Below are 244224 nucleotides of genomic sequence, written 5' to 3' on the forward strand. Positions count from 1 at the left end.
TGTTTAAAACTCAAATAGAAAATGATATATTTTGGCTGAGAAAATAGAGGGATGTACTATTAAAGGGAAAAAGGTGTATTAAATTAATTACAGCAGTTCTTGGATGTCTGTAGCTGTATTTTGGACAGATACTGCTCCTCAAACTCCACCTACGATAAGAATTTTATGTCATTTAGTCATTGTAATTTTTCTTTCCATACATAAAAATTACCCTGTGAATGTTTAAAGTGCCCCTACATCAGGATATCACTGATATAATGCTTTTACTTTGTGAATAATCAACAATCTGATGTAATGTGAAAGGACAGAAAGGTTATTCCACACGTCTGGTCAGATCTGGGCTCACATTTTTTAAAAGAAGGTCAACAAGGTTCTTCAGAGATCTGTATAGCACAGGATTAATCACAACTGAATGTTAAGGAGAAATACTTTTTAAAAAAAACTTCAAAATGCAATTACAAGAGAAATACCACTGTAGCCTTTTCTTCTGAACATGTTCTGTTTAAAAACAATTAAATAATACAAAGTGCTAATTAATTAAGAGTTGACAAAGCTTAAAATAGTTGTTACAACTTTTTACTTGCATGCCGCAGTTTCAAGTTTTTGGTACAAAATAATTCATGCAGCATCGATGATTTCAAAGTGCAAAACAGATCCAAAGTCACTTTACAGAGCAGTTAGCGAGCATGCCAAGTAGGACCAGAGTCACTCCATAAAGCTGTAACGAAGTTTGTTGAAAACCCTAAAGGCTTTTCATACTCAAGGTGTACCAAGCAAGAACAAGAAAAAACAAACAAAACTTTGTATAGAGAATACACACATACACATCCATCACGTCCACAGAGTACACTGGCAGGCGTGGAACTATAAAAATTCACAATCATGCTTTTGGACTTTTTTTTTTAAACCAAATATTAATAATCATTCGAAATTTACCAGAAAAAAAAAACAAATCAAAAATGAGGTAACGGCTTGTAAACATGTTTTTACTTTGTTCAAGTTGGCAACGACAAATTCACTCAAAATATTCAACAGATCGGCCCACGTGTAAACAGCTGCCCTTATTTTACGCACAGACTTTACGCACAAACATTGGTCGTTGGACTACTTTCCTGTAGTCCTTTTTTTTCGGTAGGTCATGTTTTTGCATATCTTAGTCACAAGGACACACTTTGATAAGTACATGCAGATGTAGATCTTGATCTGCTGTTCGAAATGTGCAACAGATCTCCATACCGGTTCTCCATCCATCTCTCCATCTAGGTGAACTAGCTGAGCCCAATCATAACAGTTTCCACGTCTTTGGAGGGTCTCCGGTCTCTTACCAGAAAGTTAATCATACTTTCCGACTTAATCATCAGGTTGCACCCAAGAAAAAATACACCGAACACTACAGTGAGTGACAACACGCACAGCACTGCGATTTGCACCACACGCATCACGAAGAGTTTGCGCTCGTCTTGCAGCAGTACCAGGGACCCTCCGCCGTCGCCGGTCACCACGCTGTCGGTTGCATTGCCGGAGTATGTTGCCAGTGTCCCAGCGAGGCTCTGACTGCCGTTAAACATTGCGTCCTGGGTAACGTTGAAGAGGGAAACATTCATCTTTTGTTGTGGGTTGTTAGCAGCAAATCACGCGACTCCAACTGGTAGGCAGAGAGTTTCACTATAAAACCCCGACACCGAGCAAAACTTAGTGTCATATGACTACTGAGACAAAAAATAAGAGGAAGGTATCGAGAAATAACTAGCTTTTGAAGTCCAGTTCTGCAGCCAAACATCGAGGTTTGCCAAAGCTTGAGTGCGTAATGACCACATCCACATCACCGCACCGCTACAGTCAGAGAGTGTCGATCAAGCAATAACCCAACTATGGTAAGTTTCTTTAATTCAGAGTCCAAGTTTCTCTAAGTCTTAGCGAGTCTTCTGCACAGGAAGGAAGGTGCAAAATGGTGTTCCCCGATGGTGTATTAAGAGACACTCCCTGCGCACCCGAGCTCGCCTGCGAGCGTTTTCTTCCACTGTGCCAAATCTCTCGTGCCTTTTAAAGTGATGATGAATTCTCCGTGGACCACAACACCGCTCCTCAATAGAGAATGCGGTCAGGTGGCTTTCCATAAAGCGCTACTGAATACACAAAAAAGGAGAGAAGGAAGGAAAGAAAGAAAAAAGAAAAAAGAAAGGAAGAAAATAGTTTTCCCTACTTGTTTTTTTACTGCCACCTGTTTCAAATTCATTTTTATTGTTTTTGTTTGTTTGTTTGTTTGTTTTTATACGGATCTGAGTAGTGTAACAGTTCTAGCTTAACAAATATGAAGATGTTTGTTAAAAAGCATGTAAATGTATTTCAGGTACACCACAAATGGGGTTAAATTGCTTATTAAAAGATATTCTGATCTCCTTGAGGAACATAGTATCCATGTATGCACATTTTAAAAGCTGTATAAATCTCCCTAGTACTGATTGGGGTATTAACTGTGGTGGCTTCTTGGGAAAATATTTACCTGGATGAACATTGTGTTCAGTGAGAAATAAGTTGACCGCCTGCACTGAAAAATAAATGAGAGGTGTTAATTGATTCTAATTGGGTTTTTTTTTTAGTTGTTGTTGTTTCTGAATAAGATGTGACTATGGTTTAGGAGGTGAGAGAGGCAGCAGTATTTGCAAGCTGTAACTTGGAAATGAAGACTTGAGCTAATAAACTTCTCTGTGTTTTCCTCCAGGCTGCTGCTGAAATTAAATTTCTGAGCTCATATTTATTGGAATGTGTTACTCAAATATTACTTTGACGTTCAGGTGTAAACTGTTGGTGGCATGAAACAGAAATGAGAGCTTTCATGCAATTGTATCAGTTAAAGATTTTTTAATATACTGGAATATCGTTCTATATTAATAATGTTATCCTCCTTCACTCGTTCACACATAATGCGAGGTTTCATTTTGGTCAGTGACTAATATATGAAAGTATTTGTGTAGTTTCTTATTGTGATGTAGGAGTTTTAATCAGAAATTAACCTTTAAAAATTGCTGAAAAGAAGTACTATAATCAAAGTAGAGAGTATTAAGCTGCCTTGGCTGAATAGGCACCAATTTAATATTTATTATCTCATAGCTGCTGTGACTTCCTCAAACTGCTGATATACGACACAGTTATGCATGAGCACATTCAAATTTTAAAGCAAAGAAAAAAATGTTTTTTCTATTTTATTCTAATACCTCACTTGTTTGGTTGTGAGATAACCGCGATACATTTCAGCAGATTAATGAAAGAAAAGAAAAGTCATCCTCACGCATTATAAAACTTACCAAGAGTTGTGTGCAGAGTCTGTCAGATTAATCTTCTGTTTGTCTAAAAACAAAGGCCATGAAATTCAATTTGGGGTGCTCCTGATTTCTGGGTAAGCAGCTTTCAGCCAGCGACTGACAGGCATGTGTACAAACAATGATTCGCTCAATCACAAATACTTTCCATGAGCCTGGGGGTGGTTTACTTTCAGATAATTTATTAATGGCTGACAACAGAAGAACAATGAGTAGTTTTTTGTGTACAATAAGATCAAATCATCTCATTAGCCTTTCGATTTGGTTGCTGCAAATTGATTGCCAGCATATAAATCAGTGCTGTACAATCTGACTTTGTTCTATTATTCACTTTAGTGTGATTATAGAAAGCAGCTTGTACTAACACCTAATCTCTCTGTCAATATGTACCAATGCTTCCTTGAGGCTTTAAACTACAGAACTTCAAAGAATGTGCAAATGATGAAAAAGTAGTTGCAAAATCAGCAGGAGGAAACTTCAGTTATTCTTCTGAACTAATTAGCAAATTCTGACGCACAAGTACAAAGAGCTCGTCGTGTCATTATTAAGTGGTTTTTCAAGAAGTTTTGCACGTTAGAAGCTTCTTAGACTTCATTAACCTGTTGCATATTTAAACTTCAAACTCAGCAGAGCGTCAGAGGCTTTCCTGTGAATGCCTCAGATTTCATTGATGCACCAGTCACAGGAAGAGACATAACTGGAGGTTATTGTTAGTATAACTGTAGATGAAAATATATTCATATGAGAATGCATACATGAATGTGAGTGCCCGACTTGTTCCTAAGCAACAGTAGACCTGTGAGCCCAGTGACAGATGGTTGGTGAAGTTATTTTGGTTTAGAGGAGAAAGAGAGGGAGGGAGCGGTGAGGTGCCTGGACGGAGCAGAAGGGGGGAAATGTTTCCACTTAACATGAGGGAATTGGCAGCCTAGCAACACAAACTAAGTGAAGACATCCCTAGCAACAAAGATTTGGTGTTTGACCCCACCCACGTCCCTACCGTTCCTTATCCATACATCATTTTTTCTCTGAGTTGCTGACACAGGGCCTACATTCACCTTTTCAAACCCTTCCAACACAAAGATAACCAAAATTCCTCAAAACATCCTCCCCATTAATTATGAGATTTCTAATATGTCCAGTTATTAGCAAATCAAAAAACACATGGAAGGATTAATTTCCATTTCCATTTAAAAAAAGTGTGTTTTGATATTAAATATGAATAAATACATTATCACAGAAGAAAATGTTTTCGGCATTTCTTGTAGATTAAACACAGGCTGATAAATTTTGTTTTCTGTGGATGGGGTCAGGCAGGTCATCAAAATTCAGGGGGCTGATCTGGTGTGAAATAACTAAATTCCCGCAGTGTAACCAAGTTACAGCTACTTGGCCAACCTTAGCTTGATACCTGAAGAAAACTAATATCTGGGAGGAAATACTTGCTGTCCAGCTAACTTGTTAAACTACTTAATCAGCTAATTATGCCCCATAATATTAACTCATGTATTATTTGTGGATCTGTCACATCAAAGTTAACTTTATTATCTTGATCAGGTATACAATATAAACTTAATTAGGTACACCTTGCCAGCAGTTTCATCCCCCCTTTCCTTCAGAACTACTTTAATTCCTCAAGGCATGAATTCAAGAAGGAGTTAGCAACATTCCTCTGTGATTTTGGTTCATTTTGACATGATTGCATCACACAGATGCCAGCTGCACATAATTTTGTTTTATCTGCTCCCTCATTCACAAGTGGTCACAAAGCAGATGGATAATCATATTTGATTTGGGAGAGATTTTAACACCAAATTCCCTTCCTGATGCAACCCTCCCAGGGATTTTTGTCTCCTCTTAGTCCTTAGGGATCTCTTATGTGATAGCCAAATGTGCATATCTCAGTTGCATATCCATGCCATGAATTGCTTGAAATCTGGTGACTGTGGAGATGATGATTTGAATAATTTAAATACCTCATTGTCATGTCCAGGAAACCAGTCTGAGTTGATTTTGTGACATAGCATGTTATCTTGCACCCATCAAAAGGTGGGTACATGCTGGTTATAAAGGAGTGTTTGTCAGCAATACTCAGGTACATTCAGAAATTTAAATCTTGTCAGCCACCCAGAGTGCACCAAGAAAATATCTTCCAAATGTTACACCACTCCATATTGACAAGGTAGCTTCACAGAGTTGCTGAAGATATGCTGGCTGCTCTATTGGATTAAGAGCTGGTGACTGTGGAGAGTATTTGAGTACTTTGAATGCACTGTCATATATCATATTCAAGAAACCAGTTTTAGATGATTTGAACTTTGTGGGAATGTATGTTATCCTGCCAGAAGCAGCTACTGGAAAATGTATATGTTGCAGTGAAGTCAGATGCAGAGACGTCAGCAACAATACTCAAGGCTAAAGGGTCCAACATGTGCAAATAAAATGTTTCTCACACCATTACACCACCAACAATTGCAGCATAAATCCAAACTATTCAGGCAAGGCAAATTTTCCCAATTTCGTTTAAATTCACCTGAATCCCCGTTCTGATGCTCAGTTGGAATTCAGCAGGTTTTCTTGGCCATGCTTAAATGTCTAAATGTTATTGGCTCCTATGTGTTTGGCCAGTTAGACATTTGCCTTAATGATCAGTTGATAGGTGCACCTAACAAAGTGTTTGGCAAATCAAAGCACAACATAAAACAAGGCAACAATACATATAACAGTACAGGACTGTCTCGGGTGGTTTATTTCTCATCATTGCTTGGCTCATGAGAGCTTGCTCGCACATACTGCAAGCTGCAGCTCCCTTTGCCTGTCATTAATAACAGTGGATTTACACCACTTGCACAGAAAACCTGGAGGAGCTAAACACCTATAGGACTCACAGTTACACATGATTATATTATAATAATTATACATTGACGTAAATGACATGGATACAGACCTTACACAAAACAATCATTAAAGTTATTTTTAAGAAGATAGTGACTTCTTTAGTTTATATACAAGTGGATATTAGACTCTCTAAGAATGTGTGTTGTCTGCTGTTTATTTAAGACACAGTTTGCAGAACTTATAAATTTAATTTAAGAATTTCCTCTCCTGTGCAGACATCTCATGCTCTCAGATGCCACCCATTAACCTCATTTCCACTTAGTCATAACCCCACATCTCAGTAAGCAGGCTACCATGATGTGCCTCGTCATTTCTGCCTGTTTACTCTCAATGTTCAGCCACTTTGTCATCTTCAAGCCCTTTTTTCCCTCAGCTGTCTCTATATGTAACAGCAGGCAACATTAGAGTTCCCACGGTTCTGAAGTCTTTAAAAAACAACAACAGAAAATCCCCCTTTCCATTTGTCCACCCCTCGTGTGTTCTCAGTTGAATGTTTTTTTATTTATTTTTACTTTTTTCACATATAAGCTATCATCCCCCGGGAGGCAAGTGTAAGCCGCAGAGCTGGAGGAGCTAGTGTAGGAGGAAGATCAGATAGCAAAACTTCATAACGCATATACACATTTTCCCACGTCAGTGACTGTGGGGCGCATTTCATAAGCTGGCTGACCACACACCTGAAATACACCTTAAAAGCTCATATCCCCGATTTGACCTTCCCACCTGCCAGCTAAACCCACGAAAGCAGGAAATGGTAAGCTGAGTGCAGTTAACCAAAAGCTGATTTTGCCCGAGTGTGATTGTGTTTGGATATTGGTCCAGTGTGACAGCATTTCAGACTCAGCGAAAAGCTTAAAGGGCTCCAGATAGATCTGTAACATAGGTCAGAACCCCTCCACCCCCTTTCTTCCTCCTGCTCCACTCCTTGCTTCTTGTTCAGTCTTAATTGGCTGCCATCTGACCCAGTCGGCAGCTTTTTATTCAGGACAACTGGCGCTATGCTCATCCCAATATGTCACTCATCTGTGGGTGAAATCTCCACAGATGGCTCTAGAGCCAATAGATCCAAATCAGTCAATACTGAAGTTTGGTTTTCATTGCCTGCAGTGTATTACCTGCACACTGCACCCACACCCACAGCTTAATACCAGTAGAACAGTTAACTATTATAGCTTTTCTACTCATTTCTCTATTTCTGTCATTTCTTCTAGTGGCAATTCTTGGACACTGATAGCAGTATCTTAGCAACCAGACAGAGATTAAGAACGGGACACAGGGATAAAGATTCAATAAATGGACAAATGTTCAGATAAGAAGCATTGTCTGCTTCTACAAGCACGACCATACATAAACACACCGCTGCCACCACAGACTTCCCAGGGTTGATTTCTGTAGGAAATTGTTTATCCAATTTCTTCCTCATTTTTAAAATGTATTTATTTAAGTAACTTACTTGTTTGATTGTTATAGAAGCTGGCACATGTCCAAGTGCTCCAACATTTACTGGAATCGAAGGAGGTCTTCCGTGGCATGAAGCTGTGAAACTCAAGTCTCTAGTGAACTTTTAATAATAGCTTGAAGCAAAGCCAGACATTAAAACAAAATCAGGAAAGGCCTGCAAGTAGTTGCCACTTACTTATTGCTGTTAATCTATCGCCATTTACTCTATTTTCTCTTTTAGGGATTCTATAAAATCTTATAGAACCCCACATGATATGTCATGTATTTCTAGTTTTGCCAGAACACATTTCACATTTTGAGGCGACTGTTATATGCTGTACTCCTGTCGGTCCAGTAGAGGGCATGAAGGCATGCAAAGCGAATAACATTTAACAGGATTTAACAGCCACTTTAAGCAGTTTTGTTTTGTTTGTTTTTTTGCATATACTATTATATATTGTACATATATTTATTAGTTTCAGATTTAGCCATTCGTATATTTTGCCTGTTTATGTTATTGTATTTTGCACAACTCTGTTGCTTGTGAAGCTCGCACACAAGAATTTCACTCGCATGTGCTGTACCCGTGTACCTGCACATGTGATGTGACAATAAAAGTGATTTGATTTGATTTGACATGCAAAGCAACACAAATCACCAGCTGAGGTTTTCACAGCAAGCCACCGTACAAGCTCTATTTAATCACAGGGCTCTAATGAGTAAAGCTTAAACTTGTAGTCTGCCACTGCAGTTCAGGTTTCTGACTAATAGGCATTTGTAGTCTATGTTGTAAGCTCACACTCGCAAGTGATAAAATAATGCATTCATTCTGGTGGGAACTCTTTTTTATAGGCATTTTTGCAAAAGTTGACCATTCTTAGAGTATAATAATCTAGTGATTAGCGCAATTTTGTTGCACGTGTACAACGACAGTGAAGAGCTATTTTATTCTGTTGATGGAATTCTCTTTGACGTCCCTCATATCATTTCCACCAAAAGCAATATTTAACTAAAAATGTATTTATTTCTTATGAAGCGTTGCCAAACCGCTGATGTTCTCAAAATCTAATCACGGTTTCATTTCATCACTTGTTTGAGCCACAGCTTTCAGAGTTCTGCAGACCTGCTTAAGAAATGTCTCTAGAAGGTACAAAGACTCCTAATTTCAGTCCGATGAGTCACTTTCTCTACTTCTGCGAAATGAAGAAGGATTTGTGTGCTTGATTTCTGACGACACTCGTTGCTCTTGTAACCCTGCAAGTAATCCATCAGCACCGATGGTTATCAAACAACTAAGAGAGCAGTCTAAACATGTCACGGGACAAATACTGTACACACTGTGGATGGGAGTTTGTTACAGTATTAGGCGGTGGGTTATGACCCAACATGCAGAATGAGGAAGCGTGAAGTTGCACAGACACATACGACTCACTTCAGATCCCGGTTCATTTGCTGTCCAGTCATGGGGACTTTAACAGACCGTCTAGCTATACTGGTTCTCATTTTGTCCACAGCATCAAACGTCTGCGGTAAGATGGTTTAATGAATAATATTTTATTCAGCCTTAGGCTATTTTTTTTCACCTGCCGATGTGTATTTTTGTCTCATGTCTCTGAAAGCATAAAGTCGATACATGTGCGTGTGATCACAGTTATTTAATAACCTACAATTTTCTGAAAAGGAAAAATAAAACCGCAGCTGAATATCTTAACTAGATAGGCGCTGCTGTTTAGGATCTGTAATTGCGCTGCTTCCTCGTAGCTTTCGCCACCTCTCCTTATAAGGGAGTGAAAATAGTCGGGATGTGTGTCCCATTGGAAGGTGACCTGCTCTGGCTTCTCTGTACTCCACATTATAACGCTCATTATTTCAACTTAACTAATATTTTTTTCTTTTCTTTTCTTTTCTTTTCTTTTCACTTGTCATCAGTTCAACTTAAATACCTTAGCACTCACACTAACTTTTGATTTCACTGATGATCATTTTTGCTTGTTACAAAACAAAGCCAATCAATGAATGAACTTAAGTTTTGTGAATGAAAAGCAACATACAATCAGGTGAGTGTAGTAAGCAAGTGCATTTACATGAGATGATCTTTGACTATGTCTGACTATAATTACTTATTGGCACTTATTTATGAACTGAATGAACTTAGGTCATGTTTTTATATAATGCTTATTCTCTCAGATCATTTACTTTAGCTCACATTTAACAAACTTGTCACTGCTGACCGTGTTTCAGTGTTAATCTACAATCAGCCACACCCAAAGGCCTCACAAGAGAATGCACTGAAAAGGGAGTGGACTTCATTATTCTTCTAACTTTTTACACATTCAACTCAATTTGAAGAATTTAATTATATCCTCTTAGACTGTATCAAACACTTAGAATCTTATAGTATCTGAAAAGAGCTAAGTAGCATCTTAGTGCTACTTCGTGTAAAACCAGTCAACAAACTGGTTGGAAAGTTAGAAAGACACTATACTCTATAGTATTGCATGTATTTTTACATTTTTCTGGGTGTCATTTTCACAGATTCCAATGTATGCACATCACGAGGGGTCACAACATGTCAACAGTGTCTGGCTGTTCACCCGAGCTGTGCATGGTGTTCTCAGGAGGTAAACACACACACATAGACACGGTTTCTACTCACTCCTCCCCCTCACTCCTCAGTGAAGCAAGTTAGAACTGAAATCTCATTCCCCACCAGCTTGCTTCATTCCATCACCCTCTAAAGCTTTTTCATGGTACCTAGTCAACACAGATATACACCCTAGGCTCTCAAGCATAATTAAGAGAAAATTGTCCTGCTGCGTCCAAATAGCCAGGACAGGCACCTCCACAGATATTGGTTATTTGTTTGGCAATTTTCTTGTTGTTGTTTTTTGTTTTTGTTGTTGGGGGGGGTTAACATCCAGATGCCTAAAGGGATTCATCATAATGTCTGGAGACTGGGGTTCTTTTGTTTGTTAAGAAAATGTATAAACCACTACACTATGGAGCCACTTACTGTTGTATTATATACATTAAATTAACTAATGAATGCAAAAGGCCCAACAGAATGGCTGTGATTGTTTCAGGAGTTTGGGAAAGGGGCATCTGGCAAATCTCGCTGTGACCTAAAAGAGAATCTACTGAAAGAAGGATGCAGCGCAGCGTCACTGGAGTTTCCCTCCAGCACCCTCACTATTCAGCAGGATGTGCCGCTTAGTGACAAGGCATCAGGAACAGCTAAAGATGTTATTCAGATCAAGCCTCAAAAACTCCAGATGACTCTAAGACTAGGTATGTTAACACCCAACCAGATATCATCTGTATAAAGATCAGGAGATACATGCAACAGCACCATTATGCAACCAGCCATAAAGAGTCATTATTATTGTTCTACATGTAGAAATAGCATGACGGATGTAAACTGATATTAATATTACATCTTTTTCTCCTGGTAGTAGACACCTTTTGAGTTAATTGTGCTGTGTAGTTAATCAGTTTTATCCTCTGTCCCTTGTCCAACCCTGTGGTCCTCTTCTTGTTCCCCTCAGGTGATGCCAAACGTTTCACTGTGTCTGTGAAACAGGTGGAGGATTATCCCGTGGACCTCTACTATCTGATGGATCTCTCATATTCAATGAACGATGACTTGGCTCGCCTCGTCACCTTGGGCAATGATCTTGCTGCAGCCATGGGCAAAAAAACAAGCAACCTGCATATGGGGTTTGGGGCCTTTGTGGACAAGACTATGTCCCCATACATGTACACTTTTCCTTCACAGGCAATCAGTAATCCGTGCTATGGGTAGGTATGATGCAGGCTGTTGTTAGGTTTAAAGTAGATAAGGAGCTCTGGTGGAGATTTTTCTACCAGATGTGTTTAGCAACTTGAAATTGATTTTCCTTTTTCACTGATTCACTTTCCCACTATCTCACGCTTAATATAAACAGGATTGGTGTACAATGCCAGGCTCAGTTCAGTTTCAAGAATGTGCTGTCACTGACAGAGAAGGTATCTCGTTTCACTGAGGAGGTGAGGAAACAGCAGATATCGAGAAACAGGGATGCTCCAGAGGGTGGATTTGATGCTGTCATGCAGGCGGTGGTGTGCAAGGTATAAATAGCATAAATATGTCAACTACAGATACACGTCCTCAGAGATTTTGCAACACAGTATGACCCTATGGAAAAGAAAAAGAATGTTTTCTTTTCCTATTAGCTGATGTTATATACACATAAGTCTCTAAACATATACTTTTCTATTATCAGCTCCTTTTGAGTTTTTTTTTTTAACACATATTGGTAGTTTTTTCAACTTAATTATACATTTGCTGTATGCTTTATCTTTTTTTTATGGTATATTTAACTTTTTATATTATATTTTATATTATATTTGTGTATCCATCATAATTAGGATAAGATTGGCTGGCGTCCGGATGCGTCACATCTTCTGGTGTTTACCACTGATGCCAAAACTCATATTGCTCTGGATGCGCGCATAGCTGGTGTTGTCCAACCGAATGATGGAGAGTGTCACCTTGATAGTGACAATCTTTACAACAAATCTACAGTGCTGGTAAAGAGAGACAGTTAAATGCATAATTTTAAATGTTTTTGGACAAAGTGCTGCTTTTCCAAACTATGTTCTTCTGGTGTCTTCCAGGACTATCCCTCTTTGGGGCTATTAACGGAAAAAATGACCGCAAACAACATAAATTTAGTTTTTGCTGTGACCAACGAAGTGATACCAATTTACGATGTAAGGAAAATGGACTGCTTGTGTCACGTGATAAATTTACTATTGTAAAAAACTTTCACTATCTTACCACCATGTCTCTATTGCCAGGAATACAGTAAGCTTATTCCAGGCACAACCGTGGGAACTCTGTCTGGTGATTCTGGGAATGTTATTCAGCTTATTGAGCAGGCATATGCGGTAAGGAGTTTTTGAGGTTGGAAAGACAAGTAGAATTTGCAAAATAATGTTGTCTATTTGATCTGTAAAGGTACACTAGAACCAATATGTGATTTATACCTTTAATCTGAGCAGAAAATTCGGTCTAAAGTGGAGCTGGAGCTGTTGAAGGTCCCAGAGGAGTTAAATCTTTCTTTCAACGCCACATGTCTAAATGGAGAGGTCATCCCCGGAATTAAGTCCTGTACTGGCCTCAAGATTGGAGACACAGTAAGTAACGGTTCAGGAATGTTCAGTATGCATCCAGTATTTCTACACAGACTATCAAAGAGGCATTTCTTCCTCTTCAGGTGTCATTCAGTGTTGAGGCTCAGTTGCGGAGCTGTCCTAAGGAGAAGAGTCGCACCTTTACCATCAAACCTCTTGGCTTCAAAGATGCCCTTGAGGTTACGGTGGATTTTGCCTGTGGTTGTGAGTGTGAGGCAAAGGCACAAGCCAACAGCCCCCTCTGTAGCAACGGCAACGGGACCTTCAGCTGTGGTGTTTGTCAGTGTCACCCAGGTCGGCTGGGCCCGCATTGTGAGTGCTCACTTGAAGACTACAGTCCATCTGATAATGCCAACTGCATCCGGGAACCAGAGGGCCCAATCTGCAGTGGAAGAGGCAACTGTCTGTGTGGACAGTGCTCGTGTCATACAAGAGAGTTTGGTCAGGTGTGGGGAAAGTACTGTCAATGCGATGACTTCAATTGTCTGCGCTTTAAAGGAGCTCTGTGTTCTGGTGAGTAAATTGTCGTTGTTGTTTTTTTTTTATCGTCAAATCTTAAACCATCAGTTTAACATTTTGCAATAGCACAAAACCTGATGCACAAACTGAAATCAAAGTAAACCTGCAGTGGTATGTGCAAGTATATTATTCTAAAATCATGACATTTAAAAAGTCTGTAGTAAGGATCTAGAGAAATTCTAGAGACTTTGCAAAAATGTCCAGGTTATTAAAACATCAAGCATATTTTCTTAGTTTTGCGGTTATGTTTCCATGCTGATTTGGGGATTTACACAAAATCCCCCTTCACTCAATCAGCTTTTGAAAATATCAAATCATGGGCATTGAACTACCTGCAGGGCACTAAAGATACACAAGATAATATTATATCATATTAAAAGCTGTTTTCTTCACTAAGAGCAGGAAAAATGAAGTTTCTCTTCCCTTTTCTTTCCTTGCTCTGAGGCTTTGTTGTATGCTTTCTTCCTTTCTCTCTTTGTATATAAACATATCTCAGTTGGTTTACATAGTTTTCCTATTACATAGGTAGATAAGCCAAAAAACTAGGCTACTTAAAGTGCCTGTGCCATCATTAAGACAGTCTTTTCTTGCTTATAACAGACATGTAAATTAGTACAAAATTATTAAACATAAGCAATCATACTTATCAAATGACCAACGCTTTGTCAGACCTGCAAATATTATGTCTGTGCTCTGTAGAAGGCCAGTCAGAGAACACACCCATTTACTGCTATGTTTTTGTGATATGCAATTGCTATCTCTATCATTCCCAAATGCAAGTTGGTGCAACTCACTACAGAGTTACTCAATTACAATAATAAAACTTTAGTAAGCTTTGTCCTTGAGTAATTTATTGTTGCAGCATTTTGGCTCTATGATTGGTAAGAAGGAGTATGACTAATAGTAGAACAGGAAACTGCTCTTTAAAAGAAATAAGGAAACTTTTCCTATTAGGGTTAGTACTCATTCTGTGTTTACTCAAACTTTGGAGTAAACATGTCAAGTACACGGACTTGTGTTACTGAGGTACCTCTTCTTTCTACGGTAATGAGGACGCGAATACCATGAATCACGTACTTACAGGCAAACTTCATGGAGCTATAAGAAAGTGCATTCAGACACAATAAGTTAGCCTGAAAGATCCTGTCAGCTTTCATTACAGGACGTGTAAGAAAAATCCATTTTAGAGATGTTAGTCAGTCACCCACATTTTTTAAAGTATATTATTGAAATTGGAGACAGTTAGTAGTCCACTGTAATTTTCAGTAAAGTGCAGAAATATGACACGAAAGCCCCAAATTAGGCATGCATCCTCTGGAATCAAGTTTTACCTGAAATAAACATACATTGCCAAGCTGATATCCAAATGTGACATACTTGTGTCAACAAGGCAAATGCTCACACAGGTTCTTTCTTAAGGAAGATTAACTTTTGCAGACACAAAGCCAGCACTGGTGTAAGTCAGTCTATAGAGCATTAGTGCTAAACCGCAGTGTGCAGAAGTGGTATTTAAAGCATGAGTGTCCCTTGTCTGCATCTTAGTTGAAGCTACCACGACACAGGGCATAAAAAAAGTTAAATCTCTGTGACGTTCCCTGTGGGTGTGCAGATCTCCTACTGATATGAAGCTGTTTCAGGGCTCAAGAACAGGAGCCAGCAAGCACAGCCCCAGGGAGCACAAATAGGAGGGAGGAGACTACAGCAAAGTTTGCATTCCTCTGCTGATTTTTGTTTTTTTACCTTTCCTCATCAGTACACGTTACTTGATTCTGTTTCCGCTTCTTCTCCAACAATGTAAGGTTATGTTTTAGTACTCTGTCTTTGTCCCTGTCCTTGTCCTGTTATCGTGGCCCCACTATTAACCTGTGCTCTGGGATTTGTTTAATTGACTGAATTATTGTGCTTGCTCACAAAGAAATGAGCATGATGTAAAACTAAAAATCCCTTTTCATGTTTGTGAATCATCTTTCAGTTAATGAAAGCAGCACAAATACTGACTCCTATTAAGTGTTGTGTAGAGAAAAACAAAAACTAACTTGTGACTCAAAGCATTTTTCTTGTTTCCAAAGCCTTTATACATATCTCAGCTCTTATGTTGTTGACAGAGTTACTGAGAAAGATTACACAACAACTCCACCGCCGGGCTTTATATGTGAAATTGTTAACCATTAACACGGACGGCCCTGCTTAAAACACATTTTAAAAAGAAAAGCCTCAGCTGACAGGGTGAACACGGTGGAATTGTTTGTCGAAGCTTTGTTGATTTGTTTTGAGCTCTGGAATTAGTTACCCTTACACCTTCTCTGATCTTTCAGCACTAGTCACTCCCCCTGTCTGATCCAGATGGACTGTGACTCACTCGCTTGGCTCATAATCATCCAATGCCAGTTTAGTTTCCTACCCTGTTGTCGCTGGAGCTCTGCAATAATATCCAAGGTGGTGTAATGTGCTGATGTGGGGTGTTGCACAGTAATGCAGGAAGAAAAGCTCACCAACCAATCTTCTCAGGAAATGGATGACAGCTTCCTAAAATGACTGGGTATTTCCATGCTTTCTGTGCTTCACAACATCTGAGGATGTTTGTGTCACTCTGTGTGTGCCTGCTTGCCCGATGGGATCAGGAATCATTAAACTGTACTTTCACAATAGAACATTTTCTGCCCTTCTCACAGTGGGGATGATTAAGGGAAATGCGTGACTCCCATTGCTGAGTAATTCAGATGCAAAAACAGCTACCAAGTTATTGCTTAACACAGCAGCATTTTCAAGGGAAGATTAGAATGATGTGGGAAGAAATCTGAAACAGATGATTGTTTTCAAACGCTGACTAGTCTTTTTTATTATTTAAACAAAACAGTTCAAGCAAAGGTCATGACAAAGGAGGCAAAGTTATCATTTTTTACAATGAATGACAATGAAGACCTAAATATAGACCTAAAACAATTAAGCAATAAAACCACATCACTTAAAACATAGTACATACACTCTTTACTTCTGGGGCCCCCCATGTGCAGCAGCCTGTTACAGCAGCTCTGCTCATTTCTGAGCTTCTTTCTTATTTCATCTTTATTTTCTCGTAATTTTTAACTGAAGTTTTAGCAATTGGATTCTGCATGTACTACTGTTTCATGCTAGTTCTGGTCATTTTTCTAACAAATTTCCCACGAGTGGGTCTAATAAAGGTTTATCTCTCTCTCAAACACTCACTCTCTAATTCCACTTCCTTCAAAGAACATTACAGTGACCTTGCATTCATTTCATGAAGAATAACACTCATCCTATCTAAGCACACTAATTAGGTAAGTATACACACAGACAAATGTGCACACAGATTCATTTATATTTATGCAAGTAGTATTTTGTAGGTTTGTGTCCCTCTTGTAGTTGTGCACTTAAACTGTATATTTTTGATTTCAAGTATTACAGAATAAATTTGAGCACTTTTATAGTCTAACCAAAAACTCACTTTATACCACAAATGACACTGTCTTTTTACAGAAACGTGCACACCTTACAGTCACACCTTGACCTAAATGAACCTACCTAGGTCTAGCCAGTCAGGCTGAAACCTATATTTAATCCCAGGATCTTTTTGCTGTGCCTCTACCATGTTAGACACTGCATCACCATGCTGCCACAAAGAATTAGCTTTTCATTCTTTTTCATTCTTTCAGGTCACGGGAAATGTGATTGTGGGGTGTGCAAGTGTGACGCAGGATGGAAAGGAGAAAACTGCAACTGCACCACGCGCACAGACACCTGCATGTCCAGCAGTGGTTTCCTGTGCAGCAGCCGGGGTATCTGTGATTGTGGAGTTTGCCTTTGCACTCAGCCTGGTGCCTACGGAGCCACCTGTGAGAAATGCCCCACCTGCCCTGATGCCTGCACGCTAAAAAAGTGAGTTAATCAGAGATGAAAAAACAACAGAAAAATCATATGAGAACTTGTAATTTTCAACCAAATGTAGACACATTTTCCTTGGACAAATTGATTAACCCTAAAAACAATTTCACTGGATTAGTGAGATATCTTGTTTAATTTTAGGGTAAGTGATTGATCAACTTATTGAACAATTATCAAATCATCCCTATGTGTAGACAGCATACTTGGCTTCTCAGGGCCCTACCTGTTGTTGGCAAAATAATGTTCTGCAAATAACTCACGTTTGCTTACGTTTTCCACATTTCATAACACAAACTACTCCTACATATTTTTTAGTGCAGACGCTATCATGTATAAGAGATGTAATGTGTGATGTCCGCTGAATGCATACGAAGTGAACCACTTACTGTTTTTGCAGGGAGTGTGTCGATTGTCTGCACTTCAAGAGAGGACAGTACATCAAAGACAACAGTTGTAATAGAATGTGCACCGATGAAATTGAAGTAGTGGATAACCTGGGTGAGAACTCCACCATTTCTAATCTCTTTATTGCTGCTATCCTGGCCTGTTGTGGTAATGTTGTATTTCTGCTTCAGATCATATGAGCATAATAAAATTAAAAGTATTTGGAGGCCTCATGAAAACATTGTGGTCAAAGAGTATTGTGGACTGCTCGATACTTTAGTCTCATAAACATACCTTAAAACAATGTATTACCTTGTTCTTCATCTTCACACGATCTCGTCCCACACAAGCGGAAAAACGCAATGGAGTAAACTGCTCGTACAAAGATGAGAACGACTGCGTGCAGCACTTCCAGTATTACGTAGATGTTGCCGGCAAATCCATTCTGAGCGTCGTGAAAGAACCAGGTACTGTGAAAGTTTGTGTGCATTTATGGGATTCTTAAACTGCCAGAGAACTGAGCGTTATAATTTAGGCACATTATTAGGGGAGAATAGTGTGTGCTTGAGTTCCATTTCAGTCTGTTTTTCTGGACAGCCATAGCAACAGGGGAACAGTGTGTGCATCTTGTAATGTGTTATTATCTAAAGAACACATGATCAGCCAGTTACCCACATCCACACTCTCCCACACCACAGAAACTCAGACACATTGCATTGATGCTTCAAATAATTGTGAAATGTCTCTCACCAGATTGCATTGATTGCTTAACTTCTGATTGCACTACATTTCTTAGCAAACATGGTGCCAAAAACTGTGAATTAGCTCAGTTTCTCCCTCTCTCATGTCTGTCAGAGTGCCAGCCTGGTGCTGACATCTTGGTGGTGCTGATGTCAGTGGCTGGAGCCATTCTGCTACTGGGCCTTGTTGGCCTGCTCATATGGAAGCTGCTGGTCACAATCAAAGATCGCAGAGAGTTTGCCAAGTTTGAGGAGGAGAGAGCCAAAGCCAAATGGGATACGGTGAGAAATAACTCCATTGAAACACCAGAGTACAACAAAAGCAATATCGTTTGGCTTTCTATAACCTCTAGTGCTTTTAACAAATCTTTTTTCAATTTTAAGACCCAAACATGAATATGTATAGGGTTTTTTTTTTCTTTTTATTTATTCTTTTGAATTTTAAATTGTTTCCATGATATTCATTTTTTACTTGCTTTTATTATTGTTCAGCACTTACTTTGTTTGTAACTTTGTTTTGAAAAGTGATTTTCTAAATACAAGTAAAGTAATGCCAATACACTGTAATAACAGAATATATCTGCCCTCTAGTCTAGCCTGCATATGGCAATGTTACATATCACCATGGAGCTGAAGTAAACACCACTGTTTTATTTTCATAGGCTAACAATCCTTTGTACAAAGGAGCCACCTCCACCTTTACCAATGTAACATATCGGGGAAACTAACGACTAATGGCCAAGAGGAAAATCTCAGGGGTCAACGACAAAGAGGGAATGTAGCAGCACAGAAATGGATTGCAAATGAACATACTGTACACTGTCATGTGACCAGCTACTGTAGCTGAAAAAGCAGTTAATGTGGTCAAGAACTTGATGTAATGATTGTACATAATATAAAAGGAAAAAACAAAACAAAATGTTTTGTTATAAAGAACAGATGGCTGTGTTCTTAGTCATTCTGTTTCTACACTGTTTCACTTCTGGTGTATTCTAAAATACTAAATGTGCATTTAAGAAAAGGAGATTGGTTGTTACTGTGGTTTCTCATTTTTGTGGTATTGTGTCCACCACTGCAATATTTTTTAAGATGAATATTTCTGTACACCCATTACCACTTCTCCTTTTTCCTAATAGTCAGTTATAACAGTAGCAGCAACGAAACTGCAAGAATGCAGCTACTGCAGATCTAGTTTATAGTGACGTCTGGGATGTACGTTGTATTTAAACCTCCTAGGACCTGAACGTCCACATATGTGGACATCACATTTTGGTTTTCTAGACCAAAATACTAAATTTTGCTCTACAAGGTCCTGATATCCACTTACGAGGACATTATAGTTCCACTGTTCTATCAAAATTTAAAGTGAATGTCCTCATATGTGGATCTCATTTTTCCCAGAAACAAAAATCAGGTAAAAAATAAAATCACATAATTCTTTGTTTTTACATTCATCAGGTCCCAATCAGCCCAAATAGCAAAGAGCAATTAAAAATGCATGCTATGAAAAAGTTTGGGTCTTAGAAGGTTAAATGCAAAAAAGAAATTGCCACTTCAATAATCTTATAACATAATTCTATAAAGATTTTCTTCTATTTTGGTGCTTTTGGGGATTTTTTATATATATATTTTTCTTTTGTAAAATATATAACTTATTCTGTGCTCTGTTGTACCTTTGCTTTTGTAAATGTAAGTCTGATTTGATTCAGTTCTCTACTGACCACCACTGTGCCACACCTTTTTAGCCTCTCTGAAATGTGACGTACATTTTGGTTTTACATTCGTGGTTCTCTCAGGATGTTTGCATTTTTTCACATCTTCTAAAGTTGTTAGCAGTTAAGTTGAAGACACAAATATTCAAGCAACTTTTGTGTGTCACTTGTGTGTTCCTTTGAAAAATGTATATATATTTTTTGCTTATTAAGATCTGACTTAAAACAGAAAATTGAAATTGCAATAAACATTCACTCATACACTCTTCAGCAAGGAGCTAATTGTTTTTGTTTGTTTTCTCCCAACTCTATTCATACGAAGAAAAATAATAAAATGATTTTGTTATGGAGGCATTGCAAGAAAATCAAATCCCTGCACAAAGAAATAGAAAATAAGCCTATAGTCACTTGATTTTATGCAATACTTTAATAATGAATTAGCTATGATCATGCACACAGTTTCACTGTGATGTGTGTTTTGGAAACTATATTCTGCAACAACTTATCTGCTATCAAGTTAGTCACCACTTCCTGTTTTGAAGCACACAGGATATTTTTTCACATATCTACAGTATGCAGTTCATGCAATATGATATACTTCTCTTCTATCTACATATTGCTGTCATCACTACAAGTATCCAAATTGTTACCCAGTACTGCTTTCAACTGCTTTGCATTCAGCATTTCAATATCCTGGCTTTGTTATGTCCCCAGGCTAGTCCAGGGGTTGGGGACTAACATAAAGTTAAAACAATGAAGGAGGAGTCAAAATGGTATTATTTTAAAAAACAAAAAAAAACAAAGGTTTATGGTCTGCTAGTGTTAAAGTTCTGGTTCAGACTGAGGGTACAAGGGCAACATGACAAACAAAACATCCCTGATACGAAAATAAAAGAAACTTACCTAACTCCAAAGGAAACAAAATATACAACCTATAACCATAACAGGATCACAAAACAAAAGGCAGCTCTCCCCTACAAGCAGTCTGAACATGGAAACACAAAATGCACATACACGTCAAAAGGTAAGCCTGACAAATATGTCAACCACTACATTACAAAATTACAACCCTTACATAAACAATATATTGTTTGAATTTACTGTGTTTTCATATATTAGGAAAACGGGTTAGATACTTTATCCCACTTGTAATTTAATTGTTCACAGCCACATGCAGGTGCAGGTTTATATCTTAACTTCTGGCTTATTTCAAAATTGGTAAACTTTACAATTGGCCTAACATTATATGCAGTTTTAGCTGTTACAAAATGTTGAATGTTTATTATTTGCTTCTATTGTATTATATTTACCTGAATGTAGGATTAGTGAAGCTGTGATGTCACACAGGCGGTGGATTAATAGTGATCCCTGTATCAACACAGCTAGGCGTGAGTAAAATTTGCTCTACAAACTAGGAGAATAAAAAGCTGTGAAGTAACACCCTGCTGTCTTGCAGAAAATGATTGATGAAAATGAGTTAAAAATGATTCAGTGTTTGCCACAGTAATTACATGCTAATCAAAAGTAACAAGAAATGATTGCATTTGAATTTCAGTACTTGTGTTACATGTTGCTTTCAGAAATAGTGGAATTATGGTACTGTACAAAACTCTTGAGCCACCCCTCATTTCTTTAGATTTTGCTTCCAAGGATCCAGGTTAATTTTTTAAAGCAGTCTTGAGCAATAGTTCTACAAGCCTTCTAAAAGTGTTTCAAAAACTTTCTCAGTTTCTTCTTCAGTCCAATCCTTGTACCTGACCATTTCCATTTCTTTTATGAATCATTAAGCATAGAAATGTACCTAACTCACTCAGGGGATTCAAGATTAGGTTTATTTTGTCACACACAATTATGCAAGTGCAATGAGAAAACCAAATCCCTACACAAAGGGATATTAAAGTCTGACTGTGCATAAATAAGAGGAAAACACAAATAGAGACTGGAAAACAATAAATGTTTTGGTTTGGGGTTTTTTTTATAACTAGTAGGGCAACTATAGTCGAGTGTAGATGAATAGATGTGTAGAGGGTAGGTAGGTAGTGGTCGAGGTGGGCTAAAGTCACCGTCTCATTTAGCAGCCTAATGGCCAGAGGGTAAAAGCTCATTCTCATTCTTAGCCAGCACATGGTACTGTATCACTAATGGAAGCATATGAAATAGTCTTTTGCTGGGGTGGCGAGAATCTCTGGTTCTTTGTGAAATTTCACATTTATTATTTGCTTAGGTTGTATGGATTACCATCCTAAGGGCAAAATGGTGCTATCGGGTGCAGCTCCCCATCCGGGTGGTCATGCCCGCATTCAAACTGATCTCCATGCTGCAAGTGTTTCTGAGCAGTCAGGAGTCTGTAATTGTCTGAGGTAATAGAGGGATTGATGGGCTATCTTTACCAGGGTGTTAATGTGCTAGGACCATGACAGGGCCTGAGAAATGTAAACACCGAGTTTCTGAAGTTATCCACCCTTTCTACATGGGCACATTTTATGCTTAGAGGGTGAAAGCTTTTCTGCTGTTTTCTAGTGTTGTCCACTACTGGCTCCTTGGTCTTACAGACATTCAGCTGAAGGTTATTCCCTTTATACCAGCTCACTAGGTGGTTGAGCTCATACTGGTAGACAGACTCATCATTATTTGAGATCAAGCCTACTATCGCTGTGTTGTCAGTGTGTTTGACTATGATGTTGGAACCTGAGGTGATCACACAGTCACAGTTGTACGGGTAGTAATTGAGCACCCACCTACATGAACATTGTTTTAACTTGATCAAGCAAGAGTGTTTAATTAGTGTCCCTTGCTTTTGAAGGATAGGTAAGTATTGTAGATTAACACATAAGGGTCACTGCAGTGTCTAGCCTTGTTTCTACTATCAGATATATGAGTGTGTTATCAAAAATGTTTCTTTATTATTCTGTTTCCTTGCACCATTAGTGTATTGAATTGTTTGAATGGACCTTTTATTCTGGGAAGAAAACGTAGCTCAGTTTCTGATAATATGACACCCCCTGTTGGTTATTTGTTAGATTTGTGATAAATTGTGTGCAGCAACATGAGTGACATTTCTTTTAGCTCTGGAAATCTGCCTATAATCTATACTAAGACCAAGTCCTTTGCACTACCTCCAAGAACTTTGTTCTCCAGTGATCCTTTTCTATTGTGTGCCTTTCTCTTGTTTTGTATACATTTCTCTTGGTTGTATATATGTCTCCTATTTTTTTATTTATTTATTCCTGCTGTCTTACTATTTATATTTTCCACAGTTGGCATGAAGCACCCATAATTTAACATACAGTGGGGCAAAAAAGTATTTAGTCAGCCACCGATTGTGCAAGTTCCCCCACTTAAGATGATGACAGAGGTCAGTAATTTGCACCAGAGGTACACTTCAACTGTGAGAGACAGAATGTGAAAAAAAAATCCATGAATTCACATGGTAGGATTTGTAAAGAATTTATTCGTAAATCAGGGTGGAAAATAAGTATTTGGTCACCTCAAACATGGAAAATCTCTGGCTCTCACAGACCTGTAACGTCTTCTGTAAGACGCTTTTCTGTCCCCCACTCGTTACCTGTATGAATGGCACCTGTTTGAACTCATCATCTGTATAAAAGACACCTGTCCACAGCCTCAAACAGTCAGACTCCAAACTCCGCCATGGCCAAGACCAAAGAGCTTTCGAAGGACACCAGGAAAAGTATTGTAGACCTGCACCAGACTGGGAAGAGTGAATCTACAATAGGCAAGCAGCTTGGTGTGAAAAAAATCAACTGTGGGAGCAATCATCAGAAAATGGAAGACATACAAGACCACTGATAATCTCCCTCGATCTGGGGCTCCACGCAAGATCTCATCCCGTGGGGTCAAAATGATCATGAGAACGGTGAGCAAAGATCCCAGAACCACACGGGGGGACCTGGTGAATGACCTGCAGAGAGCTGGGACCAAAGTAACAAAGGTCACCATCAGTAACACACTACAACGGCAGGGAATCAAATCCCGCAGTGCCAGACGTGTTCCGCTGCTGAAGCCAGTGCATGTCCAGGCCCGTCTGAAGTTTGCCAGAGAGCACATGGATGATACAGCAGAGGATTGGGAGAATGTCATGTGGTCAGATGAAACCAAAGTAGAACTTTTTGGTATAAACTCAACTCGTCGTGTTTGGAGGAAGAAGAATACTGAGTTGCATCCCAAGAACACCATACGTACTGTGAAGCATGGGGGTGGAAACATCATGCTATGGGGCTGTTTTTCTGCCAAGGGGACAGGACGACTGATCCGTGTTAAGGACAGAATGAATGGGGCCATATATCGTGAGATTGTGAGCCAAAACCTCCTTCCATCAGTGAGAACTTTGAAGATGAAACGAGGCTGGGTCTTCCAACATGACAATGATCCAAAACACACCGCCCAGGCAACAAAGGAGTGGCTCCGTAAGAAGCATTTGAAAGCCCTGAAGTGGCCTAGCCAGTCTCCAGACCTCAACCCCATAGAAAATCTGTGGCGGGAGTTGAAAGTCCGTGTTGCTCGGCGACAGCCCCAAAACATCACTGCTCTCGAGAAGATCTGCATGGAGGAATGGGCCAAAATACCAGCTACTGTGTGTGCAAACCTGGTAAAGACCTATAGTAAACATTTGACCTCTGTTATTGCCAACAAAGGTTATGTTACAAAGTATTGAGTTGTATTTTTGTTATTGACCAAATACTTATTTTCCACCCTGATTTACGAATAAATTATTTGCAAATCCTACCATGTGGATTCATGGATTTTTTTTTCACATTCTGTCTCTCACAGTTGAAGTGTACCTCTGGTGCAAATTACTGACCTCTGTCATCATTTTAAGTGGGGGAACTTGCACAATCGGTGGCTGACTAAATACTTTTTTGCCCCACTGTATATAATTACAATAAAGGGCTGTTGTATTCTGTTCTTTTCAATTCTATTCTATTCTAAATGGATGTAAGAAAGTGTTCACACTTAAGGCACAAAGTAGTAGGCTGATTCTGAGATGAGATAGGTAAAGGCTAAACTGGCTAGCAAGGTAACTTCAGTACAAATCTCAACAACAAAGATGAAGATGTCTTTGACATATAGTGAAAAATGCCATGTTTTCCCATTGCCTTGATAATATTAGTCTTTTAGAACCAGTTTAGTTGAAAATCAAACTTCATAAAGGGTGATGCTAAGGTAAGACTTTTATGTGAAGGCTGTCTGGTGCTTTTTTTAAGAGATGCAAACAAATGGAACCTTCCTTCTTTTCAGTGAGCCACAAAGGCCCGTCCTAAAGCATAATGTGCTTTATTCCTCTTTTTGAATCTAACTGGAATTATGATTTACAAAAAGAACATCATGTTATTACGTTATCATCATTTTTGCAACCAAAGGTGTTGTCTCCTGCTTAGATAACAGGTTTAAGGCACTTCTATAATGGCGGCACTTTTCAGACTCGGATGTAACATCCTTTTCATTATAACAGTCTATAAGTAGTTCTATTCAGAGCAGTTGAAAGTCAGACTGAACAGATGAGTGGGCATGATGCAGCTGAACTTCAAGAAGTATTCTGCTGTATATAACTACTCAGCAGTTTAAAACTTCAGCTTTTGGCTCACACCTCAACTTTGGGCATGTGTAACTTTTGAACATTTGAACATTATATATATAAAAGAAAAAAAAAACATTTTAAACGAATATTCATATATGGGCCCAAACAATGCCATATAAAAGAATGACATACTACTGGTTTATTGGAAATTTTGATTTACATAAGAGTTGTTTAATGTATATTATCTCAGGGCAAAAGGTGTCATACCTCACAGAACGCCCACAGTATGTGAGGACACAGGGCTGTGTCTCTGATACGCTGGTCTGCAGTACAGGGGCCCCACAGGGAACAGTGCTGGCACCGTTCCTCTTCACCCTCTACACTGCAGACTTCTCCATCAACTCCCCACGCTGCCACCTACAGAAGTTCTCTGACAACTCTGCCATAGTCGGCCTCATCACAGGTGAGGACGACTCAGAGTACAGACAGTGGACTCTGGACTTTGTGGACTGGTGCCAGTAGAACCACCTGCTGATCAACACTGGGAGAACCAAGGAGTTGGTGGTGGACTTCCGGAGATGCAGACCCACCACATTGACACCGGTGAACATCCAGGGAGTGGACATTGAGATAGTGGACTCGTATAGGTACCTGGGTGTTCACCTGAATAATAAACTGGACTGGAGCCACAACACTGATGCTCTGTACAGGAAGGGTCAGAGCAGACTCTACCTGCTGAGGCGACTGAGGTCATTTGGAGTCCAGGGAGCGCTTCTAAAGACCTTCTATGACTCTGTGGTGGCATCCGTTATTTTTTACAGTGTGGTATGTTGGAGCAACAGTTTATTGACAGCTGAGAGGAAGAGGCTGGATAAACTCATTAGGAAGGCCAGCTCTGTTCTGGGATGCACCCTGGACTCAGTGCAGGTGGTGGGAGACAGAAGGACTCTGGCCAAAATAACATCTCTGATGGACAGAGTCTCCCACCCCATGCATGTAAATGTTGCTGAACTGCAGAGCTCCTTCAGTGGCAGACTGCTGCATCCTCGATGCATGAAGGAGCGTTTCCGCAGGTCCTTCCTCCCTGCAGCTGTCAGGCTGTACAATCAGAACTGCTCCCAACAAACATAGATGTCTACATCAGTGCTGCAACAACTTCTACTGTTATAACTGCACATTACTTTTTCTCAGCTTATATATACACTAACTTATTGTAAGTTACATGTCTACTTTTTAATGCACAGGTACAATACACAATCTGCACTTTTCTAATTATTCTAAATATTCTTAACTATTTAAACATCTTTCAGTATCCTGCTCTGTTTGCACACTATCTGTACGCTAATTTTAACAACTGTACTGTACTCTGCTCTGGTAACTATTGTCCATGATGTAAAAATGTAAAAATTTTCTACACGATCAGACAAGAGTATTTTTAAAGACGGGTTTTAGTAAGTTTTTCTAAATTAACCTCCCGAAAATCTTCCTAACATATGTTTCCCTCTAGTGTATGAACACCTGTAAGTGCTACCAGAAAAATAACAAAGTGAAACGTGAAAAAATAGTGTAAAGAATTAAAACTAGCCTCTTTTCTTTTTTAAAATACACCGTAAATCTCCCGATAGTTTTACTATCCGAGCTTGAAATATGTATCATTATTGTTATTTTATTTTATTTGTTAAATACAGCTGTTAGGGCTTTTCACATTAGTTGTAATATTTCCTCTCGCCTTTGAATGCATCATAATTAAACGTCCGCCCCTTCTTCTGCACGTCAGTTCCAACATGGCGGCGCCCCACGCTGTGGACGGGGTGGAGGGAGGCAGCGGCGAAACCGGGTTGACGCTGTCGGATTCATCTACCTGTGATGTGAAGAGACCTCAGTTCGGGACACGTTTCCTTACAGACCCACGACAGGTCTTCCAGCATAACGCATGGTCGGTATCTTTTAAAAGAACTCCCCCCAATGGAGCAGACATATGTTCCTGTGCATCTCTGTCAAGGCTGCTCACTCGGACACTGTTATGACTTGCCATAGATTGTGTGTAATTCTGCGAGCCGTTATTTTTTTAACATTGACATTAATTTAATGTTAACATAACATTATGTTAACACTTAAAATAACATTAACTGAATATGGATTTCTCCTACAATGTAATCACGGGACATGGGTTGAACTGGTTGCTGAATAACATTCATAAAATTATTGCCAAGTATTTCTCTGCACCTGATTGGTCAGCCTTTCATATCTAAATACGGAGTTATTTAAAACATCTTTAACATGTAGCAAAAAATGTTCAGGCTACATGTCAAAGTACTTTGCAGATTTTATTACACCTGCTTACAACCCATCACCAATCTGAGTGAAAGTGTCATATCTTTAAGTATTTCAGGACTGAGAGTGTTTTTGTGTGCCACGTTGCTTTGGGATAATTGGGGTTTCTCACCATCAGGGACAATGTGGAGTGGACCGATGAACAAGAAGCAACCGCTAAGAAGAAAGTCTTAGAAAACAGTCAGCCGCTACCTCCAGAGAAACAAGGTTGCATCATTGCAGTTATACACATAAACCGCACAGTGTGACTGACAGTAAAGACCAGTAAGAGATGTATAGCTTATTAATCAGGAGGACAGCCATCCCCAATGTTGCATCCACTTTCCTTTCATTTTTTGTTTCTTGTGAAAGCGACCAGATCTCTGTTGCTGCTGTTAGCACAAAAAGATTGTTGCTGACATTAATTTGTAACCACTTTTTTCACCTTCAGCTTAACTTTACAGGTTATGAGATATTATAGTTTGTTTTTGTTTTTTTATTTTGCTTTTAAATAGACTTACAAGAATTTCAGGCAAACTTTTATTCACCTTGTCATTATGAAGTATTATGTGTAGAATTTTGAGGCAAAAATTAAAGGCTGTAACATAACAAAATGTGAAACAGATGAAATGTTATGAATACTTAGTGGATACACTGTATATATAGTCTTATTAAGTACTTTAAAGTGTTTTGTGGTGATTTGTAAGCAAGGCAACATAATGCTCCATTACTTAAACACTTGCTTTACTTTGCTTTGCTTTACCTTTGCAGAGGAATACGACAGCCGGGCCAATGAGTACTGGAACGGCTTTTACACAATCCACGAGAATCGTTTCTTCAAAGACCGTCACTGGCTCTTCACAGAGTTCCCAGAGTTGGCCCCACAGTGCAGCCTGAACCATGAATCGCACCCTGGTGCCTCTGGTGCAGTAGAAAGTCAGCAGAACAGTCAGGATGGAGAGCAAAGCGGGGAACATGCAGCTTTGTCTCACACTGATGGTGACTTTCCTGGCTCGTCTGCCACCTATCGCATACTGGAGGTGAGACAGCATAACGAAAGCAAGTTAGCTAAACTTAGCTAAATTTTCAGTTAAAGGTTTTAAGAGGATTTGTTGTCATGAAACAGTTTTACTGTTTTATTTATATAAAACTCTGTACAGGTTGGATGTGGTGTGGGAAATACAGTTTTCCCAATACTAAAGACCAACAAGTAAGTGCTGGCAAAACATTTCAATCTATGTTTAAAAAGCACACATCTTATTTATTCTCTTGTAGTATAATGTGCACCATAAAACAATAATTTGCCCTTTGCAGTGATCCAGGACTCTTTGTTTACTGCTGTGACTTCTCCAGCACTGCTGTGGAATTAGTCAAGGTGAGATAATGATGATGGGATCATGAAAGGATGATCATTTCTCAGGTTGTAATCTAGCTAATAAATTAAAACTGTCCTCTTGTCATCAGAGTAATCCAGAGTACGACCCAGGGCGTTGTTATGCCTTTGTTCACGACTTGAGCGATGTAGAAGCCAATTACCCCATCCCTGATGGAACCCTTGATGTTATAGTGCTAATCTTTGTTCTATCAGCTCTGCATCCCAAGAAGTATGAACTTCTTTTTTTTTTCCCTCTTCCCTTTTGTCTTTCCTTTGGTTTCACTCAGTGGAAGTAATTAAATTGTCACTGCTTCTTATACTTTCATCCTAACTTCAGGATGCAAGCATCCATCAGTAGACTAGCACGCCTCCTGAAGCCCGGTGGAGTGATGCTGCTCAGGGACTATGGACGCTACGATATGGCACAGCTCCGCTTCAAGAAAGGTTAGTTCTGCAAGACACTGGGTTCAAAATTTTCCACAGTTTGGTCTTTAAAAATTTTTTTTACCTGCTGTAACATGCTTTTTTTTTTTATTTTTTTTTAGGTAATTCCAAATCTGTAAAACCCATGATAGTGAATTAGAAAAGCGGTTACGAAAATGAGTGAGAGATGGTCTTAAATATGTTTAAAATGCATTAAGAACTGCTTAAAATGCAAAAAGTAACAGTAAATCCAGCTGTGCAAGAAGTTCGAATTTGAGGTTTGAAAGGGCGATATATTAATGGATGTAATATTATTATGTAATATTACCATGTTCTGGCTTATTATTTACATGACAATGATATGTTATTTTCTACAAGTTGCTGGAAAATAATGTGCTTGTGGTTTGGTTTTTTTTTTTAGGAAGGTGTCTCGCCGAAAACTTTTATGTCCGAGGCGATGGAACGCAAGTATATTTTTTTACTCAAGGTACAAAAAAGGTCTTAATAAAGATTTATTGGGGTTTATTTTTGTAGAGTTGCTTTCTGATGGTGTATCCAAAAAATATTTCTGTGCTCATTTTAGATGAGCTCCATGAGCTGTTCACTCAGGCTAAGCTGGAGAAAGTGCAGAACCTTGTGGACAGAAGGCTACAGGTGAACAGAGGGAAGCAACTCACCATGTACAGGGTGTGGATTCAGTGCAAGTACCGCCAGGCTCCAGTTTAGCCACCTGAGTGTGAAAGTGGGGAGAACCCACCTGACTTGACTGTCAACTACAGCCAGAATTTAGGAAGTGAAGAGAAGGTGGTGCTTGCTTTTTCCAGTGGGTGTATGGAGTGGACATGAAAAGCTTTGTGATGAAGGGAATGCAACAGAATATTTACATACTGTAAAGGTTTTACACTATCCCAGCTGCTAAACTGCAGATGGACACTTTTTTTTATGCGTAAGTTTCCTGATGGTGCAGCAGTCCTAGCTGCAATAGTCATGTCTTGTCACTTTCTTATGGAAGCCTGTTTCAGCCACTGGAAAAAAAAAAAAATTACCAGGCAGAGCTAAGTCTAAATTTCAAGTTATCTCGAAGTTTTAAGTTGGGTTGCTGAAAATTTCAATTTACTAACTAGATCTCTTAAAATATCACCTTTAATAAGTCAAAAATTTCGAAGTACTAAATCAAAACTTTGACTTGAGAAAGACAAAAACATTTTTTTCAGTGATTGTTCAGTTCAATTATTTAAGAAAGTGCTGGTTACCTGTATGTTTCTCTTCTGACATATTGTTCCTGATGTTTTGAAATAAACTGAATGATTTTTAAGATTTTCCCTTTTGTACATGCAAAATAAAAATAAATTTTAAAAAATGAAGTTTTTTTAATTTAGTATTTAAAATACCTTGAAAATTTCAAGGTTGTGCTTTTTTCCGATGCTACTTTGCTTTCCATCTCACGTTTAGTGGTTGACTGGCTGGTTAGGAAAAAAGACAACAAATCAGTTAGCAATTGGTTATATTAAGTCCGTAAAGCATGTGGGTGTGAACATGATGGGAACTTTCTGATAAGTGATCCTTTTAGTAACTGTGGGTGGGCGCTGGTAAATTGTATTGTGTACAGAGGCATTTGCCATTGGTCCAGACAAGAGATTTGGAGCAGGCGTGGACTGGATGAAGGTGAAAATACTTGACCAATCTCACGAGAAAATATGAGATTTTACTGATTATTGTTTACATTGCAAAAAACATGAGAACCGAACCGAATCGATCCGGATTCAGCTGAAACGCCTGCAACAGCACAACTTCCGAAATAGATTGGTTTCTTCCCTGAAGCGAGGAAGGCGACTGGAGACGAACTTTGTTTTGGTCGAGCTGACACCCAGGACCCTAAATTCATCACATCACCGGGGGAGATAAAGATAGGGGGGTAACTAACGCTAGCTTAAAGACATCATTTATACCTGGTGAAAAACGCAGGACCTCGAGGGTCGCCATTGTGTGGAACGAGATAACCCGACCGATGCACGGTATGGTCCTCGGAGAGAGGGATGTGATGGGGATCCCCGCCTAACTGGTATAGAAAGGCGGGTTTGGGATACCCGGAGTTGTCGAGGCCTCCGAGGGAATCCTCCGTCGTCAACCCTGAGCTACGCAGCGCGCTCCCGTGTCTTGATCGTTGCAATAAGCACGCGAGGGACGCGGCTGTGGATGCGGCCTAGCCTGGGAGGGTCTGCCGAGAACAGGGGGAAACAACAGAGACAGTTTCGGGGTTAACAGGCCCTTCAGAGGACCGTGAAAATATTAAATTACAGTAAGTATTTCGGTTGGTTATCGAACAAAATGACATATCTGGGCATGCCTCTCGCTAAATGGAGACTTCGTGGCACGAGCACCTGGCAAAACAGAACAGAGAAGATGCTTCTTTTTTGAGTTAGCCCGTTGGATACCTAACGCTAGCCATGTAATATGTTCGCAAAACCCCTTACTGTTTCGGGGTTCAATTTACTATTTATTTGCTTAAGCAGCCATTTGATCGAGCAGGAATAATCAACGTTTGTCTGTTCTGGGAGCATTAATTGTTTGTCAAAATCCAATCTTTATGTTACTAGCTAACGTTAACTGTTAGCTGCTGTATTGCAATGCTACGCTAAGTGATGTCCAACATCGGTAGACTTGTAGCTCATTTAGCTCATTTTTCAGTCTTGGCTGATTACTTCGCGGGTTATTCACAGGGGATCTTTTAGATCAATATGTTGTCATTATAACGTTGAGCCAGCCAAACCTGTAATGAGTAGAATTAAGGGCTGTTTGACATGGATTGACATGGACACCACAGGTTGCACTTTTTATTTCAATCCATGCAATTCATAGATAACTGACTTGGAACACAGTATTGGGCGTGTAACGTTAACCTTTACACAAGCTAGCAAGCTGGACCCTTATTGTCTATTGTGGCCATTGCTGTGAGTGTACTTGGCAGCCCCTCCATTAGTGACCTTTCATAACTCCAGCGCCATGTAACTTAGGCCTATAATGCCAGGGCGTTATCACATGATGCTATAATTTCCAAGCAATCACTACACACATCTGGCCCACGTCTTTAATGCCTATTAAGTGTCTGTTATTAGCTATATGTTGGGCTAGATTTTGCAATATATTATTGAGTAACAAAGTTTTATGGCCGGTACTTGCTGAACACATGATGTATAACATTGTTGTCAAGCTTATTGATGACTCAGAACAGGAATTTTCCACATCCATATAGTTAAAAACAGCCATGAGTCATCACAAAAGATGGCTTTTGAAACAGTGAACCCTCACTCCCACTTGAATATTCCACACTCTTCAACACCTTCCTTAATCTGTGCTCTTGTCTCTGCAGCCATGATGGAAGAACTGCATAGCTTGGACCCCCGACGGCAGGAGCTGCTGGAGGCTCGCTTCACAGGGGTCGGTGTGGCAAAGGTTTGTGTTACAGCAGATGTCACAAAGGTGAAGCATCGGAAGTCTAGTCAGAGAGCTTATTAGAATTACAGATTTTCTTAATTAAACATTTTTGTGAATCTCTTCCCTTTCTTTGTCTAACTCAGCCTCAGTATCATTCTGCTGTTTGGCCTGGACAAGCTTGGCCCCACTCCTTTTCTTTGTCTGTCTCTGGAGAAGGTTGAGCTGTGTCTGTGTTTTTTGGCTGGTGTGATATGGCATCTCTCCCTGGCTCATGATGTAGCGGCTGTATATGCAAGTGGTGATGCCTGCCAAAAAGGCCACAGACGGGACAGGGGTGGTAGAGGGAGGAGGAGTGAAAGCAGAAGAGGAATGCAGAAATGGTTCTTGACCAGGTGTAAGTGAAGGCAGCATTTAGCCTCACACCCCTTTCTTGCTACATAGATGGAGCTGTCTTTGTGGAAGGTGATCTTGGAACAGTTAGGGAGTGAGAGTCAGTGCCAGGAGTGGGCCCTGTGCCAGCCATAGGCAGAGCAGAGCCCAGAGCATGGCATGGCTGCTGCCGCAGAGAAGATGGCGGCTCTTGCTAAGGCATCATGCCACAACCACCCTGTATGACAAGACAAGCAATGTGTGTGTGCGTGGGGGTTTAGAAAGTGAGGGACAAGTAATTCTACAAATCGCTCTGAAGAAATATGGGTTGGTGGTCTAAAAGCCTTCAATCTTACATAGAAGTTTTGAGTTTTTTCTTTGACCTTGGAAAGCCTCGTGGCACTGCTACTGTATTTGTTATCACTGACTTGGCATGAAAATTGTTGTCCTTTGCAGACAAAGATGTAGAGCACCTTTTGATAATGGAGCATAGGGGGGTTAGAATCTGTTGAAAAGTGCCCCCTTTTTTTGTAAAACAACCAAGATATGAATTTGGAGGGGGTTAAAAAGAAACCATCATTCGTAAATGATGCGAGGCATCTTTTCAATGTCTTTCTCTGGAGAGGGGCACTAGTTAAGACTATAGTGAACAGGAGAAAAATAGATGACATTATCTAAAGGTGACGGAGAGACAGAGGAATACATCCCCAGCAGCATGCCTAATGTTCAGCCATTTTAGGAGGGTTCAGTGAGAGAGCTCTAGTGTGCTCTGAATGACTAAGTATCTCTCCCTGATTGGACAGTGCCTCCTGAATTTTGATGTGAATCACTTGATTGACAGGCATCACCTAGGGAACCAGCATTAGAACCGATGCAGGTCTACATTCTGTGGGAAGTTAATGGTGATGGTATTTAGCCAAGCCTCCGCATCCTTTCCCTCAGTTTGTCACCCATTTTACTCTCTTTTCAAACTTGTTCTCTCTCGCTCTTGCTCTCTCTCTTTCTCTCACACACGGGCATGCATTTTGAGGATGAAATTTTATTTCTACATGTCTCTTGCACCTTTTAAGCATATGTGTGGTTATTTGCTCTCTGTAAATTCTCTCATGTATTTTTACCTGATTTTTAATAGGGCTCAGGTCAGAATCAAAATGAGTCATCCAATCAGAGTCTATGCAGTGTGGGCTCTCTCAGTGACAAAGAGCTAGAGGTTAGTCTCAACCCTTACAGCATTATTTTTTTGTTGTTGTTTATGTTTTTGTTTTTTTAATGCCAACCCCATCTCTGGGTGTTACATTGTAATGCATTTGGCTGATGCATGCGACTTTCCTCACAGACTCCTGAGAAAAAGGCAAATGACCAGAGAGTGAGGAAACGCAAAGCAGACCACTTTGACAGCCAAGGTAGGATTGTCTCTGAGTTCTTTTTATCATGTATCCCACATTTCCTCAGCTTTTTCTGAACTCCTCGATTCTCTGTTCCAGCCAAAGCAGGAGCAAGAGGACATAAAATTAGTGATTATTTTGAGGTGAGTGGCAGAAAATGTTCTCCCTTTTTTTGTGCTGGGAACAGCTAAGCTCACATCCCCCTGGAATGCTTCAGTGTGGGGGATATAATATTTCACATATCTTCTAACACCTTCTTATAGCCACCTTGGTCTTTTCCATTGAACTGCTTTTTTCTTTTTCTTCTTCCATTCGTTCTTCCTTTACCTGTCTATCAGTTTGCGGGAGGTAGCGGTCCTGGTACCAGCCCTGCCAGGGGAATTCCACCAGTGGTCCGCTCTTCCCCACAGCACTCTCTGTCCAACCCCCCTGTCATGGTGAGCATGTTTGCTCTATGGTCTTTCTTGTGCTTTTCTTTACTCTTATTTATTTATTTTTCAAATCTCAGCTCTTTCCATTGTCTCTTTCACTTGTCTTATTAAGAAGATGTGAAGAATCAAATGTGGTCTATAAATGCCCCTGTACAGAAACTGTGTTTAGTGCAGTACAATGCAGTTAGCAGTTAAAACCAAGGAAAAAAAAGTATTGAATGAGAAATGGCTTATTTAGTACCGTTTGTCAAACATAAAGGCAGCTATTAATGTTATAATCAAAAAGAGTTTAGATAAACCTGTTGCACATTTGCTACTTTTGTAAACCAGAGGCCGTGCATCTCTCCAAGTAAAATGAATTGTTTAATACACCTGAGCTTCTTTTTGTCATCCAAAACTTTAGACTTGCCTATTTTATCTCATATGCTTCTCGTTTACTCTCAGATTGCGGTTTCCATAAATGTTCTTGTTCCAGATTGCTATCATGTTTTATCACAACTATTGTGATGAAGGCGACTGATGAGTGTTTCTATCTTCCAGGTGCAGCAAGGAAGCCCGTCATCCGTCAGCTCCAACACAGAACACTCCTCTTGTTCACTGAAGCCTCCTTCTCTTCACGTGCTCCACAAAGCCACACAGGTACTGGACACGCTCTTCCAGCTGGTTGTTTGTCTGGTTTAACTCTTATTTGAGTTGTAAGTTGGTAAATAGTCAGCATATGTACCAACAAGTCACAAGCAGTCATTATAAGATGGAAGATATTGTTAGATGAAACTACTTGTTGCACTGCATTTCACTGTGATGTAGACTGAGCCAGCATTAACCGACACTTTTGTGCTCAATGTACCCTTTAGTCTGACCTTACTATAGAGAAACTAACAGCAATGGAGAACAACAAGAACTCTGACCTGGAGAAGAAGGAGGGCCGCATAGACGATTTGTTGCGGGTACTAATCTCATTACACTTCACCCCTGCTACTCTGCTTGCAATTTTCATTAGTTTTGAGAATATCATGTTTTCTGTCTTGGTTTTTTTTCACTCAAGGCATGTTAGAGTTGACATTTCTGCTTTTATAAACAAGTATTCTTTTTGTTCATTCTTCATATATGAACGTTTTTGTGCTTTATTATATGTTCTCTTCTAGGCCAACTGTGATCTGAGGAGGCAAATTGATGAACAACAGAGAATGCTAGAGCGATACAAGGAACGTTTAAATAAGTGTGTGACCATGTCCAAGAAGCTTCTGATTGAAAAGGTATGTTTATGCATTGATGTAATTTTAAACTATTAGTTTCCAAAGTGAATAAGTCATTAAATTAATGAGCTACTTGAACAAATCCTGAAATACGGCACTTCACAATAAATATTCCAGCTTTAATGCCTGCCTTTCTTCCCTCCCCTTATTTCAGTCTAAACAAGAGAAGATGGCATGTCGGGATAAAAGTATGCAGGATAGGCTTCGACTGGGTCATTTCACCACAGTGAGACACGGTGCATCTTTTACTGAGCAGTGGACAGATGGATATGCTTTCCAAAATCTTATCAAGTGAGGCTCTTCGTGTTTAATGCATTAAGTATTTGTGCTAGTTTAAATGTCAAAATCCAACTGTAAAAATTATTTTCTTTGTTTTTCCAGCATTTGTAGCAAGCAGAATCATAATTTGAATGCTTTGTTGTGTCAAACACATTTGCTTTCCTAACAGGAGCACCTTATACTCTCTGTAGGCTCCCATTGTTAATCTTTTTGTATTATATATTTATTTTAGTTTATTTTATTATTCATATTATTCTCTGTGTGGGGATTATGCTGGAGCGGCTAGGGGATGAAGGACAGGTTGGTGAACGATGGGAGAAGAAAGCAGAGGAATAGAAAAAGAAAATGGACAGAAAGAAAGAAAACTCAAATGATACACAGCACATGAAAGACAAAACAATGGGAGGTGCACGGTCCATTTTTCCTGCTAATGTATTGTCTATTTCCAGACAACAGGAAAGAATCAACTCCCAGCGAGAGGAGATTGAAAGGCAGAGGAAGCTGCTAGCCAAACGCAAGCCACCCTCCATGGCTCAGACTCCACCACCAAGCCTTGAGCAAAACAAACGCAAAAGCAAGGCCAATGGAGCAGAAAGTGAAGCGTATGATGCTTTTGTTAATTTCTTTTCTCTTTTATACCAGATATCATCCCTCTGTATATTTATTTGGAGCTGCCTTTTTTATTTTTTCTTCTTTTTTTTTTGGTCTTGCAGGTTATCACAGGCAGAGTACCATGAGCAGGAGGAAATCTTTAAACTAAGATTAGGCCATCTGAAGAAGGTAATCCTCCATGTTTTTGATGCCAGTTGCTCATTATGAACTTTTTCGTTAGTTGTTTTGTTTTGTTGCACAGCTTCTGACATTTATATTTTGTTTTGCAGGAAGAGGCTGAGATCCAAGCAGAGCTAGAGAGATTGGAGCGAGTGCGAAATCTTCACATACGCGAGCTGAAAAGGATCCATAATGAAGATAATTCCCAGTAAGATTTCTTAGTCCCATTTCAGACATGGAGTACAGTCAAGCTCTGAAATTTTCTGGGGATATGTTCCTAGAGTACCTGTGAATTTAATAAAAATAAAAGGCCTATAAGTGCCTATTTTTATTGTCGTTCAAAGGGCCATAAAAATTTGTGGAGGATATTTGCCATTTCTGCAAAATTGCAGAATGTCTACGAACGCTTATTAGTTAGGTTCTAAGGAAAAATTCACGAATGACTGAGGCCATGAACTCTGAACTGTGATTTTGCAGGGGTACAATGTACACAGCATTGCTGTTAAAGTGACACCTTAGTCATTCTTAGATAAGGTGACTTTAATTTTAATGTGTTCATACATTCCAAATCCATTTGATTAATTCCTGAACTTCACCTGTGATAATATATGCAGTTTTTTCCCTTTGTTCTCTTACTAAAAATGAATAGAGCAAAATTTGTTTATTGTGCATACAGACACAGAGTGAGTGAAGTAAGGAATCCTTGTTTTGGAGAACCAAGCTGTCTAAAAATAAAATGTTTTATGATGACCAAAATTGTAAATCTAATCTGATTATACATTGGGATTGACAGCACGGTAAGATGGACTGTTATAACTTAAAATAAGTAATGATAGTTAGATGGTTTAAAATGCTGTGTTCAAATAATTGATTAGGGTTGTACCCATTTCAGACTTCACTTCCTGAATTTTGTTTTTTTACTTATATTGGTGTCTAATCGTTTGAAAGCCTATTTGTCAGTGTAACTGGCTTCACTCCAAGTTCTATGTTAAAACGGATAACAAGTTTCTGGCTCCAGGTCAGTAATGTTGCTTTGTTACCAAATTGTTTAGTTGGGGTAAAATGCCCTCAGTGTTGGATAGTTCTTTTATTTTTTTCATCTTTCTCCTCCACCAAAATAATCTGGGGTGTCCTTCTGCTCCTAATACTTTTTTTATTTTTTTTATTTTTTTTTTTATATAAACTCCGTTCTGTGCAGATTCAAAGATCACCCTACGCTAAATGACCGATACCTGCTACTCCATTTACTTGGACGGGGAGGTTTCAGTGAAGTTTACAAGGTGAGTGAGTAATGAGGAAAGAGACTGATCAGTCTTTCTTTCTTTCTTTTCTTGCATTTTCATATATATATATTTTTTTGTCCGTGTTTTGCTGCCTTTACAGCATTTTCAAGTAAACGATTACTTGAAACGAAAACGAAATATTAATAAACAGGACTTAAATCTGAAGTTCTGCTTTACCTAATGAAGCAATGGCTGCTACAGATGCTTACTGATTCACTTTTTTCCAGGCCTTTGACCTAACAGAGCAAAGGTACGTTGCGGTCAAAATTCACCAGTTAAACAAGAACTGGAGGGATGAGAAGAAGGAAAATTATCACAAGTGAGTGCTTTGCCATTTTGAGGCAATACTTTGGTATATTTAACACAGCTTTGACTGATCTTCTGTGCCATTGGAAAGTCACTTCATTTTAACTTCATTGCATAAATCCTTTATTTTCAGACATGCTTGCAGAGAATATAGAATCCATAAAGAGCTGGACCACCCACGAATAGTTAAACTTTATGACTACTTTTCACTTGACACTGACTCGTAAGTCATTGCTTTTAAAACAAATACTTGAAACTTGCACCACATTCTGCCAAGGTGCTTAAACACTTCTTCTTTGTTTTGAAACAGGTTCTGCACAGTCCTGGAATACTGTGAGGGTAATGACTTGGACTTCTACCTGAAGCAGCACAAGTTAATGTCAGAGAAAGAGGGCCGCTCCATCATCATGCAGATCGTTAATGCCCTCAAGTACCTCAATGAGATCAGACCGCCCATTATCCACTACGACCTTAAACCCGGTAAGTCTTCATTTTTGCTTTTGCATTGTTAGAGCTTGGCACATTTCTTCTTTATGTTCAATAAATAGTAATACCATCAGTAAAATTAACTACTTGCCTTCCTGCTGCAGCAGTTTTTAAACTGCCTAATAGAGTGCACCGCACTGGTTATTAACAAGGAGTAAACCCTCATTCATTCATAACCAAGTAACTTTCTTTTTCTTTTTTTTTTAATACCTTAATCAGAAAAAAAAACATCTAAGATTAGCAATGTGTTTTACAAGAGTGTTGTGGGTTGACTTAGGTGTCATTAACCTGGCATGTTTTTTGATGTTGGAAGAAACTGGAGGTTCTAGAGAGAGCCTGTGCAAGCACAAGGAGAAACATGAAAACTCCAGAGAAAGACCCTGCCTGGGTTTGAACTTTTTGTGGAATAGAAGTGCTAAACATAGATCCACTGTGCTAGCTACCATCTTATTTTATATTGGATATTTTCTTTCGTGCCTGTGAATCTTTTCCCCTCTCTTTTCAGGTAACATTCTGTTAGTGAACGGCACTGCTTGCGGGGAGATCAAGATCACAGACTTTGGCCTGTCAAAGATCATGGATGATGACAGCTACAACTCGGTGGATGGGATGGAGCTGACTTCACAGGGAGCAGGGACGTACTGGTAATATTTGCGCTGAAAGATAACGGTGTTTAGAAAAGTCAGAAACGAATGTACATGAGTGGGAAACAAGTCTTATCGAGCCTGCTGTTAATTGTTAAAGCTTGTATAAAAATTAGCCAATGAATTTCTGCAGATAAGTAGGAGAGAAATTTTCACACAACAGCTATCCGGTCTTTAAATGATGACGTGATGAATACTGCTCTGTATCTTGTTCTATTTAATTTCAACAAGCCCCTAAAAACAGTCAGTGATCACTGTCGGCTTCTCTCGCTTTTTATTACTGCTAATCATTTTAAAGCTACGTTTTTAAACCCTTACGATGTAACTACAGCTCAGCCCATGCAGCAGTATATTGACTAACCTCGTATTGTGGATGGATTATCTCAGTTGTTCTCCTGACTGAAATTTGGCCCATTTACAGCATCCTGCCATCCGAGTGCATTTGCCACTAACCATTGGGAACCCTCACATTAACGTTTATCGAGTGGAAAAAAGTCCTTGTTCGTTAGCGTTCGCCCTCCAGCCTCACTGTTTATATTATGCTAACATAGCTGTGTCGCTAGCGGTCACGTAGCACATCATTATATACCAGCTAGTCCAACTTCAGTAACCCTACAAACGTCACTGCTGTTTACTTTCCTGTCTTCATTTATGTTGGAGGTGATAGCAGAGCTGTACGTGTTATTTTTTTCAGAAATCTCTCAGTCAGAACATGGTATATTATATTTAGATGGAAGCTAGCGAGCTAACTTCCTGCTAACTTCTAACTCTGTTAAATTTCATAAATTCTGTTTTCATGGATGCCTGGATGTTAAATTTAACTGTTACACCCGGTAAAGCAGCAACGCTGATCATTTTATTACAGATGAAAGAATTTAGACAGTTTTTCAACTCTTAGTAATGCTGCAGTGATCATTTGACTTGGTGACCTGCAGCGGAGTTTGGGCCCAGACATGGCTAATGACGTCAGACTTAAAGACTGGATTGGTAAAGAGAAACCATAGAGTGTTTCTGGTAGGTGGGACGTTGCTAAAATATGACACAGCTGCACAATGAAAGCTGAGCAGGCTTATAGTCAATGGAGACGGGAATTTTGTCAGATTGTCCAGCACACTGTCTGGATTGTCTGAAGGGAATGAAATTGCAAAGGAGTGAAATTAAGGGGCACTTGCAGTCACTTATGTTGAATAACTGCATTTCTTCTTAATATTGGCAGGGTAGAAATATTCAGTGTTTGTGTCATTGTAGTTGAACGGTCGAGGAATAATACCATAACAATGGAGAAAAATGGAGAGAAAACATAATCAGGATAATGCATGTAAAACAAAAAACTGAAGTGAGGTTGTGGCTAAAAAGCATTTAAAGCAGTCCTCTACTGGTAGTAGTTGTAATGTTTTTGTGGTTTTTGTTAATGGCTGTTTCTGCAGTTCCGGTTTGTGTATAAGTGCATATGTAAAGGTCATCTTGCAATTTAACTCTGATTGCCTGGTTTTTATTTAGAGTGCAATGTTTATTTAAATAATTGCTATGCTATTGAATGCACCTTGAAAGTCCAGACAGTATAATTGGGCTTGCTGAAATTCATGAATATTAACATAGCTCCCGTCTTCTTTTTTAGGTACCTTCCCCCAGAGTGCTTCGTTGTTGGCAAGGAACCACCCAAAATCTCCAATAAAGTTGACGTGTGGTCTGTGGGAGTCATTTTCTACCAGTGTTTGTATGGCCGCAAGGTAGGAAACTCGCGCTGAATAAACATTTTAATAAGACAGCTGAGCTGCAGTTGGGATAATTTTAGATTTTTTTTTTCCACATTTATTTTTAGAGAAAAGAAACTTAGTGTAACTGCACTGTATAACAGCGCATGTGCATTATTTATATTCAGTTTTTGTAGATCAACTTGGTATTGTTGGTTTGGTTTTTTTTGTTTTGTTTGCATCATCCATTTAATATCCCAGAAATATTGGTGTTATTCCCTTCTATGTTTATATTTATGCCTCTTTGTTTATCTATTTGTATCTCTAGTTCTACACTTCATTTTATTTGCTTTGTTGTCTGTTGTATGTGTGCTGCTATGACAACTCAATTTCCCTCTGGGATTAATAAAGTTTAGCTGATTCTTATCACATTTAACACATTCTAAATGGCACGTAGAGACTGACCTGGCTCAGGCAGAAGCAGTGTTTGTGCATGCCTACATTTTATTTCATTAAAGCTAACATACTGTCCAACAACAACACAAAAAATATCAGCACAAACATTTACACTTGTAACTTTCAAATATATCTGTAGGCCATTCTTTTTAAAAGGTAAACTGCACATTTGGTAGTTTCTCATCCTTATTCCTCAAATTAACCCCTTAGAAATATATTGCAAATGCCTCCCAAATTGTTTTCACTCTCCTGTGTCAAAAAAAGCCTTTTGTTTTGTTTTAACTGCTTTTTGCTTTTGCAGCCTTTTGGCCACAATCAGTCCCAGCAGGACATTTTACAGGAAAACACCATCCTGAAGGCGACAGAAGTTCAGTTTCCCCCTAAACCTGTAGTCACACCTGAAGCTAAGGTATTGCACTCATGATTTTTGGCTTTGCATTTTCAAATACTTCAACTGTAATGCTTTTTTTTTTTTTTTCTTCTCTCCTTAAAATCTCTGCAGTCAAGTGCACGTACTGTCCTTACACCCTGTTTTTTGTTCACTTTCCAGGCCTTTATAAGGCGCTGTCTAGTCTACCGTAAGGAGGACCGCATTGATGTGCACCAGCTGGCCAGTGACCCCTTCCTTATGCCCCACATCCGCAAGTCAGTGGCCTCGTCGGGCACCTCAGGCATGGCAATGGCTTCCACATCCAGCTCCTCCAACAGCAGCGCCTCAAACTGAGCCCACGCCCCTTAACTGACTAGTGAACTGAATTCATTTAAAAGGGTGGGGTGGGGCGGGAGCGACGCTATACTGTGTCACCCCCCTCCTAACAGCATCCCACCTTGCCATGAAATGCCCAAGGGGAAACTGGTCAGATGGCAGCAAGGGGTGGGTGAGAAGTCATGGATGGTTTGGGGAGACAACATGTCACCCTTCATCCTTCTCATATCCATCTACCCCAGCCCACCTGTCCTGCTTTCTCAAAAGGGTGACATGACATCGTTCTAGGGGTCAAAGCCCTGGATGACTCACATAGCAAGGGGCGAGTTTTTGCAGCGTGTTGGTGAAAAATGGGGTTCAATGTTCCGGAGCTTTCTTTTCTGCTTTAGGGAAAAAAAAGAGAAAATAAAATGAAGTATAGAACTGCTTCAGCTTGGCCAGATGGAAAGGACTGTGGAAGACCTCATACCTATACACACTCACAGATACATCCATGCATGAGCCATTCTGGTCCAAGGTAGTCTGAATTCCGCTAGCTCAAATATTTTTGTTTTCATTTCCCTGAACTTAACTGAGGGAACCAGTCGGGGGGCTGTTATTGTATTGAACCCTAAATATCTGTGGCACTATGTCATTCAACCTGCTGTTCTGGGAACCCTTGCCTCGAATAAATTCCAGACCTGAATAGTCTGTGACGAGGAGGGACAGAGTTGACAGTCTCATGTACCCCCTCCCTCGCATATCCTCGTCAAACTCCTGTGACCAAAGCGTATAACTTCCAGATGGTGGCAGTGTTTCACCTCTGTTTTTATAATGAATGGTTTTAGAGTTGTGCTACTTGATATGGGGTGGAAGCTGTTGAGAGGAGATCCCTTTTAACATTTTTTTTTTTTTTACTTCTCAATTTAAACCAGTTTAATGGGGAAAACTGTTGTTTTTCAAGTTGCCTTTAATTAGAACTGTTAATGTTTTGTTTGCCCCCTTCCCCACTCCCCCACCATAAACACACATATTTATTTAGGTATGTTTGAATTTATTTTTGGACAATAAAATGCAAGGGACTGGTTTACTTTATAGTACTGTTGGGGGAGATTGGGCCTTAGCAGAAAGTTGCATAAAACATTAAATACTATTGGTTAAAATGTGTCTGTTGTTCTTGTTTTCTGTGTGTGTGATGGGGTTACCATTGCATCTTTCTTTCGATCTTCATTTTAAATGCAGGTGTATTCATGAGCATATGTATCTTTTTAATTATTTGTCCCTTCGATGTTCCTTTAGAATCGATTTAATTGACTATGAATGAAATTTGCATTCAGCCCCATTTGGCTGCAGATGGGTTGAGTCACTGTTTCCAGTCATTATGCAAATGTTCTGTTTATAAAGTTAGGGAAACCTGCAGTCATAAAGTATTTTTTCCCACTGAAAATGCTACGTCCAGATGAACAGAATCAACTTTTTGGGACTTATAATTTATTCTTCAATAATTGAGCAAATGAAAGTTGTGGCAAGGAAACAAAGGATGGACACAAACAGTCTGAAGAAAGTTTACTTAATAGGGAAGCTCAATGCAACAGTTATAAATCTGATTACAATTACAGATTTTTCTGACTTCTGCTTTTCTACAGTTGCATGAAGGTCAGTATTTATACAGCTATTTTTAAAGCCCACACTCAGTGGGTTCTCATTTGTGTGTCTGCGGTGGCAAGCTGAGTAATAGTTGATGTATTTTGTATTTGAAGACAACTGGAGAACTCAGTCGTAACAGACCTAGTTAAATTTTCTAATATCTGATTTATTTTTTTTCCCCTGTACACAGAGTTGGCAACTCACTCCTTCTAATTCAGACTTTATCCTATCGTTATTAAAAAGCTTTATAAATTAGTTGTTTTAAGTGGTACTTGGTGTGAAACCCTTGTAATGTAAAATCTTTAATGCTGCATTACAGGTTATTTGGCATGTTCATATCCTTCAACTCAAGGCTCTCTACTATAGCAGGTCTCACGAGTAAGCCATGATAACTTTTCTGACGAGTTCAGCTCTGACAAAGGAGCTTAATAAGCTGATTGGGTTGGGTTTTTTTAACAGGGTTTTCAAAACATAAAATTGAAAGCTCAGATTATTATTTATACATTTTTATTAGCACTATTTTGCGGTCAAAAACACTGAATATGTGTATAATTTATTTAAAATGTAGATATCGGCCTTATTACTTTTTTAAAAAATTATTGTTTTTAGATTCCAAAGACAGTACATTGTCCAATAACTGAGTTCCGTCATGTGCAGTGTTGGGGAAACCTGTAGTCAGCTGAGAATGAAGAAGTAACTTGGGTAAGTGACGAAACGTTTCTCCCATTGGAAACGCTACGTCCAGATGAACAGAATCAACCTTTTGGGATTTGCTTACCTGGATGATTAAGCAAACATTAAGACATTACATTATAGAAGTACAACTCGACGTCCTGTATGACACGCTCGGACCTCATTTTGGGAACCATATCAACACCGTCACACACTCTCAGTGTTGACTCTGCTCCATTCATTTCACTCTCCTCTGACTGAAAGGCAGACGGAGCTCTAGCGGTCAGACTCGCCACCACCAGCTCTGCATCCTCCGTCCTCGGAGTCAAACAGTCGGGCCGTGAGTTGCTCCGACGTTACTTTGTTTCTCCACATTTGGGTGTTTTTGCAGCTTGTGCTGGCGTGTGCGGCTTCGAGCATGCAAAGCAAGCGCAGTTACCGAAACAAGGAATCGGGGGCAACATGGACAAATCGGCAACTTATACTTTACAAATGCACTTTATATTTATTCATCTTTAGTCTGGAACTGAAGAAGAGCGTAACGGGTGAGCATAAAACAGCTCTTGCTTGATTTCATTCATGTAAAGTCGAGAAAAAGCAGGAAGGCAGTAACCATATTGTGCATGCATTTGTTTTGGTAAAGACTTCCACGCGGAAAATACATTAAAAGCTTCGCATTGTGGCTTTAGTGCTTTGGTATGCCACGAACCAAAAAGGCCAAGCAGTGAGTGGAACCAGATGTGGAGAAAAACTGGGGGAGGAGGAAAGAGGCTACAGGCTTAGTGTCTGTATAGTGATTCTTATTTATGCGTAAAGTTCATCAGAAAACACAAAGAAAGGCACCTTTTTGAGAGGCCTGTTTGATCTATTTTGGTAACGGATGGGAATCTTTAGACTGCTTTGTAAAATCGACTTGGAGAGACGCTTCATTTGGCACCCTGCGGGCAGATGTGACCTTTGCATCCTGTTACAGGCTGCAATTAACACATTCAGTCCGGCCCTACATAACTGTTAGGTCTGCACATCACCTAAAAACCCACATATTCTCCAAAGATTAGAAAAGAGGTAGATAACATCATTGTTTGCTTTTAAACGCCTGGCTTTAAATCAGATTTGCTTAATTTCTCTCAATTTCATGCTTGTCATCTAAAAGTTTGTCAGACTTACTAGGCTTAACCTGTCAGTGACTATTTTGCTTCATTTTGTATGAATGATTAAATACTGTGTACAAGCAGCTACCACAAAGAAATTCAATAAGTTAGGCAATGCATTCTGACCAATCTTCATTTAATATTTTCCATGTGATTAAATTGCTTCTTATGCTGTTTAACACTTTGAAGTTTGAGGATGTCAGTCTGCACACCAATCCATGACAAAATGTGAAATAGGCCTGAAAAAGCCTTTTGTGTGTGCGTTTGTGTTTTTCTTTTCCCTTTGAATTTGTGATCAATATAGTTCAATATGCAGTATATTTTGTGTTGAGGAACACAAAAGAACTTCAGAACATGAGTCAGTATATTGAAGGTCGTGGTTAGTTCATGAACTGGATTATGCCATATAAATATCCTTTTTTGTTAGTTTTGAACTGACTTGCACCTCTCTGCCATTGTCAAGGTTTTTTAGACCAAATGGATGAGATGTGAAAAGATTATGATAGTTTACTGATTTTAAAAGATGACATGCTGCCTCCTGATGTCCTGCTTTGTGGGTGATTTTGCAATTCATAGCCACCGGATTTACCCCCAAAATATCTTTGGTCTAAAATAGGCCAGCATTTTGTAATTGTTTTAAATCTTTCATTGGATGTTGTTTGATTTTTAGTAGATGCTCAAACAAATGATGGGTTTAAAAGGGATTAAGATATGTTTGGGTTTTGTTTTGTTTTTTGTTTGTTTTTGTTCTTTTTATATAAGTGGCAGAAAATAGCATGGCATGCCATTTCAGAATAAGTTTCACATCCATTTTCAGTATTGATGTAACATCCTCCAGCGCTAAGCTCTCACGCCAAGCTTCCATTAAATTTATTTTAAAAATGTTTTATACAAGTCTCACAGTTAACAGCAGAAATAGAGCCGGCTTGTTTCTCACTTGATTTAACAGCTAAACCTACACTGTGATAAACTGTTATCACCATTACAAGTGTGGGAGTGATGGAAAGTTTCAATGGGGTGCACTTATTCTCACTCTGGGTTCTAAATTTGATCTGCACTTTCCCAGAGGTTCCTGTTCGCTCTGTTTCAGAGTGTGGCTGCAAAATGCAAATAGACTCTTTTCTCCAAACCCCTTCTCCTCAGATGAGGTAAAAGCCCATCCACAGTCAGGGTTGCTTCAAACGCCAGACCACCATAAAACGCCAATGAAGCAAAAGCAGCCAGCTGGAATTTCCTGTCTGTTTGTTGGTTGTCATTTTATCACACTGACCAGTTAAAGATCTGCTTTTTTTGTTTTATCTCATACATCTGTCAAAATAAGGTTATTTGGGGAAAAGACTTTGACTCATACAGTGATTTAGATCTTAGAGATAACTTTAAAAATACAAATGACGGGGAAATGAACAATCCACCTGGTTTTAATTGTCAGGCAGAAACAATCATTCACATTCAAAATAGTGTAATGTTGAGAAATTTGTTGAACAATGTTTTGAGCCAAGACTTGCTACTGACTTGTTGCCTGTATCTCTAAGTATTATTCTCCAGTCTGTTCCAACAGATGACTGCATTCAAGAATCTGAGGTTCTGGGAATATCTGGCTTTCCTGGCATTTGTTGCTAGTTGTTCTTGGCCATGTGTTTCAGCCTGTGTCTTCGGTAGGAAACCATTTTCGGCTTTGAAAAAGGGGGTGACAGGGCAAAGAAAAGGATGAGATCACAGCAGGAGAGTTGTTGTGGCTTAGCTTTCACAGGGCTCAATGACTTAAAGTTAATCTGGAATTCTGCACTCTCTCTGATTGCCTGGGAGTTTTTCTCACATCAAACATTCAGTCGTGTCGCCTCCAGGCTGGAATTAAAACTGCGAGTCTGCTTCTTGATGTCTGGAACTTCAGCTTCAGGTTGTCTAATGGTTCAAAAGCTTATGAGAGGAGAGTCTCATCCTGTCACTGTATTAATGTTAACCATATATTCACACACTGAAATTCATTCAGTGCAGTGTAATCCAGATGTTGACTGGCACGGTACTGTGTGAAACTCTTCCCACGGGCACTCTTCTGCTTAAAGCACTTCATTATTATTATTATTATTATCATTATTATTATCATTATTATTATCATTATTATTATTATTATTATATAACTCCTATTGTTAAAGGCTCAGAATAGCATCAAAGTGATTTACTTCAGTTTATCCCTCAGCCTGTTAACAAGTCAGCACTGTGTAACTTGAGCTACTCAAGTGTTCACACAACTTTTTATTTACAGTGAGACATGTAACTAAATCCTGAAAAAGACTGGAGCATAACCTCTTTGAGGCACACATCACTCTGTAATTGGAAAGCAGGAATGATTTACCGTTTAGAGCTGAGAACAAGTCAATGATAGAACATTTTATATGAGCTGGAAAGAATTCTTAGTGAGTCATTTTTAAGCAAAAATCCCTGCATTTTACTGGTTTTACTCCAGAAATGTCTCTGTTTGGTAGATTTCTAACTTCTAGGCAAAGCAGCACAGTTTAAAAAAACAGAATCAGAAGATTAAATAAGTTAGAAGCTGCTAATTATAAAATTAAATGCTTTGGTTTGTGGCTGAAGGAAATACCGAAGAGACAGAAGACACTGGTCACAGAAAAGTCAGAAGTATATTTACGTTTGCCAGGCAGTGCAATAATAGAGTGAGTAGAAATACAGACACATGGAAAGATAGTTTTGCCTCAGAAGCATTCAGAATGTTTTTTTTTTTTAACTTGGACGATGAAGTATAAGCTCCCACTTGCTTTTACCCTGAAAAGAAGTAAAAGCAAATGGCTTTTGTGCCCCATTCAGGCAAATTACTCCCTCTGATCTAATTCTTCTCATGATTAGAAAAGTGAGCTCGTAGTAAATAAGCCTATTGTCTCGCTGTTGCTGTATGAGTGGTTGCTATAACTTAAGAGCAGGTTGGCCTCATATCTGATGACATTGTACTTCAAACTGAACTGCTCTGCCACTGAGCTTTGGCCATTTTTTTTGCAATCAGAGCGTATATTGCTTTTGAGAAACACAGCCACAGAGGCTGAGAGCCTGTAGAAGGGCGTGTTGACTCCTTCAGATTATAGGGATGTGTTTTTTATGGCACTCATTATGAGTCTTCATTGTTTCGCCATCCATAAAATCAGAACGGGAGGTTTGTAGTGTTTTAGCTGAGCAATGGTTTGTCTAAGGTATCTATATAGAAAGAAAAATCTGAACCCTTGACCCCTTGACAGTGAATTAGTGATGACTTTTGACTTGAACTATTCTGAGTTGTCCCAATAAGGATTATTTTTCAGATAGTCCCTGTAATTGATTTGAGTTCCGTAAACTCTGAGAATCAATAGATGAATGGATTCATTATTAGTGGTAGGACATGGTGGCCCGACACCTTTCTTTGACACTTCATGTTGCCATTACCACAGTGCCCAGGGATTTTTCCATTTCTTACCCTTCTTCCTGGTCTCTTTCAGGAGCCTGCTGAGTAGGAATGCTGAGGGTCTCGCTTTTGTCCCTCAATCGCTAAACCCAGAACCACAGAGAACATATTTCTGTTTATTTTGGAAATATTTGTTCTGAAATACTTTTAATTTTAGGTCAGTTTTATGCTTCTGACTTGCCTGTTTTTGTCTGTTTTTTGCCTTCACCACGACACACAGCAGTGCCTTGACTGTCCTGATTTCTTGGTTTGTTCTAAAAAAGAAAAGAAAAGAAAAGGCAGACTTAAAATAAACCACAAACATTTTCTGAAACAGGGTGCTGGGTTTTGTTACAGAAAATCTTTGTCATTGAAGCTTGCATCCAACCACACAGGATGTGTTCTTTTTTAAATAGCTTTAGTTTTATGGTAATGTTTTATTTTACTTGGGGTAATGGTAATATGTGAATACTGTAAGGCTCTGTGCAGCAACACCAGTCTGCAGGCATCTGCAGCTTCTCAGAGAATCATTATAAAAGGGCCATAATACCAATATAGACATCAGAGCTGAGAAATCTGAACAATATGAGAACTCCATGTTAAAGCGTGGGAATGGCGTAAATTCTTGAAACCTGAAGGATGGAGAAATGATTCAACCTCTATCACTAGCCTTGAATTAAAGACATTCACAGCCATTTTTTAACAGTTTATAGCAGGTCATTTTTGCAATTCCCCCCTGCCTAAGACTCTAATATAACTTTTATGAAGGATTTTAGGGTCACTTTAGGATTATTAGCAAATTAATTCCACTGCAGTGTGTCACACTTGGACATCAGAGTCCACAACTTCCACTAGTTCTACACTAGATATTGATCCTGCCTCTGACCTCTGCTGCTCCAGCAGTTGCTAACAAGATATTGTTTTTATCAAAAGCTAGATTGAGTGCTAATGTTGTTTCTATCTCTCTCTTTGCGCAGCGCCTGCCAAGTCTGATGATTTTGCTTTCTACCTTGAGGGCCAGGGCAAGTGCCTGGGGGTGCAGGATCGCTCCCTTGCCCTGTCAGCCGCTTGTGAGGAACCCAACCAGCGCTGGAAATGGGTGACTCGGAGGCGGCTGTTCAATTTGGGCTCCTCCTTGTGCCTGGGTGTGATCGCTAATAACAGCAGCTTGAAGTTGGATAAATTTCCTTTAGGAGTATACACCTGTGATCGCGAACCCCCCAAAGTACGCTGGAGCTGGAACTGTGGCCAAGTGCTGGACAACTTCAACAGCTATCCTCTATCAGATCTACCCTGGAATCTGACAGTAGGCCGTTCCAAATGGACTCTACATGGTGGGCTGCAAGATCTGTGCTCCAAAACAAATCAGGGTAGGTGTAATTGTTATCAGTTCAAATTTGCAGTATTTATCTAATTGGTAGATAGTCTTTATCTGTGTTTGTGCCAATACATCTGTCACTCTGAAATAACTTTGTTTTTAAAACTAGCATTCCGATAAGCAAAAATTTAAATAGAATTAATGAAAGATTAAAAAACAATTGAAAACACACACGAGCCAGTTCTTTTGAATTAATTAGTCATATAATGTTTTCTGATTTTTATAAAAGCCACAAATAGTTAATTAATTTAACACGCATATACTAATTAATTTCTAGTTGGTTGAGCCTCTTTTGCCTAAATGACCTAAAGCAAATGATTCCAGTAGCTCAGTTCTGTGAAATAATCAGGAGGAATTCTAAATCATTCATCCTTCAGCTCAACTTAAGAATGCCTGGTGGGAACTGTTCTCCTCGGGTTATTCTACTGTATTTTTGTATTGGATTATGTGCTGAGGAGCTCCTCCAGAAGACAGTTTCTTTGTGTTTTTATGAGTATTTTTTGTTGTTATTCTGATTTTTAGGGTATTTATCCTCCTGCATTACACAACTTCTCCTGAGTTTCAGCAGTCTCCAGAAATGTTGTTAAAATGCTATGAAAATAATGAAACCCTTGGTGAAAATCAAAAATTCTTAATTGTAAGTCTTCTTATATCTGATATGTTCATTTCAGAGTGTTTTTAAAGTAGCTCTAATATTCATGTTATAAGCCAATGCATGCCATATATTTACTCCAAACTGCAGTAAGCTGTTAACGTTCAAATAATTTATTCCTTTTGCACAATAACAATAAAATGGTTTATTATCTAATAAGATTGTTCAAAGGCAGCTTAGATCAAGATTTAGTTTGGGGGTTCACAAATGTTGAAGACTGAATGATGTTTTAGGAATCCAGCATGATTAAGAGACACACTGAGAAAAACATACTCACACTAAAGAGTGTGTTTATGATGTGTCTGTGCCAAGAATGCTGTATTATGTTGGTATTCTGTGTTAGTATTAGTCTACTTTGATTGCTGGAAATGAAGAGTATAAATTGAAGAGGAATGCACAGTTGGCACCCTTCTGCACGGCTGCGTCATAGCATGACATAAGCTGTGGATGAATTAAATGTTGCAAAGGCGCATTCTTTCCTACGGCCTTTGCAAAATCCCATAAAATGTTACAAAGGGCTGCAACTGCAACAGGCAGCACTTTGAGAAACCCTTAAAATCACAAGTTCGCTTCTTCTTGCTCTCGCATAGAGATGAATATATATTTCAAAATCATGTAAGCTTCACAAAAATACAATATGAAATCAGAGATATTATCCTTTAAAAATGTAGATTGGATTGAATGTTTGTAATTATAGACTCACCTGTATGACTACATAACATCATATGAGGTCATTGTATGATCACACTGAGTGAGGTCATCATTCTCTGCGTGTTTTCTGCGTCTGTGTGGCAGATAGACTTACTGCTGTGGATGCCACAGCTGTATCCGATCAAATGGATTTTAAAACATGTTGCTTTTAGGGAATGCTAGAGGACTGGCTGCCAGCCGGAAATCCAAGGAAAAACATTGTGTGTTGTGTGTGTAAACTCCGGTAAACACACACAAGTTGTTCTTGACCTAAAGTATATTTGTATTTCGTATATTTAGTTTTCTATCTAGATTAAATCTGACCATTGTGGTTGGTACCCAAGCCCCATTTCCACTTTAAGTTCCATTCTTACCATTATCAAATGTCACAGTTGTTCTTTGACAAAATTTTACAGCTAGAGTCGGTCAGCCATATAAATCTGTAGTTAACATGCTGTGCTCAGCTGCAGTTAACACAAAAAAGAAAAGTCGCCCTTTTATATTTTTCTCCCCTTTTCTTGTTTTGTGGCATGCAAACTGGGAGGATTGACATTTTTAACTTTCAAGTGGCAATCTTTACAACTTTCTTTATGAAGTCTGCTTGCGCATGGAGAGGAATGCCTCTGATATTAGTCAGCCGAGCATCGGCTCCTCTGCAGCCAAAGAGCCGGTCAATGCTAAAGGCAGAGAAGAAAGTCAGGGAGGGAGCTTCAGAAATCTTTCCTCTCTCATTTAACATGTCTGCCTCACTTTCCATTGGCGTGACTTGTTTTGGTAGCACCGCAGATCCAGCCTCTCCCTCTCACACTCCCTCGCTTTCACCCTGTTTTTCACACTGTACTATACTTGTGGAATGTGGAGACTAAAATGGCGAGTTTAGGATGAAAAAAAAAGTAGAAATCAGACATAATTTCTTGTTAATGTATAATTTACGATTTTGCTTTGGAATATAATTAGTTGGGGCTAATCGTTTCTAATATCATAGGAATTTCTGAACTCTTTTTGCTTGATGTTCATGATAAAAGACACTTGGCTTTCTGGAAACCCCGCCTGTTTACTCTTCCTTCCGCTGACCACTATTTGACTTTACTGTAAGCTCATCCTCTGTTTTTTACCCTGAGTTTGATTATAAAAGCTGCTGAGAAAACATATAAAGTATTTGAGTTCAGAAAAGTTCACAAGCATAGCTCCAGAAGAAAACAAACACAGACTTTCTCTGCTGCTCCATGCAGGATTTTAAAGTCTCTCTTGTGTTTACTCTGCAGAGATCTATACAATTCAGGGGAACTCTAATGGTCGCCCCTGCTACCTGCCCTTCCTTTATGATGGCCAGTGGTTCCACACTTGTACCAGCACTGGCCGTGAAGATGGCCATCTTTGGTGTGCCACCACCTATGACTATGGCAAAGACGAGCTTTGGGGATTCTGTCCTGTCAAGAGTAAGTTATAGTCTTATATGTTGATGTTACAAGATACTGTAGTCTTACATTTATATTTCTCAGTCCTCAACATTAAAGTGATTCTTTCACTTTCCTCTAATTTTTTTGTTAATTTCTTTGCCCTGTCAGGTAATGGCTGTGAAACTTTCTGGGATACTGACCCGGTCACAGACAGCTGTTACCAGTTTAACTTCCAGGCAACCCTATCATGGAGCGAGGCTCGGATCAGTTGCCGGCAGCAGGGGGCAGACCTGCTAAGCATCACCAAGCTGCATGAGCAGACCTACATTAATGGTAATGTGCAGAGGTTCACTGCTGTTTGAAATATGCTTTATTCTTGATTCTTTAATGCAATTATATAAAGTGAAACCCTATCTTTACAGTTCTATGCCATTACATTTTTATGCTGTGATTCACAACATAACAATTGATCACAGTGGAAAAGTAAAATCTATTAGAATTTGGGTTTTCTGGGAGATTCTGGGTGTTTCTTGCACTTCTGTTAGATGTGCTTTCACCTTCTCAACTCCACAATCAGTGACTATAAAAACCTTACAGTTCTGGTGACATGTGATAGATTGGCCACTTGTCCAGGGTGTACCCCATTTTTCGCCCAGGGACAGCTAGGATTGGTTCCAACCCAACTGAGACATTTTACTGGATATGTTGATGGATGGATGGATGGATGGATGGAAGGATGGATGGACAAAAACAGGCTTTGCTTTGTATAGTGACCATAAAAATAAAAGCAATATGCAGATGTGCCTGGTGTGATCCCACTGGACTCAGTACCTCAGGCTGTGTAACATATTGGCAAACAGAATATTTGGTTTGCAGATTCACTCTGCCAACAGGAATATTGAATTTTGTGACTGTCCTGCCAATATTAGGCTACACTTAGACTGTTGTTACATAACTATTGTGTAATCTGCCTGGTGCAGTGGTGATTGTTAAAGTCACAGCTAATCTGACAGAGTTGAGTAACTTTTTACTTTCACATAGCAAAACCATTTTCATTTATCTTTTTACTTATTTTAAGAAGATGTTGTTGTTGTTTAGGTTTACTCACTGGTTACAGTGCTGCTTTGTGGATTGGCCTCAATGACCTGGACATCAGTGGAGGCTGGCAGTGGGCCGACTCCTCACCACTCAAGTATCTCAACTGGGAGCAAGGTTGGCCTGTAAAAACAGTTCAAGCTTTTCTGTCTTTTTAAAGCTTGAAGTGTCTGTGATCTTTCTTTTTTTGAATGTTTATTTCCTGCAGATGGCTGAGAAAAAATGCATGCTTGTTTTTAGTTCAGTTCTCAGTTCAAACACCTGCTTGGCAGCTCTCTGGTGCAACCACAGTATTTGAGCCTGAGAGTATTTTGGGATTGACACCCTGGAAATCAGTGATTTTCTGAAGAGTTTGTCTCTCTTACTCATCTTCAGAACAGCCAAATCACGCTGAAGAGAAGAACTGTGCTGTAATAAGAACTGAGTCATCAGGTCGTTGGCAAAACCGCGATTGTTCAGTTGCTCTTCCGTATGTCTGCAAGAAAAGACCCAACGCCACCCTTGACCCCTTCACCACTGGTTCGTTTTTTTATGTTTCTTAATGCAAACAGTAATACCACACTGAAAAAGTCCAACTTTGATGGGTTTTATCTCTCTGGTTACACAGATTCGTGGGCAGATGATGAGAAATATGAGTGTGATGTGGGCTGGCAGGCCTTCCAGGCTGGTTGCTATAAGCTTACTTCAGAGAAAACTGACTGGAATACAGCTCAGAAAACGTGCCAGAAAATGGAGGCCAACCTGGTTAGCATCCACACTCTACCTGAGCTGGAGTTCATCATACGTGACCTGAAGAAAGGTGTGTTTCTTAGTGGGGTTTTTTTTGTTGTTGTTGTTTTTTATAGTACTGTACTATTTCCTCTCAAAGTCAAAAATGAATCAAAGTTAATGTTTTTCTTGATGTTACCACACTTTTGTTCATCAAATGTTTCTCAAATAGGTTTCAGCTTTAACTGGACATCTATGTAATGCAGATTCCTAGTGCCTCTGCAGCAGACTTCCTACAAATAACCAAGTTGAGGGAATAAAACCTTTGTTTTCAGGCATAATGTAGACACAGGATTTTTGCCCAATAAGGAGAGTTTACATAACTGATGTTAAAGCCCAGTAGATTCACAAAAAAATCCTCAAAATTTAACCGAAATGTCTGAAATTTTATGTTTTGTTTTAAACACATGGGAGAGAACATGCTAGTATTTTAGCAGTGATTATGGTGTGAATTTTAAAAGAGAATTTCATTTTAAAAGCTTGATTATTTACTCTAATATACCATGTTAAAAATAAAGTAAATAGATAGAAAACAAATACTGTTTTACAATTTCCCTGCTGTGAATCCAGTGAATCTTTAAAATGTCTTATATGATGAAAAACTTTAAAATTCTGCTTATAATGCAGTTATATATTAATATAATAATAATAATAATAATAATGGATACTTTATTGATCCCCATGGGGAAATTACTTGTTTTTCTCTGCATTTGACCCATTCACTCAGTGAAGCAGTGGGCAGCCCACTAAGCAGGCGCCCGGGGAGCAGTGTGTAGGGACGGTACCTTGCTCAGGGGTACCTCAGGGTAGCCGTTAAGTGGATTCGAACCGCCGACCTTCCGATCATGGGGCGACCACTTTACCTACTGAGCTATCCCTGCCCCCTTATTATATCATTGGATATAATAATTTACTCAGCAAAATTGATCAGTTTTAGACAAATTTAGAGAGGGAAGGCTGAGATGGTTTGGACATGTGCAGAGTCGATATGTTGAGCAGAGGATGCTGAATAATGCTGCACACAGGAGGAAAACACGAAGACAGCAGAGAAGGTTCATGAGTGCAGTGAAGGTGGACATCCAGAGGGTTGGTGTAACAGAACAGAGTGCTAGGAATAGTGTGAGTTGGAGGCAGATCCCTGTGGTGACCCCTAATGGGAGCAGCGAAAAGAAGATCAAGTTAGTGTTTTTTGTTTTACTGCCATGTGCTGAAAACTTTTAAGTTTGGAGCTATTAAAAAGAAAGCAGTTGAAGCCTTTATGAAACAGTCATGTTGCTGCAGAACAGTAATCCTCTTTTAAGACATTCTGCACATCATAAATCTGCATCACAGTTTTGAACGTTAACAAATGTGGCAGTGGTGATACAGCATACACTGCTGAAACCAGTACTGTTAGATTTCATTGCTTGAAAAGTTCTAAAATTGTCCTTAACTTGATTTTAAAAAGATTGCAGCAACCCTCTATATGCCTCCAATCTTCATGATTAAATAAAGAGGAAACCAGACAGTTCTCTCCTTCCTTCTCACATTCTTTCCTGAGCTTGAAAACAGCACACAAAGTGTGGAATCATATTTTTAGTCATGAAACCGCTCCAACGAATTACCAGACCTAATGGAAAATGTCACAGTTGGAACTTAAGCCTATTTCTTTTGTCCATAATCATCTTTTTAACCCAACAGTCTGTTTTTTGTTTTAGACACTGAGCAATTGTGGGTAGGGCTCCATGACACTGACATGCAAATGGACTTCCAATGGACTGATCACACTCCTGTTATCTTCACCTACTGGCATCCCTTTGAACCCAATAACTTCCGCAACACCCAGGAAGATTGCGTCTCCATGTGGGGACCTGTGAGTGATCCCTTCTGCACCCTCACATTAACCAGGGGGCCATAAGAATGCCACAGTAACAGACCCTGACTATCAGCCAGACTCCGTTTGTATATATTTACCAGCTGTTTTCTCTCTTTCTGTTTGTGTCTTGCCAATGATGTGCAGGAGGGCCGCTGGGATGACAGCCCTTGTAATCTGACCCTGCCCTCCATCTGCAAAAAACCAGGAACAAAGAGTGATGGGAAGCCACAGCACCAACAGTGTAAAAAGGTATAACTCCTTTCTTCTCTCTATACTTAATTTTCTCCTTGACATTTACTGTTTATGCTTTAGATTACTGGTAATTGTTTCATTCCTACTGTAGACACAGACTTTTTTCTTTCTATATTTCCCTCTCTTTTACCATAAATAATGTATTCAGAGCTATTCAGCATAGAATTCTAGCTGTTGACAGGATAATTATTATTCTGAATATTTCACCCATTCCTTCACCTTTGGCCTCTTTTGCATGTGCTCCGCTCAATCTCTCACTCTTCAACTCCACTCCACTGCCCCCAGACTGTAACTGGAATATAAATCATAATTTAACTTGGAAAGTAACAAGGTGCACCACAGAGACTGAGTCCTGCGCACATAAACTATTCTCTCGGACAAAAAAAACTCTAAATAAATTAAAATAATTGTGTTTCTTTGTTTCAACATGTGTGTACAGCAAATACAAAAAAAAGATGTGGCATCTGTGCATCTGTCCCTGATTATACAGCTCATACTTCTCTCCACACAAGACTTTACACCACTTGTACCTGACCATCGCTGGAAGCATTCACTGTGCACGTACTACATTTACGGGCCTTTTGATTAATGTTTCACACAGCGGATCACTGTAGCGAGAAGAGAAATTACAGCTCATATCTGTGCATCTTTATGCCCTTCAGCAGTGTTTTCAGCTATATATTTTTCCTAAGTACTGATTTATGATGTAAATGATCTCAAGTTGAGGGTCGTGTTGCTTCTCAGCTGTTACATTCAGCAAAGCTCTGCATATGGACGGACCATTTGTTTGGTGTAATGAATCCTTGCCTCCCTGTCCCTGGGGACCGAGGCATCATGGGTGGTAATGTGACAGGGGTCATTTGGCATGGCCTGTGCTGCAGGGTCTTGCAGCCGTGCGGTTTGTCTCGAGCAGATGAGCTCACTTCACGCAACATGTGAAACAACAATGACAGAAAGCCCACTGACTGCTTCAGCAATATTGTGCTGCTTGATCCTGAAGCCATTTACCCCATCTAGTGCTGGGTTCATTTTTCAGAAAATGTAATGGATACTGCTGTGCTGTTGTTTCACCTACTCACTGAAGCCGTAACTTTCTGTGATAGCTGTTGTTTTTCTGCTTTTTTGGCTTCTAGTTGTACTATTTTAATTATCTGGATAATTCACTTGCTTCAAGACAGTGACTTTAATAACTTAAAGAAGTCCAGTCACCTTCCTTTCCAGCTCCTAAGACTACAATGACCTGTTTGACTGAGAACCCACACAGACACTTGCTTCATGTGTAAATAATCAGGGAGGAAATACATCAGATTTGATGCCACAGGCAGGATGGGTAATACAACTGGAACTGCTTATGGTCCTTCAACCAGGCTGTGTTGAAAGGAGGTCCTAAAATAATTGAAAACTGAACTTGGTGTTTCCCCACTTCCCCACATGTCCTTCCTGCACTCAAAAAATCTGTTGTTGGATGAACACAATTTAATCATGGCACCTTTTTCCACGTGATTTAACCAAGTACTATAACAGATTTCTGACCATGTCAAAGCAACACATTTGGGATTTGGTGGTTTAATGTAATCAGATTATGTTGGATCAACGTAGTATACTTGCATTGACTTGAAGTATGTAGAGTGAAATTTGTTTTAATTCATTCTACACAGGTTAAAAACTTTAGGAAAATGCAATGAAATCTTGTTGTTTGAACAACTACTATGTTAATCAAGGCAATTACTGCTAGTCATGCTTAATGAACCAATATGGGGGTTGATGATTTCATAGAGACAAACAACCATTTGCACATTCATTCGTAATTTAGAATCACCAATTAACCCAACTCTAATTACACACTGCAAACCAGCCAGATTGTGGATTTGAACCCAGGTCCTTCTTGCTGTGAGGCAACACCACTAACCATCATGCCAAAAACTAGGAAAGCTATGATTACAAGGCTTGATGAAGAATTTTCTGTATGTTTTTGTCATTGACAGGTTAAACCACAATAAATAGCGATAGCATACACATGGTGTGGGTGTAGTTGTCTGCCTCTTAAAACTCCAGCGTTTTTCCTGCAGTTTGACATCTAATGTGATCTTGTGAACTTCATGAGTCCAGGCAACTAACCACTCTTACTAGATTGTATCATGTCATCTCAACAAGAACAAATTAAGTTGCTGAATTTCATGCAGATGCTACATGATTTAATTACGTTCGCCATAGAAAAATGCAATTATTTAGTTCAAATTATAAGCTTGAATCTTGTACATGTAACAACCACCCAATTTCATTTTTTGAGTGTGTATGGAATTACAGCAAACTGCAAAATGAAAAGGTGTCTTTACAATGTGATCCCAGACACTTTTTCATGTCACATAGCTCCCTCAGGCCTGTGAGATGGACTTAAGAACCGACCTCTGATGGGCAAGTGTGTCTGAGCTCACATTTGATCTGGATTGTTTCAACTCAGTACATTCATAGTTAGCTAACTGCCTCAACAATAGTGCTTACTATTTCAGTCATCTGTGTCTTTCACCTTTAGAGAGCCACCGTTCCTCATACTAATATACTCAAACTAACAGATTTTCCTGCAAGCCATACATTAGCAAGCTAAAAATATTACCCCCCCCCCCCCCCCCCCCCCAAAGCTTCCCTCAGCTGCTTTAAAAAAGCTTCGGCTTGTTTTTCAGCTGTCAAGCCCACATCATTATTGTTTTAACTTACTTTCACTGCTACCATAGTGCTTTTTTCTAGAAAGAAAAATGCTCGGAAAAGCAACTTCATGCTAGCTTCTCAGTATAAAAGACACACATTAAGGAACTTGTTAAAGAAATGAAGGGAAGGCAAGTTATAGTTGTTGTTGGGGTTTTTTTCTTAGCTATATATGTGCTTTGTTACAGCATCAAAGGGACTTATCCCAATGTGCTCCATTGTTTGTGTCCATGTTTTGTGTGAGTAAGTGTGCTGGGAATAGTGTACTTCCATCTACAGAACATCAGCATACCATTTGTTGTCAAATGATGGATGGCATATGGGTGATTGTTTATGCTTCTATATAATTTACATATAAAAACACTGCAGACTAGCAGAAATAAATCATTTATGTAGCGTTCTGGAAATTTAACATCAGTCAGCACGGGTTGTTTAATGTTTTGAATGCAACACAAGCAAAGGGTGGTTAGCAAAGGGTTTTGGGGAGGTGTAAGTTTCAGGAAATAATGCTTCTCAAGCAGCTGAAACCTTTGGGGTTTCTGCCTAGATGGCAAATGTGGTTGTGCAAAAGGCCTAGGGTTGGGTTTATTCACACAGTGCTGTATATAACCTGTCTCTCTCTATCGTTCTCATGCAAAATCTCACCCCTTCTACATGTTGGCTGCACTCTGTGTCTGTACATGACCACAGCTACAGTACATGAGGTGGCAGGAGGGACTGAGTCCAGGAAAAGGTTTTTTTTCTTTCTGCAAATGGAAAATTATCAGCTTTCTGTTTTTACATACACTAATTTGTGTTTTGTGAAAAATATCATTCAAATGCTTTGCATGGAAACATACTATATGCTGTATTTTTCCTACAAAAAAGTACAGCGTGGTGGGTCTTGCATGATTTTACATAGTTCGTCTAACTCTTTCTGGTGAAACACAATGAATTTAAACTGCATAACTCAGTGGTCATGATTCTGAGAGAAAACATTTTCCAAAAATAAGTATGATTGTCTCCGTGTGTGCTTTGATGCACTTTGACATTCACACTTTAAACTAGAAAATTTGAAGAGTTGCCCAACCTTTGTAGATGCTTGCTTTCTTTGACTGGTATATTTATTTTGTAAGGCTTTGGTTTTTTTGGTTTTATAAGTCTCCACATCCTGTTAAATTCCTCTCCTTTCTTCTTAGGGCTGGAAGTGGCACAGTCCTGCTTGTTACTGGGTGGGAGAAGAAATGCTCACCTTTGATGGAGCCAGAAAGTTCTGCGAGGACCAAGGAGCCACACTTATTACTATCACTAACAGGTAAATACTGCACTGACAGGGAAGCGATTTTACCCTGCACCGATTAAAAGTCAGTCCTAGTTCCCTAAAACACCTCGTCGCTTTTAAAGGTTTGAGCAAGCCTTCGCCAGCAGCCTGGTGTTCGGGCGCTCTGGAGATTCCTTTTGGATTGGTCTTCGTAACAAGGGAAATCACGGTGCTTTCCAGTGGATTACCAATGATGAAGTGTCCTACACCCACTGGAATCGAGACCAGCCAGGTGGGTCACACTTCAGATTTAAATTAGCAGAATGGCATGTACAGTATGACCTGATATTGTACTGCTGGTAACTGTACTGTTGTTACAACAATTGCAGAGCAACTTTAAATCAGTTATTATTGATATACTGTAAACCACTGACGATTTTAAACAATCTTCAAAAAAAAATCCTTTAGCACCATACATCCACTGAACAAGTTTTTGCCAGTAAATAAGTGCTGAGTTTTTCTTCTCTGATAATATACAAGTAAATATAATATAATGGAATCCATCTGCTAGCTGGGGCTCTTTCTGCGGGGAGTTTCCATGGATTATTTTGTATTTGCTTGGGTTATCTCCAAGTGCTCCGGCTTCCTCCAACAGTCCAAAGACATGCATGCAAGGTTAATTGGTTATTCTACAGTTACAGTACGTGTGACCGTTAGCATGAAAGGTTGTCTGTCTCTCCGTGATAGCATTGCTACAGACTGTCCAGGATGTGCTTGCCTTTGATAGTTGGGATAGGGCTGTATTATCACTAAACTACTTACATTAGCCAATTAGTTTAAGGATTTAACTGATTAATTATCTCTGCTTTATTTTTTTCATATATTTGCTATATTATTTTTAAATTGTTATATTGGGGGGGGGGGGGGTCTTGTTTTGTTATAATAATAAGAATAAAATACAGCTGTGTTCAGAAATTTACATACACTCCTCACAGTCATGAATGTTATGCCAATTTGGGCCTTTTTATGTTTTTGTTTTTTGTTTTTTTACAATTCTTTTTCCAGGTGATTGAAAAAACAAGAATTGGTTGTACAGTTTGGTTTTATTTTTATTTGTGTCCAATTCTTGTTTTTTAAGGTAATTAAATACGTATGCTGTACAATCATTCCACCCTGGAGTTTTTGTATGGAGAATTACCTGTTTGATTGACTACAATTAACAGAAAAGAGAAAACAAAATGAAAAGAGGAACATGCAAAAGTTTCTTGTTTTCTTTTTTGTTGCTAGCTGCATTATGCTTACATAATAGCAGGTCATTTACAATAGCCCCTAAAATAAAAGTAGGTTAGTGAAGTCTCTTAATCAAAATGAATTCTGTTTCAGAGCCAATTTGTGATTTAATGTGCAAAGAAGAAAACAGATTGGTCCCAGGTGTTTTATTCTTTTGCCAAAATACAGATTTAGAACAACATTTAGAGGCATTTACTTCTTAGGCAGTCTTGATTAACAGACAATCTGCGTGTCTTGGAAAATAATCAGCAGCAGTTGCAATTAGCCTGAAGGGTGCTTTTGTGCTACTTTTAATTTAATGTTTTAAAATTGGACTACTTCTTGGGAAACTTTTAACAACCATCAGAGCAGCAGAGAAGGAAATTCTGTCAGTAAAATATTGACCATTGTGGAGTTTAGATCTACAATGGAAACAATTTCTAAATCAAACAGATGCACACTTGTCACTAATGGATGTAAAGATGTAAACTGTCTGAACTTTACTCAGTTTAAAACAGATGCTTGTGCTCTTTGAAGCGTTCTCTGCACTTTTCCTTTGCACAGTATATGCCTGCACCATAGTTCTGCCTGACATTTCTTCCTGATTAAAAGAGAGCTTGAAATTTCTATGTGCAGCATTCTATCACTTCCCATCAGCAAATATGTCATCCTTATGGATGAACCATAAGGGAGGTGAGTAATAGAGCAACAAGTTATTTTAATGTGTGTTGTCTGTACTGAGAAAGGTTAAATACAAGATTCAACAGCCATAATTGCCCAATGAGTAATGCATAATCACATTTTTCCCTTTAGATCATTTCCACACATTTCCACAGTGCAGCCTCTTTTCCTCTCCACTCACCTACGTATCGCCCCTGTATCTATTTCAGCCAACATTAGTAGCGGCTGTGTTTCTATGGCGACGGACACAGAAGCAGGTCTGTGGGATGTGAGGGAGTGTGCATCATCAAAGGCCAAATTCATCTGCCGTCAGAACCAGAACACGTCTGTGAGCCCCGAGCTCCCCGTCCCTCAGCCCACCCCGAGCCTCAGCGGGTCCTGTCCCAGCGACTGGAAGAGCAACAGCAACCTACGCTACTGTTACAAGGTTCAAAATTAAAGTGTTATTAGAAAAGAAAAGAAAATAATTATACTTCTTTTATAACAAAGTGGTGTGGTGCTCAGACTTGTGCAGGTATGGAGTTAGTTATATCTTGGTGCCAGATGGCATCTATGGGTGGCATCTGCCAATGACTGGTGAATTTTTTGCAGCAGACCCTCCCATTGGTTCTAAATTGGGTTGCACAATTTTGTGTTGCCATGCTGGCACCAGGTTTTCTTTTCTTTTTCTTTTGCGTTTCAGTAGAAAGAAATGAATTTTTACTTATGGAAATTTTAATCTGCCACTTGTAACAGAAATAATTCTTTCAGCAATCAACAAGATTTGAAGAACAGAATTAATTAAACTGAATGACATCTTCATCATCTCTGTTCAGGTGTTTCATTTCTCCCAGCTGGAACAGAAGTTAACTTGGATGCGGGCTCATAATTTCTGCAGGAAACATGGAGCCAACCTGCTGAGTATCAGTGGCCCTGAGGAGGAGCAGTTTGTTTTGCAGATCCTACATGAGGCTTTTGGGTGTGTGTGGATTGTTGTTTAGATGATATGCCACATTGACAATGGCATGGATAGTGGTGGTGAGGCTGATGGCGATGATGTGTCCCCACAGGGAGTCAGAGGAACATGAGCAGCACTGGTTCTGGATTGGACTGAATCGCAGGAACCCCATGGACAATGGAAGCTGGAAGTGGAGTGATGGACTAGCTGTGAGTCATGATAACAAGCAGCCTACATGTCGAGTGATGAAAAATACTTCAAATGCAATCTGTTTAATCCTTGCTTGTGTCTCAGTTAACATACCAGAACTTTGGTCGGTACTACTACAACATACGGCAGTGTGCTGCGGCAGACTTGGGTAGTATGACTTGGCTGGCCATGCACTGTGACTCTGAGTTAGACTGGATCTGCAAGATCCCTAGAGGTAAAACAGCCGTGGACTTTAAGCATAAATCGTGTGTTGGATCAATACATATTGTCAAAACATATACTTGTTGGTCGTCACAACTTTTGTCTTGTATTTTTAGGTAGTGTTGAGAAGGTACCAGAAATCACTGAAGGTCTGTCTTATTTTCATAGCTTTCTTTTTATCACCTTTGTTTTTATTTTAAAACCTTCCTTCTACATGTCAACGTTTGTTGATGTTTTTTAATTTCCTGGCTCCATTCAGGCACCAGTTCACCTGAATGGATTGGCTTCCGGGAGGCTGAGTATAAGTTTTTTGACCACCGTAGCACCTGGGACCAAGCCCAGAGGATTTGCTCCTGGTTTGATTCCTCATTGGCCTCGGTTCACTCAGCAGAGGAGCAGACATTCCTGGCCAACACTTTACGCAAGGTATGGTGCTCGTCATCATTTACAGGAACTAATTTAGTCCAAAAATTGAAATTAATTGCCATTGTCTTGGCAAGCAAGTAAAGTCCAGCTTCATCATTACAGAATCTAACCATTACACTATATATAACTACAGTTATTTATATAATTAGACATTTACAGTGATACTGTGGTATAAATCTGTAGTACTCTTTTTTTTCTATAAACAGACCTCTTATGCCTAGACACACTTTTTCACAGTTTGTGTCCCACCTTCAGATGTCTAAGGTGGAAGGTGACCTCTGGTGGCTGGGACTTCACACCTATGAAAATGACGGCCGCTTCCGATGGTCTGATCACTCGGTGTTAAATTATGTGGCCTGGGCCCTTGGCAGGCCGCTCCCAATCAGCAGAGATCGGAAATGCATCTGCATGTCAGCCAACAAAGGTAAGAGCAGCTGGAAAGAGATATAGTGAGAAGCTCATTTAAATCCAGAGTATTTCCATTAGCGTGTCTTTCTCAAACCCAAACAGAGGACTGGGCTGATCAAAAGTGCCACTCTGACCTGCCTTACATCTGTAAGAGAGTGAATGTCACAGGGACCGCTCCTCCAACTCCACCATCCCCTCATCCACCATCAGGGTGTCGTGATGGATGGTCTTCCTTTCAGCATAAGGTAGAGCTAAAAGTGTAACAGCATAACGCATTATGGTCATTTGTACGAATGATGACTCAAATGAATTTTGCATGCAGCCAGTAAAGTACAAGAACTACAATAACAACAGAGCACATGCTGTATTTCAGGCATCCTTATGCAACTTGACTACAGTAAAACAGCGATATTGTCTGCTTGTGTAGTGTTTCAGAGTATTTGATCAGTCAAACCGAGTCACATGGTCCGCAGCCAAGCTCAACTGTGAGAGTCAGGGAGGTGTCCTGGCAGTGATATCCAATCATTTGCAGCAAGGTAATTAAAGGAGAATACAAATGGCATACAGTCAAAACCTGGAGGTGGACGAGGTGTGTCATCAGACTGTCGTGCAACTTATTCTCTTCCTCACAGCTTTTGTCACCACTTTGCTGAAGAACGCCAGCGCTGAACTTTGGGTGGGTTTGACTTCAGACTCTAAAGCAAATTTCAAATGGGCCAAAGCTGGCCTGCTCAGCTACACAAATTGGGCACCTGGCGAGCCTCTCGACAACAGCGGACCACACCAGAACAAGACGCCGGTACTCACATTACTTTTTATGTCATGGCTTTGTCATCAGTCTGTTCCTCTTCTAAATATTTCACTGTCACCCTTCAGGGAAACTGTGTGGTGATGTATCATGAAAACTTGCAGAAGAAAACAGGCATGTGGGCTTCTCGAGCATGTGAGATGGAAAGTCATGGCTTCATCTGTCAAAGACAACAAGGTCTGATAATCACTTATTACTATGACAGTGTAATTAAGAAGTGCTATAATAAGAATTACATATGTTAGTTAACTATCATATCTGACTTCAGAACAAGGTCTCCCTCCGGCTCCGGCCCTCATTCCTGCCTCCCTGTCTAAGCCCGTGGAGCTGGGGGGAGTGACGTATCGAGTAGTGAAAAAACGCCTGGATTGGACTGGTGCTCTGCACCTCTGTGAATCTTTGAATGGGACTCTTGCCAGGGTGAAGGATCCGTTCCAGCAAGGTTACCTCACACTGCTTATAAACAGCTTGCGCCAGCCAGCCTGGATTGGGCTTTACAACTATGGAGTAAGCCGATTATAATTAAAAATACAAATATCAGTTGAAAAGCTTTTTATCAGTGTGAGAGAAACTGCAGTGAAATAATTTTTTATTTTCTGGTTCAGGGAAGGAGCTTTACCTGGCTGAATAATGAAGATGTCACATATTCAAACTGGAATGATGGAGAGCCTAGTCTGATGGCTGGATGTGGTCACATGACCACCACAGGGCAATGGACTGTGACTCCCTGTGATTCGAGACTAGATGCTGCTATCTGTCAAATGAGTGGTATGTGTGTATCAACAACCAAATATAAGACTGCATTAAAAAAGAATGCTAATAACAATTTAGTAGGACTGAATATTCTTTGACAACATTTTGACTTACATTCAAATGTTTTGTTTTTGCCAGATGAGCCTGTGATTCATCAGTGGATCTACCCTGGCATGTGCCCCCAGTCTCTGGGAGAGTGGGCTTGGGTCCCTTTCAGAAACCACTGTTACGCCTTCAATTTGCAGCTGCTTAGACTGCAGGATGATGCACATAGATCCTGCAAAAAAAGTATGGAAGCATCTCAGAAACCACACGTCTCCACTAGCTTTATTGTACAGCTTGTACAGCTTATAACACTAAATTGAAAACCAATTAAATACAAAAGCCCTGTCCTTGTCCACGGCAAACATGATTGACAAAATACATCAATAATACTAAATTTAGCAACGTTGTCATTCAGCCTGGGGCAGAACTGTTCTGTCTCCCTAGTAATCAATTCAGTTTGGTTCCATCTCTGTTTCTTTCTTTTTTGTCTCTTCTAGTCGGAGCAGAACTTCTCTCTATCATGGATGAGACAGAGAATGGATTTGTATGGGAGCACATCCAGAGTTATGCAGAACAGGCACATGGAGCTTGGCTGGGTGTCAGCGTGAAAGGTCCAACATTATTGCCTCAGCCTGTCTCTTCTATGTCGCTCTATAGCAGCAGATTTAAAATCCATGCTGACAGACTTGTGGAAGGGAAATGCTTGCAGTTTATCTTTTGTGATTCAGTTTATTTAGTATAATTACTAAATGCAAGCGAGTCTCCTTATTCCAGAAAAGTTCATTTACTATCTTATTATTAGAGTAATTTGATAATTTATATGAAGTGCTACAAAACATATTTGGTGAGATGGTGAGAAGATCGAATTTTTAAGCAGAGTGTGTTTTTCTTTTATGCAAAACTAAAGACAAAGTCCTTGAAAACTGCACTCTGAATATGTTTATGCTCATGCTCCTACCACAGGTAGAGGTCTAGTGTGGTCTGAGGGCACAGAGATGCTGTATACCAACTGGGAGGGACATGATGTCGTTTCTTCTGTGCTCTCCATCAACTCCTGCTTCTGGATCCAGAGCAACACTGGTCGGTGGAAGCCGGGCTCCTGTAGAAATCGCACACACGGAGTCATCTGCAAACGGCCTCGCAGTAAGCACAAAGAAGTTAATTGAACTGTCATGTTAAGCAGCATTTGCCAGTCATTATTATGTTTCTTAGTAATTTGCTAAGGGAAATGCCTAAATTATGATGCAGATTCTTAGCACACTACTGACTGTTCAATATTCCATCCGCAGGTGCTGAAATCTTAACTTCAGACGGTAAGTTTTGTTCACAACTGCTAAGTTATTCAGCTCATTTGAAGCCAGAATTGTGTGCGCTTATCCAGATTTCCATCTCTCCTTCTCAATCTCTACCCAGTAGATAGTCACCGCCTGCCCACGCTGATTGTTGTTATGGTAGCGGGCCTGGTGCTTGTGGTGCTGATTGTTGGCGTGATCTACTTCTACCGACACCGAACTGTTGGATCGCGGGGCTCTTATGAAGGGGCCCGCTACAGCCGCACCAACTCCAACAGTGCAGAACAGGCCGAGAAGAATATCTTGGTGTCTGACATGGAGTTGAATGAGCAGCCAGAGTAGCCCGAGCCGCCCTGGACTGACGGACCAACCCGGGACTGAACCCGACCTGACACAGTAGAGGCTGATTTCAAAGTGCTGAATACACGTTGTGGCATGTATCTGTTTTTGCTGCCACTTTTGAAACCAAAAAAACCGAGAAAAAAACAAAACAATAAAAGATTTTTAAAGTGCTGAAAGGCTGTGTGGAGCGCAGCAGATGTTTATTTTTTAAATTGAAACCCTGTCTTCAAAATCCCGTTTTGCCAAAATCTAACAGTTTAAGTGATTTTTCCCTTCACAAATCAGATACCTCCATCTGCACAGCTCTTTCCTAAAAAGAATTCAAGAAGGCCATAATGGATCAGATGGGAATAATTTGTCCCAGCTGGAAATATTCACCATAAAACCAGTTTTATGCAAAAACTCTTTGCTGCCTTCCCTGGTGCCAAAGTCAGGTTTTTTCTCACATTGTATATTTTCTTCCTATTTTGATTGACAAAAGAAAATTGCACAGCTACGGATCAGTTTCAACAACATTTTTCTGTCATCTGAATATCTGCAGTCTTGTTCGGGATCAAAGTCATTTTTCTGATTTGCTTTTTGGTTTTTTTTCTTTCATTTTTTTGCCACGTCAGTATTAACCTGAACTTGAACTTGTTTTTTGTTGGTTCTTGTGTAAATGTGTCTTTCCCACTGACTTTTCAGTATCTGTGCAGCTGCAGAGAAGTGTAACTCATAATGCATGTGTGGTTTTGTGAGCCTGCCTCCCTCCTCTTTCCTGATGTGACACGTCGGCACCAGCTGTCAGGCGAGCAGAGGAGGAGGAAGAAGTCTAAATGTGAATGTGTGGAAGGTGAAAGGGACCAGTGACCTCAAACCGTCTGAGGGCATACACTATAATTGTGCACATAAGTAGAAGTTTGTATTGAAAGCTGGTCTTTAAATAGACTGCATTGTCTTTTTGTTGGTATAGCAGGTCTGAAGGTTGTCATCAAATGATCAGACTTTGAGCTTCCATGACTTTATGATCTACATTTCCGCACTTTCTTCCATTGTCTTGATCTGATTCGGTCTTACTTGTTGCCACTTGCCTTTAGTCATTCTCCTTAAGGCTCAGTAACTGCTCCCAACTTGTTTGTTTTGGCTTCTCACGCTGCCATCTGGAGCTGATTCAGCATTTTTAAGGGCAGCAGTTTCTTTGTATGCAAAGCAGTTGTAATTTGATATTTTCCTGATTAATCATTTTAATGACCCTTTATTCACTTTTCCCATTCTATGTTATATCTGTCTGTCTCTTCTCTTTTTGTCTTTTTAATGATGCTGGTTTGACTTATATAAAACCCTTAAAAGACATTTGGACGCATACCCCCCTTTTATGGAATGCTGGCCACTTAAACGTCGAATTCTCCTGCAACAGAAAACATCGTTCATGTGAATGACACAGTTGCAAATATGAGAGCCAAAAAAAAAAGTCTAAAAACCAAATTCAGTCGTTTTAAGTTTTCACATTTGCCTCATCAAATATTTTCCTTGCCTTTTGAGTGCATTTCTGTCTTCCTGTTTAGAGGAATGCTTTGGAGCCATTTCAGTCTGAGGCTTTTGGTGTTTCACTGAAGCTGTTATGGAAAAAAAAAAGAAAAAGAAAAAAATCACAGCCCTTTTTGCTCTGTGAGTCGGACTAAGATTGAGGGGGAAGGGAGAAGGATAGGGAGTAAGTAGAAGTGTGTGTTTTAGTGTGTGCGCAGTCTCCAGCTGTGGAATGTTGAGTCGGCAAGAAGAGCTCAGTGGCACGTCTGGAACCAATCAGCAAAGGAGGGCTTTGGGACATGAAGGTCAGAAAAAAAACGGAAAAAAAAAAATAAGTAAAGAAAAGGGGGAAAGGAGGAGGAGTGTAAGGAGGAGCTAGAGATGAAGGTAGAGAAAAAGGAATGTTAAAGGTGCAGGGGTTTAGTCCGGGCGTGCTCTGTCCTCTGCTGGTGGATTGCTGTAAAGGTTTGCCTTTATGCGCAGTAGATGTGAACCTACTGAGGTGATGATGTAAAAGTGAGATAAGCATCGGTGTGATCCCCAGTGTGTGTGATGCAGGTTGGCTCATGTCCCTGTGAAGATACCTGAAGCACCTGATAATTTGTAAGTTTTTGTGTCATTTTTATATGAAATGAATAAAAGTCTATGTTCTGAAAACTTTTGTTTTCACGTGAATTATCATTAATTCCAAAACAAACTCTTTTGTGACTGTGGGAACCAGTTATCTGTCAAGGCCAAGTGCTGACTTAGTCCCACTCTTTTGCAGCGAGCAGGGAGGTGGATTCAACCATCAATGTGGAAAATGTGGGCTGCAGTGTTGATGTTTTTCACAAGAGGGCACACCTCACCTGCTGTATGAGACCTCTGCTGCTGAATGTTGTTATCTGACTCCCACACTTGTCTGTAACTGGTTATTGTGTGTTTCTGACATAACTACTTCTTACACTTTCCTCATTCTTTTAATAGATCAGCTGTTCTGTGCGACTTAGGTGTTTATGTCTGATATGCTGCTGCTACTGCTGGGAATTACTACATTCAGTTTAATTGTGTCTAGTCCAATTAGAGATTGAAAATTATTCTGGAAAAACCAGACTTTATTAGGAACACCTGTTCAAAAATTTTTTTTTAAGTCATTAGCCAATAGCACGATTCAGTTACTCAACTCAGTGCATTTAAGCACATAAGCATAATGAAGGCAATCTGCTGAAGTTCAGTCTCAGCATCAGATTGAAAAACAAAGGTGACTGATGTGAGTTTAATGATGCCAGAGGAAAATGGCCATACTATTTATAGCTGATAGGAAGGCAACAGTAACTCAAAATAACCTAGTTTACACCTAAACTATGCAGAAGAGCATCTCTGAATGCACAGTAAGTGGAACCTTGAAGCAGATGAGCAGCAACAGCAGAAGACTACAACCGGTTCCACTTCTGTCACAGGAAACTGAGGCTACATTTCACACAGGCTCACCAAAATTGGACAATAGAAGGTAGGTCAGAATTTGGCAATAATGTAAGCATACAGTGGTACAATGGATGTTTTCTTGGCACACTTTATGGTCCTTAGTACCAAATGAGAATCATTTAAATGCCACATCCTACCTGAGTACTGTTGCTGACCATCTCCATCCCTTTGTGGCCACAGTGTAGTGATGGCTGCATCCAGCAGGATAATGCAAGTGTCACAAAGCTTAAATCATCTTAAACTGATTTTCTAAACATGACAGTGGAGTCATTGTATTCACATCGTCCCCACAGTCACCAGATCTCAGTTCAGCAGAGCACCGTTGGGATGTCCAACAAACAAATTTGAAGCAACTGTGTGATGTTATTTGTCAAAATAGACACAAATCTTTCCAACTTGTTAAATCTGTGCCACAAAGAACTAAGCATTACCAAGGTGAATCTTACTAGTCGATCAGTGTATATTAAGTAAGTTTGAATTGAAAAATAGTGTATAAGAAACAATGAAGACAGCAAAAAGCATATAAGGAAAGAAAATCCTGCAAACACACGCACCAAATTAATATAGTGCGACACACTGCCGACTTTAATACCCTACAATGCAAGTCAATACAGTGGTAAAGCTTATATTAATTTAGGAAAATTGACATAAATGTGACCATCTAATGATTTTGTTGTGCTATTTTGAACAACATGAACAAAAAATGTTTAAAGCTTTCTGCCTGTGTTGGGCAGCTTTTGCATCTCAAAAAGGTAATACATTTTTATAAGCCCAGGTACAACAGGTACTGCTCCACCAGCGTGACAATTATTCGAACCGGTAGACCAACAAGTGTTTTAAATCCAACACCTGGTGTACTGGGAGTTTGTGGTCTCTTCCTGTGAGAGAGCTCCACCTCTGCAGCATAACATCTGAACCAGTGAATTGCTTGTTATTCAAATCAAACTGGCTCTGTGTAATCCATCTCACTTAGGATGGATGTCACAATGCATCCAACTGCATGCCGCAGGCACTTAGATTAAAGCATCCAGGGGTTATGTACTCCAGCAGTTGTTTATAAGTTTTCCAGTCCTGACACCTGTCTTTTTTAATGCATCTCTGGTGTACGGAAACGATCCTCAAGAAACTTTTTGTTTACTGTTTAAACGTTACACGTTTCTTCTCGGTGAATTTCAGTCTCAGCTCTATCTGTCTTGAACAAAGAGCTGCGTCTTAAAAAGCTTTGTGCTTTGTATGTATCTTACATACACATCATACTTCAGTGTGTCTGTTCCAGAGTTATGAAAAGCTCTTCATCTCAATTAGTTTTGAGAATTTATTGCATGAGCTTGCCTCTGGCTTTTACTCATTAATAGTGCATCTAAAAAATAGAAAAAGTTCTTTTTTAAAAGAATTTTGTCAAAAAGGCACATTTCCTTTTTCAATTATTACTCATAAGGGCAAGTCTTTTGTCATTTTAATTTTGATAATTATGTCTTACACATCATGAAAATCAGAAATCCAGTATCTCAAATTATTAGATCAGTCAAAAATCATTTGCACTACAAAACTGTCCAACTTCACTTATATAGTCAATACCAAGATGGATGCAATCAAATTGTTGTATTGCTGAGGTGCTATTGTAACCCAAGGTTGCTTTAATAGCTCCTCTTCTGGATAGTAATTTAATCGGGACAGGTCACCAATCTGTCATAGGGCTAACACGTGGAGACAGAACACCACTATCCAATTTACTCACATTAATACCTCTGTCTAATTTAGAACCTGCAATTAATCAACATCGATGCATTTGCTTGAACTGTAGGAAACTGATAACCTGAGTGCCCGGAGAGAACCCACAAAGGCACGGGGAGAACATGCAAACTCCACACAGGAAGATCCTATCAGCCTGGGCAATCAAACCCAGAAGAGCACGGACCACTGCACCACCATGCAGATAGTCAATCAAGCACAATAATAAGGTGGTCAGCTGGCATGTTCAGGAAGTAGTTTTAGCACTTTTTTAGCACAGGTGTTAAGTCCTGCTGTAAAAGAAAAGTAGTATATCCATGAAGCTTACCAGTAGATTGAAACATGAAGTCCTCTGAAGTCTCCTGGTGGACAGCCGTGATGTCTTTGGACTTGGTAAAACACAGTAGATCAACTACCTCTAACACCAGCAGATGACACAGCACTCCAAACCATCACAGACTGTTGAAACTTCACACTATTCTTAAAACACCTCAGATTCTGTGGCTATCCCACCAGACTCTAGGACCTTGATTTCCAAATGAAATCCAAATTTTATTTTCATCTGAAAGAACAACTTTGGACCACTGTGCAACTGTCCATTTATTTTCCTCCCTGCCCCAGGTAAGCCACTTTTCATGTCATCTCTGGTTCTGGAGTAGTTTGATCTTAGAAATGTAACAGTTGTAGACCCTTTCCTGAAGACATCTGTGCATGATGACTCTTGATCCACTGACACCAGCCACACTCCACTCTTTGTGAAGCTCTTGCACGCTCTTAAGAATTTTCTCAAGGCACTAATCATTCCTTTTGTTTGAGCGTACCATACTTTTAATTCCAGTCATCTTTCCATTAATTCAGTTCCATACACTCTGTGAACAGCTAGCCTTTTCAACAATGATTGTGGCTTGCCCTTTTTTGTGGAGCTTTTTGATGATTATCATATGGAGAACTTTCAAGTCAGCAATCTTTAACATGAATATGTTTGTATGTACTGGACAAGACCAAGAGATACAGTCTACATATAGTATTTCAATTACAATTTACTTAAACTTGATATGATAAATTCAAATAACCTGAGATATTTTCATGCAATTTTACATTTCATGTAATATTTATATGTAATAAATATAGAATATACAAAGTCTACCTTTTTGAATTCTGAAAAAAAAAAAACCTTTTTGAGATAAACTCCTCATTTCTTGAATACAGGTTATGTGGAGAGTATAAAGCTGTCACTCTTAGGTGAGAAGGATGAAATCCTAATCATCACAGTGGCCAATGGGCATTTCTTAACTGCAGCCACTGGAAAAACAGCAGCCATCTTGCCTAAGGGTTTTTGAATACACCTGCCTGGGAAATAGAAGTTCAAAGGTAGGTAGCAAAGGGAGAGGTCTCTCCTCTGGAACTATAGCACAACATTTTTACTCTTTACTGGCCCTCGCTTCCTCTGAGATGCTTGAGTAAAACACTCCTTGCTTTAATTAACTCACAAAAATCGGCAGAAAAGAGACTGAAATTCTTCAAATAGCTGAGCTCTTGCCTAATCAATATCCTCTTAATTTGAAGGTTTGGTGTTCAGATCTTGCTCTTGTGTTGTTCACAAACTGCTGTTTATTCCTCCTCCTCCCACTCCATGTTTTCTTCCTATTTGTCAGTTTTGGCAATGCAAATTCAGGGAGGGGAACAAGAGAGAAAGCGCCATTAACAAGTGAAATTAAAAACCCATTCACTCTCCTCAGTCATCCATTTGGAGCCCAGCCAAAGGAGAAGCAGCTGTTGGGCTGGCAGCAGAGGGGAGAAAGACACAGAGATACAGAAGAGAAAGACAAAAATACACATCGAGTGAGAAAAGGTGGATTGGAAATTGTTAATTCAAAGAATATATATATATATACATAAATAAAAAGTTTTTTTTAACTATAACATCAAGAAGGTGCGCTTTGGGAGCTGCAACCTTCTTCCTTCACCCTCTCCAATCCCTGAGACTTTGACCCTGTACCCAAATCCTCTCCCCTGCTTTCAGTGTTTCATTGGGAAATCTGGAAAGACACAGAGACTCGACACTCAATGTGAAGTTATCAAAATGCTGTTTATTTCTATATAAAATATCAACAATTACATCATATAAACAATATTGCTCGTTAACAGAGAATAAGTGCATGACAAAGCAAAAGGAAAGCTTGTCATTTACTGTGTTCTTGAATCAGATCTTACACTTAGCCATGGAGTTCATCGTGAATCATCACATCGCTGCTGTTTTAAAGACCCCAGGGGCAGATCCCCATGATGGTTTAGTGTCTTTTTCACTAGTGTTCACCAAATACATATACATAACATGTATGACAAAGTGAATGAATTGAAAGAGATGGTCAGGTTTGCAAAAGAACATCTGGTCGGACTCAGCAATCTTAACAATCATTTCAATCTGGATTTCCACGATTCTGAACCCAAGTTGAAAAGCTGGCTTGGGTTAGGAACCTGTTCCTTGTAAATAAAAGAAGGAAATCGGTCTAAATTAAGATTGCACTTGATGAAAAATGACTGACAAATATTTGTGGGATGTTTAGAGTGGAACTTGGATACATACATACATGGAATGAACTTTTGCCTATTGGATCTACTTAAGTGTCTGTTATTTCTTTTCCATTTACCACATGTCTCCTATGTTTTTCCCCCTTATTTAATTGTAGTTCTTCAATTGTTTCTCCCTCTTTTGTGATTGTCTGCTCCATTAGTCATTAGTGTTTCCCATGCACTTTGTTCTCATCTATTTACAGTCCTCCCTTTTCCTTCTTGTTTGTCTTCTGTCCTGGCTTGTTCATCCACCAGTTTTCCTTACGCTTCTTATATTGTCTTTCTTTCTTGGACTTCTGTTTTATTTGAACCAGCCTTATGAGACTTGTGTTTTCTGGGTCTTTATGTAAGTTTAATGAGCTTTGCATGAAAGCTCGCATTTTGTTTAGGATTCCCGTCTTGTGTGTCTGCAATTGGGTCCTCTTTTGAACACACACATAACAGTTAAGTGACCTTCTCAGCTTTGGCTCCCTTTAAAACCAAACAGAGAAACAGGCTGCATGTGGAGAACAGCCTGCTAACAGCTGTTATCCCACTGTTTAAAGCTTATGGAAGACAAACAAGCCCATTAAAGCTCAGGTGAATTATGAAAAGGAGCTGAAATTACTACTGCATGAGTTTGAATACAATTTTTTCACAATAGGTGTAAATTGCTTTGCATTAAAGTCATTCAGATTGTGTTAGGCTGAAAGTTGAATAGAACACAATGTTACCATTAGCTATTGTCAATTATAAAAACCCACTGGAAGCCACTGCCTTACGATACTGGAGTGTTGATGCTAAACTTTATCCAACTGGCCTGATAGGGACAGCAGAGGAGTATTTTAATTTTGGTGAAGAGGTGCTGATATTTCAGTACTGAATTGTTATACAAGAGGAGCATATAGTAGTAGTAGTAAAGCTATCAGAAAAACAGGATCCTACTGTCATGAGTCTTCCTACTTCTTTAGGAAGACTTATGAATCCTGGCTCATAACTGTCATTGTGATTATGAGATCACTCCATCCACCTGTTGTCACTGCTGCTGCCCCTGAGTCAATATAATAATCTCTTTGGCCAGTGGTTTGTCTGATAAGCACTCTGGAGGCACAGAGACACACCCAGAAAAGATGCACTTCACCCCCAGCAGTAAAAGCCCCATCTGGAATCGTCCATTGATTTTTAGTCAAAATGATTTTTTATGACCATGAAAACAACCCCAGTGTGCCACCTCTTAAGGAAGAGGGGATCAAATTCCCTAATCTTTGTCCAAATCAAAGGCTCCATGCTTCAAAGTGGCTGGATCAGCACAGATACCCACAGAGCGCCAACACCAGAGCAGAAGGGAGGAAAAAAAATGCTTTGCTTTCGCTTTGCACTCCAAGCTCATTTTAACTCCTGTCTTTCTTCTCCCTGCTCATCTTTTCAGTGAGTTTGTAGTGGCATTGTGCTTTAGTTTGAGTGGGTGTGTTTGTGTGTTTGATGGACAGTTGTAGAAGAGAAAACTTAAAGGGCCAAGAGGATGGATGGTGTATAGAGGCAGGTTGGTGACGGTGGGGGCTGGAGGCTGGGTGTGGTGCACTTATCTCCTCTCTGCAGATGAGAACACTTCATTGCCTGCGGGATGCTGCTCTTTCTCAGGCCAAGGATAGTAGCAGTGTGGTTAAAGGGATTATGGGGGACACTGTTTTCAGGGGATGTTGGGGTCTGAACTTGTTTATTGACCATTTTCAGGTATGTAATTAGCACACTTAATTGGCCCGTTTAGAGTCAACAAAGTATGTTCTAATTTCATAAGCAACCTCTTTTACACTCAGATGATAAATCAATACGAGTGCTGAGATTTAGCCAAGAAAAGTATCTCAGTGCCCTGAGACAGAATAATAACTCTTTTTTTCTCTTCACAACATTTTAAGATTATTGATTTCTCTATTCTGTTCCCATTTTCTCCCCCTGAGACACAATTTGTTAGAATATTTTCAGGCTCTTGCTTCAACAGGAACTATCTTTTGTTAAAGCTGAAACCACAAAATAAAGCACAGTGAAATAGCAGTGACAGAATCACTTCAGAAGATGCCCACTCCTCCACCTGCCTGATGACGAGTCCTTACTGTAAACAACAAAAGGTGCTATTATCACCCCCAACCAGGGACAGGATTAGACGCGTACTCATTTGCATGGATTTCAACCCCCAAATAATAATAAGGCACAAATAAGGGAAAAATAGAGACAAAAGGTGAAGTTAATTTATGGAAAGCCATGGCTGCATCACTGCTTACCACTTTGATGCTTAATCCGTTATTAACCTCCACAGTATTACACATACACGCATGCACATGTATGTGTGGGGATACTCACTCATGCATGCACACCTTGAGCAGCTGAGTCAGGGCAACTGAGTACTGAGAGCAATATTACCCCTCAGGGAAATAAAGATAGGCTGTGGGTGCAAAAGGAGGGAGATGAGGCTACTCGGAGGACACGCTGCAGAATATCAGCCCAATCCTGCTTGTGTTTGCTCTTGCTGGTTTCCAGGGTAATGGCAGAAGGCTCTGCCTTCCTGTTGAGGCAAATGCACTTAGAGGAGAGATTTTTGGCCTTGAGAACGTGTTGAGAGGGAAAATGTTCCATTACTGGGAACCTTTTGTCTTTGTGCAGCTGATTTCCCAGCGTGGAGCTGTATAAATGTGTTTGTGTGCTTGAGAAAGTGTGTAGTGTGTGCTTTAATGTTTGCTGCAAACAACAAAACAAGAAGAAATTTCACATTACAAGAAATGGTACGCCTAAAGGATTTCCATTATGCCAATTTCAAACTAAATATTTGTGTTCTTCTTCTCTGCTACTAGAGCAACTTGTGCCTGAGATAATCATATTATGGTGCCATACTCTCATTGGCATCATATGGAAGCAGTGTGCAGCAAAAGAGTAGCTGAAATGAAGAGTTCAAAGCAGTCTGAAGCCCTTTACTTCTGGAAACTTTGGCCATGTTGGAAAAGCATAACAAATCTTCCATTTATCCTTCTTCTTCTTTTTCTTCTTATATAACAAAAAACCTGCCCTATGGGTGGGTTTTGTCTGCATCAGTTACAGCTGAGAATTGTGGAAACATATTTAATGACTAACAAGTTAAAAACATTAGAAATGCAATAAGAATTTATAACTTAGAAGAAAAGACATAATGGCAACAGCCCCAATGTAAGGCTCGTGTTACAGTCAGCCGTCTATACTGATTGTTATATAGTATACATATGATTGTTATATAGTATACATATATGTGTATACACGTACTTTTGTGTTGATCATGGTTGTTTGGATGTAGAATGGAAATATCCAGAAACATTCCCCTCAGCCATTTTTGTTGCCGATCTTTTACTCTCAGTTAATGGTGGTGAATGGTAAAGGCATAGCAGATAGGAAATAAAATCTTGCCCGTTCTTAAAACTGAAACCCCATGGTGAGCATTAAAATGTTTAATGATCACTCAGTTTCTTTGTACAAATACACAAAAAAGCACCAATACTTTTATTTGAAGTCATTTTTATCAATCAATCGACCAATCAATCACCACATAGATGCCATAGACGTTACAAATCTTGTATCATTGAGATTGAAGCAGTCATTACAGTTTGATTATTATTATCATTATTATTATGTCACATTGTCTGGTCTTAGCTATCACAATAAAATTTCTACAGCTTGTTCTGATGGGTATATTTCTATTCCTGCTTAAAAATGAACTGAAAGTTAAATAACTCTGCCTTTCTGTGGAAATCTGTGCACGTATGTGTGCATCCCGTGTGTGTGTGTGTGTTTTCACCCAGTGGTTTGCTGCTGAGTGATTTTCTCCGTGAAGCACTCAGGATATGCAGAGATGAGCTCCATTGTTGGTATAAATTGCTTGGCCCATGCATGCTGCCTCTCCACCGGGCATCTCCCCCCTCGTACTGATCAATCTAATCCTTAGCTATAATGAGTTTTTCTGTCTGACTGTGAGGAGTGGGCCGGGCCATGAAGTGGATAGGAGAATGAGCAAGAGAAGAAATGTGGGATACTGGCAATGTTGGTGAAGACAGCTGTAGGCACAGAAAGTAGCCAAGGTGTTTATAGAGGTAAGAAGTGAAGATCTGGCAGAAGATATTATTTCATGCGGGGGACTGTTTTTGCATTGCTTAATGAAACAGCTTGCCTTAGTATGTGAAACGTGAGACATAGATCAGTTTCTCACAATAATTTTTCATAACAGATTCACTCTCCTAGTACTTTTTAAATCACTGAACAGATCATTAAATATATATTAATTCAGAAGTGGCGAATACAATTACCCAAGGGCTGAAATAGTTGTCATAAATAGTATAAGCTTAGCAGGCAACTGAGTCATTTGTGTTTAATAATACAAATATCAAACTAATCAATCATTGTTTTAATATTATTAAACAGGAAATTATTATTTTCTTTAATATGCAGATTTCATTAAGTTAACCCTCCTCCACTAATGTTACCACATGTTACTCTTCACGAAAGTCTACCTGACTGTAGAAGTTGTTTATTTTGGTAATGAAATAACAGATCAGTTACTCTTTCTGGAATTTCTCTCAAGCTTTCTAGTGACTTTCAGTTTGTTGATTCTTAACGTCACTGTTTTGGATTATTCTTGCTTTTATCCCTGCTGCAGGCAGCAGTTTTCAGGGACATAGCTCTGAAAACTCACTGTACACTACACTACGATGAGTAAAGCAATTAATCTATTTAAAATCACTGACAGAAGCTGCACGTTTCCGAAGCTCAAAAGATGGATCAGAATGATTTTGACTAAACTTGTATATACAGTGGTTGGTGCTTACAAAAACTGGTCTGAAATTCATTACCAGGACACACAATGAATTGCAGTGGAGCTGCAGACTAATCGTGGAGTACCCATGGTGATGCCTATACAAAAGCACTTAAAATGTGTGTGTGAGCATCAGACTTGGATCCAGAAGTGATGATGGTGATGTCTAATAGATCACACCGGGTATATGTGCTTGTGACTTACTTGGAGAATAGATAATGTGTACTCCTTTTCATTGCAATTGTATGCCTGGATGGCAGAGGTGATCTGTTATTGTGCTTGAGCTTTAGTGGAAGAGAGGAAGCTTCACAATATTTTTTTTCAAGTTGGTGCTAATAGTATGTAAATATATTGTAACAGGGGAATTTGTCAAAAAGTAATAAAGTTTTATGTTTTTTGGGACTCTAAATTGTGGTTTGTTATTAAGTGTTCTCTATTTTCTTTATAATCCCCGTGTTTTGAAATCTTTGGTTTATAGATTTCAGGGTTTTCTTAACTTTTATAATTATAATATGCCTCTGTGTTTAGTCTTAGCATTTATTTGGCGTAATCCATTTCTGTTTTTTTGTGATCAGTATAACCTGTGCGTCTAGCCTCCCCTGTGTCTCCTTGTATCTTCATCTTTGTGTTAGGGCTATCCCTGTTATTTTAATTCCTGTTTTATTTTGACACACTGTTCCCTGATCCCTCTTTTGTGACTGTCTACCTATGCGCCACTGGTTAATGTATATCATGTATTATTTTTGTTCCCTTTTGGATTTTATGTTTCAGGCTGTTACAGCTGTTGCAGTTGTAACAAGGTTATCCTTCCTGCTGAGCTTAACAGTTCTGTTAAGCTATGCAAAACCATGCAACAATCCCAATGCAAAATAACAAATTTTTTCAATGTTCATTTAGCAAAAGATGATAAAACACGGCAGAAAACAAAGTGCATAACATCCTTACCAAAGAAAGATGAATTTGTAGAAGCTTGACTGCATAAAACACAGAAAACAACCTCAAAAGCATTGCACATTCCCAGCTGCATCCAGCTACAGCGAGTGAGGTAACAATGAAAAGCAATGTTGCTTCTGTCTTGCAGAGACTAGAAGCACAGAAAAGATGAACCACAAAACGGAGAGAAGCTGAGACAGAACAGAGCGGACTGCCTGTAGTTCACAGACTGACTGTCCATCATCTCCCACAGCCTCACCACTCTGCACATCAAGGTAGAAGACTTGAGGATTTCTCACTATATAAAAATACTTTAGAGGAGCAATAAGTCAGACAGCTCCAACATGTCTGTGAATATGTATCAATCGTCTCTGAAACTTCATGCACAGATTCAAGTGGGACCCTATGCCTGGCCTTATTCTTCTCATCCTCTCTCTTCAGTGAATTTAGAAGAGGAACTTTCTCTTTTTTTAGTATTTTCCTTGTCTGAGCTTTCTTCTGAGAGTTATTTTAAGTATTTATGGTGTAAATTAATCTCTCAGAAATTAATATAAATTGCTTTCATGTAAGAAAATACAATTTGTCATGGCATTTCTTCAGAAAAGTATTTTACATCTTCAAAAATTTAGCTTGATTTCAGCATTCTAAAAGCAAAATATGTACAATTCACAGCTGCTTTTAATGAAGGAAAGTAGCGAAATCCTACATTTAAATCCTGAAACAAACACATTTTTAGCATTTTTAAGTTAACGAGTTGTCAGATTGTTGTCTTTTCTTTTTGTTGCTAGAGAAATAGGGTAAAACGGTGTCTCTCTATCTTTCCATGGCCACGCATCTCAGGTGCAAGTATAGCTAATCTGATCACCTCGTGCCTTGAAGGCACTGGCCTGGTGTGACCGAGGCGTTCGTGTGAAAGGCCTCTTTGTTGAGCCGTGTCATCATTTGTATTCAGCAGGATCAAAGTGTCCTCAGCTTCTTTAAAATTTATCCTGTGGCTTGTGTTGCTGGAGCAGTGAATGACAATGTCAAGGGATGCAGAAGAGCTGGGAAATTTACATAGAAATGGCCCTCAATATGAATGTGTAAGGAATCAATTCAGAGTCTGCAATTTGGGATTGTGTGGGCATGTATCTGTGTATGCTTTATGCTGGTTTGGGTATTGAGTGTGTGTTTGTGCCATACACATGTAAGAGACTTAGAGGGGATTGCTGAACCAGTCTTAAAGCTACTTTTCTCACTACATCACTTTTTTTAGTCTTAAATGTTCTTTTTTTTCCCTTTCTCCATTATTTCCAGCCCCATGATGCTCAGTTTTAACAAGATAATAGGATCATGCCTCTTCCATCTACTACCAGGGGGTGAGAGGACAACCTGAGGAAGTGGCCTCAAGCAGCAGTAAAAAAGCAAGTCAAGCTAAATGTGTTAGCTATGTGACGCAGTGATGTGGGACTGAGTTGAGTTGACTCTGGCTTTGTGTCTACTTTAAGATAGAAACCCACCTCCTACCTCCTTTAATAAACCTTACTCAACTTTATTACTCTGAAAGCACTGACAAGCCTTACAGCTTCTCAGACTGTGCATCACTTTACTGTGGGTAGAATCAATAATGCTGTCCCATATCTGTGGCTGCTCAGACAAGTAAAATAAACAGTAGGGGTATATTCTTGCAAGAAGTCCTAGGTCTAAATCCCGGAGCAGCCTCCATTTTTACCACAACCTTTTGGTATTTTGGTATGTGTATGAGGACTTTTGTGCAAGCAAAACAAAAAGAGAAAACAATTCTGTTATATACACAGGGTGATAAGGTTCTGGTAAGGTTTCTTTATAGTTTCCTAAGCTTAGCCTGCTCAGATGTGCTGCATACTTAACTCACAGCCAGCAAGTAAAGCAGAGCCCTGAAGGAGAAGTTTCAAAAGGTCAACCCTTTGGCCCACACACCTATCAGTTTCCAGATAACCTTTTATCTGAACTTACAGTAGTAATTACCAGGTGTGCAGTTAGAGATGATTGCAAACATTTCAAAAAGTGTTTTGCTTTTGCCCTGAAGCATATTGGTTTGCTTCTTCCTCTATGGTGAGGTAGGTTACAGCTCCCCTTGGACCTTATGTTGGATGACCAGTCAAGAGTTCAGCAAGGTTATTATGCCTCACCAAAACCAAACTAAAAGCTAAAAGTAAGAGTGGGTATTATTCATTCAGAAAATCTTTTAGTTTTTTTGCCTTAGCCTGGTCAGATTTTATTCTGAACAAATGTACATGTTGCTTTTTTGACAAATACCCCCTGTATTCTGACTAAAAACTAAAATTAGCATGTAAAATAATACTCTAAATTTAAACTAAAAATAAAAAAAAGCAATCCTATGAAGGAAACTGAAAAAAATAATAATAAGGAAAATACAAAACTACATTAGTGATACATAAGAACACAAATCCTGTGACATTGATTAATCGGTGTGAATAAGTAAGACAAGTCATTTGTTATAAAAAGTGAAAATAAGGCAAACTCTTGAAATAAGATGATTGTTTAAACATTTAATATGTTTACAAATACGGTCTTTAACCTTTAATACCGCTATATACAGACACACTTTAAAGACTGATGACATCTTGAATTGAATTTCCCCATTCCCCGGCACCTTTGTGTCACACCTTGGCCTTTCTCGTTTTCATCACCCAGAGAAAGGCTGTCAGAACATACACAGATTACACTGTGGCTGTTCTGACATCTGCTGCCTTCATTATTATGGGAGACGTGCACCATAAAATCAATAGGGTCGTTGTAGACTTAATAAAGGTAATTTCTCTACAGTCCTGCCTCATGCTGCACCAAAGTGCTTGGCTTATTTCTCAACTTATTTGATCCTTCTGCGCTGTTCAGAGCAGGAGAGATTGATTCATGAGCTATTAAAACTTTCAAAAGCAGACTGTGTAAGAGAAAGGTGAAGGTTTTGTTTTGGGTTTTGAATGAAGCAGACATTTTCAATTGAATAGCTTGTTTAGGTCTGTGGATAGGGCATTTTCTATGAAGAAAATGTTAGAATAAAGGGTGAATATGAATCAAACTACAGCCTTTCAGCCTTCTTCACAGTACCACATCAACATAAAATATTCACTGTCTCTGTACAGTATCTGCCCCACAGAAAGATCACAGAACAAAAGCATTAAACCAGGTTCACATTTCCATGCTCTGAAGTATTATCTGTACCTGGACCATATGTTTCACATTACATTAGTATAATAGAAGACTTGACATTACATATGTTTCTGCTTTTTCCCCCCTTCATAGTTAATTACAGCACACACTGAGTACCATATTTTACGTTAATCTGTCTTCTCCATCTAGATTTTTTTTTATAAAAGGAACAGCCTGCTTTGCTTGTGTGCAAATGGTGATGTTATCTAAAGCTTCACTTTGAATAAATGTGATAAGACACAAAGGTCATTCATATGCACAGATGTTTTCTATAGCATAAAGTCTCTGCTGCCAGCTTGTTATTATCAAGAAAAATACTTTCAAATGAGTTGCTTTAATTCTCTTATTATGCCTTTTGTTTTAGTGCTTTTTATGTGTCAGAGATTCTGCTTTACTATCAATCATTTTGCTTTTGTCTGCTGAACAAATATATTGATGAGGAAGATCCATATATCCAGTGACATATAGCAGCTATATTCATATATTCCATGCAAATGCAAGGTTCTGTCAGCAGCAAATATTGAAGAAGTATTATTTCTTATACCATCTAGTTTTTGCTTTCATTTTTGTGAAGACCTTTTATATTGATTGTAATACCATACACAATATAAATTCCAGCAAAGTACCAGCAAACAAAGATATTTTAAGCAACATATTTGGTGCACAAAATAGGAGGACAGTATAAATTATGATCAGTATTGTACATATATACACTCAGTGGCCACTTCAACTGGTTCAGCTGGTTCAAGGAACAAGTTTGACATGATTTGACAAACAATGGTTGGGTGCACTGAGGTCACAAAGGAATTGCAATAATATCCAGGTAGTTAGGCTGTGGCATTTTAACAATGCTCAATTAGTGACTAAAAATGTGCTAAGGAAATATCACCCACCACATTACACCACCACCAGCCTAAAGCATCCAAATGGTTTGAGGCAAGGTTATAATAGTTAACTTAAACAAAAAAGTAAAACTAGCAAGGGGAAAGAAACATTTAAGTCAACTAAAATAAAAATAAAAATGAATTAGTAAACACAAATCTATAATCACTCTGGTTTGGGCTGGGTCGAATGTCACAGCAGAAACAGACTCATCCAAACAGATCAGTCCTTTTAGTTTTGGTGAGCCTGTGAAAACTGTACCTTCAGTTTCCTCTTTTTAGCTAATCACAGTTTGAGTTGTTGTTAAACTTCCAGATGCCTCAAAAACATTTGTTCTTGATTTCATACGCAAGCATTTTCAGGGTTACTCTGGCACTGATTTATGTAATGTTTGGTACTGGAGGATGGTAAGTAAAGCTATGTTAATGTGTGCCAACATCTTTTCTGATGGGACTTTGTCAGTGAGCCATGAGAGTGATCATACTCTCATACTTTTGTGACTATCTTGAGTCCAGCCACAATCTTTATTCTCTGTTCAATGAATGCATCTGTTATTACAGGTGGTTTAATTCCATGCAGTTCATTAACACTGCGCTCCTCTACTAGGGTCAGCTCATTGTAAGTATGAGTCACTGCATCTTAATTTCTAACTCTGACTCAGCCATAGTTTCAACAAACACTACTGAATTTAATTTCTGTCACTGAGCACGAGCATGGTGTCATAGTACTATTTAATTTCAATGTTCCTCATATCTGAATTTGTGGTATGGCTTTAGAGAGCTACCAGAAGATCTACAAGCAAATTGATAAGATTCCAAGGATTTCAGCTACAGCCAAACACCTCCAGAGTTTAGGTGCTGAGAAGAAGCCAGCTCGGTGGCTGGAATAACACCCATGGATTCAAGCTGTATGCCCTGCCACCCATCAGATAACCACATGGAACAAGAGGATGGCTACAGGGGATGATGCTGAGACATAAAAACTCCTCAGAGTGCATGGAAGGTTGCACCTAATACATTTTCCTCCTTAGCCCTAGTTGAACTTATGTAAGAAATTGGCTCATCTTTCACCACTTGCATGCATCTTTTCCATACAAATTTTGAAGTGCTATAAAGTTATATATGTGTGTTACCATTTCTATACCCTTCTGCTCCAGTAGAACTATTTTTATTTCAAGCTCCTGCTCCATCCATTTATTTGTCTAGCAGACTAAAGCTTTATATTCTGCATATAAACAGTGTTTGTCTCTGCCCTTGGAAATGAAGGTAATATTGCCCCTAAAGAAAAATTTTCAGTGGCAGGGTGAAATGTCTCTGAGAGGTGTAACGAGAAGGCGCTTAAATGACTGTCACAGGGTGGACAAGAGGCTGGATAAGAAGCTGTTTAAAAAGGATTGTCTAAGTTGGTGTGTAGCCTTTGGGAAGAGATTATATTATAAATAGGAAACTGTGGTGGAGCTTGCCTTGCAGCCATGCATCAGATCAAGGACATTTTCAGCTTGTACACTATTAAGATACTTTTTAGGATTAAAATTCTTTTAAAGTCGGATTTTGGTGTGCTTAAAGTTTCTTCTCCGCTCCACTTGGACAATCAGGCTAATCTGCTGCAGCTAGAGCACAGTAGCCATCAGAAAACCACTCTCAACCCTTTCGAGGGAGGATAAAGCTGGACCAGAAGAGTTGTATAAAGCTACTGAACCATCCGAACCAAGATTAGTATTGTCAGTGTCCTCTTGAATTACTGGAAAAGCTTTAATGCTGTGAGATCTAATGTTCAATTCCAGATACTCTTTGCAAGGTAGTTCAGCTATTCTGTGTGGACATAAATGCCAGCGGCGAGCGCGGGCGAATTCACTGAAAAGGCAGCGGCTTTGCTTTGGCCCGAGGGTTGTTGTCTACGCAAGTTGACCTTAGGCTTACACGTTTATCATCTCATCTCTTCTCTCCGCTCTAACATGACTTCAAGTTTTAAGCACCACATCATAATGAATATTAATGTACACTCCTGAACTTGATCGTCTGGCAGAGCTGAAAATCTTACATGATAACAACACTGACATTCATTCCCAGCATGCACATCGTGTCCCAACAAAACTAAGCACATGTTTGCAGTCGACACAAAAAAGTGAGGAGGAAAATAGAAATTATATATGTTGGGAGTTTGCTGGCTACACAAAATAAACAGTAAATATGTTTAAATAATGTTTATGTTGGTTTTAGTGCAGTTTTGGCATTTGTTTCTCATTTATAAAAAAAAAAAATCAGATTAAAGGATTTCCAGTAAAAACCCAGAGATGTTCCAGAGAAAAGTTGTATTTTCATTGTTTTCTTGCACTGTTACAGTAATTATGAGACAAACCTGTTCTGTAAAATTGAAATGATGGTTACATTGTACAATTCTGATTAGAATTTATACCATTATCCTTTATTTTGCGTACCTATTATTTCACTTAAAATATTTCTGCTTGTCTACTAATTTTGAGAGTTTTGCCAGATCTACAACAATAAAAACAGTTATATTTTATTGTACGCAATAATTCAAATATGAACTAGATAGACCTCAAATTTATGCAGACAAATTCTTGTCAAGCTCATCCTGATATGCTGATTATTTTAAGATAGTCACTGATTTTAATGACTGGTCTCCAGCTATGAACCAAAGACAGTCTGCAGCTTTTTTTTCTTTTCTTTTCTTTTCTTTTTTGATCAGCTTAAAGTCTCCAAACCCTAAAAAACTGCTTCGGGTCAGGAGAGCATCAGAAAGACCATGCCTCTGGCCTCTGATGTTTACTAGATGGTTCACAGTGGTTCAAATTCTCAGTACTGAGGCAAGAAACACGCTGCCCAACTCCCACAAGTGTTTTTGCCACACCAACGCAATCATCGCTCACCACCTGCCCTGTTTGCCTTGTTAGCTCTGTTCCTGAAAATAAAATTCAGGTTGAGAGGTCACTGACAGAGTATACTGACACAGCAAAAGAAAAAAAAATCTTTTTGTTGTGATGGCCCTCTGCTTTGGCCAGGGCCTGTTGTGTTTTCCCCTGTTTGTCCTGTAGTCTTGCAGGTTCCTGGTTAACCAGTGCAGCTGGGAGCGCCTGACCAGTCTCCCTGGAGCATTAAAGAGCTGGCTGTCGCAGTTCCTGTCCCTTCTCTCCTATTTGTGTGGTTGGCTTTGGTTAGTCACCCATCCTACTGCTGACACACTGAACACACTGATTAGCACACCTCATGGAGTACAAAGCGTTTCTGCTTTAGTTGGTAAATAAATTGGTGAGTTATGGTTTCCCATTATTCATCATGGCCTTTGTGCCAGACTATGACAAATTTGGTTGCTCTCCTCCCTGAAACACTTTTTGGGATTAGATTTAATTTTCAGCACAACACTGCATACAACATGCACTCATTTACAGCACTGATTGTACTGACTCACACATCATTTTTAGTTTAAGTTCTTTTCTCATTTCTTTTAATTGGTGTTTGTGTGCATCTCTCCTTCTCATGACTGTGCCGCCTGGTTTGTGAAAGGAAGGACGTGAAGGAGAATTCACAAGAATTTAGAAGAATAAAAAAACTACATTTATTTGAACGTACATATTTTTACATGTATGGTATATTCTTAATCTGGGTCTACAGTGTTCCAAGGATGGACTACAAGATGATGATCTACTATAATAACATTTTAGATACTTGGATTGTTTGGTTTGTCAAATGTTGTTGCTAATTGCAGGAGGGGATTGCCTACTTTCTTTTCTTTAAAGCTTTGCAACATGTCCTTTAAAGAATCTGACCACCTGTCCCTGGGATACAACAGGGTTTTGCATCAACACCTGACACCATCACATATTCTAACATGCATGGTGTTTTTATTCATACCTTCCACCCTATTTCCATTCACCCCTTATTCACCTACATTCTCTTAGCTTGAATTTACTCTCTCTCACACAGACACAGACACACACACACACACACACACAGACAAGCAATATGCATTTAATACGGTGCCTGTCATGCCAGAGAGATCAGCAGTCGATGCAAATCTCTCTACTTTGTTTCATGAAGAAGTAACACTGAGGCTGGGTAGTCCAACCCAGCACCTCGCTGCCTCCTGACTGCTGCCTTTTTCACTTTAAAGGCTATGCTCGCACACCTTCTGTGACTGTTTGTATGCATAGTTTAGATTAACAACTACACAGCAGAATACAAGCAGTAAATACAGAGAGCAGTCACACTGTTTTGCATGGCGTTCCACAGATTATCTTTGCATCATCGCAATCATCAATGTTTTCATCTACATATCTCATTTGTCTCCAAGTTTGTGTAGGTGTGCAAGATATGAACATGACTACATGTTTTTTGTTGTTGTTTTTTTGTCTGAAAGCATGCAGTCTTGTTTATGTGCTGTATCGCTGCGTGGCTGAGTGCTTTATGAAGGATTCTCTCGACAGGCCGGGGTATAATGAGATCCCTGGGGCTGAACGCAGGCAGCCTGTAAAACAACAGATGTGACTGGACTCGCTCAGTCTCCACATTCTCCCCAATAGCTGACAGAGCTGTCACTCATCAGGAAGGAGGATGTCTACCAGGGGAGGAGGGCTCTGGTGTAGGCCAGAAGATGGGTGAACTCTGTGAAGAAAGGGGAGGCAGTCACCTGGGCTGACACCTGATTCCACAGCATGTCGCTCTCCAAACAAAGCAGACTGACAGCTGAAACATCGCAAATGTCAACAGTTCTATCACACCAGAGATGTGATGATGATGATGATGATGATGATGAGACCTTATACTTCTACTACTGATGCTGCAGTTCAAAAGCAAGTGGAATAATCTGACATTTAAAAGACATTTTGAGACTTTCAGATAAGGTTCCATCTATATTCACATCGGAAATGATGGGTCATTAATCTGTCTTAAACGCAGAAAGCTTGAAAGCGGTGCAATTGGATGAATAAAAAAATGTGTTTTTAATGAAAAGTTATGCTTTCAATAAATCCTTACATTTTATTTGGCATTTTGCCCTTTCCAGAATACCACTCCGATTCACACGTTTCATATGAAATCTAATTCAGGATGCAATCTTTCACCTGTCTTTCTTCTTGAAGTTTTAAGAGAGAGCCAGGCAGGGGAACTGGCAAACGCCCCCAGTCAAATGTTACTGCAGCATGCCAGAAACATCACAATAGAGCCTCTGTGCAAGGAAAAGACCAAATGGGTGCACACACACACACAAAAACATCCCTCTGCTCCTGGGCAGACAGCCACTGACCCAGTGCAGCCCCTCTGTCAATAGATGTTTATTGTGCTTCCTTTAGCAGGAATCTGCAGCAGAAACCTGTTACTGTGCTGTATGCAGGCTAGCACAGAATTGAAAAAAGGTAAGCTCATCTGTAGTGTGTTTGCACTTTTATTTTTGTTTTACAGATCATCCAAACTACATACACCCAAAAAAAAAAAAAAAACACACATTGTGTGTCAACAGTTTATGTTTTCTCATAGAGTTTTTCCAAAGGCAAGAAGCTTTGGGGATTTTAAAAGTGATAATTCATTGTGTTTAAATTCAGATATGGCTGTTGGTGTTTTCTTTGCAGTACTATAAAACACATACTCTGTTTTTCATGCATTTACTTTGACAGATTAGTGTTGTCTCGAAATACATGGAAAGTTTCTTACCAGAAAGACAAATGAGTGATGAAAGAGGCTATAGCAGTATCATTTGGAGCTTGTCAGACCTCTGACCACACATGGCAACACGTTTGCATAAAATAATGAATGATACCACAATGCAGTAATGCTTTAGAAACTCACTCATACTCTTACTTCTAGCTAGCCAGGGTGGTTTCTCCCTATCCGCTATGTAGCCAAAATGGAGACCACTGAAAGTGAAGGGGTTCAGTAAGGATGGGCATGACTTTCAACTATTTGATTAGTCAATATATTATAAAAAATAAAACTTCAAATAATTTGCACAACTTTTTTAGTCTAAAATACATATTCATACATATTGAGTTCTTCCACACCAAACCCGCACATCCATGTCTTTATGTACCTTGTTTGTGCACTTGTGTGCAGTCATGTTGGAACAGAAAGAGGCCATCCCCAAACTGTTCCCATAAAGTTGTCCAAAATGTCTTGGTTTGCTGAAGCATTAAGAGTTCCTTTCACTGGAACCCCACTCCATAATCCCCCTCCAACAAACGACACACTTGGCACAGTGCAGTCAGACAACAACCGTTCCTCTGGCAACCAACAAACCCAAACTCGTCCATCGGATTGCCAGACGAAGAAGTGTGATTTGGCACTCCAGAGAACATGTCTCCCGTGAGCTACAGTCCAGTGGCAACATGCTTTACACCACTGCATCTGACACTTTGCATTGCCCTTGGTGATGTAAGGCTTTATGTAGCTGCTTGGCCATGGAAACCAATTCCATAAAGCTCACTACATACTGTTCTTGAGCTAATCTGAAAGCCACATGAAATTTGGAGGTATGTAGCAACTGAATCAGCAGAAAGTTGGTGACCTTTGCACACTATCTGACTCAACATCCTCTGATCCCACTCTGTGATTTTACATGGCCTACCACTTCATGGCTGAGTTGTTACTGTTTCAGTCACTTTCACTTTGTTAGAATGCACCATTTTTTACCAATTTTCAGCAGAAACTTTCAGTTGGATTGGGACTATTTGTTGATCATGTCCTTTAGCTGATATTCCTTCCCTGAAGAAAAGCTTGAATACTCTTACCTCTGTAGCAAGACACATTATCATTCTGAAAAATGGCATCATCATCATCATCAATCTTACTTTCTATCAATGGAATCAGAAAAGTGTCCGAAATTTGAGTGTAATCCTGTGCTTTTACCGTTGAAGTAATGGTTGCCATTTCCTCTAGGCTTTTACCTGGCATCCAACACCATGTCATATAAGTGGTGAAATATGGTTGTTTCGTCAGGGAGTTGTCTTAATGTGTTTCACTGGAAACATAGTGCAGATTTCTGAATCATCACTGAACTTTCATCCAGTCAGTCGGACTTTTTACTTTTTATTTTACTTGCTCAGATTTTTTGGCACATCCTACAAGTTCAGCCATCATTTTTTGCTGTTGGATTTCATTCTCAAAGTTGTCATATAGTTCTTCTCATTGTTTCCTTCCTTTTAATCTGCCAGGTGCAACAGCTCATTAATGTCTGCAAGCTCTCTCTTTTAAATCCAAATTATTTTGTGTAAGAATTTGTTTCAGGAATGGAGATTACAATGTGATTCCAAAATGTTTTCCTCAGCATTTGATATTTTTCCTCTGATGAGGAGAGAAAAGGTAATACTACGACTACTTCCACCAGGGATTAAAGTACACTGGCATGATCTGTAACTCTTAGTGATAATCAGCAAGGGGTTGATCAGACTATAAAAAGTACCCCCTCAATGGCTAACAGCTTATTTCATTTAAAGCATCCTGTCTGACACCTTTCTGAATCATAATTTTTGCAAAATGGAATAAATATTTTATTAAATTTGACCCAAAACAAGTGACAGAGCCCATAATCTCATCAGACTTAGTATACATGCAGATCAGACATTTTGCCATTGACTTCTATAGGTCTGGAAGTATTTTGATAACACCTTCTTGGTGCCATTAAAATGAATGAACATTTAAGTCGATTCTAAGTTGGTTTCACTTTCCAGGCCAAGCATTTGCCTCCAAGTACCGCTAAATGAAAAGCTTCACTGACCTACTCACTTTTCAAGTCTTTGACAACAGAAAAGACAAATGGATTCATTGGATTGGATGACTAGTGCATGGATAGATAGCACTCAAAAGAAAATAAACGTACTCTAGCAAAAACAGCCTTGATCCTGCCTTTTGTTCCCTTATCATATTGTCACATCAGTTCTCTACCAGCAGTAAAACAATGACGTTCCAAGCTAAAATATGTTTGCACACTAGAATGCAGTGTTCTACACTAGTTAATGCCTGTGCTGTAGTTCCTTGGTTTCATTATGAGACATGTCATTAGCTAGATAATCAAGCTTGTTCCCATTATCGCTACTCATTTTAATGAGGTGTGTACAACCACAGCACGGTCTCCAGAGATGAGCCATCATACAACACGGCCCAATTCTCTTCTGCATTTTCTAATGCTCTGCTAATGGGCCTAAATAAAACAACATTTCTTTTAGTTAGTTCACAGTCTTCGGGGCTAGACATTTACTCAGGCGATGTGCATAGACCTTTTTTTGTTTAAATGAATAGTAATGCTGGACCTGCATAGCAACTTCATTTCTGCTCCACTGCAATTCGATCAGCACACACTGGTTGGATATTTTCCAGAAGAAATATGTAGTGTCTCCACCATCAGAGAAGGCTATGATGCATAACCTGGTTGACTCGGCTGATAAATGATTTATCAAAAGCACACATAACCAGTCTAGGTCAGGTTTGTGGACACAGCCACATGCAAAGAGAGGCAGGAATACGAGAAAGCAGTGAATGTGAGAGCAGAATGTCGAGGCTCCAGATGGCGTCGCTGACAGGTGTGATCATCATTGGGAATTACACTACACTTGTGATAGTCTGACTGTAGACCTCACAATTTGTGATATCGCGTCTGTAATTTCAGCCACACATCACACCACAATCAAATGTCTTGAAGGTGGGTGACTTTTGAAATCAACAACAGCAACATAACTAAACAGAGAGCCAACATTTGTATATAGGTAGGTAGCCTAGAAATAACATTATTTATTTATTTTTAAAAAAACAGCTTTTCAAATCATAAAATCAGATCAGTAAAATGAAAATTAAAGGGAAAACTCAAGCTTAAAAGAAAATCAATAGTAAATCAACTTCTGCTAAACTGATGTGATACATGTGGTCAGACAGAAACCAGATCAGTTTGTCAGCCGGAAGTTATTTCTCAGCTGTTTTTCTAACTGAGATAGCTGCCTTTGACAAATCTCATTACTAAGGCCTGAGAGAATCATTTCAATAAGAAAATCACCATAAAAAGACGATTTTACGTTTGCTTTATCACAGAACTTATCAGAAATTGGTTACATTAAAATGTAGAAATCTAGTTAAGTCCCATTTGTTTTACCATTTAGCTTTCAGCTCAGTGACTGTTGATTAGACATGCTGACTAATTTGACACTAATTTGAAACTAATTTAAAACTGTACATCAAATTGGTGGAAACTGTCTAGATTAATGTTTTAAATACATCTTTTTTAATTGAAGACTAAAAATGGGGATAAAAGGTTCACTGCCCTTGTATTTTACTTTGCTTTGCTCACACTATTTTTGGTTTTGGTTTTTGGATGTTCTCATGGTCGTTCTAGCGCTTTAAGTTTCTAATTTTTGTGATTATTCAAAGGCTAAAGTTTGGACTCCTGTTTAGATTTCATTATTATCCTACATCTTGGTGATTACTCTGTGTTTTGTTGTCACTTCTAGACAAAGTTTAGTATTTATTAAATTTTGAGCTCTCCTTAAAGTTACCTTTTTTTCCTCATGATATCTATATATAATTTGAATCTTTGATTTCTCTCTTCATGGTCTCCTACTCCTCTTGTGCTGACTCACACTTTCCATCTGCTTCTCCTTTTTGTTACTCTCTCACTCGTTCTCTCTCTCTCCATCTGTGTGAGTGTGTTTTTGTGTGATCAAGGTAACCCCACTTTTGGCTTTAAGGGGCGGGATCTTCACCTAGGTAACGAGCTCACCTGTTCCCAATCATCTCATCCCCCTTACTGCAATTTAAGGTTGAGGAAGACGTTCAGTTGGTCCCTGCTTGTTAAACTAACACTGTTGGTGAAGCTGGCTTGTTTGTACGTTTTTACTTTATTAATCCTTTATTTATCCAGGTAAAAAATCTCATTTCCAAGAGAGACCTGGCATCATGGCAACAAAAGTCACATACCACATAGGTATATAACATTTAAAACGAATACAATATCCCATGTGAGTTTTGCTCACCTTTTTTTCCCGTCTGTGCTTTGGCCTTTATGTGAATCTGAGAGCGAGAATATTGTGGAGGAAACAACCTGTTTTCAGATCTTGAATTTCACTAACTCTAAACCTTTTTGCCTCTAGCTCTGTGACTAACTGTGTGTGTAATTAAACCTGTGAACTTTTCTTCAGACTCCTGCGTATTAACTTCAATCACTCCATTGGACTGGACAATGATTTTGCTAGTCAGATGTTCTGCTTTGTAATCCTGTGTTTTTGTTCATGACGTCATTGTTGTCTAGTCTTACTAGATTGTTGAAATTCTGTCTGTCTGTCTGGCTGGCTTTAGTTTTTATTTTGATTTTGTTTCTCATGTAAGGGTGAACAATATAGGGAAAAAATCATAAATATCACAATGCACAGTGAAATAAATTAAAGCACTACATCTGTCAAGCTTAAAAGTTCCCTTTTACTCTTAAGTGAAGATATACATTGGTTTAAATATTTTCTGTACATATGGTTTTAAAACAGTGTTCGCATCTTTGTTATGCTCTCTGTCCCAGCAAAAATGTAAAAAGGCATAAAAAGTGAAGTGAGAAATGAGGCTCATGTAGGGATCAGATGTGCAACTTGACCAATTCTCGCCACACTCCTGTATAGCTGGGAAAGTGCCGTCTTGTTTAATGCTTACGGCGAGGGAAACTGGTAACGAGGGTCAGCTGCTTTACCAGCTGACATTTTTCACTGTGCTTACTTGCATCATAACTTTGCTATAAAGTAGGCTGCTGCATTTGTGATTTTGCTGTGTCTCTTCATTTTCATCATAAGGCATTATAGAGGAGAGCAGAGTATAAAATCTTACTTTGTGCATGCATTGCATTTTACAGGTAAGCTTTCAACTGTGCATTGTGCAATAATTGCACTGCTTCAAATGGCAAAAATGTTTCGTGGTGTTACTTGTCTTTGTGGAAACATACTTTTGACACAGTTTGCAGTGTATGCTACTCTGATTCTTTGTCAGAGTTTAAATAGCCAAATATACCCACGCTGCAGAATCCCACATAAACCCTTCTTTTCAGCAGTGTCCTTGTCTTTTGAGCCTTGGGCAGTGGCCGTTGGGGTGTCGTGTTCAGGACTGCTGTTTTTCAAGTTTTTGTTCACAATTTCCACTGACAGTTTGTCTTTTATCTCACTTACACTCTTAACCTCCTGCTGCTGGTATGTACGGCTGCTACTCTACTCTCTGTGGAGGAGGAGCAGCCATGTCGAGCTGGCTCTGTTCCCACCACTTGATTGGTTCGGTGCAGCACTACTCTCATTGCCATTGGTCTTTTATGTTGTTAAATATGGATCTGTTGACTTTATATTTATCTTGTCTCATATTTCTATCAAGGTAAAGTTCATTCTCAATATTTATCTTTGTCATTTTATCTCCCAGCTCTAGTGCTAAGTTTCCACAGCGTTCCCTTTGCATTAGTTTACATCTAATGCAAGTTTACATCCATCTTTCACTAAAAGAGTAATTTCCTGTTTTATTCTAATAGCCAGTTTTATTTCTTGTTTTCTTATGTCTTGATTTATATTTTACTTCCTGTCTCTTGATTGTCCTGAATATCTGTACTTGTGCCTCATTCCCCCAGCTGCGCCTTTTCCATGATTAATAGTGTATTATTAGTTGAGTCTTCACTATGCCTTGTGTCAAGACATCTGTAATACTCCACAGTTGTTTTCCTTGTTTGTTGTTGTGTTTGTTGGATTTTTTTTGTTGGATATCATATTACATTTGCAAAAAAACACCAAGAAAAATGTGTCCGCTCTTCTTTCACGGCTAAAAAGACTTTGGCTGATGGACAATAACGGGTAGAGGGAAGGAGTGTTGGCATCGAGACATTCTGTGCTACAAACAAAATTTCTTACAGGAGCCTTGATTCAAACATCCCGTGTGTCCCAAATGGTTTGGGACAATTACACGTATCATTACATCTCTAACTGAAGAACAAGACAGGACATGTTTATTTTATTGACATTTACCACTTTTGTGTGTGTGTGTGTGTGTGTGTCATAACCAACTGAAAATACCACACAAAAAGTACATAGTTTTTTATTGTTACATATTAAACACAAATGGACTATGAAATTAAACTAAGTTCATTTTAAGGTCCCTTATATAATGCTTTCAATTAAGCAGTTCCAATGCTTTGTTTGGACTTTCACATTTCCTTGTTTGTTTAATGATTTTGTTGCTCTTTATTACACCAGTGAACAAAATACATTTACCAGCAAAGACGTAAATGCTGCAAAGTGTGGGGACATTTATATTGTCTCTGCTCAACGCTGTCGGACAGAAAAGCTGAGTTCTGCCAGTAAAAAAATGTAATTTGACCTAATGGTAACTTATCTTACAGTGCTTTGTGTGAATGTGAGAGAAAGAGAGTCTATATTTATGTCTTCAAGCACTCACTGTAGGCTGTTTTCAAAAAACCGTCACAAAATAACTGTTTAGATTACCTTGTCTTGGTTGCAGTTGAGCAGCTACAGCTGTGTGGATTGAAGTGTACTCTTCTCAAGCGGAGTGCTTTATCACTATTAACTTCCCTCCCAAGTGCTATCATTTTCTCTCTGTTTTTCTCTCCTCCTCTCATTTCCAGACATAACAACATTTTGTCTCATGGTCCTTCTCTCACTCTCACTGCTTACTGTTAACAGCAAAAAAAAAAAACCCATGCATGATGTATATAACATGTCTGTTACCATGCTCTTCATTTTTGCAGGCTGTCTTTCAACGTCTTTTTTTTAACACCACTTCACAGAAAGGAGATGGTGCAGTGAGAGAAAAAGAAGTGGGAATAAAACGCGGCTAGTGTTGTCTGAATACAAATTGCAGCTGTCAAAAGCTGTGATATTAACATTTGGCTCAGACAAATATGCTCCTTTGGCATAAAATATAGTTGCTGTTATTACTGCATCTTCATTTCAAACACTCATTATAATTGGCATTAATTCAGTGTTAGAAAGCTGTGAAAATGTAATTTCCAGTTCAAGAGCTCCAGCCAGAGCTTAGCAGGAGTGAAGAGCATTACACTGTCTGTTGAATTGGTTTTGCCCAGCTGAGATTGCCACGACTCCTCTGCTGAGAGGGACGGGTTAATAGAGCGACGTCTGAGGAGGCAGAGAGAGTGATACAGACGGATAAAGAAGAGCAGGAGTGTGCTTATTTAGATGTAAGGGGAGGAGTGAGGGATGCGGAGGTGTGAAGGGGGATTGAGTGATGGGCTTGATTTCACCTGTGTGTCTGTCATTAATGGACAGCTCGTCTGGGTCCATCAGCTGGCCTGGAGCTCCGATGCAGCTCATAACGCCACTCCTACCTACATCACATGGCTATTTCCAGGAAGCCGCTGTAGTTTGATGGTCAGACATATTGGTCATCACTGACTCTTTGCAGGAAATGAACAAACTGAGGGGGAAGGCAATTTCTTATTTGGCTTCCCTTTCATTTCTCTCCTATAAGCACAGTGAACAGACTTGCTGTATCGTGTTTATTCATGCTGAAAATCTTTTATTATCAGCCTCTGCTTTGTAGACAACAGTTACCATTTTTTCTTTCTGTGCTTTTGTTTCTTTTTTTTTTTCTTTTCTGATAAATGTTGAAAGCGTGTGTGTGTCTGTGTGTGCTTCTTGCCTGTCAGCTGCTTTTGTGCTGCTCTGTTTTAAAGTTCTGTAGGATTTGTTCTGCTTATTGGCTGTCTTGTTCCTCCCTGAACTGTTTGGCTCCAAAACAGGTTTGTGTGATAGTTGGATTTCTCTCAGGACTCCTTGCAGCTAGCTGGGCAACGCTGGCAAGTCTTCGTGTTTATGAGACAGCGGGCATGTGTTTGGTCCCACCTGGCAGGGGGAGATGGACGGGGAGGGGGCTTGAAGTAGCGTGAATGAGAGGCCTGTTGTGTCCCTGTGGGGAGCGGGTGGGCATATTGGAGAGCAGCAGGTGCTCAGCCAATCTGGGAGGTGGCCTAAGCCCCCAGAATGGTCACCTCGAAGAAGGGAGATCCTCTGATTGGCTGAGGATCAATACTGACAGGGCCAGCGATCATGCTGGTTTGCCAAGTACCCAGTCAGAGTGCACCTGGCCTGGAGTCACATGACCGGAGATGTCTCAGACAGACCCTGTGTGTGGTGTTTGTCCCTGGCTCCTTTGAAGTCCTTGATTCTGGCTTATTTGTGCTGTGACCACATGGGGAGAGGAGGCCCTTCTCTTCCTCTCAGGAGGGCCACTGGGAGTGGTTTTGTCAGTCTGCCAGTCACCATGGATGTAGCTGCTTTTCAGCGGATGCCTTTTTGTTTTTGAACTAATTTGATTTTTTTTTTCCTCAATCTCTCCAGGGGTGGCCAGTCAGTGTTCTGCCTCTTTGCTATCAGAATACCAATAACACACCCACCAGTGCCAACTTAACAGTCACCCAACCAGGAGTCCAGAGGGTCTGCTTTCTGTTCTTGGGTCTTTTGAGTGTGTAGATGCAGGCCAACAGAGCTGCCTGGACAGAGTATGAGTGTTGCTGTCACCCATATATTTCACTCCAGCCTTTGAAGCATTGTTAGACGTAAATCAAGCGTTATGAGATCACTGCAAAGCTAGCGGTTGGTCTCATTTATCAAGAAAATGAGAAAATGAGCGTAGTGATGTGCAGCAAAAGTGCCAAAGGACAGTTGTGTAACTCAAGAGGTCTTAGAAAGCACTTTATAGCACACAACTCCAGCAACTCCATACTCAGTGGGTCTTTCAAGAGGAGCCATGTGCACATGCTTGTAGTCCCTGTCATTTATCTTTTGATAACGAATATAAAAATACATTTTATAGGCCTATAATATTTCACATCTGAACTTTAACCATAAAGAAGTGATCAACAGGGCAGAATAATTTACTGTGTCCTTTGCCCTCTACAGTTCACCGCTCTAGCACTTTTCTCCTTGACCGTGAATGACCCTGAATCTGGGTGGCCAGAAACCAGAAAGATGAGGTTACCAAGAGGAAATAACAATCTCCCATCTCTGACTGTGGGTGATCCTCATCTGCTGCTTGCAACGAAAACCTACAGCTATTATGTCATTATTTCCAGCCTCTGCAATAAAAGGCTGAAAAGGAAAATGAAGAGAGATAAGAGCAGGGGAGGGAACAGAAAACTGAATAGTGCAGTCTATTGTTGTAAAATTGTTCATTTTTCTGTGTCAGGACAAAAGGGAAATCAATAGGAGATATTGATGTTGAGCTCAAGGCTCACTTGTATCGTTCCTGCTTTGTCATTTTTCTAACTGTCTCTAAATTGTGATTGTAAAGGTGTGTGGTGTTTGAAGTTGTGTGTTTTTGGTTGTGTGTGTGTGTGTGTGTGTGTGTGTGTGTGTGTGTGTGTGTGTGTGTGTGTGTGTGTGTGTGTGTTGTTGATCCCAAGAGCAGATGGCAGAAAGACACCCCTGTGTCAGGGAAACAGAATTTCAGCACCATGTCTGCCACTTATCCCTGTAAATAACTAGTGTAGATTCTATGAATGGCACATAGGATTTATGAGTATGTGTGTTTTTTTTTCTCTTTGGTTATACACCTACGTGTGAAATTTAAGTAATACATAAATATAAATACCGGTAAATATATCCTGACTTTATATTTCAAAACAAATATCATAACCCCGTGGGCTGGTGGGCGTAATGGAAGGGTGTGATCCTAAATCCTGCGATTGCAGAGATCATGAGCTTGGAGGATTTATTTTGCTTCCTAAGAGCATTTACACCTATAGTTTGTTTGGTATGAATCAGCTGATGAGGTTGGTCAAGTTACTTGAAAAAAGTAATCAGTAACTAATTACTGATTACTTGCCCCAAAAAGTAATTCCGCTACTTTACTGATTACTTATTTTCAAAAGTAATTAATTACTCAGTTACTTTTTTAAAACATGATTTACAACCTGAATAGGTGATAAAGTGATAGATCTTTCAGCCAAATTCTACTTTTTCTGCATAATCCATCATACAAAATGTAATCAAATGGAAAAGTCTCTTTTTAAAACTTGTTTTATTAGTTTTAATCTTTTAACTTTATTCCATCAAGCAAAAATTAAATTATATGCAACATTCTCTGAATGGAAGAAATTTGTTTAACATTTAAACCTATTTTCTGCACATTCCAGGTCCTGTATCCTCTATTTTCAACTGTATAGCAGGTGGAGGTTTGCCCTAATGCAGGTCCGCCGCAGCGGTCATTGGAAGAATCCACGAGTTTGTCTGTGAATTTCCCATTCCCTGGTAGCGTACTCGGTGCTTGCGCGGAAGTTGAGGGGTTTTTTCGCTGTAAAAAGAAGTTTTCTTCCCACGTAGTGAACAGCGGACGCTAATGTTTTTGTCACTTTTTACGGAATCAAACTCAAAGTAAGGTCAGTACTTCCACGCTTTAAACACTGCATGCTCGTACTCTCTCCTGCACTCGATATATTATCCATTGTTGATCTGCACACAGCTGTTGCCACGAACGTTGCACTCGCTTGTCATGAGACACTCTTGCAAAACGCAACGTGCTTACGGGAAAGTAACAGTAATCTAATTACCTTTTTTGCAATAGTAATCCCTTACTTTACTCGTTACTTGAAAAAAGTAATCGGATTACAGTGTTACTGCCCATCTCTGTACAGGAAAAAGGTGCTGTGTAAAAAAAACAAACGACGAATTTATGTTTATTTCAAGCCTAGTTGCTAGCCCATACAGACCTTTGCACATCTATAAAGCCTTTCCACATTGAGAATACAAAACAAACCCAAGGTTGATTTAAATGAACTAAAAAACAGCTTTAAACAAGGAAACACAAACTCATAAATGAATTCCCATGAATACCTGCCACGTATTCATAGGTTTTGGGAATGTTTGGAGGGGGTTGGGGGTTGTTTTTATTATCTTTGTATTATAGTTCTATATTCTGTATGACTGACATTCTGGCTTTTTGTTATGGTTATGTTCCAGTTATATGTGTATTAAGTTAACAGGAAGTTGTTTATCCCTATTCTGTTTATTCAGTCTTGTCTCCATGTTTTCTTATCTTCTGTCTTTGTGTCGAGCTTGTGTCATGTCTTAGTCCAGGTCTCAGTGTAAGTCACTTCATTGTTTTACTTTGATAGCCTCTCATCCCTTGTGCACTGTGTTCTGTTTTGTCATTAGTTCATTAGTTCCTTATTTCTGCGCCATCAGGATTATTTTGTATTTTTTGCTTTCTTTCATTTAGCAATAAATCTGTTTTGAGTTTTACTTTGTACTTTGGTGTCCTGGTTTGGAACCTGACCTGCCTGCTACATGGCCATCGTGATATAATTAACAACCTTTTGTAAAGTATGTTGTCACAGATGTTGATACATTGTCAGGAATTGCATGAATAACCTAGCAAGTATAATTACATGGCAACTGGAACACAACAAAGTAAATCATATGTCCATGACCGTTTTTCTTCTTCAGTGGTACTTGATTTACACAATATAACGCATAGCAAGTCCGTAGTAAATTCATTTAATTACATTAAATTACATTAATTACTGCATTTGCATCACCTTCACCTTATTTCAATAACACAACATATGTCAATAAGCCCATTTAGCTTACTGTCACAAAGACCATTTGTGCTTCATCAGCTTGGATATTTTACTTTAAGCTCACTTTACCCGCTAGTGACAAGTCTGTTAGCATGACCTTGCACTTAATACTAGCAGTTACAATCTCATAACATTTTATTTTATATTTAAACTTAAGTTTAACTGCTTCACAACAGTCTTATAATTTCTAATATTTTACGTACACGTCATTTTGAGGACTATTAACCTATTAATAACAGAAAGAGGCACATTTCATGACCTTGGATTTAACTGATTTTATTTTGTTAACGCTTGCCTCAATAAAGGTTTACGTTCCTCCTGAGCGCTATGCGCCACCTAGTGGCATCTTGAAGTAATGCCCTACGATATTACACATACAGTGCAGTGACATAACCATTGAATCAGTAATTAAAGGCACTATAAAATCAAGCAAAAATGTATATCTTAACTTTTTAACTACTATTTTAATCCATATTTATGTCCTAAACACAAATTTTCAGTCTAAAAACTAAATAAATAGGTAAATATATTGGACAATTGCAGAACTTGATTTACTTTGAGTGCCTTGTTCGGTGAGAATACCAGAGAATACAAATGTCAGTACTCTGACATTTGTGCAGGATATTGGAATATGCATCATGTCTCAGACCTGTAATTAACACTTGGCTTTTTATTAACCTCAGCCGCTATCTGCTCTTAACCAAGTCAGTCATCTTACCCCCACTGTACCTGATGAACATTTTATATGACATAGCTATCATTTCTAATCCTAAAAAGTAACTTGATACTAAAATCAAAATCATTGTTTTTTTCTCCTCTCTCAATGAATTTGCAGGCACTCGGCTACAGAACAAAACAACCACATTAAGGCCCCTTGGAAGAGGAAGCCTATGGTTTCCAACAAACTCTAGAGCAATTCAGTTAGTTTGTTTAGTAAGAATGTGATCTTGATCTAACCCCACCTATTAGGTTTATGCTGCTAAACAGAGTTAAGTCTGAGCTCAACACTTTCCCATAGCCAGGCGTGCTTTGCATTCTGGTATACAGTAGAGTACAAGATAAATGCAGATTACATAAACTATAAATATGAATGTTATGAGTAAATTCTCCATGTTATCTGCTTGTGCCAAACACCGCACCTTCTTCTTCTACTTATGTGGTTTGTAGTGATGCATTTTGGCTCCCTTGTTTTGTTGAGTTCATTTGGAGTTTTGTCTGTGTGAAAAGAAAACAAACCACGAGAAAAAGCTGCAAGTTTACCAAGTCATTAACTGTTTCAGACCACAGGAAATAACCTACAGGTGTAATAACACCATTAAACAACTGTGCAGTAAGAATACTGAATAGTTCAAGGTTGGCAAAAACAGGATTTTAAAGGTGTATTAAGTAATTCTTTATACATACAGTTGTTTTCATATACAGCCATTGTCAAAGGGTAAATTTAAAACATGACTTCAAGGTTGTCTCCTTGCCCTCTATTTCCCAACTCTCCAACCCTGGAAGCCCAACTCTGACCACTTGCAGGTGCACATTTGCAATTTCACCTTGGAATGTAAGTTGTGTAGGGAGCACATATGAACGTGTTGAACAGAACACAACGTTCATGTCGATGATCGTAGGTGGTGGAGAGATTTGGCCTCTAGCTACGACTCAGAAACAAAGGAGGTGTAAAATCCAGAGTAAGGGAGGACATTTGACACAATGCCTCACCCTAACAAGCTTTCCCCATCTGCCCTACTCACCAGAAGCCCACCCGCATCTTTTTTTAGTTTCCAAAAGTTGTGAGTTCATTGTTTTGACATAATAGATGGGGTTTAATTCAGTTTATTTTTATTTTTATTGCACCACTTCACAACAACAGACACCACACAATTCTTCATATTGCAAGGTAAACGCACTACAATAATACAAAGTGAAGCCAAAAGCCACTGGTATTGGTGAGATAAAAAAGAACTCCATTTTAACTGGAAAAAACATCTGGCAGGACCAGACTTAGGGAGGGGCAGCTATCTGTCGCCACTGGCTGGGGATGATGGGGGGAAGACCGGGTAAAAGAATCACTGTGAATGAGAGCCAGAGATGAAAAATAATGATTAAAAATGTAATGTAATTACTTTTCTTGATGTGGCGTTATGGCTCAAGTCAAGACTTTTTAGAGCGCTTTTAGAGTAGCCTCATAACAACAAATTACAATAGTACAGCCTAGAACTATAAACTAGTTTTTCACACAGCCACATTATCCACAAAGTGGATAAGAATATTTACAGTATGTGTCTGGACTGACGTATGCAACTTTTTGGTCTCATCTCCTTAAATCTTCATCAATTGTGAAATGTAACATTCCCATCTGGTGACATGGGTTAAGTCAAAGCGGTGACACACGAGAGATGACCAAACAACTATTTACTTATTTATTATGAATTTATCTCAAGGGTTCTACAATGAATATGTCCATTCCTGCAATGAGTCTCATTCTCCCAATTTGATTGCCAGGCTGGGCTTTCTTTTTTCCACTTCTACCCAGCTTTAGAAAATATATAGTTCTGCAAATAACAGACATTTATTTTTGAATCACAAAAGCCCTCGTTGCTCGTTTCTAGGAGACAGACCTGAGTCAAGCTATCATTACTAGTCCCATCATTACTGGTGCCCACATATGTGCTACTTTATAGTCAAACTACTTAATTTTCATTACCCACACAAATGATTTGTGCACATGTGCTGGAGAACACATCACGGCACTTATAAGCATTTACACCCTGCAAGACACGCACACAAACACTTACACAAGTAATTACGTCTGAAAATCTGAAATTAAATCACAAACAGGCTAATTTCCTGGGAATGGCATGGGGAAAACATCTCTCCTCATAACTGGCAATTGAGAATGGGCCTATGTCATTGTCTTAGCAAAAAAGTAATTAGTGTTAGCGAGATAGAGACTGAATTATAGCCGAATAGGTGACAGGAAAAAAGAGAGGTTGAGAGGATGGGAGTTTGACAGAGAAAAATAGAGAGAACCTTTGTGAAGGCAAGTGCTGGATGTATACATCTATAATCTGCTTAATTTTACATGGTGTTTAAACAGGCAATCCATTTTTAAATACTTCCATTTTCCTTGGCAAGCACTTTCTGTTCTGAGGTAAGGGAGCTCTTTTTTTACTGCCATTTGTTGTCTGGCGTACATACTGTGACACTAATAGCCAATGTAGTGCTATTTTAATCACAGCCACAACTGTACTTGGAAACAGTACCCTGAAAAGCATCTGAAAGACTAGCTGTTTTTTGTTATTCTGCTTGTTTAACCACATTCACGATCATTACTTGTCTAAAATTAATCTTCCCCATACCCTGTCGGACTACAGGTCTTAGCATATGCTGTGCGTCAGAAAGCGAAAGATAAGCACCATTTATCAACATGAAGTGTATTAACTAAAATGCATTTTCTTGTTGTTCTTTTCAGCCTGGTGGCAAATATTGGATTTCTAAAACATTATGTTACAGGTGCTCGTTAAAATCAAAAATGTACATATCAATTTCTTCCCTAGTGGGTATAATGTAATAATAATTAAGATGCCTGCAGTACATTTTTGTGGATTTAAGTGGTATTTAAATGAAAGTAGCAGTCTGTACAAGAAAGCCATGCACGATGAAATGTCTCCATGTGGAAAATGGGAAATGGCAGTGCAGCCAGGGAAGTAAAAGACAAACTTGGTGGGGGGGGGAATCGTAAGTATTTCTTTCAGGCAAGCAGCTGAAAACAGCACCTCTGACGAAATCACACATCGTCATAGTCAAGTCAACAAACCTAATACTTGTGCACTTGTTTTTGCCGTGGGAAATTTCCCCAGTGTGAGATGCATTTACGCTTGCATGGCTACAGTGGCCAGCTCTGGGCATTCAATGTGCTCTTCTGACTCTGTTGAGATAACTTTCCACCAGTGTGCCAGAGTCTGACCCTGGCTCCAAGCCTGCCTGAGGGGCGTGCGACTCATTTCTAAGCCAGAATGACTTTCTGGTCCTGGATGCTTCCTCATAACTGTCTTGGCTGGTTTCTGACTGGTCTGAAATTTTTATTGGACAAGCCACACGCAGCAGCTTGTGTCTTATAGGAATGTGAATGGACAAAGATCCTACCGCTTTGATTTTTTTCTCCTCTGTCGTTGTCAGAAGTTTTCAGATGAAATATGAACTAAGAACAGAAATACATCTCTGTATATAAATATATATATTTTAAAGGGTAGTAAAGAGGACGGTGGTTTTCTTCTTAGTTTTGCTTATTGAAAAACAACACTATATATAGATTTTGTGAATATTCGGGGGGTAGCAAAGTGTCTAATAGTTCGGGTGAAGAAATACTTTGTTGGGTATTTCTTTACTGTGGCCAGAGTTGTTTTCGGTGATGGGTTTGTGTGGTGTAAAGTCAGTCAGCAGGGGAGACAGTGATTTATGTGTCGTGCAGGAGGGAGGCTACACATCCTGCTGACACAATCCAGCCATCCAAAGGAGTTATGTCCACCCAAGTACACAAAGCAAACTGAAGGTGGACCAAAACAGGACATAAAATAAACTTTAGTTATTACCTCACACTTTCTCACTCTCTCACTCACACACACACACACACACACACACACACACACACACACACACACACAAACAAACAGAAATATGCACACACAGGCGTACAAAGCCTCCAGGCCAACCCTCCTTCATTGGCTGTTTGCTCATCTGCTCCTCTTTGCCCAGCAAGAAATGTATGCATTGCCACGAAGCATAAATAAACATGGATCAACACATGCACACAGGCATAGATGCACACATGCGATGCAAAGCAAAGAGACCAAATCACACAGTAAATAAGCATGTTTAAACACATTCACACATGCAAACAGAAATACCCTCCCAGTTTATGAAAATCAGCTGCAAACGTATGGGCATTCAGATGGACGGGAAACATGCTAATTAGAATTGGTTTATTAGTAGATTGTTTCTCAGCAGTATCTTTTTTTTTAAATTAACAAGGTCTATAGTCATTATCTTATCAGAAGGACACAGGCTGATGGATGCAATTGTTGTCCGTGACAATATGGAGCAGAACTCAGAGAATATACTATTGTTCTCTTTATGCATGTAAGTGCATGATAACACACATAAATAACATGCATAGATTTGTGGTCATGGTCTTGAGGTGGCAGCCTCTTCTTCGCTTCACTCTTCTGAATTACCAATTGCAAGTCAGAGCCAGATAGCTTTTATACAGCTGCCATTTAGTAACTGCAGAGGCAACATACAACAAGCTCTGCAGAAGCGCTTCACATAACAAAGTTGCCAGTCTGTTACTCAGTCTGGCCTCCGAGTCTGACAGCAATTGCTGCCAAATTGGTCATATGCCATCCAAAACTGGCCACTACTGCTCATCTGGGTCTGGACTACAGCCAGCATAGCCCCCCCACCCACAACCTTCTTATGAACTACACGTGCTCGCAGAATAATAGACAGCTGTGTTCGCAAAGCCAGTGCAAATTTACAGCCCCTTTACCCCAAAAAGCTAGGGCTTTGTGTTAATTATTTAAAACTCATTTTAAATTAATATTTGTAATAGACAATGTTACAAAACAAAATCATATGTTGATTTTTTTTTATAACATTTCAGAAGCTCAACAGCTGAGTGCCTGCTTTGTCTTTTTTTGGTTATACCTTAAAATGTTTATCTCACAGACTCTTTTATTACAGAGCAATGCTGGTAGAACATGCATAGAAAATGGTTTGGCATTGTCTTTTCCCTGAAATGGATGGATGGATGGATGGATGGATGGATGGATGGATGGATGGATGGATGGATGGATGGACGGACGGATGGACGGATGGATGGATGGATGACCATGCATATACACTAATTTGACCAATTTTTCAGATTCACCCATTCAACTGCTCATTAACACAAATATCTAATCAGCCAATTACATGGCAGCAACCCAAAGCTTTTAGGCATGTAGACATGGTCCAGATGGCCTGCTGAAGTTCAAACTAAACATGGGGGGGGGGGGGATGTGGGGGGGGGGGGGGGGGGGGATGTGATTTAACAAACTTTAAACATGGCATGGTTGATGTAATTTACACACACAACCATCTCTAGGTTTTACAGAGAATGAATTCATGCCATTATCCTAATCTTTGTAGGAAACTTGTGTTCTAACCCTAACTCGGGATAAAAAACAAAGACATATATGGTACTCCTGCATATCAGAAGGACCAATGGAGGTGGTATCTTGTTAGGAGAAAGGTGTTTCAAGGTACTCCCCACTGGGAAGAGATGATAGGGTAGAGCAAGAACCTGGTCAAGAAATTTTATATCTTGTCCAGCCTTGGAATTCCTCCAGGATGAACTGGAAGGTATGGCTAGAGAAGAAAGACATCTGGAATACCCTGCTTAACCTGCTGCCATGATGACCCAATTACGGATAAGCAGTAGGTAATGAATCAATGGATAATGGATCTAGTGAGCGACAGTTCTTTGGACAAAAATGAGTTATTGACTTCAGAGCTTAGATCAGAATGGCCCGACAGCTTCGAGCCAAAGAGTAACTCAAATATCAAAGTGTCCAGTGAGTGTTAAACCCAAGCATTGTACTCATGCCACGTGCATTAATGATTACACTTTCCCTCTGCTCTTCAGCTGGATGATACTATATTTATGTTTTTTCAAAAGGAATTTCAAATATTGATTACCCAGAGGACAGTGTTCTGCTGTGCCTCCACGAGTACAGCAACATTTATGTATTTTGCTTATTTTTTTTTTTTCTTTTGGAGTGCTGAGTTTTAAATTGGATTTGTGATTGCGGCAACAAACTGTTGTCACTGACACTGGTTTTCACAAGTGTTCTGGAGCCCATTCAGTGATTTCCACTACAGTGCCATCTCCATTTCAATACAGTATTGGTGTTAAAGCCTTGTCCTTTACATAGAATAAAGATTTCTCTGGGTTCTTTTACTGATATTATGTAACATAGATGATGAAATCCCTACATTCTGCAGTTTGACAATGAAAAGGGCATTCTTTAACAATTTCCCAATGCGGTTTCTTACAGAATGTTGAACCATTCCTTATCTTTAATTCTGAAAAATTAAGCCTCTCTCATGGTTATTGACCTGTTATCAATAAACTTTAATAGCTATGGGGATTTCTTTTCTAGCTTTATAGAAATTCGTTCTGCCTTTTGTTCTCTTGTCTGAACTCTTCTGAAACATATTGCTGTCACCACAGATGAGCATATTTTGAAAAAGTAATAATTTTACAGTTTCAAATTTTCAATATGTAATATTTTGTCAAATGAAGAATACGGCTTAAATGATTTGAAACTGCGACATTTTAGATTTCATTACATTTTACAGTCCCTCTTCTTCTTCTGTTTCCTCTCAACAAGTTGAGTCTTCAGTGGAAATTGAGTTGTAGACATGTTCTACATAAGCATGTTTGTGTTTACTGCATACAGATCTATAGAGAGAAAGACACACACACGTATAAATCCACAAATACACAGAGAACACCAAATTACCAAAACTCATCTGAGAAAACTCATCTAAGACAGATGCATCGCAGCTTAAAGTAAGGGTTTTTTCTAAGCGTGAGGAGTTTTGGTCCTGACAATTATGGCAAAAAATGTCCTGAGTAGTGGGCCAGACAGAAGTGACCTTTTATAATGCAGAGGCAGACAAAGCAGGATGAAGAGAGAGGAGGTGGGCAGCCGTCTAAACACACTCCAGCCTTTGCGTCATATTGGAGTGTGTGCTTAGGGCTACATAGGTCTGATTAGGAATGGATCGGTGACTTTTTCCGTACCAATAAACCAAGCATGTCCACATTTTCTCTCTCGCTCACTTGGTTTTTTTCTCCTTCCTCTTCTTCTTCTGTTTCCTCTCAACAAGCTGCACTTTTTGTTTGTGCTCTGAGTGACTCACCTCTGCCAGGTAACTGACAACATATATTGGACACCAGTGAGCCCATTAGCATTCTGAAGCATCACCACCGGAACAGTTACATGACGTCAGCGTCTCTGTGGAAACTCATTCGGGGATAAGGGTCAGATTCACATTGTTCCGCAACCATATTAAAATTCCTTCTGTCAGGTTGTCAGAGAACACACTTTGAATAATCGTTGTGTGTCTCTCAATCTGTTTGCTGTTCCCATAATAGCTATCATTTACAATCAACATTGTTGTTCTGTGCTGCTGCTGCTGATAAATAGTCTGAAACACCTGCAGGGCACATGTATAGGAAGAGAAATCCAACCGCGGTGAGAGGTGACAAAACACCTCACTGACTCGCTAATGTGTGTTTAATTGTCCAAACCAGCCTGAAAGCTCATATGAGCAGGAGGACGGATTTCGGCCTGAGATTAGTTCTGTTCTGTGATACATGAGTGGACAAGGGTTTTATTACGCCGTACTCACCCCTACTGAGTGATTGAGACACTTTTTTCCAGAGACAATAAATAATCACAGCCTCGTTTTCCTAGCGCTGGGATAGCTTATTTTCATATGCAGAGACATTGTAGCGTGAAGACCTATGGACACAAAACTCAACTTTATTTCTTACAGATGAATTCATTATCTCTATGGACTAATGTATTTTTCTTTTGCTTTCTGTTTGTCTATATTAGCATCTGGACAGATGGCATCAACTGGGACATTCATGAGGGATTATAATCCGTCCAGTATCCATGGCCAAGAGAGTGGACATTAGCAAAGGTGGGCTAGTGCAGACTGGCCAGCACACCGCTGTCTTGCCGCTAAGTTGGCTAACAATGCTAACAAAGGAGTTATCCTCAGTGACAGACTCTACAGTTACACTCAGGACCAAACAGGATGGAAGGCCTCACACCAACCAGGCTGAGGACATTGCATTTCCATTGAAGTAAGCTCCCTCCTCTTCTTCCTGTGATATACACAGCATGGTGGGACAGATAAGGGCGCCTCCTCTTCATGGATGCTCAGCGACCAATGAGTGGCAGCATTCGCACCAATCCAGGCCTGCAAGGATTGGATTAGTTGATTCAGGGTTGATGTGTGAGGTCTGCATGAGTGTGTGTATGGGGCCCACAAAGGTATAGTATTGAAAAAAGAATAACTTCAGAAGTGTTTAAATCCAAATTTTGCAAGTGACTGGTTTTTTTCTGTACCTCAGTAAAAAATTCCCTCAAACGCCATCAGTATTTTTTTAAATGCTGTGTGTTATGTTTTCTCCATTGTTAAATTGCAGAAATGTGCTCTGAATGGTTACATCTGCTATGCGTGGCTCATGTTTCTATTACATATCAATGTTGGTGGAATAACAGCAATAATAATTGTGTGTTCAAATCACAAGATATGCGGTTAAATTGGTTTTAAATCACATCATCTGCACTTTTGTTAACGTCAGCATAATTTCACCACACACATCTTCCACAACAAAAGCCACAACCACTTCATCCCTAGTTTAAACATCATTGAAGATTATATTTGATTGGTTGACAATACTTGCATTTAGCTATGTGACTATGTGCTGCAGGGTTCAGCAGCTGCCTTATCTATCTTAATTATATCTGTCTCTCTCTGGGGGCGGGGGGGGGGGGGGGGGGGGGGGGTGTGCCTTTTTTTTTGTGGCTGTATATGAAAGACTGTTTTAACCTTGAAGATAATAAAATTAAAATTTAAACTTAGACAATATCATCATAAGGACTGCTGAATGCAATGCCATTTTTCTTGCATATTAAATATCAAAATTAATTAGCACTTACTACTGAAGAGGGCAACAACAAGGACAAAAGTTTTATTTCCAACTTTCTGCTATGCCTTAATATTGCTGTTCTTTTTCCAACATAATTTATTGACAAGCTTCATGGCAGAAATATAGTGAGCTGATTACACTATTGATCAGACATTTTCATTTTATCTACCTGTGGAAGTAGAAAAACAAAATAGCCCTACCAGTGTCTCTAAACTACTAAGCAGCTTTGTAGTGCATTAGATTGAAGGCCAATAAGACTAAAGGTGGATTATGTAAAACTGTTTGTTAAGCAACAGCTTAAAGTTTAACAGTTTAAAACATTTGAGAAAATAATGACTGGTCTTTTATTTCAATCTGGTTTCATTATTTTCTGGCTATATTCCTTCACTGTGTGTGGATAACAAGTTGAGAGGAAACTGGAGCAAGAGTGTTCTTCTTGACAAGTCAAAGTATTTGTGTTTAGTATTTGTATTTTCGTCACATATGGGCTCAATTAAATCTGGACTTCACTGTCGCTTGATTTTTTTCACATTTTGTCCCAATTTCTTTTAGCACTGATTGTTGTTTACACAGCTGTTGTTTACTTGGATTTTTAAATATATTTGTTGATGATGATAATGCAACAGCATATGCTCGTATCTAATTCAGTCATCATACACTTACATTTGAAAATTTTTTGTGCTGAAGAATACCTCAAACAGTTACAGGCACCATTGGCGAGCAGGAGTAAAAGTAGACCCAGCCAATTAGATCTTATGCTCTTATTCTGCTTTTTACATCGCTTACAACGGACCCTACCCCAGTAGATGACACTGAAGACTAGAGGCTGAAATCCTGTAACTCCTACAACAGAAAATCATGCTGGTTGGTTGTTGGATAATTTCTATGCTGCTGCACAACATCTGAAGAAGGAAGACATCACCATGTCCATGTGCCGCAGAAATTAAAGAAAAACAAGAAACCCCACCCATTTTTTTTCTTTTTACATCTGGCACCTTTAACATTTTCCCTTTCATAACTACTAGACATAAAAATGCTGCAAACTTTAAAATCCACTTATAAGTAAATTCCATTCATTGTGCGACTCGCATGTGGGACATAGTCCACTTTCTATAGTAAACATTCTGCGTACCCTTGTGCAGTATGTGAGTCAGAGGGTGTGACAGCTTAAGGCCCTAAAGAAAAACATGTGCAAGCTTTTGTAATGTGTTTTCTTGTTATGTATTCTCTGCTTTTGCTCACCATAAGCATCTCTGCTGATCCTCACTATAGATTTTAATCAGCCCCAAAATTACTTTTATGCTCTGATTATATTTTCTACATGAGCTGGCTGACTAAACTATGAAAATAAAGCAATTATAAGAAGATATTGATCTCTTTCAGGTGAAACTGAAGCAGTGTAGCAGTGATAGGTGAATGATCTTACTCCATTTGACAGAATTAAATAGATATTGCTCTCCCCATCCTTAGAGATTGACAGTGACATGGCCTTTATTAATGCACTAAACCCCTAGCTGCTCCACTCAAGCTGCTCGGTGGCCAAACAGTGAACAGCTTAAAGGGCATCTCCCTAATGTGTCACTATGTAAATGGGAAACACCCTGCAGCAAATATGACAATTCCAACCTGGAGTGGCTGGTGGGAGGGTGGGGGGGTTGTGTTGGGATTTATTGACCCACTCAAGCTGACACAAACAGACGAGAGACTATTTAAATAAACTGTTCACCTGCATTGTTGCACTACACGCAGGCATAAACTGATAAACTGCAGTAGTATCTGTGCTAGCCAGCTGTCTGTCATCCTGAGTAACATTTACATCCTGAGTCTGGAACATTTGAAGGTGTGTGTGCTCAAAGAGTAATTAGTGCTTGCCAGCATATAGTGTGATGAAGGTAATCTTGGCCCACCTAGATGTTTTTATGTTTTGTCTTGGCCTCTCTGCAGTTTCCATATAGACCAAATCTGAGAGTCGATGCTCCAGAGAGCTCAGTCACATTTAGATAGTTACAGCGGGAGAAGTGAGGTGATCACCTTCTTTGAGTTCCCAAGTGCATTTAACATGATTCACCTGCAGCTACTGAGAGAGAAACTGCAGGAAATGTCAGTAAAAACATCCAACATCATGCACTACTGACTACCTGACAGAAAGGCCACAGTATGTGAGATGGGCCAGTGCTCTGTCTGATTTGGAGATGTGCAGTACAGGAGCTCCACAAGGGACTCTGCTGTCTCCATTCATGTTCACCTTGTACATCTCAGACTCTCAGTACAATTCTCAGTCACGCCACCTACTCTGATTATTCTGCAATGGTTGGATAGATAAGGAGTACAGAGAACGAGGGGATGATATTATGGAGTAGCCTTGGAGGAATCATCTGCTTCTGAAAATAAAACCAGAGAGATAATGATTGAAATGGACACCAGCATGACCTGTGTTTTTACTGGGAGGGGATGCTGACATAGTGAAGTAAGTAACCATAACTGCATGCCAACTGCATGCCAACATCAACCACAGGTTGAACAGGAAGATTAATACAAATGAGCAGGTGCATGAGGTTATGTGTTTGGCAAAGTGTGTGGTGAAAAATGATGGAGATCAGTCAGCTGTGGCGAGTGCAGTGGTCTGTTGAGGGAGCACCATTGGAGTTGGTGATACCAACAAACGAAATAAAGCTGATTAGGAAGGCTGGCTCTGTGACTGGCTGCAGATTGGTCAGGTTTGAAGCTGGTGGTCACTAAACAAACTGTTATTCATCGCGACTGATCCTGACCACCTTCTCTAACAATTACTGGACAGCAAAGTGGAAAAGGTTCTCTGACAGATTAATTCATCACAGCTGCCATGAGAGATATAGCCTATGGTATTTCTCATTTTCATTCATTCATTTTCATATTTTTTTTACTATACTAACCATGTTGATATGGCATCTTTGGCTAATGAGAAGAGGTTAGACCATTCTTTAGTATATAGAGCATTTTTTTTTATTTTTGCAAGCAGTTCTGAGCCTGGTTTTGTCACGGTCGGACGGCCCTTTCCGGACGACCCTGCTTGTGTTTATGTTTTCTGTATATGTGTTTGCTTCTCCCTCCCTGGTCCTCGGGGTTGTTTACGGAAGTGCGCGCCGTGGGAGAGGCGTGTCCTGGCGACTGTCGTCATTGGGAGTCCCCCTTCGCTGTTGCCGGCCCACCTGCAGCTGATTACCTGACCAGTGGTTGGTAATCATTCCTCCAGGCTAGAAAGGGGTATTTAACCTGGACTCACGGCGACAGTCGACGTGGGATTATTACTCCGAACTGGTACAGTCTGTGCGAGCAGTGTGAGTGTGTTATTCGGCTAGCGTGTGGCTAACGCTGGATTTTCCTTCTTCCTCCAGGAGGGGCGAGCGGAGAAGCGAGTTGGGGAGCACACACACGAAGGGAGTTACTACACGGAACGCACTGGGAGCAAGGGACGAGCACGATTGGAAAATTGCACTTTTGAATGGATTGTTGGGCTTGTCTGTTTCACTGTAAATAAACGCACTGTGTTTCTGTGAGCAAGAACCGCGCCTGGGTCCCTCTTTTCCGTGACAGAATAATCCCACCACCATGGACCCAGCGGATTCTGCTTCACGCCAGCTGTCTATCCAAGCGGAGGTTTTGGAGCGACACGAGGAAATGCTGAAGCACGTTTCAAAGGAACAAACCGCGCTTCTGCAAGCCATGACAGAGCTTAAAGGTATGTTGATTTCCTCACCTAATACGGCTCCAACGCAGCCCGCCCCTTCGCTGGAAGCCGCGGCAGCCTGTCCGCTTCCTCCTTCACCTCCACCGCGGCAGCGGGAGTACTCACTCCCCGCACCCGAAAAATTTGATGGCGAGTTGGGGAGGAGCCGGGGTTTTTTGACGCAATGCTCTCTTGTGTTTAGACAGCAACCTTGTGCCTTTGCCTCTGATTCTACTAAAATCGCTTATTTGGTGCAACTTATGACTGGGCGGGCGCTTCAATGGGCTCAGGCAGTTTTAAATACCCAGCCCTCTGTGTCATATGACGTCTTTCTCAGCAAGTTTCGCTGTGTGTTTGATAAAGGCGCTAGCTCGGATGCTGCAGGTCATCGCATGTTTTCTCTGAAGCAAGGTAGGAGTGTTGCTGACTTTTCCGTGGAGTTCTGGATCCTGGCGGAGGAGTCGGGCTGGGAGGAGAAAGCACTGCGTGGAGCCTTCCTCAACAGCCTTAATGAGAATATTAAGCGTGAGTTAGCAACCAAGGAACTGCCTAAAGCTTTGTCTGCTCTAATCAATGTGTGTATTAACTTAGACGACCACATGCGGGAGTTCGGCAGAAGAGCCGGGGATGGTCGGCGGCCTGCTGGGGGCACGGGTACATCTAGGGACCTTCCTACTCTGATGTGGAGAAGTGAGGAGGAGCAACACGGGGATGAAGAGCAACCCATGCAGCTCGGCGGAGCCAAGCTTTCCTCCTCTAGACTGGGGCGCAAACAACGGACTGGTGAGTGCTTTCTTTGTGGAAAAAGAGGACATTTTGTTGACTCCGGCCCAGACCGAGTAAAAGAGTCGGCCCGTCAGTAATTGTGGGGATACTGGCGGGCGCCACAACAAAAGTGTTCCCTCACCTCAGCTGCCCTGCTAAATTAATGTCTCATTCCCTCACTCACTCCTGCTGCGCACTCATTGACTCTGGTTCTGAACAAAATTTCCTAGACGAGGAGTTAGCCAACATCTTAGGCCTGCCCCTACTTCCCCTTCCAGAGGTCCTGAAGGTCTCAGCCTTAAATGGCGGCCATCTAGCCTCCGTCACACATCGCACTCAGGAGATTACACATTATTTCGGGAAATCACTCTGAGAAAATCAGTTTGTTGGTATTCAAAGCCCCCCACACCCCACTGGTACTGGGATTTCCTTGGCTCCAACATCACAACCCCCAAATCGACTGGGCCAAAGGGTGTGTAACTGGCTGGAGCACGCGGTGTCATGAACAATGTTTACTTGCCGCTGTCCCGGACAATCCTGGGACCGCCTCTGCGAAAAGCTCCTCACCCCCCGACCTTTCCTTGGTGCCCGCCGACTACCACGACCTCGGCCAGGTATTCAGCAAAAGTAAGGCGTTGTCTTTGCCTCCACATCGGCCTTACGACTGTGGAATCGACCTACTCCCAGGCGCTCCCCTGCCAGCAAGTCGGCTCTACAGTCTGTCTAAACCGGAACGCGAGGCCATGGAATGCTACATAACGGAGTCTCTGGTCGCAGGTATTATTCGCCCATCTACTTCGCCTTTAGCAGCAGGATTCTTCTTTGTAAAGAAGAAAGATAAGAGCCTGCGTCCCTGCATTGACTTTCGAGGGCTGAACAAGATCACTGTTAGGAATAAATATCCACTCCCCCTGCTGGCCTCGGCATTCGAACTATTACAGGGGGCAGTCCTGTTCACCAAACTGGATCTTCGGAGTGCCTATCATCTGGTTCGCATCCGCAAGGGTGACGAGTGGAAGACGGCTTTCAACACCCACCTGGGGCACTTCGAATACTTAGTGATGCCCTTCGGTCTCACTAACGCCCCCGCGGTCTTCCAGGCCCTGATTAATGATGTGCTCAGGGACTTTATTAACCATTTTGTCTTCGTGTATCTGGATGACATTCTGATTTTTTTTTCCAGGTCGCAGACTGAGCACATCAACCATGTACGTCTGGTTCTACGGCGCCTATTGGAGAACCGCCTTTTTGTGAAAGCGGAGAAATGTGAGTTCCATGTGGAAACTGTTTCTTTTCTGGGTTTCATTGTGGAACAGGGGCGTTTGCGAGCTGACCCGGCCAAAGTCAAAGCCGTAGTGGAATGGCCTATTCCCAAGACCCGCAAGGAGGTGCAGAGGTTCCTGGGCTTCGCCAATTTCTACCGCCGCTTTATCAGGGATTCCAGCAAGGTAGCCCTTCCTCTAACCAACCTAACTTCTAAGTTGTCTTTCCAGTGGGCCTCCGCAGCCCAGCAAGCGTTTGATCGGCTCAAGCACCTGTTTTCCTCGGCTCCGGTCCTCGTCCAGGCGGACCTCGGCCGGCCTTTCGTCGTCGAGGTGGACGCGTCCGATTCGGGCGTGGGGGCGGTTCTCTCCCAACGGATCGACGGCAAGTTGCATCCCTGTGCGTTCTTCTCCCGCAGGTTGTCTCAGGCCGAGAGAAATTACGACGTGGGCGACCGGGAGTTGCTCGCCATCAAGTGGGCCCTTGAGGAATGGCGACATTGGCTGGAGGGCACTGAGCAGCCTTTCGTGGTGTGGACGGACCACAAAAATCTGGCGTATCTCCAGGCAGCCAAGCGCCTCAACGCCCGACAAGCCAGGTGGGCCTTATTTTTTTACTCGTTTTCACTTCTCCATTACTTACAGGCCCGGTTCTAGGAACACTAAGCCAGACGCGTTGTCGCGCCAGTTCGCACCCGTGACCAATGAGGACGAGAAGGAAAAACCCATCCTGCCCCCCACCTGCATTGTGGGTGCACTAACATGGGAGATTGAAAAGGTGGTCAGGGACGCCCAGCGACAGGAGCCCGACCCTGGCACGGGCCCGAAAGGGAGACTATATGTTCCGGCCACAGCGCGTAGTCAGGTCATTCACTGGGCACATACTGCCAAGTTTTCGTGCCACCCAGGTAAAAATCGCACGGTCTCCTTTCTACGACGTTTGTTTTGGTGGCCCTCTCTTGTTCTCGATGTCCAGAACTATGTTGCGGCATGCCCGGTGTGCACACGGAACAAAACCACCAACTCGCCTGCTTCTGGCCTCCTGCGACCGTTACCCACTCCAAAACGCCCATGGTCGCACATCGCCCTGGACTTCGTCACCGGCTTGCCTCCCTCTGCAGGTAACACCTCCATTCTAACCATTATTGACCGTTTTTCCAAGGCTGCCCACTTCATTGCTCTGCCCAAGCTCCCTTCTGCCTTGGAGACGGCCCAGTTACTGACGCAGCATGTGTTTCGGCTCCACGGCATACCCCAGGACATCGTTTCCGACCGTGGCCCTCAGTTCACCTCGCGGGTTTGGAAGGAGTTCTGTGCAGAATTGGGAGCTCAGGTCAGTTTGTCCTCCGGGTTCCACCCCCAAACTAATGGTCAGACCGAAAGGGCCAATCAGGAGCTGGAGGCCATGTTGCGTTGCGTCGCATCATCGAACCAAGCGACCTGGAGCGAGCAGTTGGCCTGGGTGGAGTATGCCCACAACGCCAGCACGTCATCAGCGACTGGACTCTCGCCCTTCGAGGCGTCGCTGGGGTATCAACCCCCTCTCCTCTCCATCTCTGAGGGAGAGCTGGCGGTTCCCTCGGTCCAGCACCACCTTAGGCGCTGTCGTCGGGTCTGGCGGGCCAAGCGCACAGCACTCCTGAGAACGGCCGAGCGGAACAAGGCATTGGCGGATCGCCGTCGCACTCCTGCTCCGGATTATCAGGTCGGCCAGCGGGTGTGGCTCTCCAGCAAGCACATCCCTCTTCAGACTGAGTCCAAGAAACTGGCCCCCCGGTCTCTTGGCCCCTTTGCCATCCAGGAGGTCCTGAACCCAGTGACAGTCCGGCTGGCCCTTCCGCCTGCTATGAAGGTACATAACGTCTTCCATGTTTCTCAGGTTAGGCCCGTCCGGACCAGCCCCTTGTGCCCGCCCCCTGGGCCCCCGCCACCCGCCCGGATTATCGACGGCGCCCCGGCGTATTCCATTACTCGCATAATGGATGTCCGGCGCCGCGGTAGGGGCTTTCAGTTTTTGGTGGATTGGGAGGGGTACGGTCCGGAAGAACGTTCTTGGGTGCCGCGGTCTGCCATTCTCGATCATCGCATGGTGAGAGAATTCCGCCGCCGGCATCCGGACAAGTTTGCCAGGTCGCCCGGAGGCTCCCATTAGAGGGGGGGTACTGTCACGGTCGGACGGCCCTTTCCGGACGACCCTGCTTGTGTTTATGTTTTCTGTATATGTGTTTGCTTCTCCCTCCCTGGTCCTCGGGGTTGTTTACGGAAGTGCGCGCCGTGGGAGAGGCGTGTCCTGGCGACTGTCGTCATTGGGAGTCCCCCTTCGCTGTTGCCGGCCCACCTGCAGCTGATTACCTGACCAGTGGTTGGTAATCATTCCTCCAGGCTAGAAAGGGGTATTTAACCTGGACTCACGGCGACAGTCGACGTGGGATTATTACTCCGAACTGGTACAGTCTGTGCGAGCAGTGTGAGTGTGTTATTCGGCTAGCGTGTGGCTAACGCTGGATTTTCCTTCTTCCTCCAGGAGGGGCGAGCGGAGAAGCGAGTTGGGGAGCGCACACACACGAAGGGAGTTACTACACGGAACGCACTGGGAGCAAGGGACGAGCACGATTGGAAAATTGCACTTTTGAATGGATTGTTGGACTTGTCTGTTTCACTGTAAATAAACGCACTGTGTTTCTGTGAGCAAGAACCGCGCCTGGGTCCCTCTTTTCCGTGACAGGTTTTCTGTCTTGAACTCTTGGTTAGTATCCATAAGTTTTATACCCCACCCTGTGAACCTGGATTGGATAAGCAGAAAAGAATAGATGCTTCCTAATGTGACTTTTTTGCAGAGTTATCTTTGTATTATTTCCTGTTTTACTTTAATAGTTGTTTCTTGTCCATTGCTTTTAGCTATATTTCCCTCCTGGTCTCATTGTATAGATTTAATTTAGCTGTGTCTCGATACCCTTCTGTTTCCACCCTCCCTTTGTGTATCAATAGCCCTGCCTTCTATTTAATATTTGTCGCTCGGCTGTTGTACTTTCCAGTGTGTTTACCTTGTGTACTCCTGTGATTGCTTTGGGTTTCACTTGGCTTGTTTTTGGACTTTGTGTTTTCTTCAATAGCCTAATAAAATGTCTTGCTTTTTATTAATTTTCTCTTCTGTGTCTTCCATCTGTGTCATGATATTGCAATCTCTGAGAGAAATGTTTTGGTCAAAAAAATAAAGTTCTGTAAACTGCTGCTGGAGCTCTGACCCCATTAGACTTTATGCTCTTTGCTCCGGAATTAGGTGAATTTGTGCCAGAAACCTCTAGTCTGTTTCTGCGGCCTTTGCCAATGAAAAAAAATTAAAAAGAGTAAAGCTAATAATGATGGTACTAGCTTAAAAGAAATTAACTGAATCGTGTATCAAAGGTCTACAATTTTCTCTAAGGGGCACTAATTAAAGACATTTGGATGCAATTGGAGTAACACTAAGTAGCTGTTGGGTTATTTCACAGGATAATCGAAAGTTTTGACCTCCTGGCATTCCTCTTCTAGGATTCTGTTGAGACTTTCATGGCAATTTATCAAATAGTTACAGAGATGTCTAACTTTTAGTCCACCTATTGAGAAGAACACAGCCCACATCAGCTGGCCATGAATTTCTTGATAAACTCTCCAAATTTGTTTTTCATAGTCATGGATAAAAGCTGGTTTATTCTCCATTGATGCCCTCCTTGATGTCTCTCAGTCTGTGGACTCCAATTTAAAAACTCAAGCAGTGGATACTGAATATCATTGCCAAACCTTCCCATCTTCATCTTATCAGACCTCCTCTTGCACAGCTCAGTCACACAAACAACACACACACAATCTCTAATCCCTCTGGGAAATTTGTGCTCATCCACCTGAGAACCGGTGATGGAAAAACATTACCCACAAAATATCAATTACTCCTATCAGGCAATCTGTCCCTGTTTTACTTTTGATGTTGAAAGGCATTAAATTTTTTTCTCTGTAATATCAGTCTTGTCCCAGATGTAAATTCAGACAAATACAGATAAAGACATATACACACACACAAACACACAGGCAAACTATTTGAAAGCGCACACTCACACATTTTAATTAGCAGCACTTTAGTGCAGAAAGCACTAAACCGTAGGCTAATTAATCTCCACAGTCTGTGTTTTCGCTGCGAAACCACCTTAGGGAGGGGTCAAGGTTTGCCTCTACGTTAAGGAGTTTATCTGCTGGGAAACAGGAAACAATAAAGTTGAAAATATTATAAGGCAACAAGGGAAAGGCCATCAGATTAATATGCTGTTAAAAGTATTTGCTTATGCAGTACACTGATGGTCAAGTCCCGTGCCATGAATGTGGAATGTCAACTATCTCTGCTGGCTTTCTGTGTGTGTCTGTTTTGTGTGAATATGTGTATGAGCGTGTGTGTGTGTGCAGGTTATGTGTGAGTTCAGCTTGGTCACATACTGCTTCTCATTACAAATCCTCTCATGACTGTATGCAATTTGTGCCTCTGCTCTGTAGCCTTTTATCAGCAGGCAGGCCAAGTACCATCTCTCTCTGTCTCCTTTGGTCTCCATCATCCCTCCTCAGTGCATATTTGTCAATCACTCTGTTTCTTTCTCTCTCGCTCGCTCTCTCTCTTTCTCATGCTGACATTTCTGTGGACCTAAAGTGCAAATTGTAGTAATTAGCCAAGAACATCTACAATTGTTTGTTTCCTGGGCGAATGACGTCAGTTCTGGCCATTTGAGGATAAGATGACTGGATTCTCTGTGCTCGTCGGAGCTGCTTGGAATATCGGAAAAGAGAAGAGAAACTCAAGAATGCAAAATCAGAGCATGAACCCACAAAGGTACTTCTAATCCTCCTGGCGTCTCAGCGGTAAAGGGCAAATGGCTGATCAGATTGCTGAAATTGAGGCTAGACATCCTGCAGTAATAAACCTGAGTGTGAGTGGGAGTAGATTGTCAAGATAAACTGCAATGGGAGTCTAATTTCACAAACAAAGCAGCAGTTGATTTGCCTTCATCCAGATGACATGTACAGGCTGTATTAATGTATGGATGGCTGCCTTTTTTTGATGGATATGCAGGTTGATGGGGAAATGTGGGCCAGTGCAACTGAGATGATTTTGCCCAGTGCCTCCACCATACCCACAACCCCTCCCCCATTAAACACACACACCCAAACACAGATAGACACACATCGGCACCATAATACTAATCCTCTTAAGTGTCAGTCTGAACTGTAGGGGCACAACAGGTCTTGTGCCCCCACTGTGTGTGCTGGCCTTATTTCCATTGCTCATTTCCTGCCCTGGGCAACACCTTTCTGCAGCTATTCTGTGACTCTTGTGTCCATCCAACAATGCCCCACTTCTATTTTTTCTGCTCTATTTCTCTAATATTTAAAAATGAGATATTTACTTCCTTGGGGGCTTGAAATGTGGGCGGTTCTAAGCGAGCACCTTTGTGGGGCATCAAAGTGGCTTTACTAAAATCTTCGCCTTAAACACAAATTTGCCTCAACAGAGATACTAATAACTCAAAAGTATACAAAATAGCAGTAATTCAGTAAGGACCACTTTAGTCAAAAGAAGTGTCATTTTCATCTACAGGTATTGGTAATATTTGGTAGTATTGCTGTTTTCTGGGACTCCCACACAGAGTTGAGCAGACATCAACAACAACAGACATGCCATATCAGACACAGCACAGATATTGGGTTAAGATAGGTTGAAAAGTGTTTTGCAGATGGAGCAGCAGCTCTGGGTCATCTAAAGCAACTAACAGTGATGAGATCTGCCAATAGGATCTGTAGAGAGGTATGAATTTAGCCAGCAGCAAAGTCTGGGGCAGAGCCCAGCTGTCACTGACTGACGTACGGGGATTACAGAATTTGGTGCGTCTAAACTGCGGTAACGGTACATTCAATTTTACTGTTTTTGAAAAAAATCATGATCTGAGGGCAATTTAACCAAAGAGGAATGTTTCACTTCAAAATAGGTATTGTGTGTGTAGCTGAAATGTATTTTTTTTAAATAGCCTGACCCCTGGCAAGACATTATCACTTTGAATACTCAAAATATTTTTGCGACCCAATCCTTTAGCACTTCCCCCACACACCTTACACTTTTTTTGTTTTTACGTCTTGGCTTGTTTCTCTTATTATCTAATCCAGCTTCTCTGACATTCACTCCGTCTGTGGAGCTCATCTTGTCTATTGTTTAATGTCTAACAGGGAAACAGCAGCTGTTATAAAGGCAAAGCTTTTACTTGCTGCTTGAATGATGTGACTTACAGGCTTATCGACTCTCACCTCCACCTAAGAATTGTTATAATACAATGGCTTCTCAAGACTGCAGGTCTTGCTGCCAGAAATGAACTGACCAGCTGACTTTTATAGGAACAAACTATAGAAAAAACCCCCAAAAACTTTAAAGTATCTGGAGTCCCAGCATCAGCTGGATGCTCTCTGTTGATTGAAGAACTCACGCATCATCTCACCTAAAGCTTCTGAAACAGTATTGAGTCAGTCATTTAAACAACAGCACATCAGTGCTCTGGTGCTGCTGCAGTGCAGTTCAATTTTATTTGTGCCAGCTGAGAGGTCTTCATAGTGTGAACAACACCTTGAAGGACTGACTCACTCCCCTGGCTGCAATGTTGTTTATCTTGCAGGGCAACATGAGAGCACAGAGACGGCATTAACACAAGAAATGGGCAGTTAGCTTACAAATGTCATTTCTGAAGGCTGGAAGAGGAAAGCACGTGGAAGTGTTTAACTACGCAAAAATTCAGCACTCTGAATGATTTATTTGTTCCATTGTGATGAGCATACAGTCTAAGATTTGCGATGGCATTTAAATAACAAAGATCAGGAAAGAAACTTCAGCCAAAAATGATATTTTCCCCAATACAGGCAGGCTCTTGCTTTATTTTAGAGTTTAGTCAAAGTACAACAAAATAGCCCTAACATTTTACCACTTATCTTCCACAAAGAAACATATTTAAAGTAGCAACAATAGCATTCATTACAGTGAATCCAATTGGCATGAATGTAGCTGACGAGGAAAATGCTGTTAAATGAGCAAAATAAAATCAGATACTTTGCTTCTAAAATGCACTTGTGGTAGTTATGCTCGCACACACCTTCATGGTTCTTCACTCAGTCTTAAAAAAATCTAATTTTAAGCTCTTAATTTGCCATCATTCACTAGAATTCCTTTCCAGCATTACCGTACATACAGGTTTTTCTCATCCATGGCAACAGGAAGCAGTGTCAGGCAGAAAAGTTAAACAACGACTCCGCATGTCTGCTGGACAACACTGCCTTTGTTTCATCTCCAGACATTCTGCTTCAACATGGTTCCGCGCACTCGCGCACTCTCCGTCAATACGCCGCCGTGCCATCCCTGTTATTAGAGCCGTTTCAGGAAATTAATTCCACTTTAATTCCAGGGACTAGACAGCACATCCACTATCACAGCTTCCTCATGTCCAGAGGCTTAGTCCAATTTGCCATAATTTCAAAACAAGACAAATATGTAAACAGCTTATAAAGTATGCACACACGCAACAAAAAGGAAAGAAATCCAAAGCATTTGTTTCCACAGTGCAGTGTTTCTTTTTTCTCACTCCTCTGCAGTGCAAAAAAGGAAAATACGAGAAAAAAAAAGCATCAAATAATAAATAGACTTTCTCTTTCATATATATATTTCTGTGTTTATACATATATATATATATTTGTAATGATAGGTCTCTACATGAGCACACAGCTCTTGGCCCGGTCCTTCCTCATGGCCGGGGCCTGGTCTATTTGCTCAGTCCGACCCGGCAGAGGTGGAAGGGGCAGTTGCGAGACTCGTTTCAGGCCTCTGCGGGAGCTGCTGCGTTTTAGCTGCGGCTTGTGCGGCCGTCGCACTGACGCCAAGGTGGTGATGTGGAACACATCCCGAACACTGTTTTCAGAAACCTTGGAGGTGCACTCCACATACGCCACCGCTCCCATCTGACGAGCTATCGTGCTTCCCTGGAACATGGAGACGGGCAAAGAAGAAATGAAAAAGGAAGCAAAGCTAAATTTGAAAGTACAAGAAGAAGAAGACAGGGGAAACACGCATCATTTTAACAATCAGAAATCATATGGTGTAAATCCTCTTAACATTCATTGTCCTCTCGTGATTTTGAGTACTTGTGCATTCTTCTTTTTTTTGTATGTGAAATCCTGAATATCTCTCAACAGTGGCTTTTCATTAGTTTCCTCAGGCTTTAAGAGGTCGTGTAAGACATAAGTTTCCTTCATGTCCTTTTTCAGTGTTTCAAAAAGAAAATTAAATATCCCCATATGCACTCCATCCTTCATTGTTTCTTGGCACAAGCAGACACTATAGCTCAACAGCAGAAAACTAAATGTCCCCCAAAAAAGAGGCAGCAATTCTGAGATATAGATGTTGATCTAAACTGATGACTGAAAGCCAGCGATCTGAACATGTCTGTAGATAAATGAATTTCCTCCAACTGAAGCATGAATAATGTAGATGCTGACTCCTCAGTCTGCAGTAAAACAAAAGGATGGGAATCCGCTGGGCCAGTTTTGATATGGTCTATGAGGCTATTTACAGGGAAGACATTCACACTAGGTACCAGAGCTTACCCCTGAGTAAACTTACAATAACTGAGTTATTTGAAATTGTAAATTGTTTGCTCGTGATCAAATCAGACACAAATTTAATTTGAAAACCCCTGAGCCCCTGCCTTCATTACAGTACTACATATCCTCATCTGTTGTTTAATGATCAGAGTTTAAAGCTGTTTTCACACAGGATCAGCACATGCCAAGGATCTAACAGATGAGACAGAACTGCATTTCCCATGACCCCTACAACTGCATGTTCTCCAGCACAGAGAAAGCTTTTCATCTCAAGTGGAAGTGGTTTGATTTTCATCACAGCTGCACTGAGGCGTGTATAAGAAGCGATGAAGGCCTCATTAGGTGAAACAGCAGATTTAGATTCCAGGGTGGCGGTGGGAGGGGAAAGAGGTAGATTGTAGTGACAAGTGGAAATGCTCGATCGAATCTCGGGCAGATTAGTGTGGAAATGTCTGGAGTTCACCCAGTGGTCATTCGCAAGGCGACTTCTCAGCTCTGTTGGAATTCAATTTAAAGATCAGCAACAGGATAGCAACACAGGCTATTAGATTAGAGCACCGAAATGTTTATTGTGCACAGCTTTGGCATCTGCCATGTGACACACATTTTCTGGGCATATTAGAGAGGCAAACAGTAGGTGTCTCAAACCAAAAGAGAGACTGAGAAGGACCATGACAAATGTTTTCTATGGTTCTAGCCAGTAAATGGTCCCAGCTATTTTACATTACCTCCGTGGTTTGTCACTCTTCTTTTGTTTATGTGTCTTATTTATATGACCTGTCTGTTTTTTTCAGTTGCTGAGTTTTTTTAGAAACAGCATGCTTTTAGCCTCCAGTAAGCTCTTAGACAGTAGCGGGAAAAAGGCTCCTTTGTTTTGAGGGCTTTTGTATGGTGGTGAAAAAAGCCCCTCCACTTTTTGTATGTCGAACACAGGAGAGCACACAAATTGAACACACTGAAAGCTGATTAAAATTCACAGATTTACAGAGCAGTTTATCATCCCCTCCCTCTTTTCCCCCATCCCCTTGGCTTAGAGGTCACGGCAGCATGTGATAAAAGGACTCACTCATTTATCAATGTCCATTTTCTATTCATCCTGCATTTTGAAAATCTGTAAATCTGCATGAATATTTCATTTCAGGGGGAAAAAAATGTTTCCCTAGACATAAACTAGACTAACCACTTGTGCTTCTTCCGCAGCCCTTGCCATAAGCAACATTACATTCCCTGTCAGCAAATTTTGGCCAAAACGCCAACCCCAGCAACATGTCCCCGAGGGGTTTAATGCTGTTCTAATAGCAGTCATGTGGTATTTTATTGTGTTGCATGAGCCTTTTCTCACACTCCTTTCCTGTGGGACCGCAAAAGAGAGGTAATGCCTCTGCTGATACAACACAGAAAAATCTCATTTTATCGCTTTATTGCTTTCTAATTTCTTTTCCACATCTGTTTTCAAATCTGTCTGTCTTCCCAGGGCACCTTGCAAGTCTCAATCTTATTATTTATCTCACTCCATTCTCCTCTAATATCCATCATCTGCTAGCTCTCACCTGCTCGTGGGTGACAGGGATGAGGCGCTGTTTGGAGAGTTCCCTCAGGGTGTTGACGTCTGTCCTCATGTCCAGCTTACAGCCCACCAGCACCACCTTGGCATTTGGACAAAACTCTTGCGTCTCTCCTTGCCACTGCAGGAACGTGAGCCGACAGAGAAAAACTGAAAGACACTCTTGATTATGTCAAACATGAGCACTGAGCGCTGAGCTGCCTTTGCTGAAGTACAGAGATGACCTTTTGGCTACTCAGACACTGGATACCTGAGTTTGAGGGAGATTAATGCTCTCTTGCTAAAAGACATTTGTTCAGCTTAGCAAACACAGCAAAAACAAATGCATAACTTTGGTGTGTTTTTTTGTGGGAATTTAAGTCCAGCCTTCAAAGGGTTGGGGATTTTGGTTCCCAGTGACCTTTCTTATGTCATTTTGTTCTCAGCAAATTACTCAATGTAATTCAGTAAAGACTTTTTAACTTGACTAATCCATTCATCCATTGATGTCTGTTCTCTTTATTTTTTGTCAACAAAGCCATTCATCAGTCAGCAAAACTAAATATTTTGTTCCAGTCATTTGTCAACCACAAATGCCGGAGGTTGTGTTAAGCTTCTGCTGGATACCGCTGTATGATGAATATGATTTTTTGTTTTACTTTTGTTTGAGATAAACAAACATTTTTGAAGACAATCCCCTTGGTAATTGTACCAGGTGGAATGAAAAAGTTCAACTATTCTGCCAGTAAACATCAAGCATCCTACTTTCTTTGAATTTGTCGTCACCACTTCCAGCATGGCTGCTATTTTCAGATATTGCTCCTTTTAAGTCCCTTTTTGTGCGCTGAATCCCCTCACTGTGTCAAAATGTCAACTCTTCAGCTTTCATTTCTTTTTGCAGTAGAGGACAAAGTTGCGGGAAGCCAAATCTGGCAAGCAGTGTGGATGAGCGATTATTGTGTTGGTGTCGCCAAAAAAACTTATCACTGTTCTGTGTGCTGGTGCACAATGACACAGTGACGAACCCCACAGTTCATATGCTCTTCTTCAGACACCTGAGAACATTGAGAGTCTGACCCAGGGAAATTAATTTACAGCGCACAATTCCAAAAATCTCAAAATTAAAAAAGGAAAAATAAAACAATGTACATTCTTTTAGTTTGTACATCTGGCCTTTATGAACTGCCTTTTGGCTTGGACACTGCAGATATGCAGATCTCATCAACAGGGAATATCCTCCACATGAAAGTCAGTTGAGTTTGATGTTTGATTTCCTCTCAAGTTTGGGCTCCATGGTAAAATCTCATATGAATAAAAGGGCAAAACAGCAGCAGTGCTGGAAGTGTTTCAGAGGTCTACAAACAGAAGACCTTAACGGTGCAATGTGCCAAATTTAAATTGGGTATGTTTGGGGTTTTTTGCATTTTTTGTTTTATTTTTTAAATGGGCAGATTTGTGAAATTTTACGAAAGCAGCTCATTATTGGCATTTTCAGCGCAAAACAGACAACTAATTAATCTTAAGTGTGATGGAAAGGGGTGATAACTGTAGAGATTTATTTAAAGTTACATTCATTGTGGGTACATTTTACATTTTCAATTGTTTAATTAATGAATTGTCAGACTGTCAAAAAATTCATAAAACAAAACAAAAAGGACGGGAATGGAAAAATCTTGGCATAAAATCTGTAAATTATCATGAGTAAGAAGCTAAAACTAGAAATATTTGGCAGTTTTGCTTGAAAAATGGCTCAAAGATGAAGTGATCAGCAAAAAAGCCACAGATTAACTGGTGCTGTCAACCATCCAGGATTAATCAAGTAATTATTTTACCTCTAATCAGATTAAAGAGACTTCCTGTTTTTTTATGATACAAGGCAATGTTCACTATTTTACTGCAACAGCTATAGGGCCACGTACTGTGACTTTTTCACTCGTGCCAGCTTAGTTTGGACGTCTGTGTGGTGTGTTATACTTTCCTTACTCAGTCTCCATCAACAAAATCTATTTCAGGTTCTGTTCCGAAAGGTTGAGCAGTCTTCCTTCTAAAATCACCCTGAGATTAAATGTCACTACTGAAACTCAGCTGAACCAACACAGTCTCCTCCTGGCAGCACAAATACATGACAGCACTGAAATATTCCGCATGCCATGTGCAGAATGTCAGGGTGTCCATTCACCCCTTGTACTGAAAACAACCTCTGACCTTTCAGGCACATCCCCATTCTGTCAATGACATCCAATCAAAACCTTTGATTGTTTAACCCTCTTTCCTCCCCCAGCTGTCGTCTAGAAATATTGGTGACCCCCCCCCTAGCTCCTGGAGGTCAAGAGTCTAATTTAGGATGGTGATTGTGCAACAGGTTTTCCATGTGCGCCTGAGTTTCAGGGATTATTGGGATGACAACTAGGGGGCAGGGGTCATGGCAGCCCCCTGCCAAGTGATGCATGGGAAAAGCTAAAGCTGAGGAGCAGTGCTGCTTCCCCTGTTGACAGATTCCACGGAGGCTGGAGAGATATTGGCGGGTTAAAGAAATGGCGTCCCAGGTTAGATCTACAAAAGTCTGCAGGGGCATTTTAGCAGCTCCCTTCAGACCACTAAACACGTCAACAGACCAGCCATGGGAACTGTCTTCAGCTCACAAGGGGTGCAGTTCAAAGGCAAACTCACACACACATGGCTTCAAGATGAGACACCACTAAAAGGCACAGGTCTGCTTTTCGTGATACACATGCATGCAAACAGACCCATTAAGTTGGGTATAATTACACCATGGGTGTTTCACTATACTATGTGGGCACACAATCTGCCACTGGCTGTAAAAACACGTCCAAAACCACATTTGATGACGCCACCCGGCTATTACACCCATCCCAACTGCACTGTTCCCAGCCATTAGCCACCTTGCAAATGTTAACAGACACCAACAAGTGAAGTATTCAGCATAAAACTCAGATTTTATATTTTAAATGTTCACAGAAAGTCTGTTTCTAACACTCCTCAACATTCTCTGAAATGTCTTCTCTGATATGTCTGGTGTGTCTAATATGCGTATCTGATATTCCTCTTGAACCCACCCGGCTGCAAGCCCTCTTATTTCATTCTTCGCATTGACCTTCTATTGCTTGCAGGGACACGGGTCAAGTATCCATGGACGTTTTGATGAGATAAAGGAAAGCGAGACTTTAACCTCAGTGCTGATTTGCTCCATTGTTAAGCCGTGAAAAGCTGCTGGCACAGAAATCTAAGTCGATACAAGATGCTGATCAGGAAAAAGTGAATTGAATTGGTTTTTCGTTGGTTCTCCACTTTCACTGCGATATTAAATGCTGATCCAAAGTATTGAGAGGGGGAGTAAAAAATACTGACCTTCTTTATGACACTGTCCAAAGTCTCTGGACGGCTGATGTCGAAACAGATAAGCACTGCATCTGAATCGGGATACGCCAACGGCCTCACATTATCGTAATAAGAAGAACCTGTGAACACACAATAACATATGGTGTAAGGTCATGGTGTCTTTGGGGAAATTCCTAACTGTTTTTAACCTGATTTAACCCTGCAAGACTCTGCATCCCAACCATATGGCCTACTCTGTCAATTAGAAGCATACTGCACACCCAAAGGTCATTAATACATGAATAGCCCATTAAAGCAGGCGGTGTGGCACACACATCGACATGCTGCAGCTCGAACACACTCTCCAGATGTAAATGAACCTTGATCTTAGCAGTTATGTGCACATATTTGTGCATCTTTTTCTCTTGGGCTTCCACACAGCTGTGCCTCTTCTGTCACAGTACTTCAGGAGGAATGTTAAAGAGTTAGTCATAGCAGCACACACACACATACACACGCATACACACAAAGGTGAATTATAGTGGCTTGAGAATTGGAGGACTGGTACATACGATCCATAATCATCTTGAAACGACAGCGAATGCCAGCACAAAGGCCAAACTAAAGGTTGAACCCCTTAATTCTCTCATCTCATCCCTCTTTCTGTCTCACTTGCAAATGGTCCTTGATTTAAAATCTTCCATTTTCTTTTAGACTCTATGAGATTCACATGCGCTCACACGCTTCTCAGCACTCTTGCTTTTCAATTTTGTACCTTGATCAAATTTGAGGGCAGAGTGGCGCCTCTGTACTTCCACAAGTTGCTCACTTCCACAGTTCCTGCTCTCTTGCAGCTCTCATTAGGAGGCTTGTAAAAATATCTGGGCTCTCGTGGATGTGTGGCTGCGGCCACGGGCACCCTCCCTCCTACCGTCAGAAGCTGCTGTAGACCTTATGTTCTGCATAAATTTCAAGCCTCCATAACTCAAAGGTTTGTCACATTGTGCATCAAATTTGCCAAAATTAGCTAATCACATTACACCGTAAATAAATATTAAACGCTTTGGAAGATTAAACATATGATTTAGGTTCATACAAGCTGATGATTTTTAATATTTATACAAAACCAAAGTTTATGTTTGTTTGGTGTGTCTGTGCTTCATACCAAACCTGACCTGCCACACAATAAACAGACTGTTAGAGCTGCATGCTTTAGTCTGGTGTTCTGCACAAAAGCACTACACCCCGCATCACTATGTTCTCTTTGTTAATGATGGAATGAGTATGTGACAATAGCTGCACGCGGCCCGCAACCCCATCATTCAGCTTGCTTTCCTGTAGTGACCTGCTCATTGCTCTTTGAGAACAATGCAACAGGCTGCCTGTCACATCCTCACAAGCTGGAATGGTTTTGTTTAGTGACATTTGTTTGTCACTAAAAATCCATATTAACATCAAACGCTTAAAAAAAATGACCTGAAATATCAATTAAATCAGAGAAAAAACAAGTATGCTTTGTTTACAGTGGCTTCAGATTTCTCTTGGTTTAACACTACTGACTTTGATATCATTGTTTATACAAATTGCTACCCCCTACAGCTGGCAATAATACATATTACCACATTCTCACAGTGTGGTGACTAGATAGTGCGTTTCAAAATAGCATTCAATTAATTTTTATAAAATCTTGCTCACCACATGCACACAACCATTAATCTGCTGGCTGACTCTTTAACACATGAATGATGCTTGTCAAAAGAAGATTATTGTTTCCATTTACAGTAATTTGTAGTTCTTATATGGCCCTGTTTAGGACCTCCCTGCCCTTCTGAATAGTTGGAGGTGGGAGGAGGAACAGTAGGAACCCAGCACAGACAAATAGAGGTGGGTTGCAAGTGAGCTTTCAAGTGGATTGTAACCACAAGTAGACTACAGCAGCTTAAATAACCAGTAATACATGTGTTTTGTTTTGTTTTTTAAATTTGATGCATAGAAACCAAGTTTAGCTGCAGCACTGCACTTCTGAGCTAATGGCATGTTTGATCAGCTTTGCACATCCTCATGCACCTGGACATAGAACAGAAGACACAAACAATACATTAAATCTAAATTAGGAATGCTCTCAAGCAGCAACACCACAACAATTGAACTCTGCAAAATCCTTAAGGATGCTGGGCAAAATACATTTAACAACATTCCTTTGCTAACTTTAAAATATTTATGTTGCAATTTCAGTGCAATATACAGGAAAGAAAAAGTAATTTTAGCCTACACCTTGCAGGGCATTATCAGGAATTCATAGTCTCCTCTTCATCTTATTAACACAATATTGCTACAGTTCTGTATTGCTGAGAGAGCAGGACTAACACAAGCACACACAACCACATCCCCAGAAAAGGATGCCAAGTCCGACACTCAGCAAAGCTCACTTTGTAAGACAGCAAGCTGTGATGGGTAGCGGTCACACATGAGGTGCTGTAGCTGCTGAAGTCAGTCTTTAGTATGTATCGCAGTGCAGCAGACCTGTACTAAGGTTAGAGATGAAGAAGAAATGAGACACCCCTGTGGGGGTGGAGTAGGGACAAAAAAGATTTAATGAGTTTGATGCCGGAGCTAGGGCGTGTAGTGGTTTTTTGCAACAGAGAGAGAGAGTAGCAACCACGGGATTAAAGCAAAATCAAGATGAAGAGAAAAAGACGTCAGATGAAGCAAAGTTGAGACAACAGTACTAGTTTGACTCAACATGTAATTAGAAGCTGAAATGAGGCCATTGGGATCAATTTGTCAGTCCCAAAGATCAAAATGATTGACAGGTCATGGTCACGGCAGGGCTTGTCACAGCACAGCAATTCAGAGCTCCTCTGCCCTGAATGACAGGAAAGCTACCTCAGCACTTTTGCAAAGTCGGGGGAAAAAAGTCCTCTGAGGGAGCGGAGAAAAGTGCTGTGTTTAAAAGAAGCCGAGCAGGCACAAATAAAAACCAATCAACATAACAATCAAGAGCACGAGGGGAAAAAAAGGGAGAAAGCATTTTCTCCTGCCATTTCTCCAACAAAAAGACATGACCAGAGATAAAAGAGGATGTCACTGAGGGTAGGGTTGGAGTGGGTGTTTGGGTAGGTAATGAAAGCACTGGACTCGGCAGGACAGATCAAATAAAGAGGTATGAGAGCTCTGGCTGGGTTGGCTATTGGTGAAGTTGGCCTGTGCCCATTCACTGTGAGGTGGAACAAAAGGTCAATTGAATTTCAGACATAGGCAGCATGAGATGGATGGGCCAGAAGAGTGTGGGAGGGGAGCGTAGCCTGGCAGGAACCACTAAAAATCATCACGCCTGGCAAGAAGCGGGGCCCTGCCACGCCGTGCCAAGGACAGGCATAAAACACCCCTCACAAAACCTCCTTAAACATTAGCATTAGCCTAGCATTAGCCTAATTTAGTACAGGAGATCTCTCACAGTGGAAAGTGGATTTCTGCATTTATATCCACAAGACTAATTAGTGCAAAGCCACACTGCAGAACCACACAAGAGGTTGCACCTAAACATAATGACAGAGTTAGGAGGAAAGCAGTCCTTGTCTGCCGTCACTTGAGCTTCATCAAAGGCCAGAAATGTCCCAGAGGATGCTGAGGCGGACAGGAACTTAGTGGAGCGCTAATGTACAGTAATAAGACTTGAGGGTTTGCGGTATGACTTCATTTATGCCTCCTGTCCCTTGACACATCGACTCTCCTGTAGGGACAATCTATCTGAGACATGACAGCTCTCTATCTGCTCATTCAAAAGCTCTTCTGTGAAAAACTCATTTTCTGATAGAGCTGAGAAGAAAAGAAAAATCACAATAACACACAAACAGAACATGTAACAGGGCAGAGTCTTTGGGAATCCAACACTTCAAAAAACCTTATATTTTTCAATACATTAATCTGTAATATCACAGCAGGAATGATCTCCTTTCTGTTTTTGTTGCATGCTTATTTCAGGCGCAGCTAAAAAGCCAACCATTATGTGTGTGTGTGTGTGTGTGTGTGGGGGGGGGGGGGGGGGGGGGGGGGGGGGGGCTTTGCCTCTAAGCTCTCTGATGTGTTCATGCACATATGGCAGGTAGTCAACAGCAACTAAGAGCCTCATTAGGCCATATAGAAATCCTGAAAAACACCCATGCAGACAAAGGCAGGGTAACGAACACCCTCCCAAATGTGACCAAATCGCCAAATTAGCGAAAACGGGATCTTTTTTCTTCTCCTTCAGCTGTTTTCCTCTTGAAATCCACCTTCAGTGTGAAGGGAAAACATTTTAAGTCGCGGTGGCAGAGTATCTTAGCAACCTGGGGGATGCAAATGGCTTCATTGCGAGGCCTTAGAAAGGAAGAAAGAAAGAAGAGAGCAGGAGACTGAAGACACTTCAGTGCATTGCTGATTAGAGGTGACTAAAAGGAGAGTTGGTGCTCCAACCTTTAAGAGGTTGAGAAGACTTTCAAACACTGAAGCTCCAAGCTGTGTTGTGATTTCTTCTCAATTAAGGCTCAGCTCAAATAGAAATAAACATACAGCTGCCAAGACACCCTTTGAGAGGAAGTAGTTACTCTGACCTAATGTAGCCTACTACTGTACAAGACAGCGTGTGTTTTATGTGAATGTAAGCCTGCGTTCTTTTTGAAGTCCACATCTTGAAGCCATACAGGTGCACATCGAGCAACTGACCTTATCTAAACTGTCATGCAAAAAAATCTAACCAGTAGATAAAAGTACGACATATATTGCAAATTCGAGATTTTTTTTTCACTTTTAATATCATCTGGTTTTTCATAAATACATATTCAGAAGTACTGACAAGCAAGTTTGGATAATTTATGTTACATTTTTGATAGAGCCCGACCAGTATAGGATTTTTAGACCGATATCAATGCCGATATTTGGTGATACAAAAATCCAATATTCTGATATATCAGCCAGTATTTTTATTCCCTATTATTCAGATACACAAAGCAAACTGGTTCCTGAACAATTTTTATGTGTATTTATTTAGTCTTTTTTTTCCCAGGTGGATATTGTGTTTGTAGCATTCCAAACACATCACCAAAGAGGGAAGCTGCAGAGTGCCCTCTTGTGAATAAACTATGCAATGTCAACACTCCTAACACGATTGGCTGTTTCTCTGGTCTTTAATTTTCTGCAATTATCAGCAATTATAAAGGATACTACTAATTTATCAGTAAATAACTGATATTGGCCAATAATATTGACCTGCCAATAAATACTTCTAATTTTTACTCCTACATGATATGTTTCCCATGTCATACTGGGGAAAGCTAACATGTCCCTGCTTCAGCTATTTAATTCATCACTGACAAGGTTACGCTGGTTTGTGCAGTGCTAAATTGTCATTTCATAATAATGCTGTTTAAAGAGAAAGCTAACATTTTGGGAAAAAAAGCAAAGAGATTATGTTTGCAATCTTATCCGTCCATCAAAGAGGCATCAGATTATTACCAATCTAAATTTGCAACAACACACAACACATTACAGCCAAAGCAATCAAGACCCATCTTTGAATGATAAGAACAGAAACTGCTGCAACAAGAGTGCTGCAGCTGTAACAGGCAGAATTTGCTAAGGAAACATGTGGTCACACCAGTTATCGGCTTGATTTTGCATTTATCTGTTTACTTTCTTAGTTTTAATTACAAGTTTAACACACATTTATAACATTATTTTTAAAAACTTTGCATCTCACTGTTCTTGCTTAAAAATCTTTGTAATTTTAGTTTGATGAATCCATGCAAAAATGTGTAAAAATATCACATTGTGATTTAACACAATGTTACTGTGCCAGCCTATTTCTTCACCAGGTGAAATAACTTTTACTTCTGTGCCTCCAATTTCAAAAACAGACTACCTCGTGTGAAAGAGTTGTTTTTCACGTGGACTAGTGTAAATTCATCTGCATGTTCAGAGTTTCATGCCATGATTTCATACTCATTCATACATGAAAAATCATTCATTTCTTATCACCTACAACTAATTCATAAGTACCTATATGTAATTCATTAATAGTCAAAGAGAAATTAGCTATGTTTAATTTTAGCTTTTAAATATATTGTAGAGACTTGACCTTGTGCGTATCCCATCAAAATGTTGAAAGTGTCTAAAAAATATTGGACCTGAAAGCTAATACTGCAATTGCAACATTCATATTACGCCACGACATGAAATCTTTGCCAGATTTTGTGCAATATCTTAATTCGACTATTTACAGCTCAGACATACTTGACATACACTTTATATGAGAAGCTTGAGGCAATGAATTCCTAAATGAAAACGAAATGTAATGAAGTGAAAAAGATGGAACACATGTAAGCCAATGAACTGCAGCTATTCTTACATAAATTTTAACACTTTTCTGGTCTTACTGACCACTCTCCACCACATTCACGTTTTTTTATTCATTGCATACACCTCTTTCTTATCACACACACACACACAAACACACACACATCCTAGGGAGTTTTGGGATTCAGTATATTGACAGTTTGTCGTGCAACCCGGAAAAGCTAAGGATCGAATCACTGACCTCCTGCTTGGCTGATGACCTGCTCCATCTTTGGAGCCACAGCCACCAAAAACAAGAAAAATAATAATCCTGTAATTACCAAACCCCGGCTGGCCTGAACTCTGATCTATGCTTACATCTTTTGCTGCTCTTTCAGGTTGACATATATTACACACACACACACACACACTTCTCACACACAGGTAAAGCTACCGATTTGTAATAGAGATGGCTGTGTCAAGTTTTCAAAAGCATTAGTGCACAGCCAGGACAGTGGAGGTGACACTGGGTTAAATGGCCATTAACCTTGCATGTCTGCAGCCTATACGCAGAAGATATTGATCAAAGCCCCCACACTTTCCCTGTGGAGGAAGTGCAGCCTTTGGAGAGCATAAAGCACCTTCCACAGATCTGCTCTGAGCTCTGCTGCCAAGGAGTTAATACCTGTGTCTGTCATCCAATCGAAGGTTGAAAAGAAGGGCCAGCCAAAGTACTGACAGCGCAGGCTGGAGACAGAGCAGCATTGCTGTCTGTCTCCTGGTTGCCCCAGGGGTATAGAGATAGAATACTGTGTCCCCTTTCAGCTTCTCCTCACCCCTACTCCTTGCTTCACACACAGACACACTTTCATTCCATCACAGTAACAGCTATGCATTTCATCTCCTGTGTCTGTGGTTCAACTTGTGTTTTTCTTTTAAAGATCACTATGCTTCTTTGTCTCTCACTTCATCTTTTGATATATTAAAAAAACAACACACCAGATGTGTCAGTACTTTGGTTTTCCCCTGTGAACTGTTTGAGAAATAGGTGACTGGTGTGGGAGTCTACATTGGGCTACTCTTAAACCTTTGGGGATCTTTGTGTGTTTAGATGTTATAATATAAAAACTCCCAAGCGTTTGTTTGTGTGAGGAACTCAAGTAGCTGTGAATGACTTCTGGTTATGTACAGGAGGCACGCACACACCCAGTTTTCATCTTTTTTATAGTCTCCAGGCTTACCCCAATCATCGAGGTTCATCTGCTTCAATAGAAGCAGCAGACTGGTGGGTCCAAATCCACCAAATCCAAATAAAAAATAAAAAAAAACAGACCAGAATTAAAGGACAACAAATACCATCTTCATAACAGTTTTTTGTTTTTGCTTTTTTTTTTTTTCCATGCACAGTCATTTTGCAGCTCAAACAAAAATCTGGTTTAAATATCTCCGACATAGATCCATCTTTTTGTTTTGCTTTTGTCGGCTCAACTTCAGATAGAGAAGAATCTTAGAGGAGGAGTAATTTTTCACAAGGATCATTAGCTTGTAGGATTGCAATTTTAAACCCTGATTTTTAAAAAAGGACTTAAAAATGAGATAAAACAAAATAAAACATTAGTTATAAAATTAAATCAGTGATTTTCTGACCAAAATATAGAAAACTATTTGAGAAGAAGAAAATAAAATCGATGTAATGTTGCCATACTGTGTACATTTTAACTACATGGTTAAAAATCTTCTGCAAATTTGGGAATTTAAAAGATAATTTCACAGTCGCTCAGCACGATAATTTTTTTGTTGTTGTCCCATTTGGTTCTTTAGCCGTCAGAATTGTTGTCTGAAGGCCAACAAGGATACCCAATGGATTTACTTTGCCAAGTGGATCATCACGGCCTTGCCGTATTGGTCCATTTGATCGACCTTTTTTGTTATTATTTATTTTATTTTATTTTCAGTTGTTACAGACGGGACAGACATGACTAGGGGATAGGAAAGGGAGAAGGAAAGATGAAGGAAAAGAAAAACAGAGAGAAAGAGGAACAGTGAGAAAGGGCACTTAAAAAGAGAGAGAGAAAAAAAACTCCCAGATCACCTGTTGAGAGAAAAAGAAGAGAAAACAAGCAAAAAAAGAGAGCAACATAATAAACATAACACCATCGCATTAATCTAGCTAAGTGTAAACAGCAGTAAATATTGAATGTTGTGGAGCAGCACGCAGGATAGACAGCGCACAATGTGCTTTGAGGTAGCAGCCAAGAAAGGTGTAGTTTATGTCTATGGACAGTGAACACCCGTGAGCACACCTGTGTGGATCAGCGCACTTGTATTCAAAAGGTTTCACCATGTAACGGTCTTCTAGAGGGTGTAGGGAGCCATAGCCCCGTCCAACCAGGGCATGAAGCAGGCATGGAGGAGATCCAGACCCCAGACATCCAGAGGCCCCAGAGTGCGAGAGCCCAAGCACTCTGGGGCTCAGCACGATACTTAATAGATAACCTGCTTATTTAATACCTGCTAATTTAATTAAGTTTGTCAACACACACAGCTCGACCACAAATCCACCCATTCATCCAGGAAATGAAACTCAACACCAAGCCCTATGCTGCACATAAATAAAAGAGGCATTTATCCTTGCAGATTATACACACTAGTTTAAACTTAGTGGCAAACACCAGGGCTGATCTACCCAGCAGGTGGATTCTGACATGGGCTGGTGGGGCAGCAGCTGTCTACCAGGCTTCACCTCTCCTTAATTCCAGTCACAGAACTCAAACCGCCTACTGGGACTGTGGTGTTAAAGCCTTTTGGAGCATATTTAATGCAATTTTTATGGCTTGCCGTGTGGAGGATTGTGTTCCCAGTACAGTTGTAGTGAGTGATTGTAAATTACTGAGCACTAATTAGCAGGTATTTATGTTTGTTAGCCAAGTCTACCCTATCATCCACACACGTTCACTTCTGACCATGCAAACATGATGGTGCCAAAATGCTAATGCTGAGGCTTCTAAAACCAGTGTGTGACATTATGGTGGGTATGTCCATCTTTCTTTTTTTACACAGTCATCACTTGACTCAAGGTTAAAAATGGTTTGAAAAAAGTTGGCTTAAACCCCAGTGGCTGCAGTTTTCCGAGTCTGTACCACCTTAACACCACCATCTGGTGAGGACGGAGAATGTGTTTTGTTTTGTTTTAAAGCGCCAATTCTGACAGTCTGTGAAAACTCTCCAAGTCGTTTCAACTTATCTGCCAACGCTGCCAGCATCACCCACTGACACCCAATTCTTTGAGCACTGGGGACTGCCATGCCACAATGAAATCTGCTTTGAAAAGCTCTCAGCCCTGCTCAAATATCACCTCTCTCTCTCTTACACGCACACACATACACAGTATTCAAATTCATGTCTTTATATTCCTTTTCACCTGTAAAAAAGGAGTGATCACATCCTTTATTCCCACTCCCCTACACCTTTGAGTTTCATACTCTCCGTTCGGAATTTGTACCCAGTCTGGAAGCTTTTCATTAAAACTTGTAATAACACTGACTGCAGCTTCTCTGTCCACAGCTGTCAGTCTGATAAGAAAACAGAGGTGAGAATATTCAGTCAGCAGCTACAACCACATATATATGAAAGGAAAACTTGAGTGAAAAAAGGGGATCCTCTGCTCCACTTCCTCTGCTGCACAGCCATGCAAGCGCATCTCTATCATTCAGCTATCTATGCACCCCCGCCACCCCAGCTCCCCGCTCTGCAACCCCCACGGGAGGCCAACAGATAGACAAGACACTACTTCAAGTGCAATTTCACATCCACAAAAGTTGCAGCAGTGAGAAAAAGAGCGGGCTGGATCTTGTTTATAAATAAAGTCATTCATAAATGATGGCATCTGTCAAGTGTGCGTGAGTGAGGTGCAGGTGGGAGGTGAAGGATGGAGGTGAAATATGGCCTCTCTCTGTGTATCCCCTTACGCTCGGATGGGTTCCAGACAGATGCTGAGAGGGTTTTGCTCCTCTGGAGGTGGAGGGCCATCAGGACTGAGAGTTAGCTTTATGAGAAGCAGAATGAGTCAGTGTGGCTGTTTGAAGTGAATTGATCAAAGCTGGGGCGGAATCGGGTACAGTTGCAGTCAGCAGAGTGGAGTGGACTGGGTGAAAACACACAGAGCCATGGTTCTCTGGGTGGATTTCCCATCTGACTGAATGACAGAGGAATTCACTGCTGCTCCTGCCGCTGCTGCAGCTTGAAAAGGAGCAAGCGTCTGGTTCAGTGTCAGGGTGGATTAGTTTGTGTCCCACATGAACAGTGCTGGAGGGGTATTAGATATTACTGTAATGCTATTACTTCTCCAGGTTACACAGTGATTTTTTTTTTTTAGTCATTACATTTTTTAAATAAAACATGCACTCCTACTTTGTTTTATATTACATTCTTGTGAGACATTTAATTAAAACCTGCATAAATATGTATTAAGCGTAATTAATTTTTACTGTTACCGGGTAAGATTAAACAAGCAAAATCAGCAGCCCAAAAAAGTTTTAATAGAATTATCATCTGTTGTGTATTTGTTAAATTAATGATTAAGAAGAACATAATTTCCTCTATGAGAATATATAATGGGCAAAATGATGCTTTTAACCAAGCTTAATGGCCAAAGCATATTTGGGCAATAATAATGTAGCTACAATATATAAGCTTACATTTTAAACTAAGAAAGCTGCAGCTCACCTGGTCATCTTAATATGCCCTTCAAGTAACTTATATATGATCAATAATTTCTTGGTGTGTCACTGGATTCTTTTGTGTGGGCAGACACTTAGAACGAGTGATGGAGGACATTAAAAAGACATTTTTACTTCCCTTTTTGTAGTCACTCACCATCTCTTTAAGGATAATGCCGACACAGCCAATCACCCTCTGGAAAAGACTGAGGTGCACAGACTGAGGGGGTGCAGCGAAGTATAAGACAAGACATCAATGTGTATGTGCTGCTGATGAGGGGAGTAGGTAGAGTGCATTATGATGACATAAAGGTGCTTTATGATTGTATAAATATTTAAGCACCAACCGCTAGTACTGAATCTACTTTACTAAGTGGATTGGGTAATATTATTAGGTAATACTAGTAATATTCTTATTATTGGTGCTGTTTTTTACGCTGGCTGGCCACTTATACATGACTTGTAACACAGCGTTGGATCCTCTTTATGGCATAAATTCAGCAAGCTGTCAGAAACATTCCTCAGAGAATTTGGTCCATGTTGACCTGATCGTCTTAGTTAAAGCAAATTTATCATCCTTGACGTCACTCTCCCATTCCACCACATCCAATAGCTACTCTATCGAAGTGAGATCTGGTGACTGTGGAAGCTGTTTAGTACAGTTAGTTCGCTGTCATGTATAAGAAACCAGTTTGAGATCATTTGTGACATGGCATGTTATCCTGCTGGAAGCATACATGAGAACATGGGTACACTGTGTCATAAAAGGTAGAGATGGTCAGCAACAACAAAGACAATGTTTTTCCAGTCTTCTCTTGTCCGATTTTGCTGACCCTGTGTAACTTGTACCTTCAGTTTCCTGTTCTTAGGTGACAGAAATGACATCAAGTGTCATCTTCTGCTGTTGTAGCCCATCTGGTTCAAGGTTTGATGCGTTGTGTGTTCAAAGATCCTCTTTTGCATACTTTGGTTATAATGAGTGTTTATTTGAGTTATTGCTGATTTCCTGTTATCTGGAAGTATTCTGGCCATTCTCCTCTGACCTCTGGCATAAACAGGGCATTCTCACTCAGAACACTCACTGGACATTTTCTCTTTTTCAAACAGTTCTCTGTAAATCCTCAAGACTGTGTGAGAAAATCCCAGTAGATTTCAGAAATCCTTAGACCAGCCTGTCAACCATGCCACAATCAAAGTCACTTAAACCATCTTTCTTCCTCATTCTGATGTTCAGTTTGAACTTCAACAGGTCATTGTGAAATTGTCTACATACCTAGAACCATTGGTTGTTGGGGTGTCATTGGCTGATTAGATATTTGTGTTAAAGAGCAGTTGAACAGGTACACCTAATAATGTGAGTGTAATTTTACCTTGTTTAAGTAATACAATAAAGCCTTTGTAAGAATCATTTTGAAAGTGTGTTTGGAGAGTTGATTTTTAGAGATACAATTGTTGGAATGGGGTTAAAGGAAGAGGTACAGTATATCTGTATCATTTACATCCTTTTAATTCAGGTCAGTGAAGGTTACAGAATTGCAGAGTTAACAGAATCAACTGATACAAGCACTGCAATAAATTCATAATGACTCTTTCATATTGTCATATGTATGTATAGACAACTGTTTGGAGAGGTTACAGCAGTTTGAAAAAAAAAAGTGGCATTTGTGTGTCAAGGACCAAGGAATGGGACAGATCCCCAAAGACAAGCCTTAAAACACAAAGCCCACAAATGTGGGAAAAGCACAGATGTATACCTCTCCTTTTTTGCTCCTTCTGTTTCCTTTCTCTAGATGTCAATCTAGTGAACACTTCCTGCTCTCACAACCTGCTCTCATGGTAAACACACCCACTATTCTTTCTAGTCACTTCAAGCCCTCATTCCCCCAACCTCTTTGAGTACTGATTGAGGCAGCAGATGCACTTTTCAGCCTCATTGTGCCCCAGCTGCTGCCTGTGCGTCCTTCGACAGCACCCATTATGTCTCTGGTCAGCTGAGAAACATTAAGATTAAAGTGTCAACGCTGTAGCTATTCCCATCGTCACTCGATCACACGATATCCATGACTCGTTTCTTTTTTTCTATGTATTGTGTGCTTTCTTTTAAAAAACACAAATATCAGAAAGAGTATCAGAAAACTAATCTTAATTTAGTTAAATCTGCTATTGCTGCTATCAAATTACAGTATAAAAATAATGGAACAATATGATAGGCACCACACACAGCAATGAACTTTATGAGATTTTCAGTCTGTCTGCAAAGCTCCAGACGCAGTCACATAGCCTAAATAACAGACATTTCCCTTAGAAGCTGGTACAGATCAAAAATAGAGACAGAAGCAGTGCATCTTAAAGCAGATAACTCATAAATTGGAAGGGAAATGGCATCTCACTAATTAAGAAAATTTTCATTTAGCCTGGAAGAAGAATTTGTTGCTCTATATAAAAAAAGCCTTCCATAAACCTAGGACATCTCACTATTCATCACTGATTGAAAACAACAACAACCCTAGGTTTCTTTAAGCACTGTAGCCGGGCTGACAAAAAGTCTGAGTTCAGTTTAGCCAAGCATTCCTTTAACCTTAACTAGTAATGACTTAAGGAATTTCTTCACAAATAAAACTTTAACCATTAGAGAAAGAATGCTCATAACCACCCCAGACATATCATTATGTAGAGGTATTTTCAATACAACTGATATTTTTTTAGATTCTCTCTCCAATTCATTTTTTTGAGTTAAGGTTTGCAATTACTTCCTCCAAACCATCAACATATCAATCAGATTCCATTCCTGCAAGACGGCTCAAAGAAGTCCTACCATTAATTAAGTAATGCTTCAATCTTAAATATGATCAATCTATCTCTATAACTGGGCTACGTACCACAGGCCGTAATTAAACCATTACTTAAAGAGCCATCACTTGACCCAGCTGTCTCAGCTAATTATAGGTCAATCTCCAACCTTCCTTTAATCTCACAAATTCTTGAAAGAGTAGTGATAAAACAGTCAACTGAGTTTCCATCAGATTTCAGAGCTCATCACAGTACAGAAACAGCTTTAGTGACAGTTGACTCATCTCTGTGCAGGATTCAGTACCATTCACCATAATATTTTTACAGAGTTTCGAGCATGCGATGTTAAGTAGTGTTTAAGTTACTTCGCTGCAGTGGTTTCTATCATATCTATTTTAGAGACTCCAGTTCGTTCTTGTAAATGGAGAGGCAGTAGTCTCACACACTAAGGTTAACTGTGGATTTCCACGGTTCTATGCTAAGACCAATTCTGTTTACATTATACATGTTTCCCCTAGGCAGTAACATTATATGGCATAGCCTTTTCATTGCTATGCAGATGATACCCAGCTTTATCCATGAAGCCAGAAGTTACACAACAATTAGTTAAACTGCAGAAATGTCTTAAAGGCATAAAGTCCTGGATGGCCTCTAATTTCCTAAATTCAGATAAAACAGAGGTTACTGTATCTTTTTACTGTGTTTAACCAGATACTTACTTCTGGAAGGCATTACCTTGGCCTCTGTGAGGAATCTTGGAGTCATTTCTAACCAGGATATTTCCTCCAGTGTGTATATTAAACAATTATGTGGGACTGTTTTCTTGCATTTACACAGTACCTCAAAAATTTGAAAAATCGTGTCTCAGACTGATGCTGTTCATGCATTTTTTTACTTCTAGGCTGGATTATTATAATCAGGTTGTCCTAAAAACTCCCTAAAAAGCCTTCAGTTGATCAAAAACGCTGCAGCAAGAGTATTGACAGGGAGTAGAAAGAGAGAGTATATTTCTCCTATATTGGTTTCTCTTCACTGGCTCTCTGTTAACCCTAGAATTGAATTTAAAATCCTTCTCCTAACACACAAAGCCTTGAATAATCAGGCACCATCGTATCTTAAAGACATCGTATTACCATATCTTCCCATTAAAGGACTTTGCTCTCAGACTGCAGGCCTATAATATTTAAAAGTAGAATGGAAAGAAGAGCATACCTCTCTTTTTGAATGAGTTTACCGTTAAGGCTGGATCAGGTGACCCTGAACCCTCCCACACTATATTACAACAGGCTTGGGGCTAGGCAGGAGGCTTCACATAATGGACCTTGTTTCACCTCTTTTCACTCACCATGTGTTTATACAGCACTCTGCATTTAATCATGAGTTATTATTAATCTCTGACTCTCTTCCTCAGTCTGTGTTTTGTCCTGTCTTCCACCCCTCATCCCCAACCAGGCATGGTCTCTCCCTCAGCCTGGTTCTCCCAGAGGTTTCTTCCTGTTAAAAGGGAGTTTTTCCTTCCCACTGTTGCCAAGTGCTTCCTCATACGGGGTCGTCTGATTGATGTGGATTTCCCTTTTTCTTTGCTCGGCCTTTACCACTGAATTGTATTTCATTGAGAGCTAATGGATAACTCTGAACAAAGACTACTGCTGTTGCAGTTTGCAATCATGATGCATTAGGCGGCACGATTTGTTTGTGCTGCCCAAGTGTGGTTCAGTTAATCGGATATTGAGGTTTCAAGTTAAATAAAGTCACAGGATGCACATCTAGGCTGACCTGGGAAACAAAATTAAATTGTTTTTTACAAAAACATTTCATTTGCCGCATCTAACAAAGGTGTCAAATGCATTTTCTTTTCAAATAAAATAGCTGTACCTGCTCATTGTCTTCTTTACTGCCCTCACTGCCTTCAACTTTCAATCGACAGAATAGCAATAACCAGTAATAGGAAATGTGTTTTGCCTGTGTCCTCTTATGCATACACAAGTATTAGGAAAGAAGGACAACAAACACATTTAAGCATTTCTTCATATTATCAATCACCTGTTTGTATATTACCTTTTATCCAGGTTGTTACAGTTTAAAGTGCTTCACAGAAGACTGATAAGACAATAATTAGACATAAGAAATAAAACATCTTACCACTAGTTGTGAAAAACTACAAAGAACAGGCCTATTTATAAGTCATGATATGTGGACTACCTGTACATATACATTTTAAATAACCTGTAATATTAGTTATATGCCTTGTCATATGGTTTAGGCAATATTAATAAATATGCTATGTGATATTTTTTGTACTCGATATAATCTTTTTTAAAAATGCTTATTTATAGGTCTTATCACTTATAAGTATTGTCTAACATTACCAGTTCTATCAACCACTGAAAATAATATGCATCAACACTATTAATATTAATATATTCTCATGTTGCACTCCTCGTCCCTTTGATTCTGTGTCATTTTTAGTAAAAACAGCTGCAATCAAAATTTGATTACTTTTTGTGCATCTGTCATTATAATAGCTTAAGCCTTTTCTGTCAGTAGCACAGCGTGGCAAGACTTAAGAGTCCGTATGAACTCATCAAAAGCTTTAAGACTCTAAAAGACTTCTTTTAATTCTATCCAGTGAATGTTCAGTGCCTAATAACTTATCACTGTACTTAGTTAATATGTCATTGTATAAATGTGCTAAGTAAAAGCCATATGCAGCCTATCAGCAGTGTGCAGTACTGTTCAGCAGTGGACATACTATTTAAGCAGATTATACACTTTTGCCTGGTGCTCCACATTAAGCTGACAGTTCACGGAGGCTGAGATGCGGTGAAGGAACGTGTGCTGATGAGTCTTAGCTTATAGCTGTATCCATGGGCACATTTACAGGTTCCTCTCACTGAAGAAGGTCATAAGGACTCGGATGCTACAGCCTCTGGGACCTGCCAGAAGTGCTGGGCAGATGGGCATTTGGACAACTCGAGGTGCTTTTGTATGCATGTAAAAATGGGTAGGAATATGTAAGCACATGTAGTACAGAACATCAGTTTGCACTCTGTGTGTGTGTGTGTGTGTGTGTGTGTGTGTGTGTGTGTGTGTGTGTGTGTATCAAAGTTTCACTGAGAGAGCAGACATTTTGTGTGGTAATTACAGCCTGTTTGTTCCATCAGTGTGCCTGGCTGCCTTCATGCAGCATTTCTGCACACCTCTTGCTTAACACATTCCTAACTGCTAGTGACCCCAACGCAGTGATGTCTTGACTAATGGGCAGTCAGAGATGGAGAACATCGACAGCTGAACAAAAAGAGGGGGGATAAACCGATAGTACACAGATAAAGATGCATGAATTCAACTCTTCACTTGTTCTCTTTTAGCTTCCTTAATCTTCTCCCACACCTCCTTTAATGTAAAGAGAGCCATTGATTATTGATTCCTTGATACAATCTAACTATAATTCACAAAGTACTGCTTGCCTGCTCCAGAATAAAGGCATCCAGCCCAGAAGCCAGGAGTGCCAGCTGTCTTGAAGCGATTGTTTACAAACCCACTCACAAAGTCATGGTGCAATGGAGTGAAGCACTATGCACAAGGCCATCATTTTTCAAAAAGTTTAGGGGTAGAGTTTGTTCTAAAAGACGAAGAAGAAAAAGGAAGCAAAGATTAGTCTAAATTTCTCTCAGTTATTTACAACACGAGGTAGACCTACCTCTCTATTTCTAAGATATAGTATTATAATTAACAGGGTTTTTGTTTGTTTTGCAGGTTTATCTGCTAACTTTATTACCAAAAAGACTGCAGGCTCATCCCAAAATTAAAATCATGTGGTTGACATAAAGGGACCAGAAGATACATTCTGTTATCATGCTCAGGAAGCCCTAAAGGACTGAGTGATAGACCCTCCTCCAAAAATATCCTCACAGGCATTTCAGTATCTGTGTATGGAGACTGTCAAAGGGCTTTACCTTACACCAGAAAGTGTCTTGAGGCAGCTGTTGTTATGAAATGGCATTCTATAAATAAAACTCAATTAAATAGAATTGACTTGGAGGTACAAAGACCAAAATCTATTTACAAGCTTTGCAAAATTCCAACAGTCACAAATCTAGTATTTTTCCCCAAACCGTGCCAATCGTGCTTCCATGAAAATAAAAATAGCCAGTAAGCTTGAAATGTGGATTCTTTTCTATAAAAAAAATATCCAGAGTTACACCTGAGATGAATTGTTATGCTTTATCTAGAGTCTGCAGCCAACATCATTATCCTGAAAAAACAGAAACATAGACAGATGTTGACATTGTTTATAGACCATTTTAACATACATAAATAAACAGAATTTTTAAGCCATTTACATTTATGTACATCTGAGTTCTGTCTCATCTGTTACACGGTTGGACTGTTACAACTATTGCCTCTCTGTCCCTGATGTCAGTATGATAAACCCATTGATGCCAGTGCTTCAGTGCGTTCAAGGACTACCTCGAACCGTCATTGAGGTAAGGTGCACAACATCAGTTAAACTTTAATTTTGGAACAATTTAAACATAGAAAATGACAAAAAAAACATCAGCAGATGGTTGTTCAGAGTTTAAATGTTTGCCGAGTAGCTCTTTGATGTCTTACTTAGGCACTGAGGTGCTCTGCTAAACACTATAATGCTTACAAAGTCAAAATGAATGTCTTTGTAGTAAGCTTAAACGCTGTCTATCTTGATCATCCTGCTAACTGAGACAAAAAAGTATTAGTCTTAAACTAATCTCTCTAACTAAGGGCATGAGTTTGAGATATTAAACTAAGTACTTTCATCTGATCCCTTATTTCCCAAGTGTTTAACACAGCACATGGAGCTAATGCAGGACTCAAATTGGATGCCCTTCCTGACACAACCACTTGCTTGCGGTCCTCTGATGCTGGATTTGTGCCTCCTCCTTGTGCCAAAGTGGGCATCTGTTGCATGCAAGTTGATTGTGTTAACCACTACACCCTGCAACCATCAGTTTGAGATATAAAACTGAAAGTCATGTTAACGTCATTCAGTATAAATCAAGGGATCATCAGTGGATCCTAGGGATTCATCCACCAAGGATGGTGCGTGCCTTTGTTGAAGTAATCCAAATTAGTCACCTGGATGAAAGTAGAATACTTACCAAAATGCCAGCTGATGACTTATCACGCCCTAAAAAGTAACAATTTGTTACTTTTCTTGTCTCACATGTTAGTAAACTGAATATCTGAGAAAAACCAAATAGTCTTTTCCGCTAGCCAAGTGGCCAGTGGACCAGCAACAGCTAGTTCTTGGGCTCTTCTGGTGTAGCCAGTGAACATCCAGGTTACAGCTTCTTTTTAAATCAGTTTTTCACAAATGCAAATAAATTTAAAACAACTAACAAAACAGTGAATGGTAGTTTTAAAGCTTGATGGGTCACCAGAACATGGAATAAAGACAGGCTATTAATGGGGGAAAAAAACCAAAAATCTGATCTTTTACTCTAGATTCTACAATATTAAGGAAATATCTGATCATAGGAATGAACTATTTTGTAACCATTTCTATAACTTCTTTAAAAATTGAAATAATATAAAAGATAATTGTCGCATTGTATGCTGTTTGTGAGCAAAAACTTGTGTGTGAAACCAGACTTTTTAAACTTCTTCAACAATTGTTTGTTTAATTAGAGACACAAACGGTTATTTCAGGTTACAGTATTTCACCAGCCTTGCACTTCTTCTGTTTACTCATTACCTGAAACTGTCAAGCTGGAACAGGTTCCCAGTGCAGGTGAGTGCCTTCCAGCTTTCTGTGCATCATCAAAACCTGTTTTCGTTTAGGCAGCTATTGCCCTGGGCTGGTTCAGCAAAGAGTATGAACAACTTGTGAACAGCGTTTGAAATGATGTCGTCATCCTCCCATCAGGGTGTTGACAAAAATAAACAAAAGGTGCATTTACAGTCTGCAGCTACTTTCCAACAAGTCCAATGACCTATAGAGCAACTAAAATTGGAACTTGTTCAGAGGAAAGTGAAGAAATCTAAGAATTTATGTATTTAAATATTTAATGTTGAGTCCTGCAGTGGTAATTCAGAGAGGGTGAGCTGAAAGACTATACAAGCCAAGAGCAGACAAAGTTATCTCTAGTGATCAGCATAGTCCCTACTCAGATAATATCAGGTCTGATAGAACATTCTGAGCATCCTCCACCTCCAGTGAGCCGTAGGTTTGGGTGCAGAGGAGACTCCGTTGATTTTATATCTGCTCTGCGTTGTGATTGTAGTTCATTCATTGTCCATTAAATATTAATCAAGCGGAAAGTGTTGAGGAATGCAAAACCCACTGAACATGGAATGTTTTCACAGGCCACTGGATGTCCTACCAGTCCACTGCACTAAGTATGTGGAGTTTAAAGAGCATAAAGACACCAGGAATGTTGGAAGGTTGGTATGAGAGGAGGGAGACAGCCAGACTGTGACTAAGGAAGCGCTGGCACTGGGAGTGGTGTTACACACTTGTTAGTGTCTCTCAAGTCAAAAACAATCACACCTCTGACTGTGAAAACACACGGAAGCTTTTTAATGAGAACGCGCACAACTTCAACTGTGGAATACTCATTAGAGGCTAGGGGCTCGGAAGCTCATAAGAGTGGTAATTAAATTTAAGAGTCTGTTATCCAGGTGTAGATTAACAATCTGTGACATTTTCATACAGATAAGTTCCTGCTTCCTGTCTTCTCTGCAGAGCACTGCTTCAAACTGAAACAAGTTCAACAAAGCTTTTATACATTTTGTTGTGAACAGCCAGAGTCAGGCAGGTCTGTTGCAGGAAAAAACATCCTCCACAGCACTGCAAGTGATGTGCTTCAGTGTTCCCAGCAGCGACAGAACTTTGTTGGAAATAAACAGAGAAAGAACAATGTGCTTGGAATCGGAAACTATAGACAACATTGCTGATCCGACACAGAAAAATCAACAGAAGCTCAGAAATTTCATTTACTGAACTCCTCAGGTTAAAAGTGATGAAGATAGGATCTGAATGACAAGCGAGCTTGAGGAAGTAAGTTGCAAAATAACACCACAGCATGAGCGATTAGTACTAAAGATGTCAGCAAAAGAAGAAAGGAAAACAAGATGCCTGTGGACTGCCACTTAAAAGTGTTGGGCTTCACGTGAGAATCAGGTCAGTACATAATTATAATAAAGGTCAATCAAATGGACCAATATAGCAAGGCCATGATGATCCACTTGGCAAAGTAAATCCACTTGGCATCTTTCTTGGCCTTCAGACAACAATTCTGATGGCTAAAGATCCAAACAGGACAGTCAGGAAAAAAAAAAGAATCAGGTCAGGCATTAGAGAGACAGCTGTGAAGAGAAACACAAACAGACAAGAAGGTACTGCTGTGGGAACTTTGGGAAAACCCGACTTGTCATGAATTGGACTTTTTGAGAAACAGCATGCACACCTCTCACTGAAGTATTACTCTCAGGCCAAAGCTACAAGAAATCTTTCTCAGGCACCTTTACCATAATGGGAAGAGAGGATGAGTGCCTCATTGCCTCAGGCTCAGTAAAAGCTCCTGACTCGCTGACTACCAAAGAAGCCCACGAGCATCAACAGTTATCACTAACGATCTCTGATAAGTTATCACCGACCCACGCTGACATTTTGACCACTTGACAGCTTATGTTGCTTTTAAAATAAATTAAAAAACAGATACAGCACTGCTGAAACCGACTACACCATCTATCACCATGTCATGTAACATGGACACACATTTATCCAAATATAGTGTGTTTATTTTCTCTTTTTATTTTCTCTTCTGAATTCCATTCAATCACCGTCTAATTGATTTAATTCTCCAGATGGTCTAGAGCCGAATGCAGGGAAGAATACAAAGTACAGCTGAAGGTTGCCCTCTGATTCCCATAAGCTGTCTGACCTCCTTGTTTCTGCTTAATACGTCTTAAAATACCCATATGTTTAGGGAGTTCTATAAAAATTGCACATGAACAAACGTACAGATTTACAGGGAGTGACGACCTCAATTAGATAAACAGCTTACCTTTGTTCTCACCCATCCTGCAAAGATGAGACCTAGTAGAAGAACTGAAATTATGGTGACCACGTGAATCAGTGGTTGACTTCCATGCAAGAGTGAACGCTGGGAGCATTTCTAAATGATTATATCCATTTAACCTTACTGGAGAAATGTGAAACAGGCGAGAAGCAAGTTGTTTAAATAGCCTCGCCTCAAACGGCAATCAATAATGTTTTGTGAACTGAGCCCGGCCACAGCGTGCAGACTACAGCAGCAATTAAAAGGGAGACAAAAGTTTATGAGAAGAGGCTGAAAGTGAGACAATAATGCGTGTATAAATGGAGTCGAAAAAATTGGAGCGCAACGCAAAAATTGATTGATGCAAACAGGTCAAAATGAAAATGTTCAGTGGATTGTAGTTGCACCTGTACAGATAACAGCATGTGTTTACCAGCTATTGGTCTTTCATTGTCTGTTCCCTTTAAGGTCAGCTTTGTCAAGAACACTTGCAAGAGCCTCACAGAGTAAATTCACAGGTCAAAGTTCACCAAAGATGACTGTACGCCAGGCATGTCAAGACATTTTATAGCACTGATCACTGTGATTTTACTTAAATTAACTGATAAAGTCTGAAATACTTGATCAATGATAAATGATAAATGACTGTGTGACCCAAGAGAGTCCCAAGAGTCTCTGCACTGAACTGCTGGCGACGGTGCTTATGGTACATGAAAGAAAATTAAAGCAGAGCATGAGAATGGGAGCCGTAGGCGGAGAGAGGGTGAAGCAATAAAATACTCAGACTCAAATAAAGGAACGATGGGAGACATGCTATTCTTTTCAGATGAAAGCCTTTTCCATCTAAGTGTGAGCCAATTATTTTTCTTGTTGAGAGAAAATATGAACATCTGTGTTTGCCGTGAATCAGTGAATAATGGCAGACCACCAAGGACCTCTGAATGTGCACACACACAGAAGCACATAGGCAAACAACCACACATGCACACACACATTTGCCCTGTGGGCTGGGTGACGTCATGTTTGTTGTAGCGTGGGCGGCTCCTGATTGAAGATTAACGTCTAAAACTGCCAAAGGTGCTTTAGGCGTTTAAAGATGGACAGAAGCACAACATTCCCACATTAGACTCTTACAGCTGAGAGATAAGGAACTCTTCTAAGTTGTAGCCCTGGGCCTGAGAGGGCCTGGAACCCCTGACTGACAGGCTCAAGCAGATTTACTCTCTGGAGCTGACATGAGGTTCAAGAAAAAACAACATTCTTTGGCTGACTGGTCTTGTAACATAAAAATGCTCTCATAGTCTCTCCCAAGACAGTTTTAGGTTTGGGAATGTTTATGGTAACATAAAAGAATTCCCTCTGGAAGGATCCCATACAGACTGCTATAACTACTGAGCCATGTCACCGGTCAGATAACTGGCAGGAGCCTCTGGCATGAGAAGACTGTGACATGCAGCATCTCAGATCCACATAGCTGTAAATCTAACCACACTGACAAGACAGGGATAGATCCTGGCTTCCCATGCAGGAGTCCTACAGCCTGGTCATACACCACTAAAATAAAGATGATTTGTTTTCAGAGAAAGTTCCACTGTGATTCAACAACACTCCCGACATGTGGATTCCTTTCTATGGAACAATAACACTTATACACTGATATCACTGATGCTGTTATTCAGAACATATCAGCATGTTCAAATTAGACATTTTTAATGACTGAAAAAATTAAAGTTAGAAATAGAGCAGGGTGATATGATCAAAAATATTTATCACGATATACATTTGAAAATTTGCGATAATGATATAACTGACTATATAATTGACACTAGACAAAACTCCACAACTTTATTAATGCAAAAAAAAAAACATCAATGTATTTTCACTTAAACAAGAAGCTGTTTTTTGCATTAAAGTTATATAAAAATTTAACAGTGCAAATTCCTTGCTGACAGTTTAACCAAAAGGCATTTCCAGTGGAAATTGGCCGACATATCCTCAGCATAACCATGTATAATATCCAGAAATCTTAAAAAGAGGTTATACACACACAATACGGTAATATTATGTTGAAGCACAGTACGTATCACTCAGCAAGGCTCCTGCCTACTATAGTTGTAATGCTCCGACAATCCATCAAGCGGTGCAGCTTCGTAGCTTAACAAAGTCGTACTAAAACATTTGACAGATTTTCGAGCGCTGTGTACATAAAATCATTTCGAGGTGAGTAAACACAACCAGAATTCATACATAAGGCACACGGGATTATAAGGGGCTCTGTCGATTTTCAGAAAAATCAAAGGATTGATTTTAAGTGTGCCGTATTTTCCAAAAAACACGGTAATAACGACAATAACGAATAAAAAAAAAAAAAATAAAAAAAAAGGAAAGGCACAGCAGCAAGTACACTTCCCGAGGACTCTCAGGAAGATCAACCTGCCACGTCTGCTGGTGTCTTTCTATCACTGCTCCATTGAGAGTGCCCTGACCTATGGCATCTTAGTGTGGTACAGCAGCCGCTCTGTGGAGGACAAAAAGGCCCTGCTGAGAGTTATCAGAACTACAGAGAAAATAACAAACACACACCTACCTGCCCTGAACAATATCTTCACATCCTGCTGCCTTCAGAAAGCAACAACCATCATAAAGGACTCATCACACTGTGCCCACCATCTCTTTGAACTTCTGCCCTCAGGCAGACAGGACATCACAAACACACATGACTCCAGTTTTGAACACTTTTTACACAAATGTCACCGCTCCCCTAAATGCTACTATGAAGTCACCCAAACAATGATTTGGGAATGACATTTATGTTTGTAGCATATATTGGCACATTGAAATGACTCTGCCTGAGTGAATTTTATTTACTTATTCTCTTCTGCTATTATTACTTTTACTATTTTTATACTTTATAAAGAGATACATTTTTAAGCAGTGCTGCAGAGTAATTCTATTTTATATTGTACAATGACAAATAAAGGGACCTTGAACCTACACCCACTGAACAAGATATTTCAGTCCAAAAGGACAGCCAAGTAATTGATGTCATGTCCCAATTTATGTATATAAAGGTGTAGTTAAAACATATCAAATTAAAGACGAAAGTAGTTCAATTAGTTAAAACTCTTTAAAAATGTCTACAACTATACACACTGATTCAGATTGTCATATTGTCTTGAAGCGACTGTTGTTGTAATTTGGTGCTATGTAAATAAAACTGAATTAAAGTGAATATTTTCAGTTTAAAAAAAATAAAAAATAAAAAAAATAACGACAGCCGCTAGCATGCTCTACCAAAAATAGTGCTTTGTTGTGTATCTGACAGACGAAAGCTAAACCAGTTCCACACCACTGAAGTTGCAGCATTTTTACAAACCAATTCTGGTTCATCTGTTTCGTTCAACGTTCCGCTTTCGCCCTTCTCATTCTCTGTCACCGCAGTGCTTTTTCCGCCATGTGCATATGAAAACAAAGGCACTGCGCATGCGTGTTTTACCCATATTCTATCACGATATTTCATTTTCTTATCGTTGCCCAACATTATACCGGTATTACCGTGAACGGTATGATATGGCCCTTAGAAAGCCCCTGAAAGTAATGAATGTGTATGGAGTTGAAAATAAACGTAATTAATTAATTTCGCACAGGGTTGAGGAATGAAGTCCATTCATGAATTATTTGTCAGCAAATTACTTAATAAAATATCCAAAGGAAACAAAACTTTATATAAATCTTGATCGGATGTCTGAAAATGTGTAAAATGGGGAAACTTAATCAAACGAGCAGACAAAGATTAGCCCAGTACTAGCCAGTATGTCAGCCAACTGCTGCATCCATCTAAATCTGAGGAAAGCTCTTAAATGGTTATAGCTGTTACGGGTCCCTTCAGGCCCATCCTGTCTGAATTATCCACGCCATAACCCCTTTCACCTCCCCACAGTTGCCTGACCCTGAGCCAGATCATGAGAAGAGGCAGCCACACACAGTGGACAACTCATGAAAGAATGCACACACAAGACACAGAGAGACATGGCTGGCACCAAAGTTTCCAGCACTAGCAGATGTCCTGAGTTAAAAAACAAACAAACAAACAAACAAAAACCGTCTAAAAACAAAAGGCATCTCGAGTTGGCTAGGTCAAAGCAATTTGTCAAAGAGATGACTGCTGAAAAAGTTGGAGAGGGAGTTGGAGGCAGTGCCACCCTGTCGCACCCAGGGACAGACACCACGGCAGGGCTAGGAGACGATTGATTTAATGTCAGCCTCTAAGACACAGCACAGACAGAGACGTGAAATAGTCTTACCTGACGTGTCCCACATATTCAGTTCAATCCGGTGCTTCTCTATTTCAAAACTGGCTGTGTAGTTTTCAAACACTGTGGGCACATAGTTCTGAAAATAAAAGATTTATTTTAGTTACCCGATGAAAAGGGGCATAATAAGCCTCTGTTTATAGTGACTGTGATTAGACTGCTGAGAGTATGACATTTGAAACGATGCAGCTGACAAATACAATAAAGGCAGACACATTTCACAGCTGGGCTGCCTCAAATGCTTTCGGGGATATTATGTTTAGAAACACAGCAAAGACAAAGCCTTAAAGTTTTGTAGTCTGTATTGGAGACACTACAGTTCATTTAGTCATTTTACAGTCCTTTATTTCATGTCTGCGCTAAGGTTCTTTCTCCTTCTCTTCTTTGAGCATTAGTGTGTTTAGACAGGTGGATGTAACCTGCCGGATTAGTGCTGAAACTGAGCTGCCGAGTAGAGCGTTACATTTAAATGACGGTGCTGTAGTTATTCATAAACTCCGCGGTTCCCTCCTCTACAGAAAGACCGAAGTTTCGACTTTTTTTTAATAGCTGGACCTACCTCTGGGTAGCAGTCCTTGGCAAAAACGTGCAGGAGCGCAGTTTTCCCACATTGCGTATCCCCGACCACCACAATCTTGCAACGGCTCCCTAGACTGTCCATGGTTTGTCCGTCAGACGTGTATTCTTGACACGGAAAGGTGTTGCATCCAGCATCCGATAAGAGGCGCAGCGGAATTCAACACTTTGAAGAAAAATTAGCAAATACATGCGCAGAGCCGGTGCGCTTTATCCAGCTTCTGCTGTCCGACGCGCAGTGCCCCGGTCCCACTGACACACTCCGTCTGACACTCCGCTCCCGTAACTGCGAGCAGGACGCACACAGCCCACCCTGGAAACTCCGCTACTTTGGTTACTGGCCACGCCTTCCTCATTTTCACATAATGAGCCACATCGTTCACATGTTGTATGCTGCTCTTATTATTATTAGAAATTAAGGTCCAACTATACAAATGGCTCACAGGGTTTGTTTTTCTCTTGTATGATTTCACTGAAAAAGCGACCCAGTGTTCATGGAAACCAATCAGTGCTATTTTATGCCTGTAGTGATTGTATTCTGTTGCATCAGAAACCTAATTAAGTCCACAAAAATGATATCACTAGGGTTATGACTAACACTACTAGACTACAGCTAATTATCTCAAAGTTAATAAGGACTCAGTATCATGTCTTTATTAACTTAACTGTGTCATATTTCATGATGAAACGCGTTTAACATAAAATTGGAGCATCTGCTTAAATCTGCCTTTTCCCTTTTTAAAAAAAAGGCCTATTTAGTATAAAATGGATAAATACGTAATAAGAAAAATTCAAAGCCTGCTCAGTAACGTTTTGTGATGGGTTTTGACTTACTGACCAGCTACAGGGGAGGAATTATACTTTTTGCTAATAAATTATTGTAAATAGGCTTAAACTTATGGATGTGTTTATCATCATTTTAAATATAGAGCTATAACTATAATGTGAAAAAGTTAAAGGGGTAAATTCCAATTTCCCATTAAGATTTACATGGTCTTATTAGCCCTAATGTGTCTTTGAGAATATACATTATTAAATGTTTGTTATGTAATATTTTTTAAATGGAGGGATAGCTGTTTGTCTTATGATAATTACCAAATGTAAAACCTTATTTCACTGTTGGCAAAGCTGCATAAATGCTCAGGACATTGTGCCCCTCGATTTAATGCCAACGTGACCTTTTAATGGTGATACAATAAATGCAGCATACCATGATAAAATAGTCCATCAAATTAAGTAGTTGGAGGTGAATGGGCTGTTTTATGGCTCTTGCAGCCCTTCAATTAGTTGATATCCCTTAGAAGTGCGTGCCCCGCAGGGGAGTTAATGTTTTTGTGAATGAGATAATGAAATGACGCGGTACCACGTGCCAAGACACAGCGCTTGACTCAACTCTGGTTGTTTGAAGACCGACACCGCCTCCTTGTGGACGAAAAAAAGTGTCAGCTCATATAAATGTGGGCTATACAACAGCAGTGACCCCAAGTCATAAGCGTATAAACCAGGGGTGTCAAACTCAAATACACAGTGGGCCAAAATTCAAAACTGGAACAAAGTCGCGGGCTAACGCTAATATTTATTGGAAAAAAAATCTTCCTCTAGATATAAGAATGAATCTTTTCTTATGGACTCAAACAAGTTTTGCTGAAAAACTGAATATGGAACAAGCAAAGCTTAATACTAAACAATATATATATTAGCTGTATAATACCAGTAGGTCAGCTCTAATAGTAATTTGGTATGGCTTCGCGGGCCAAATGTAATTGGGCTGCAGGCCAAATTTGGCCCGCGGGCCAGAGTTTGACACCTATGGTATAAGCCAATACAAGTTACCTGAAACTTAATCAATCAATCACACTTTATTTGTTTAGCATCTTTAATGCAGGTTAGTGCAGTTCAAAATGCTTCAAAGATTAAGGACAAGCCAACAAGAGATTAGACATATCAAGAATTAAGAAAACAAAAATATGCAGCAATAAGCAACTTTAAACTACTCAAAGAGTTTGTTTGTATTAATGAGAGAAATAAATCCGAATAGGACTATGAGCAGACAGATGCCTCTGTTCAGTAAGTTTTTCTAATCCTGGATGTAGATTTTTAAAAAAAAGTTCATTGAAGCACTTTAGAATATCACATTTTTCACCTAAATTACCTGAATCTTTAAGAGCTGACATCTCGTCTGTGGTTACATCGCTGTACAAAGTTTTATTATTTTCCAAAAGGAGTTGGGATCATTACGGTGTTCAGTGGTTTTTGAGGTAGAATTCTGATTAGGCCTTTTTTAATTAAAGAGGTTTAAGAGTTTCCGAGCTGTCTAAAAATCAGCCAGTGTGCCTCAGATTTAGCTTTTCTGGCCCAGGTGGCATCTCTCTCTGTGAGGAGATGGAACAGAAAAAAAAAAATAAGGATTGTCTCAGCTTTTTTCTCTAAATTTGTGAGAGGGCACATGTTTATCTATAATTTTGATAAAAGCATCATAAAAGTATTTTTACACTGGGTCTACATCAGTAAACCTAGTGTGGTAGCTAGGTAGATTCTATTCTAGTCACAGCCTGTAAAACGTGGGAGAAAAAAATCAAGGAAATGCTTACAATCGTATTTAAAATATTAACTATTTAACTATTTGTGGTCTTGATTATGAGGGCTTTGACTGTCTGACTGTAGCTACCACTCAGTGTTTAACGATATCATTTGCAAAAATACCAATACCGGATAAATTGAAACATCAGTACCAATTACTCAATCAAATCTTATTTTCTATAGCACATTTGGTGAATCTTAGTGCAGTTCAGTGCTTCACAGATGACTAATAGGCCAATAATTAAAACTGCAGAAAAAAATTAATAAAATTACAATGATTTGCAGTAATAAGCAATTATATAAATTAATTAAAGAGATTAAAAATCAGACATAAGTCTTAATAATAAATACATCTGGGGAAGATTAGAATATAGAATACAGTAATATAGAGATAATACTGATATATTTTAAAGGTGGAAGTAAGTGCTGAAAAAACAAGGCTCTAAACCATATGAAAAGCTCAAAAAATGTAATCTGGGTAAATTCAGAGTATCTTTGCTTTTGTCAGATGATCTGTTTGGTTACCTTGTATCCATCTTTTGTTGATATTGCTTTTTGTGCAATATTTTCATTTCCTGTCTTGCTTTACCATCGTTTTTGTTCATTTTGCCTTCCTCTGCATTCTACATTGGATAACTCGCTTATGCACACCTGAGCTAAATATTAACATTTGTGTTACCGTGTTTCATTATGTATCATACCACAACAATATGTTGAAAGTATTCTGCCAGGGTTTATATGTTATCTTGGTTACAGGCCTTCTGTAACTGTTTGCTCTAACTTTACCAGTCTAACATTTGAGTGTGTGTGTGTGTGTGTGTGTGTGTGTGTGTGTGTGTGTGTGTGTGTGTGTGTGTGTGTGTGTGTGTGTGTGTGTGTGTGTGTGTGTGTGTGTGTTGCTTTTGTTTGGGATGTCATGGAATGAATCAGTGTTTTGTCTAAACATAACAAAAAAACAAAGGATCCATTTCAAAATGTCTCTTTAGGCAATTTGTTACAAACTGGGGTTTTTTTGCAAAATTACGATTTGATGCCCTTTTTTTTTAGTTGAATCTGTAAAAAATGAGAAAGATAATACAATTCGACAGTTTTGCACCACCAAGGCAATTCCCCAAGAGCTATTAGCTGAAAACTTAGAACATCTCTGCATAGTGTGCAAATCGTCCTTAAGAAACTGAGGAAACTCGACAAATAAGGAATAAAAGAAGAAGTGGCAGGCCTAAAAAACTATCTACAGCATTTCAAAAGTATCTAAATCTCATGTCCTAGAAACAGGAAAGAATTCAGCAAAGACCAAACACAGGACCTGAGAGATGCATGTGGCTCTTCAGTTTTCAGAAGCCTCATTAGAAATGGTGTCAATAGACGAGTGGATGTCAGGAAGCCATTCCTAAGGAAGAGAAACAGGAAGAAAGGTTGAAATATGCCAACATACACAGGAACTGGATTGAAAATTAGTGACATCAGGCCTTACGGTCTTATCAATCCATATTTGAACATTTTCATTCAACTTATCATCAATATGTATGAAAGAAGTCCGGAGAAAGGTAAAACTGTGATTGTCTACGATTATCTGTAAAACATGGTCCTCTTTCATAGTTTGGGGCTATAATTTAGCAGTGCTATTAAAAGCATACCTGAACAGAAAAACAAACAATGGATTGGCTTTCCGAGAGCTTGGACCTCATCTTGAGAGAGAACAGAGCAAAAGACATCCAACATCCAAAGAACAGCTTTGAATGTCCCTCAAGAGGCCTGGAGAACTATTCTTGAAAAAAGAAATGATGAGAAAGAGAGTTCAGGCTGTGCTGAAGAATAAAGATGCTCATACCAAATATTGACTTTCAAACTTGTTGGAATTGTACAATTTGTTTTGCCCTGTGTACTATGTATATTTATTTCAATTAATTTGAGTGAAATGAATCTTTAAAAAAGTAAATGCTTCATGTTGGAGTCATTAGAGCAGCAGGTGGCAGTATTCATTCATTTTTAAAGCAGGCTTTTGTTTTGTTTTACTCGGGGAACAAAGACCTGTAGCATGCAGAAATTTAGGATGTTTTCAAGATCATTATCAGTTTAAGAAAACTTGTGTACATTATAATAACTATATCTAAAGATTTCATGGAGTTTAATTTTACTTAAACAGCATACCTCTGTTAAGGGACCTGGAGACCTGGTTTGTTAAAATAGCTGAACACGAGGGAAACAATACCTCACACAAGAAAAAGAGACAGCCTTACTCTGCAGAATGCACAAACCACTCACATTACCCACATTGCATTTATTTGCATAAAAGTGTTTGTAGTAAAAAGTGGGAGATTTGCATTCACCGTAATGTTGACGGTTCAGTCTGCTTTACCTGCCATTGCCAGTTTATCATTATGACTGTGCTGAATACTGCTAAATGCTAAGAGATGCTTGACAGTCTACTCAGCCAGCAAATTCATTACACCCATGGATTAATAGTGCAGATATGGCAGTGGATCATTCGACACCAAACTATAACCAATTTTTGGAAATGCCCAGTGGGTGATCATCTTATTTCCAAGCTTTCAGTTTCTGTAAATGTGCCAAGTACAACTGATTGAGACTGAAGGCTTTACAGTGAAATTATTACAGTCTGCATTTTATTTCAAACCCAACATAAAAACTGAACCGTGTTGCCTTTTTGCTTTGAAATACTCGCATTTCGAACCTCCCTCCAGGTCAGCCTTTGTGGCAGTTGTACCTGTAATGCTAAGATCAAAACGTTTTGGGTGGATCTAATGGATTAAGGCACACACATACACTTTTTAGCACAATTAGCTTCTTAACCTCCTCCCGTCACAGAAATTGCACAGATCATAGGTCTGTCACGGAGATTCTGATTCTTGGGGTTTGAACTGGTCAAGATAAAATCTTAAATAGTGAAAAGAATTTTACTCTTCAAGTCCCTGAAGAGAATCGATATGATACAGCCAGAGTAGGATAAATTCAAAGTAACAGTTTAACTTTTCACAATCCACAGTCAAAAATAGTTGCCTATGAACCTTATCTTAATGATAGGGTTCATAAGCAAAAGGGGCTGAAATCACAGATTAAGCAAGAAGCCAGTTCTGAAAATGATTTCCTCCTCAAGGATAATGTAACCAAACCATACAGGAAAAAAACTACCTTTGTTTTATTAACAAGGTAAAAACATTCACCAATAAGCTGATAAGTCACCATAGCCACACAGCTGTATTCATTTCATACATTTGCAGTAATAATTCATGCTGACAACCACGTGGAGGGTTTAAGTGAGCTCTCATTGATTTTTTTTTCTCATAGATTTGTTGTTAGTCCCACAATTTGCCCAGTTTTAATGGAAATGAAAATATGTGTGTGTTTGTAGTTCACACACACACATCCTCGGTGACTAGCCAGACTCCCTGCAGACTCGGTCTATTATTTCCTGGCAGTGTGGTGACACAGTACTTTATTCAGGCTGAATTACACCACCGAGCAACATAGTGCATTCAGTAACCTACTTAGACAATAGAGAAAGTCTCCACACTACACCAGGTGTCCAGTACATCTTTGGTCCTACTTTCCTTTAATTGCAAGCCTATTCTGTGATGGACATGTTTTCGAAGCCCCTTTGTCGCTGCTACATGAAGCCATTTTCCTGACTTGTCATAGTTAAAGTGAAGAAAGGCCTCTCAGATGTGAGAAACCTGAACATAGCGATGTACAGAGTGGCTCAGTGCTGTTGGGAAACAATAGACATCTGCCTTATAACATTGTGTCAAAGTGACAGATCAATAATGCCTGCATCCTACATCATTACACTGCTGTGGGATATTGATTGCTGAGTTTGTGCTGAGTGGCACTTTACAGCCACAAGGTGTCTCACCACTCCTCTTGTGGTCACAGCTCTCTGAACACTGGGCTAGGTCCTCAACTCTAAAGGCATTGAGCTGATGAGTGGAAATGTTTCTGTTTGGGACAAAATATAAGCAGCTGCGTGTGCTACTTGCTGTATGTTTTTGTTCGCAACAAGCTTCTAAAAAATTCTAAAATTATACAGCGAATAATATTCACAGTAAAGCTGGGAATGTTATGAGTGCCAGTGTTCCACTTTTGGAAGAGTCATCCTGCCCCGTGGCTCTGGATCCTCCTTTCTGTGGAAGGATAACACAAAGCAGGTTATATCGTTTCATCAAACACTGGCTTGACCTCAACACAAGCTCATATTTTTTTCTGAGCTGTCTGTGCAGGGAAGTTACAACAATGAGCAGTAAGCAGGTCCAAAGTTCCTGCAAATCCTACTGCAGAATAGGCAGCATAAACAGACGTTTCCTGTGGCTCCTGGTGTTCCACAAACCTCACTGTTAAACAGGCTGCAGTAAACAGCCAACACATTCCTGCTAAAAGAAATATTAAATAAACATGTTTATATAATTCAGTGCCTAAAATGAAAAGCCTACTGAGTCTATGGTGGTATTTTTGTGTCACATGGTGTAGTTAATCTTGTATTAATCTTTAACTGCAGCTTTCTTTGAAGTGCTTTTCTATTTTTAAAGCTACTTTTTCCTTTAACCACAGCACCTTAATATTCTTAAGAGGATTGGAAGGAATAGCAGGCTTGAACGTTTTTCCAAGGATTGCTTTACTTGCCTTTCAGTCTTAATTGACATTTTTTGTAAATCATCCCTCTGCTTAATGCAATATAGGCTCATTCTATAGTCAAAGACAGACAGCCAAATCCACCCAGTCATACAAGCCAATCCCCAAGCTTCATCAGCACTCCGTGTTTTCCAGACTGCCTATGTCTCGTCCCACTCACACTCTCTGTCAGAGCGCGGCGTTGACAACCACTGGCCACTGATCAGCCCACTTTGCACGGGTCGCGTCTCCATGCTAGACTGCTGAAAAAGGAGCTCTGTCCCTCACATTTTCTTTTACTTGCAAGTCAAGCATCTGACTGAAAGCAGCAAGCCCGTCCACGGCAACAAAAGCACAAGAAGTCAAAAAAACCTCCAAGTGATTTTCTAGGCTCATCACTGTCTGCACAATGTCTGGAGAAGACGCACCTGCTCAGCAGCAAAACGCCGTGGACCAAAAGCAGGAAACCAAACCTTCCGAGGAGCCCAAAACCGAGCCACCCAAGACGGAGTCCCCACCCGCCGCCGCCGCAGAGGCAGCGGCCACCCCGGCGGCGACCACCGAGAAGGTCCCTGAAGAGGAGACCTTCACCTACCGCGCTCTGGTGCTCACCGGCTACGGGGGGTATGATAAAGTCAAGCTGCAGGTGAAGAAAGGCAAGCCGACACTCAAGGCTGGTGAGGTCCTGGTTCGGGTCAAGGCATGCGGACTGAACTTCGCCGACTTGATGGCCAGACAGGGGCTGTACGACCGGCTGCCGTCCCCGCCGGTTACCCCGGGAATGGAGTGCTCCGGGGTGGTGGAGGCTGTAGGGGAGGAAGTAACAGACAGAAAAGTAAGCACAAACTAGCTGTTGCCTTTTCTTTCTTTTACTGTGTCATATAAAAAAACTTGCTGTGCTTGTGTTAATGTTTTGGTGATATGTATTTCATTCAGTTTGGGGCCGAACTGTTACATCTGGGCATGGGCGTGTCAGGCTTTTCTCCCTTCACTGGAAAAAAGTAGCGGTCGGGTTTCCATTTCCACGATTAAATTAATTTAACGTCATCAATCGATTGCAGGGCAATTCATCCAAAATACGGGGATAATATAAATCGGCTTTTTGGTTTAATATTGAGCTAATGTGGTTTCACATCCATTCATTCACTTCTGCGTAGAAAGCAGATGGCACTTGTTGTCTTAACGTGAAAAGCAATAAAGCATGTCAGTGTGCTCATGTTGATTTTTCATCTCTTTTGAAGAAGCCAAAAGTGTGTTAATGAGGCAAGTTGTGCACAATGCGGCCAACAGAGGCGTCGCCCCTCTTGTCTCCCCGGTTTTCGAATTGCGCTACCAGTGCGCACTTAGATTGAGCAACTTCAAGTACAAACTAGTTGCTGAGATTGAGAAGGATTCTCTGTTCACACCAAACATTCATGTTGAAAGTCTAAATCTATATAAACACATGTAATCTGTGGGATGCCTTCCATCCTTGCTGCACCTACGCTATGCTGCGCTTTGATGTGCGCCATGGTGCGGCGTGTTGCGTCAAGTTAGCTGGAGACACCGTGGACAAGACCGGAAATGAGTGTGTTCTGCCTTCAGAATTAAAGCTACTAACGCGTTCATGTGTTTATTAGCCTATCATATTTTGTTAAGAAAAAGAAGGAAGCAATTAGGTGTAAGAAAACGAGCACTTTTGATGGAAAATTATTTAAAAGAGTGGCTAATGGGTATACAAACATGGCTCTACTTGCAAAATGTTAGGCTAATTAATAGGCATTTTATTTTGGAGAATATGGAACGCTGTCACAGTAAATATTATGACTTGACACCGGTGGCGGAGACCGAAGTCACCGACGCCTTTTGTTACCGGGAGCGACGATGGCGCACACACGAATGGAAAGGGCGAGGCGCGACGCAACAGACAGCATGGTGTGAGAAACTGAATCAGTCGCACTATGTTCCAACAGATATCGAATCATATGTCCTGTGCTCAGAGATCTCTTTAACCCAGTGTTTCAACATCAAAAGTTCAAACCAGTGCGCTCTCAGACAATTAAGTAAATTAAACAGAATATTGAAGCCCCTTCCACCTTGATTGTCATCCACAAAGAACGATGCGTTGTGATGGCAGCAGGATTATTGGTGTCTGTCTTAAATTGCACGATGAGCCATATGAATCTATGTCTTGTCTCCTAGCAGCATGGCATCACCACGGTAACGCCTTTTAAAGGTTTTTAAACAACAAAAAAAAAAAGAACCCAAGCGTTACAAAGCAGCCAATGATGACTCACGCTGCTTGTTGTACTAGTACCAGATTTTCTCACATCGTCCAGTTAATATCTGTGGACAACACCATGTGATGCAAGTGCAGAATCAGTCCATCTGACAGGGAGTGGCACATATGTCTGTAAGGTGTGGATCCCTAGATGGATGGCTAATCTATTGCAGGATAACAGTAATAGGGTTAATTAAATGATTGGTGATGGGTGAACTTACAGCAGCCAGACATCATAGAAAGCGAAGACCCCTGTGTTTCAAGAATACTTCATTGCTCCTTTCCACATTGTCAGGGATGTTGATTTGATTTAAAGGTCACAAAGCACACATAGAAACACACAGCCTATCGATACGCTCCTACATCCCCTTGCGGCCTTTAGCTTATAGAATTAGGAGACAATCTTCCTAATGGATAGAGATCACTGCAATCTTTTGGCAGCTGACTCACATGGAATGTGCTGACCCCTGATGGCACAGAATTTTTGGGACGCTCATCACCCACTGCTGCATTATTTGTCTGCCCTGTATCTCTCCCAGATAGACATATGCACACAAAGACATTCAACAGTGGGAGTGTCTGAGTGTCTTTCTTCCCATATATAATACATAAAGGCAATAAATTTATTGCTTCTTAATTAAATAAAGTAAGATAAACAGTGGTTAAGTAGAGTGCAATCCGTTTTATTTCATATTTCCAAAACATTGATATAGCATATTAGATATGCAATGCTTTAGGTTAATTTCTGAAATGCATGAGAACTGCTTTAAAATACAGAAAACTGTGTACAGTAGTGTTTTTGAGTCTTTTTAATGCTTCTACACTTTCTCCCCCCTTTGGCGAGTGCAAAGACTCGTGGGATTCTAAATTTCTCACTTCAAAGCATGACTTTAAAAGTGTTGTTGTGTTTAAACAGGTGGTTTTGTATTTAGACTCTGTTGCCGGTGTGTGAATGGGTTTTTGGTGTTTGTCTGGCCAAAGAGAGAGTTAAGGTTTATCTAGCTATGGGCCACCCTGACTAAGACACCCATAGCAATTAATGACATCTGGTCAGGATTCATCTTCAGGAAGTTTGTTAAAATGCTGAATAGGACAGTATTCACATACACATGTGGTGCAAGAAGTAGGGGAATTGCAAGAACACTGATGTCCTGTTATAAGAAACTTAAGTAAGGAAATGCAGCAAGGATATGTAATTATTCATTAAAGTAATAAACTGTGAAGTTATAGTTTAGAGCTCTCAGCTCTTTATTGTAGTTTACAAAAATTCTTGAAGTATAGATAAAGGCTATTAAACATTTTTAGATTATGTTCAAAGATTAAGCAATATTTGTTTTGAAACTCAAATCAGTACATGGATCAAACAGTCCCGTACGCTGGTTTTTCCTCTATCTTGACCTCCTTTTATTGATTTTTTTCTCCTCCATTGTCTATCAGTAACTTTCCCTTCAAAGAACTATAAGTTGACTGAAGTATTACAGGAGTTGAGTCACCTGAAATAACCCTAGCAAGCAAATGTGGGGAAAAGTAAAACACTGAGTAAGATCAGAAAAAAATGAATCACCCTGAAGCTCCCGTGACACTAAACATCAGCGTTTTTTTTTTTTTTAATGTTTTGTTTTTTGTTTGTTTTTTTTACATCAGACCAGCTTTAAAAATGTTCTCCCTCGATGAGGATCTCGCCCATATGTTCTCAATTATCTCCCTGGCCCACATTGTCAGTCTGGTATTTCCTCCATCAATCCTCCCCTGCCTTTATCTATAGCTTTTTTTCCTTTCATATAAGCTCTTAATTCTGTCTATGACCGCTGGGCTATCGGCGACTTGCTCTGTCGTGCTGCCTTCACTTATTCTGGCCTTGTAACAGTTGCTGGCTTTCTAAAGAACAGCTTTCTCTATTGTCTTCTTGAGCTTGTAACGCGTGCTTTCCTTTCTCTTCTGGAAATTTCTAAAGGTGAACAACTAGACTTTCTTAATTCATCTGAGGGGAGAAAAGATGATGGATAAAATATAGAGATGCAGCAAGTGAGTGCAAAAAGCAAAAAACAGCTTGCAGACCATCACGTAGTTTGCTGGATGGGAGCTGGGTGTGGCCTTAACACCATACAAACTCCATGTTGAACCTAACGCCTACTGATGCAGCAGAAATATGTATGCTTTAATTTTATTCACAGGAGTCACAAGAGCTGTGTGGGTGTTATGTTTAGCCTTTATCTTTCGCCTGAACCTGACTTTGTTCAACCTTTCTTTTTTTTTTAAACTTGATAATTTTTTTGCCTACATCATCAAAGCTCCAAGCCACAAAGCAGCTGACTAGGAGGCTTGCATACCCCAAAATTGAATTACTATCTGATTAAGTCCATTCATATACAATGTCTTTGTTCAAGGTGCCTGCACTCCTCACCCTAACTACATCTGATGCAGCATGAAGGCAGAGAAAGGAAGTGCAAGAAGAGGCTATGCGTTTGTCACACTGTGAAGATGTTGTAACAGAAGTGTCACAAGGCTGGTTTATTTGGCCTTGAATGTTCCTACGCAGCTTCTGTGTGACTGACAGTAACTCACATGCTTTACATGGGCATGGAAGAATGGCTGCAAATGCATTTGTGAGTCATGTTTGTTTCCTGTAAACGCCTGAACTCCCCCGCGTATCGATTTGTACCACACTGCACCCCCAATTAAATCACAGAGGTTGATGAATTTGAAGATCCCAGCGGTAAGAAAAGACAAGGAGATGGAAATGTGAGAGAGCTGTCAGCAAGCCAAGGGAAGTAGCCCGTGGTAAAAAAGTGATAGTATACTCTGAAATATACCAAATGACTCAGCCTTTAGACAGAAAGATGAGGGTATGAAAAGAGAGAGAGATCTCTCTAATTGGAATGGATAGACAGCGAGGCGCATGGCTCCCTCCAGACCATTAGAGAAGCCCGGGTGGAGAGGGTTTGTTCCCAGGAGGCGAGAGCTTGTCTTATGCTCAGCCATGGGGAAGAATCTGGCAGGGACTGTGATGGGTGGAGAGAAGCCAGGGGAGAAGATGGGCCCCATTGTCCTGTCTCACTGATGAGGAAGAGGTGATACGGGACACTCCTCACAAGGGAAAGAAGAAAAAGGATGGTTAAGACAGAAAGAGACAACGGAGGATGAAGAACTGGTGATGAAAGAGGGGATGTCAAAGAAGTCACAGACAGGATGAGACGCGGGACTGGAGAAGGGGAAGGAAGACATTCTATAGTTATAAGAGGAAAAGGAGTCAGGAAGTGAAAGAGAAAGAAGGGAAGAGAAAAAGTGGGGAGAGTGGAAACGAGGTGGGAGGGTGAGCTATGTCAGGAGCTCTGTGGTTAGGGGGGAGGAAGAAAACAGGAAAAGATTTATAATGCTACAGTTGTCGTTGTTTCTTGTGTCCCTCGACTAAGTTCTCCTGATTGGTTAGTTAGCCCGCTGGGGGGGGGGGGGGGGGGGGTAATATCATGGCTAATTGTGGCTTTTGCGAATTGGAGGATCCTGCTTTGATAAGGATAGTCTGAGAGCGGTAAAAGGACAAGATGGTGATTAGGATATGAAACACACATTGCACCTGGGACCAAAGTTGTTCTAAACCAGTACACTGGCAAAATTATTAAATGCTTCTCACGTTTTCTCATATTAAGAGCCAAGAGGGCACTTATGATGTAGTCATTGTTTGGTTTTTTCCCCTTCTTGAGTGTTATTTCCTGATCGCATTTAATACTTTAATTCTTTCTCATGTTTTAATACGATGCATGTTGGTTTTTAAAGCTAACAAAATCTTCGTGCAAGCAGTTAACAACTTCAAATCTTTTTTTTCTTCTCTTTCTTTAACTGCATCACTGTTTTTCTTCCTTTATAAACTCAGCGCAGCTCTGGTTACTATTCTTATTCTGCTCTAGTTTATCGCTTTCCTTCTTTGCTTCCACACTTTAAAAGCAAAGTGTTTGAGTTTGGTGACCGAGGTGGCCGCATGTTTGTGTGTGTTGCTATAAGATAAAAATAAACCTTAGTCTAATTATTTCTGTTCTGTGGATTGCATCATTCACACTGCACTAAGGACTATGAGACAAAGATAGCAGGAGATGAACAGACCAGCGCCTCCAGCAGTGAAATGGGTTCATCTCAAGAACTCAGTCGGTTAAAGTATTGCAGAATTTAGACCTTATTTAAGAAAATTGTTTAAAAATCTGTTATACATACATTATTGTAATGTGTCACTCTGCAGTTGATACAATATTGACCCAGAGACAGAAAGGAGAGGTTTTTCCCTGGCTTACATCATTGTAAGGTGGTCCACGGGATTCAGATATATTTTAGTGGGAAACAGATATCTTACTGATTTTCCAGTGCTTTAGGACTTTGGTGTCAATCTTTTTTGTCAGGTGGGATGAACTCAAAAATCCCCTCATCGACACTACTCATCAATAATGCGAATGTGTTCAATTAAATGAATTTTAAATGGGATCTTATTTTAATTCTGCATGTTCCAGTCATTTGTAGAGCTGCAAGTTGCACTGGAAAACTTGTAACCATTTCAGTGATTTATCCATTCATTTTAGCCTACATTCCATTCATCTATACCTTTAGTTTGCTGTTTAAAGTATTGTCCATGATGCTAATTCACTCACTTGTTTTCTCTGCATCCATAATCTCTAATTATTTTTAATGCAGATTCGTTAAGAAAATAAATTGTTCACGTGTTAACTTAATATGTGCATGTAATGTAATCAGACCGTCTATAATAACTATTCATTTACCCCCTAACAAGCTCTGGCCCCCGGGTTACAAGAACTGAATTTACAATTTCTTTCCACCCATGTCTTGCTGTGCTCTTTGTTTCAGGTTGGTGATAAGGTTATGGTGCTGAACCGCTTTGGGCTGTGGCAGGAGGTAGCAGTGGTGCCAGCAAACCACACCTTCCTAATCCCAGAGGGGATGAGTTTTGAGGAGGCAGCAGCCCTGCCTGTCAACTACATCACCGCCTACATGATGCTGTTTGACTTTGGCAACCTGCGACCCAACCAGAGCGTGCTCGTCCATGCGGCTGCAGGTAAAAACTAAGCAGAAACCAGTTTTCAAAAATATAGAGAAATTTTTATGCCCATGTGGAACACACAGACTCCTTGTTTTCTGCTAGGCATAGGTTGAAGATACATTGATAAAAGGGATTGTTACTTCAACCACTGTGCTTGCAGCTTTGAATAATTGCCTGCATTCCAAAAAGGTCATATGTAAATAAATGTAATCCTACAGCTATTTGTCAGTTTCATCTTAGTTTGCACCATCTCTGTGATTGTGAACTGTGTTTATATCAACCTCTTTAATAGAGTTAAAGAGACCATTTTACAGTTCATCAGAAGAACACAAATCAAAGATACAAAGCTGGTATTACAGACTAAAGAAAACACCCTTTGGCACTTTCACTTCTTGACTTTCTCCTTCTCTGCGTGCCCTGTTTATGCATTTTTCTTTATGAATTATAGCCAATGGAAAAGGTCCCAGACTTCATCTGTATGAGATATGGCTCAGTGTTTTACTCTCTCTAGGACTCCACTAATATAAGAGCACCTGCCACCTGGAGTGTAAACGGTCAACGTTCAGAGCGAGTGGGTGGGAGGGAGAGAGATGGGGATTGAGGGAGTAAAAGCACCTGTTTTGGGGTGTGATACACAAAGCTTGAGAGCATTTAATTCTGCTCTGTTTACACAATCAGGCCAGCTGGAGAGAACTGAAGAACACTAGCCAAAATAAGACGCTCTCTCATTCTCCCTTCCCCTTTTCTGCTGTCTACCACTGCACATTTCTCACTTTTTGTCTTATTCCCACTTTAATTGTGTAGAGGGAGCAAGAAAGGGGTCCCTCAGCTTTGGGAGCAGTTTGTGGGTGAGGATTGCTAAGAAACCTGACTGCCAGGTGAATGCATCCCTTGACATTAACACTGAAAAAAGAATGAATTTGTAAACTAAACTGCGATATGCCCCGAGCTGAATGACAGCTAACGTGCTCATAGTTGTGGAACTGGTTGTCTACAGAGGAATCCCAAATGTTTGCATTAATCATATCATCTAGTTGATGCAATTCATCCCTGTGAATACAAAAACTGTATGGCCCAAGGGTTCCTGTGCAGAGTGTGTTGTCGATGAGAGGAATGCTGTGTGGTGTGGTGTAAGACACATTTCCCTGCTGGTTTGGTTGATGCGGCATCTCTGGTTTCTCAGGGCAGGCTGCCAATCCTGGCTCGCCAGCTGTCCGGACATCAGGATTGTAAAAGCACATTGCTGAGGCTATGACAAAAATATTTGCTGAACAGTCTTGCCAGTGCTCTGTCATTCCTTGCATGTGTAAATAATCATTGCAAATAGTGTACGTCCTGCTGCACCGCTCTAAAAGCTAGCAGTGTGTATATTAGTAGTGCCTTTTCTGAATAAGGTGTTAGAGCGTGAGAGCTGCGTGCATCCTTCTCTTAACATCATCATCGGCTGCGTGGCTCAAAGTGCGTGTGTGTGTGCGTGTGTGTGTGTGCGTGTGTGCATGCGCGCGTGTGTGTGTGCGTGTCCCACCCTGAGTCTGTCAAAATTGTTCCTGATGTTCTCTGATTAGTGTGATCAAAGGTGTCTGCTGTGACAGGGTCAAAGAGAGATGGGGGTGGGGTAAGACTGAGTGTCTACAGACCTATCTGCGCTGTTCTTTCAAGTCTGTTTTCCAATAACAAGAAGGAGATTAAAGCCAGGGGTGCTTATGTTCCTTACAAAATGTATTCCACCATTCCAGTGCAACTGGTTATTTCAAATTAAGACCTAACAGGCTTGTCTTTCAACCATCAATGGAAACCGGAGTAACCAAGAGAACTCTCACAGACACAGGGAGAACACACAAGCACCATGCAAAAAGCCACAAGCCAGCAGGCTTATGGATTCAAACACAGGACCTTCTTGCTGTGAGGTAACCGTGCAAACCACGGCACCGCTGTGCTCTTCCGCTCAGACAGTAATGAAACTGAACAATTTGCTGTATGTAAGTGTGCGGAAGCTGAAATTTCTGGCCCAGAGTAAGAGAGACAAGCTTTTTGAATACGCACTATTTTTATAAATATATAAAAAATAAAAAGTGGTATCAAAAGTATGCTAGTACATATTAGTCTAAAGCCTTTTACTAAATGAAAGTTTAGCTTGCACAAAAAGACTTGTTGCTTTTATGTCATTCATGTTATTGTAAATGAAATTTCTATAATTTCTGACAGAAAAAGAAAGTGATCTGATGATCATGGGAAACTTTCAGTACTTTCTAACATGTTTATAGACAAAACAATTACCACTTTGTTTTTAGATAATAAACAACTTAACTGCTAACACAGGCATTGCTTCTAGCTTTATAGTAAAGTAATCTAAGGCGATGGTTCCCTTTTTTGGCTAACACTGAAGCAATGTTTACCTGTGACCCCTTTTTGCAGTCCATGATTAAGCACATCACATGATTGAGTTCTGAGCACATCACAACTCAAATATCCCTGGTTTCATTTTGACATGGAGGGGGCAGGGGTTATGACTCTTAGTTGGACTTTCCATATTGTTCATACTCACAAGGCACTCTTATTATGTGTAGTAACTTTGAGAAGATTTATCTTTTATAACATCATTTGTTAGTGCTGGTGTTTGTTATCATCTGTTTCCACAGGTAAAATTAATCGATATGCAATTCCAAGGTACATGCATCTTTTATCCTATGAAGTTATGACACAATAGTGAGTTACAGCTAAACCTTTCTCACAGCTCCACCCATTTGACTAGCATAAATAGGCAAAGGGATTTTCATTAGACTGTCTCAAAATTTTGCAATTGCTGGGTGCATGTGGAAGTGCACCCAAACAAACAACACTGATCTTGTGTGTAAGACATGTCTGCATAACACCACGTTCTTGCAACATTTGTTTATGTTGAGCAAAGATAATATAGTGAGCTTTAAGATGAGATTAACTGGGCCACATAACCCAGGAGTAGCACAGGCAGTGATTGGTTTTTCAACCTCAGTGACAAAGTACAGTTGTAACTACGATATAAACTGGTTATTTTTTCTTTTTATTGAAGGCCAAGATCGACAGCTTTTTACCACATAGACTCTCTGTTTGAGTAATTTTCTTCATTCCTCACCTTCATGTCTTTCTAGTAAATTCTTTGACTCTGACTGACTGTTTTTCTTTCTTTTTTTTTTCTTATAAGAATCTAATCCGCTAATTAATCGCTTTGGAAAATGATTAATTAAATTATATTTAAAGCGTCCCTGAAGGTCCTAAAACCTTTAGTTGAACAATAATTCCTAATAATGAACATCTAATCATATCATTTTTGACAGATTTGGGAGTTTTTCTTATATAAAGGTTACTAACATTGATGTATATCATAGTTTGGATAAGAAGAATAAAATGCAAAAAAAATCTTTAAGTCAGGGGACAAGTAGCAGAGTCCTGGAAGACCAACAGAAGAGGGATCTCCTCTTCTAGAATGGATTTACAATATAGAGAAAATTATGTCATTAAAAAAAAGTTGGTCCCTTTCAAGAAATAATCTGGCTCTTAAATGGTTAACTTGTAATTGTTCCACTTTATTTTAAGACCTGATGAATGAGCTGAAGAAATACTGGTAGGTATACTGGTAGGTTTGTATACTTTCGGATGGAGGAATTTTTTATGCTATTCTAACTCACTATATGTTTATTATAATGACATGAGGGTCATTCTAATTGTTAAACTGTGCATGTGAAATTTCACAGAATCCATCCATTCTCAGCTTCTTATCCTTTTCGGGGTGGCGGGGGAGATGGAGCCTATCCCAGCTATCTTGGACGAGAGGCTGGGCACACCCTGGACAGGTCGCTAGTCTGTCGCAGGGCTAACACACAGATGCAGACAACCATTTAGACTCACATTCACATCTATGGGCAATTTAGAGTTTCCAATTAACTTATCCCCACTAATTGCATGTCTTTGAAAGAAAAAGACATCCAAGTAACCGGAGTAACCAGAGAGAACCCATGTGAACATGGGGAGAACATGCAAACTCCACACAGAAAGACCCTGGCCTGATGGTGGAGCTGAACTCAGGACCTTCTTGCTGTGAGGCAACATTGCTAACCACCGTGCCACCATATTTCAAGATTTAAAGATCGTATGAAACTGAAGTAAAGGTTACCGGTAATGTCAGAAATAATAACATAACCCTTCGCAGCTGGTTGCTTTGAATCAGTGGCTTCTAAAAAAAATTTGCCAGGTCTCACTTCAAAAGCTGGAAAAAAGTTCACACCACACATGTCAAAAAGTTTTATCATTCTGTAGAAATAAAAAGGATTCAACAAGTATTTCAGTGTAATGAAGGCCAGCACTTATTTTTTTATATTTTGGCCTCTATTTTCCCTATAAAAATAATTTATTCATTAGTTTTACTCCAAATTTCTCCCAGGTCATTTTCAACCTCATTTTGTGAAAAGTTGCATTAATGGTGGTGATAAATTTTAATACTCTTGCTGATGGAAAGCAGTGACAGATGTTCATGGGAATAACCTGCTGAACTCTGTTGTGAGCGTCTTCAGGGATGGATGCTTTTGTGTCTCCATGTTTTCTGGTAATGTCACATCAGCATGAAGAGCAACATTTCCTCAAATGTATGGTGACCTTAACCCATCAGGATCAGGTGACCAGATAGGAATGCCTGCCTGGTGTTTAGACTCTGTCTGTCAGTCAGGCCTTTATGTGCATGTAAGTAAACTCTGGTGAATAGTCCTCAGCTGCTTCTCTCGTGGGTCCGCTCCTGTCCTTTCTCTCCAAACAATGGCTTTTTGTATTTCCTCCCATCGTGCCTCTCTACTCCACTGCGTTTCACATCTGCATCCTCCGTTGTCCTCCTCCGCCTCCGGCACTCCGTGACCTCTGCTCCCTCTGCTTGACCTCTCCATATCCGTGCTCTAGTCTTCGTCATCGGGGAACGTACGCACGTTTCCCCTTTTGTTTTCCCCAGAGGGCTTGGGTGGGGACGAAGTTTAGCGGCATTAGGATGCATCTCGTGGGTTTTTCACTGTACCCAGCCAACTGCCTTTCCTCTGACCTCTCCCTGAACTGGCCCTAATGTTTATGAACCCTGGCCAGTCGTCGTCGCCCCCCCCCCCCCCCCCCCCCCCACCACACCCACACTACACATTCCTGCATACATATGGGGCTCCACTGCTTCCAAACATGACGTCTACCTCTGTTTTATTTATGACTGACTGCGGTCCAGCATTAGGTGTCACGCATTGTGTTGGAGATGTAGAATGCATAATAAGAATTAGGTGGCGCTGTAGGGGAGGATTCTGCTTCTGTGCTTCAGCCATGTCCCCCATGAATGCCTGGATTTCCAGCTCAATCTTTCACTGCTTAAAAAAAAAATACTCTGCACACTAATAGCACTGTAAGGTGCTTTCGTCTCCATCATATGTTATCAATTATCTCGGCTCATAAAGTTTGAGGTTCGTGTTTTGGATTTTATTTTTCTCAGCGACCAATTATGGTGGCTGCTGCAGCTGCATCTTCCTGGAGTGTATAGGATAGCCTTACGCCAGGGTTACACTGAGGATTAGCTGGCAAGAGTTGAAGTGAGAGGCTTCCAGCTGCTGTATGTTGGTGAAATACACTCTTGACTGTGATGGGGGACAGCAGTCACAGCTGAGGAGTTAAATCCTTGTTAATGGTAATCTGTAGAGCTGATGGTCCTGGAAGTAATTTCTACTCATGTAAATTTCAGCTTGAAAGCATGCTTTTAATCTCCATTGCGCCGTGTGAATTGTGAAAGCAATAATGAAACAACTGAAAGTTTCTTAGACCATTTTTTACCTTTGAATCCCTCATGCCTCTGCAAACAACTAATGTGAAGGGATGTTATTTTTAACTGCTTTCATACTTGTCCTGCTTTAGAAGCAGCTGTCGGACAGTTCTCTACATAGCACATTGAAAGGACTTGGGGAACTTGGGTATCTGAAATAATTACAACTTTTCCTTTTTTGTGGGGGGGGTTCTATATGCACCTCAGTATTGCAAGTATACTGTCAGTGATCTCTGAATGCTTAGTGAGTGAAACAGGTGGCTGGATCTCTCGGGTTTGGTAAATGAGAACCATATCCTGGTATAGATCTTCATGACTGCTGTCAAACCTTCAGGCAATGCCTAAGGCATATGTGTAAGCCACCAGTGCGCAATTGACTGCAGATGGGACTGGCAAAATGTGTGTTGTTGTTTTTTTTGTTTTTTTTTGTTTTGGGGTTTTTTGGGGGGGGTGTTGTATGATTCCAAGAAAGATTCTTATTTCAGTGTAATTTTCTCCTCCCAGGACTCCCTCACAGATTACTGTTCTCATTAATTATTTACCAGCTAACAAAGTCCCTTGCTGTTTAAGCATTAGCTCATGCGTACTTACATCTCTGGCTCTCACAGATTTGTTGCTCCTTGGAGTGATTACAAAAGTCTGTGTCTTTATAAATGATTTCCCTTCCTCTTCTTTCCAGTCTGTGTGCACAGGAGGTCGTACCCTAGTTTAGCAAATGCTAATTCACTCTGACCACTAAGCGGGAATCTGGGCTGCGTGGTTGAACCGTCTCTGCGTTCCCTGGGCCTGGCATTGCCGGCAGGCAGATCAGCTGCACAGATAGGAAAGAGAAACCAGGGCAACCTCCAACCTAACCCACCAATCACGTTGCTTGTTCGCGCTCTCATTGCTGTAGCCGTTGACAAATGACCCCATCTACCCTCATCCCAACCACCACATACAGTCACAGGTGTATGTGAAACCTTTTTCAGGACACCTGTTTGTGTGATCGTATCTGTATCTGTGTGGCAAAACAGAATAAGTGCACACCAGCTTGTGTTTCATTTTGCGACAAGAAAAGAAGGTTATGTCTATACCTTTACATGCATATTATTATTTGGTCTGTGCTGTGACTGTTTTTGTTAGTGCTACGTGAGAATCATTACTCAGGAAATTACAGGGGCCACCATCACATATGTGCAAGGGATGTTTTTTTTGTTTTTTTTTTTTAAATTCACTCACAGTAACTAAAAGTGGATTTCCTGTATGAAACACAGAATTTCAACATTAGAGAGAGCACATTAAACTGCTCTTCAAGCCCACAGTGCAAGTACACACACTAGAACAGTCATTCCAGAAAACACAGAGTTTGTATAATGTAGTATAATACCTCAAAAGTACACATTAACAACAGCCAGCCACAGCTCCTTTTGTCATTACAGGAGTTGTATCTGAAGTCAATTATAGAGCTGAAAAGAACAGCAAGAATCTCAACAAGTTTATTTGGTTCAACTTGTTGAGATTGTAACCCTGCCATGGTGACTCTGGGTAACAAGAGATTCCTGTATTTCATTCTTTGTTAGCCACTAATGATAGGTTAAGGAGGACATGAGTCCTTCTGTGAAGAAATCCCAGAAAAAGAAACAAGGACCAGGGACTAGTCATCTTCTGGTGTTGACAGTAACCGTACGGCCTCCATCCGTCCCCATACTAACACCTGAAATCACAGACTGACTCATACAATTGAGTAACACCGTGACGTGTAAGATGATCTTCATTTGGGCAAGTAACACAAAACGCTGACAAGGATATGGCTTTAAAGTTGATTGACGCTCGACGTGGATATTTCATTTATTTTTATAAATCTGAAAAATATTTCTCATGTCCCCACCCTCCCCTGCTGGTGAACTCTGGGTGTGGAGCAATAATAGTGGCCTCAGTGTCAGTTTGGATTCCACTGTGTTTTGGGGAAAATTCCTCTTCACTCCTAACTCATATTGTGGAAGCCAAGTGCAATTTGTGCCAGAATGTTAGAATGTACGGATTCAGGGAAAGACAAAAACCCTACTGTTTATCCAGCTTCTCCGGAGAGGGAGAGGGAAGAACACAACAGATAGGTGGATGCTTTTTGACATTCAATTGTAAACAATTCAATTGAATCTTCAGGAGAAGAAATGTAATTAGCAACAAAAATGTACTTAAGCTGCTTTTTGCTTCCCTGAGCAAATGGATCAGTGTTTGTGGCTGGTTCTAAATTAACATGAATTCACACTCTGCTCCTGCCAAGAAACATTATTTTAGTTAAAAGAAATAGATATAAAGGGAAGACTTATAATTCAGGAACACAAGCAAAAGCACTAGGTTAATAAGAGGTTAATATTTTAATCTTGGCATATTTGTGAAGATTAGCAGATACCAGCAGCCATTAAGAGCTGTTCAAAGCTATGGCCCCGCTCCTCTCTCCTTTGTGATCTGTGCATGTATCAATGTGTGTGTGTATTTGCGAATCGAGATGGGGTGCAATAAGGGGTTCTGGCACAGCTCAGGAGTCTTGTGATGGAGGATCAGGAGTTTGTTCTCATGGGATTCAGAAACAGGTACCGTTCTCCTCATTGGCCACAATGTTTCTTTGACTGGAAACATTTGTAACCAGCCAATATGAACTAATTTTGTCTTCTCTCGTTATCAAAATATGGGTGTACAATATCATTAAAACAGACACTTATTGCTACGTTTTCCCCTCACTATGTATTACTGCAACAGAAGGGGAAAAAGCCATTGACTAAAAACAGCTCTTAAACCTCCCACATGACAGGCGATGCATATTCAACAATTTCTCACTTTGTCTGCCTTCCCCTCTACCTCACGCAAACTGTTGCGTGTGCACTAGTGCAAAAACTCAAGTCAAGCAGGCATGTTTGCGCTGTGTTCGAATGTGTGGAAACATGCATGCAGCTTTGTGATGAACTGTTTGTTATCACATATTAATTATAACGTAAGATATGATACTAATGACAAACTTGCCCAAAGCAAGAGCAGTTATTGAAACAAAATGGCTCCCTCTGCTCAGTCATTGTCGGCAATTTGGCCGAGGTTTCCTTGGCAACGCAAACTTGGTTTCTCACTGAGGACAAGGAGAGACGGTGCTGTTATAACGCAGCCGTGACGGCACTCACATCCAACAGCAACAGCCTCGATTTTGTTTTCTCGTCAGTTGTACCCTCGGTGTCAGCAGGCGTGATTATAGTAACGAAGAGCGGCTGATTCATCTCTCCTGGACTCGGGCTCTTACATCAACAAAACAACACAGAATACATTTCTTTCTTTACACTGAAATGAAGGTTTGTGAAGGAAGCAAATTAAAATGATTTGGATTTGTCTTTACAAGTTTTTTGACCCTTTTTTGAACCCTGTGAAAGATTCAAATCTAACAGAAAATGAGATCAGAATCATTGCTGTGAACCATGAAGTGTTTGTTTTAAGTCTTTTGAACTGACTAAAGGAATTATTGTGATTTTAAATATGCCGTTCGCTGTAACTACTTTTTTTTTTTTCTTTTTTTTTTCTTTAAAAGACGCTCCTTGAATGATTTTGGTGACTGTGTATCAAAAAACAGTTTATTGTTCACTTTCATTTTTACTTCATGTCCAGCAGCAAGAGCTTTGATTCTCATACCCTTCAATAACGTTGGTGTCAGTAGGCTTGATAACACCAATGCAGAGTGATTGATTCACCTCTCCTGGTCGAAGGCTGTCAAATTAAAATCACAAAATAAAAAGAATTTCTTGTCGTCACATTGAAAATAAGGCTTTTGAAGCAGTTGAATTTTAAAAAATTCGGCTTTTATTTCCTGGTTCTTTCTCCTCTATAACACATTTTAGTTACAAAACTTTCATTTATTTTTAACACGGGAGTAAAAGCAAACCATTTTATTTTTCATGCTGGTAAGAGAATGGGGCCTAATCCTATCATTAAATCTTGGTTCAGTTTATTTATTTTTTGCTGTTTTTATGCAATAGTGCATCCGCAGAGAGGAACTGCTGAGACGTTGCTCTGAAAAGACTGGTTCACTGGCTCAGAATAATCTTTACGTTTATATGAAGGGACCAGAGGTGCATCAGTGTCATCTGATGCACAACATTCGCTCTGTGCATCACAAAAGAAACAAATTCCAACGTTATCGAAAGCACTGAAAACAACACATCCCACGGCATGTTCAAAACACTTTGCTACTGTGTGCATTTTATCACTGTATGTAAAGATAACTTATTGACAACAATCAATTCCACAAGTCTAATCTTTTGCACAAGGGCAATCAAATGTGTGCTTCTCATGCATGTCTCTGTCTTCCTGTCTTTAAGATGATCTTGCTCTTGATCTTCCATAGTCTACTAAATATTTAAGTGTAGATGTCTATGTAAGCATGCAAATTATTCATCTACTCCAAACCTTTCTAGCAGACAGGCAGCCCAACTATGCAATTAAAAATTTGTTATTTAAATATGTTTTGCTTTACTCTCTGATTCAGATAAGATGCACTCTTTACTTGGTCAGGCATGAATGACCTTTATGGATGCCTTTCAGTTCAAGTCCTCAAGTCAGGCCCTATTTCAAACAAGCCACTGCTTATCAGTAACCTATTACTTCTTGCGCTGGCTGCCTTTGCAAACACTGGCAGAGGCTTTTGCCACAACTATGTACACACTTTGGAATACAGCACACAAAAAACACAGATATCCAAAACATCCAATCTGTCTTTAAAGTCTTGGACAGTGGAGCCCTTTTTGTTTTCAGCTGACATGATCATAAGGAACTATTTCATTTGTAATCCAACTGTCATTTTCCAAATGGTGGGGAAAAAAAGACTTGAGCTACTTTTTTTTTTTTTTTTTTTTTTTTTTTTGACTTTGGAATTTTTGACAGGTTGTTTCAAATAAGAGAACCAGAAATTCGATGTCATTTGAGCTACAATGGCTACTTTCTCCAGACCTGGATGTGTGTGGGTGTCTATTCACCCCAGGCCAGCTGGGTTAATGTGATTGTGTTTAATGCGCTCCTTACATACCCCTGAGCAAAACACATTCACACTGATATTGACTTGCTTGTTTGGGAGAATTAATAATTAAAATCACATTTACCTGCCATAAGTATGTGTAGAATGGAAATTCCTAGATGCTTGTGTTGAGGTATGTTTTGTTCAGGGTGTTGCCTTGAAAGATTAAGTTGGTTATAAATCCATGCCAAATAGAGTTTGCACTAGAATTCATTACAAATCGTGTTTTGTTTTTTTTGCAGTTCATGATTTCACACATCAAATTAACTCTTGTCTTCCTTCAGGTGGTGTGGGGATTGCAGCTACTCAGCTGTGCAAGACAGTGAAGGATGTGACTGTGTTTGGCACTGCTTCAGCCAGTAAACATGAGACCATCACCCAGGGTGGAGTTACGCATGCCATTGACTATCGCACCAAGGACTATGTGGAGGAAGTCCGCAAGATCAGTCCAAAAGGTAAGAAAATTAGCCATATGCACTGTTAAAGCTGCCTAAATTCATATTGAGACTGTTTCATATTTGAAACTGAAACAATCTGAAATTCAGATTGATATTTTCCCCTGGCAAGAACCAGTACCGTGTGGCTGCAAACACTGAGATGATACATTTTCAACCACATTGTCTTTCTCGACAGAGCTGGCTGCAATGTGCACTAGACAGATAGCATGTAGGGAGTCATTTTCCCTACCCAGCAAACTCATTTCACTAAACAGTGACTGTTTGGATTCTCACTGCCACCAACAACGTATCCACACAGTTTTATGTAGATGGACTCGCCAAGATGAGCACAAAAGAATTCAGCTTTTCAGTAAAATGAAACAATGTTCAGTTCCTGTTTCTCCTTCCAACTACTGCTGTGATCCTAGCAGGATGGAGACTGTTATTATGCTGGTGGCTCATTTCATAGTCCCCTCTTCAGGCCGTCTCTGTTCTTTGTAACATAGAGTTAGACAGACAGGCATTACAGAGACGGATAGCGAGAACTGACACTTTGGACACAATGTATCTAATTAGAAGCCTGGATCAATGTGCAGTCCTGCTCTCTACCTTTCCCTCTGTGTCTTTGGCTGCCTGTCAATTTATGTGTGCTGTGGTCAAGGCGGAGTCCTGCTGTGAGCCTCCCACAATCAATAAAAGCAGGGTTTAATAGAGCAAGGAGGGGTAGCCCAATTTGAGGAGTCCCCTCTGGCGGAAAGGAGCATCATTAGGCCTGAGCTTATATAGTTCACCATTAATAAGCCACAAAGAAACCTTCATAGTTAGATTGCCATCCTTTACCATCTGTTCAGAGGGTAGGTTATTATTCTATCCTCCAAGGAATGGACAGCAACAGAAAGTCATTTTATCCCTCTGGTCTGATCAGTGACAAGAATGAAAGAACATCAAACAAGCAGGCCCTTACTCGACTCTTCTTCTTACGTCTCTTGGAATATATGGGCTCGTCTCTGTGCAAACATGGTGCGACTTGGCCACACTTGCTACTCCCAGTGAACTCTGCCATGCAGAGGTGGCTGCTGAGGAGACTTGGCAGGCTGTTCTCTCTGAATTCACACCAGTGATGACTGTCCCTTTCTTCTCTATTCTGCTCCAGGGATGGACATAATACTGGACCCTCTTGGAGGATCAGATACCCATAAGGCCTACAACCTGCTGAAGCCTATGGGCAAACTTATTACCTATGGTAAGTAGAAAAACAAGGCCAATGCTTGAGAGTCAGTTGGTAATTTTCACGAGACAGCCATCCACAACATTGCTTTGGAAGAACAGGCCAATAATTTGGGCTGTAATTTTTTAACTATACTATTAAGTGGCCACTTTTTTTTTTCTTTTTTTTTCTAAAACTTAAGGTCTAAACCAAAATGTTGGCCATTATAATTGTTGGTGACCTTATTATAGCATCATGTAACATTAGTAGGAATGCTAAGGCTTCAATTTACTGCTTCATTTTTTTTAACTGCAACTCTACAGCTTGAAATAAAGCACATCAACAAAAGACAATATACCCAATATAAGACCGATGATGTCAAACCTTTAATTTGTAGCAGACTAGTAGAGTGGTGGGCAGAATAGAGGCCCATGTCATCGGCATGCTGCATGTCATTCGTGGGAAGCCCTTTACACTAGCTGTGTTGAGATGCCAAACTCGAACCAGTATACATGCAGTGGGTGGGGTCGGCATCCATGGAGAACAGGGTGCTCCCTTTGCATGTTGCTCAGAAACCTACTACCCAGCATGGTGCCCTCCACCCTCGCCCATTCATCCATGTCACCCCCACAAAACCCTCCAGCTCCACCCCACCATCCTCTCCCTCAGCTTCTTTTCCAGCTTATCAGAAGTATGCATAGCCGAACAATGAGTGTTTTATGCGCAAGAAACCTGGAATGTGTCTGAATGTAGCAGACTGGGTCCCTCTTTCTGTCAGAGCATGCTTTGTGTCCCCTGTTTCCCTTGAGAAAAGCTCACACAGTGAGGCCATAGGCTACATGAACGCAGGATGAGGGGGAATAGGGATGTGTTGACAGTGACAGCTGAAGTGCTAAAGAGGTTTTTTTTTTTAGGGTGGAAGGTGTAGGTGAGAGTTTGAGGACTGAGGGGAGACAGAAGGGAAACAACAAACTCGATATAACAAGGTGCAGCACTTGACGCTTGACAGAGATATTCAATTTACAGTGACGTAAAACAGCCAAAACGGCAAATCTCCACACTAAATGACCAGTTAAAAAGAAACATTTGTGATCTTTTTGTGTACATTACTTGACAAAAAATTACCTGTCGTCCAATTTTCTGCTCATTTTTTAATACATTAATAGAGTGGGTCTTTCATCACTAAGATGAAAATAGGTTATCAGGAAATGAAAATAGGTTATCAGGTGGGTAAAGCTGTTGCAGATGAAAAAAAACTGAGAAAGTTGGTGGGGGACTGGGAAATTTCATAATTGAATCTCATGGCAAAATTTTGTCCTGGAGAAAATACTGTATTATTACTACCACAAAGAAGATTTAGACTATTTTGGCAGGCGTGCATGCATGTTTCTGTCTGTGGAAAAATAAGTATTAATCCTCACCACTGAGGATGAGAAGTTGAGATCAAAACTGAGGTGTAGTTTGAAAATGGGTGTGGTCTAACAAAAGAGTGCAGAATAAAGGGTTCCAGTTCCTTCCCCATCTATTTACAACTCCCCATATTATATATCTTAATATCTATAGACATATAAATTTGCCAGCCTCAATAACAGTTCAATGGTAGGAGCCAACACAAAGAGTTTTGAGTAGTCTATGTTTCATGAATTTAAGGTAGTCACAAAACCTTTGACTGCAGGTGTGTAGCTGGCCTGCTCTAAGTTAGTTTCTAGTTGAAAGTCTTTCTTAAGCTTTTTATTCCAGTGATAAGCGATTTAAGCTCTTACTTTTTCTGCCAGGAGCGGCTAACATGCTGGCAGGACAAAAGAAGAACCTGCTTGCTGTGGCAAAGAACTGGTACCACCAGTTCTCCATCCACACACTCAGCTTGATTCAGGGAAACAAGTCGGTGTGTGGCTTCCACCTTGGCTACCTAGATGGGGAGACAGAGCTCATCACCGAGGCAATGAATACCATTCTGGATTTCTACAAGGACGGCAAAATCAAACCCCGCATTGACTCTACTTGGCATCTTGAGCAGGTTTGTGTCTCTGTGCTTGCCTATTTATGCCAGTAATTACTATTAGTCTCATGTGGATTATGTCTTGGTGGATTACGTTCTTTATTCTCACATAAAATAAATTTATAAGTAGAGGCTATGATCGGTTAAATACTATGAGATTATATCATTGTTATTTTTTTTGTTTTTTGAAATTTTGCTTAAAGTGGTCAGTGTAGTTGAGTAGATTAGGTCATTGCAGGGACTATTACAGTGTAGCCTTAGAATTTTTGACATTACATTAATTTAGTATAAATGTAATGGCTTGTATTTATTTAGTTCATTTGTTAATCTAAATTATATTTTAGATGAATTTCTGCTAATCTTTACAATTTAGCAGAAATTCATCAAATTTTTTTCAAAACATATTAATAATAGAAAATCTTCTGTATTTTACAAGATATATGCAGTAGTTTTCCTTTTTAGCTGAATTTGCCACTAAACAGTTTCCATTTCATGTCCTTTATATCTTTTTTTTTTTTTTTTTGTAAGACCAGATGATTTATCACAACACGGGTGCATTTACACCTCTAATATATATGCTTATTGACTCACATTTACAACCCCCCCCTTTCTTAAAATGGATGTGAATGCCAGGTGGGCCTGTGTCTGTTTATGCATTTGGTGGTAGGATCTGCAGAAGCTGGGTGTGGCCGTGATTCAATAGGCCTCCCATTCAACAGCCAAAGTTTGTGCAGAAGAAGCGCTCTGTCTCAGTCAGACAGACAGACTCAGATTGTTGCTGACAAAATTAACGCTGCTAACAGATATGAATAGAGATGGTGTGAAAAACACAGATAGACGGAGAGAGAGAGAGTCAGAGGCTGATATCTTCTGTTGTCAAAGTCAGAGCTGGTCAGTATTTTGGCTGTGTGACTGGGACCGGAGAGAAACACCCGCTGCCTTTCTCCGCCATCTGACGCTCTTTCTCTGCCTCTCCATCTGTCTGCTCTTTCTATCAGATTCTTTTTCTCTGTCTTTAGGTTATTGACTCCCTCTCTGTCTCTCTCTGTCTCGCTGTATTCTCTCCTTCTCCCTCCTCACAGTGTATCTTTTTTGCTCTTTCTCTCTTGTTGCTATGGTGACATCCTTTAGTCAGCGTGTGCCTCTGTCTTAGGGAGGGGCCCTGATGTATGAGAAAGAGACTTGGAAGGAGAGTGGAAATACACAGAAGAGAAGGTATAATCTCTGTCTGGCTTGGAGCAAGTTTTTGGACAAAGTCTGCAAACATGGGTTAGATTTACATGAAGCCTAATGATTCTGAAAGGTTTAAAAGCTCCATACAAAGAAATATGAAACGGCTGAAACTGACTGAAATTTAAAATGGTTGCATAGGGTGGGACCTTTTCATAAACTGATCAGAATTTAAAAAGAAATTATAGCACATAAATGATTCCTTTTTTTTTTCTAAACAAAGGTTGTAAACACTTTTTACGATTTTGTAAAAATGGTGGTTTGAGCTGAATTGGCCCTACGTGGAGTTTGATTTTAAAGAAGATAATAATGGAAACTGCTTCAGATCAGAGAGCTGCTCCAACACCCATCAAAGGGATAAGAACTTTCACAAGAACTTGATGCTAGGAGAAACCAGTTGGATCATTACTCGTACTTGGCATGAAGCAGGTTATGGTCTGCTTTGAATGCCTTCTCGCTTCTGGTAATACGCCTGTAGGAAACTTGACAACCACTCATTTGCTGTACATTCACTCTACTTTTGGCTACGTCATCTTACAATGGCACAGTGAAATATCACAGGACCAGGGAGCTGGCAGGTCAAATTCCGATTAATGTCCAATCCAACTCTCCAATGTTCTTTCCTGGGTAATGCCTGTAAAAATTCAGGGCTGCAGTTTGAGTGAAAATGACTCTGTTTATTACTCTTATGCATGTTACACTGTCCCAGTTTAGTGTTTGTGCATCCATGCATGTAAAACTCAGACCATATTAAATCACATTCCATGTAAACAGCTGACCTGAAATCTTCAGTCAGAAGATGTAACCGTAGCCAGTCACACTTCTGCTAGTAGAAGTAAAAGCTGTGGGTTAATAGGGTTATGTTTTAGTGTACTTTTCAAACGCAGGCACCAAGGCAGAAGATGCATTGCAGAGTATATAATTAAGTTAATTAATTTACAGATGGAGGGAGAAGACCATTAAAGTTAAGGTTTGGGGCAAAGAAATCGATACAGCTTAGTATCCTGATATTTTATGTGGCAATTACGTGGCGATACAGGGAATCCATTTATTTTATTAGATAAATAAAAATACTCTGGGAAAACGATGAACAAGAGGGCTCATCTCATGCGCCACCATCCCGTGATCATGCAACCCGAGCAAATTTACATTTAATCGGCTCAGCAAACTAATGGCTCAGTCATACAAGTTAAAATTGTCCAGAGCTTGGAGGTGTTACGGCCAGTGATCGTGATTACATAGGTCACTTGATAGGAGGCAACCTTTCTGCAAACAGTTGCTGTCAAACTTGGACTGACTGCAATCACTCTGTGGTTGTCAAAGGTTTCATATATTTGCTTAAATAATTTATAAATGCGAACGCACAACTTGAGAGAACTCGACTCAAATGGCTGCCAGGTTGTAACCAGGTTAAACTCATATAGAACAGGTTGCTGAGTTCAAATGTCAATTTATTTCTGGAGAAGAAAAATTAGGGGATTTTTATGATAATTTATCACTGTTAATAACAACAACTTGACCACATGGCAACATTTATGACAGGTTTTAGTGACACTGTTGGTTTGCTTCAGTCTCATTTTGCAGCAAAAAATAAATAACTGAACTGAAAAAACTTTTATCTTATTGGATAAAAATTTCCAAACAGGAGGAGAAAAGAAGGGAGTCGCCGACAGAAATGGGGAGGGAAAAGTCACAAAGACTAAGTAAAACAGGTCTAAAAGTACATAAAGTAGAGCAGGATGGCAATCAACAGGCGAGGGGAAAAAGGCAAATCAGACCATAAAAATATTGGAAAAAATAATAAAGGCACGAAATAAAATGGACACATACACAACAGAAACTTACAAATAAGAGGAGTTAACTGAAAAAAAGAGACATGGAAAAACTAATGACACAGCAGACCATGACAGATAGTTGATCGATTTTTATGACCTCGGTTGAAATGCCACATCTTGACCCCATTCATCACATCCCATCCCCCCCACTGTCACTCTTTGTTTTTCCTCCAGTAATCAATGAACATGCTAGGACCATGTTTTTTGTAAATTAGACTGTTCCTTCCTTTCCTGTAGTTCCTCAGGATTCATTATCTACATCTGCACCGATTTCCAAGAAGATAATGGTCATGTAAGTAGCCACAAATAGCACACCCTTATCAAGATGCCTGGGAGTGAGAGAGGTTGGCAGATCTTAGAGAGTGAAGCCTAGAAGTCGGTGGAGTCGTTAAAAGGAGGCAGTCTGTGACTTTCATTCACATCGAAGATGATTCTTATAATTCCTGGACTCACCCCTCCCTTTCTTTCATTGCCTGTTCTTCATTTGTGGGATACCAGTTGCTCCCTCCGCCTCCTCCTCTCCCTTTCCCATGTGTCTAAGTCGTCAGGGCCACGTTTCAGCCAGGCTTTACGTTGCTAGGAGATGGCCCTGTTGCCGTGGCATTGGTCGTTAGGTGGTCTGCCTGCCTCGCGCAAATAGCGAGATTTGAGGAAGGAGGGAGGGAGATGTGATGGAGACGGGAACAGACAGTGGACAGAGCCCAGTGGTCAAGAGGAGGGTGGGGCCAGTCTGGCTGGGATTCTCCACTCATCATTATGATGAAGGAGCAGTAGGACCAACATCACCCATCCATCAATATGGAAAGGGGAGCCTGAGGGTTGTAATCTCATCTGTCCCCAACGTGAAATATTTAGTTTTTGGAAAGAAAATCTCATAAATATCAGATTTGCCACTTCATACTTCTTCTTTTTTCTAATCATTTTAACCCAATAAGCACCTCAATAGGACGGTGTAACATTTTTCCAGGCCAACCTTTCAATAAGAATGACATGCCAAATTCTACAGTACCACATATTTTGGTCACTATAATCCTGTTCATTCTAGCCAGCAAAGAAATCTCTTCTTAAAAGAAATTTTACTTGAAGTGATGGAGCATAAAATCCTCAATCCTTGGTCTTAGGAAAGAAAATCAGTTCTTAAGTTTAGGCTTAACACTTCAGCAATCTGAATTACACAATACTTTGAAAGTTTTACTGCAAAATGTATTTTTAGTGGAAAGTTTCCTTGCACAATATTTCCAAGCTGAGCTGTAGTAGAACCATCAGCTATTATGAAGCTGATGAATGTTTATAAATGTAGATTACATTTTAAAAAGCAATACCTAAGTTGTCATCAGTTGAAAGCCAGTGGCTTCAAGTTTGCATTTCAGCAAAGTATTCCCTCTTTTGCTTTAAACACAAACTACTTACTTCCATGTAATCAACACTCCGTCTTCTTGAGGAAATCTGTTACTTCCTTCCTAATGCGTAGTGATTAAAACATCTTAATATTGTGGGGGGATGTCTGTTATTTGATAGAATGGGTGAATTTGATAAAATGAAGCAAAAAGTGATTTTGATTTTAGTTGGCCCATCATTAAAACATTCACTATTTTTATATTTAAGACACACTAATATTAAATAATGCATGTTTGAAGTGTTCATTATTCCCTCCATTTGCTCCGTTATCCTGTTACCACTTCTTATTTGCTGTGTACTGCTGCAACAATCTAATTTCCCCTCAAAGATTATTAAAGTCTCATCTAAACAAATATAATTTCTCATATACTGCATATTAAAGTCATATTTGAAGAGCAAGCTTGCAATATTTGTTTCCAGGCTGTGGTGTCAAGAAGGGAAATTGGAGGCAGATAATGTAAAGAAACACATATTGCTGTGGAAATGTTTTTGGAGGGATGATACTAGCTTCTTCTGTCTCAAAGAGAACTGTTTAAAAGCTTCCCTTTGCTCCTTTTCGCTATTTGCTCTTTCATCTCGCCTTAAATAATCAGCTTCTCCCTCTCTCCTCCAGGTGGGTGATGCCATGAGAAAGATGCAGGAAAGGAACAACATTGGCAAAGTGATCCTCACTACAGAGCCGATGCCCGAGGAAGAGAAGAAGGAGGAGACCAAGAAGGAGGATAAGAAAGAGGATAAGAAGAAAGAGGATAAGAAGAAGGATGACAAAAAGAAGGACGATGCCAAGAAGGATGAGAAGAAGGAGGAGAAGAAGGATGACAAGAAGGATGACAAGAAGGATGACAAGAAGAAGGAGGAGCCCAAGAAGGAGGAGAAGAAGGAAGAGGAGAAGAAGGAAGAACCCAAGAAGGAGGAGAAGTGAGAGGGTTGAATGGATGGATAGTCAAGCAGACCAGCAGGGAGTTTGTGTCTTGGGATCTCGGGTGTGGTGTGGGATTGTGGGGATGGATTTGGCAATTTAGATGGATGGGGTGGGGTTGGGGGGGGAAGTAAGAATGGGAATGGGTTAGAAGGATGGATTAGAAAATGATCACAGCATTGTCAGTCTTTCACATCCCCTCTCCATCACCTTTTGGGTCCACAATGACAGCGATTACTCAGACCTGGCTCCACCCACCTCCCCCTCCCTTCCTTTTCTTGCATTTATGTCTTAAAGATTCTGATCACATCGAAGCTCTGAACCTATCTTCCTCTCTGACATTGAGTGGAAACGGCCAAAAAAAACAAAACAAAAAAAAAAACATAACGATAATGGCAGAGACAGAAGGACCATGGAGGATTGTGGGTACGGTCCAGGCCTGGGGCAAATTACTGTTTCCCTGACAACAATGATCCCCACTCTCACACCGGCCCCACCCTCGACCCCGTGCCCCTCTGCACCTCAACTCCCACTGTGCTAAATTGTTCTGCTCTGACTTCCACCTGCCACCTCTGCTTCCCCATCCCCTCACTGTGCTGAGTCCCCACCCTGCCCCCACTCCACACACACACCTCCCACACCACCGCCCCTGCCCACCCACCTTCAGGCCGGACCCACAGACAGGCACAAAGACGGGCAGTAAAATGAGAGAACCACACCCACCCACACGTTGCTCTCAGTGTCCAACGCTTAGTTATGTCACCAAGGATGAGTCAGAGATGCCTGTGATTGGCTGGTGCACCTCTTCTGGAGATATTTGCATCATGGCTTTTATCATGATGTTTTATGGCTCAGACAATACTGCAAGACCTAACCCTGGTTGTCATTTATGTGGACTTAGCTTGAAGCTTGTATCGGTGTTCATATAAAGCAAGGCGAAACCTCTTAACAGTGCATTCGTTCCCACCAAATTAAGTGAAGCTAATATAGAATCTGCAGTTTTGCACTAGCCTGAATATGAATTTGCCTCATAATGAGCCTTTCAGTCCAACGTTGAATAGAGAGGCAGAAATCATTGCTCAGCTTCCTTCTCCTTAGTTACAGATTTTTCTAGCTGACCAACTGTTGGCAAGAAGTGCACAGTGCCAATTAAGGGAGAATTTGTTTCTGTTTAAACAAGTACAAACACAAACATAGTGTGATGAATGAAGCACTGTCATGTTGAGATAGCGAATCGTCTGAAATGAGCAAGTTAAGAAGGTGAATACCAGTTTAGTTTTTAGTTCACTCTGGATAAGGCTTTCTTCCTCCTCACTCCTCCTTGAGGAATTCCATGGCTCCTTTCACAGCGACCACTCGCCTGTCGATCATTCTGACCTGAGAGAGGAGAATTCACTTCAAGCTGGCGTACATACTCTCTCTCTCTCTCTCTCTCTCTCTCTCTCTCTCTCTCTCTCTCTCTCTCTCTCTCTCTCTCTCTCTCTCTCTCTCTCTCTCTCTCTCTCTCTCTCTCTCTCCCCCTCCCCCTCTCTCTCTCTCTCTCCCCTACTCCACTCTCTATGGTCGGCATAGCAACAGGCGTCAGGCTCGTCAGAGATGGCACTGTGGTTTGTTTCTCCCCCTCTCCCAGAGTCTCTCCTTTCTGCTTTCTTAGTCTACATTTGCCAACAGTTGGTGCTGTCGACACGTACTTCAACAGGTGTAAAATGTATTGAGAATGAGGAGCTGAAGGCTTAGGCCTTTAAGACTCTATATAGAGAGAGCGATGTCTGCCTCCTCTTGAATATGATGAAATTGGACAGCACTTGCTTTAAGGTGGTCAAACTATTTTCCTCAAACTACACATGACACTGTGCAAAAGGAAGAGTGAATCTGCCCATGACAAGAAGCTCATGCTCACAACCAAGTGGTTAGATTAATAGCTTCCTACTTTGCACAGCCAGCTGCACTCTTCTTTTAGTCGGTAGGCGTAGTTGGGTAAAAGGAGAAAAAGTTCCTCAATGAAGCTGTTCTCAAGTTTTGTGGATTTGTTTGCATAACTGGGCCATGATTCCTGGAAAAAGATACTGCTGCTGAGCTGTTCAGATGCATTTCATTTGAGCACCTGAGGCAAGTGCCATATAGTTTCACTGTGTTCAAGAGAAGTTAGACACCTTTACAGCCGGTCTCTTGAAAACTGGGCACTGAGACCATCTAAATAGAAAAGTGGCACTACGGGTCAGAGAAAAGACATTTGTTTCTTTTCATTTTTTTGGAGAGTGAATTATCCCTTCAAGGCCAGTCCTTCATATTTCATTGCACCAAATCCTTCACGTCTGAGTCAATCTACTTTAAACCTTGACTATTTATCCACCTGCCCGCCTCACTGCCTGTCTGTGAGTCTGGCCTCTGTGTCAAGACTCAGATGGTGACTAGTGACTTTGTAAAAAACAAAAAAAACAAAAAAATGTTTCCGAAAAAAAGTTGTTGTGTTAGCATGAGTGGCCTCCCTCATGTGCTGTGTGTGGTGTGCCATTATGTGTGAAGATGTGCGTGTGTCCTCAGGTCATTTGTCAGGTTTTAAAAGCCCCCCCCCCCCCCCCCCCCAACTCCTACCAGACGTTCCCTCCTTACACTACTCTGCTACAGTACGATGTAGCTCTGAAACCAACCAACCAACACATCTTACTCTATCTCTCCCTCCTGTCTGATAAGAGGCCTGTATTATGAGGACAGTTGGTATTAGTATTTTGCACTCTGCTCGCTGATCTTAATGCACTTGCAAGCATGGCGGTCTCACTCCAGTCCAGCACAGGCTTTGATTTTGCTCCAGGTTTGCAGCCCATTTCCCATCATGCGCTCCCACTGTATCTGCTAAAGCTCACTGAAAGCACAGGTGGCACACACACACACAGAAACACACAAACTCATGCAAAAGTCCCCTCATTTTCAGCTTGCCAACTTCTCCTGGGTGGCAGCTAAAATCAAAGCATTCATCCATCCTTGACTGTGGGAAGTAAAACGTGGAGCAGGTCCGAGCGACGTGGGCTGGAGTGCGACCGGCACGCTGGTGTGGGGAGTGATTGTGTCCTGTCAGCCTCTGGTTAGTGTTCTGTTCTAATCTGCTGGGCTCCCTTTGTGAACCTGTGGACGGTGCTTCTGTTCCGAGTGCCATGTGAGAAACAAACGCTTCAGTTTTGAAATGAGAAAAAAAAAAAAAGATGTTTTACTTACTATGTTATTTTGATTTACCTTTATATTTTTGTTCGTTTGTTTGTTTTTTGTTATCCAAGGGTTTAAAGTTCAAAGCTCATACTCTTATGTGGGGACTTGCCAACCTGCACTCCTCTTTAAATGTGATGAAGTCTTTCTGTTGGTTTAAACCATGTGTGCCAAATTGTATGTATATTCCTCTGTCCATGCTTTGAATATTAACAGTGCATAAAAAAAAATATGAAGAAAATTCTGTTGTTGGATGCATTTCCGTCAACCTTGAAGAAAAGAGAAAAAAAAAGAAAAATTCACACAAGTTGTCACATTGTGTCAGATTTATATCCCAAAATGCTCACAGGTGCTGACAGAATTTTGCTGCAGTTTATAAAAGGTTTAACACAATCTGTATTTGGTGATTGGTTGTAGTCTTGCTGAAGCATAGGCCTGCATTGTGCCTCTCTCCTTACCTCAATCTGAGATGTATTTAGTAAATGCTTTTCGCTGTGTTTTACCAGGTCTCACATCATATCAGCCCCAATAGGATGATTCCCTCTGTTGGTTTACAGCTATAACATCAGTATTACAGTGAAGAGGAACAAAACATGGTGGATTTAAGACTCAAAACTCCACCGCACCAAAAGACGGTCGTAAATCTGCAAATTTCCCCCAGCTCCAAAGCTCTGTGCTATTCCTCTCTATGGATTTCTTTTCTTTCAGTTTGTTTCCAAAATGGTTTGTATAACAAGTGAGGGACCAGATGTTTTTTACACAGCTGTGCAGGGAAGCCAGTACTGTAACACAGCTGAGCACAGCCTCTGCTTATTGGCTAATCATAGCTCAGTTCTGGCCTGCCCCAGACACAACATTTCCGCTTTGCAGTTGATCTCAGTTCACTCAAGGATTATTAAGAGTCATTCCTCTTTTCCTGTGCTGCATCTGCAAAACCTCTTGGCCGGTGCAACAGTTGCAGTCCAGCAGCCAGCCAAAAACTCCTCTCCATATCAGCCTCTTCCTTCTGCATACACATTCAAAGAAAATAGAGCATTACTTTGACATCTGGAATTTGAAATTGCATGCATTCATCTGCATGTGGAAAACAGATTAAAATCCCTTTTCTTTTTTCTTTCAACATTTTCCCCGGGGTACTTTTGAACTGAGATGCCTTTGACATGAACTCAATCAGCGGGGTGGGTGTTTCGCGTCTTGAATTCGGGTTCAAGTGGATCCGTCGGTTAAAGTAAAACCCACCCCTTCCTACTGTGGCCTGCAGCCTGAGAGCTTTTCCACCGTGGTGAAGCTGAATTGTAATCTCATCTTGAAATGGTTTCCCAGTCATTCCAGACACTTATGCAAGAGTACTTAACAACTCAGAGATGCAAGGGAGGAACAAAAAAAAAAAGTATTTCAAAGTTTTCCAAAAAAATTAAAGTGTTTTGTTTTTTTGAACATTTTAGATTTGATTATACTGTCACTCATAGTTTTAGATCTAAAGAAAGTGAGTACAGTGAGTGTTGTATTTCCAGCAGCTACTTTTCTATCCGTCTTGGCTTGAAGCTGTAGTCCCTCACACCCACCCACCGTTTGCTTTGTGGTGATTTATTTCTTCTATATGGTTTCTCAGGTCATTCCAAACAGCAGTTTTCCCTATGTAGGAACCCACTTAAATCTCAATTTACTAACACACACATCATTGTTTCACTGAGTTAACTGCACAAACTGTCACACCGATTTTCCTTCACAGTACTCACATTTTAAGTAAGCTTTAGTGTTCGAAGTCAAAAAAGGGAGGATGAAAGTGGCTTAGTTCCACATTCAGAGCCACTGTGTTCGCTACACTACAAACTCAAACGACCACATCTGCCTGCAGCTATTATCCTTAGAAGTCGTTTTTGAGATATTGCAATGCAGCTGCATTGCAGAGATGCTAATAATAATAATAATAATAATGGATTGGATTTATATAGCGCTTTTCAAGGCACCCAAAGCGCTTTACAATACCACTATAGAAATCAACCTGTTGGGTAAGGAAGTACAACCTGGCTGGGCGTGTCATGTACAGTACTAGAATGCATGTTTAGTCAACAACAACAACAAAATAAGGCATGTGTGTATGTACCGTTCTGTGTCTTTCACATTAGTTTAGTAGTCATGTAGTTGTGTGGTGTGTGTGAGAGAGGAGAATGCCAGCCTGCTGCCCCCCTGCGTCACCTGAGACCCTTCAGCATGGGAACCTCCATGGCAAGCTGGTACATTTACAAGACATCTTAACCTATCTCTGGGAATGCTTCAGAAACCCACTTCACATCCATCCTACTACACACCTGTCAGTGACCACTGGTAACTTTCTACAAGGCATACCCAACAGGTTGATTTCTATATTTCCTATACTCTGTCTTTTCTTGTCTTGTTTTGGACAAGAAAGGACAGAAACTCTGTCCTTTCTTTTTTTTTTCCCCTTTGTTTTTAAATGGTTGCAAACACACTTTCTCGTCTCAACTTTGTTTTTTAAACCCTTTGAATTGATGCTGCTTCTGTGCTTGACTCTGGGTTTACTGCGTGGTGCCATGTTCTCCACATGGCCTTTAGAGCTTGTAACGCTTCAGTGTGTAATGTTACCATATGCCTTACATGTTTTCCAGGACTAATAAAAAAAAGCATAATAAAAAAAGACAGGAAATGTGCTTTTTTATTTCTGTGCCCAGAAGCAAAGACAGATTATGAACAATTAATTTATTAAATTCAGAATATTTTACAAATTACTGTCTGTTGTTCCTAAACTAAATGATGACTACAATCACACAGTGCGGTGCAAATTATTTGGTCTATACAGTACTGTGCATATTGAAGACTTTAATATTCATTTGTTCTGCAAAATAACCTGAAACGGTATTTTAAAAAAATTGTCATGTGAAATACTATAGGCCCTTCACTCTTGAACAACTTGTTAAAAGAAAATTGGTAAAGGACGTTACAAAATTAAAATTCAGTCTTCAATGACTCCATTATTTAAAAGAGACTACAATTAAAGGATGGTCAGATATCAACATCTCACTATAACAAAGTGTGATTGTCAACTAATCAAAACCGCAAAACAGTGCTGTAAACACAAAGATCGCCAATATACTGCTATTTTTATATATAAAACAAGGAAGAAATACATTTTTTACATGTTTTAATCATGGGGCTTTTCTGTTGATTCCTCAATTCCAAGGGAGGTCAAGACCTCAGACAAGCGCGTCAAGTAAGTGGAATCTGGGTACCCATTCCTGAGAGAGACAAAGAGAACATTGTTCAGGTCAGGTCCATGGACTGACTATGACCTTTAATTCTGCAGCTCTCTCAGACATCCTCGCTGGCCTCACTCACCCTGATTTGCCTCCCTGTAAGCTGGTCTTGTGTGGGATGCCGTCCCAGGTCACCCTTGCATCTGTCCCTTTGCCTGTCACTGTGAAGGTGAGTCCCTGCCTGAAGGCTTTCTCCAGCCTGGGCAGCAGCTTCTTTGTCGGCTGACAGTCTGGAAAGTAGGCTTCAAATAGCCCTCCCTTAAATGGTTTTCCAGGAGATGGATGCCCATCCTGATAAAACGCAACACAAAGAGCGCAGTCATGAACAAGGTCTCGGTATTGCAGTGTATAAGCTGAAAGGCAGCCTATAGCTGCATGCTATTTTGCAGGAGAAGGTCAGAATTGTAACTGCAGCCTATTTTATTTTAACAACAAAATAATGAATACTGGCTGATATCTGCAGATCTCAGCCGATCAAGAAACACACATATATGAACTCATAGCAACAATGTGAATCAGAATATGCCTCTGAAGTTTAGCTAATTCTTTCTTGACACCCTGTAGGAGTCAACTAAAACACAGGTAAAAGACAAACTAATGCTTAAAATTAGAGAAATCATAACTCAGAGCTTTAATATGTCTGCACACACCTGATGTGTAACAAGGGCTCTGTACAGAATTGAACTATTTATAACGGATTTAAGAAAAGGTCCTAACTGAGCAGCCTTTCTTATTCTGTCTCATTTGTAGTCTCTGAAATGAAAGCTTAGAAGGTGCGCCAGTGTAATTTCTCATTCAGATAAAGCACAACAAAATATCAGCGAGAAATGTTTTTAAGCCACTCACCGCTTGGATACCATCAGGAATGCTGTAAGTGATCTTGATAGTACAGAACTTGTTGTAACCTGGCAAAGTGATGTTTAGTTTAGATTTTACAATTTTGCCCAGGATGCCCCGAGGTTTCTGCTCCGTCTCATGACAAACTCTGCAGCGGACATGTACCGTGTCCAAGCACTTTGAGCAAAAAGTAGTTCCACATTTTGTTCTCTGCACAGATATCCCAGTTTCTCCACAAACACAGATGTTCCCCAGCCTCTCCTGGCCTGGTTTGGCTTCCCCTGGGGTGTTCTGGATCTCTGCTTCTTCTTGACCTACACTGCCTATCTGCGTAGCAGGTAAGGTGGTCCCTTTCTCAGTGCGGGTTAATGTTGATCCGACACCATTCAGACCCCTCACACTATCATTTCCTGGTGTAGACTGACTGACAAATGACTTAGCCTTCTGTCCATCCATCTCCATTGGATCTATAGGCTTGACTTTCTCCTTAATGACATGATCTTGCCTTGCCAGACCAATAGATCCACTCACAATCTCCCTCCCACCAAAGTCACTTCTGTAGGTTGTCCTCCATTCCCGACTCCTACTTGTACCATCAGCATTGCCTGGTTGGCTCTCTCTAATCACCTGAGAGTTACTGTTAAAGTGCAAGCTAGTGCTTTTATCTTCATTCATTTGAAAAGAAGTTGGGGAATATTGGTATTTGTCAGGTATTTGAGCCGAGTCTCCAGAAAATACTTCCCGCAGGGTAGCACCTACCTGGGAACACAACTGCCGTGGACCAAGAAGATATAAGCTCTTGGCTAATATCTCGATAGTAACCTTCTTAAAGCGGCTCCGCACTTCAGAACAACAAGCTTGTAAGGTTTCATCTGCTTTGTCAGTGATACCCAGTTCAGACAAGGACACCTCCTGCACAGAGAAGTCTGAACTAACTGAGTCAACCAGCTTCTGCAAACCTAGATGACATGAAGTCACTTTGGATGAGTTTGCTCCTCTTATGGTAACAGTCAGCTCATGACTACCTAAGCTGCTCTCTTTTAACTGGACATCAGAAGCTAGATCTTCCACTCGGTAGCTGTATGATTCTTTTATATGTTTCCACATTATCCTGGATACTGTAAGATCTGCAGTATAGACTTCCTGCTTGTCCCTTCCTGTTTGGGTACTGAAGCTAGAAGACCTGCCCCTGGCTCTGACTGTGGACTTGCTGCTATCTTCTTGACTCTTCTGACTCATAACTTGAGCCTTCTGCTGAGGCGTTCCTGAGAAACTACTGGCTCGCTTCAAGGTGGATCTGGATCCAGCAGACTGAGGTGCAGGACTTCCTGACAAACTGGACTGTGTACCACTAAAAGGGGATGATGAATTCTTAGGTCGAGCATCTGTTAAATCTGGATTCAAAGAGGTTCTATTTTGAAGCGCGGAAGATGCCAAACTAGATCCAGTCTTGAACAAAATGTCTCCTCCTGTGTTTTGGGGTACTGCTCTGGAAACTGCCTCACCAGAAGTCCCTGCTGTTTCTGAGAGTACATCATACCCTAACATTGGCCCTTGGCGTGTTTGTCTGCTGGGAGATGAGTTTGTTCGTAAAGTGAAGTCAGCTGGTCGACTGCTTAACGCAGCTAGCCCAGAATCCTTAAACCGGGCAGCTAATTTATACCTTCTGGCTCCTTCAGCTCTTCGTTCATCTTCCTCTGACTTCAGCATCTCATCTAGCTTATCATCCCCCGATGCTACAGTGGAGGGTGTGGGGAGAGTGAATCTCTCCTCATCAGTCTGAGGGTATAAACTTGAACCATATGAGGGAAATCTCAGGAGACTAGCTACATCTTCCTTTTTATCTCGCTGGTTAACATTGTCCAGGATAAGAAACTGCTTGGCCTCTGACACATCACTACTGCTTCCAATAATATAAATATTTTTTTCATCTTCATTCAGAATAAGTTTGGGAAGTCTGACACTTAAGTTCTCAATTGCCCTTTGCAGGCCTCCACTGGGGTGCAGGATAGCTTTGGGCAGCTGGGATCGACGGATTTTGGCCTCAATGTCCTCATGAAGCTGACTTATAGCCTTTCTGGCTATCTTCAAGCGCTCCTCCTCTAGACCATCCTCCCCAACTGCTGCTGTAACATGCAGAAACAGAGTGGTCAAACCCTGACTTGTTACATCCACCACTTCAACCCCATACTGCTTCAGGATATGCTGGTATTCCTTCCGGCAGTGTTTCTGTAGGTACTGAAACATGTCTCCATCCATAATTAGTGAGAAATCATCCGCAGAGGTTGTAGAATGCTGCAAAGCAGCTCCATCTGCCTGACCAGTGTCCTCCCAGGTATAACCACCAGGTGTCAGGTCTCTTTCTGAACTTAAACTGTAGTTGTCAGTTGGCCTGTCAATGTGATTTTTTTCTTTGTTGTCTCTTTGCTTGTTGGCTTTTCTGCTCTGATCTTCTGACTCCTGTGTATAATGCTTCTGTGCTTTTTGAACAGACCGGAAACCACTGGAAGTAGGCTGACTCAAGTCTTTTGAGTTTTCTGCTGAGTTTGAGCCTCCAGGATGACCCAGTAGTTGTGCCAAAGCTGCCTGCACTGTGGAGTAAGAGCCAAATATTGTAGAGCATTTCTCAGTAGCAGTATAGTTGATCTGGACATCGTGGTGGCTCTGAAGAAGGCTTGTCAATGCCATGATTCCCCCTGGAAGCTTGCTGTAGTCAATTGTTGCTGATAAGCTTAAGACGACCTATGATGATGAGAAAAAGAAAAGAGAAAAACAAATTAATTACTAATAATTTTACACTGTATCTGTTGAAATTGTGCAGAGCAGCAGCTAAATCTACCTGATCTGGAGCGAAATCTTCACAATGCTCAGTTACCGTGAGCTTATACTTCTTCCCATCCACATCCAGAACGTGTAGCCTGTGGTGAATAACTCTCTGTGCCACTGTGCGAGAGGGGTCATCAGAGAGAAATCAATCACAGTCTGTGAAGCATCCTGACTAAGTGTTTCTACAACTGGCCACTCCATTGACTTCAATGCCAACATTCCAGTTTAGTGTAAATCACTGGTGGCAGCAGACAGTGTAGTACAGTGTATTACTTTTGTAAATGAATGCCATCTTTGGTTGGTTTACAGTTGTTTAGTGTTAATACAGTCAGTATAATATGTAACTAATCCACCCTATTTTCCTTCGGGATTAATAAAGTATTCTGATTCTGATTAATGAACAGTATTTTTGCAATGAAAGACCACTGACACAGAACATTTAGTTATTCAGACAGTAATCACTCTGATCTACACAGCAGATGAGGAGACGTGAACATACACTGAACCTACTGACCTCCGCTGTCCTCGAAGGTGATGAGAGCAGCCAGAGGCGTTGCCTTGAGGAAGGTGACAGAGTCTACTTCCCCTCCTCCATTTCTTTTTCTAAGGAAGTAAATCAATAGCTTGTCTTTCAGTGTGTTATCCTCGATGTCTGTGGGCAGTCCACACACCTTCACAGTCCTGCCTGGTTCTGCCATCTGCTGGAAGAAACACAATCACTGTTGCTGTGAGAAGGAGAAAACTCGAAGCTGAATGCAAGGCTAAACACTAAAATGTTTTCATTTTGCATTAATGGTGAACATGAAAATCAAAATGATGATGGCTAAAATTTAGAACATGACATCTCTCAGTGAAAGACCCCACAACTGTGAATAGGAATTGAAACATATTTGATAGTCCAACTCCCTCTGTTGGGGGTTACCAGGAAAGTACATCAACACAGAAAACTATCCTCAGTTTCCATCAACAGAGAATATTTTTCATTAAATTGTAGGGAAAAAATGTCTAGACACTTTGCAGCTGGTTATTTGAAGCAACAGCAGGCTAACACCAAAAAAATATATCATTGTAATGTCAAAACTACTGAGATATCCAGACTGCTATGTGGAAACGAAAGACTAGAAAACGCGTAGACTTCGTGTATTGCGTACATGTTTGTCCAATATCAACAGGAGTGTAAATTTCGTGTGTAAAATTGTACCAGTGAGGTTAACGCCCCTTACTCCCCTTCTTCCTGCTTCCCACGACTAGTCTGTAACTAACTGACAAATAATAAGCTGCTCTAAAATGCCTTTTTAAACCAGATGTTGCTTGTAATACACGGCAGATGTTACTGGATTCAAAGTTGCCAACACCTGTGCTAATTGTAAAATAAATCTGATCAAATTAATAAAAAAATTAATTCAACTTGCGAAAAAGAAGCGCTTTTGTGTGCTCGTGTCTACACGATGTGAAAACACATCTGCGAGCGTTAAGAAAAGCCACACTGCAGCCAGACGACTGTCAAGGAAGTAGAGAAAATCAAAAACATCTCGACTGCCAATCTTCTTAGCGCATATCGACAGATCTTCTATTTGCGCCCGAGGCAGTTACGGTGTGTCGCATTCTTTGGATATCTTTCAGATTTGCAATCATCACTGACCTTAAAACGCTTCCACGACCGTTTCTTGCTTTCTTTCAAAGATCGTCACTCTTTACGAGCAATGGAAGAAAAGTGAAACTACCGGTTGTGCGATTTTTCTTCCCCGCGCTAGGGGGCGACAAAGTGTCATGTGAGTCGGTGCGTGCAGAAGTTTGCGGGTCTATTATCTGTATCATACAAATTCCCAAACTGTTCCTTTATACGTGGTTATTATTATGATTAATATTAGTAGTAGTAGTAGTATTTGTTTGTTTGTTTGTTTATTTGTTTCTTCTTTCATCTGCCTTTTTTAGGGGTGGCTACGGTGGTTCATCTGCCATCTCAATCTGTCAGCACGATTTTTTGGGCTTAATTTGTGAAAATAAATAAATTAATTAATGTATAAAAATACAGGAAAGGTTCTGGTAGCCCACTGTCCAGATTTTCAAGTAATTATAAAACTGAAAGTTCTTGTTAATTCATAGAAAAAGTAGTTTTTTTTATTTTGCTGTTGACTCATTGTAAAAAAACTGAAACAAGAACTGTCATTTCTTTGCAAATCTAATACTTAATTACATTAATGTAGTATGAAAATGACATGGTCTTTATCAGTAGAAAGAACTGTAAGATTTGTGAAAATGCAGGTAAAAGTCCAAAATTTATGTCCTCCTTCAAGTTTGCCAAATCAGTCTAAGGGGGCAGATTGGAGTAAGGCCCCCGGGCCTTACATTTGACACATTTGACGCTCTGGAGCATACCTCTTACCTCTCTTTTCCAGTTACACCCTACTCTTATACTAGTATTCCTACTACTACTACTACTACTACTACTACTACTACTACTACTACTACTACTAATAATAATAATAATAATAATAATAATAATAATAATAATAATAATAATCTGACCTCCCTGACATCCTCTAGTTACAACAAGAGCCAAAACGTTATTGTCTAAGGAATGTAAAATACAGTCTTGAGTCTGAGTCTTAGTAACCAGTATACTGATGCTATGTAGCAATATGTGTTCTGTTTTCTACATTTTAATCAGTATAAGCCAAGAGCGGATGATAATAATGTATTTTAATTATATTTAGGCGAGCCGCAGTCAGTAGGTGGCAGTAATTAGTTTGAATACTGACTAAGTCATAGAAGAAGAAGACTGTTTTGTTACGTCCAATCAGATGCTTTGTTGCTTCATCCAGTGCGCAGGCGCTGTGTAGCAGATATTTCATGTGCTGTACGTCGTGTCCGGTGGAGGTCACAGACATCCGAGCAAAGTGAGGTAAGTTATGACATACGTTATGTGTGTGACAGTAAAATTACTTAACTTTTTATCGAAATGTCATTGTATTAGCCATTGGAAGTGAAACGGAGAGACGTTTTATGTGCTATTTACAAGACAGGTAGTGTTACAAGATTAAACGAACACGAGCGACCACTTTGCATCAGCGTGGGATAACATGCGTGCAGTCACCCGGCGTGCAACTTGGATTTACCTGTCGCACGCTTTTTAATCGTTTTACGTATCTTATTGTCTTATCTGTAGTATTGCATCGGCCTTAAATCTAAGCTGCGGTGCTCTGTTTAGTTATATGTGCTTGCAAGATGTCTCAGTTCAGTTAGTAGATAAGCTAATGCTAGCTAGTTAGCCAAATTAGCTAACAACCACAGCCTTGGTGTCAGTCCAGCTCAAGGCCAAAGCCAACTGTTATTTGAAAGAGGGGATTTAGCCTGGATTTCCAAGGTCCGTCACAGGATTATGGTGCATTGCGTAAGTGTAGAGGTGGAGATGTGTAGAAAGACATTCAAAGTGTTTTCATTGTCACCAGGTTGCTGTCATGGCCAAGTTATTTGAGTCCATTGGGAAGTTGGGGCTTGCCCTCGCCATCGGTGGAGGTGTCGTGAACTCAGCCCTTTTCAACGGTGAGTCCTAGAAAGATCCATGGTCTAATGGAATTTTACATGTATAGGAAAACATGCTCAGTCATCAAGCATAAAAATGATTAATTTGGTAAAAATATATATTTTGTATAAACCACATTTCCGAAAGAATTCAAGAGGTTTGGGAAGGCAGCAAAAGCTAATGAATAGCTAGCTACCTGATAGTGTTGCATGCAGATGAGAAAAGCAGTTGTTTTAGTTTTACGAACATGTGTTATTCTGAAGTGAGATTTTGGTATTACACTTAGGGTTACACTTAACCTCTTTTGCTAATTTAGGATGCCTTTGGTCTACTCTGTGTAGCACCTATATTAGTTGCCTTTGTTTGGTTAAGCTGATGAATTCATCAGCATTCCAGATCATAAACGAGAAAAACTGACCTTGAATTTATTCCTATTTATTCTATTTATCCCTTTTGTATACTCTTTATTTATATATGTCTCTGTATTTATATATGTGTATATATGGTATTCTGCTCACGTTCTGTAACTTCTGTTGGTGCTGTGCTATTTGGAAACTGAATTTCCCAGAGGAATCCACCCGAGGGATTAATAAAGTTCTATCTTATCTCTTAATAAAAATAAAATTAAAAAATAAATTTTTCATGTTAAACTATTTTTTCTATATGTGATTCTCTGTCCTCCTCGTTGCAGTTGATGCAGGTCACCGGGCTGTGATCTTTGACAGGTTTCGAGGTGTTCAAGATGTTGTTGTTGGTGAGGGAACCCACTTCCTCATCCCCTGGGTTCAGAAACCTGTCATCTTTGATTGCCGCTCCCGTCCACGCAATGTGCCTGTTATCACAGGCAGCAAAGGTATGCAAGCACTCCAAGGAACTTTAGTTTCTGCAAATTAAGTGTTTGTCAAACTAAGAAGGCTTAGCTTTGTGGTGTGGCGAAGACTTGAATTAGCCACTCTTAAATGTTTAGTTTTTCTAACATTAAAAGACATGTAGAGGGTATGTCAGATGTTTTTGAACACTTAAATTTTCCAGTTGTTACTGAAATTTATATAACTCGGTGTATGCTGAAATAAAGTGTACAACAGTAACAAAAACATTTAGAATTAAAAAATAATAATAAATTAAAAGAATCATGGAGTGCCATATTCTAAATTTGAGACACTCTTCAGATGAATCTTGCCATTCCTTCTACAGTGGCAGTGTAGCCAGATTTTTCCCTAGAACTGCGTGCTTTGCTCTTACAAGTTGTTTTGATTTCAACCCAGAATGCTGTGAAGTGGAATTAATGGGTTAGCAAGTTCTGTCTGATGGCTCAATTTTTAACTGGCTAGAATGCCATGGCAACTCTGCACTGAGATCTAAAATGTTCTAAAAGACATTATCATCAGTTTGTTCTAGCTGAAGTTATATTTTGTAAGAGCAATAAAGAGTCTTAACTGAGCAAATATGTTCATACACAAACCTCTTGAGCTGTGTCTTAGTAATATGAACAAAGAAAACCCATTGTTACAGTTGTGTGTGTTGTGTTGCATTCTAATATAAATGCAGTAAAAAAAAAAAAAAAAAAAAAAAGAAGAACCACCAACAGAAAGAAAGAAAAAAAAAAATATTCATATGGTAAAATAAGAATAGCCGTGGGGGCTTTCCATTAATAATTCAAAAGTCTCTAAAGGGCATTACAAAGTGATGAATACTTTGACCACCTGTCAGTATTGTTTGCATTCTCACAAACCATGGTTATTTAAGTTTTGAGATCATGATGGTTTTGAGATCTATTATTCGACGTCACACTTGGGGTTGACCTACTTTTTAAATCTATCATCAGTTGTTTGTTGCACACTTGTTTGGTTAAGTTGGTGACTGTGTTTTCACAAGGTATGTGGTTATAGGGCTTTATAAATGTTTTTTTTTATACTTTGTCCTGATTTATGGCAAAGTCTCTTTCATTTGATTTGGTCAAGAACTTAAGTGTTTTCTACTTGGCCTTGATTTGCTTAAATGGACTTTCTGAATGTACAGAATTAAATGGCAATGTTAAGTTTATTTATTTATTTGGTGAATTCATGACTACAATCATTCTAGTTCTTAGCTGTAGCATTAAAAAGCATTTATAGCTTAATGTCACATACGCCTCTTGACCACTGTTCCCTCTAAGCTGAGCCCGTGAGCAATCGTGCACTGCTGACACAGTCTACGCGCACAGAAAATCAGCGAAATAAAATAAATACATGTATTTACTTTCATTCCAATTCAGGCTGGATTTTTTTTTTTTTTTTTTGTGCACAGCGCAGATTTTCTGTGTGGGGAGACCATGTTAGCAGTGCGTGATTGCTCACGTACTCAGCTTAGAGCGAACATTGCTCTTGACTAAACTAGGTACATTTTGTACAGAAGAAAAGTGAAATGATGCACTCCCCCTTCTAGTGTTGCGCACACACACAGCCTGATGAAGAAAGTCTGCCATGATATAAGTTCACAGCCGCTGCATTATTGGTTTTTCCTGGAATTGTAGGTTTTGTTGAACTAGCTAATACAAAGAAAACATTCAATTGTGTTGAATGTCCTTTGTAGTTTTGGCCTCAGTGCATCCCAAAACAGCTGAGGGAATTTAAATCTGGAGACTAAACTTCCTGCCATGTTCTACCTTTTATTTATTTGATTCAGTTGCCGCCCCCCCCCCCCCCCCCCCCCCCCCAAACACACTATTCTGATAGCTATATTATTGCCCTTATAATGTGCCAGAGGTTACTGTAACATGATTCATTGCAATGCTGCTTTTGTGTTATTTAAACTGTCACAGGTTTGATTTAAAAATGTGGAAAAATAGGAATGTTTGAACCCACAACTCTCATTTGATTTGATAACTGTGTAAACATTCCCAAAGGAGGAACTTGTTTGTTTGTATTTTACACAGAAAATTTTAGTCCATGAACACAAACACTTGTTTTAATGTGTAGGCCAATGTATACAGTGTGATTAAGGTCTGAACCATTCACCCTACAGATCTGCAGAACGTTAACATCACGTTGCGTATCCTCTTCCGGCCGGTGACAAACCAGCTGCCACGCATCTTTACCAGTATTGGTGAGGATTATGATGAGAGGGTGCTGCCATCTATCACCACAGAGGTCTTAAAGGCTGTAGTGGTGAGTAACAATCCATTAAAGGCCAAACAAATTGGCTGAATGTATAATGAACAGAGTCAAAAAGCGCTTAATGTTTCTCTCTCTCAGGCTAGGTTTGATGCTAGTGAGCTCATCACTCAGAGAGAGCTTGTGTCCAGGCAGGTCAGTGAGGACCTCACAGAAAGAGCCTCCACCTTCGGCCTAATCTTGGATGATGTTTCACTGGTATGAAGTTGATGGAAAATTATGCAGCATTGTTTTATACTATCCTTGGGTTGTGTGTTTAACTGCAGTAACCTGCTGTATTGTGTTCTTTCAGACACACTTGACCTTTGGCAAGGAATTCACAGAGGCTGTTGAGATGAAACAGGTGGCCCAGCAAGAGGCAGAGAGAGCCCGTTTCGTTGTAGAAAAGGTACTTCTAACATTGCATGTAATCCCTGTACTATGAGCGCATTCTAAAACTGTGCATACAGCTTTATCGTTTTCATTTTATCATTTTAGGCAGAGCAACAGAAGCAGGCAGCCATCATTTCAGCAGAGGGAGATTCTCAGGCTGCTTTACTCATTGCCAACTCTCTGATGGAGGCTGGTGATGGTCTGGTAGAGCTCCGTAAGCTGGAAGCCGCTGAAGACATCGCCTTTCAGCTGTCACGCTCCCGCAATGTCACTTACCTGCCCTCCGGACAGGGCACATTGCTTCAGTTGCCCCAGTGATAATGTCACACCCATGTCTACCACCTCCCCTCACTGTCTCCAGCCATTACATAGGCCATGGACGTGGTGGTTGGAGGATTCAATAAAGGATTCTCCCAACATCACACACATTCCTCCCACTATTTCTCTAACCAAATCAGGACTGGGCTCTGCTGATGGCAGTATGGTGGGAGACAAAGTGAGAGACCTATGATGGTTAAATTTATGAAGTCCTTTTATGTAAGGAAGTGAAGGGGTTTATTACTCTGTGATAACCTAAAATATATATATAGTACTCTGTTTTGAGAATTGTCAGTGCAGTAAATTCTGTCAAGATTCAAGTTATGTCAAAGTGAAAGCACTTAATGAGTGGAAAGCAACAGTCACTTGTACATCAAAGAAAACATGTGATTTCTTTAAACAATAAATGTGAATGGTAAATGCCATTCTGTTGTGCTTGGAAATTTCATCAAATTGTGTTTCTGTTTTGAAATCTAAATGAATTGTCAATCTTTCTGATGACTGCAAGGTATGTGTCTTGACATTGTTTATTCATTTGGCTTCAGTCATTCAGGCTTACTAGAGAATTTTATTTTAATTTTTTTAAATGTCTGCCGCCTTCTTTCAGATACCTTTGTCACACTGATGTTACTCCGAATCAATTGGAATATGCTTAGCAAGTGGTACAGGATGGTACTTGATTCTTTTCTTTGCTATCTTCAGTTTGTATGGAAAAAAAAATCTAAGCCCTGTGTTGCAGAAAAGAATGAGTTATTAAATCGCCTTTCTGCCACTCAATTGTCAGTCTTTTTGGCCAAGGCACAGAGATGTTTTACACAGGCATAACTGTCACTGGGGTGGGGGGTGGCATTTATTTTGTCTTGCTTTAAGAAAATAAAAGGTACACCATTTTAAAAAAAAACTATATACTAAAAAAAGTGTTTCAAACTGGAAGGAATAGTATTTTTTTTAATTAAAGGGAAGATTTATTTTGTATTGACAAAAGTAAACTATGAAGATAATTTGATTCTTTAGAATGAGACATAGTTTCGACACTTTTTTTTTTCTCCTGTGTTCTTTATATACATCCATGCATTTTTTTAAAATGTTTTAATATCGCAGAAATATGCAGTTCAGTCATTTTCCCGAGAGTCTTCATGGAAATAAACTGGAGGACTTGAGTCAATTAAAACAACTGTTACCCAAAAAAACCCCGAATTAAAATAGAAAAGATATTAAAGTTTAAGAGTCTGTGATAAAAACTGATTGCATTTATTGTAGTTTTAGAATTTTTCCTCTGGGAGGATTAAACGGCCATCGGGGTCTTCTCATTATGATTTCATCAATCAAGGATTTAAGCTCAGCACGTGCGCGCGCGCCGTGCCCTGTCTGCTTTGGAGGGGAGACGAAAAGAATCCAGACCAGACAAGCTGCCGCGCGCCCATCCAGACAGCGGCCTGGATGCCTGGGATGAGCGCGGGACGACGGTAGTACACGCGAGAGCTTGGCCGGGCCACGTAGCGGGGTTGAGGACACCGGTGCGCAGATATCTCCGCAGTCTATAGCGGACATAAACAAATAAGCGCCCACATTTTGCACACAAAGACCAGTGGCAGTGGCCCGTCTAAATGCATATCCGTGAATGAAAAGAGAGCGAGAGAGAGGGAGGGAGAAATGCGTGTGCAACCCTGAATCTGTGCAACTCTGATTGCACGAACGCAAGAAGAAGGTCGCCCTGACGGAGGTAAGCCAGCAAACCGACAACAAAATATCGCTGTTTTAGTTGATTTTAAGCACTTACATGTGTGACACGCATGACAGCTGTCGGAAACGGCAGCCGTGGTTCGCCGGTAGTGCGGGGCCGAAGCTACGGTGAGAGCAGTCTGCGAGCCCGGCTAGCGCTGACTTTATGACAGTGTCGAGTTGAGTGGGTTTACCAGTAGAGCAGTCTGGGTTTTGTTGAGAAAGCGGCATTTTTCATACTGCACCACAGCAAGAGAGAAACACTGATGACAAAGCATGACATCAGCTTTTCGTTTAGCTTCACGAGGGTCCAAAAACTGTCAGACTTTCCCTTCGGAGTGCAGCATCGAAATTAAATGTAACGTTAATGCTAAATATTGACGTTAACGCTAGCTTTGAGCTAACTAGCACCAACCTGGGCGGTTTATGATTTTTTTTTTTTAAAAGTGAAACTACTCTTTTGTTGGAAGCTACTGCCTGTCTGCAAACACCAGCCTTTAGATTGTAGTGCTTGTGTATTAGTATGACTGTTATCCAAATGAAGTGACCTTAACTGCACTAAAACATCTAATGGCTGCACCTTGAGCTAATGTAGCCAAGTTAGCTTGTCATGTGTGTGCAGGTTAGTACCTATGGACTACTGCTAGCTAGCTAAGTAGCCTAAGTTGGCCTGGCCTGCACAACGTTACTGTTCGTTGTACAATGTTGCCTTTTTGTTTTAACCCTTTCTTTGCTTCGAACACACTGCAGCGTTAACAGCAAGTCTTGTAGCTGAATACGCTGCATCCAACCCGACGAAAACAAATTCATATGCGCATGTGATTTACTTCGTTTTGATGCATATGAAGCCCTTTTTTATTATAGTCACGTTTCGGTGTGTTTTCACAGTCTAAATCAGTGTCAAAGTAAGTGCTAAAGGCTACCATGTTTTCTTTCCTTATCCATAATAGAGATATCCCAGAAGTAAACAGCTCAGCAGTGTCTCCTAAAAAGCTGGTGTGGAAGAGATGGGAGCTGACATATTCCTTGACCACTTCGTGTAGTGCCTCAAATGATATGTGCTATATCAAAAACCCTAGGTACTGCTCTCTGACCTCGATTATGGGTTTGAGGGCCAAATACCTACCGAGGCATGGAGCACCCCTGTAGTGCACCACACAGTGAGCTGGTTAAGGTCTTATGAGTTTGGACAGAGTCAAGAATGTGAACCTTCACAAGGTCCTCCACAAGCTGCAAAAGGGAAAGCTCATTAAAGTCTAGACTCAAGAGGGTGCATGGATTTGAGTAGCACTGCTGCATAGTACGAAGCAAACGTGACACATTTTGACTTCAAAGGTCTCCTCTGCTTAACTGTCAAAGTTTAGCCAAGTACTTGTCAGCATGTGTACTATTTAATGCTGATGGGTTTTAAGTGTTGTATGCTGCCGTTGCAGTTACACTCCCATCCTGTGTCATACAAATATCTTAAGCCACAGTAGCATCTATCCGGTATGTGACTGGCTTTGTGGCTTACATATGAAATGAGTTCTGGCTTCTCTGAAACGTGATTGAGGACAGCTATGAATTGGCCATTGCTGAAAAAACTTTGATTTCTCTGCAACTTTTGCTGAGCATTAGTAATTCTCTGGCTGACAGGTCATTTCAGTAATCCAGACATTCATTGATGCTCTTTTTCTTTTTTTTGCATCCGGGTTCAAAGTTCATCTTTGAAAGCTGTTAAAGCTTCAATAGGCAGTCGCAAAACGATCTACATTTCTAAAAGTTTGACCTCCCTATCCTACAAGGTGAATGTGTAAACTAATTACTCGTGATATTGAGAAGTCTGCGCTCTGCTTGATTCCCACATCAAAGGACTGCATTATTTCACAGAGAGTGAAACCCCAAAATGACTCATCGTTGATAATGATAAGCAATAGAAGGGTTATACTCAACAAGGTTGTATAACCACACTGTTTATGTGCTTTTTTATTTTTATTTTAAAAATGATCTTTTTAATCAGTTTTATATTGGTATAGTAATAAATTGGCTGTGTTGTTGTGCAAGCATGCCTTTTTTTCAAACGAGAATGTAAACCAGCATAATTGCATGTTTAGGCGTGGGGGTTCTCTTGCAGTTTATATTGCTCTGTCATCTAGACACAGGATAATCTATTAGGCTTTGTGTCTAGGACTACCATGTGAGTTAAGTTGCTCTGTCAGTGCCGAGCTTGCCCTCCCCTTGTGGTCTTAATGCTCTCAGAGCTCCTGTCCAATTCTCAGAAAGGATCAGAGTCAGCCTACACAGGAAGGCAGGTGTGCCTTATATGTGCATACCCAAAGTCTACATAAATGGCTTACTTTTTTGCATGCAAAATGAGGTAGAACCAACTGATTAATCTCTGGCTTAAAAAATTGCTTTAGTTCATCTTATCTCTGCCTTCACTGCAACATGCTTATCTACAGAGGATCAAATTCACCAGATATACGCACCAAGTCTTGAGGTGAAAAGACAATCTTTGGGAAAACGACCAGTGAATTAGAAAGAAAATGTTAAATAAGATGGCTTTAGCTCACATTAAGTTTGGATCACCAAAGTTTCATAGCCTATTTTTAATTAATCTGGTTTTATTCAAGATTATTTTCAGCAGGTGCAGCTTCTGTTGCCAGGTAGGATTAAATCAGTGGTAGTAAATGTAAGACACCACAAATTACACCAACAGTTTAACTGACAAATAATGATCTGGTTAAGCGTCAGAGAACTCATTATGATTAATATTTGATCACGGTAAAATAATTAGGCTTATGCCTTAATTACAAAGTGTGACCCATCGTTTCAGCTGCATTTCCCATTATTTGCACAGTAATGCTCCTTTTTCTGGCATTTACAGAAACTCTTTTCTAATGGTGACTTTAAATTAAACATCAGAACAAAGTAGAGTTCATGGGTGGAGTGGGGGTGTGTGTGTGTGAATGTGAAAGTACCTGTTAGCCTGTTTGTGATTTCTTTGTAGACGGTGGTGTGTCAGTTCTTGAAATTTAAGCATAAGATGTTTGTGAAGATTCTGAGGAGAGGATGTTTGCTGTCTCCTGGAAAGGAAATGTAATTTTTGTTTATTGCATGGGGGGAGGTTTTCTAGCGAGCAAACCGCCCTGGTGCACACTCAAAATGGTTTGTAGGGTGTAGGGTTGTTCGAGGTCAGCAACCTGTCATCCAGGGTCAGTTCCAGGATTACATTTACACCAAAGCCAACATCATACATAAGTAATACATTACTCTTTGATTCAATGTTTTTTGAGCTGTTACTTGCATGAGCACAGTGATAATACTGTTTGTTACAAGAAGTGCACTACTTCGGTTTCACTGAAAGGTTGACATACAGTTTCCTGTGGTTGTATTTGCAATACAAGCTCCTAAGCTGTGGTTACACTATACTCTCCAACAGTCAATGGGAGGTTTGTGCATGTGTGATGTTGAAGAAGATCTTGTGTTGTTTAATCAGTGTGCTTTAGAACTTGAATCTGGCTTTTGCTTTCTGAGAAGTATTTCTGTAAATGGTCTCTAACCACCACTGGAACACAGTTAGGACTGAGTGAGTACCAATTTATTTATTAAGTTTCAGATTGTTGGTAGTTTACAGTGATTGCATCTGTGTTTGTGCATAGACAACCGATGTTGTTTAACAAACAGGCTGTTTTCTGCTCTAGCATTGACATCGATCAGATCGTCTTTAAGAAGATATGTTACATATTTTCACTACTGAGAAGAAGTTGTGACTTGTTGCACTTTAGTTGATCTAAATATGTCCTTATTGCAAGCATGAATGTTGATGTGTCACTCTATAAAGCAAACTGTCTCTGCTTTATAATGAGGTGTTTCAGTTGTGGTTTAGAAATATTTAGACTGCTCATTTGTTGAAATTGAATTCACTCGCATTCATGTGTGAAAGCTGTGGTTTCCACTCCTACACACAACACTGAAACATTTGTGGCCAAGTGTGGCACTCACTGTTCAGAACTTGACAATATGGCTGTAGTTTCAGGTCACACGGAACACTCTCATCTATATTATTCTGTTTCTTTGTCTTATCTCATAGGTAATGCACAACAAATGGCTGTTCAAGCAAGACGCAGAGGTCCTTACAGCATTTCCGTTTTTGGTATTCAGCTCATCTTTACCTGCTCTGCTGTTTGAAGACTGGCGCTCTGCAGGGCAGCAGCCTGCAGCTCAACAACTGGAGGGGATAATTTTAAATGTTGAGAATCAACGTTAAGACTTTGGTTTTGCTTTCTGATTCTTAAGCACATGGTACAAAAGTTGGAACTGATTGTATGTCTATACAGCTGCAGTTCTTTGCTTGGACAGCATGGATGCTCTCTTTGAATCCGGTTGACTGTCTCTCACCTCATCCCCTCCTTCCTGTCTTTTCAGTAGAAGGAGGGTGGGGGATTAGTGTGGTGTCCCCTGCCTCTCCTTGTAGGATAGGCTAGTCTACCTAGTTACCACCGCTGTTACTCTTTTCCGTTGCCCTGTGCTCCTACTAACTGTACCCCCTCCATACCTTCTCCCTCTTCATGAAATCCTGTCAAAGCCTCAAGGAAGAGGTTTCCATCCCTAGTCTTGGCGGGATGTCACAGGAGGAAGGACGCAGGGCACCGGTGTCCCAGTCCTACTTTCACTCTCCTAACCCAGACCTGGACTTGACAGGAAAGATTTATAAGAGGGAGGTTGGTGGCAAGCCTTATTCTGTGTTAGTGGACAATAAAATGGCAGCCAAGACATCCATGGGAGATCAGAACATTGGTCAACACCAACATCAGCAGTATTTCAGAGAAGGGGGGGCTGGGCAGGAGGTGGGGATACAGGGGTCCCAGGCAGGCAATGATGGATCCTCTGATGATACTGAAGATGATGATGAAGATGAGGAGGAAGAAGAGGGTGAGGATGGTGAGGAGAGTTTCAAGCGTGAGCAAATCATTGTGGAGGTCAACCTGAACAACCAGACACTTCATGTATCCAAAGGGGACAATAAAACTGGAACCACAGTAGATGACTCTGAAAGAGCTGGAAGTGATGATGACGACGATGAAGAGGAGGAGGAAGAGGAGGAGGAGGAGGAAGATGAGAGCCCTGAGGAGGATGAGGAGGAAGATGAGGAGGAAGATGATGTTGAAAGTCAAAGAACGCGGTCAAAGAGAACCCGTCGAGGGTCTAGTAGTGCAGCTGCTTCCAGCCAGCCACGGAGGAAAAGTCTGCGAACAGCTCTGGGTGCTACCCCTGCTGGAATGACCACCAGAGGGCGACGGAAACGCACAGAGCCTCCAAAGAGCAAAGGCAGGTCAGCTAGGTCAGCTCCCTCCTCTTCTCCTACTGTACCATCAGGAGGGAAAGCAGAGGTGGAGGAGAAGGAGATGCTGGCATGTGAAAAATGTCCTCGAGTATTCAACACACGCTGGTACCTGGAGAAGCACATGAATGTTACACACAGACGAATGCAGATCTGTGACAAGTGCGGCAAGAAGTTTGTCTTGGAGAGTGAGCTAGCCTTGCACCAGCAGACTGATTGTGAGAAGAACATTCAGGTAATCCAAACCTTTATCTGATATTTGTGTAGTTACTCTTGTAAATGTTTTTCTGGAGAAAGAGGTTTAATATATTCTTACGTATAAAGATGTTTAGATAAATTAGAACAAGACTTTCCTCTAAGCCATGAGACTTGTGCACCTGTACTACAGCCTTATCTGATGCTCCAACCCCAGGCTCCTCTTTGACACCTGCGGACACAAATTCTTATGTATTAGTAATTATAATATTGTATTTTTCTGCATATATTTAAGTATATTTCTGGCAGGTTTCAGTTTATTTCTAAATTACATTTGAACTGAAATCAGTCATATTTAACTGATTAGAATTTGTAGTCATGTATTTAAAAAAAAAAAAAAAAAAATAGGGGAAAAAAAAATATATATATCCATCCATCCACCCATCCAATGTAACTGTAGTATTAAGTCAGGATGCAGTTTTCTGCCACTAAAGGTGGCTGCTTGTTCAAGAAAGGGGGAAAAAAAAAAAAGGCAAATGATATGTAGTTATGTTTTTTTACAGAATTAACTGTAAATCATTTAGTGGAAGTAATGACCAAAAAATGACTTGGCTTTAAAGTGAGTTATTGTGGTATGTGAAAGCAATCACTTTGTTTAAAACTTTTTAATGTGACCAAACTTGTTACCTGATGACTATGATACCCTCTTGGTTGCTGTTGGCATTTATTTTGTTAGAAAATCTAAAGGCAACATTTGACACTTTAAAAAGTTCAATTTTCAAAGAGAAAACAGTGATTGCTAAAAGTTTCAGTAACTTGCTAGCAGCAGCAGATTCGGAGCTCTCTCAGCTCATTTATGTGGCAGTTTGAATGTAGCGGCAGCTGAGAACTGAAAGTGGGTTTTCAGCTGTTAGCTCACAGGAGAAGAGTGTGGCTTTTTAATAACTAAGGTGGCCAACAGTCATTTCACGGGGGATGCAGCTTTCAAGGTGCTTCATGCTAGTGATTTTATGCAGCCATTATACAACATTCATCACTCACTAATTAAAACAGATATCAGTTATGAAATATGCAGAAAGGTCAGTAAAAAGCACATATAACAAGAAATTTAATTTAGCTGAATTAGATATTCCTGAATTCCAGAAGTGTTCGACTTGTCACATTAGCCATGATATTAACCTTGAAATTCTGCAGTATTTCTGTAGCTTTCTTTCTTCTTTTGATATTCATTAAGTTTTGAAAAACGTCTAAAGTTGTCATGGACTGCTATATTAAAAATTCTACCTAGACAATGGTAATTAGAAGTTATTACCATGAAAGTAAAAGCACACAAAAAATGCCATAACATTTTATCTCCTGAAACATAACTTAAGCTGCGGTGTGCTTTGAATGTTTTGAGGGCCATATTGTTTTCAGCCACCACAACAATACAGCTGTAGGAGTTTGTGTTGAATTTACTTCATAAGCTATTGATAACAACATCGTCATGGTTTGTGGTAAAATAGCACAGAAGATTTCTGTCAAATATGCAATCTAAAAATACTAATTGTATTTTGTTTGAAAAGTCATGTGTGCATTACTGGTAATGCTTAAGCAATATTTTAGATACAGGACATCTGAAACTGACGTTATTTAGATCAGCCATCTATTATCAAAAATATTTCAGTGAAAGAAGGTGCATTGTGGCTTTACTTCTCTAAAATTGAAAAAGGCGACTCAGCATCTGAATCCCCAAGGGTTATACAGCTGTTTTTAGCAGCTTTATTTAGCCCTTGGTTTGTTCTGCTTGATTTGCATCTGCAGTTTAAAGAAAATGTTATTTGAGCAGCTTCCTCTGAGCCACCCGAAACAGTTTGAAACAATTACAGGGTATAAAGAAACCTGTTCTCACGTCATGGAGATATAATATGTGTAATTGTGCAACTGTTTCTTTTTTTCTGTTTCTTTTTTGTTTGTTTTCCCCCCTTATTTTTTGTCCTTGAAGCAACTCTCAAATGAGTAATTTCTGTGCATGTGTACTAACAATCTAATTTAAAAGGCTCTGAATTATGAAGTTCAGTTTTTCCACTTTCATGTTTTCTGTCAGCTTTTCTGATAACCAGAGAGAACAGTAGTTATATTACAATATAAAACAAAGGGAAATTAGGAATCTTTTAAACATGTCTATACAACCATTTGTACTATGGCAAAATGTGGATCTTTTTTGAGTAGGCTGACGTTAAAACACGAACATCTGTATATAAACACACTTGTGATGCTACCAGCAGTACCGGTGGCAGCTGTGAAAGAGCTCCAGGGTGAGATGTAAGAGTATGTGCACACAACTGGTTCCACAGTGTTTCATTTTATTATTTGATTGATTTTTGTTAACATGGAAAAAAGGAACGCGTTGTTGGAAATGATTCACATGATATCTTGGCAATCACATGCTAAAAGGCAGCTGGAAGAAACTGTATTTTTTTTAATTTTTATTTTATTTTTTTTTTGGCCACTTTGTTTGTGTGGATACTTTTTCACAGTTCATCTGGTTGTTATCTTGTCACGCTGCAAGATATTTTATTTTAGGGAGACAACAGCCTAATCATAAAACTCATGCTAGACAGAAATTACTGCAACGCCCAGTTTGATGTTTGGTCATGGCCAAACATCAATGTATAGTACTTGTCTGCAACTGTCCAAGTACCACTGATTTATACTTTGAAATTAAAATGGTCTTTTGATCGGGTTGCATTATGTTCGATATGATTTAAGAAGGAAGTATTACTATTGAAGTTTTTTGTTGTTGTTGTTGTTTTTTAAATCAAGAGTAATGATTTAGTTATGATGATTTGGCCGCTTCCGTTTTTACTTTGATGGTAGGATTTAGAGGGATTTCAGCAAGATAAACCCTTGCTGACTTTTTTTGCCCAGCAGAGGGCGCTGGAGTATAATAAAAGAATTCTGGCTGATCAAAACAAAATGCTTAAAATTAATATTTTTTTTGTCTTCTCTTTATACATTTTTGTTGTTATTGTTCTTCAGTGTGTTTCCTGCAGCAAGTCTTTTAAGAAGCTCTGGTCATTGCATGAGCACATCAAAATTGTGCATGGCTATGCAGAAAAGAAGTTCTCATGTGAAATCTGTGAGAAAAAATTCTACACTATGGCTCACGTCCGAAAGCACATGGTTGGTAAGTTGCGGCTGCTGTCTGTTACTGTGATATCTAGAAGTGTGAGACACCACATGGCTTTCAATTAAATAATATTCACCTGTACAAGATCCATTTTTTTTCTTATAGATACTCAGCATAGTGTCTTTAGTGACAACATGCTGCCTTTTCTTTTTAAATATTGTGAAATGTAAATTCTTTTGTATGATCATGTCTCATCATAGCATTTATTCAAGCAATACCAATTTAGTTAAAACTTTAATTTGATTAGTTTGTTATGATTTAGCCATGTCACTTGCATTTTTTTCTCTTAAATCCAGCTCATACGAAGGACATGCCATTCACCTGTGAAACGTGTGGGAAGTCATTTAAGCGCAGTATGTCTTTGAAAGTTCACTCACTCCAGCACTCTGGAGAGAAGCCCTTTCGTTGTGAGGTAAGATGTCTAACAATAGACTTCAAACAGTGACCGAATCAGTATTTCCCCTACATAAACCATCCAAGTATATTTGGGTGTTATTATTTTTTGTTTGTTTGAGAGAACAATGCATCCACAGTCAGTTTACTTGTGGACAATCCTTTGACCTATATATATAAACTTCAGGGTCTGGGCTTTTCCATCTCCTGTTTTCCTCCAGTCTCCTGTTGTGGACTACAGAGGAGCTGAAGCCAGACCATGTCAAATATTAGAAAACTACACAGGAACACAGTTCACCTATTAACTGAAGCGTTAAATAGCTGAAGGAATAAATGTTCAATGTATGCATGTGACGTCTGTGAGAGAAGCGTTTTGTTATGTTGTGTGACGTGATCGTTGCTTTGTTTTGTTTTCCCTGTTCAGCTGGGTTGGGTACAGTTGAAACAGTGTTTTACTTCAGCCAAAGACCTTTACATTCCCCAACTGTTTAAATGGGGGTCAAACCAGAACTATGTATGGAGGTGGAGTTACTCTAATCAGATGTTTGAGGTCGTCATCAAATATTCAACTTTATCCTTAATAAGTATATAGGCTGTTTATAGAAGCAGCTTTTCTTTTTCTTTCTTTTCTTCCCTTACTGACATTTATTTGGTCAGGTGGTGCCACATTAAGATTATGAATACTTCACTTCAAGAAAACCCTGACCAGGAAAGAAAACAGATTACAAATACAGTGTTGCTCCATGCACCAAAATAACCTGAGCAGTGGTGCTGGATTGTGGAACTAACTGCGTTTCTTAAGCGTGATGCGTCATAAAGCAGTCCCTACACAGCAGTGTACACATAACTCTAAATAATGCCACACAACAGTTATATTTAACAACAACAACAGTTATGAAAATGTTAAATAATAACATTGACATTTTCACAAAATTATCATTTGGGACAAAACAAGGAAGCAGCCAAAAGCAATAAGTGATTTATTGTCAGAGCTGAAGCAGCTTTTGTCACATCAAAAGCTGTTTTATGATTGAACAATGTTACAGTTCTGTCTTAAACCCTTACTGATTTACTTGGGTTACGGTTGTCAAAATAAACATTTCACTTCTAAACTATTTTCACATTAGAAAATGCAGAAAGAGTAGCGCATGATAAATGTTTTATCTAAATCAGATTGTCAATTACTGTGTGTCAGCAAGTGTGCTTTTTTTTGTGTGTGTGTGTGTGCATGCTGTTGTACTGACTGTGTGTGTGTGTGTGTGTGTGTGTGTGTGTGTGTGTGTGTGTGTGGGGACGTGTGTGGGGACGTGTGTGGGGACGTGTGTGGGGACGTGTGTGGGGACGTGTGTGGGGACGTGTGTGTGGACGTGTGTGTGGACGTGTTATCTGAACGCATCTGTTGTTTCTGCTGTAGAACTGTGATGAACGGTTCCAATACAAGTACCAGCTGCGCTCCCACATGAGCATTCACATCGGACACAAGCAGTTCATGTGCCAGTGGTGTGGCAAAGACTTCAACATGAAACAGTACTTTGATGAGCACATGAAGACACACACAGGTGAGAAACAAGTGTGGGTCTTTTAAGTTCCATAAGTGTTCTGGGAAAATCGCACATGCCAATCAGGCCAGTGTCCTTTGGGATAATCCATATGGCTGAAACCTATGGACTTTCTGCAAAAATATGAGTGTCAGTATTAACCTGCTTTTTAAATGCAGGAAACCAATTCTAGTTTCAGAGCCCTTTTTAAGTGGTGAGGCATTTCTATGAAATCAGGAAGCTTTATAGAAAACTCATCACTTTGTTTGTAGAAACTGAACGAGGCTGCACTCAAATATAGTACCCTAGTTGTAGTTTCTCCACAGCAGGAGATTCCAGTTTCAAATAATGTAATGTCTCCACTGTGGATTCTTCAGTAAATAATGTCACTAACTGGTTACACACAACCCTCAAGTCTGATATATGTAAACAGTATTTTTTTTTTTTGGCATTGATCATAATCTATATAAAAATAAAACTCCCTTTTTTTTCTTTTTTTTTTTAATTTACATTTCTTTTTCTGCAGTCAACTAAAACAAAGAAATGACTACTCAGCAGATACTTGCTACTTTAGTCGACAAATGTCTTGCCCTTTTGTTTTCCATGTTTGCATAGTTTCCTCCCAGCTTCTATTTAAATGCAGTCGTGCAGAAGCAAATTACAAAGACCAAGTTGGCCCAGCTGTTGAGGGGAAAATTACATTTCATACAGACCAGTTGTTTCCTAAATCTTTTTTGTCCTTTGCTTGACGGTTACAGCACTTTGTACTCTTATTGAAATATAACAAAAGTCTCAAATGACTATAGATTTATTTTACTTTATAAATCTAAAGTTTATCAAGCATTTACCATCCTTCATTGGCCTGCTTTACCAGCCACCCAGTCACCATACTCATCCTAAAAAAAGAATCAGATGGGGAGTTGCCAACAGGAACATTATAGTGGTAAGAGCAGGAGACTTTGCCCAGAATTTTTAATGAGAGGGATGTTCACATCAAAGAGGAGCCTTGCATATACTGTGGCTTATAATGACTACCCAAACACATGCTGTATTACACCCCTTTGATTTTCTGTCTCTGCTGCATTGCTATTTCTAAGACCACTGCTAAGCAGTGATGCTTGTATGTCCTTCACTGTTTTTCACCAGCCGTGCCTGTCGTGGGTGGACACACTGCACTCCATAGGCTCTCACAGTTCTATTTGTGATGTGTAATTATGCTACCCTCTCCTCTCCCTGCTGCTACCAACCAATTTAACCTCATCCAGGAGGAGACACACCCAGTCATGCTCTGTAATAGGAAGCATACACTTTCAACACCCAAAGTTTGGTTCACTGCATACAGATTTTTTTTTTCCATGTGAATTCTCATGAGTGAATGTAAGGTAACAGTTACAGAAGACTAGCACATTAACTGTCACCTTTTGATATTCATTTAGTGTGGAAGAGCTTCACGCATAACATGCAAGAATAAGGCATTTAGAGAGCCCTTCAGCAGCCTGTTAATAGATGGCTGTGTGGGTGGTAGCAGGCACATTCAGTGGCTCCATGGAGGGAGGTTAATGAGAGCGACAATCCAACGGAGCTGCTGTTGTTCACTTTCACATCTCCTCTGCTCAAAGTGTGAATTGTAATAGCTTCCTGCGGAGTGGGTGGGTTGACAGCAAAAACTTATTTACATATTTAAAAGAGAACTGTTGCTCTCTGCAGAGGGAAATGGTTAAAGGGGAGGGGGGAGGACAGTTAACTTTGTTGAATATTTAACACTTTCTAACCCTCACTTTTGACACCGAATGATTTTATTGTAATGCATTTTTTCCCCCTGTGCTCCATTCTTCTTGTTAATTGCTAAAAACTGTTCTTTTTTTTTTTTCTCATTCAGTGTTGTTGTTTTTTTATGAATCTATGCAGGGGAGAAGCCTTTCATTTGTGAGATCTGTGGGAAGAGCTTCACCAGCCGACCCAACATGAAACGCCACCGCCGCACCCACACAGGCGAGAAGCCCTATCCCTGCGAGGTGTGCGGCCAACGCTTCCGCTTCTCCAACATGCTCAAAGCACACAAAGAGAAGTGTTTCCGGGTCACCAGCCCCATTGTTCTGCAGACTAGCGGCCCACCTGTGCCTGTCCGGATCTTTTCCAACACCTTCTCATCTTCCTCAACCTCTGGCCCTGGGCCCTCAACTGCCACCCTGGCCACCACCTCAGCAACCATGGGCCTCAACCCAACAGGAGGGTCTATTCCTCCTCAAGGCACTGTGGGGCACACATTTTCCCATGTGCCACTCCACTCAGCGCCCTCTCACCATCATCCCCACCCCTCATCAACCCAGCAGCACCTCTCAAGCACACCCCAACATGCCCAACCTCACCCCCACCACCACCTAGCAGTGCCCCCTGTCTCCCACCTCCCCCCACCTCCAGCTCTTTTTAAGAGTGAGCCCCTAAACCACTGTGGGCACGAAGACAGCAGCTACCTGCACCACATGGCCCCTCCCGATAAGGGCCCCGGAGCCCCGCAGCACCACTGAACTGTGCTGCTGGTCTGTAGGCCAGCACCAAACCGCGCCTTGTTCCACGTCTTCTCATAGTCCTGCCTCAGTTTTTTAGTTTCAAGGCCCCCAAAGCCATGTCTACAGAGAAGGCGTAGCGTGACCAGCACCATTACTCAGTATGTGTCTACACAGGAGACTTCAGGCACTGAAATCAAATGTGTGTTTTATAAGTGCTCAGAGTCCAATAAACAGCACTGTAATTACGTGCTTTTGTTTAAAACATTTGTGTATATAGTGCAAGTAAAACACAATGCATTACACAGTTGTGCTAACTGTTATGAGTACTTATCTTTTTCCTATTAGAAAAGGATGAGATGGATCGTGAAAAATGTGGTTGAAGCTCTTTCTGTGTGGACATAAAGCAAAGGTGCTCCTGTCGAACAGATTCATGTAACTCAAACTAAACTTTACACACCCCTGTGTGTTCTGAAGATACAGACTTATGTACCCTCAGTGTACACATCATGTAACACCTCTACTTTAATATCCTGCTCAACTGACAAATATTTTCTTCAACAATTTCTTCTACAGAAAACAATTTTAGTGCAAGTTCTCAGTCTGTACATTATTTTCATCAAAAGCTGCTGATGGAAGTCGTCTCATGTATTACCTGGGCTTCACTGATCAAAAGATCAGTGTCACTGATTTCTCCTTATGTCAACTTGACCATAGGGTTGCACATTGGTCAGGGCTTGAGCTTTCTGTGCAGGTCCTCCCCATAGCAATACTGCACCTGTCCTCCTAGTTGTACTGCAGAGCCTTGGGGCCCCACAGAAACGTTTAATGAATGTTGTAACTGGTTCTACCTGAGCCTTTCTCTGTCTTAAGGTCAAGTCCTGGCCTTTCTGTCAGAGGGGCAACAGAAGTTGTGCAAGATGCAGTGCCATAGGTTACAGTAAGGAAGGGGGGAGGAACTTTGTAAAAGGACATTTGGTCAAAAGATTTTGTAAGTGGTTAATTGAATCTGGACTTAGTCTGAGATTCATTACATGATAAAATGGTGCTTTCCATTCCAGTACATGAAATGTTTCTTTTGTTTTTGCTTTTTTCTTAATTTTCAGAAGTATGAACTACATAATAGCATTGTATTGTGTCATACAGAACATGTCTTGCCAGTTGAGCTTTTCTACTGCGCATCCAAGGTTTGACTAGATATTTTGCGATCAAGACAACTCTAGTTATGCAGGACATTGCCTAGGCGCGCACACACTCATTCCTCACACTTTTTCAAGCACACGCATACACACAAAAGACCACATGGTCACTGATTTATTTACTTTAATCAGTGCTGCCTCAGCTTTCAATACTGTTGGCCAACAGAAGCTTTTAGATAACGGATGACTGTCGAGTACTGCCACTGTGAGGGGCCAACCACGTGGCCCCATCAGGATATATCCCACCTCCCTTCGCTGCTGTCGATGATACGGGTTATCATGTTAAAGGTCAATTGACACACACACAGTATACACAACTGGGACCTTTACTCATCAAAGTTCTTAATGGGAAATTATGCATATTCCTCTCAGCCTATATTCCACGGTTTGGTGTGGGGTGGCGTTACTTTTTTATTTTCTTTTGTACTTTGATCGTACTGACATACTTTGATCCACACAGGCAAATGCATGTCTAAAGTTGCTGAAAGTTGCCTACGCAGAATGATGGCCGATAACTCATATGTATGTTTTTTTTGTTTTTGTTTTTTATTTTTGTTTGGGTTTTTTAATTTTTTATTTAATTTTAATGTCTTCTGCTCAGTTTTAAGCTAATGAATGCTTCTGTCATGTAGATATACTGTTATTAGCACATGATAGGAAATGACAGGATAAGAAGCAGTGGTCATACAACTTCTAATACTTGGAATTCTTGTATAGATAAGCATATGTTTGATCAAATCAGCTAAAGAAATTACATTTATTAATGTAATAGCCAACAGTGTGAATGTTACTTGTGTAAAAGAAGAAAAAGGTTGGCTTGCGTTGGAATGAATTTGGGATTGCTTGGTTTTCCCCTTCATCCAGTCTGATCGTGTGTTTAGAGTGTGTCTGTGTGCAAGTGTGTATGAGTGCATGCAGTCTGTGTCTGTCTGATTGTCCCCAGTGCTCTTGTACCAAAAGCTGCTTTTACACAGTGTGCCCCAATGTACGCCTATTTTGGGATACCTGACCTGAACAATAGCAGTAAATCTACCACGACCCTCTTTGTGTCATTCTAATGGTGTTCAGTCTGAAGTGGTTAAGCTCCATTGTTTAGTCTCTTTTTGGATTTGAGACCTGCAATTATCCTGCCATTTCTGTGGGTCTTAATACTGCTGCATTATTTGCTTCTCATCCTGTCCCCTCTGGTTCACTGCTGTGATTCAGCATTTTGCAGTATGGATTTTTGTCTTTTTTTTTTTTTTCTTTTTTTAAAAAGCCTTTTCACTTGTGTGTATTCTCTGCACTTTACTGCTGCGTGGGTGAGGCGCAGGGAAGGGAGGGAGGGGTGGGACTGACAATGCATTGTGGAACAGAGAGCAGTTGTGGCTGCACGGGAAAGGGCGGAGATGGAGGTGATTACTTTGAGTGGATGTTTTTTAGGCAAGGAAAGGAGGAGAATCCCAGGTGGAGGTGGGTAGTGTGAATTGGACCATGGCAAAATAAAGAACATTTTCTTTCAGTGTCTGCTCAAATCAAATCATTGAAATACACTTTTTGTTTTCTCCAGTATGGGCTCCCTTTAACGTGAAAGGGATGTTCCTCCTGCTTTGGCGACTTTACACTAGCCCCTCCACGCACTTCTTTGTTTTTATCAGTTCATGGAGTTTTCCCCCTTTTCTGTGTCATGTCTTGTTTTCTCGGTTTGCAGAATGATTCTCCTCCTCCTTTCTTTGTTATATAGAATGCACTTTCTACTAAATTTCTTGGGTAGTTAAGGAAAAATAACATTGTATATTCTTTAAAGATGTTTTAAAAAAATCAATATACTTTTCCCCTTTGTATTTTTAACCACTTAATGTAGCATTGCGTATTTTATTATTGTATCTGGTACAAAATGTGCAGCTTTATGTCCTGGTTTGACGTCTCTTTTTTTTCTTTTTTTCTTTTTTTTGTATGTTATCTGGGGATTGAGGAGAAGTTGGGGGGGGGGGGGAAGTTGGGCCTTTTTTGATAATGTACATTTAACTGACTGCTAACTTTAAAAGTAAAAACAAGTAGCCATGATTATTACATCTGAGTTTGTTTGTTTTGCTTTGCTGGATGCAGATGGTTATGAAATGCAGCAGGTCTGTTTAACTTTCATACCTTACTTTCCTGAAAAGTGTAGCTTGCTGCCACTGCGGCTCTTACTCTACTATTTTTAGGTTCACTGGGTTCTTGGCACAACATGTTACCTAACAATGGCTGCGGGCTACACATGACCCTCAGGGTTCAACAACAGCTTTGCTTTGCTGAGCATTTATTTGACAAGAGAAGTTTTAGATCCTCTTCTTTGTGAGCACTTCCTGTTCACTTTAAAGTCACAGCAGGCTTTATTGTATTTGAGGGCAGTGATCTTGACAGTCAAGTACCCACATTGTACCTCTTAGATATGCAAATGCACCTTGAGGCCATATAACTACTTACATAGATTACAAAAGTGTGTTTAAAATCGACTTCTTGGATATCTCTTGTTGCATCTCAGCCAGGTTTATTCATGCATTAACAGCGTGCACCTCCACTGATGTCACATTAAGGCATTTATTGTTGCTAGAATACCTCCTAAAATGCTGTGTATCCTCCATCACCATAGGAGGTTTTAAGTGGTGCACCAATGAGTCACATAATCCTATAAGGTAGCAGAGCGGGCTGATGGGTAGAGAAAAGTGTGAGTGACTCACTGTTGGTGAGTGGGTGGTCAGGTACCAAGGCTCACTCCATGAGCAGGGGAGATAATAACACACCGTCTGTACATCTCCATTCCCATTTGGGCTTCAAAATAGTCGGCCTCCCCAGCTGTTAGTCATTACGCCTTGCGGTGTTGAGGAGGGAGGAGGCCCCCCCTCCGTCTGTCAGCAGGCAGATAAAGAGAGGAGGGCTTCATGCCATGTTTTTGTAGGCAAGTGTGCACCGCTCTGAAACTTGCAGTGCGGTTCATTAATCAGTATACTTGCAGGGTTTTATCTAGACTGCTGTCTCGTGGAGAAACAAGCAGGCAACACAAACTCCTTGCTGCGATGCTAATGTTTCCCTGTAGTTAATAAACGAAAACACAACACTGCTCTCAGATGTGAAATGATTTTGTTCCAGTCATCCTCACAAATGTCTCGCATGTGGTACTTTGTTGCAAAGGCGGCACAGGGAACGGGGGCAGAGTACTTATTGGCCGGAAATCCAGATCATCCTGGATGAGGGAAGGTGCTTGTTCTCTTTGTAAGAACATGAGAGAGCATTAAAACTGTTCTGTTTTAAGTGAATGTGGCTGAGTTACTTTAGCAAATTCAGATGAGATGGGGTTATTCAGATGTTATCCCTGATTCTCCACTCCAAATTGGAATTACACAAAGACGTATAAATGGGAAAACTTGAGAGCTTGACCTTGTCCCATTGACCTCCCACTGCTACCAGAAGTGCTTATTCTCCACAACTTTTCTTTTTTTTTCGGTAAATGCTCCATTGTGTGGATGTGGCTATGCCACGTTTGGAGCCATGTATAAATACTAATGGGCTACATTTACGAGACTGGCGCACATTTCTTCTATGGTTATATTCAAGGAACGGACTATTTACTCTCGATGGGTTTTTCTTCTTCCTTCCTCCCTCCCCCTACTCCCACAATCCCCTCCCCCCTCCACCTTTTTATATCGTGAACGCGCGCAATAGGCTGCTATTAAATGGGCGGACTCGGAGGCGCGGTCACGTTCAGAGCGGCTCCGGTGGGTTTGAGTGGCACATAAAAGTGCGCGAGCCACCGGCCGACCGGCGGAACTCTACCTCTCCTCTATGAGACCGGATCGGAGCTGACTGACACCGGGGATCGGAACCAGAGCCGGTGACTCATCTGTTATTATTATTATTAGTAGTAGTAGTAGTATTTTAAACCTCAATCCAGCGCACATCGCCTTGACTGCATGATGTTTGTGCTGCTGTTATGTAAAACAAAACCCTTCTAGATTAGCAGCTTGATAAGTAGCCATGGCTTTTCTTACTAATCAGTAAGCTTTTTTATTATTATTATTATTTAAAGAAAAGTCTAAAATCCCTATTAATAGTTGTTTTGTTTTTTTTATGTGTGCTTTATGAGCTCTCTGACCTTTTTTCGGCATTTGTCTGCCTTTTAAGTTTGTCCCGTACTGCGTTTCCACTGATTCAGCATTCATTGTATTTTTCTTCCCATAAAGGAACAAACCAGCTACAGTTTGAAGTCAACTGGTTTGATCTGGACATCCACTGTAGACATCCGGGAAAATCCAAGGTAAGCACACGTCCTGTGAAAAAGTTGAATAGGGCTGACCTGCCCGGATATGTAATCTGTAGCTTATCGTTTTGCTTGCTGCATAAGTGAGTCTTACCTTGTTTTTCGCTCTTCTACACAATACTTGACCCCCCCTCCACAAATCCATAATTTGCTGCCGCCTCTTGTCTGACAGTTGTTGGTTGGCTGCTTTATATTATATTTATAGATTTTTTTCGTGCCTTTTCATTGAAATTATATTATTGCTATGAAATCTATATTTGACTTCTTTGCCTCCACCCAAACCCCCACACCCTCCTTTATTGCATTGATGTTTCCCAGAAGGTCACCCTCCACCTCACCGCGGCCCATTGCGTGGGATGCTGGAGAGCAGAAGAGCGGGGGTGGAGATTTGATGCCACTTGGCAATATTAAAAGTTGTGGCGTAGTAAATCATGGGGGATTCAATCTTCAACTGCTGTTATGTCCCACCCCATCCCCCAGGCGAGGAGGAACCCCAGAGACCCAGGCGCTCAGAGATCATGGCCTCCCACCCAGCTCACATCTCCCCTGACAAGCGCTTCCTGATCTTCTTTGACTTCGACGAGACCATCGTGGATGAAACCAGCGATGACATGGTCGTGCAGGCCGTCCCGGGTCAGCACCTCCCCGGGTGGCTGACGGACACTTATCAGCCCGGCCGCTACAACGAATACATGCAGCGGGTGCTGGCCTACCTGGCGGAGCAGGGGGTCACCGAGAGCGACATACGCAGCGTCATGGAGAAGATACCGGCCACACCCGGCATGCTCACCCTCTTCCAGTTCCTCCGCAACCGGCCCGCGAAGGACTTTGAGGTGATACTGGTGTCCGACGCCAACACTTACTTCATAGAGTGCTGGCTCCGGCGCGTCGGGGCCCGCCAGCTGTTCCACCGGATCTTTTCGAACCCCGCGACCTTCAACAAGGACGGGCGGCTGGTGCTGCGGCCCTTCCACTCTCACGACTGCCCCCGGTGCCCAGACAACATGTGCAAGCAGGTGATCGTCAAGGACTACGTGGCCCGCAGGACGCAGGAGCGGGGGCGCCCGTACCAGAGAATCTTCTACGTCGGGGACGGAGCTAATGACTTCTGCCCCGCGCTCTCCCTCGGTCCCCGCGACGTGGCCTTCCCGCGGAGGGACTTCCCCATGCACCGGCTGATCACCGAGACCCACGAAGCCCAGCCAGGGGAGTTCAAGGCTGTCACGGTGCCTTGGGTGAGCGCGGAGGATGTGGTGCAGCGGCTCCGGAAACTGGTGGCAGATTAAAGGGCCACACACTTAGAGAGTGTAACACAGAGGGGGGGGGGGGGGTAATCAAGGGGCCAGCTGACACTTTAAGTCATATTCTCAGGTAAAATATTCCCAGAAATTGTTGTGCACGGCAATAAGATATTTGTACCATCTGCAAGGGTCATTGTGTCTATCTGGCAACCAAGACGTGCCTCAGTCCAGAATCTCACGTTTTTGTTCCCCAGCCCTGAAATAGAAACCCGGTTTAATCATTAGACATCAAGACCTCAGCTGTTACCCAAAGTGGGGAATCAAATGTAATGATATAAGCATATTACAGCATATTTCAGTATAACTATAAAGTTTGAGAGCATCTGATTAAATATCCTTCAGTGTGGAACATGGAGTGATCGTAAATGTTAAAGTGGGTCAGTGGTGTGAGGAATCACTGCAGCAGTCAATAAAAATCTTATAAATAACATGACAAATATATCAACCAACTGACTTGAGTGCTCCCGAATAGCAGTTATAACTGTTTTATTACAAACTGCACATTTTTGAATATGCAACATTAAATCCATTAAATAAAATTCAGACTTACACTGCCATGTGATGGCAAAGGGCATTGAAACTGACCAAACAGTATTTTCTACGTTCCCCAGACACTACCTTCTGTCTAATTGAGAACTGTATGAATGACCGTGTATCAAGAGTGTGTGTTTATGTTTATCAGTCTGTCTTTATTGTGTATGCTTCGCCTACTGAAACTATCAACACCAGCAGGAATAAAGCCATCGACTGAAACTGTGTCTGTGCACTTTTTATTACATTGCCAGAATCCACGAGCAGCAGCGAACGCCCCCCATATCACTGCGGTCAAGTGAGCCCTCACTTACGAAGTCGCAGTCAAGCTAGCCGCCCCGCCAGCCGCACCTAAAATGTTGTTGCACTACTCTTACGCATATTACGGTATAGGTGCCGACTGGCTTAGAAACGCAGTGTTTTCTGTCCTGACACTATTTTACTTCACAATCCACTCCCAGTTTTGGTTAATCTCCACTTTCACCCCTGTGATCCACAGCCCAAATTACTGTATGATTCAGAGAAAATTAACCATAAAATTTACCCAATTTACTCAACTATACTTTTAATGTCCTCATCTTTGAGCTCAGATTACAGGAAAACTGAAAGAGGTGACGCAGATATCTCACTGGATTCTGACTCTGGGTGACCCCCACTCTGCATGCTGTGATCCACAGCCAAAATTACTGTACAGTTTTTGAGAAAATTGATAGTAAAATCTTCCCATTTTGCTTTACTGTACTCTACATATTGACATCTTTGATCTCCGATTACAGGAAAACTGTAAGAGGTGACGCAGATATTTCACTGGATTATGAATCTAGGCTGTCTCCACTCTGCACCCTGTGATCCACAGCCAAAATTACTGTACGGTTTTTGAGAAAATTGATAGTAAACTTTGCACAATTTACTCTACTGTACTCTATATATTCTCATCTTTGAGCTTAGATTACAGGAAAACTGTAAGAGGTGACGCAGATATCTCACTGGATTATGACTCTGGGTGACCCCCACTCTGCACCCTGTGATCCACAGCAAAAATTACTGTACAGTTTTTGAGAAAATTGATAGTAAAATCTTCCCATTTTGCTTTACTGTACTCTACATATTGACATCTTTGAGCTCAGATTACAGGAAAACTATAAGAGGTGACGCAGATATTTCACTGGATTCTGAATCTAGGCTGTCGCCACTCTTCACCCTGTCATCCACAGCCAAAATTACTGTACAGTTTTTGAGAAAATTCATGGTAAAATCTTCCCATTTTGCTTTACTGTACTCTACATATTGACATCTTTGAGCTCCGATTACAGGAAAACTATAAGAGGTGACGCAGATATTTCACTGGATTATGAATCTAGGCCATCTCCACTCTTCACCCTGTGATCCACAGCCAAAATTACTGTACGGATTTTGAGAAAATTGATAGTAAACTTTGCACAATTTACTCTACTGTACTCTATATATTCTCATCTTTGAGCTTAGATTACAGGAAAACTGTAAGAGGTGACGCAGATATCTCACTGGATTATGACTCTGGGTGACCCCCACTCTTCACCCTGTGATCCACAGCCAAAATTACTGTACGGTTTTTGAGAAAATTGATAGTAAACTTTGCACAATTTACTCTACTGTACTTTTAATATCCTCGTCTTTAACCTCAGATTACAGGAAAACTGTAAGAGGTGACGCAGATATTTCACTGGATTATGACTCTGGGTGACCCCCACTCTGCACCCTGTGATCCACAGCAAAAATTACTGTACGGATTTTGAGAAAATTGATAGTAAACTTTGCACAATTTACTGTACTATACTCTATATATTCTCATCTTTGAGATTAGATTACAGGAAAACCATAAGAGGTGACGCAGATATTTCACTGGATTATGAATCTAGGCTGTCTCCACTCTGCACCCTGTGATCCACAGCAAAAATTACTGTATGGATTTTGAGAAAATTGATAGTAAAATCTTCCCATTTTGCTTCACTGTACTCTACATATTGACATCTTTGAGCTCAGATTACAGGAAAACTGTAAGAGGTGACGCAGATATTTCACTGGATTCTGACTCTAGGCTGTCTCCACTCTGCACCCTGTGATCCACAGCCAAAATTACTGTACAGTTTTTGAGAAAATTGATAGTAAAATCTTCCCATTTTGCTTTACTGTACTCTACATACTGACATCTTTGAGTTCCGATTACAGGAAAACTGTAAGAGGTGACGCAGATATTTCACTGGATTCTGACTCTAGGCTGTCGCCACTCTTCACCCTGTGATCCACAGCCAAAATTACTGTACGGTTTTTGAGAAAATTGATAGTAAACTTTGCACAATTTACTCTACTGTACTCTATATATTCTCATCTTTGAGCTTAGATTACAGGAAAACTGTAAGAGGTGACGCAGATATCTCACTGGATTATGACTCTGGGTGACCCCCACTCTGCACCCTGTGATCCACAGCAAAAATTACTGTACAGTTTTTGAGAAAATTGATAGTAAAATCTTCCCATTTTGCTTTACTGTACTCTACATATTGACATCTTTGAGCTCAGATTACAGGAAAACTATAAGAGGTGACGCAGATATTTCACTGGATTCTGAATCTAGGCTGTCGCCACTCTTCACCCTGTCATCCACAGCCAAAATTACTGTACAGTTTTTGAGAAAATTCATGGTAAAATCTTCCCATTTTGCTTTACTGTACTCTACATATTGACATCTTTGAGCTCCGATTACAGGAAAACTATAAGAGGTGACGCAGATATTTCACTGGATTATGAATCTAGGCCATCTCCACTCTTCACCCTGTGATCCACAGCCAAAATTACTGTACGGATTTTGAGAAAATTGATAGTAAACTTTGCACAATTTACTCTACTGTACTCTATATATTCTCATCTTTGAGCTTAGATTACAGGAAAACTGTAAGAGGTGACGCAGATATCTCACTGGATTATGACTCTGGGTGACCCCCACTCTGCACCCTGTGATCCACAGCAAAAATTACTGTACAGTTTTTGAGAAAATTGATAGTAAAATCTTCCCATTTTGCTTTACTGTACTCTACATATTGACATCTTTGAGCTCAGATTACAGGAAAACTATAAGAGGTGACGCAGATATTTCACTGGATTCTGAATCTAGGCTGTCGCCACTCTTCACCCTGTCATCCACAGCCAAAATTACTGTACAGTTTTTGAGAAAATTCATGGTAAAATCTTCCCATTTTGCTTTACTGTACTCTACATATTGACATCTTTGAGCTCCGATTACAGGAAAACTATAAGAGGTGACGCAGATATTTCACTGGATTATGAATCTAGGCCATCTCCACTCTTCACCCTGTGATCCACAGCCAAAATTACTGTACGGATTTTGAGAAAATTGATAGTAAACTTTGCACAATTTACTCTACTGTACTCTATATATTCTCATCTTTGAGCTTAGATTACAGGAAAACTGTAAGAGGTGACGCAGATATCTCACTGGATTATGACTCTGGGTGACCCCCACTCTTCACCCTGTGATCCACAGCCAAAATTACTGTACGGTTTTTGAGAAAATTGATAGTAAACTTTGCACAATTTACTCTACTGTACTTTTAATATCCTCGTCTTTAACCTCAGATTACAGGAAAACTGTAAGAGGTGACGCAGATATTTCACTGGATTATGACTCTGGGTGACCCCCACTCTGCACCCTGTGATCCACAGCCCAAATTACTGTACGGATTTTTAGAAAATTGATAGTAAACTTTGCACAATTTACTGTACTATACTCTATATATTCTTATCTTTGAGCTCAGATTACAGGAAAACTGTAAGAGGTGACGCAGATATTTCACTGGATTATGAATCTAGGCTGTCGCCACTCTGCACCCTGTGATCCACAGCCAAAATTACTGTACGGATTTTGAGAAAATTGATAGTAAACTTTGCACAATTTACTGTACTGTACTTTATATATTGACATCTTTGAGCTCAGATTACAGGAAAACTGTAAGAGGTGACGCAGATATTTCACTGGATTCTGACTCTAGGCTGTCTCCACTCTGCACCCTGTGATCCACAGCCAAAATTACTGTACGGATTTTGAGAAAATTGATAGTAAACTTTGCACAATTTACTGTACTGTACTTTATATATTGACATCTTTGAGCTCAGATTACAGGAAAACTGTAAGAGGTGACGCAGATATCTCACTGGATTATGACTCTAGGCTGTCGCCACTCTTCACCCTGTGATCCACAGAAAAAATTACTGTACGGTTTTTGAGAAAATTAAATCCTATTCCATTACCAAACAAAATGAGTTCATTGAAGTATTTGCTTAACTACAAGAAATGTCTTTCCACACACAATTTAAATTTTTCAAAATGTCATTCACACACCACCTCAAGTATCAACTTCATTTTTAGACATTATTTATTCAGTGCTTAATCACAACAATAGTCAACTTAAGGCACTTACATAATAAGTTAAACCTTACAATAATACATACAGAGAAAAACCCAACAATCATATGACCCCCTATGAGCAACAGTGGGAAGGAAAAACTCCCTTTTAACAGGAAGAAACCTCTGGCAGAACCAGGCTCAGGGAGGGGCGGCCATCTGCCTCAACCGGTCAGGGTGAGAAATTACATTTCTCAGATTACTGATTTCTCATATTACTACTACACAGTTTAGATACACTCAACAAAAATATAAACGCAACACCTTTGTTACTGCTCCCATTCCCCATGGGATGGACGTAGAGACCGAAAATTCATTCCAGATACACAATATAACCATCCCTCCCAAACAGTGGTCACAAATCAGTCCAAATGTGTGGTAGTGGGCACATCTGCCATATTGAGATAATCCATCCCACCTCACAGGTGTGCCACATCAGGATGCTGATCTGACATCATGAGTAGTGCACAGGTGTACCTCAGACTGCCCACAACAAAAGGCCACCCTGGAATGTGCAGTTTTGTCTCACAGCAAAATGCCACAGATGCCACAAGCAATGAGGGAGCGTGCAATTGGCATGCTGACAGCAGGAATGTCAACCAGATCTGTCGCCCGTGCATTGAATGTTCATTTCTCAACCATAAGCCGTCTCCACAGGCGTTTCAGAGAATATGGCAGCACATCCAACCGGCCTCACAACCGCAGACCTCGTGTAACCACACCAGCCCAGGACCTCCACATCCAGCAGGTTCACCTCCAAGATCGTCTGAGACCAGCCACCCAGACAGCTGCTGGAACAATTGGTTTGCACAACCAAACAATTTCTGCACAAACTGTCAGAAACCGTCTCAGGGAAGCTCAACTGCATGCCCGTCGTCCTCATCGGGGTCTTGACCTGACTCCAGCTCGTCGCCGTAACAGACTTGTGTGGGCAAATGCTCACATTCGATGGCGTCTGGCACGTTGGAGAGGTGTGCGCTTCACGGATGAATCATGGTTCACATTGTTCAGGGCAGATGGCAGCTGAGAATGTCCCAGTTCTTGCATGGCCAGCATACTCACCGGACATGTCACCCATTGAGCATGTTCGGGATGTGCTTGACCGGCGTATACGACAGCGTGTACCAGTTCCCACGAATATCCAACAACCTCGCACAACCATTGAAGTGGAGTGGACCAACATTCCACAGGCCACAATTGACAATCTGATAGACTCCATGCGACGATGTGTTGCACTGCATGAGGCAAATGGTGGTCACACCAGATACTGACCGGTTCTGGGTCCCCAGACCCCCAATAGCGCAAAAAACTGCACATTCCAGGGTGGCCTTTTGTTGTGGGCAGTCTGAGGTACACCTGTGCACTACTCATGATGTCAGATCAGCATCCTGATGTGGCACACCTGTGAGGTGGGATGGATTATCTCAATATGGCAGATGTGCCCACTACCACACATTTGGACTGATTTGTGACCACTGTTTGGGAGGGATGGTTATATTGTGTATCTGGAATGAATTTTCGGTCTCTACGTCCATCCCATGGGGAATGGGAGCAGTAACAAAGGTGTTGCGTTTATATTTTTGTTGAGTGTATCTAAACTGTGTAGTAGTAATATGAGAAATCAGTAATCTGAGAAATGTAATTTCTCACCCTGACCGGTTGAGGCAGATGGCCGCCCCTCCCTGAGCCTGGTTCTGCCAGAGGTTTCTTCCTGTTAAAAGGGAGTTTTTCCTTCCCACTGTTGCTCATAGGGGGTCATATGATTGTTGGGTTTTTCTCTGTATGTATTATTGTAAGGTTTAACTTATTATGTAAGTGCCTTAAGTTGACTATTGTTGTGATTAAGCACTGAATAAATAATGTCTAAAAATGAAGTTGATACTTGAGGTGGTGTGTGAATGACATTTTGAAAAATTTAAATTGTGTGTGGAAAGACATTTCTTGTAGTTAAGCAAATACTTCAATGAACTCATTTTGTTTGGTAATGGAATAGGATTTAATTTTCTCAAAAACCGTACAGTAATTTTTTCTGTGGATCACAGGGTGAAGAGTGGCGACAGCCTAGAGTCATAATCCAGTGAGATATCTGCGTCACCTCTTACAGTTTTCCTGTAATCTGAGCTCAAAGATGTCAATATATAAAGTACAGTACAGTAAATTGTGCAAAGTTTACTATCAATTTTCTCAAAATCCGTACAGTAATTTTGGCTGTGGATCACAGGGTGCAGAGTGGAGACAGCCTAGAGTCAGAATCCAGTGAAATATCTGCGTCACCTCTTATAGTTTTCCTGTAATCTGAGGTCAAAGATGAGAATATTAAAAGTACAGTAGAGTAAATTGTGCAAAGTTTACTATCAATTTTCTCAAAAACCGTACAGTAATTTTTTCTGTGGATCACAGGGTGAAGAGTGGCGACAGCCTAGAGTCATAATCCAGTGAGATATCTGCGTCACCTCTTACAGTTTTCCTGTAATCTGAGCTCAAAGATGTCAATATATAAAGTACAGTACAGTAAATTGTGCAAAGTTTACTATCAATTTTCTCAAAATCCGTACAGTAATTTTGGCTGTGGATCACAGGGTGCAGAGTGGAGATGGCCTAGATTCATAATCCAGTGAAATATCTGCATCACCTCTTACAGTTTTTCTGTAATCTGAGCTTAAAGATGAGAATATATAGAGTACAGTAGAGTAAATTGTGCAAAGTTTACTATCAATTTTCTCAAAATCCGTACAGTAATTTTGGCTGTGGATCACAGGGTGCAGAGTGGAGACAGCCTAGATTCATAATCCAGTGAAATATCTGCGTCACCTCTTACAGTTTTCCTGTAATCGGAGATCAAAGATGTCAATATGTAGAGTACAGTAAAGCAAAATGGGAAGATTTTACTATCAATTTTCTCAAAAACTGTACAGTAATTTTGGCTGTGGATCACAGCATGCAGAGTGGGGGTCACCCAGAGTCATAATCCAGTGAGATATCTGCGTCACCTCTTACAGTTTTCCTGTAATCTAAGCTCAAAGATGAGAATATATAGAGTACAGTAGAGTAAATTGTGCAAAGTTTACTATCAATTTTCTCAAAATCCGTACAGTAATTTTGGCTGTGGATCACAGGGTGCAGAGTGGAGATGGCCTAGATTCATAATCCAGTGAAATATCTGCATCACCTCTTACAGTTTTTCTGTAATCTGAGCTTAAAGATGAGAATATATAGAGTACAGTAGAGTAAATTGTGCAAAGTTTACTATCAATTTTCTCAAAATCCGTACAGTAATTTTGGCTGTGGATCACAGGGTGCAGAGTGGAGACAGCCTAGATTCATAATCCAGTGAAATATCTGCATCACCTCTTACAGTTTTTCTGTAATCTGAGTTTAAAGATGAGAATATATAGAGTACAGTAGAGTAAATTGTGCAAAGTTTACTATCAATTTTCTCAAAATCCGTACAGTAATTTTGGCTGTGGATCACAGGGTGCAGAGTGGGGGTCCCCCAGAGTCATAATCCAGTGAAATATCTGTGTCACCTCTTACAGTTTTCCTGTAATCAGAGCTCAAAGATGTCAATATGTGGAGTACAGTAAAGCATAATGGGAAGATTTTGCTATGAATTTTCTCAAAATCCATACAGTAATTTTGGCTGTGGATCACAGGGTGCAGAGTGGGGGTCACCCAGAGTCATAATCCAGTGAAATATCTGCGTCACCTCTTATAGTTTTCCTGTAATCGGAGCTCAAAGATGTCAATATGTAGAGTACAGTAAAGCAAAATGGGAAGATTTTACCATGAATTTTCTCAAAAACTGTACAGTAATTTTTGCTGTGGATCACAGGGTGCAGAGTGGGGGTCACCCAGAGTCATAATCCAGTGAAATATCTGTGTCACCTCTTACAGTTTTCCTGTAATCTGAGCTCAAAGATAAGAATATATAGAGTATAGTACAGTAAATTGTGCAAAGTTTACTATCAATTTTCTAAAAATCCGTACAGTAATTTGGGCTGTGGATCACAGGGTGCAGAGTGGGGGTCACCCAGAGTCATAATCCAGTGAGATATCTGTGTCACCTCTTATAGTTTTCCTGTAATCTGAGCTCAAAGATGAGAATATATAGAGTACAGTAGAGTAAATTGTGCAAAGTTTACTATCAATTTTCTCAAAAACCGTACAGTAATTTTGGCTGTGGATCACAGGGTGAAGAGTGGCGACAGCCTAGAGTCAGAATCCAGTGAAATATCTGCGTCACCTCTTACAGTTTTCCTGTAATCGGAACTCAAAGATGTCAATATGTAGAGTACAGTAAAGCAAAATGGGAAGATTTTACTATCAATTTTCTCAAAAACTGTACAGTAATTTTGGCTGTGGATCACAGGGTGCAGAGTGGAGACAGCCTAGAGTCAGAATCCAGTGAAATATCTGCGTCACCTCTTACAGTTTTCCTGTAATCGGAACTCAAAGATGTCAATATGTAGAGTACAGTGAAGCAAAGTGGGAAGATTTTACTATCAATTTTCTCAAAATCCATACAGTAATTTTTGCTGTGGATCACAGGGTGCAGAGTGGAGACAGCCTAGATTCATAATCCAGTGAAATATCTGCGTCACCTCTTATGGTTTTCCTGTAATCTAAGCTCAAAGATGAGAATATATAGAGTATAGTACAGTAAATTGTGCAAAGTTTACTATCAATTTTCTCAAAATCCGTACAGTAATTTTTGCTGTGGATCACAGGGTGAAGAGTGGGGGTCACCCAGAGTCATAATCCAGTGAAATATCTGCGTCACCTCTTACAGTTTTCCTGTAATCTGAGGTTAAAGACGAGGATATTAAAAGTACAGTAGAGTAAATTGTGCAAAGTTTACTATCAATTTTCTCAAAAACCGTACAGTAATTTTGGCTGTGGATCACAGGGTGAAGAGTGGGGGTCACCCAGAGTCATAATCCAGTGAGATATCTGCGTCACCTCTTACAGTTTTCCTGTAATCTGAGCTCAAAGATGAGAATATATAGAGTACAGTAGAGTAAATTGTGCAAAGTTTACTATCAATTTTCTCAAAATCCGTACAGTAATTTTGGCTGTGGATCACAGGGTGAAGAGTGGAGATGGCCTAGATTCATAATCCAGTGAAATATCTGCGTCACCTCTTACAGTTTTCCTGTAATCAGAGCTCAAAGATGTCAATATGTGGAGTACAGTAAAGCATAATGGGAAGATTTTGCTATGAATTTTCTCAAAATCCATACAGTAATTTTGGCTGTGGATCACAGGGTGCAGAGTGGGGGTCACCCAGAGTCATAATCCAGTGAAATATCTGCGTCACCTCTTATAGTTTTCCTGTAATCTGAGCTCAAAGATGAGGACATTAAAAGTATAGTTGAGTAAATTGGGTAAATTTTATTGTTAATTTTCTCTGAATCATACAGTAATTTGGGCTGTGGATCACAGGGGGGAAAGTGGAGATACACTAAAAATGGGAGTGGATTGTGAAGTAAAATAGTGTCAGGACACAAAACACTGCGTTTCTAAGCCGGTCTTCACCCATACCGTAATATACGTAAGAGTAGTGCAACCACATTTTCGGTGCGGCTGGCGGGGCGGCTAGCTTGACTGCGACTTCGTAAGTGAGGGCTCACTTGACCGCAGTCCCATATCGTTCATAACGGCGGGACATAGTGTCACATTTTCTGTTGCAACGCTGACAACTGCTAGGATATCCCTCGTCTGAAATTTTTAGACTGCTTTAACTCCCATCACAAACTCACACGCACCC

The 244224-nt window shown here is 40.4% G+C and overlaps 11 protein-coding genes and 1 long non-coding RNA gene across 19 annotated transcripts; 9 read left to right on the plus strand and 3 right to left on the minus strand.

Moving 5' to 3' along the window:
* Window positions 1–343: 343 nt before the first annotated feature.
* On the minus strand, window positions 344–2070 carry rprml (reprimo-like). Its single transcript, XM_004552331.3, has one exon. It carries the CDS (start codon window positions 1602–1604, stop codon window positions 1269–1271), a length of 336 nt encoding a protein of 111 aa, XP_004552388.1. The 5' UTR covers window positions 1605–2070; the 3' UTR covers window positions 344–1268.
* A 6825-nt stretch (window positions 2071–8895) lies between these two features.
* itgb3a (integrin beta 3a) lies at window positions 8896–20361 on the plus strand. The gene is made up of 15 exons (XM_004552332.6): window positions 8896–9187; window positions 10194–10279; window positions 10742–10946; window positions 11204–11456; window positions 11603–11765; window positions 12066–12227; window positions 12315–12410; window positions 12498–12587; window positions 12702–12836; window positions 12917–13346; window positions 17027–17249; window positions 17653–17753; window positions 17990–18106; window positions 18495–18661; window positions 19042–20361. Exons 1-15 carry the CDS (start codon window positions 9052–9054, stop codon window positions 19105–19107), a joined length of 2430 nt encoding a protein of 809 aa, XP_004552389.1. The 5' UTR covers window positions 8896–9051; the 3' UTR covers window positions 19108–20361.
* A 7025-nt stretch (window positions 20362–27386) lies between these two features.
* mettl2a (methyltransferase 2A, methylcytidine) lies at window positions 27387–31089 on the plus strand. Its single transcript, XM_004552333.4, has 9 exons — window positions 27387–27566; window positions 28083–28171; window positions 28715–28983; window positions 29104–29153; window positions 29258–29318; window positions 29408–29547; window positions 29656–29762; window positions 30163–30228; window positions 30325–31089. Exons 1-9 carry the CDS (start codon window positions 27415–27417, stop codon window positions 30465–30467), a joined length of 1077 nt encoding a protein of 358 aa, XP_004552390.1. The 5' UTR covers window positions 27387–27414; the 3' UTR covers window positions 30468–31089.
* A 281-nt stretch (window positions 31090–31370) lies between these two features.
* On the plus strand, window positions 31371–44388 carry tlk2 (tousled-like kinase 2). 4 transcript variants are annotated; one of them, XM_004552334.5, is made up of 21 exons: window positions 31421–32040; window positions 33112–33194; window positions 34678–34755; window positions 34882–34948; window positions 35030–35073; window positions 35269–35367; window positions 35902–36000; window positions 36216–36308; window positions 36507–36617; window positions 36772–36908; window positions 37346–37498; window positions 37610–37676; window positions 37778–37875; window positions 38866–38947; window positions 39178–39269; window positions 39390–39479; window positions 39567–39736; window positions 40248–40386; window positions 42005–42116; window positions 42838–42945; window positions 43087–44388. In XM_004552334.5, exons 2-21 carry the CDS (start codon window positions 33114–33116, stop codon window positions 43258–43260), a joined length of 2094 nt encoding a protein of 697 aa, XP_004552391.1. In that variant the 5' UTR covers window positions 31421–32040; window positions 33112–33113; the 3' UTR covers window positions 43261–44388. The 4 variants fall into 4 exon arrangements, with proteins under 4 accessions (XP_076739484.1, XP_012774872.1, XP_076739483.1 ...); XM_076883369.1 differs by lacking the exon at window positions 31421–32040 and adding an exon at window positions 31371–31406 and having other exon boundaries at window positions 37346–37676; XM_012919418.4 differs by having other exon boundaries at window positions 31419–32040; window positions 37346–37676.
* Window positions 44389–45747: 1359 nt separating this feature from the next.
* On the plus strand, window positions 45748–71686 carry mrc2 (mannose receptor, C-type 2). Of its 2 annotated transcripts, none has more exons than XM_004552337.2 (29): window positions 45748–46085; window positions 51096–51488; window positions 54104–54277; window positions 54407–54571; window positions 55337–55450; window positions 55709–55852; window positions 55941–56132; window positions 57799–57953; window positions 58101–58205; window positions 62090–62205; window positions 62295–62443; window positions 64311–64528; window positions 64917–65059; window positions 65151–65247; window positions 65333–65462; window positions 65566–65598; window positions 65709–65875; window positions 66131–66299; window positions 66386–66528; window positions 66711–66819; window positions 66916–67082; window positions 67160–67268; window positions 67360–67598; window positions 67697–67859; window positions 67983–68132; window positions 68387–68500; window positions 68853–69032; window positions 69179–69202; window positions 69303–71686. In XM_004552337.2, exons 1-29 carry the CDS (start codon window positions 45959–45961, stop codon window positions 69521–69523), a joined length of 4410 nt encoding a protein of 1469 aa, XP_004552394.1. In that variant the 5' UTR covers window positions 45748–45958; the 3' UTR covers window positions 69524–71686. The 2 variants fall into 2 exon arrangements, with proteins under 2 accessions (XP_004552394.1, XP_023008306.1); XM_023152538.2 differs by having other exon boundaries at window positions 45751–46085; window positions 69306–71686.
* A 45306-nt stretch (window positions 71687–116992) lies between these two features.
* Window positions 116993–122222, plus strand: LOC143418400 (uncharacterized). 2 transcript variants are annotated; one of them, XR_013098398.1, is made up of 3 exons: window positions 116993–117234; window positions 117312–117655; window positions 122195–122222. It is a non-coding gene; the product is annotated as an uncharacterized LOC143418400 (long non-coding RNA). The 2 variants fall into 2 exon arrangements; XR_013098399.1 differs by lacking the exon at window positions 122195–122222 and adding an exon at window positions 118051–118061.
* A 4349-nt stretch (window positions 122223–126571) lies between these two features.
* On the minus strand, window positions 126572–160270 carry rnd2 (Rho family GTPase 2). Its single transcript, XM_004552339.3, has 5 exons — window positions 159939–160270; window positions 159371–159458; window positions 133235–133344; window positions 129873–130007; window positions 126572–127701 (listed from the first exon to the last, which is right to left on the minus strand). The coding sequence occupies exons 1-5, from the start codon at window positions 160038–160040 to the stop codon at window positions 127432–127434; spliced, it is 705 nt and encodes a 234-aa protein (XP_004552396.1). The 5' UTR covers window positions 160041–160270; the 3' UTR covers window positions 126572–127431.
* A 7064-nt stretch (window positions 160271–167334) lies between these two features.
* vat1 (vesicle amine transport 1) lies at window positions 167335–200193 on the plus strand. The gene is made up of 6 exons (XM_004552340.6): window positions 167335–167996; window positions 174270–174477; window positions 185591–185761; window positions 186897–186986; window positions 188726–188967; window positions 194026–200193. The coding sequence occupies exons 1-6, from the start codon at window positions 167571–167573 to the stop codon at window positions 194332–194334; spliced, it is 1446 nt and encodes a 481-aa protein (XP_004552397.3). The 5' UTR covers window positions 167335–167570; the 3' UTR covers window positions 194335–200193.
* Window positions 200184–206204, minus strand: si:busm1-163l24.3 (uncharacterized). Of its 2 annotated transcripts, none has more exons than XM_004552342.3 (6): window positions 206113–206204; window positions 204985–205168; window positions 204484–204587; window positions 201654–204386; window positions 200890–201098; window positions 200184–200789 (listed from the first exon to the last, which is right to left on the minus strand). In XM_004552342.3, the coding sequence occupies exons 2-6, from the start codon at window positions 205166–205168 to the stop codon at window positions 200696–200698; spliced, it is 3324 nt and encodes a 1107-aa protein (XP_004552399.1). In that variant the 5' UTR covers window positions 206113–206204; the 3' UTR covers window positions 200184–200695. The 2 variants fall into 2 exon arrangements, with proteins under 2 accessions (XP_004552399.1, XP_004552400.1); XM_004552343.3 differs by having other exon boundaries at window positions 204985–205171; window positions 206113–206191.
* A 1091-nt stretch (window positions 206205–207295) lies between these two features.
* phb (prohibitin) lies at window positions 207296–212610 on the plus strand. Its single transcript, XM_004552341.3, has 7 exons — window positions 207296–207375; window positions 207923–208016; window positions 208688–208849; window positions 211000–211142; window positions 211230–211346; window positions 211441–211536; window positions 211626–212610. Exons 2-7 carry the CDS (start codon window positions 207932–207934, stop codon window positions 211836–211838), a joined length of 816 nt encoding a protein of 271 aa, XP_004552398.1. The 5' UTR covers window positions 207296–207375; window positions 207923–207931; the 3' UTR covers window positions 211839–212610.
* A 605-nt stretch (window positions 212611–213215) lies between these two features.
* znf652 (zinc finger protein 652) lies at window positions 213216–229939 on the plus strand. Its single transcript, XM_004552344.4, has 6 exons — window positions 213216–213561; window positions 217633–219118; window positions 222100–222247; window positions 222547–222662; window positions 224058–224202; window positions 226090–229939. Exons 2-6 carry the CDS (start codon window positions 218111–218113, stop codon window positions 226707–226709), a joined length of 2037 nt encoding a protein of 678 aa, XP_004552401.1. The 5' UTR covers window positions 213216–213561; window positions 217633–218110; the 3' UTR covers window positions 226710–229939.
* Window positions 229940–231605: 1666 nt separating this feature from the next.
* phospho1 (phosphoethanolamine/phosphocholine phosphatase 1) lies at window positions 231606–234220 on the plus strand. 2 transcript variants are annotated; one of them, XM_004552345.5, is made up of 3 exons: window positions 231606–231740; window positions 232090–232163; window positions 232485–234220. In XM_004552345.5, exon 3 carries the CDS (start codon window positions 232598–232600, stop codon window positions 233450–233452), a length of 855 nt encoding a protein of 284 aa, XP_004552402.1. In that variant the 5' UTR covers window positions 231606–231740; window positions 232090–232163; window positions 232485–232597; the 3' UTR covers window positions 233453–234220. The 2 variants fall into 2 exon arrangements, with proteins under 2 accessions (XP_004552402.1, XP_004552403.1); XM_004552346.6 differs by having other exon boundaries at window positions 232647–234220.
* The last annotated feature ends 10004 nt before the right edge of the window (window positions 234221–244224 follow it).

This window comes from Maylandia zebra, linkage group LG4, assembly GCF_041146795.1.
Source record: "Maylandia zebra isolate NMK-2024a linkage group LG4, Mzebra_GT3a, whole genome shotgun sequence".
Classification (NCBI taxonomy): domain Eukaryota; kingdom Metazoa; phylum Chordata; class Actinopteri; order Cichliformes; family Cichlidae; genus Maylandia; species Maylandia zebra.

Coding starts and splice junctions, on each gene's coding strand:
- rprml (XM_004552331.3), bottom strand. CDS start 1,604: ATGAATGTTTCCCTCTTCAACGTTACCCAGGACGCAATGTTTAACGGC.
- itgb3a (XM_004552332.6), top strand. CDS start 9,052: ATGAGGAAGCGTGAAGTTGCACAGACACATACGACTCACTTCAGATCC. Junction 9,188..10,193: donor CACAGCATCAAACGTCTGCG/GTAAGATGGTTT, acceptor TCATTTTCACAG/ATTCCAATGTATGCACATCA. Junction 12,837..12,916: donor GCCTCAAGATTGGAGACACA/GTAAGTAACGGT, acceptor CTTCCTCTTCAG/GTGTCATTCAGTGTTGAGGC.
- mettl2a (XM_004552333.4), top strand. CDS start 27,415: ATGGCGGCGCCCCACGCTGTGGACGGGGTGGAGGGAGGCAGCGGCGAA. Junction 27,567..28,082: donor GTCTTCCAGCATAACGCATG/GTCGGTATCTTT, acceptor TCTCACCATCAG/GGACAATGTGGAGTGGACCG. Junction 29,319..29,407: donor CTGCTGTGGAATTAGTCAAG/GTGAGATAATGA, acceptor TCTTGTCATCAG/AGTAATCCAGAGTACGACCC.
- tlk2 (XM_076883369.1), top strand. CDS start 33,114: ATGATGGAAGAACTGCATAGCTTGGACCCCCGACGGCAGGAGCTGCTG. Junction 39,480..39,566: donor TTTTCACTTGACACTGACTC/GTAAGTCATTGC, acceptor GTTTTGAAACAG/GTTCTGCACAGTCCTGGAAT. Junction 40,387..42,004: donor CAGGGAGCAGGGACGTACTG/GTAATATTTGCG, acceptor CTTCTTTTTTAG/GTACCTTCCCCCAGAGTGCT.
- mrc2 (XM_004552337.2), top strand. CDS start 45,959: ATGCAAAGCAAGCGCAGTTACCGAAACAAGGAATCGGGGGCAACATGG. Junction 58,206..62,089: donor AGCACCAACAGTGTAAAAAG/GTATAACTCCTT, acceptor CTTTCTTCTTAG/GGCTGGAAGTGGCACAGTCC. Junction 64,529..64,916: donor ACCTACGCTACTGTTACAAG/GTTCAAAATTAA, acceptor ATCTCTGTTCAG/GTGTTTCATTTCTCCCAGCT.
- rnd2 (XM_004552339.3), bottom strand. CDS start 160,040: ATGGACAGTCTAGGGAGCCGTTGCAAGATTGTGGTGGTCGGGGATACG. Junction 133,345..159,370: donor GAATATGTGGGACACGTCAG/GTAAGACTATTT, acceptor GTGTGTTCACAG/GTTCTTCTTATTACGATAAT. Junction 127,702..129,872: donor TCCCTGTCACCCACGAGCAG/GTGAGAGCTAGC, acceptor TCCATGTTCCAG/GGAAGCACGATAGCTCGTCA.
- vat1 (XM_004552340.6), top strand. CDS start 167,571: ATGTCTGGAGAAGACGCACCTGCTCAGCAGCAAAACGCCGTGGACCAA. Junction 185,762..186,896: donor CCGCAAGATCAGTCCAAAAG/GTAAGAAAATTA, acceptor ATTCTGCTCCAG/GGATGGACATAATACTGGAC. Junction 188,968..194,025: donor CTACTTGGCATCTTGAGCAG/GTTTGTGTCTCT, acceptor TCTCTCCTCCAG/GTGGGTGATGCCATGAGAAA.
- si:busm1-163l24.3 (XM_004552342.3), bottom strand. CDS start 205,168: ATGGCAGAACCAGGCAGGACTGTGAAGGTGTGTGGACTGCCCACAGAC. Junction 201,099..201,653: donor TTCCTGATGGTATCCAAGCG/GTGAGTGGCTTA, acceptor GCGTTTTATCAG/GATGGGCATCCATCTCCTGG. Junction 200,790..200,889: donor TTACAGGGAGGCAAATCAGG/GTGAGTGAGGCC, acceptor TGTCTCTCTCAG/GAATGGGTACCCAGATTCCA.
- phb (XM_004552341.3), top strand. CDS start 207,932: ATGGCCAAGTTATTTGAGTCCATTGGGAAGTTGGGGCTTGCCCTCGCC. Junction 208,017..208,687: donor GAACTCAGCCCTTTTCAACG/GTGAGTCCTAGA, acceptor TCCTCGTTGCAG/TTGATGCAGGTCACCGGGCT. Junction 208,850..210,999: donor TGTTATCACAGGCAGCAAAG/GTATGCAAGCAC, acceptor TTCACCCTACAG/ATCTGCAGAACGTTAACATC.
- znf652 (XM_004552344.4), top strand. CDS start 218,111: ATGAAATCCTGTCAAAGCCTCAAGGAAGAGGTTTCCATCCCTAGTCTT. Junction 219,119..222,099: donor ATTGTGAGAAGAACATTCAG/GTAATCCAAACC, acceptor ATTGTTCTTCAG/TGTGTTTCCTGCAGCAAGTC. Junction 222,248..222,546: donor CGTCCGAAAGCACATGGTTG/GTAAGTTGCGGC, acceptor TCTTAAATCCAG/CTCATACGAAGGACATGCCA.
- phospho1 (XM_004552345.5), top strand. CDS start 232,598: ATGGGGGATTCAATCTTCAACTGCTGTTATGTCCCACCCCATCCCCCA.